General features: G+C 46.7%; 1 protein-coding gene across 1 annotated transcript; it reads left to right on the top strand.

Moving 5' to 3' along the window:
• Positions 1–75,562: 75,562 nt before the first annotated feature.
• Positions 75,563–281,815, top strand: LOC148523980 (ICOS ligand-like). The gene is made up of 7 exons (XM_088472446.1): positions 75,563–75,766; positions 133,668–133,702; positions 154,998–155,342; positions 172,465–172,743; positions 177,828–177,965; positions 281,546–281,585; positions 281,699–281,815. The coding sequence occupies exons 1-7, from the start codon at positions 75,717–75,719 to the stop codon at positions 281,718–281,720; spliced, it is 909 nt and encodes a 302-aa protein (XP_088328572.1). The 5' UTR covers positions 75,563–75,716; the 3' UTR covers positions 281,721–281,815.
• The last annotated feature ends 6,543 nt before the right edge of the window (positions 281,816–288,358 follow it).

The following is a 288,358-nucleotide window of genomic DNA, read 5'->3' as shown; positions in this document are numbered from 1 at the left end:
GTGAGGAGGGAAATAGTGAGGAGGGAAATAGTGAGGAGGGATATAGTGAGGAGGGAAATAGTGAGGAGGGATATAGTGAGGAGGGATATAGTGAGGAGGGATAATGTGAGGAGGGTAATAGTGAGGAGGGATATAGTGAGGAGGGATATAGTGAGGAAGGAAATAGTGAGGAGGGAAATAGTGAGAAGGGAAATAGTGAGGAGATATAGTGAGGAGGGAAATAGTGAGGAGGGAAATAGTGAGGAAGGAAATAGTGAGAAGGGAAGCAGTGAGGAGGGAAGAAGTGAGGAGGGAAGTAGTGAAGAGGGAAATAGTGAGGAGGGAAATTGTGAGGAAGGAAATAATGAGGAGGGATATAGTGAGGAGGGAAATAGTGAGGGGGAAGTAGTGAAGAGGGAAATAGTGAGGAGGGATATAGTGAGAAGGGAAATAGTGAGGAGGGATATAGTGAGGAGGGATATAGTGAGGAGGGAAATAGTGAGGAGGGAAGAAGTGAGGAGGGAAATAGTGAGGAGGGAAGCTGTGAGGAGGGAAGCAGTGAGGAGGGAAATAATGAGGATGGAAATAGTGAGGAGGGAAATAGTGCGCAGGGAAATAGTGAGGAGGGATATAGTGCGGAGGGAAATAGTGAGGAGGGAAATAGTGAGGAGGGAAATAGTGAGGAGGGAAATAGTGAGGAGGGATATAGAGAGGAAGGAAATAGTGAGGAGGGAAAGCGTGAGGAGGGAAAGCGTGAGGAGGGATATAGTGAGGAGGGAAAGAGTGAGGAGGGAAATGGTGAGGAGGGAAGCAGAGAGCACGGATATTGTGAGGAAGGAAATAGTGAGGAGGGGAAAAGAGAGGAGGGAAGTAGTGAGCAGGGATATAGAGAGGAGGGAAATAGTGAGGAGCGAAGTAATGAGGAGGGAAATAGTGAGGAGCGAAATTGTGAGGAGGGAAATAGTGAGGAGGGAAAGCGTGAGGAGGGAAGTCGTGAGGAGGGATATAGTGAGGAGGGAAAGAGTGAGGAGGGAAGTAGTGAGGAGGGAAATAGGGGGAGGGAAATAGTGAGGAGGGTAATAGTGAGGAGGGAAATAGTGATGAGTGATATAGTGTGGAGGGAAATAGTGAGGAGGGATATAGTGAGGAGGGAAATAGTGTGGAGGGAAATAGTGAGGAGGGATATAGTGAGGAGGGAAATAGTGAGGAGGGAAATAGTGAGGAGGGAAATAGTGAGGAAGGATATAGTGAGGAGGGAAACAGTGAGGAAGGAAATAGTGAGGAGGGATATAGTGAGAAGGGATATAGTGATGAGGGATATAGTGAGGAGGGAAATAGTGAGGAGAGAACTAGTGAGGAGGGAAATCGTGAGGAGGGAAGTAGTGAGGAGGGAAATAGTGAGGAGGGATATAGTGAGGAGGTAAATAGTGCGGAGGGAAATAGTTATGAAGGATATAGTGAGGAGTGAAATAGTGAGGAGGGAAATAGTAAGGAGACAACTAGTGAGGAAGTAAATAATGAGGAGGGATATAGTGAGGAGGGAAATAGTGAGGAGGGAAATAGAGAGGAGGGAAGAAGTGAGGAGGGAAATAGTGAGGAGAGAACTAGTGAGGAGGGACATAGTGAGGGGGAAGTAGTGAAGAGGGAAATAGTGAGGTTGGATATAGTGAGGAGGGATATAGTGAGGAGGGAAATAGTGAGGAGGGAAATAGTGAGGAGGGAAATAGTGAAGAGAGATCTAGTGAGGAGGGAAAGAGTGAGGAGGGAAGAAGTGAGGAGGGATATAGTGAGGAGGGAAATAGTGAGGGGGAAGTAGTGAGGGGGGAAATTGTGAGGAGGGAAGTAGTGAAGAGGGAAATAGTGAGGAGGGAAATAGTGAGGAGGGAAATAGTGAGGAGGGAAGAAGTGAGGAGGGAAATAGTGAGGAGGGAAATAGTGAAGAGAGAACTAGTGAGGAGGGAAAGAGTGAGGAGGGAAGAAGTGAGGAGGGAAATAGTGAGGAGGGATACAGTGAGGAGGGATATAGTGAGGAGGGAAATAGTGAGGAGGGAAATAGTGAAGAGAGATATAGTGAGGAGGGAAATAGTGAGGAGGGAAATAGTGAGGAGGGAAATAGTGAGGAGGGCTATAGTGAGGAGGGAAATAGTGAGGAAGGAAATAATGAGAAGGGAAATAGTGAGGAGGGAAATTGTGAGGAGGGAAATAGTGAGAAGGGAAATAGTGAGGAGATATAGTGAGGAGGGATATAGTGAGAAGGGAAATATTGAGGAGATATAGTGAGGAGGGAAGAAGTGAGGAGGGAAGTAGTGAGGAGGGATATAGTGAGGAAGGAAATAGTGAGGAGAGAACTAGTGAGGAGGGAAATAGAGAGGAGGGAAGTAGTGAAGAGGGAAATACTGAGGAGGGAAATTGTGAGGAGAGAACTTGTGAGGAGGGAAATAGTGAGGAAGGAAATAATGAGGAGGGATATAGTGAGGAGGGAAATAGAGAGGGGGAAGTAGTGAAGAGGGAAATAGTGAGGAGGGATATAGTGAGAAGGGAAATAGTGCGGAGGGAAATAGTGATGAAGGATATAGTGAGGAGGGAAATAGTGAGGAGGGAAATAGTGAGGAGGGAAATAGTAAGGAGACAACTAGTGAGGAAGTAAATAATGAGGAGGGATATAGTGAGGAGGGAAATAGTGAGGAGGGAAGCAGTGAGGAGGGAAGCAGTGAGGAGGGAAGCAGGGAGGAGGGAAGCAGTGAGGAGGGAAATAGTGAGGATAGAACTGGTGAGGAGGGACATAGTGAGGAGGGATGTAGTGAATAGGGAAATAGTGAGGAGGGACATAGTGAGGGGGAAGTAGTGAAGAGGGAAATAGTGAGGTTGGATATAGTGAGGAGGCATATAGTGAGGAGGGAAAGAGTGAGGAGGGAAGTAGTGAGGAGGGATATAGTGAGGAGGGAAATAGTGAGGGGGAAGTAGTGAGGAGGGAAATTGTGAGGAGGGATATAGTGAGAAGGGAAATAGTGAGGAGGGATACAGTGAGGAGGGATATAGTGAGGAGGGAAATAGTGAGGAGGGAAATAGTGAAGAGAGAACTAGTGAGGAGGGAAAGAGTGAGCAGGGAAGTAGTGAGGAGGGATATAGTGAGGAGGGAAATAGTGAGGAGGGAAATAGTGAGGAGAGAACTAGTGAGGATGGAAATAGAGAGGAGGGAAGTAGTGAAGAGGGAAATAATGAGGAGGGAAATTGTGAGGAGAGAACGAGTTAGGAGGGAAATAGTGAGGAAGGAAATAGTGAGGAGGGATATAGTGAGAAGGGAAATAGTGATCAGGGATATAGTGAGGAGGGAAATAGTGAGGAGGGAAGTAGTGAGGAGGGAAGCAGTGAGGAGCGAAGCAGTGAGGAGGGAAATAGTGAGGATGGAAATAGTGAGGAGGGAAAGAGTGAGCAGGGAAATAGTGATCAGGGATATAGTGAGGAGGGAAATAGTGAGGAGGGAAATAGTGAGGAGGGATATAGTGAGGAGGGATATAGTGAGGAGGGAAATAGTGAGGAGGGATATAGTGAGGAGGGAAACAGTGAGGAGGGATATAGTGAGGAGGGAAGTAGTGAGGATGGAAATAGTGAGGGATGAAATAGTGAGGAGGGAAATAGTGAGGAGGGATATAGTGAGGAGGGAAATAGTGAGGAGGGATATAGTGAGGAGGGAAATAGTGATGAAGGATATAGTGAGGAGGGAAATAGTGAGGAAGGATATAGTGAGGAGGGATATCGTGAGGAGGGAAACAGTGAGGAGGGATATAGTGAGGAGGGATATAGTGAGGAGGGAAATAGTGAGGAGGGAAATAGTGAGGAGGGAAGCACTGAGGGAGAAGTGGAGAGGAGGGAAATAGTGAGGAGGGAACTAGTGAGGAGGGAAATAGTGAGGAGGGAAATAGTGAGGAGTGAAGTAGTGAAGAGGGAAATAGTGAGGAGGGAAATAGTGAGGAGAGAACTAGTGAGGAGGTAAATAGTGAGGAAGGAAATAATGAGAAGGGAAATAGTGAGGAGGGAAATAGTGAGGAGGGAAGAAGTGAGGAAGGAAATAGTGAGGAGGGAAATAGTGAGGAGGGAAATAGTGAGGAGGGAAGCAGTGAGGAGGGAAGCAGTGAGGAGGGAAATAGTGAGGAGAGAACTAGTGAGGAGGGAAATAGTGAGGAGGGAAGTAGTGAAGAGGGAAATGGTGAGGAGGGAAATAGTGAGGGGGAAGTAGTGAAGAGGGAAATAGTGAGGAGGGATATAGTGAGGAGGTATATAGTGAGGGATGAAATAGTGAGGGGGAAGTAGTGAGGTGGGATATAGTGAGGAGGGAAATAGTGAGGAGGGAAATAGAGAAGAGAGAACTAGTGAGGAGGGAAAGAGTGAGGAGGGAAGTAGTGAGGAGGGATATAGAGAGGAGGGAAATAGTGAGGAGAGAACTAGTGAGGAGGGAAATAGAGAGGAGGGAAGTAGTGAAGAGGGAAATACTGAGGAGGGAAATTGTGAGGAGAGAACTTGTGAGGAGGGAAATAGTGAGGAAGGAAATAATGAGGAGGGATATAGTGAGGAGGGAAATAGAGAGGGGGAAGTAGTGAAGAGGGAAATAGTGAGGAGAGATATAGTGAGAAGGGAAATATTAAGGAGGGATATAGTGAGGAGGGAAATAGTGAGGAGGGAAGTAGTGAGGAGGGAAGCAGTGAGGAGCGAAGCAGTGAGGAGGGAAATAGTGAGGATGGAAATAGTGAAGAGGGAAATAGTGAGCATGGAAATAGTGAGCAGGGATATAGTGAGGAGGGAAATAGTGAGGAGGGAAATAGTGAGGAGGGAAATAGTGAGCAGGGATATAGTGAGGAGGGAAATAGTGAGGAGGGATATAGTGAGGAGGGATATAGTGAGGAGGGAAATAGTGAGGAGGGATATAGTGAAGAGTGAAGTAGTGAAGAGGGAAATAGTGAGGAGGGAAATAGTGAGGAGAGAACTAGTGAGGAGGGAAGTAGTGAAGAGGGAAATTGTGAGGAGGGAAATAGTAAGGAGACAACTAGTGAGGAAGTAAATAATGAGGAGGGATATAGTGAGGAGGGAAATAGTGAGGAGGGAAGAAGTGAGGAGGGAAATAGTGAGGAAGGAAATAGTGAGGAGGGAAATAGTGAGGAGGGAAATAGTGAGGAGGGAAGCAGTGAGGAGGGAAGCAGTGAGGAGGGAAATAGTGAGGAGAGAACTAGTGAGGAGAGAACTAGTGAGGAGGGACATAGTGAGGAGGGAAGTAGTGAAGAGGGAAATAGTGAGGAGGGAAATAGTGAGGGGGAAGTAGTGAAGAGGGAAATAGTGAGGTTGGATATAGTGAGGAGGGATATAGTGAGGAGGGAAATAGTGAGGAGGGAAATAGTGAGGAGGGAAATAGTGAAGAGAGAACTAGTGAGGAGGGAAAGAGTGAGTAGGGAAGTAGTGAGGAGGGATATAGTGAGGAGGGAAATAGTGAGGGGGAAGTAGTGAGGAGGGAAATTGTGAGGAGGGATATAGTGAGAATGGAAATAGTGAGGAGGGATACAGTGAGGAGGGATATAGTGAGGAGGGAAATAGTGAGGAGGGAAATAGTGAAGAGAGAACTAGTGAGGAGGGAAAGAGTGAGGAGGGAAGTAGTGAGGAGGGATATAGTGAGGAGGGAAATAGTGAGGAGGGAAATAGTGAGGAGAGAACTAGTGATGAGGGAAATAGAGAGGAGGGAAGTAGTGAAGAGGGAAATAATGAGGAGGGAAATTGTGAGGAGAGAAGTAGTTAGGAGGGAAATAGTGAGGAAGGAAATAATGAGGAGGGATATAGTGAGGAGGGAAATAGAGAGGGGGAAGTAGTGAAGAGGGATATAGTGAGAAGGGATATAGTGAGAAGGGAAATAGTGAGGAGCGATATAGTGAGGAGGGAAATAGAGAGGAGGGAAGTAGTGAGGAGGGAAGCAGTGAGGAGCAAAGCAGTGAGGAGGGAAATAGTGAGGATGGAAATAGTGAGGAGGGAAATAGTGAGCAGGGAAATAGTGATCAGGGATATAGTGAGGAGGGAAATAGTGAGGAGGGAAATAGTGAGGAGGGACATAGTGAGGGATGAAATAGTGAGGAGGGAAATAGTGAGGAGGGATATAGTGAGGAGGGAAATAGTGATGAAGGATATAGTGAGGAGGGAAATAGTGAGGAAGGATATAGTGAGGAGGGATATAGTGAGGAGGGAAACAGTGAGGAGGGATATAGTGAGGAGGGAAGTAGTGAGGAGGGAAATAGTGAGGAGGGAAATAGTGAGGAGGGAAGCACTGAGGAGGGAAGTGGAGAGGAGGGAAATAGTGAGGAGGGAAATAGTGAGGAGTGAAGTAGTGAAGAGGGAAATAGTGAGGAGGGAAATAGTGAGGAGAGAACTAGTGAGGAGGGAAATAGTGAGGAAGGAAATAATGAGAAGGGAAATAGTGAGGAGGGAAATAGTGAGGAGGGAAGAAGTGAGGAAGGAAATAGTGAGGAGGGAAATAGTGAGGAGGGAAATAGTGAGGAGGGAAGTAGTGAAGAGGGAAATAGTGAGGAGGGAAATAGTGAGGGGGAAGTAGTGAAGAGGGAAATAGTGAGGAGGGATATAGTGAGGAGGGATATAGTGAGGGATGAAATAGTGAGGGGGAAGTAGTGAGGTGGGATATAGTGAGGAGGGAAATAGTGAGGGGGAAGTAGTGAGGAGGGAAATTGTGAGGAGGGATATAGTGAGAAGGGAAATAGTGAGGAGGGATAAAGTGAGGAGGGATATAGTGAGGAGGGAAATAGATAGTAAAGAGAGAACTAGTGAGGAGGGAAAGAGTGAGCAGGGAAGTAGTGAGGAGGGATATAGTAAGGAGGGAAATAGTGAGGAGGGAAATAGTGAGGAGAGAACTAGTGAGGATGGAAATAGAGAGGAGGGAAGTAGTGAAGAGGAAAATAATGAGGAGGGAAATTGTGAGGAGAGAACGAGTTAGGAGGGAAATAGTGAGGAAGGAAATAATGAGGAGGGATATAGTGAGGAGGGAAATAGAGAGGGGGAAGTAGTGAATAGGGAAATAGTGAGGAAGGATATAGTGAGAAGGGAAATAGTGAGGAGCGATATAGTGAGGAGGGAAATAGTGAGGAGGGAAGTAGTGAGGAGGGAAGCAGTGAGGAGCGAAGCAGTGAGGAGGGAAATAGTGAGGATGGAAATAGTGAGGAGGGAAATAGTGAGCAGGGAAATAGTGATCAGGGATATAGTGAGGAGGGAAATAGTGAGGAGGGAAATAGTGAGGAGGGATATAGTGAGGAGGGATATAGTCAGGAGGGAAATAGTTAGGAGGGATATAGTGAGGAGGGAAACAGTGAGGAGGGATATAGTGAGGAGGGAAGTAGTGAGGATGGAAATAGTGAGGGATGAAATAGTGAGGAGGGAAATAGTGAGGAGGGATATAGTGAGGAGGGAAATAGTGAGGAGGGATATAGTGAGGAGGGAAATAGTGATGAAGGATATAGTGAGGAGGGAAATAGTGAGGAAGGATATAGTGAGGAGGGATATCGTGAGGAGGGAAACAGTGAGGAGGGATATAGTGAGGAGGGATATAGTGAGGAGGGAAGTAGTGAGGAGGGAAATAGTGAGGAGGGAAATAGTGAGGAGGGAAGCACTGAGGGAGAAGTGGAGAGGAGGGAAATAGTGAGGAGGGAACTAGTGAGGAGGGAAATAGTGAGGAGGGAAATAGTGAGGAGTGAAGTAGTGAAGAGGGAAATAGTGAGCAGGGAAATAGTGAGGAGAGAACTAGTGAGGAGGGAAATAGTGAGGAAGGAAATAATGAGAAGGGAAATAGAGAGGAGGGAAATAGTGAGGAGGGAAGAAGTGAGGAATGAAATAGTGAGGAGGGAAATAGTGAGGAGGGAAATAGTGAGGAGGGAAGAAGTGAGGAGGGAAGCAGTGAGGAGGGAAATAGTGAGGAGAGAACTAGTGAGGAGGGAAATAGTGAGGAGGGAAGTAGTGAAGAGGGAAATAGTGAGGAGGGAAATAGTGAGGGGGAAGTAGTGAAGAGGGAAATAGTGAGGAGGGATATAGTGAGGAGGTATATAGTGAGGGATGAAATAGTGAGGGGGAAGTAGTGAGGTGGGATATAGTGAGGAGGGAAATAGTGAGGGGGAAGTAGTGAGGAGGGAAATTGTGAGGAGGGATATAGTGAGAAGGGAAATAGTGAGGAGGGATACAGTGAGGAGGGATATAGTGAGGAGGGAAATAGTGAGGAGAGAAATAGTGAGGAGGGAAATAGAGAAGAGAGAACTAGTGAGGAGGGAAAGAGTGAGGAAGGAAGTAGTGAGGAGGGATATAGTGAGGAGGGAAATAGTGAGGAGAGAACTAGTGAGGAGGGAAATAGAGAGGAGGGAAGTAGTGAAGAGGGAACTACTGAGGAGGGAAATTGTGAGGAGAGAACTTGTGAGGAGGGAAATAGTGAGGAAGGAAATAATGAGGAGGGATATAGTGAGGAGGGAAATAGAGAGGGGGAAGTAGTGAAGAGGGAAATAGTGAGGAGGGATATAGTGAGGAGGGAAATAGTGAGGAGGGAAGTAGTGAGGAGGGAAGCAGTGAGGAGCGAAGCAGTGAGGAGGGAAATAGTGAGGATGGAAATAGTGCAGAGGAAAATAGTGAGCAGGGAAATAGTGAGCAGGGATATAGTGAGGAGGGAAATAGTGAGGAGGGAAATAGTGAGCAGGGATATAGTGAGGAGGGAAATAGTGAGGAGGGAAATAGTGAGGATGGAAATAGTGAGGAGGGATATAGTGAGGAGGGATATAGTGAGGAGGGAAATAGTGAGGAGGGATATAGTGAGGAGGGATATAGTGAGGAGGGAAATAGTGAGGAGGGATATAGTGAGTAGGGAAATAGTGCGGAGGGAAATAGTGATGAAGGATATAGTGAGGAGGGAAATAGTGAGGAGGGAAATAGTGAGGAAGGATATAGTGAGGAGGGAAACAGTGAGGAAGGATATAGTGAGGAGGGATATAGTGAGGAGGGAAGTGGTGAGGAGGGAATTAGTGAGGAGGGAACAAGTGAGTAGGAAAATAGTGAGGAGGGAAATAGTGAGGAGTGAAGTAGTTAAGAGGGAAATAGTGAGGAGGGAAATAGTGAGGAGAGAACTAGTGAGGAGGGAAGTAGTGAAGAGGGAAATAGTGAGGAGGGAAATAGTGAGGAGAGAACTAGTGAGGAGGGAAATAGTGAGGAAGGAAATAATGAGAAGGGAAATAGTGAGGAGGGAAATAGTGAGAAGGGAAGAAGTGAGGAGGGAAATAGTGAGGAGGGATATAGTGAGGAGGGAAATAGTGAGGATGGAAATAGTGAGGAGGGATATAGTGAGGAGGGATATAGTGAGGAGGGAAATAGTGAGGAGGGATATAGTGAGGAGGGATATAGTGAGGAGGGAAATAGTGAGGAGGGAAATAGTGAGGAGGGAAATAGTGAGGAAGGATATAGTGAGGAGGGAAATAGTGAGGAAGGATATAGTGAGGAGGGAAACAGTGAGGAGGGATATAGTGAGGAGGGATATAGTGAGGAGGGAAGTAGTGAGTTGTGAAAAAGTGAGGAGGGAAATAGTGAGGAGGGAAGCGGTGAGGAGGGAAGTGGTGAGGAGGGAATTAGTGAGGAGGGAACTAGTGAGGAGGGAAATAGTGAGGAGGGAAATAGTGAGGAGTGAAGTAGTGAAGAGGGAAATAGTGAGGAGGGAAATAGTGAGGAGAGAACTAGTGAGGAGGGAAATAGTGAGGAAGGAAATAATGAGAAGGGAAATAGTGAGGAGGGAAATAGTGAGGAGGGAAATAGTGAGAAGGGAAATAGTGAGGAGATATAGTGAGGAGGGAAATAATGAGAAGGGAAATAGTGAGGAGGGAAATAATGAGAAGGGAAATAGTGAGGAGGGAAGAAGTGAGGAGGGAAATAGTGAGGAGGGAAATTGTGAGGAGGGAAATAGTGAGGAAGGAAATAGTGAGGAGTGAAGCAGTGAGGAGGGATATAGTGAGGAGGGAAATAGTGAGGAGAGAACTAGTGAGGAGGGAAATAGTGAGGAGGGAAGTAGTGAAGAGGGAAATAGTGAGGAGGGAAATTGTGAGGAGCGAACTAGTGAGGAGGAATATAGTGAGGAGGGAAATAGTGAGGAGGGAAATAGTGAGGAGGGAAGTAGTGAAGAGGGAAATAGTGAGGAGGGAAATAGTGAGGAGAGAACTAGTGAGGAGGGAAGTAGTGAGCAGGGATATAGAGGGGAGGGAAATAGTGAGGAGGGTAATAGTGAGGAGGGAAATTGTGAGGAGGGAAATAGTGAAGAGGGAAAGAGTGAGGAGGGAAGTAGTGAGGAGGGATATAGTGAGGAGGAAAAGAGTGAGGAGGAAAAGAGTGAGGAGGGATATTGTGAGGAGGGAAATAGTGAGGAGCGATATAGTGTGGAGGGATATAGTGAGGAGAGATATAGTGAGGAGGGATATAGTGCGGAGGGAAATAGTGAGGAAGGATATAGTGGGGAGGGAAACAGTGAGGAGGGATATAGTGAGGAGGGAAATAGTGAGGAGGGATATAGTGAGGTGGGAAATATTGAGGTGGGATATAGTGAGAAGGGAAATAGTGAGGAGGGAAATCGTGAGGAGGGAAATAGTGAGGAGACAACTAGTGAGGAGGGAAATAATGAGGAGGGAAGCAGTGAGGAGGGAAGCAGTGAGGAGGGAAATAGTGAGGAGAGAACTAGTGAGGAGGGAAATAGTGAGGAGGGAAGTAGTGAAGAGGGAAATAGTGAGGAGGGAAATAGTGAGGGTGAAGTAGTGAAAAGGGAAATAATAAGGAGGGATATAGTGAGAAGGGAAATAGTGAGGATGGACATAGTGAGGAGGGATATAGTGAGGAGGGAAATAGTGAGGAGGGAAATAGTGAGGAGAGAAATAGTGAGGAGGGAAATAGTGAAGAGAGAACTAGTGAGGAGGGAATGAGTGAGGAGGGAAGTAGTTAGGAGGGATATAGTGAGGAGGGAAATAGTGAGGGGGAAGTAGTGAAGAGGGAAATAGTGAGGAGGGATATAGTGAGAAGGGAAATAGTGAGGAGGGATATAGTGAGGAGGGATATAGTGAGGAGGGATATAGTGAGGAGGGAAATAGTGAGGTGGGAAATAGTGAAGAGAGAACTAGTGAGGAGGGAAATAGTGAGAAGTGATATAGTGAGGAGGGATATAGTGAGGAGGGATATAGTGAGGAGGGAAATAGTGAGGAGGGAAATAGTGAGGAGGGAAAGTGTGACGAGGGAAATAGTGAGAAGTGATATAGTGAGGAGGGAAATAGTGAAGAGGGAAATAGTGAGGAGGGATATAGTGAGGAGGGAAGTAGTGAGGAGGGAAATAGTGAGGAGGGAAATAGTGAGGAGGGAAGCAGTGAGGAGGGAAGCAGTGAGGAGGGAAGTAGTGAGGAGGGAAATAGTGAGGAGGGAACTAGTGAGGAGGGAAATAGTGAGTAGGGAAATAGTGAGGAGGGAAGTAGTGAAGAGGGAAATAGTGAGGAGGGAAATTGTGAGGAGAGAACTAGTGAGGAGGGAAATAGTGAGGAGGGATATAGTGAGGAGGGAAGTAGTGAGGAGGGAAATAGTGAGGGGGAAGTAGTGAAGAGGGAAATAGTGAGGAGGGATATAGTGAGAAGGGAAATAGTGAGGAGGGATATAGTGAGGAGGGAAGAAGTGAGGAGGGAAATAGTGAGGAGGGAAGTAGTGAAGAGGGAAGCAGTGAGGAGGGAAATAGTGAGGAGGGTAATAGTGAGGATAGAAATAGTGAGGAGGGATATAGTGAGGAGGGAAATAGTGAAGAGAGAACTAGTGAGGAGGGAAAGAGTGAGGAGGGAACTAGTGAGGAGGGATATAGTGAGGAGGGAACTAGTGAGGGGGAAGTAGTGAAGAGGGAAATAGTGAGGAGGGATATAGTGAGAAGGGAAATAGTGAGGAGGGATACAGTGAGGAGGGATATAGTGAGGAGGGAAATAATGAGGAGGGAAATAGTGAGGAGGGAAATAGTGAGGAGGGATATAGTGAGAAGGGAAATAGTGAGGAGGGAAATAGTGAGGAGACTACTAGTGAGGAAGGAAATAATGAGGAGGGAAATAGTGTGGAGGGAAATAGTGAGGAGGGATGTCGTGAGGAGGGATATAGTGAGGAGGGGAATAGTGAGGAGGGAAATAGTGAGGAGGGAAATAGTGACGAGGGAAATAGTGAGAAGTGATATAGTGAGGAGGGAAATAGTGAAGAGGGAAATAGTGAGGAGGGATATAGTGAGTAGGGAAGTAGTGAGGAGGGAAATAGTGAGGAGGGAAATAGTGAGGAGGGAAGCAGTGAGGAGGGAAGTAGTGAGGAGGGAAATAGTGAGGAGGGAACTAGTGAGGAGGGAAATAGTGAGTAGGGAAATAGTGAGGAGGGAAGTAGTGAAGAGGGAAATAGTGAGGAGGGAAATAGTGAGGAGAGAAATAGTGAGGAGGGAAATAGTGAGGAGGGATATAGTGAGGAGGGAAGTAGTGAGGAGGGAAATAGTGAGGAGGGAAATAGTGAGGAGGTAAGCAGTGAGGAGAGAACTAGTGAGGAGGGAACTAGTGAGGAAGGAAATAATGAGAAGGGAAATAGTGAGGAGGGAAATAGTGAGGAGGGAAATAGTGAGGAAGGAAATAGTGAGGAGGGAAACAGTGAGGAGGGATATAGTGAGGAGGGAAATAGTGAGGAGGGAAATAGTGAGGGGGAAGTAGTGAAGAGGGAAATAGTGAGGAGGGAAATAGTGAGGAGGGAAATAGTGAGGAGGGATATAGTGAGAAGGGAAATAGTGAGGAGGGAAATCGTGAGGAGGGAAATAGTGAGGAGACAACTAGTGAGGAAGTAAATAATGAGGAGGGATATAGTGAGGAGGGAAATAGTGAGGAGGGAAATAGTGAGTAGGGAAGAAGTGAGGAGGGAAATAGTGAGGAGGGAAATAGTGAGGAGGGAAATAGTGAGGAGGGAAGCAGTGAGGAGGGAAGCAGTGAGGAGGGAAATAGTGAGGAGAGAACTAGTGAGGAGGGAAATAGTGAGGAGTGAAGTAGTGAAGAGGGAAATAGTGAGGAGGGAAATAGTGAGGGGGAAGAAGTAAAAAGGGAAATAGTAAGGAGGGATATAGTGAGAAGGGAAATAGTGAGGATGGATATAGTGAGCAGGGATATAGTGAGGAGGGAAATAGTGAGGAGGGAAATAGTGAGGAGAGAAATAGTGAGGAGGGAAATAGTGAAGAGAGAACTAGTGAGGAGGGAAAGAGTGAGGAGGGAAGTAGTGAGGAGGGATATAGTGAGGAGGGAACTAGTGAGGGGGAAGTAGTGAAGAGGGAAATAGTGAGGAGGGATATAGTGAGAAGGGAAATAGTGAGGAGGGATATAGTGAGGAGGGATATAGTGAGGAGGGAAATAGTGAGGAGGGAAATAGTGAGGAGGGAAATAGTGAGGAGGGAAATAGTGAGGAGGGAACTAGTGAGGAGGGAAGCAGTGAGGAGGGAAGCAGTGAGGAGGGAACTAGTGTGGAGGGAAATAGTGAGGAGGGAAGTAGTGAAGAGGGAAATAGTGAGGAGGGAAATTGTGAGGAGAGAACTAGTGTGGAGGGAAATAGTGAGGAGGAAAATAGTGAGAAGGGAAATAGTGAGGAGGGATATAGTGAGGAGGGATATTGTGAGAAGGGAAATAGTGAGGAGGGAAATAGTGAGGAGGGAACTAGTGTGGAGGGAAAGAGGGAGGAGGGAAGTAGTGAGGAGGGATATAGTGAGGAGGGAAATAGTGAGGAGGGAAATAGTGAGGAGAGAACTAGTGAGGAGAGAAATAGTGAGGAGGGAAGTATTGAAGAGGGAAATAGTGAGGAGGGAAATTGTGAGGAGAGAACTAGTGAGGAGGGAAATAGTGAGGAAGGAAATAATGAGGAGGGAAGTAGTGAAGAGGGAAATAGTGAGGAGGGATATGGTGAGAAGGGAAATAGTGAGGAGGGATATAGTGAGGAGGGATATAGTGAGGAGGGAAATAGTGAGGAGGGAAGAAGTGAGGAGGGAAATAGTGAGGAGCGAAGCAGTGAGGAGGGAAGCAGTGAGTAGGGAAATAGTGAGGATGGAAATAGTGAGGAGGGAAATAGTGAGCAGGGAAATAGTGAGCAGGGATATAGTGAGGAGGGAAATAGTGAGCAGGGAAATAGTGAGGAGGGACATAGTGAGGGATGAAATAGTGAGGAGGGAAATAGTGAGGAGGGAAATAGTGAGGAGGGAGATATTGAGGAGGGAAATGGTGAGCAGGGAAGCAGAGAGCAGGGATATAGTGAGGAGGGAAATAGTGAGGAGGGAAATAGTGAGGAGGGAGATATTGAGGAGGGAAATGGTGAGCAGGGAAGCAGAGAGCAGGGATATAGTGAGGACGGAAATAGTGAGGAGGGTAATAGTGAGGAGGGAAATGGTGAGGAGGGAAGTTGTGAGCAGGGATATAGAGAGGAGGGAAATAGTGAGGAGGGAAATAGTGAGGAGGGAAATAGTGAGGAGGGAAATAGTGAGGAGGGAAATAGTGAAGAGAGAACTAGTGAGGAGGGAAAGAGTGAGGAGGGAAGTAGTGAGGAGGGATATAGTGAGGAGGGAAATAGTGAGGAGGGTAATAGTGAGGAGGGAAATAGTGAGGAGGGATATAGTGAGGAGGGATATAGTGTGGAGGGAAATAGTCAGGAGGGATATAGTGAGGAGGGATATAGTGAGGAGGGAAATAGTGAGGAGGGATAAAATGAGGAGGGATATAGGGAGGAGGGAAATAGTGAGGAGGGAAATAGTGATGAAGGATATAGTGAGGAGGGAAAAAGTGAGGAGGGTAATAGTGAGGAGGGATATAGTGAGGAGGGAAATATTGAGGAGGGAAATAGTGAGGAGGGTTATAGAGAGGAGGGAAATAGTGAGGAGGGAAATAGTGAGGAGGGATATAGTGAGGAGACAACTAGTGAGGAAGGAAATAATGAGGAGGGATATATTGAGGAGGGAAATAGTGTGGAGGGAAATAGTGAGGAGAGATGTCATGAGGAGGGATATAGTGAGGAAGGAAATGGTGAGGAGGGAAATAGTGAGGAGGGAAGTAGTGAAGAGGGAAATAGTGAGGAGGGAAATAGTGAGGAGAGAACTAGTGAGGAGGGAAATAGTGAGGAAGGAAATAATGAGAAGGGAAATAGTGAGGAGGGAAATAGTGAGAAGGGAAATAGTGAGGAGGGATATAGTGAGGAGGGATATCGTGAGAAGGGAAATAGTGAGGAGGGAAATAGAGAGGAGGGAAGAAGTGAGGAGGGATATCGTTAGAAGGGAAAAAGTGAGGAGGGAAATAGTGAGGAAGGAAATAGTGAGGAGGGAAATAGTGAGGAGGGAAGCAGTGAGGAGGGAAATAGTGAGGAGGGAAATAGAGAGGAGAGATCTAGTGAGGAGGGAAATAGTGAGGAGGGAAGTAGTGAAGAGGGAAATAGTGAGGAGGGAAATTGTGAGGAGAGAACTAGTGAGGAGGGAAATAGTGAGGAAGGAAATAATGAGGAGGGATATAGTGAGGATGGAAATAGTGAGGAGGGACATAGTGAGGGATGAAATAGTGAGGAGGGAAATAGTGAGGAGGGAAATAGTGAGGAGGGAGATAGTGAGGAGGGAAATTGTGAGGAGGGAAGCAGAGAGCAGGGATATAGTGAGGAGGGAAATAGTGAGGAGGGGAAAAGTGAGGAGGGAAGTAGTGAGCAGGGATATAGAGAGGAGGGAAATAGTGAGGAGGGTAATAGTGAGGAGGGAAATAGTGAGGAGGGAAATAGTGAGGAGGGAAATAGTGAGGAGGGAAGTAGTGAGGAGGGATATATTGAGGAGGGAAAGAGAGAGGAGGAAAGTAGTGAGGAGGGATATAGTGAGGAGGGAAATAGTGAGGAGGGTAATAGTGAGGAGGGAAATAGTGAGGAGGGATATAGTGAGGAGGGATATAGTGAGGAGGGAAATAGTGAGGAGGGATATAGTGAGGATGGAAATAGTTAGGAGGGATATAGTGAGGAGGGATATAGTGAGGAGGGAAATAGTGAGGAGGGAAATAGTGAGGAGAGAAATTGTGAGGATGGATATAGTGAGGAGGGAAACAGTGCGGAGGGATATAGTGAGGAGGGATATAGTGAGGAGGGAAATAGTGAGGAGGGAAATAGTGAGGAGGGAAATAGTGAGGAGGGATATAGTGAGGAGGGAAATAGTGAGGAGGGAAATAGTGAGGATGGATATAGTGAGAAGGGAAATAGTGAGGAGGGAAATAGTGAGGAGACAACTAGTGAGGAAGTAAATAATGAGGAGGGATATAGTGTGAAAGGAAATAGTGAGGAGGGAAATAGTGAGGAGGGAACAAGTGAGGTGGGAAATAGTGAGGAGGGAAATAGTGAGGAGGGAAATAGTGAGGAGGGAAATAGTGAGGAGGGAAGTAGTGAGGAGGGTAAATAGTGAGGAGGGAAATAGTGAGGAGAAAACTAGTGAGGAGGGAAAAAGTGAGGAGGGAAGTAGTGAAGAGGGAAATAGTGAGGAGGGAAATAGTGAGGGGGAAGTAGTGAAGAGGGAAATAGTGAGGAGGGATATAGTGAGAAGGGAAATGGTGAGCAGGGAAGCAGAGAGCAGGGATATAGTGAGGACGGAAAGAGTGAGGAGGGTAATAGTGAGGAGGGAAGTGGTGAGGAGGGAAGTTGTGAGCAGGGATATAGAGAGGAGGGAAATAGTGAGGAGGGTAATAGTGAGGAGGGAAATAGTGAGGAGGGAAATAGTGAGGAGGGAAATAGTGAGGAGGGAAGCAGTGAGGAGGGTAAATAGTGAGGAGGGAAATAGTGAGGAGGGATATAGTGAGGAGGGATATAGGGAGGAGGGAAATAGTGAGGAGGGAAATAGTGAGGAGGGAATTAGTGATGAAGGATATAGTGAGGAGGGAAATAGTGAGGAGGGTAATAGTGAGGAGGGATATTGTGAGGAGGGAAATAGTGAGGAGAGAAATATTGAGGAGGGAAATAGTGAGGAGGGTTATAGAGAGGAGGGAAGTAGTGAGGAGGGAAGCAGTGAGGAGGGAAATATTGAGGAGGGAAATAGTGAGGAGGGAAATAGTGAGGAGGGAAGCAGTGAGGAGGGAAGCAGTGAGGAGGGAAGTAGTGAGGAGGGAAAAAGTGAGGAGGGAACTAGTGAGGAGGGAAATAGTGAGGAGGGAAATAGTGAGGAGGGAAGAAGTGAAGAGGGAAATAGTGAGGAGAGAACTAGTGAGGAGGGAAATAGTGAGGAGGGATATAGTGAGGAGGGAAATAGTGAGGAGAGATCTAGTGAGGAGGGAAGCAGTGAGGAGGGAAGCAGTGAGGAGGGAACTAGTGTGGAGGGAAATAGTGAGGAGGGAAGTAGTGAAGAGGGAAATAGTGAGGAGGGAAATTGTGAGGAGAGAACTAGTGTGGAGGGAAATAGTGAGGAGGAAAATAGTGAGAAGGGAAATAGTGAGGAGGGATATAGTGAGGAGGGATATTGTGAGAAGGGAAATAGTGAGGAGGGAAATAGTGAGGAGGGAAATAGTGAGGAGGGAAATAGTGAGGAGAGAAGCAGTGAGGAGGGAAATAGTGAGGAGGGAAATAGTGAGGAGAGATTTAGTGAGGAGGGAAATAGTGAGGATTGAAGTAGTGAAGAGGGAAATAGTGAGGAGGGAAATTGTGAGGAGAGAACTAGTGAGGAGGGAAATAGTGAGGAAGGAAATAATGAGGAGGGATATAGTGAGGAGGGAAATAGTGAGGAGGGACATAGTGAGGGATGAAATAGTGAGGAGGGAAATAGTGAGGAGGGAAATAGTGAGGAGGGAGATAGTGAGGAGGGAAATGGTGAGGAGGGAAGCAGAGAGCAGGGATATAGTGAGGAGGGAAATAGTGAGGAGGGGAATAGTGAGGAGGGAAGTAGTGAGCAGGGAAATAGAGAGGAGGGAAATAGTGAGGAGGGTAATAGTGAGGAGGGAAATAGTGAGAAGGGAAATAGTGAGGAGGGAAAGAGTGAGGAGGGAAAGAGTGAAGAGAGAACTTGTGAGGAGGGAAAGAGTGAGGAGGGAAGTAGTGAGGAGGGATATAGTGAGGAGGGAAATAGTGAGGAGGGTAATAGTGAGGAGGGAAATAGTGAGGAGGGATATAGTGAGGAGGGATATAGTGAGGTGGGAAATAGTGAGTAGGGAAGTAGTGAGGAGGGAAAAAGTGAGGAGGGAAATAGTGAGAAGGGAAATAGTGAGGAGGGAAATAGTGAGGAGGGAAATAGTGAGGAGGGAAATAGTGAGGAGGGATATAGTGAGGAGGGAAATAGTGAGGAGGGAAATAGTGAGGGGGAAGCAGTGAGGAAGGAAGTAGTGAGGAGGGAAATAGTGAGGAGGGAACTGGTGAGGATGGAAATAGTGAGGAGGGAAATAGTGAGGAGGGAAATAGTGAGGAAGGATATAGTGAGGAGGGAAACAGTGAGGAGGGATATAGTGAGGAGGGAAATAGTGAGGAGGGAAATAGTGAGGAGGGAAATAGTGAGGAGGGATATAGTGAGGAGGGAAATAGTGAGGAGGGAAATAGTGAGGAGAGGTATAGTGAGAAGGGAAATAGTGAGGAGGGAAATAGTGAGGAGGGAAATAGAGAGGAGACAACTAGTGAGGAAGTAAATAATGAGGAGGGATATAATTAGGTTGGAAATAATGAGGAGGGAAATAGTGAGGAGGGATGAAGTTAGGAGGGAAATAGTGAGGAGGGAAATAGTGAGGAGGGAAATAGTGAGGAGGGAAGCAGTGAGGAGGGAAATAGTGAGGAGGGAAATAGTGAAGAGAGAACTAGTGAGGAGGGAAATAGTGAGGAGGAAAGTAGTGAAGAGGGAAATAGTGAGGAGGGAAATAGTGAGGGGGAAGTAGTGAAGAGGGAAATAGTGAGGAGGGATATAGTGAGAAGGGAAATAGTGAGAAGGGAAATAGTGAGGAAGGATATGGTGAGGAGGGATATAGTGAGGAGGGAAATAGTGAGGAGGGATATAGTGAGGAGGGATATAGTGAGGAGGGAAATAGTGAGGAGGGATATAGTGAGGAGGGATATAGGGAGGAGGGAAATAGTGAGGAGGGAAATAGTGAGGAGGGAAATAGTGATGAAGGATATAGTGAGGAGGGAAATAGTGAGGAGGGTAATAGTGAGGAGGGATATAGTGAGGAGGGAAATATTGAGGAGATAAATAGTGAGTAGGGTTATAGAGAGGAGGGAAATAGTGAGGAGGGAAATAGTGAGGAGGGATATAGTGAGGAGGGAAGAAGTGAGGTGGGAAATAGTGAGGAGGGAAGCAGTGAGGAGGGAAGCAGTGAGGAGGGAAGTAGTGAGGAGGGAAATAGTGAGGAGGGAACTAGTGAGGAGGGAAATAATGAGGAGGGAAATTGTGAGGAGGGAAGTAGTGAAGAGGGAAATAGTGAGAAGGGAAATAGTGAGGAGGGATATAGTGAGGAGGGATATCGTGAGAAGGGAAATAGTGAGGAGGGAAATAGAGAGGATGGAAGAAGTGAGGAGGGATATCATTAGAAGGGAAATAGTGAGGAGGGAAATAGTGAGGATGGAAATAGTGAGGAGGGATATAGTGAGGAGGGAAGTAGTGAGGAGGGAAATAGTGAGGAGGGAAATAGTGAGGAGGGAAGTAGTGAAGAGGGAAATAGTGAGGAGGGAAATTGTGAGGAGAGAACTAGTGAGGAGTGAAATAGTGAGGAAGGAAATAATGATGAGGGATATAGTGAGGAGGGAAATAGTGAGGAGGAAAATAGTGAGGAGGGACATAGTGAGGGATGAAATAGTGAGGAGGGAAATAGTGAGGAGGGAAATAGTGAGGAGGGAGATAGTGAGGAGGGAAATTGTGAGGAGGGAAGCAGAGAGCAGGGATATAGTGAGGAGGGAAATAGTGAGGAGGGGTAAAGTGAGGAGGGAAGTAGTGTGCAGGGATATAGAGAGGAGGGAAATAGTGAGGAGGGTAATAGTGAGGAGGGAAATAGTGAGGAGGGAAATAGTGAGGAGGGAAATAGTGAGGAGGGAAAGAGTGAGGAGGGAAGTAGTGAGGAGGGATATATTGAGGAGGGAAAGAGAGAGGAGGAAAGTAGTGAGGAGGGATATAGTGAGGAGGGAAATAGTGAGGAGGGTAATAGTGAGGAGGGAAATAGTGAGGAGAGATATAGTGAGGAGGGATATAGTGAGGAGGGAAATAGTGAGCAGGGATATAGTGAGGAGGGAAATAGTGAGGAGGGATATAGTGAGGAGGGATATAGTGAGGAGGGAAATAGTGAGGAGGGAAATAGTGAGGAGAGAAATTGTGAGGATGGATATAGTGAGGAGGGAAACAGTGGGGAGGGATATAGTGAGGAGGGATATAGTGAGGAGGGAAATAGTGAGGAGGGAAATAGTGAGGAGGGAAATAGTGAGGAGGGATATAGTGAGGAGGGAAATAGTGAGGAGGGAAATAGTGAGGAGGGATATAGTGAGAAGGGAAATAGTGAGGAGGGAAATAGTGAGGAGACAACTAGTGAGGAAGTAAATAATGAGGAGGGATATAGTGAGGAGGGAAATAGTGAGGAGGGAAATAGTGAGGAGGGAACAAGTGAGGCGGGAAATAGTGAGAAGGGAAATAGTGAGGAGGGAAAAAGTGAGGAGGGAAGTAGTGAGGAGGGAAATAGTGAGGAGGGAAATAGTGAGGAGAGAACTAGTGAGGAGGGAAAAAGTGAGGAGGGAAGTAGTGAAGAGGGAAATAGTGAGGAGGGAAATAGTGAGGGGAAGTAGTGAAGAGGCAAATAGTGAGGAGGGATATAGTGAGAAGGGAAATAGTGAGGAGGGAAATAGTGAGGAGGGATATAGTGAGGAGGGATATAGAGAGGAGGGAAATAGTGAGGAGGGATATAGTGAGGAAGGATATAGGGAGGAGGGAAATAGTGAGGAGGGAAATAGTGAGGAGGGAATTAGTGATGAAGGATATAGTGAGGAGGGTAATAGTGAGGAGGGATATAGTGAGGAGGGAAATAGTGAGGAGGGAAATATTGAGGAGGGAAACAGTAAGGAGGGTTATAGAGAGGAGGGAAGTAGTGAGGAGGGAAGCAGTGAGTAGGGAAATATTGAGGAGGGAAATATTGAGGAGGGAAATAGTGAGGAGGGAAGCAGTGAGGAGGGAAGCAGTGAGGAGGGAAGTAGTGAGGAGGGAAAAAGTGAGGAGGGAACTAGTGAGGAGGGAAATAGTGAGGAGGGAAATAGTGAGGAGGGAAGTAGTGAAGAGGGAAATAGTGAGGAGGGAAATAGTGAGGAGAGAACTAATGAGGAGGGAAATAGTGAGGAGGGATATAGTGAGGAGGGAAGTAGTGAGGAGGGAAATAGTGAGGAGGGAAATAGTGAGGAGGGAAGCAGTGAGGAGGGAAGCAGTGAGGAGGGAAGTAGTGAGGAGGGAAATAGTGAGGAGGGAACTGGTGAGGATGGAAATGGTGAGGAGGGAAATAGTGAGGAGGGAAGTAGTGCAGTGGGAAATAGTGAGGAGGGAAATAGTGAGGAGAGAACTAGTGAGAAGGGAAATAGTGAGGAGGGATATAGTGAGGAGGGTAGTAGTGAGGAGGGAAATAGTGAGGAGGGAAATAGTGAGGAGGGAAGCAGTGAGGAGGGAAGCAGTGAGGTGAGAAGTAGTGAGGAGGGAAATAGAGAGGAGGGAACTGGTGAGGATGGAAATGGTGAGGAGGGAAATAGTGAGGAGGGAAGTAGTGCAGAGGGAAATAGTGAGGAGGGAAATAGTGAGGAGAGAACTAGTGTGGAGGGAAATAGTGAGGAAGGAAATAATGAGGAGGGATATAGTGAGGAGGGAAATAGAGAGGAGGGACATAGTGAGGGATGAAATAGTGAGGAGGGAAATAGTGAGGAGGGAAATAGTGAGGAGGGAGATAGTGAGGAGGGAAATGGTGAGGAGGGAAGCAGAGAGCAGGGATATAGTGAGGAGGGAAATAGTGAGGAGGGGAAAAGTGAGGAGGGAAGTAGTGAGCAGGGAAATAGAGAGGAGGGAAATAGTGAGGAGGGTAATAGTGAGGAGGGAAATAGTGAGGAGGGAAATAGTGAGGAGGGAAAGAGTGAGGAAGGAAGTAGTGAGGAGGGATATAGTGAGGAGGGAAAGAGAGAGGAGGGAAGTAGTGAGGAGGGATATAGTGAGGAGGGAAATAGTGAGGAGGGTAATAGTGAGGAGGGAAATAGTGAGGAGGGACATAGTGAGGAGGGACATAGTGAGGAGGGATATAGTGAGAAGGGAAATAGTGAGGAGGGATATAGTGAGGAGGGATATAGTGAGGAGGGAAATAGTGAGGAGGGAAATAGTGAGGAGGGAAATAGTGAGGAAGGATTTAGTGAGGAGGGAAACAGTGAGGAGGGATATAGTGAGGAGGGAAATAGTGAGGAGGGAAATAGTGAGGAGGGAAATAGTGAGAAGGAATATAGTGAGAAGGAATATAGTGAGGAGGGAAATAGTGAGGAGGGAAATAGTGAGGAGGGATATAGTGAGAAGGGAAATAGTGAGGAGGGAAATAGTGAGGAGGGAAATAGTGAGGAGGGAAATAGTGAGGAAGTAAATAATGTGGAGTGATATAGTGAGGAACGAAATAATGAGGAGGGAAATAGTGAGGAGGGAAGAAGTTAGGAGGGAAATAGTGAGGAGGGAAATAGTGAGGAGGGAAATAGTGAGGAGGGAAGCAGTGAGGAGGGAAATAGTGAGGAGGGAAATAGTGAGGAGAGAACTAGTGAGGAGGGAAATAGTGAGGAGGGAAGTAGTGAAGACGGAAATAGTGAGGAGGGAAATAGTGAGGGGGAAGTAGTGAAGAGGGAAATAGTGAGGAGGGATATAGTGAGAAGGGAAATAGTGAGGAGGGAAATAGTGAGGAGGGATATAGTGAGGAGGGATATAGTGAGGAGGGAAATAGTGAGGAGGGATATAGAGAGGAGGGATATAGGGAGGAGGGAAATAGTGAGGAGGGAAATAGTGAGGAGGGAAATAGTGATGAAGGATATAGTGAGGAGGGAAATAGTGAGGAGGGTAATAGTGAGGAGGGATATAGTGAGGAGGGAAATAGTGAGGAGGGAAATATTGAGGAGATAAATAGTGAGTAGGGTTATAGAGAGGAGGGAAATAGTGAGGAGGGAAATAGTGAGGAGGGATATAGTGAGAAGGGAAATAGTGAGGAGGGAAATAGTGAGGAGACAAATAGTGAAGAAGGAAATAATGAGGAGGGATATAGTGAGGAGGGAAATAGTGTGGAGGGAAATAGTGAGGTGAGATGTCGTGAGGAGGGATATAGTGAGGTGGGAAATAGTGAGGAGGGAAATAGTGAGGAGGGAAATAGTGAGTAGGGATATAGTGAGGAGGGAAATAGTGAGGAGGGAAGTAGTGAAGAGGGAAGTAGTGAGGAGGGAAATAGTGAGGAGGGAAATAGTGAGGAGGGAACTAGTGAGGAGGGAAATAGTGAGGAGGGAAGTAGTGAAGAGGGAAATAGTCAGGAGGGAAATAGTGAGGAGAGAACTAGTGTGGAGGGATATAGTGAGGAGGGAAATAGTGAGGAGGGAAATAGTGAGGAGGGAAATAGTGAGGAGGGAAGCAGTGAGGAGAGAACTAGCGAGGAGAGAAATAGTGAGGAAGGAAATAATGAGAAGGGAAATAGTGAGGAGGGAAATAGTGAGGAGGGAAATAGTGAGGAGGGATATAGTGAGGAGGGAAATAGTGAGGAGGGAAATAGTGAGGAGGGATATAGTGAGAAGGGAAATAGTGAGGAGGGAAATAGTGAGGAGGGAAATAGTGAGGAGACAACTAGTGAGGAAGTAAATAATGAGGAGGGATATAGTGAGGAGGGAAATAGTGAGGAGGGAAATAGTGAGGAGGGAAGAAGTTAGGAGGGAAATAGTGAGGAGGGAAATAGTGAGGAGGGAAATAGTTAGGAGGGAAATAGTGAGGAGGGAAGCAGTGAGGAGGGAAATAGTGAGGAGCGAAATAGTGAGGCGAGAACTAGTGTGGAGGGAAATAGTGAGGAGGGAAGTAGTGAAGCGGGAAATAGTGAGGAGGGAAATAGTGAGGGGGAAGTAGTGAAGAGGGAAATAGTGAGGAGGGATATAGTGAGAAGGGAAATAGTGAGGAGGGAAATAGTGAGGAGGGATATAGTGTGGAGGGATATAGTGAGGAGGGAAATAGTGAGGAGGGATATAGTGAGGAGGGATATAGGGAGGAGGGAAATAGTAAGGAGGGAAAAAGTGAGGAGGGAAATAGTGATGAAGGATATAGTGAGGAGGGAAATAGTGAGGAGGGAAATAGTGAGGTGGGAAATAGTGAGGAGGGAAGCAGTGAGGAGAGAACTAGTGAGGAGGGAAATAGTGAGGAAGGAAATAATGAGAAGGGAAATAGTGAGGAGGGAAATAGTGAGGAGGGAAATAGTGAGGAGGGATATAGTGAGAAGGGAAATAGTGAGCAGGGAAATAGTGAGGAGGGAAATAGTGAGGAGACAACTGGTGAGGAAGGAAATAATGAGGAGGGATATAGTGAGGAGGGAAATAGTGTGGAGGGAAATAGTGAGGAGGGATATAGTGAGGAGGGAAATAGTGTGGAGGGAACTAGTGAGGAGGGATATAGTGAGGAGGGAACTAGTGAGGAGGGAAATAGTGAGGAGGGATATAGTGAGAAGGGAAATAGTGAGGAGGGAAATAGTAAGGAGGGTTATAGAGAGGAGGGAAGTAGTGAGGAGGGAAGCAGTGAGTAGGGAAATATTGAGGAGGGAAATATTGAGGAGGGAAATAGTGAGGAGGGAAGCAATGAGGAGGGAAGCAGTGAGGAGGGAAGTAGTGAGGAGGGAAAAAGTGAGGAGGGAACTAGTGAGGAGGGAAATAGTGAGGAGGGAAATAGTGAGGAGGGAAGTAGTGAAGAGGGAAATAGTGAGGAGGGAAATAGTGAGGAGAGAACTAGTGAGGAGGGAAATAGTGAGGAGGGATATAGTGAGGAGGGAAGTAGTGAGGAGGGAAATAGTGAGGAGGGAAATAGTGAGGAGGGAAGCAGTGAGGAGGGAAGCAGTGAGCAGTGAAGTAGTGAGGAGGGAAATAGTGAGGAGGGAACTGGTGAGGATGGAAATGGTGAGGAGGGAAATAGTGAGGAGGGAAGTAGTGCAGTGGGAAATAGTGAGGAGGGAAATAGTGAGGAGAGAACTAGTGAGAAGGGAAATAGTGAAGAGGGATATAGTGAGGAGGGAAGTAGTGAGGAGGGAAATAGTGAGGAGGGAAATAGTGAGGAGGGAAGCAGTGAGGAGGGAAGCAGTGAGGAAGGAAGTAGTGAGGAGTGAAATAGAGAGGAGGGAACTGGTGAGGATGGAAATGGTGAGGAGGGAAATAATGAGGAGGGAAGTAGTGCAGAGGGAAATAGTGAGGAGGGAAATAGTGAGGAGAGAACTAGTGAGGAGGGAAATAGTGAGGAATGAAATAATGAGGAGGGAAATAGTGAGAAGGGAAATAGTGAGGAGGGAAATAGTGAGGAGGGAACTAGTGAGGAGGAAAATAGTGAGGAGGGAAATAGTGAGGAGGGAAGTAGTGAAGAGGGAAATAGTGAGGAGGGAAATAGTGAGGAGAGAACTAGTGAGGAGGGAAATAGTGAGGAGGGATATAGTGAGGAGGGACGTAGTGAGGAGGGAAATAGTGAAGAGGGAAATAGTGAAGAGGGATGTTGTGAGGAGGGAAGTAGTGAAGAGGGAAATAGTGAGGAGGGAAGCAGTGAGGAGGGAAGCAGTGAGGAAGGATGCAGTGAGGAGGGAAGTAGTGAGGAGGGAAATAGTGAGGAGGGAACTAGTGAGGAGGGAAATAGTGAGGAGGGAAATAGTGAGGAGGGAAGTAGTGAAGAGGGAAATAGTCAGGAGGGAAATAGTGAGGAGAGAACTAGTGTGGAGGGATATAGTGAGGAGGGAAATAGTGAGGAGGGAAATAGTGAGGAGGGAAGCAGTGAGGAGAGAACTAGTGAGGAGAGAAATAGTGAGGAAGGAAATAATGAGAAGGGAAATAGTGAGGAGGGAAATAGTGAGGAGGGAAATAGTGAGGAGGGATATAGTGAGGAGGGAAATAGTGAGGAGGGAAATAGTGAGGAGGGATATAGTGAGAAGGGAAATAGTGAGGAGGGAAATAGTGAGGAGGGAAATAGTGAGGAGACAACTAGTGAGGAAGTAAATAATGAGGAGGGATATAGTGAGGAGGGAAATAGTGAGGAGGGAAATAGTGAGGAGGGAAGAAGTTAGGAGGGAAATAGTGAGGAGGGAAATAGTGAGGAGGGAAGCAGTGAGGAGGGAAATAGTGAGGAGCGAAATAGTGAGGCGAGAACTAGTGTGGAGGGAAATAGTGAGGAGGGAAGTAGTGAAGCGGGAAATAGTGAGGAGGGAAATAGTGAGGGGGAAGTAGTGAAGAGGGAAATAGTGAGGAGGGATATAGTGAGAAGGGAAATAGTGAGGAGGGAAATAGTGAGGAGGGATATAGTGTGGAGGGATATAGTGAGGAGGGAAATAGTGAGGAGGGATATAGTGAGGAGGGATATAGGGAGGAGGGAAATAGTAAGGAGGGAAAAAGTGAGGAGGGAAATAGTGATGAAGGATATAGTGAGGAGGGAAATAGTGAGGAGGGAAATAGTGAGGTGGGATATAGTGAGGAGGGAAGCAGTGAGGAGAGAACTAGTGAGGAGGGAAATAGTGAGGAAGGAAATAATGAGAAGGGAAATAGTGAGGAGGGAAATAGTGAGGAGGGAAATAGTGAGGAGGGATATAGTGAGAAGGGAAATAGTGAGCAGGGAAATAGTGAGGAGGGAAATAGTGAGGAGACAACTGGTGAGGAAGGAAATAATGAGGAGGGATATAGTGAGGAGGGAAATAGTGTGGAGGGAAATAGTGAGGAGGGATATAGTGAGGAGGGAAATAGTGTGGAGGGAAATAGTGAGGAGGGATATAGTGAGGAGGGAACTTGTGAGGAGGGAAATAGTGAGGAGGGATATAGTGAGAAGGGAAATAGTGAGGAGGGAAATAGTAAGGAGGGTTATAGAGAGGAGGGAAGTAGTGAGGAGGGAAGCAGTGAGTAGGGAAATATTGAGGAGGGAAATATTGAGGAGGGAAATAGTGAGGAGGGAAGCAATGAGGAGGGAAGCAGTGAGGAGGGAAGTAGTGAGGAGGGAAAAAGTGAGGAGGGAACTAGTGAGGAGGGAAATAGTGAGGAAGGAAACAGTGAGGAGGGAAGTAGTGAGGAGGGAAATAGTGAGGAGAGAACTAGTGAGGAGGGAAATAGTGAGGAGGGATATAGTGAGGAGGGAAGTAGTGAGGAGGGAAATAGTGAGGAGGGAAATAGTGAGGAGGGAAGCAGTGAGGAGGGAAGCAGTGAGCAGTGAAGTAGTGAGGAGGGAAATAGTGAGGAGGGAACTGGTGAGGATGGAAATGGTGAGGAGGGAAATAGTGAGGAGGGAAGTAGTGCAGTGGGAAATAGTGAGGAGGGAAATAGTGAGGAGAGAACTAGTGAGAAGGGAAATAGTGAAGAGGGATATAGTGAGGAGGGAAGTAGTGAGGAGGGAAATAGTGAGGAGGGAAATAGTGAGGAGGGAAGCAGTGAGGAGGGAAGCAGTGAGGAAGGAAGTAGTGAGGAGGGAAATAGAGAGGAGGGAACTGGTGAGGATGGAAATGGTGAGGAGGGAAATAGTGAGGAGGGAAGTAGTGCAGAGGGAAATAGTGAGGAGGGAAATAGTGAGGAGAGAACTAGTGAGGAGGGAAATAGTGAGGAATGAAATAATGAGGAGGGAAATAGTGAGAAGGGAAATAGTGAGGAGGGAAATAGTGAGGAGGGAACTAGTGAGGAGGAAAATAGTGAGGAGGGAAATAGTGAGGAGGGAAGTAGTGAAGAGGGAAATAGTGAGGAGGGAAATAGTGAGGAGAGAACTAGTGAGGAGGGAAATAGTGAGGAGGGATATAGTGAGGAGGGACGTAGTGAGGAGGGAAATAGTGAGGAGGGAAGCAGTGAGGAGAGAACTAGTGAGGAGGGAAATAGTGAGGAAGGAAATAATGAGAAGGGAAATAGTGAGGAGGGAAATAGTGAGGTTGGAAATAGTGAGGAGGGAAGTAGTGAGGAGGGAAAAAGTGAGGAGGGAACTAGTGAGGAGGGAAATAGTGAGGAGGGAAATAGTGAGGAGGGAAGTACTGAAGAGGGAAATAGTGAGGAGGGAAATAGTTAGGAGAGAACTAGTGAGGAGGGAAATAGTGAGGAGGGATATAGTGAGGAGGGAAGAAGTGAGGAGCGAAATAGTGAGGAGGGAAATAGTGAGGAGGGAAGCAGTGAGGAGGGAAGCAGTGAGAAGGGAAGTAGAGAGGAGGGAAATAGTGAGGAGGGAACTGGTGAGGATGGAAATGGTGAGGAGGGAAATAGTGAGGAGGGAAGTAGTGAAGAGGGAAATAGTGAGGAGGGAAATAGTGAGGAGAGAACTAGTGAGGAGGGAAATAGTGAGGAAGGAAATAATGAGAAGGGAAATAGTGAGGAGGGAAATAGTGAGAAGGGAAATAGTGAGGAGGGATATAGTGAGGAGGGATATCGTGAGAAGGGAAATAGTGAGGAGGGAAATAGTGAGGAGGGAAGCAGTGAGGAGGGAAGTAGTGAGGAGGGAAATAGTGAGGAGGGAACTAGTGAGGAGGGAAATAGAGAGGAGGGAAATAGTGAGGAGGGAAGTAGTGAAGAGGGAAATAGTGAGGAGGGAAATAGTGAGGAGAGAACTAGTGAGGAGGGAAATAGTGAGGAGGGATATAGTGAGGAGGGATGTAGTGAGGAGGGAAATAGTGAGGAGGGAAATAGTGAGGAGGGAAGCAGTGAGGAGGGAAGCAGTGAGGAGGGAAGTAGTGAGGAGGGAAATAGTGAGGAGGGAACTAGTGAGGAGGGAAATGGTGAGGAGGGAAATAGTGAGGAGGGAAGTAGTGAAGAGGGAAATAGTGAGGAGGGAAATAGTGAGGAGAGAACTAGTGAGGAGGGAAATAGTGAGGAAGGAAATAATGAGAAGGGAAATAGTGAGGAGGGAAATAGTGAGAAGGGAAATAGTGAGGAGGGATATAGTGAGGAGGGATATAGTGAGAAGGGAAATAGTGAGGAGGGAAATAGTGAGGAGGGATGAAGTGAGGAGGGAAATAGTGAGGAGGGAAATAGTGAGGAGGGAAATAGTGAGGAGGGGAGCAGTGAGGAGGGAAATAGTGAGGAGGGAAATAGTGAGGAGAGAAATAGTGAGGAGGGAAATAGTGAGGAGGGAAATAGTGAGGAGAGAACTAGTGAGGAGGGAAATAGTGAGGAAGGAAATAATGAGAAGGGAAATAGTGAGGAGGAAAATAGTGAGAAGGGAAATAGTGAGGAGGGATATAGTGAGGAGGGATATCGTGAGAAGGGAAATAGTGAGGAGGGAAATAGTGAGGAGGGAAGCAGTGAGGAGGGAAGTAGTGAGGAGGGAAATAGTGAGGAGGGAACTAGTGAGGAGGGAAATAGAGAGGAGGGAAATAGTGAGGAGGGAAGTAGTGAAGAGGGAAATAGTGAGGAGGGAAATAGTGAGGAGAGAACTAGTGAGGAGGGAAATAGTGAGGAGGGATATAGTGAGGAGGGATGTAGTGAGGAGGGAAATAGTGAGGAGGGAAATAGTGAGGAGGGAAGCAGTGAGGAGGGAAGCAGTGAGGAGGGAAGTAGTGAGGAGGGAAATAGTGAGGAGGGAACTAGTGAGGAGGGAAATGGTGAGGAGGGAAATAGTGAGGAGGGAAGTAGTGAAGAGGGAAATAGTGAGGAGGGAAATAGTGAGGAGAGAACTAGTGAGGAGGGAAATAGTGAGGAAGGAAATAATGAGAAGGGAAATAGTGAGGAGGGAAATAGTGAGAAGGGAAATAGTGAGGAGGGATATAGTGAGGAGGGATATAGTGAGAAGGGAAATAGTGAGGAGGGAAATAGTGAGGAGGGATGAAGTGAGGAGGGAAATAGTGAGGAGGGAAATAGTGAGGAGGGAAATAGTGAGGAGGGGAGCAGTGAGGAGGGAAATAGTGAGGAGGGAAATAGTGAGGAGAGAAATAGTGAGGAGGGAAATAGTGAGGAGGGAAGTAGTGAAGTGGGAAATAGTGAGGAGGGAAATTGTGAGGAGAGAACTAGTGAGGAGGGAAATAGTGAGGAAGGAAATAATGAGGAGGGATATAGTGAGGAGGGAAATAGTGAGGGGGAAGTAGTGAAGAGGGAATTAGTGAGAAGGGAAATAGTGAGGAGGGATATAGTGAGGATGGATATAGTGAGGAGGGAAATAGTGAGGAGGGAAGAAGTGAGGAGGGAAATAGTGAGGAGGGAAGTAGTGAGGAGGGAAATAGTGAGGAGGGATATAGTGAGGATGGATATAGTGAGGAGGGAAATAGTGAGGAGGGAAATAGTGAGGAGGGATATAGTGAGGATGGATATAGTGAGGAGGGAAATAGTGAGGAGGGAAGAAGTGAGGAGGGAAATAGTGAGGAGGGAAGTAGTGAGGAGGGAAGCAGTGAGGGGGGAAGCAGTGAGGAGGGAAATAGTGAGGATGGAAATATTGAGGAGGGAAATAGTGAGCAGGGAAATAGTGAGCAGGGATATAGTGAGGAGGGAAATAGTGAGGAGGGACATAGTGAGGGATGAAATAGTGAGGAGGGAACTAGTGAGGAGGGAAATGGTGAGGAGGGAAATAGTGAGGAGGGAAGTAGTGAAGAGGGAAATAGTGAGGAGGGAAATAGTGAGGAGAGAACTAGTGAGGAGGGAAATAGTGAGGAAGGAAATAATGAGAAGGGAAATAGTGAGGAGGGAAATAGTGAGGAGGGAAATAGTGAGAAGGGAAATAGTGAGGAGGGATATAGTGAGAAGGGAAATAGTGAGGAGGGAAATAGTGAGGAGGGAAATAGTGAGGAGGGATGAAATGAGGAGGGAAATAGTGAGGAGGGAAATAGTGAGGAGGGAAATAGTGAGGAGGGGAGCAGTGAGGAGGGAAATAGTGAGGAGGGAAATAGTGAGGAGAGAAATAGTGAGGAGGGAAATAGTGAGGAGGGAAGTAGTGAAGTGGGAAATAGTGAGGAGGGAAATTGTGAGGAGAGAACTAGTGAGGAGGGAAATAGTGAGGAAGGAAATAATGAGGAGGGATATAGTGAGGAGGGAAATAGTGAGGAGAGAACTAGTGAGGAGGGATATAGTGAGGAGGGAAATAGTGTGGAGGGAAATAGTGAGGAGGGATATAGTGAGGAGGGAACTTGTGAGGAGGGAAATAGTGAGGAGGGATATAGTGAGAAGGGAAATAGTGAGGAGGGAAATAGTAAGGAGGGTTATAGAGAGGAGGGAAGTAGTGAGGAGGGAAGCAGTGAGTAGGGAAATATTGAGGAGGGAAATATTGAGGAGGGAAATAGTGAGGAGGGAAGCAATGAGGAGGGAAGCAGTGAGGAGGGAAGTAGTGAGGAGGGAAAAAGTGAGGAGGGAACTAGTGAGGAGGGAAATAGTGAGGAGGGAAATAGTGAGGAGGGAAGTAGTGAGGAGGGAAATAGTGAGGAGAGAACTAGTGAGGAGGGAAATAGTGAGGAGGGATATAGTGAGGAGGGAAGTAGTGAGGAGGGAAATAGTGAGGAGGGAAATAGTGAGGAGGGAAGCAGTGAGGAGGGAAGAAGTGAGGAGGGAAATAGTGAGGAGGGAAGTAGTGCAGAGGGAAATAGTGAGGAGGGAAATAGTGAGGAGAGAACTAGTGAGGAGGGAAATAGTGAGGAATGAAATAATGAGGAGGGAAATAGTGAGAAGGGAAATAGTGAGGAGGGAAATAGTGAGGAGGGAACTAGTGAGGAGGAAAATAGTGAGGAGGGAAATAGTGAGGAGGGAAGTAGTGAAGAGGGAAATAGTGAGGAGGGAAATAGTGAGGAGAGAACTAGTGAGGAGGGAAATAGTGAGGAGGGATATAGTGAGGAGGGACGTAGTGAGGAGGGAAATAGTGAGGAGGGAAGCAGTGAGGAGAGAACTAGTGAGGAGGGAAATAGTGAGGAAGGAAATAATGAGAAGGGAAATAGTGAGGAGGGAAATAGTGAGGTTGGAAATAGTGAGGAGGGAAGTAGTGAGGAGGGAAAAAGTGAGGAGGGAACTAGTGAGGAGGGAAATAGTGAGGAGGGAAATAGTGAGGAGGGAAGTACTGAAGAGGGAAATAGTGAGGAGGGAAATAGTTAGGAGAGAACTAGTGAGGAGGGAAATAGTGAGGAGGGATATAGTGAGGAGGGAAGAAGTGAGGAGGGAAATAGTGAGGAGGGAAATAGTGAGGAGGGAAGCAGTGAGGAGGGAAGCAGTGAGAAGGGAAGTAGAGAGGAGGGAAATAGTGAGGAGGGAACTGGTGAGGATGGAAATGGTGAGGAGGGAAATAGTGAGGAGGGAAGTAGTGAAGAGGGAAATAGTGAGGAGGGAAATAGTGAGGAGAGAACTAGTGAGGAGGGAAATAGTGAGGAAGGAAATAATGAGAAGGGAAATAGTGAGGAGGGAAATAGTGAGAAGGGAAATAGTGAGGAGGGATATAGTGAGGAGGGATATCGTGAGAAGGGAAATAGTGAGGAGGGAAATAGTGAGGAGGGAAGCAGTGAGGAGGGAAGTAGTGAGGAGGGAAATAGTGAGGAGGGAACTAGTGAGGAGGGAAATAGAGAGGAGGGAAATAGTGAGGAGGGAAGTAGTGAAGAGGGAAATAGTGAGGAGGGAAATAGTGAGGAGAGAACTAGTGAGGAGGGAAATAGTGAGGAGGGATATAGTGAGGAGGGATGTAGTGAGGAGGGAAATAGTGAGGAGGGAAATAGTGAGGAGGGAAGCAGTGAGGAGGGAAGCAGTGAGGAGGGAAATAGTGAGGAGGGAACTAGTGAGGAGGGAAATGGTGAGGAGGGAAATAGTGAGGAGGGAAGTAGTGAAGAGGGAAATAGTGAGGAGGGAAATAGTGAGGAGAGAACTAGTGAGGAGGGAAATAGTGAGGAAGGAAATAATGAGAAGGGAAATAGTGAGGAGGGAAATAGTGAGAAGGGAAATAGTGAGGAGGGATATAGTGAGGAGGGATATAGTGAGAAGGGAAATAGTGAGGAGGGAAATAGTGAGGAGGGAAATAGTGAGGAGGGAAATAGTGAGGAGGGAAATAGTGAGGAGGGGAGCAGTGAGGAGGGAAATAGTGAGGAGGGAAATAGTGAGGAGAGAAATAGTGAGGAGGGAAATAGTGAGGAGGGAAGTAGTGAAGTGGGAAATAGTGAGGAGGGAAATTGTGAGGAGAGAACTAGTGAGGAGGGAAATAGTGAGGAAGGAAATAATGAGGAGGGATATAGTGAGGAGGGAAATAGTGAGGGGGAAGTAGTGAAGAGGAAATTAGTGAGAAGGGAAATAGTGAGGAGGGATATAGTGAGGATGGATATAGTGAGGAGGGAAATAGTGAGGAGGGAAGAAGTGAGGAGGGAAATAGTGAGGAGGGAAGTAGTGAGGAGGGAAATAGTGAGGAGGGATATAGTGAGGATGGATATAGTGAGGAGGGAAATAGTGAGGAGGGAAGAAGTGAGGAGGGAAATAGTGAGGAGGGAAGTAGTGAGGAGGGAAGCAGTGATGGGGGAAGCAGTGAGGAGGGAAATAGTGAGGATGGAAATATTGAGGAGGGAAATAGTGAGCAGGGAAATAGTGAGCAGGGATATAGTGAGGAGGGAAATAGTGAGGAGGGACATAGTGAGGGATGAAATAGTGAGGAGGGAACTAGTGAGGAGGGAAATGGTGAGGAGGGAAATAGTGAGGAGGGAAGTAGTGAAGAGGGAAATAGTGAGGAGGGAAATAGTGAGGAGAGAACTAGTGAGGAGGGAAATAGTGAGGAAGGAAATAATGAGAAGGGAAATAGTGAGGAGGGAAATAGTGAGGAGGGAAATAGTGAGAAGGGAAATAGTGAGGAGGGATATAGTGAGAAGGGAAATAGTGAGGAGGGAAATAGTGAGGAGGGAAATAGTGAGGAGGGATGAAGTGAGGAGGGAAATAGTGAGGAGGGAAATAGTGAGGAGGGAAATAGTGAGGAGGGGAGCAGTGAGGAGGGAAATAGTGAGGAGGGAAATAGTGAGGAGAGAAATAGTGAGGAGGGAAATAGTGAGGAGGGAAGTAGTGAAGTGGGAAATAGTGAGGAGGGAAATTGTGAGGAGAGAACTAGTGAGGAGGGAAATAGTGAGGAAGGAAATAATGAGGAGGGATATAGTGAGGAGGGAAATAGTGAGGGGGAAGTAGTGAAGAGGGAATTAGTGAGAAGGGAAATAGTGAGGAGGGATATAGTGAGGATGGATATAGTGAGGAGGGAAATAGTGAGGAGGGAAGAAGTGAGGAGGGAAATAGTGAGGAGGGAAGTAGTGAGGAGGGAAATAGTGAGGAGGGATATAGTGAGGATGGATATAGTGAGGAGGGAAATAGTGAGGAGGGAAGAAGTGAGGAGGGAAATAGTGAGGAGGGAAGTAGTGAGGAGGGAAGCAGTGAGGGGGGAAGCAGTGAGGAGGGAAATAGTGAGGAGGGAAATATTGAGGAGGGAAATAGTGAGCAGGGAAATAGTGAGCAGGGATATAGTGAGGAGGGAAATAGTGAGGAGGGACATAGTGAGGGATGAAATAGTGAGGAGGGAAATAGTGAGGAGGGAAATAGTGAGGAGGGAGATAATGAGGAGGGAAATGGTGAGGAGGGAAGCAGAGAGCAGGGATATAGTGAGGAGGGAAATAGTGAGGAAGGGAAAAGTGAGAAGGGAAGTAGTGAGCAGGGATATAGTGAGGAGGGAAATAGTGAGGAGGGAAATAGTGAGGAGGGAAGTAGTGAGGAGTGAAATTGTGGGGAGGGAAATAGTGAGGAGGGAAATAGTGAGGGATGAAATAGTGAGGATGGAAATAGAGAGGAGGGAAGTTGTGAGGAGGGAAGTAGTGTGGAGGGAAATAGTGATGAGGGAAATAGTGAGGAGGGAAGTAGTGAGGAGGGATATAGTGAGGAGGAAAATAGTGAGGAGGGATATAGTGAGGAGGGAAATAGCGAGGAGGGAAGTAGTGAGGAGGGAAATAGTGAGGAGGGAAGTAGTGAGGAGGGAAATAGTGAGGACGGAAAAAGTGAGGAGGGAAGTAGTGAGGAGGGAAATTGTGAGGAGGAATATAGTGAGGAGGGAAATAGTGAGGAGGGAAGAAGTGAGGAGGGAAATAGTGAGGAGGGAAGTAGTGAGGAGGGAAATAGTGAGGAGGGATATAGGCCTTGATTCAGAGCCAGACGCTCTGACCAGAGTGCTCGCTCTGAATCAGGGCCCACCTCCATTAAAATGGAGCGTCCTCCTGGATGCTCGTATAGCTGTGGGTCACCACTCACAGCATATATGAGCGTCCAACAAGATGGTCGCAATGGTCTTGACCATCGCGACCATCGGACTTGCGAGTGAAACCCTGTGGTCGGGTTTCTCAACCTCAAGGCCAGGAGTGATTTTGGCTCTATCAGGCCCAAAATCACTCCCACTGACATCACTAGTGATGTCAGTGGGGCCAGCTTCAGACGGTAGGCGTTCCCATAGGAACGCCTCCGTCTGGCAGGCACGCCCCGGAATGCCCACCAAAGGGGGCGTGCTGTCAATCAACATCGACAGCACGCCCCCCTTGGTGCAATACCCTGAGCGATGGAAAGTCCTTCGCTCGCCGGGTCTCGCGCATGCGTACGACGGAGCTCCCTCTGTCATGCGCATGCGCAGTGGGGAACATCGACCCACTTGCGAGCATACTGCCGCTCGCGAGTGGGTCTGAATGACCCCCTTAGTGAGGAGGGAAATAGTGAGGAGGGAAATAGTGAAGAGGGAAGAACTGTGGAGGGAAATAGTGAGGAGGGAAATAGTGAGGAATGAAGAAGTGAGGAGAGAATTAGTGAGGAGGGAACTAGTGAATAGGGAAATAGTGAGGAGGGAATTAGTGAGGAGGGATAAAGGCCCTCATTCAGAGGTGCTCGCAAGAAGCGAGCGCTCGTTCTGAATGAGGGCGGCCACTTCTATTTTTAAGTGCAGCCTCCTGGTCGCTAGCTAAGCTGTGGGTTACCACCCACAGCTTAGCGACCGACCAGGATGATGGTCGCGATGGTCAAGACCATCGCGACCATCGGTGCTTGCGGCGAGACCCTAAGGTTGTTTTTCGGCAGCCGAAAGCCCAAGGGAGCTTCCTGCTATGATCGAGCAGGAAGTTCCCCACTGACATCACTGCTGATGTTATTGCGGCCACCTACAAAATGGTAGGCGTTCCTTAAGGAAAGCCTCCGTTCGTGATACCACCCCACCGTCCCGCCTACAAAACGGGCCGAGCTGTCGATCAGCATCGACATCCGCCACTTTTGTATTGAGCTCCGGAGCGAGAGAATTTCTCTCTCGCTCCGGGACTTGCGCATGCACAGTGTGGCCGCTGCACGTTCGCAGGGCCTAACCATCCACCCGGTTGTGAGTGCTCAGCGCTTGCAACCGGGTCTGAATGAGACCCATAGTGAGGAGGGAAATAGTGAGGAGGCAAGAAATGAGGAGGGAAATAGTGAGGAGGGAAATAGTGAGGAGGGAAATAGTGAGAAGGGAAATCGTGAGGAGGGAAATAGTGAGGAGGAAAGTAGTGAGGAGGGAAATAGTGAGGAGGGAAATAGTGAGGGATGAAATAGCGAGGAGGGAAATATTGACAAGGAAAGTAGTGATGACGGAAATAGTGAGGAGGGAAATAGTGCGGAGGGAAATATTGAGGGATGAAATAGTGAGGAGGGAAATAGTGCAGAAGGAAATAGTGCAGAGGGAAATAGTGAGGGATGAAATAGTGAGGAGGGAAATAGTGAGGAGGGAAATAGTGAGGAGGGAAATAGTGCAGAGGGAAATAGTGAGGGATGAAATAGTGAGGAGGGAAATAGTGAGGAGGGAAATAGTGAGGGATGAAATAGTGAGGAGGGAAATAGTGAGGAGGGAAATAGTGAGGAAGGATATATAGTGAGGAGGGAAATAGTGAGGAGGGAAATAGTGAGGAGAGAAATAGTGAGGAAGGATATATAGTGAGGAGGGATATAGTGAGGAGGGATATTGGCCCTCATTCAGAGCCGCTCGCTATTTGCAGTCGTTCGTTCTAAAACAAGGGGTGGCTATTCAAATGAACCGTTCGCTAATTGCGGTCTGTTCACCCCTCTAAGTCTGAACAAGCGAGCAAAACTTGCGGTTGTAATTTTGAAAAATACGCCCCCTTGCCGCTCGCACCATACGTCATGTCCGCTATTTATTAGATTAATCGAGTACATCGAACAGCGTATGAACTGCTCGCTATTATTGTGGCTGGTTTTTTCAACCTCTATTTTGCAAGCAGTTCTGAGTAAAAAAAAAACAAGTGACGTGGTCAATGACGCTGCTGTATTAATTATGCACTCCCTTAAAACGCCCGTTTTGACCTTTAAGCGCGCCTGCGTTCGAATTCCACACCCCCGTTTTCAAGCACCTTCCCCTGTTACCACCCACATACGCCTCCTTCTGTCACTCAAAATAGCAGGCATTCGCTATATAGCGAACAAACGATTTTTGGCCGCACTGACTGGTTCACGCATGCGTATTAAAATCCGTACGCATGCGCAGATGTGCGAACATCGGTCAGAACGAACGAGCGGCCGCTTACGAGCGGCTCTGAATCAGGGCCATAGTGAGGAGGGATATAGTGAGGAGGAAAGTAGTGAGGAAGGAAATAGTGAGGTGGGAATTAGTGAGGTGAGAAATAGTGAGGAAGGATATATAGTGAGGAGGGATATAGGGGGTCATTCAGACCCACTCGCAAGCGGCAGTACACTCGCAAGTGGGTCGATGTTCCCCACTGCGCATGCGCACGACGGAGGGAGCTCCGTCGTGCGCATGCGCGAGACTCAGACTGCGACAGCCAAGCTGTCGCTCCGGGTCTCGCACCAAAGGGGGCGTGCTGTCGATGGTGACTGACAGCACGCCCCCTTTGGTGGGCGTGCCTGCCAGACGGAGGCGTTCCCATGGGAACGCCTACCGTCTGAAGCCGGCCCCACTGACGTCACTAGTGATGTCAGTGGGAGTGATTTTGGCTCTGATAGAGCCAAAATCACTCCAGGACTTGTGGCTGGGAAACCCGACCGCAGGGTTTCCGTCGCAAGTCCGATGGTCCATCTTTTTGGATGCTCGTATATGCTGTGGGTGGTCACCCACAGCTATACGAGCGTCCTGGAGGATGCTCCATTTTACTGGAGGAGGGCCCTGATTCAGAGCGAGCGCTCTGGTCAGAGCATCCGGCTCTGAATCAGGCCCATAGTGAGGAGGGAAGTAGTGAGGAGGGATATAGTGAGGAGGGAAGTAGTGAGGAGGGATATAGGACCTCATTCAGAGTCGGTCGTAAGCGGCCGATCGGTCGTACGCATCCGACATTTCCCAGCCACACATGCGTACGGTTAGTTGTGCGCATGAGCGTACGAGACCTTGCAATCCAAAATGCTGTCGATCGTACGGCTTACGAGCAGGAAGTGGCTTCCAGGAGTTGATTGACATGAAAGGCCATTTGTGGGTGTTGACGGGGGTGGTGGTCTAAAAACGCAGGCGTTCCTCACAGTTATCAGGGCGTTTCAGGGGCATACATAAATTTCCTGCTACGACCGACCTAGAAGGCCGGAAGTAGTAAAACGTCACTCTGCGAGCAGGTTAGAGGCCTGGCTGATCGTACAGCTTGAGGTTGGATTTGAGCTCTCTCAAGCCCCAGAGTACAATCGATACTATCGAATGTGACTGATGTTATGTTTGGTGTTTCTATTTTGTGCCACACAATGCAAGCAGCTAATAATCGTTTGTTGTTGCTAATAACACTGCTAATTGGCTTGTAATTGTTTTTGTTGCATTTGCATTAGCGAATAAAAAGATTAAATTAATGTCATGGTGATGGCTTATTATAAGTTGTTTTTACCAATTTTTCGGCCTTTTTTTGCATTTTTAAGCCTGCACCAGTCTTTGCAAATCCTCTGCTTTATCAATACCTATATTAAACATGTATATTTTTCCGATTTAAAACAGACGCAAATTTTTTTTTTTTTTTTTGAACAAGAATATATATATTTTTTTTTACACACATTTGGCAGCATGCACAAATTAAAAAAATTATAATATTAAAAAAAATATATAAAAAATAAGAAACAAAAATAAAAAAGGACGGAGATGGAGGCATTGGTAAATAGAAATATGGGGACTGGAAATCAACAGGGGAAGGATAAGATAGCCAGGGCTATTTCCTTCATTTGGGACAGCTCGGCTGAAGAGGCTTTATCGGAACAGCCGACTGGCGTGTAACACGCCGACTGGCCTGGCCAGAGCCAGATGGAATTGGCTCTGGCCTAGGCATAGAGCTCGCCATACTTTGGGGGGTGGCTGTTGGCCGCCAGAGGTAGTGGTCCTTGGAGGAAGGGAGCCTCGCTCCATCATGGCAATTCGGTTTGCCTGCTCCTGGGCATCTGTCGATCGAACCAGGGCCCCAGCACGTCTCCAGGGTCTCCGCCACCCTCAGCAATCTGCCATCTATCCTCACCAGAGTGGTCTCCATCCTCAGGAGAACAGAATTATTCTCCTGAGTTTGGTCGACCAACTCGGTGAGGAGAGCCACTGCTGGGGCGGGTGGTGACCCTGGCGTGGGCTCCACAGGGTCCCCAGATGGAAAATTTGGATCATCCCCTCCAGAGCCTTTATATATGCTGGGCCCAGCCATCACCTCAGGAGCAGGCACTTCCTCCTCGGGGTCTGTAATGCAAAAGATTTGTTAGGGTGTTTTTTTTTTTTTAATTTTTAACAAAAAAATCTAAAATATTTACCTTCTCTGCCATGTGGAGCATTAAAATCGGCCATGTCAGTGTCCATATTGGACACGCCGACTAACTCCTCTTCCTCTATACACCCCTGAGCCTGCTCCTCCGAAGCTGTTAAGGTCAGCTCCTCAGGGATGGGACCACCACCTGTCCCCCTGGCATGGTCCACCCTACTTCCTAGCTTCCTCTTTAGCCGATATTTGAAGTCTGTCCATCTGTCAATGTTTAGAGTTAATTTAGTCTTGTATTTCCTGCAACATTTATAAAAACAATTATAAATCAACATTCACACTAGCAAATGTGTACCTTTTACGCACAACATTATTGGATCTGTGCATCATCCCAACACGATTAACAGCCCTGGCTATCTCCTCCCAGATCCTGTCTTTTTGTCCAGCCCCCATATTTCTTGGTGCATGGACAATAGTGTCCATGCACATAGACACCAAGGCCTCCATCTCCGCCCTCGAAAAGGGAGGGTTTCTGGACCTTCTCCGGCTTGGGCCTGGCTCCCTGCTTGGGCCTGCCTCCTCCTCACTCCACCTTTCTTGCTGTTGTCCACCTACAACATGTTAATTTTTTTTTATTTTAATTTTTATTATTAAAATTTAAGGAATTGGTCATTATTGGTCACAAAACTTACTTTCTAAGGGCGGACTCTGGCTTCCATGCTCCTCTGTCTCCATGGTGAAGTATGATAAAGCATGAGTACTAGTGTGCTTTTGCAACATTTTTATGCATGTGAGCGCATCATTGGATTGGTTGAGCGTGCATCCATGTTGCGTCCATCCATGTTTCCCTGCGCAAATTGCACACCTAACCTTAATTTTGGGCTTTAATGAGATGTGAGCGCATCATTGGATTCTTTGAGCGTGCATCCATGTTGCGTCCATCATGTTTCCCTGCGCAAATTGCACACCTTTCCTTAATTGTTAATTTTTCTAGTGTTAAACATCCCTATTTAAGGACCTCCTAAATGGGCCATTACTTGTGCGTTGTTGGTGGTTGGTGGTTGTTGGTTCTTGTTATATTGTTGGTCGGCGGATTATTGCACAAAACATCTTAGGCTTGAGAGTCAGGTAAGTGTATCCTAGTCAAGTTTTTTTTTATAGTTTCAAAATTTATTTAATGTCAAATGTATATTTTACTTAGTTGTAGTTTTTTGTTTTTTTTTTAAATCAGGGAATATTCCTGCCCACTTTATTGTGGTCGGAGGTAAGTGTTTCAGAGTCCTGCTGCCATCAATTTTATGTGAGTCCCTTCTTTTTTTTTATTTATAATTTTTTTCAATAAATTTACCCTAATGTAGTGTTGAAGTTTGGTGTTTGGGGATTGTTCCTGCCCACTTTTTAGTGGTCCGAGGTTAGTTTTCTATTTTCTTTATGTTTGGGTTTTTATACACCCCTTACAAAAAAAAAAAGGTTATTTGACTAAATGTAGATTTGTCCATTGTTTTGTACTACGACATCATTTATATCATTTCCACAAAATACTGTCTATTTGAAATTATTTCTTGTCTTACCTAAAACACATGTAGGTTTTTGTAAAGATGGCCCTACCCAACCCTGTAAGAATCAGCAAGATTATGACTAAGTTAAGTTAATTGAGTGTTTGTTTGAACCAAAATTCATACTATTTTCTATGTACAAACATTTCAGAGAGACGTTGGTGAGCTTATCCTCGCCATGCTTTCACACCCTACCTTACCTGGTCCTCATCCTCGTCATAGGCATAGGAGGCATGCAAGGCCCCAGATATTTCGAACACGGGTCACCCTTTTTGGAATGCCTGATGATGAGGTGTTAACCACTTACCGCCTACCACCCACCATTATCCTAGACACTCTTTCAATAATAAAGAGTGATCTAGAAAGTCAAATTCACATTCCTACATCAATATCACTACTGACACAGTTGCTGGCGGTGTTACATTTCTGCACCTCAGGGTCCTTCCAGACCACTGTGGGTCTGGTAGCTGGCATCTCCCAGCCATCATTCTCCAGGATCCTGAGGCGTGTGATGAATGCTTTTTTTAAGCAGATTACTCGCTTTATTAGTATGCCTTTGGATCAGGAAACCCTTGTTGTGGTCAAGCAGCAGTTTATGGAGATTGCTGGCTTTCCACACATCATAGGGGTAGTGGATGGCACTCACATAGCATTACAGCCTCCAGCATGAAAGGAACACATATATCGCAACCGTAAACATTTCCATTCCATGAATGTGATGGTGCTATGTGATGCCTCCCTCCAGATCCTCTCCCTGAATACAAAATTTCCTGGCAGCTCACATGATGCATATGTGATCCAACATTCAGGGATCTGGCACAAATTAGCTACACTGCAAGCTGGTGACACGTGGCTTCTGGGTAAGTGAAACTTCGGGATGTTGATCAGAATAAAAAATGTGACTCTGTTTTTAAATTAAAAAACTATACCACATTTTCTCACCTTCCCTACAGGTGACAGTGGATACCCTTGCACGCCCTGGCTGCTGACTCCTTTTTTGGCCCCCACACCAGGGCCACAAACCCAATTTAATGTCGCATTTACTGCCACCAGGCAGGTGGTGGAGCGCTGTATTGGTCTTTTGAAAGGTCGGTTCAGATGTCTCCACCACTCTGGTGGCGCCCTCATGTATTTGCCAGTTATGGTTTCACGTATTGTGGTCCTGTGTGGGATATTCCATAACATTGCCATAAGGAGTCGAGTACCCATGCAGCCAGAGGATGTCTTGCCTGAGGATGGCCCCCAGGAGGTAGGTGTTGTGGGACTGTCCGGGGGGGCCAGACGCAATGATGTTGTGGATCGTTTTTTTAGGTATGTATTGTTATAATGTAATTAACCCCTGGTACAATCCTTCCTATACCTTCTAAACCTGCCTATACCTTCTAGAATTATTGCTATTAGCGTAATGAGTCATACAGTAAAATAAAGCCTTCAGACCTAGAAAATGTGCTTCCAATGCACAAAGTATATTATTCAACATAAAAACAGTAGTTTATATGCTATGATCTAACGACAATTTAGCGCAAAGAAATTATACCAACCCAAGGTACAGTTATACATATGCATGTGCACTGGGACCAGTTACCGGCATCCATAAGAAACCTCCATCAACAGCATCAGCATGAAGACTCCAGATTGGAGTCTGTATGCACATTTATACCCTTACAGGGATAAGCAACATAATAGGCAAGTTTGGCATGATTCCATTGGTTCTCAGTCAGGGTGCTTCTGTTACAGGACATTTAACAGGTCGATTCAAATGTACTCAGGTCAGCCTCCAACAGCCTTTTGTCTCCTTTTTCCTGCCGCATACAAATCTAAGCTGATAACATTACATAGTACATTTTAGTGCTTTAACTCTCTGCAGTCCTTAAGTTGAGAATGCATGTTGCGATCTCCTCACCGATGACACTGGAAAGCTGTTGAGACAGAGTAGATCAGTACGCTACCAAACATGGTTGGCTTATCATGTACTAAACCTTAGATATCAAATAATCTTTATTTCACAACATTAGTAATAACTGAATAAACCTTGAATACTACACTTCAAGCTATGGAACCTTTTATGTGAGTGTGCAGTGTGTAAGTATGAGGGGTTTGGGAAAAGACGCTAGTTAGATTTTGGGGCAGATGTGTATGCATGCAGCTAATAAACAGCGTTCGCATGCAGGATATTATCCATTTGCTAATGTGCATATTTATTGAGCATATGGGATATGGGGAGATATGCGTTCGCATAATGCTAATAATATGCGATCACATGATGCTAATAATAGCATTGCTGTATGTACATAAGTGTGAGTTTCTCTTAAATGGCGCTGGACGGCCATTCGCAAAATGGCGTCGTGCAGATTCTTATTTTTAAGATGGAGTCTGGTTGCCATTCGCAAGATGGCGTCGCTCCAAGCTAATTTTACACTGATTCTGTCTCAGCCACTAAACCAGCTTCGACAGTATGTCCAAAAGATTTTACCAAACTTATAAATTAAGAGTCATATGCTTCCTTGTTTCTCTGTTTTGACTTTGTGAAGTTTTTAATTTTCGACATGTTTGTAATTTTAATTTTCCTTTTTTTTCCCTACACCCTACCACAATTAAAACAACGAACAAACAAACCCAAAAACACATTGTGAATGCCCTTGTCTGTGCTTGGATAAACAACAAACCTTTTGCTGCCTTGATCAACCATGTGTTTCTCCTTTTTGTACAGTTCTTAATTTTTTATTTTGGATTTTTTATCATTGTGTACACCAAATGTTTGTGTTTTAATGTAACCTCATTATGATGTTTCTTGCTGTTTTGGGAATCAATAAAGGAATTTTCTGCATATTTTTCTTTCTTTTTTTTAATTTAAACAAGGCAATATTAAGCATCACACATTCACCATGTTCTGGAAACATTTCTGTGGCATGAGAAATGTTTGTTTATTCAGACCCTAGTGTATTTTCTGCTACAGTTTAGTTGTCTTGTATTTTTAAATGAACCAATTTTAAACAAAACACCACATTAAACAAGCTTGCTAAAACAGAGTAACTGAATGTCCATATATTTGACCAATGAATTTTTTTGGGCAATTTTTTAAGCTTTTTCTTTGCACTAATATTCTGTATGCCTTACAATGTTGTCTAAAGTATGTTTTTAAAGAATTTGCACCATCATTATTTTGGCCGAAAGTGTAAAAAAAATAACCAATGAGAAAACCAACATTTTAAATTTAAAAAAACAATCAATAAAACCTTTTTAATAAAACATTAAGCCCAAAAACCATTTAGACGCTTGTCTTAGACAGGTCTTTTGTTAAAAAGACGACAAAATATGTTAATTACAAAATTTAATATGAAAAAACAAACAATATACAAATTTAAACCCCAGCAAGGTCCAAGGCATCAATAATTTCGCCAATGCTGTTTTGTGCATTGGCCAAAGTATCCAAAATTTCTCCAAGCTCCTCCTTCAGAAATCTGAAGAACATTTGTGGATCTGTAGAGTAGAAAATGTAAAAAAATTATGTTTTGCGAAATGTGAGTCATAAACATTAATCAATTTCAGTTTATTCTCTGCCCTACAAAGTGTGTGGGCCACAACTTGATGTATACTGGAAAAAATTTTAGCTACAAAAAAGACAAGCGCATTTGTAGGCCTAGCAAATATAAAAAATATGGTCATGTATTTTGTAAAAATATATTAATGGTTTTTTTTGGTCAACCAAAAAATAAAAAAACAAAATACTCAATTTTATTTGTTGGCCCAAAAAAAAAAAAAAAACATACACATTGACAAAACTAAAAAAAAAAAAGATAATTATCTAGTTATTTGTAAATTTTCCACATATACATTTTATGGGCCAAAAACTTTGCATGCCATAAAGGACAGGTTACTATTTAGAGGACACGACAGGGAATAATGTTGAACATATAATGTTGCAGTTTATTTTTAAAAATATAAAAATGTTTTAAATTTAAAAAAATGGAAAAAAGGGTTAACGGCTAAGTAGCCTTAAAGCCAACTCTGGTGACAATTTTGATCTAGAAATGTTACCTAGAATAGACACCATAAAAACATATTGGACAAGAAACCCTCAACACGCAACAAGGCCTTTAATTAAATAAAAACATTACAGTAAATTAACAATTTGAATATTTTTTTTGAGATAAAAACAAAAAGTACAACTACAGTATAACATCCTGTATATATGAAGACAATTGTATTTTTCATAATAAAAATAAGAAAAAAAATTACCATAAATACGGCCATGCGCAGATGGCTGCTCCTCCATCAGGGGTGGGTGGCCAATTATATCATGGGGGGGAGTTATTTCCACCGAAGATCCAGGTTCCGGAGGGGAATTTTGGGATGAGTGAGCTGGGAAGGGAGGACCATTTCCGGAGTTGTGGCCCAGGGAGGGAGGGTAACTTGGGGAGTATGGGGGCGGTGAGGGAGAGATGGGTTGGGAAAGGGAGGGGTTAGGAGGGTAATTTTGGATGGCATTGCGGCCACTACGCCGTGTCCTTCGGCGTCTCCGCTGCTGTCCTAAGAAAAGAAAAATGACAGGTCATAAATATTTTCAAGCTATAACAATACAATCAACATATATTTAGATAAGAGTTTATACCCAAGAAAAGCACATTTTTAAAAACAAAAAATATTTATGGAAAGCAGTTAACACAAACTCAACAATAGGTACAACATACATGTTAAAAAAAAACACTTTGAAAATAACAAAGAACTAATATAATAACCAACACACGCAAATGCATACTTACTCCGGCGTATTTGTGCCCGCAAACTAAACAAGACCTGGGGCGAACGCCCCCAGGAGGTCTGACCACCGGCGCTCTAACTGGGTAATATTGCGCCGATAGCCCAGCGCACGAAGACGGCGGCGGAGCATGGCGTAGGCCTGCCTTTTTAGAGCATTTGAGTTAGGGGGATCAAGATGGCCCAGGCGCCTGTCCATCTCTTCCACAAGAACTAAAAGTTCCGTACGAGTGAATGCTACGGCTCTCATGATGGCATTGGCCGGTTTTAGAGAAAACCACAAATATAAATGTGGAACATGAAAAATGATTGGCTCAAAAAAAAACATATTTTACAAATACTAATTTCTATTGGACAAAGAAATATTCATGTGACCAATAATAATAGCAACTCGGATTGGCTCAAGCCCTTTATTTGCGCATGCAAACTAAAATATGCATAATTACACAAACTAACATTCATAATGTTGTTATAAACATGCATTTAACAACAACACAACATTCGTAATCCAAAAACCAGGTTTAAAATATTTTATTTAAGCAAACGCACTAGCAGAAATACATCAGCATGAACGGAATGACATTTGAAATATAAAGTTTTACAACCAATTGAAAGGTAGTTAAAAAAAAAAAAAAACACTTCCGAACACTAATTACATAATTGTCAACAAGCTAGTAACACGATCGATAGCTGATCGATAGCGCATGGAAACATGACATGTGGGCATCAAGCGGCCGCAACCATCAGAAGAAAATTAACATACAGCGACAACGACTGACAACGATCGACTCAATCGCTAGCTGCTATCACTCGCTAGCTAGAGGAGGTGCTTTGTCCATGTATGGGCGTCACTTTGGTTGTGTACGCCCGTCCGTGCGTTTGGTTTTTTTTCACATTCTCGATCGCTGTGCGTACGACCGAGCGGCCGCTTACGACCGATTCTGAATGAGACCCATAGTGAGGAAGGATATAGTGAGGAGGGAAATAGTGAGGAGGGATATAGTGAGGAAGGATATATAGTGAGGAGGGAAATAGTGAGGAAGGATATATAGTGAGGAGAGAAATAGTGAGGAGGAAAATAGTGAGGAGAGATATAGTGAGGAGGGAAATAGTGAGGAAGGATATATAGTGAGGAAGGAAATAGTGAGGAGGGAAATAGTGAGGAGGGATATAGTGAGGAGAGATATAGTGAGGAAGGATATATAGTGAGGAGAGAAATAGTGAGGAGGGAAATAGTGAGGAGGGATATAGTGAGGAGGGCAAATAGTGAGGAGAGATATAGTGAGGAAGGATATATAGTGAGGAGGGAAATAGTGAGGAAGGAAATAGTGAGGAAGGATATATAGTGAGGAAGGAAATAGTGAGGAGGGATATAGTGAGGAAGGATATATAGTGAGGAAGGAAATAGTGAGGAGGGAAATAGTCAGGAGGGATATAGGCCTTCATTCAGAGGCGGCCGTATGGTCTACGACCGCACGGCCGCCTCGATGTTTTGCCAGTGCGCATGCGCACGAGGGAGCCGGCTCCCTCGTGCGCATGCGTGAGACCCGCTACGACCGACAGCGCTGGTCGTAGTGGGTCTCTTTCCAAAGGGGGCGAGCTGTCGATGTTGATTGACAGCTCGCCCCGTTTGGAAGGCGGGCCGGGGAGGTGGCAGCCCAAACGGAGGCGTTCCCATGGGAACACCTACCGTTTGGGGGAGGCCCCACTGACATCACTAGTGATGTCAGTGGAGAGCTTCGGCTCAGACAGAGCCAGAAGCTCTCCGGGGCTTACGACAAGCGAGACCCTACCCTAGGGTCTCGTCGTTAGCCCCGATGGTCACGATGGTCAATGACTATCGTGACCATCACTGGAGCGGTCGTTAGAGCTGTGGGTGTAAACCCACAGCCTAACGACCACAACAGAGGCGGGCGGTCAGGATGAAAGCGGCCACCCAGTTTCTGAGTGACCGCTTGCATCCTCCGACCGCCTCTGAATGAGGCCCATAGTGAGGAAGGATATATAGTGAGGAGGGAAATAGTGAGGAAGGATATATAGTGAGGAGGGATATAGTGAGGAGGGAAAAAGTGAGGAGGGAAATAGTGAGGAGGGATATAGTGAGGAAGGATATATAGTGAGGAGGGATATAGTGAAGAGGGAAATAGTGAGGTGGGATATAGTGAGGAAGGATATATAGAGAGGAGGGAAATAGTGAGGAAGGAAATAGTGAGGAGGGATATATAGTGAGGAGGGATATAGTGAGGAAGGAAATAGTGAGGAGGGAAATAGTGAGGAGGGATATAGTGAGGAAGGATATATAGTGAGGAGGGATATAGTGAGGAGGGATATAGTGAGGAGGGATATAGTGAGGAAGGATATATAGTGAGGAGGGAAATAGTGATGTACTCACAACCAGGTCGATGGGTGGCCCTGCGCACGCGCAGCGGCTGCACTGTGCGTGCGCATGCCCCGAAGCGAGAGAGAAACTCTCTCACTCCGGAGCTCACTACAAAAGGGGTGGCTGTCGATGTTGACAGCTCGCCCCTTTTTGTAGGTGGGCCGCAGGGGGGTGGTTTCCAAAACGGAGGCGTTCCTTTAGGAACGAGCGCCTCTGAATGAGGGCCATAGTGAGGAGGGATATAGTGAGGAGGGATATAGGACCTCATTCCGAGTCGGTCATAAGCGGCCGCTCGGTCGTACGCATCCGATGTTTCCAAACCACGCATACGCATGGTTAGTTGTGCTCATGTGCGTACGAGGCTTTGCGATCCAAAATTCTGTAGATCGTACGGCTTATGAGCAGGAAGTGGCTTCCGAGAGTTGATTGACATGAAAGGCCGTTTGTGGGTGTAGACGGGGGTGGTGGTCTGAAAACGCAGGCGTGCCTCAGCGCTTTGAGGGCATTTTAGGGGCATACATAAATTACCTGCTACAACCGACATAGAAGGCCGGAAGTAGTAAAACGTCACTCTGCGAGCAGGTTTGAGGCCTGGCTGATCGGACAGCTTAAGGTAGGAGCTCCCGCAAGCCACACAGTACAATCAATAGTATCAAATGTAACTGATGTTAGGAGTGATGTATCTATTTGGAACCACACAATGCAAGCAACTAATAATCGTTAGTTGTTACTAATAACACTGCTAATTGGCCAGTAACTGATTCAGGTGCGTTTGCATTAGCGTAATGTTTTTACATGTTTACATTTATTGTGTATGCCTTAGGAAATGTTTTGGTTTTTTTTAAAGACAAAATAGCATTAATTTGCCAGAAGCAGGGTTTTCTGATCCAATGATTTTTAAAACATGTATACTTTGCAATGGAAATTAATGCACATTTTGGTTTTCATGGTTTTTTATTTAATTTGTTTATGCATTCAACACATGCATATTGTGTGTCATTTTTCAGCATGCCTAAATGAAACATAAAACAGACATTTGTAAATATTGACCCCAAAAAAAATTACAATTGAAAAAAAAAAAAAAAAATAAAGAAGGAGATGGAGACATTGGTGACTAGAAATATGGGGACTGGACATCAACAGGTGAGGGATGAGATAGCCAGGGCTACTTTCACTGTTTTGGATGGCTCGGCTGAAGAGGCTTGTTACGAACAGCCGACTGGCCTGGCCAGAGGTAGATGGAATAGACTCTGGCCTAGGCATAGGGCTCGCCATACTTGGGGGGGTGGCTGTTGGGCTGCCAGAGGTGGTGGTTCTGGGAGGAAGGGAGTCTCGCTCCATCAAGGCAATTTGGTTTGCCTGCTCCTGGCCATTGGCCAAACGAACCTGGGCCACAGCACAGGTCTCCAGGGCCTCCGCCACCCTCAGCAATTTGCCATCAATACTCACCAGAGTGGTCTCCATCCTCAGGAGAACAGATCTGTTCTCCTAAGTTTGGCCGACCAACTCGGTGAGGAGAGACAATGCTTGGGTGGCTGGTGCCCCTGGAGTGGCCTCCACAGGGTCCCCAGATGGAGAAATTGGATCATCCCCTGCAGAGTCTCCATCTGTGCTGGCCCCAGACCTCACCACCGGAGCAGGCACTACCTCCTCTGGGTCTGTAAAGAAACACAAATTTTTATGGTTTTATTTTTTGTTTTTGGAGGCACACATGTTTTAGCTTTCAAGGTGATTTTTAGCAGTAGATACTTACCTTCTCGGCCATGTGGAGCGTTAAAGTCGGCCATGTCAGTGTCCATAGTGGACACGCCGACTAACTCCTCTTACTCCACACACCCCTGAGCCAACTCCTCCAAAGGAGTTAAGATGAGCTCCTCAGGGATGGGACCACCACCTGTCCCCCCAGCATGGTCCACCCTATTTCGTAACTTCCTCTTCAGCCGATATTTGAAGTCCGTCCATCTGTCAATGTTTTTATTTCATTTGGTTGGGTTATTCCTGGCACATTTTTAAAATTATTTCTTAAACAACATTCACAATAACAATTCCGTACCTTTTGAGAACCACATTAGCGGATCTGTGTGTGGTCCCCACTGTATTGACAGCCTTGGTTATCTCATCCCATATCCTGTCCATATCCTGTCCTTTTGTCCAGCCCCCTATGTCTTGGGGCATGGACTAAATTATCCATCATCATTGTCACCAATGTCTCCATCTCCACCCTAGAAAATGGAGGCTTACGACTCCTTCTTTGGCTTGGGCCTGCCTCCTCCTCCTCTGTTGGAGTTTGTAGAGTTTGGGGACCTACAACATGTTAGTTTGAAATTACCTTTCTGATGCATGTTGAATTCATTTGAAATGTAACAATTGCAAACATTGGTAACCAAACTTACTTGGGTTGGTTGTGCTCTGGTTAGCATGCTCCTCGGTAGCCATTGTTCAGAAGATAGAGAAAGCATGAATAGTACTGTGTTTTGGAGCCAAATTTACACATGTGAGCGCATCCATGATTCCCTATGCAGAATGCACGCCTACCTTTACTTCATTAATCAATGTGTTATTTGCGAACCTATTCAAGTCTAAGCTAAATGGTCCATTACTTGTGCGTTGTTGGTGGTTGGCGGTTAGTTGGTTGGTTTGTGTTTGGCGTGGAGAGGAGTTTTGTACAAAACATTGTTGGCTTGAGAGTCAGGTATGTGTATCTGACTCCTGCGTGCATCATTCCATTGTGGCCATTACATGTTTGCCAATATTAAAACAGTTTTTTTCTTTTTTTTGACCCAATGTAGTTTTGGTGTTTGTGTTTGTGGGGTTTAAGGCGGTTTGCAGGGCACTTTATAGAGGTCCAGGTAAGTGTATCTGACTCCTGCTTGCATCATTCCATTGTGGCCATTACATGTTTTCTTTTTTATTTTTTTTTATTTTCACAATGTACAGTAGTTTTGGGGTTTGTTTTTGTGGTTTGGAATGTGTTTTTTTTTCACACTTTATAGTGGGTCTTGGTAAGTGTTTTTGAGATGTTTACAAACTTTTTTGATAAATTAAGGATTGTACAAAATGGTTTAAAAAGAATGCTTCTGTTTGTTTATCCTTCAAAAATGTGAGTTTCTATGTGTTTTGCAGATATTTCCAAAAATGTATTTCCTTGATATACTGACATGTATTTTTTTTTTCATTTTACACATACAACACATGGAGGTGTTACCCAAGATGGCCCTACCCAACCCTGTAAGAATCTGCTTCATTTTGAATAAGCTAAGTATTTTTAATAAATTCTGGAAGATTAATTATCTGGCCCACTAATTTTTATTAACACACATTTCAAAGCGACGTGGGCCAGCTCATCGTCGCCATGCTGCCACTCCGTAACCTACTTCCTCCTCCTTCTCGGCATAGGAGGCGTGCAAGGCCCAAGATATTTAAAACACGTGTCACCCTTTTTGGAATGCCAGATGATGTGGTATTAACGACTTACCACCTCCCACTCACAATTATCCTAGACACTCTTTCATTAATAATGTTCTAGAAAGTCAAATTCACATTCCTACATCAATACCACCACTAATACAGTTGTTGGTGGTGTTACATTTTTGCACCTCAGGATCCTTCCAGACCACTGTGGGTCTGGTGGCTGACATCTCCCAGCCATCATTCTCCCGGATCCTGAGGCGTGTGCTGGATGCTTTTTTTAAACATATTGCTCAATTTATTAGTATGCCTTTGGATATGGAAGCCCTTGTTGTGGTAAAGCAGCAGTTTAGGGACATTGCTGGCTTTCCACACGTCATAGGGGCAGTGGATGGCACTCACATAGCACTTCAGCCACCAGCACGAAATTAACACATTTATAGGAACTGAAAACATTACCATTCATTGAATGTGATGTTGCTATGTGATGCCTCCCTCCAGATCCTCTCCCTGAATTCTAAATTTCCAGGCAGCTCACATGATGCGTACGTGATCCAGCATTCAGGGATTTGGCCAAAATTAGCCACACTGCAAGCTGGTGACATGTGGCTTCTGGGTAAGTGATTCTTTGGTATGTTTTTTTAATAAAAGTGTTGGAAAGTGTTTTTTAGAGTGTTTTCTTAAGGTGTCTCCTTTCCTACAGGCGACAGAGGTTTTCCTTGCACGCCCTGGCTGCTGACTCCTTATTTGGCACCCACACCAGGGCCATAAACACAATTTAATGCCACATTTACTGCCACCAGGCAGGTGGTGGAGTGCTGTATAGGTCTATTGAAGGGCATATTCAGATGTCTCCACCACTCTGGTGGCAACCTAATGTATTCGCCGGATATGGTTTCGAGGATCGTGGTCCTGTGTGGGATATTTCATAACATTGCCATAAGGAGTCGCGTACCCATGCAGCCAGAGGATGCCTTGCCTGAGGATGGCCCCCAGGAGGTAGGTGGTGTGAGACTGTCCGGGGGGGGCCAGACGCAATGATTCGGTTGTTAGATATTTCAGGTATGTTTGAAATTTCCTTTTTTTATAAAAAAAGTTTGAAAATTTTAAGCATTTCTGTTTGTGTGTTTTTCCTTGTTTGACTTTGAAGTTTGTACAATGTCTTGTACTAATTTTGAATTCTTTCTTTGTCTTTCTTCTCCCTACCACAATTTTCAAAACGAAAAAACATCAACAACACATTGCCAATACCCGGTATGTTTTTTTTTTTTAAAAAACACAATTTTGCTGGATTGGACCATCATGTGAATGTACATTTGGATCAGTTTATGATTTTGTTATTAACAACCTTTGTTTGGACCTTGTGCTTGTTTACAATTGAATGTTCTTTATGTGTTTTGTTGGTGTTTGACAAAACAATAAATGTAATTTTTGCACATCACATACCAATTTATTCGTGTTTTAAGGATTTTCAATTAGGTTCAACCCTAAAACCATGTTGTCCCCAATTTTTCGTGGTGTGTAATATGTTGGATTTTTGAGTCCCAAGTCTGGTTTTGAGGTTGTGTTTTCTTGTTGCAAATGTAGCAAACACAAAGCAATAAACGGACACACATTAAATCAAGGTTGGTAAACATATGTTACATATTTTGGGTAATGGAACACTATGGGAAGGACAGCAACTTAATAAAAGAGGCTTTCTAAAGCCAGGATTACACCGTCCCTTATTATCAAAAATGATGACAAACGTAGTACATATTCACATTTTTATTAACAATTCACCCTAAACTTAGACCCCAAAGAGGTCCAATGAGGCGATCATGTGGCCAAAAGAGTCACACATTAACAGCAAATGATGCCTGGATATCCGAAGCTCCTCTCTCAGGCTTTCGATGAGCCTCTGGGTATCTGTAGAGATGAGATCTGAAATCTTTAGATACATCATTTATAAACAGAATCCAGCATGGAAAAAAACAACATTATTAGATGCCCTACAAAGTGGGGTTGTCACAATGAAGTTGTGGTGTTTCCTATATGTACATTTTTAAGACATAAAAAAACATGGTCATTTGTAGGCCTAGGCAAAAAACAACTGTAGGCCAGGGGTGTAGCCACATTGTAGATGGATTATCTAAATCAATGTAAAATCAGAATGTTATTGGATTCTAAAAACACAAATTAAAAAAATTGCCTCTACTTAAAGGAGCACATTACACAGGGGACTCCAATCTATGTTACTTACTAAATAATACATAGTGTTAACAACATTCCCAATTGTAGCCCCACCCCCTTTGTTACTCTCCATAGGGGCTACTGAGCTAAAAGATCCCTCTTGTCCAATAATTGATAGGACTCTTGGTATAGTTAGTGCCTCCACCCAAGTATGAATATTGTAAAAGGATAAATCCTGCTCGGGAAAACCTAAATGGTAGTATTTATATATTTGTAATATGAGGTGCAGGTATTGACTTAAATTAACATTACATTACCACTGTTCTTTCTGGTCTTTTTTGCAGGTCTGCAGATCGTTACCTCTTCCTTTAACACAATCAGGTCAGTATTTCACAGTGAATTGACTTCAAGTAGTCTTTTATAATTCAGAAAGATAAAAACATGCAGAAACAATACACTTTACATTACAGTCCTTGTACTGTATATGATATGGGAACAACACCAATTACTCTTATAAGCTATAGATTCCTACTAACGTCACACAGTTCCGTGAGTTATCTGTGGGGACAGTCTTTGTTTAAATGTCCATTGTAGTCCCCTTGAAGTGTTACCCAGAAACATTTATAGTCTGTATATGACTCCTTTTGCGAACTTAGAAGAGGTCACAGCTGATGTTATAATTAGTCTTTAAACTCTTAAATCCCACTGTGCCTGTTATAATGACCAATTACCTGGGATTACATAAGTAAAGATTTCTGTGGGAATTATGTTACAAAGAAAGTAGCAAAGTCTGTGCACAGATAAAGTGTTCAAGTAAATCATTGAGATGATTCCCTGCTTAGTTATTAAATTCCTCTTGTAATGAAGCCTAATCTGTTACTGCAGCCCTGGTCTGCGGCTAAAGTATTTTATAGTATGCAGCACATAAGGCAATGGAATTTACTTAACTCTATACTTGCTGCTCCTCCATCGGGTAACCTCCTTTCTTTTAACTTGTTAATCCTTTTGTATTTACATATACCCTCCTGGGTTTTAGATGTTCTACATGTAATGCTCCTCCCCACTGACAGCCATCTTTGCCATAATAGTGCTATAAGACCGGCTAGAGAGCTATGGCCCTCATTCAGAGCCGCTCGCTATTTGCGGTCGTTCGTTTTCTAAAAAGGGGTGGCTATTCAAATGAACCGTTCGCACTTTGCGGTCTGTTCACACCTCTAAGTCTGAACGAGCGAGCAAAACATGCGAACGTAATTTTGAAAAATACGCCCCCTGGCCGCTCGCACCATACGTCATGTCCGCTATTTATGTGATTAATCGAGTACATCGTACAGCGTATGAACTGCTCGCTATTCTTGTGGTTAGTTTTTTCAACCGCTATTTTGCGAGCAGATCTGAGTTAATAAAAACCAAGTGACGTGGTCATTGACGCTGCTGGATTAATTATGCACTCCCATAAAACGCCCGTTTTGACCTTTAAGCACGCCTGCGTTCGGATCTCCACTCCCCGTTTTCAAGCACCTTCCCCTGTTACCACCCACATACGCCTCCTCCTGTCACTCAAAGTAGCAGGCATTCGCTATATAGCGAACAAACGAACAAACGATTTTCGGCCGCACTGACTGGTTCGCGCATGCGTACGGATTGTGCGAACATCGGTCAGAACGAACGAGCGGCTCTGGATGAGGGCCTATGTGTCTTGGTGTGAGTATCATGTGATTGGATTACTCACAATGCTTCTATTCGAGCAGCGCTGCAGCTGCTACTCACGTGGGGGGCTCAGTGTGCCGCTTTTCACCCTTCTGGCAGTCTGAGAAGGGGCTTCCTCTCCCTCAGATTCGTGTGCCCCGCTGAGCCGCTGAGGTCCTCCCCCAGCGCTCAGGCACAGCTGACGCCGGTGACTTGTTACTGCTGCTGGGTCCGCCTCTAAGCGGTGACGCCAGCGCCAGATCATCTGTCGCCGGCTCTGCCTTTAGTCTTGACGCCAGCGACCTGTCGCTGCTGCCGGCGCCTCCCCCAGCTATGACGCTGGTGTCTGGTCACTGATGACCACATCCTCCGCTGCGCCGGAAACCACAGCGCGGCTTCAGCTCCGGACTGCCCCTCACTGGCCTCCGCTCTGACTACTCGGCGCTTTCGCTTCCTAGCGCTCTGGTGAGTAGCCAAGCAGGCACAGGAGGGGGGAACCGCATTCTGGCTCCTAGTGCAGTGTGCAGCCCTTTTATAGCCCTACACTACCGCCGCGCGACCTCTCCCTTCCCGCTCACAGCGCGAGCTAATGGTCAGCTGACCGCTTGTGGCTTTACTGGAACCTTCTGTCCCCTTCATGTAAATTGAAAAAATAATACAGCACTGCCTTGGCTATCCTACACATACTCCCCTCACATTCTCCTCATATCAATGCAAAGCAATAATAATTATCTACATAAATAAACATTACCATGCCTAACAATATATACTCTTAGTGTATAATCACCTAACCATCTTCTGCAGTCAGGGATCCATAAATACCTATATACCCATTTACTGAGGTGCCACACAGCACTCCCAGCTTCATAAGTATACAGATACACACCATTGGGCTACATGAACACATATATATTCCTAAAATATATACATTGCCTTCTAAGTAAGTCAGGTATTAACCATTGGCTACACAATGTTACTCAGTTTACTATCACCTCCCCGAGTCCGGTGCATGGCCTAGGTGAGAGACTCTTAATTTTTTGGGGGGCCAATGAGAAACAAAAATAATGTTTGGTGACTAAAGAACACTGGCTAAATCCTCAAGGTATAAGACTTATGTGTTCCATTAACTGACTATTTTGTATTTTGTCTATATGTGTTGTGAAGTGTTTTATAAAACATTTTTCTTGTCCTAAAATGTTTAAGTATCAATTATATGTACAAGGACCAAGATCGATTGATTTATATTGTGATATGCAATATGTCTGGCTTACCCTTTTTCCTTCTGTATCCCCATTTCTTTGTATTAAACTTTCAATAAAAACTATTATTAAAAAAAAACAAAACCTATAACTTTCAAATGGACACTGTACAAAGTGTTAACAGAGACGTTACATTATGGGCGACTGTGTAGACATTTATGAACGTTACATTATCCATAGCTTATGCCTTTAAAAATTGCACTCCCAAAAAATCCCTCTACATGCAGGTAAGGAAAGATTAGTATCACATTGGTAAAATCACTAAACACATTGGGGCACAGTGTTATCATTTCCTAACCAAAAAATCCATGATAAAGCAGGAACAATGTAACGATTGAAAGGTCACAGCATCAAAACCTAACATCAATATATTGTGTGACATGATTACGGGGCCGACAATCACACACCCATACTTTATAAAAGGCCCAGTTTAACACATATTAGCTGGTCAGTCTGAACAACCACAACTTAGAGAACAACTCACATACATCCGATTTACATTAAGTCACATATTGTTTAAAAGTTAAAACTCTGTAAAACACATGACCTTGATTTGCTGCCGGGGAAGGGGAAGTGTCGTCTAGAAATGGGGGGAGGGGAAATGTGGCAAAGTCGGAATAGAGAGGGGTAATTTGGGCGGAGGATTCGGGGTCGGGAGGGGTGATTTGGGATGAGTGGGCAGGGGAGGGAGGGTTACTGGGGGAGTATTGGGGTGGGGAGGGAGGGTTACTGGGGGAGTATTAGGGTGGGGAGGGAGGGTTACTGGGGGAGTATTGGGGTGGGGAGGGAGGGTTACTGGGGGAAATTTGGGGTGTGGATGGAAGGCTGGGTTGAGCGGGTGGGGAAGGGGAGGGGTTGCTGGTTTTGGCCCGCATTGCGGCCATTTCTCTGGGCCCCTCTCCGTCTCTGCTGTTGGCCTAAGAAGTGAGAACTGCGGTTGCCATCTTCGATTTTGTAACATTTTCTGGCAACCCCCCACGGAACTAGCATACAGCATAACTTAAAAAAAAGGTAACTGTCTATCGTCTGTAAATTTAACAAAATTACATTTACTCAAAGTACACTTGACACATAGGGCGGAATTCAATTGTTTTCGCGGCCCGCATCTCCCATCTAAAGTGACAGGTGATCGCGGGCCGCTATGCAATTGTTCCAGATTTTCCTGCTGATCGCGCCCAAAGTGGTCGGGTTTAGCCGCGTAAAGCAGCTAAACCCGACCAAAGTGCTGGGCGCGATCGCGAAAAGTGATGTTTGGGCGCCCAAACATGTCACTTTTCGCACATTTCAGCTCTCATCCCCCAGGGGCTGCAAGCTGAAATGTAGCGCTGGCAGCTGATCGTGCCCGACAGGAGCAAGAATTGAATAGCTCCATCGGGCGCGATGGGGGCAGGAATCAATACAATTCTGCCCATTCTGTTCAATAGGGACTACATACATTATTGCTTGGTAACATATTTTAAAACATATAGAAGACATGTAGACATTTTTTTTTATATAAAAAACAACAAACGCAAATCCATACTTACGACTACGTATTTGCGCCCGCAGATTAAATAACAACACTGGCGAACGCCGGCGAAGGTCAGACCACCGGTGCTCTAATTGAGCTATATTCCGGCGGAATCCCGCAGAACAAAGGGCCCTCCGGACCTCCGCATAGGCCTGTCTCTTCACACGTTTTGAGATGGGGGGATCCACATTGGTGAGTTGGCGATCCAAAATGGACACCATGATGGCCAACTCACGCCGTGTAAATGCCGCGGCTCTCATGATGGCAATGGCAGGTTTTACAGTAAAAAAGAAATATACATGGGTGACATGAAAACTAATTGGCTAAAATATATACTGACTTTTCTAAAAAAAATTCTATTCAATGCACTAATCATGTGACCCAAAAAAAAATCTGATTGGATAAAACACGTACTATGCGATGGCAAAATTAACAGGGCTAAATAAACAAACGGAAAAAACATTTGCAAATTAAAACGTGCAAATAACAACATCAGCGCATTAGAAGTAATAAACATTTATTTATTGTTTTAAAACAAATAAACTCTCTCACAGTCAAACAACAGCATGAACTAAATTACATTTGAACAATAAAGTTTATTGACAAGTTGCAAGAGTGTTTAAAAAAAAGAGCAGCAACAATTGAGCTCACTAATTACATAATTCACAACAAGCTGATCGATAGACCAGGTAAACATGACATGTGACCATCAACACAACATATATGGCCGCAATCATCAGAACGGAATTAACATACAGCGACTGACTACGATTGACTCGATCGTTTGCTCCTATCACTCGCTAGCTAGAGGAGGTGCATTGTTCACGTATGGGTGTCACTTTGGTTGCGACCGACCGGACGTGCGATTGCTTCCTTTTTCAGTTTCTCAGTCGTTAGGCATACGACCGAGTGGCCGCTTACGACCGACTCTGAATGAGGTCCATAGTGAGGAGGGAAATAGTGAGGAGGGATATAGTGAGGAGGGAAATAGTGAGGAGGGAAATAGTGAGGAGGGTAATAGTGAGGAAGGAAATAGTGAGGAGGGAAATAGTGAGGAGGGAAATAGTGAGGAGGGAAATAGTGAGGAGGGAAATAGTGAGGAGGGAAATAGTGAGGAGGGTAATAGTGAGGAAGGAAATAGTGAGGAGGGAAATAGTGAGGAGGGAAATAGTGAGGAGGGAAATAGTGAGGAGGGAAATAGTGAGGAAGGAAATAGTGAGGAGGGATATAGTGAGGAGGGATATAGTGAGGAGGGATATAGTGAGGAGGGAAATAGTGAGGAGGGATATAGTGAGGAGGGAAATAGTGAGGAGGGAAATAGTGAGGAAGGAAATAGTGAGGAGGGAAATAGTGAGGAGGGAAATAGTGAGGAGGGAAATAGTGAGGACGGATATAGAGAGGAGGGAAATATTGAGGAGGGAAATAGTGAGGAGGGATATGGTGAGGAGGGAAATAGTGAGGAGGGAAATAGTGAGGAGGGATATAGTGAGGAGGGAAATAGTGAGGAGGGAAATAGTGAGGAGGGATATAGGGCCTGATTCAGAGCCGGATGCTCTGAACGAGCGCCCGCTCTGAATCAGGGCATTTTTTTTTTAATGGTACAGCCTTTTGGCCACTCGCATAGCTGTGGGTTACCACCCACAGCTTATGCAGGCGTCCATGATGATGGTCGCGATGGTCAAGATCATCGCGACCATCGGGCTTGCGACGAGACCCTTGCGGTAGGGTCTCATTGCCGCAGTGCCCAAAAGCACTCCGACTGACATCACTTGTGATGTCAGTGGGGCCAGCCCCAGATGGTAGGCGTTCCCTTGGCCCGCCCGCCCCCCGGCCCGCCCACCAAAGGGGGCGTGCTGTCGCTCAACATCGACAGCACGCCCCCTTTGTAGCAAGACCCGGAGCGACGGCTTTCCCATCGCTATCCGAGTCTCGCGCATGTGCACGACGGAGCCGGCTCCATCGTGCACAAGCGCACTGGGCCACCATCGACCTGCTTGCGAGCGAATAGCGCTCGCGAGCGGGTCTGAATCAGGCCCATAGTGAGGAGGGAAATAGTGAGGAGGGAAATAGTGAGGAGGGAAATAGTGAGGAGGGAAATAGTGAGAAGGGATATAGTGAGGAGGGAAATAGTGAGGAGGGATATAGTGAGGAGGGAAATAGTGAGGAGGGAAATAGGGGCCAATTCATCAACACTAAAATAACATTTTTAAGGACATTTTCCTTAATTAACATTATTTTAGTATTTATGAAGACACTTAGCACAGGTGATATCACTGATATCTCCTTGCTAAGTCCCCCTGCATTAATTTCCACACTCCCCATACATAAGTACATTAGTATGGAGATATGGAAATTATGGTATTCATCAAATTCCGAAAATTATGTATTTTCGGAATTTGATGAAGTTACTATTCGCCACTGTGAGGTGGCGAATAGCAGGACAGACTTACCTGCTCCAGCTGTACAGGTTCCCCGGAGTCTTCCTCCGGCACTCTGGTGCATCCTCTGGCTCCGTCTGCTATGCTGACATTGTGTTCTACCAGCAGAACACAATAAAGTTTAGAAAAAAAAAAAGGTTTGTTTTTTTTTCTAAACTGCACTGTGTGCTGCTGGGAGACCACATGACAGACCAGCAGGACAGAGCCGGAGGCGCTGCAGTGGGCAGGTAAGTGCGGGACAGGGGGATTTGAGAGGAGGGGGGAGGGGGGGTTGGGGGGGCGCACACAAACTTACTGCAGCTGTCAGTAGTGCTGCGCATGTGCTGGGTTTACGATTGTTACAGAGCATACGCAGCGCTGATTACAGCTGCGGTAAGTTAGAGCAAAAATGACAGCTTTTCGGAATAGATAGTCATGGGGAGGAGGAATGATGAATTCCTCTGGTAATTAGGTAGAACTCCATGCGAGCTCTAAACCTAATTACCTCCCTCAATATTTTAGCTATGATGAATAGGCCCCACAGTGAGGAGGGAAATAGTGAGGAGGGTAAGGATATTTTATTAGAACCTCTATACCCTCCTTCCTATACCTTCTAATATCCTGCCTATACCTTCTAATATCCTGCCTATACCTTCTAATATCCTGCCTATAAACCTCTAAGGATGACGCTTATTTGCGTATGCAGTCATACAGTAAATAAAGACTCCAGACCTTTAACCTGTGGTTCCAAAGCACAAAGTGATATTTCAAGTAAAAGTACAGTCAGTTACACGCTATGATCTAAGTACAATTTAGTGCAAAGAATTATACAGACCCAAGTACAGTATATCGCTCTGGACCAGATACCGGCATCAGCAAGAAACCCCTGTCAATCAGCATTCAGCAAGAAGACTCAGACTGGGGTCACAACACACACGTTTATACTCTCACAGAAACATACAACACAATAGAGAAGTTTGTTGCTAATAACATTGGTCCTAAGGAGGATGCATCTGTTGCAGAGCATTTAACAGGTTGAGTCAAATAGACACAGTCCAGCCTCTAACAACTGGTTGTCTCTGGTTTCCTGCCTCATGCACATCCTAACAGTTGGTCATATAATGTACATTTCGGTGCTTTAAATCTCTTCGGTCCATAAGTTGAGAATGCATGTTGCGATCTTCACACCGACGATACCGGAATGCTGTTGAAAGAGTGCAGATTAGTATAATATCAAACATGACTTACTTATCATGTATTAAACCTTAGCTACCAAATAACCTTTATTTCACAGTAATTATAATAAATGAACAAACTTGAATCTTATACTTTAAAGCTTATGGAACCTTTTATGTGAGTATGTAATGTGTAGGTATTTGGGGTTTGATATAAAGACGCTAGTTAACTTGGGGCAGATGCGTGCGCATGAAGCTAATAAACAGCGTTTTCATACAGGATCTTATGCATTCGGTAATATGCGACTAGTTAACAGCGCAATTGTGCGTATTAATGTGTGTATGAGAAATGGTGAAAGATGCAGTCGCATGATGCTAATAGTAATATCACCATATGTACTTAAGTGTGAGTTTACCTAAAATGGCACTTGGGCGGCCATTCGCAAAATGGCGTCGTTACGATCTCATTTTCTAAAATGGTGTCTTGTGGCCAGTTGCAAGATGGTGTCTTTACGATCTAATTTTAAACTGATCTTGTCTCAGCCAATTATCCAGCTTTAACAGTCCACCCTTTGATAGCGAACAACATGCTATCACAATCTGATTTTAAAAATTAATTTAGGCTTACATTTATATATTATTTAGTGTTATTATGGGATGGCACAAGTTGGTTCTTAATCCGTCAATAATGTGTCTCTGAGTGGGGACATAAAACTACTATTATGCGCACACCGCGGATCTTAGAAGATCATGTGAAAGGCGTGGGGATGCACCAGTCCTATAAAGGCAGTCTTGAAGGGGAATTGAGACTTTACATTATCTGAGGTGTTTTAAAAATAACATTTCAATAATACATTCTATGCACATCTAAATATAATACATTAAATGATGGTATTTCCTAGTTCAGGGTTGTAATGCAGTTCTATATTTACCTCAGTATTCATATTGTCATTACTGACCACCATCATAATTTCATTCTTTCATTTTACTTTATTTTTACATTTTCCACACTTCAACACAATAGGAACACACTGGACACATATGCCAATTATTAAGATGACAATCAGTATAAGGATTAAGAATTTGCCTATGCTGGCGATTACTTCCTGGACCCCTAGACCTGAGAACCATTTCGCTGGGTTCAGCCATGACACCCATCCTTCTATCTTCTCCCCTACTTCAGCCACTGAAGCATTATTGTTCTTACGAAACTCCCATTTTAGCTGCAGAATTTCATCCATCTTCCGGTCTATCACCTCCTTGGAGTCGCTGATATCATTGGTGACATAGGTGCAACATTTTACTCCAAATTGGGTGGCCAGAGTTACGCAGTACCCTCCAGTAACAGCAGTTAAATAATTTAACACTAGCCTGTGTTGCACGAGTTCTTTCTTGTACGCTTGCAATTCTCTCCCTGTGTACCTGAATGTGCCATCGTACATCTCGGTGATATTATCTATCAATTTAGCAAGTTCCTGAATATATCTAAAATTTAATGTACCCCGAGCGATCCTGGTGGGATCCAGTGCTACTAAACGTGGAAGCCAGTTGTCTCAATAATTAACTGAGTGGCTTTATGCACGTCACCAGGTATCATATTTCGTTTGTCTCTGTGTTCATATTGCGTGTGAAGATATGGTGATGGTGTGTTTTTATGGATACCAAGCATTTCAACATGTGTTAGGGTCATAACTTCTGGGACTACTCTTCCTAGGTAACACAAACCTTCAGAACTCGGGGAGAGACACTTATACGCCTTTCTTCCACATATAAAATACACATTATCGGGAAGAAAATAAGGGATGGTATGCATCATTATTATTAAACACATTTCCCTTGCAAACAATCCTATCTCAGGCTCTTCCATCTGGTATATGCAAGTTTCTGGTTGTATTATTTTAGCACAATAACCATCTGATACCTTACCAATCATTTCTTTGGTGGAACTCAATGTATACCGGTACCTAAAATGTTTCCCACTAGATTTAATTGAATGTAACAGATCATGATTTACGGACTCATTATCAGCTCTCTGTGAAAAGGTCATCATCTGATTATTCCCCGTCACTTCCCAACTCCCGGGTTTATTGGGGTTGGTTATGTTCAAACACAAAAGCGATCTATCTACTTGGAATTGATAGAGTTTAAAATGAGGTGGTTTGGATGAGAGGAATTTTCCATCCAATGTTTTCCCTTTTTGTCTCATGCTCTGAGATAGTTAAAGCATTTCCTTGAAACAAAAGTTTTTTCTCTTCTCGGTGCAGCTCTTCGATCTGGGAGGGGTATAGAGAGAGTGATAAACTCACATTCGCTCTGACATAATGAGCATACAGTCTCACTCTGAAAATATTGAAAGAACAAGTTAAACAGTTATCATTACAAGGCAAACAAATTATCTCTTTTAGTTTTCAGTATCATCTGTATGCGGGCGATACTCAAATTTACCTATCCTCCCCAGATTTGTCACCATATATGCTGGACTGTGCCACTGACTGTATCCAAAACAAAATTAATGATATATCTACCAACCAATAGTAGTTACCAACCTGATATATCTTTAACTATTGACAACTCGACAATCAACCCCACTTCACAAGCTCGCTGCTTAGGTGTCATCCTTGACTCCGAACTGTCTTTTGTTCCCCACATTCAATCTGTCTCTAAATCCTGTTACATACATCTAAAAATCATAGCCAAAATTCGACCATATCTTACGCAAGACAATGCAACAAATCTAACACATGCAGTCATTATTTCCAGCATTGACTATTGCAATAGTCTCCTTATTGGTCTTCCCAAAAACAGACTCTCCCTACTACAATCCATTTTGAATACAGCTGCGAGGTTGATCTTTCTCACCAAACGTTCAGTGTCTACTAATCCACTCTGTCAGTCCCTTTATTGGCTGCCGGTCTTCTACCGTATTTAAAACACTTACACTCACGCATAAAGCTATTAACCAAACACACCAACATACATCTCTTCACTTATCTCAAAATATCTTCCAACCCGACATCTCAGCTCTGCACAAGATCTGCGTCTGTTCTCCTCCTTTTAAAGTTAACAGTTATGTTAAAGGATAGTTCTTCTCACTCTAGATATTAAATTGCTACCCTATTACGTTATGCATCATTCAACCTATCCTTAAAAAGTCCACTAGTCATGTAATCATGTTGACTCCTTTATGATTATCAACAACTGTTTCAAACATTTTTTATTTAGTCTGTATAACATAGCATTAAACATTTGGCCTATGGTCAGTAATAATATCAGTACTATTTATCTCGAAAATCACATTTCTAAAAATTTGCTGTTTTCAAACTTTCTCTATTGGTTTATGTAACAATGATAATGTAACACATTTCTATGCATCTACAGTATTTACAGCTTTTTCTTTTGGTAAACTCTGTCTTTTGTCTGGGACATTCTGAACTTCTAAGCACTTTTTTTTTCCATCTTGGCACCAATAACATAAATTCAGCCTGTATATTTTCTCTCTTCCCTCATCTTCTATTTAACCAGGTAAACTTTAACTTACACTGACGGAGATACTTTGACAGCGTGTTTTCACAGATACTAAACACTGGTAAACAGGAGATCCTGAGTTCGAATCTCAGCAGTGCCTCCAGCTGTTGAAGTCTACCTTTTATCAGGTGTTCCATTGTTGCATATATTAATAAAGTCCAATCCAGTATACTTAAGAATTTGTCATTTTATTAATTAATTAATTAAATAAATAGATCTAGCCCTTATCTGGGACATATTCTCCCAGGGTTAATGCAGCAATCAACAACCATTGACATTGTTACAGAGTATTTATACCTTATTTCAAACTTCAGGTAATACGCCCCCTATACATCCACTGACATTATCAGATAGACAAAGTTTGCTCTTATGGTCTTATGGTTTCTTCCTGTGCTTGGCAGTTAAAGAGAAAAAGATTCCTTTAGGAGATGATCATGGTATTCTGCATTTCTATATTTGGTGCGACTCTTTCACTAAATTTCTCTCGGACACAATTATACATAAATGTACAAGCTCTTGTACACACTTTCAGATAAACAGTTTCCCTTCGGCTTTAAAGACACCTTACCTAATTTCTCCATTTAAATGTGAGTTTAAAATGGATGTGCAAAGGCATATTGAATTTCATGAACTGTTTCATTATAAAGCATACAGCATATGTAAATATGGAATTATGTAAATATGTTTCTTGTAAATTAGTCTTCCACAACCCCTTGAAGCGTTAGGGGAAAACTATTGGTGTGTCCTGCATACAAGGGGATACCCGGTATTATGTTACTGCAGAAATGAACAAAGAAACAACATGTGGTTCCGCGATGGGTCTCTGTGGGTTTGGTACAGGGCTTAATGTATGATGCAATATTGGGAAGAGACTTTGCTCACTTCTGGAAGTTGTGGGAAAGTCAATTTTGCACAGAGGTAAATCACCCTGACTCGTTTGAGAGGGTTACTGATGTAGTAGCAGAGTCAGAGATGTTCATTTTTTCTAGTATAATTGGTGAACTAGAGAATGCGGAGCGTGATGGTGGTTCGCCAAGTGGTGTGCCTCCCACTGAGGAGGGGAGGGTTATTGAGCCCATGGACCGCCTGCCTGATCTTGATGTGCCGTGGAGCAGTTTAATGACCCTACTCTGGTAAAAGCCAGGGAGAATGTCAAGGTAATTAATGTCAAACCCATAGACCCCGATAGTCCTTTGTCATATCCTCACAGGCAGTATGTCAGGATTTGTTGTACCAGGTGACTAAGAAGGGGGAAGATATTGTGGAACAATTAATAGTTCCCAAAGCATACAGAACAGTGTTAGATCTGGCCCATGGTCATATAACGGCAGGCCACCTAGGGGTAGAGAAAACTACTGAGCGAATTGTGCAGAGGTTTTTTTGGCCCGGGGTCCATAAAGAGGTGTCTGACTATTGTGCATCCTGCCCTGAATGTCAGTATCATGCTCCAATGCCACATTTCAAAAGTCGCCTGGTACTGTTACCCCTTATTGAGGTTCCATTTGAGAGAATAGCTATGGGTTTGGTTGGGCCTTTAATGAAATCTGTCCGGGACATCAATATATTCTGGTGATAATGGATTACGCTACCAGGTACCCGGAAGCGATCCCATTATGCAATACGTCAACCAAGACCATTGCTAGAGAATTAGTCCATGTCTTAGCAGGTTTGGAACATCTAAGGAGATCGTGACTGACCAAGGTACCCCATTTATGTCAAAAATCATGAAGGAGGAATGCCGCCTGTTTAAAATTGACCAATTAAGAACATCTGTGTACCATCCCCAGACCGATGGGTTAGTGGAGAGGTTTAATAAAACTTTAAAACACATGCTAAGGAAAGTAGTGGACAAAGATGGTAGAGATTGGGATTACTTGTTACCTTATTTGCTGTTGGCCATAAGAGAGGTTCCCCAATCCTCCACAGGGTTTTCCCCTTTTGATTTGTTGTACGGGAGATATGCAAGGGGATTACTTGACATTGCAAAAGAGACATGGGAGGGGCAGTCCAGTCCATGTAAAACAGTTATTGAGCATGTTTCTCAAATGCAAAAAAGAATTTCTGCTGTGGTGCCGATAGTAAGAAAGCACTTGGAACAGGCACAGCAGAGGGTATACAACCGCAATGGTCGCTTACGCAACTTTGCTCCTGGGGACAGACTGTTGGTGTTGGTTCCCACAGTAGAAAGTAAATGTTTGGCTAAATGGCAAGGACCCTTTGAAATCTTAGAAAAAGTGGGGGAGGTCAATTATAAAGTTTACCAGCCAGGGAAAAGAAAGCCAGAACAGATATACCATGTAAATCTTATAAAACCCTGAAAGGATAGAGCAGCACTGTCAGCCATCCGAGCCCCTCCAGTAAACCCAGGGCCCATGGTACCCGAAGTGACAGTGGCAAAAACCCTGTCAGCCATTCAACAGCAGGAAGTTAAGGAATTTCTGATCAGAAATAGGGTCTTGTTCTCTGACCTACCAGGGAAAACCACGGTCATCAAACATGACATAATCACTGACCCAGGGGTTAAGGTTAACCTAAAGCCCTATAGGTTACCAGAAGCCCAAAGAGAATCAGTGTCGAAGGAAATGAAAAAAATTTTAGAGTTGGGTGTAATTGAAGAATCGCATAGTGAGCGGTCAAGTCCCATTGTGCTCATTCCAAAACCCGACGGGAGTATGCGACTCTGCAACGACTACCGGAAATTGAACAGTGTGTCAAAGTTCGATGCCTACCCTATGCCTAGGGTGGATGAACTAATTGAAAGGCTGGGGACAGCCAGATATTTAACTACTCTTGACTTAACCAAAGGGTAATGGCAAGTGCCGTTAACTGAGAACGCCAAAGAAAAGACAGCTTTTTCTGCACCAGAGGGGATGTTTCAATACAAAATGTTGCCCTTTGGGCTACATGGGGCACCTGCTACCTTTCAAAGAATGATGGATAGGATTCTAAGGCCCCATAGACAGTATGCTGCTGCTTATCTGGATGATGTGGTCATTCATAGTCCTGATTGGCAGTCTCACTTGCCCAGAGTACAAGCAGTGTTGGACTCCATCTATAAGACAGGTTTGAAAGCCAACCCAAAAAAGTGTTGTCTGGGGATGGAAGAAGTAAAATATCTTGGGTACACCACTGGCAGAGGTTTGATAAACCCACAGCTCAATAAGATTGAGGCAATCCAAAACTGGCCACAACCCCTGAATAAAAAGCAGGTGAGAGCCTTCTTAGGGATCACTGGGTATTATAGGAGGTTTATACCCAATTTTGCTACCATTGCAGTCCCACTGACTGACCTTACCAAAGGCAAACAGAAAGTCATGGTGGAATGGGGTCCTGAAGCAGAGAAGGCTTTCCAGGAGTTAAAAATAGCGTTATGTACCCAACCAGTTCTGGTGACCCTTGATTTTGACAAAGAGTTTGTTGTACAAACCGATGCATCAGATGTAGGCATCGGAGCGGTCCTGTCCCAAAGCAAAGAGGGTGAAGAACACCCGATTTTCTTCTTAAGCAGGAAATTAAATGTAAATGAAAGAAACTATGCTACAGTTGAGAAAGAAGCATTGGCCATAAAGTGGGCATTAGAGACTCTCAGTTACTACTTGGTGGGAAGAAAGTTCAGATTGATCACTGACCATGCCCCTCTGAAGTTGATGTCAGAAAACAAGGACAGTAATGCGAGAATAACGAGATGGTTCTTGGCATTACAAACCTTTACATTTATGGTAGAACACAGGCCAGGAAGCCAGCTGGCCAATGCAGATGCTTTGTCACGTGTCCATTGTTTGGGCACTGCGGTTGTTCCGCCCCACAGGTCGAAACAAAGGGGGGATATGTGATAGAAGCACTGGTAAAGTGGTCAATGGCAGGTACATTTGTCCTAGGTTTTTGGCCTATGCGTTCTAAAAACCCCAGGAGAAGTCTGTTTTGTAAGCAGTCCAGAGTATCGGCTTTTGGAAAAGCCAGTTTGGGTCCTGGGGGTGTGGATGTGAGGAGAGGGAGGGCTCCATCCACAGGCCACTCCAGGTTTTGGGCCTTTCAGCCTGGTAACAGGCTCATTAGGGCTTGTAGCTGGAAATGGCTGATATAAGCATGGTTTGTTTGTGGCTGAGTGTCTCACACCTGGGAGAGCAGGCAGACTAGCCTGTTCAGAGACACTTGGTGACAATCCTTGTAAGTACTGTGCATGTGTTTTGTTGATAGTGAGGGCAATAGGCCCAACCATTATTATAGAGAGGGAATCTGCTGTGTAGCTAGTGCCTAGCCGGGCTAGGACTTATCTTTATGTTTTTTTTATGTTTATATTCATTTGGCACAATAAAGACTGGTGCCGACCAGCTGGTACGAGAACCCCAGACTTGTATTCTGTTTCTATGGCTGCTGTGTGTGTAAAGAGGGAGTCCATCTACCCCAGGAGAGGGACCCCTTTCCCGCCTGTGTCAATATATATATATATATATATATATATATACAGACATATACTGTACACACATGCATATATATATATATATATATATTACATTCTACCAGCACTCACTGTATTGAGGGTAGAAAAGTAGCTTGCTGAGGTGCACATCCTGGGGTACAATGCCCCTCCACATATATACCTTTGAAAAAAACAGCACTCCCAGACTGTGGTAATCAATCAAAATCCAGGTCTTTACTGTGTAAAGTACTGTATTTTGATTGATTACCACAGTATGGGAGTGCCATTTTTTTCAAAGGTATATATATATATACACTCGCTGGACCGGCACTCAGCTGTACATATAACAATGGTGCTCCTGTGCCATCTGCAACTGGTGTATAGAGGAACAGAGAATCAGTGGCACTCGGAGACTGGTAAACAGATTGTGATCATCCACATAGTACCAATGTTTCGGGGCTCGCACGCCCCTTTGTCAAGGTAAGTAAAGTGAAAAGGAGAAGAAGATCGCTTACCTTATACCAAGAGAAGCCTGCCAGAGAGTGTGTGTGACCGGACGCCGCCCGGGACTCCACGTGACGCAGCCGGAGTCCCGCACTAAAGACGTCATCGCGCTGAGAGTCACTGGTAGCCAAGGCAACCATGACGCCTGCGCTAAGACGCGGCTTGTCATCCTGGAAGAAAAAGAAGAGATACAAGAAGTAGATAAAAATCAGTAAGAGACATTGAAAACAAGTAAAGCCACAGAGAAGAACGGCCAATGTACATATTAGTACTAACTGCTCATGGCCTGTAGTAGAAACGGAGATTTAACTCCACTAATAACAGGAAACAGCACAAGGGGAACAATAGGCATAATAGCATAGACATGGTGCACCACTGATGCTGGGGGGATCGTATATGCAATAGCACATCTGGCTGGAGGAAACGAATACAAGGACTAGTCAAAGGGAGCACGAGTCCAAAATAGAGGAACCTAAATAAAGCTACTAAACAATAAGGGACAAATAATCTCAATTCACGATAGAGAGAATAGTGTAAAAACTTCAATTGAACACACTCCACGTAATCTTCTCATTGAGACCAGCCGGACGGATGGTGTTCAAGTTGAAGATCCATTTTGCTTCAACTTGAAGGAGGTGAGCTGCTCTATCTCCACCTCTGGTTGTCTTAGGTACATGGTCTATGGCCATGTGTCTGAGGTCCAAGAGAGTGTGGTTCTTCTCGGCAAAATGCCTGGCAACTGGTTGATCTGAGATTCTGCCAGCGAGGGCTGCTTTAATGGCAGATCGATGCAGAGCCATCCGTTCCCTCTTCGTCCTGGTGGTCTTCCCTACGTAACGTAATCCATAGGGGCCACTGATGAGATAAATGATGAAAGAAGATGTACATGTCAGGACGTGTCTGATGTAAAAAACACGGTACGAATGAGGGTGTACAAAAGTGTAGCCTGTGTCCATATGTTGACAGGTGGTGCACCTCAAACATTTGAAGCAGCCCGGTTTCCTGGAAAGGAAGGTGCCTGTAGAGTTGCTATTGCTGGATTCAAAATTAGAAACATCAGTGTGGACCACTACATCTTTAATGTTTCTGCCCTTGGTGAAGCAGGCTAGGGGACTCTTACCTCTTAAAGAAGGGAGATCTCTATCCATGGTGACAATAGGCTAAAAGGCTCGGTGGTACGGTGAATCACTGCACTGGAGGTGCTGTATTGGCTTTTCCTGGGAATTGTCGCCTCGGGGCCTTTTTTCTTAGAAATGAAAAAAGAACTTCTTGGAATATTTAACACTTCTTATTTCTGTTTGGATAGAAGGGAAGGATCGTAGCCTCTCTGCAGAAATTTGCTGACAATGTTGTCTAGCCTCGCTTCTAATTCGGTGGTGTTGCTTGTGATCCTTGCTACCCTAATCATTTGGGATTTGGGAAGGCTCTTCTTGAGGGCTAAAGGGTGGTGACTGCTCACTTGTAACAAGGTGTTTTTGTCGGTAGGTTTGGAATAAATCCCCGTGTTGATGTGGCCATTAATGATGGAGACTTGGACGTCGAGATAGTTTAATGATTGGAAGCTGTGCTAGTATGTAAGTATGATCTTGACCTGCTTTGTATTGTAGTGTATGTCACTGGTTACTTATTTGTTTATGTACTGTGTAAGGCACTGCGGAACACTTGTGGCGCCATATAAATAAATGATAATAATAATAATAATAATAATAATAATAATAATAATAAAATAGGTGAAGCTCTAGAATTGATATTTGTCATGAGTGTTATAAACTCATCTTCCCTGCCAGACCAGAGCATGAACAGATCATCTATGTATCTAACATGATGATGTGATTAGACACTTTTGCATCATTGTAGAGCATAAGACGCTCTTCCTTAAATGTGTAAATGTTTGCATACGAGGGGGCTACATTGCTCCCCATCGCGCATCCGGTCCGTTGGAGAAAAAAACGCCCATCAAAAAGGAAATAGTTCCTCGTAAGTGTTAATTCAAATAGTTGCAAAAAGAACTCGTGGTCAATCCTTGAAACTTTCTCAGTGCACAAAACTTCTTTCATGGCTTCCAAACCGTCCTTATGGGGGATCGACGTGTATAAGCTACAGATATCCATAACACAAATGAGGGTTTTTTCAGGAATGGGGCCTAAGTCCCCCAGAAGGGTGAGAAAATGGAGGTATCCTTAATGAGGTTGTTTCAATAGCAGTGGTTGAACAATGCTGTCTAGAAACTGGGAGACTGGTTGGTACAGCGAATTTCTCGCCGATATAATCGGACGTCCTGATGGTTTCTCAATCCACTTGTGAATTTTTGGCACTGTGAACAGTATGGGAATGACAGGATGTTCCTTCGTTAATGCCTTCACTAGCTGATCCGACAACAAACCTCTGTTTTTGTCCCGTAACAAGATATCGTCCTGCTCTCTTTTGTAGACCATGGTGGGATTGCTACTGAGGGTCTGATAAGTATCCGCAATGGCCAGTTGCTGATAAATTTCTTCCTTATAATCGGAAAGATCTTGGATGACGATACCGCCCCATTTATCGGCAGGGCAAATAATTATGTCTCAGTACTTGCAGAGATCTCTCAGAGCCTGCCACTCTATTTTGGAGAGATTGTAGTGTCTCACAGGAGCTGCCATGGTGTATCTGGAAACCGCGTCATCTCCTCATGGACACAGGCTACACTTTTGTACACCCTCATTCGGACCGTGTTTTTTACATCAGACATGTCCTGACATGTACATCTTCTTTCATCATTTATCTCATCAGTTACCCCTGTGGATTACATTATGTAGGGAAGACCACCAGGACGATGAGGGAACGAATGGCTCTGCATCGATCTGCCATTAAAGCAGCCCTCGCCGGCAGAATCTCAGATCAACCAGTTGCCAGGCATTTTGCCGAGTAGAACCACACTCTCTTGGACCTCAGACACATGGCCATAGACCATGTACCTAAGACAACCAGAGGTGGAGATAGAGCAGCTCGCCTCCTTCAAGTTGAAGCAAAATGTATCTTCAACTTGAACACCATCAGTCTGGTCTCAATGAGAAGATTACGTGGAGTGTGTTCAGTTGAAGTTTTTACACTATTCTCTCTATCGTGAATTGAGATTATTTGTCCCTTATTGTTTAGTAGCTTTATTTAGGTTCCTCTATTTTGGACTCGTGCTCCCTTTGACTAGTCCTTGTATTCGTTTCCTCCAGCCAGATGTGCTATTGCATATACGATCCCCCCAGCATCAGTGGTGCACCATGTCTATGCTATTATGCCTATTGTTCCCCTTTTGCGGTTTCCTGTTATTAGTGGAGTTAAATCTCCGTTTCTACTACAGGCCATGAGCAGTTAGTACTAATATGTACATTGGCCGTTCTTCTCTGTGGCTTTACTTGTTTTCAATGTCTCTTACTGATTTTTATCTACTTCTTGTATCTCTTCTTTTTCTTCCAGGATGACAAGCCGCGTCTTAGCGCAGGCGTCCTGGTTGCCTTGGCTACCAGTGACTCTCAGCGCGATGACGTCTTTAGTGCGGGACTCCGGCTGCGTCATGTGGAGTCCCGGGCGGCGTCCGGTCACACACTCTCTGGCGGGCTTCTCTTGGTATAAGGTAAGCGCTCTTCTTCTCCTTTTCACTTTACTTACCTTGACAAAGGGGCGTGCGAGCCCCGAAACGTTGGTACTATGTGAAGGATCACATTAAAGTCTGCTTACCAGTCTCCGAGTGCCACTGATTCTCTGTTCCTCTATACACCAGTTGCAGATGGCACAGGAGCACCATTGTTATATGTACAGCTGAGTGCCGGTGAGTGTGTATATAAATATATATATATATATATATATGTGTGTGTGTATATAAATATATAATTTTGGGTATACTTGGGGCTGGAGCTTGCTCCTGTTCCCCCAGGCCCTAGCAGGGCTGGGGCAGGGAGAGGAGGACTGCAGTGTTTCCTTGGAGAGAGTGACAGCACCCTCACCCGTCGGCTGCTCTGACCTCTGTAGTGGGTGCCGCTGGGCTGCCGCTTGTTGGTGCAGGGCGGAGGAAGAGGATGACAGCGCCTTAGCACTGTGTTGTATTACAAATTCCCAGCAGCTGCTCTGACCTGTGCCGCCGCCGGGGGTGGGTCCCAACTGGCTGCCGCTTGCAGGGCAGGAAGAGGACGACAGCGCAGAGAGCGCGACGTTTGTTTTTATATTCCTGGCGGCTGCTATTTCCTCTGCAGTTGCCGGGTGTGGGTGCTGCGGGTGCCAGGCACACGGGGATGTCTGCAGAGTGCGGAGGGACTGGGAGGTCCATCTATGATAGGCGGCTGCTAGAAGATCATCTTCCAGCTGCCGCCCACTGAGCTTCTCTGACTGGTCGTATCTGATATGACTGTGCCAGGGACAGCCCAGTCTGGTATGGGCGTATCTGATATGACTGTGCCAGGGAAGTGGTTAAGAACAGAGCTGCGTCAAACTCACTGCGGACTGATGCGAGTCCATAGTTGCACTAAAACTCAGACTATTACATTTCCCCCGTGGTGTCTATTTTACTAGTACTGACTGCACCGATGACCCCAGGAGCCCTATCAGGGTGGTAAATGCGGGGAGGCAGAGGGGAACATTTCGCTTCTGATTCATAACAACCAGTGACTCTGACAGATAACTGTATCAGCTATTATTAATGATAGAATCTAACAGGGGACATGTGGAGCAGCCTTTGTTGTAGCATCTAGCTCCGTCTCACTTACCATACAGTAGAGATTGTTACTTTTCTGCTGGAGAAACTGCACAGGATGGGAAATGTGTGGTGCGTACCTCACAGACTATGCATAGACACAAAGCCTGCTCCATCTGTATAGGTCTAGCTGCTCTGTGTAGTTATCTCAGATCCTCCTACAGGGTGTGATTATAAGGAGGAAGTGATAGCCAGAGGCAGAGGCAGAGAGAGAGAGAGAGAGGGAGAGACCGAGGACGAGAGAGAGACAGAGAGAGAGAGAGACATCAGAGGGAGAGAGAGAGAGACATCAGAGGGAGAGAGAGAGAGACATCAGAGGGAGAGACCGAGGACAAAGAGAGAGAGACATCAGAGGGAGAGACCAAGGACAAGAGAGAGAGACATCAGAGGGAGAGAGCAATGAGTGAGAGTCCCAAGAATCTGGAGGCTGCAATGTGGTTCTGCTCCAGGTAAGTGAGTGCGAGTGTCACACACTACAACACTCTGACCCACACGTGACTGCACCCTCATCAAGGCCTTCCAGCACTCCTCCTAACCCACCTCATGCTCTTTCCTTCCTATCTTCCCCTTCTGTGTCACGCCTGTCTGTCTGCCCCTCCCCTTAGAATGTAAGCTCTCATGAGCAGGGCCCTCTTCCCTCATGTGCTTCTCTTTACATTTTCTTCTACTCTCTACTCCCCATTAGGGCACCTAACACGGGACCGCCAACTCCCGGCAGCTTATTGTGAGTGCTTTAATCACTATTTCAGCAATGTATATAAGTTGTGTACCTGTCCTGCACTGTAATGTACTGTAAGTTACTTGTTTCTTGTTCACTTATTAGTTCTATGTACTATGTAAGGCGCTGCGGAACACTTGTGGCGCCATATAAATAAAGGATAATAATAATAATAATAATAATAATCACACACTGACACTACACAACTGTATCACTGCCAGGAGGGCACTATAGGGGGTGAGGAGGAGAAAGTGCTATATTATATATATTACACACAGACAGGAGGGCACTATAGGGGGTGAGGAGGAGAAAGTGCTATATTATATATATTACACGCAGACAGGAGGGCACTATAGGGGGTGAGGAGGAGAAAGTGCTATATTATATATATTACACACAGACAGGAGGGCACTATAGGGGGTGAGGAGGAGAAAGTGCTATATTATATATATTACACGCAGACAGGAGGGCACTATAGGGGGTGAGGAGGAGAAAGTGCTATATTATATATATTACACGCAGACAGGAGGGCACTATAGGGGGTGAGGAGGAGAAAGTGCTATATTATATATATTACACACAGACAGGAGGGCACTATAGGGGGTGAGGAGGAGAAAGTGCTATATTATATATATTACACACAGACAGGAGGGCACTATAGGGGGTGAGGAGGAGAAAGTGCTATATTATATATATTACACGCAGACAGGAGGGCACTATAGGGGGTGAGGAGGAGAAAGTGCTATATTATATATATTACACGCAGACAGGAGGGCACTATAGGGGGTGAGGAGGAGAAAGTGCTATATTATATATATTACACACAGACAGGAGGGCACTATAGGGGGTGAGGAGGAGAAAGTGCTATATTATATATATTACACACAGACAGGAGGGCACTATAGGGGGTGAGGAGGAGAAAGTGCTATATTATATATATTACACGCAGACAGGAGGGCACTATAGGGGGTGAGGAGAAGAAAGTGCTATATTATATATATTACACGCAGACAGGAGGGCACTATAGGGGGTGAGGAGGAGAAAGTGCTATATTATATATATTACACGCAGACAGGAGGGCACTATAGGGGGTGAGGAGGAGAAAGTGCTATATTATATATATTACACACAGACAGGAGGGCACTATAGGGGGTGAGGAGGAGAAAGTGCTATATTATATATATTACACGCAGACAGGAGGGCACTATAGGGGGTGAGGAGGAGAAAGTGCTATATTATATATATTACACGCAGACAGGAGGGCACTATAGGGGGTGAGGAGGAGAAAGTGCTATATTATATATATTACACGCAGACAGGAGGGCACTATAGGGGGTGAGGAGGAGAAAGTGCTATATTATATATATTACACGCAGACAGGAGGGCACTATAGGGGGTGAGGAGGAGAAAGTGCTATATTATATATATTACACGCAGACAGGAGGGCACTATAGGGGGTGAGGAGGAGAAAGTGCTATATTATATATATTACACGCAGACAGGAGGGCACTATAGGGGGTGAGGAGGAGAAAGTGCTATATTATATATATTACACACAGACAGGAGGGCACTATAGGGGGTGAGGAGGAGAAAGTGCTATATTATATATATTACACGCAGACAGGAGGGCACTATAGGGGGTGAGGAGGAGAAAGTGCTATATTATATATATTACACACAGACAGGAGGGCACTATAGGGGGTGAGGAGGAGAAAGTGCTATATTATATATATTACACGCAGACAGGAGGGCACTATAGGGGGTGAGGAGGAGAAAGTGCTATATTATATATATTACACACAGACAGGAGGGCACTATAGGGGGTGAGGAGGAGAAAGTGCTATATTATATATATTACACACAGACAGGAGGGCAGGGAATACTCTGAGGGGAAAATGAGGGAATTTCCAATATAATTCCCTTTTGGCCAAACCTGCTTCTACTTTCTGTGCACAAGTGCTGACACTACAGAATCTTCCTCATTACTCACATTACTAGGACAAAGATTCCATAGAAGTTATCAGACGCACAGTGTCACTACCCCGGATGTACGGCAGATCCAACTCTCTGTGGGGCCTATTCATCAACACTAAAATAAAGTTTTTAAGGACATTTTCCTTAAATAACGTTATTTTGGTATTCATGTAGCCACTTAGCACAGGAGATATCACAGATATCTCCTTGCTAAGTTCCCCTGCGTTAATTTCCACACTCCCCATACATTAGTACATTAGTATTAGTACATTAGAACATTAGTACATTAGTATGGGGACATTAACTTAACGCATCTGTAGGCAGTGCTGCGCATGCGCTGGTATTACAGGTGTAACAGCGCATGCGCAGCACTGTTCCCAGATGCGATAAGGTAGTGTAGGCAGGAAAAGTATCTATTTCCCGAAAAGCTGTCATCGCACAAATGACAGGTACCGGAATAGATAGTTATGGAGAGGTGGAATGATGAATTCCACCTATAATTAGCTAGAACTCCATGAGAGTTCTAAAGCTAATTATCTCCAGAGAATTTTTAGGTTTAATGAATAGGCCCCTCAATCTCTTATCCTGTATATATATATATATATATATATATATATATATATACACACACACGTACGTACGTACGTACGTACGTACGTACGCACATGCAACAGTGCAACACTAAGTATCTCTTCTCATCCTTAATACTGTATATACATGATGGTGCAACATGGTACAATGCTCTGTATCTCTTATCCTGTGTGTATATATACGTATATATAAAGATATAGATAGATATATATATTATATATATATTATACATACATACACACACACAATACTTGCCAAAAAGAAAAAAAACTGAGATATAGACATTCAAATGGGATCACTATCACTTCCCTGCATTGGGTATAAGGCACAATGATCCCTATGGCTACATGTATTAGTATAATTTCCCTGCATTGGGTATAAGGCACAATGATCCCTATGGCTACATGCATTAGTATAATTTCCCTGCATTGGGTATAAGGCACAGTGATCCCTATGGCTACATGTATTAGTATAATTTCCCTGCATTGGGTATAAGGCACAATGATCCCTATGGCTACATGTATTAGTATAATATCCCTGCATTGGGTATAAGGCACAGTGATCCCTATGGCTACATGTATTAGTATAATATCCCTGCATTGGGTATAAGGCACAATGATCCCTATGGCTACATGTATTAGTATCACTTCCCTGCATTGGGTATAATGCACAGTGATCCCTATGGCTACATGTATTAGTATAATATCCCTGCATTGGGTATAAGGCACAATGATCCCTATGGCTACATGTATTAGTATCATTTCCCTGCATTGGGTATAAGGCACAATGATCCCTATGGCTACATGTATTAGTATCATTTCCCTGCATTGGGTATAAGGCACAATGATCCCTATGGCTACATGTATTAGTATAATTTCCCTGCATTGGGTATAAGGCACAATGATCCCTATGGCTACATGTATTAGTATAATGTCCCTGCATTGGGTATAAGGCACAGTGAACCCTATGGTTACATGTATTAGTATAATGTCCCTGCATTGGGTATAAGGCACAATAATCCCTATGGCTACATGCATTAGTATTATTTCCCTGCATTGGGTATAAGGCACAGTGATCCCTATGGCTACATGTATTAGTATAATTTCCCTGCATTGGGTATAAGGCACAATAATCCCTATGGCTACATGTATTAGTATCATTTCCCTGCATTGGGTATAAGGCACAGTGATCCCTATGGTTACATGTATTAGTATAATTTCCCTGCATTGGGTATAAGGCACAATGATCCCTATGGCTACATGTATTAGTATCACTTCCCTGCATTGGGTATAATGCACAGTGATCCCTATGGCTACATGTATTAGTATAATATCCCTGCATTGGGTATAAGGCACAATGATCCCTATGGCTACATGTATTAGTATCATTTCCCTGCATTGGGTATAAGGCACAATGATCCCTATGGCTACATGTATTAGTATCATTTCCCTGCATTGGGTATAAGGCACAATGATCCCTATGGCTACATGTATTAGTATAATTTCCCTGCATTGGGTATAAGGCACAATGATCCCTATGGCTACATGTATTAGTATAATGTCCCTGCATTGGGTATAAGGCACAGTGAACCCTATGGTTACATGTATTAGTATAATGTCCCTGCATTGGGTATAAGGCACAATAATCCCTATGGCTACATGCATTAGTATTATTTCCCTGCATTGGGTATAAGGCACAGTGATCCCTATGGCTACATGTATTAGTATCATTTCCCTGCATTGGGTATAAGGCACAATAATCCCTATGGCTACATGTATTAGTATCATTTCCCTGCATTGGGTATAAGGCACAGTGATCCCTATGGTTACATGTATTAGTATAATTTCCCTGCATTGGGTATAAGGCACAATGATCCCTATGGCTACATGTATTAGTATCATATCCCTGCATTGGGTATAAGGCACAATGATCCCTATGGCTACATGTATTAGTATAATGTCCCTGCATTGGGTATAAGGCACAATGATCCCTATGGCTACATGTATTAGTATAATTTCCCTGCATTGGGTATAAGGCACAATGATCCCTATGACTACATGTATTAGTATCATACCCTGCATTGGGTATAAGGCACAATGATCCCTATGGCTACATGTATTAGTATAATTTCCCTGCATTGGGTATAAGGCACAATGATCCCTATGGCTACATGTATTAGTATCATGTCCCTGCATTGGGTATAAGGCACAATGATCCCTATGGCTACATGTATTAGTATCATTTCCCTGCATTGGGTATAAGGCACAATGATCCCTATGGCTACATGTATTTGTATCATTTCCCTGCATTGGGTATAAGGCACAATGATCCCTATGGCTACATGTATTAGTATCATTTCCCTGCATTGGGTATAAGGCACAATGATCCCTATGGCTACATGTATTAGTATAATGTCCATGCATTGTGTATAAGGCACAATGATCCCTATGGCTACATGTATTAGTATAATATCCCTGCATTGGGTATAAGGCACAATGATCCCTATGGCTACATGTATTAGTATCACTTCCCTGCATTGGGTATAATGCACAGTGATCCCTATGGCTACATGTATTAGTATAATATCCCTGCATTGGGTATAAGGCACAATGATCCCTATGGCTACATGTATTAGTATAATTTCCCTGCATTGGGTATAAGGCACAATGATCCCTATGGCTACATGCATTAGTATAATTTCCCTGCATTGGGTATAAGGCACAGTGATCCCTATGGCTACATGTATTAGTATAATTTCCCTGCATTGGGTATAAGGCACAATGATCCCTATGGCTACATGTATTAGTATAATATCCCTGCATTGGGTATAAGGCACAGTGATCCCTATGGCTACATGTATTAGTATAATATCCCTGCATTGGGTATAATGCAAAATGATCCCTATGGCTACATATATTAGTATCACTTCCCTGCATTGGGTATAATGCACAGTGATCCCTATGGCTACATGTATAGTATAATATCCCTGCATTGGGTATAAGGCACAATGATCCCTATGGCTACATGTATTAGTATCATTTCCCTGCATTGTGTATAAGGCACAATGATCCCTATGGCTACATGTATTAGTATCATTTCCCTGCATTGGGTATAAGGCACAATGATCCCTATGGCTACATGTATTAGTATAATTTCCCTGCATTGGGTATAAGGCACAATGATCTCTATGGTTACATGTATTAGTATAATGTCCCTGCATTGGGTATAAAGCACAATAATCCCTATGGCTACATGCATTAGTATTATTTCCCTGCATTGGGTATAAGGCACAGTGATCCCTATGGCTACATGTATTAGTATCATTTCCCTGCATTGGGTATAAGGCACAATAATCCCTATGGCTACATGTATTAGTATCATTTCCCTGCATTGGGTATAAGGCACAGTGATCCCTATGGTTACATGTATTAGTATAATTTCCCTGCATTGGGTATAAGGCACAATGATCCCTATGGCTACATGTATTAGTATCATATCCCTGCATTGGGTATAAGGCACAATGATCCCTATGGCTACATGTATTAGTATAATGTCCCTGCATTGGGTATAAGGCACAATGATCCCTATGGCTACATGTATTAGTATAATTTCCCTGCATTGGGTATAAGGCACAATGATCCCTATGGCTTCATGCATTAGTATAATGTTCCCTGCATTAGGTATAAGGCACAGTGATCCCTATGGCTACATGTATTAGTATCATTTCCCTGCATTGGGTATAAGGCACAATGATCCCTATGGCTACATGTATTAGTATAATTTCCCTGCATTGGGTATAAGGCACAATGATCCCTATGGCTACATGTATTAGTATAATTTCCCTGCATTGGGTATAAGGCACAATGATCCCTATGGCTACATGTATTAGTATCATGTCCCTGCATTGGGTATAAGGCACAATGATCCCTATGGCTACATGTATTAGTATCACTTCCCTGCATTGGGTATAAGGCACAATGATCCCTATGGCTACATGTATTAGTATAATTTCCCTGCATTGGGTATAAGGCACAATGATCCCTATGGCTACATGTATTAGTATCATGTCCCTGCATTGGGTATAAGGCACAATGATCCCTATGGCTACATGTATTAGTATCATTTCCCTGCATTGGGTATAAGGCACAATGATCCCTATGGCTACATGTATTTGTATCATTTCCCTGCATTGGGTATAAGGCACAATGATCCCTATGGCTACATGTATTAGTATCATTTCCCTGCATTGGGTATAAGGCACAATGATCCCTATGGCTACATGTATTAGTATAATGTCCATGCATTGTGTATAAGGCACAATGATCCCTATGGCTACATGTATTAGTATAATATCCCTGCATTGGGTATAAGGCACAATGATCCCTATGGCTACATGTATTAGTATCACTTCCCTGCATTGGGTATAATGCACAGTGATCCCTATGGCTACATGTATTAGTATAATATCCCTGCATTGGGTATAAGGCACAATGATCCCTATGGCTACATGTATTAGTATAATTTCCCTGCATTGGGTATAAGGCACAATGATCCCTATGGCTACATGCATTAGTATAATTTCCCTGCATTGGGTATAAGGCACAGTGATCCCTATGGCTACATGTATTAGTATAATTTCCCTGCATTGGGTATAAGGCACAATGATCCCTATGGCTACATGTATTAGTATAATATCCCTGCATTGGGTATAAGGCACAGTGATCCCTATGGCTACATGTATTAGTATAATATCCCTGCATTGGGTATAAGGCACAATGATCCCTATGGCTACATATATTAGTATCACTTCCCTGCATTGGGTATAATGCACAGTGATCCCTATGGCTACATGTATAGTATAATATCCCTGCATTGGGTATAAGGCACAATGATCCCTATGGCTACATGTATTAGTATCATTTCCCTGCATTGTGTATAAGGCACAATGATCCCTATGGCTACATGTATTAGTATCATTTCCCTGCATTGGGTATAAGGCACAATGATCCCTATGGCTACATGTATTAGTATAATTTCCCTGCATTGGGTATAAGGCACAATGATCTCTATGGTTACATGTATTAGTATAATGTCCCTGCATTGGGTATAAAGCACAATAATCCCTATGGCTACATGCATTAGTATTATTTCCCTGCATTGGGTATAAGGCACAGTGATCCCTATGGCTACATGTATTAGTATCATTTCCCTGCATTGGGTATAAGGCACAATAATCCCTATGGCTACATGTATTAGTATCATTTCCCTGCATTGGGTATAAGGCACAGTGATCCCTATGGTTACATGTATTAGTATAATTTCCCTGCATTGGGTATAAGGCACAATGATCCCTATGGCTACATGTATTAGTATCATATCCCTGCATTGGGTATAAGGCACAATGATCCCTATGGCTACATGTATTAGTATAATGTCCCTGCATTGGGTATAAGGCACAATGATCCCTATGGCTACATGTATTAGTATAATTTCCCTGCATTGGGTATAAGGCACAATGATCCCTATGACTACATGTATTAGTATCATACCCTGCATTGGGTATAAGGCACAATGATCCCTATGGCTACATGTATTAGTATCATTTCCCTGCATTGGGTATAAGGCACAATGATCCCTATGGCTACATGTATTAGTATAATTTCCCTGCATTGGGTATAAGGCACAATGATCCCTATGGCTACATGTATTAGTATAATTTCCCTGCATTGGGTATAAGGCACAATGATCCCTATGGCTACATGTATTAGTATCATGTCCCTGCATTGGGTATAAGGCACAATGATCCCTATGGCTACATGTATTAGTATCATTTCCCTGCATTGGGTATAAGGCACAATGATCCCTATGGCTACATGTATTAGTATAATTTCCCTGCATTGGGTATAAGGCACAATGATCCCTATGGCTACATGTATTAGTATAATTTCCCTGCATTGGGTATAAGGCACAATGATCCCTATGGCTACATGTATTAGTATAATGTCCATGCATTGTGTATAAGGCACAATGATCCCTATGGCTACATGTATTAGTATCATTTCCCTGCAGTGGGTATAAGGCACAGTGATCCCTATGGCTACATGTATTAGTATAATGTCCCTGCATTGGGTATAAGGCACAGTGATCCCTATGGCTACATGTATTAGTATAATGTTCCCTGCATTGGGTATAAGGCACAGTGATCCCTATGGCTACATGTATTAGTATAATGTCCCTGCATTGTGTATAAGGCACAATGATCCCTATGGATAAATGTATTAGTATCATTTCCCTGCATTGGATATAAGGCACAATGATCCCTATGGCTACATGTATTAGTATAATTTCCCTGCAGTGGGTATAAGGCACAGTGATCCCTAAGGCTACATGTATTAGTATAATGTCCCTGCATTGGGTATAAGGCACAGTGATCCCTATGGCTACATGTATTAGTATAATGTCCCTGCATTGGGTATAAGGCACAGTGATCCCTATGGCTACATGTATTAGTATAATGTCCCTGCATTGGGTTTAAGGCACAGTGATCCTTATGGCTACATGTATTAATATAATGTTCCCTGCATTGGGTATAAGGCACAGTGATCCCTATGGCTACATGTATTAGTATCATTTCCCTGCATTGGGTATAAGGCACAATGATCCCTATGGCTTCATGCATTAGTATAATGTTCCCTGCATTAGGTATAAGGCACAGTGATCCCTATGGCTACATGTATTAGTGTCATTTCCCTGCATTGGGTATAAGGCACAATGATCCCTATGGCTACATGTATTAGTTTCATTTACCTGCATTGGGTATAAGGCACAATGATCCCTATGGCTACATGTATTAGTATCACTTCCCTGCATTGGGTATAAGGCACAATAATCCCTATGGCTACATGTATTAGTATCACTTCCCTGCATTGGGTATAAGGCACAATGATCCCTATGGCCACATGTATTAGTATAATTTCCCTGCATTGGGTATAAGGCACAATGATCCCTATGGCTACATGCATTAGTATCATTTCCCTGCATTGGGTATAAGGCACAATGATCCCTATGGCTACATGTATTAGTATATTGTCCCTGCATTGGGTATAAGGCACAATGATCCCTATGGCTACATACATTAGTATCATTTCCCTGCATTGGGTATAAGGCACAATGATCCCTATGGCTACATGTATTAGTATCACTTCCCTGCATTGGGTATAAGGCACAATGATCCCTATGGCTACATGCATTAGTATCATTTCCCTGCATTGGGTATAAGGCACAATGATCCCTATGGCTACATGTATTAGTATATTGTCCCTGCATTGGGTATAAGGCACAGTGATCCCTATGGCTACATGTATTAGTATCATTTCCCTGCATTGGGTATAAGGCACAATGATCCCTATGGCTTCATGCATTAGTATAATGTTCCCTGCATTAGGTATAAGGCACAGTGATCCCTATGGCTACATGTATTAGTATCACTTCCCTGCATTGGGTATAAGGCACAATAATCCCTATGGCTACATGTATTAGTATCACTTCCCTGCATTGGATATAAGGCACAATGATCCCTATGGCTACATGTATTAGTATAATTTCCCTGCAGTGGGTATAAGGCACAGTGATCCCTAAGGCTACATGTATTAGTATAATGTCCCTGCATTGGGTATAAGGCACAGTGATCCCTATGGCTACATGTATTAGTATAATGTCCCTGCATTGGGTATAAGGCACAGTGATCCCTATGGCTACATGTATTAGTATAATGTCCCTGCATTGGGTTTAAGGCACAGTGATCCTTATGGCTACATGTATTAATATAATGTTCCCTGCATTGGGTATAAGGCACAGTGATCCCTATGGCTACATGTATTAGTATCATTTCCCTGCATTGGGTATAAGGCACAATGATCCCTATGGCTTCATGCATTAGTATAATGTTCCCTGCATTAGGTATAAGGCACAGTGATCCCTATGGCTACATGTATTAGTGTCATTTCCCTGCATTGGGTATAAGGCACAATGATCCCTATGGCTACATGTATTAGTTTCATTTACCTGCATTGGGTATAAGGCACAATGATCCCTATGGCTACATGTATTAGTATCACTTCCCTGCATTGGGTATAAGGCACAATAATCCCTATGGCTACATGTATTAGTATCACTTCCCTGCATTGGGTATAAGGCACAATGATCCCTATGGCCACATGTATTAGTATAATTTCCCTGCATTGGGTATAAGGCACAATGATCCCTATGGCTACATGCATTAGTATCATTTCCCTGCATTGGGTATAAGGCACAATGATCCCTATGGCTACATGTATTAGTATATTGTCCCTGCATTGGGTATAAGGCACAATGATCCCTATGGCTACATACATTAGTATCATTTCCCTGCATTGGGTATAAGGCACAATGATCCCTATGGCTACATGTATTAGTATCACTTCCCTGCATTGGGTATAAGGCACAATGATCCCTATGGCTACATGCATTAGTATCATTTCCCTGCATTGGGTATAAGGCACAATGATCCCTATGGCTACATGTATTAGTATATTGTCCCTGCATTGGGTATAAGGCACAGTGATCCCTATGGCTACATGTATTAGTATCATTTCCCTGCATTGGGTATAAGGCACAATGATCCCTATGGCTTCATGCATTAGTATAATGTTCCCTGCATTAGGTATAAGGCACAGTGATCCCTATGGCTACATGTATTAGTATAATTTCCTTGCATTGGGTATAAGGCACAATGATCCCTATGGCTACATGTATTAGTATCATTTCCCTGCATTGGGTATAAGGCACAATGATCCCTATGGCTACATGTATTAGTATCATTTCCCTGCATTGGGTATAAGGCACAATGATCCCTATGGCTACATGTATTAGTGTCATTTCCCTGCATTGGGTATAAGGCACAATGATCCCTATGGCTACATGTATTAGTTTCATTTACCTGCATTGGGTATAAGGCACAATGATCCCTATGGCTACATGTATTAGTATCACTTCCCTGCATTGGGTATAAGGCACAATAATCCCTATGGCTACATGTATTAGTATCACTTCCCTGCATTGGGTATAAGGCACAATGATCCCTATGGCCACATGTATTAGTATAATTTCCCTGCATTGGGTATAAGGCACAATGATCCCTATGGCTACATGCATTAGTATCATTTCCCTGCATTGGGTATAAGGCACAATGATCCCTATGGCTAAATGTATTAGTATATTGTCCCTGCATTGGGTATAAGGCACAATGATCCCTATGGCTACATACATTAGTATCATTTCCCTGCATTGGGTATAAGGCACAATGATCCCTATGGCTACATGTATTAGTATCACTTCCCTGCATTGGGTATAAGGCACAATGATCCCTATGGCTACATGCATTAGTATCATTTCCCTGCATTGGGTATAAGGCACAATGATCCCTATAGCTACATGTATTAGTATATTGTCCCTGCATTGGGTATAAGGCACAATGGGGTAAATGTATTACAGCGGCACTTACCGTGCCGCTATAACGCTACCCTCTTCGCCTCTTTACCGAGGCGAAGCAGGAAGCACTACCGACGAGATGTATAAACATCTCATCGGCCAGAGAGGGGGAGCGTTAACTCCCCCCTCCGGCGCTACCCGCTAGAGACAGCAGCGCATCAGCCTAGTGCTGATGCGCTGTGTCTCTATCCCGGCCGGCTCCACTGAGCATGTGCGGGACCTCGCAAGTATCGCGAGATCCCCGCGTGGAGCCTGGAGCCGGCAGCCACCGCAGCAGGGACAGCGCTGTCCCTGCTGTGGGGATAGGCTAGCGCCAGGCTGTAGCTGTCGGTAACGTTGTGACCGTTCGTACATAGCCCAGGCTATCTGCGCTGCTATCTTGTAGATAGCAGCGCCGATAATGACAGGGGCGCATAGTGCCCCTGTCAATTACCGCCCAGACCCCCGATCATACATCGGGGAGAAGCGGTATCAGCGCACATAACGTGTGCTGATACTGCTTCTGGGCTTCGTACATCTACCCCAATGATCCCTATGGCTATATGTATTTTCTGATAAGTATCAGTGAGTTTTCATCACCAAATAGATCTTACTAACTGCTTTTGGCTCATTTACATTTGGATATAAGTCAGTATTATGACACGCCTCTCAAATGTAGCAGTACATGCCTATCACATGTATGATATGCCCCTCAGATGTAGCAGTACATGCCTATCACATGTATGACACGCCCCTCAGATGTAGCAGTACACACCTATCACATGTATGACACGCCCCTCAGATGTAGCAGTACACGCCTATCACATGTATGACATGCCTCTCAGATGAAGCAGTACATGCCTATCATATGTATGACACGCCCTTCAGATGTAGCAGTACACGCCTATCACATGTATGACACGCCTCTCAGATGTAGCAGTACATGCCTATCACATGCCCCTCAGATGTAGCAGTACATGCCTATCACATGTATGACACGCCCCTCAGATGTAGCAGTACACACCTATCACATGTATGACATGCCCATCAGATGTAGCAGTACACGCCTATCACATGTGTGACACATCTCTCAGATGTAGCAGTACACGCCTATCACATGTATGACACGACTCTCAGACGTAGCAGTACATACCTTTCACATGTATGACATGCCCTTAAGATGTAGCAGTACATGCCTCACATGTATGACACGCCCTTTAGATGTAGCAGTACATGCCTATCACATGTATGACATGCCCCTCAGATGTAGCAGTACATGCCTATCACATGTATGACATGCCCCTCAGATGTAGCAGTACACGCCTATCACATGTGTGACATGTCTCTCAGATGTAGCAGTACACGCCTATCACATGTTTGACATACCTCTCAGATGTAGCAGTACATGCCTATCACATGTATGACACACCCCTCAGATGTAGCAGTACATGCCTATCACATGTATGACACGCTTCTCAGATGTAGCAGTACATGCCTATCACATGTATGACATGCTTCTCAAGAGTAGCAGTACATGTCTATCACATGTATGACACACCTCTCAGATGTAGCAGTACACACCTATCACATGTATGACACACCTCTCAGATGAAGGATTACACACCTATCACATGTATGACACACCTCTCAGATGTAGCAGTACACGCCTATCACATGTATGACATGCCTCTCAGATGTAGGAGTACATGCCTATCACATGTATGACATGCCTCTCAGATGTAGCAGTACATGCCTAGCACATGTATGACACGCCTCTCAGATGTAGCAGTACACACCTATCACATGTATGACACACCTCTCAGATGTAACAGTACACACCTATCACATGTATGACACACCAATCACATGTATGACATGCCTCTCAGATGTAGGAGTACATGCCTATCACATGTATGACACACCTATCACATGTATGACATGCCTCTCAGAAGTAGGAGTACACGCCCATTTTACCGCTGTACTCGTAGGAGCTACCTTCACAATCTCCCTGACATGCTTTTTAAAAAAATAGACAAGTATGACACACACACACAACTGTGCAGCACTAAGTATCTCTTCCTATCCTTATATACATAATGGTGCAACATGGTACAATTCTCAGCATCCCTTATCCTGTGTATATTATAATATATATATATATATATATATATATATATATATACATACATACACACATACTTACATATTAGAGATGAGCGGGTCCGGTTCTCAGAGAACTGGACCCACCCGAACTTCGCAATCTGAGCTCGGGTTTTCCCGCGTGACTCAGATCTGAAAACGAGGCAAAAGATCCTCCTCCCGCTATCGGATTCTCACAGGTTTTGGATTCTATAAAGGTTCTAGTGATCGGCGCCATTTTCACTCTGGCTGTAGAGAGTGTGCAGAACAGACGCGCTCTATCTGTGCTACTGTTGTCTGAGGGTGTAATGTTGTTGGGCTGAGGCTGCAGTACATAAAGGGGGGCTGCTGTGTTGTCCTGTCCATCAAGGACCTGGGGCTGGAGTACATAAAGGGGGGCTGCTGTGTTATCCTGTCCATCAAGGACCTAGGGCTGCAGTACATAAAGGGGGGCTGCTGTGTTGTCTTGTCCATCAAGGACCTGGGGCTGCAGTACATAAAGGGGGGTTGCTGTGTTCTCCTGTCCATCAAGGACCTGGGGCTGCAGTACATAAAGGGGGGCTGCTGTGTTGTCCTGTCTATCAAGGACCTGGGGCTGCAGTACATAAAGGGGGGCTGCTGTGTTGTCCTGTCTATCAAGGACCTGGGGCTGCAGTACATAAAGGGGGCTGCTGTGTTGTCCTGTCCATCAAGGACCTGGGGCTGCAGTACATATAGGGGGGCTGCTGTGTTGTCCTGTCGAGCAAAATCCTAGGGCTGCAGTACATAAAGGGGGGCTGCTGTGTTCTGTCCATAAAGGGGCTGAGGCTGCAGTACATAAAGGGGGGCTGCTGTGTTGTCCTGACCATCAAGGACCTGGGGCTACAGTACATAAATGGGGGCTGCTGTCTTGTCCTGTCCATAAAGGACCTGGGGCTGCAGTACATAAAGGGGGGCTGCTCTGTTGTCCTGTCCATCAAGGACCTGGGGCTGCAGTACATAAAGGGAGGCTGCTGTGTTGTCCTGTGCATCAAGGACCTGGGGCTGCAGTACATAAAGTGGGGCTGATGTGTTGTCCTGTCCATCAAGGACCTGGGTCTGCAGTACATAAAGGGGGGCTGCTGTGTTGTCCATCAAGGACTTGGGGCTGCAGTACATAAAGGGGGGCTGCTTTGTTGTCCTGTCCATCAAGTACCTGGTGCTGCAGTATATAAAGGGGGGCTGCAGTATTGTCCTGTCCATCAAGGACCTGGGGCTGCAGTACATAAAGGGGGGCTGCTGTGTTGTCCTATCCATCAAGGTCCTGAGGCTGCAGTACATAAAGGGGGGCTGCAGTATTGTCCTGTCCATCAAGGACCTGGGGCTGCAGTACATAAAGGGGGGCTGCTGTGTTGTCCTGTCCATCCACGACCTGGGGCTGCAGTACATAAAGGGGGGCTGTTGTGTTGTCCATCAAGGACCTGGGGTTGCAGTACATAAAGTGGTCCTCTGTGTTGTCCTGTTAATCAAGGACCTAGGGCTGCAGTACATAAAGGGGGGCTGCTGTGTTGTCCTGTCCATCAAGGACCTGGGGCTGCAGTACGTAAAGGGGGGTTGCTGTGTTGTCCTGTCCATCAAAGACCTAGGGCTGCAGTATATAAAGGGGGGCTGCTGTGTTGTCCATCAAGGACCTGGGGCTGCAGTACATAAAGGGGGGCTGCTGTGTTGTCCTGTCCATCAAGTACCTGGTGCTGCAGTATATAAAGGGGGGCTGCTGTGTTGTCCTGTCCATCAAGGACCTGGAGCTGCAGTACATAAAGGGGGCTGCTGTGATCTCCTATCCATCAAGGTCCTGGGGCTGCAGTACTTAAAAGGGGGCTGCTGTGTTGTCCTGTCCATCAAGGACCTGGGGCTGCAGTACATAAAGGGGGGCTTCTGTGTTGTCCTGACCATCAAGGACCTGGGTCTGCAGTACATAAAGGGGGGCTGCTCTGTTGTCCTGTCCATCAAGGACCTAGGGCTGCAGTACATAAAGGGGGGCTGCTGTGTTGTCCATAAAGGGGCTGAGGCTGCAGTACATAAAGGGGGGCTGCTGTGTTGTCCTGACCATCAAGGACCTGGTGCTGCAGTACATAAAGAGGGGCTTTGTGTTGTCCTATCCATCAAGGACCTGGGTATGCAGTACATAAAGGGGGGTTGCTGTGTTGTCCTGTCCATCAAGAACCTAGGGCTGCAGTATATAAAGGGGGTTGCTGTGTTGTACTGTCCATCAAGGACCTGGGGCTGCAGTACATAAAGGGGGGCTGCTGTGTTGTCCTGTCTATCAAGGAACTAGGGCTGCAGTACATAAAGGGAGGCTGCTGTGTTGTTCTGTCCATCAAGGACCTAGGGCTGCAGTACATAAAGAGGTGCTGCTGTGTTGTCCTGTCCATCAAGGACCTGGGGATACAGTACATAAAGGGGGCTGCTGTGTTGTCCATAAAGGAGCTGAGGATGCAGTACATAAAGGGGGGCTGCTGTGTTGTCCTGACCATCAAGGACCTGGGACTGCAGTACATAAAGGGGGGCTGCTGTGTTGCCCTGTCCATCAAGGACCTAGGGCTGCAGTACATAAAGGGGGGCTGCTGTGTTGTCCTGTCCATCAAGGACCTGGGGCGGCAGTACATAAAGGGGGGCTGCTGTGTTGTCCTGTCCATCAAGGACCTGTAGCTGCAGTACATATAGGGGGGCTGCTGTGTTGTCCTGTCCATCAAAGACCTAGGGCTGCAGTACATAAAGGGGGGCTGCTGTGTTGTCCATCAAGGACCTGGGGCTGCAGTAAATAAAGGGGAGCTGCTGTGTTGTCCTGTCCATCAATGACCTGGAGCTGCAGTACATAAAGGGGGGCTGCTGTGTTCTCCTGTCCATCAAGAACCTAGGGCTGCAGTACATACCAGGTGGCTGCTGTGTTCTCCTGTCCTTCAAGGACCTGGGGCTGCAGTACTTAAAGGGGGGTTGCTGTGTTGTCCTGTCCATCAAGGACCTGGGGCTGCAGTACATAAAGGGGGGCTGCTGTGTTGTCCATCAAGGACCTGGGGCTGCAGTACATAAAGGGGGGCTGCTGTGTTGTCCTGTCCATCAAGGACCTAGGGCTGCAGTACATAAAGGGGGGCTGCTGTGTTGTCCATCAAGGACCAGGGGCTGCAGTACATAAAGGGGGGCTGCTGTGTTGTCCATCAAGGACCTAGGGCTGCAGTACATAAAGGGGGCTGCTGTGTTGTCCATCAAGGATCTAGGGCTGCAGTACATAAAGGGGGGCTGCTGTGTTGTGCATAAAGGGGCTGAGGCTGCAGTATATAAAGGGGGGCTGCTGTGTTGTCCTATCCATCATGGAACTGGGGCTGCAGCACATAAAGGGGGGCTGCTCTGTTGTCCTGTCCATCAAGGACCTAGGGCTGCAGTAAATAAAGGGGGTCTGCTGTGTTGTCCATAAAGGGGCTGAGGCTGCAGTACATAAAGGGGGCTGCTATGTTGTCCATCAAGGACCTAGGGCTGCAGTACTTAAAGGGGGGCTGCTGTGTTGTCCATAAAGGGGCTGAGGCTGCAGGTCATAAAGGGGGCTGCTGTGTTGTCCATCAAGGACCTAGGGCTGCAGTACATAAAGGGGGCTGCTGTGTTGTCCATCAAGGACCTAGGGCTGCAGTACATAAAGGGGGTCTGCTGTGTTGTCCATAAAGGGGCTGAGGCTGCAGTACATAAAGGGGGGCTGCTGTGATGTCCTGACCATCAAAGACCTGTGGCTGCAGTACATAAAGGGGGGCTGCTGTGTTGTACTATCCATCGAGGACCTGGGGCTGCAGTACATAAAGGGGGGCTGCTGTGTTGTCCATAAAGGGGCTAAGGCTGCAGTACATAAAGGGGGGCTGCTGTGTTGTCCTGTCCATCAAGGACCTGGGGCTGCAGTACATAAAGGGGGGCTGCTCTGTTGTACTGTCCAAGGAATTAGGGCTGCAGTACATAAAGGGTGGCTGCTGTGTTGCCCATAAAGAGGCTGGGGCTACAGTACATAAATGGGGGCTGCTGTCTTGTCCTGTCCATCAAGGACCTGGGGCTGCAGTACATAAAGTGGGGCTGCTCTGTTGTCCTGTCCATCAAGGACCTGGGGCTGCTGTAGATAAAGGGGGGCTGCTGTGTTGTCCATCAAGGACCTAGGGCTGCAGTACATAAAGGTAGGCTGCTGTGTTGTCCTGTCGTTCAAGGACCTGGGGCTGCAGTACATAAAGGGGGGCTGCTGTGTTGTACATCAAGGACCTGGGGCTGCAGTACATAAAGGGGGGCTGCTGTGTTGTCCTGTCCATCAAGGACCTGTAGCTGCAGTACATATAGGGGGGCTGCTGTGTTGTCCTGTCCATCAAGGACCTAGGGCTGCAGTACATAAAGGGGGGCTGCTCTGTTGTCCTGTCCATCAAGGACCTGGGTCTGCAGTACATAAAGGGGGGCTACTGTGTTGTCCATCAAGGACCTGGGGCTGCAGTACATAAAGGGGGGCTGCTGTGTTGTCCTGTCCATCAAGGACCTGGAGCTGCAGTATATAAAGGGGGGCTGCTGTGATGTCCTATCCATCAAGGACCTGGGGTTGAAGTACATAAAGGGGGGCTGCTGTGTTGCCCTGTCCATCAAGGACCTGGAGCTGCAGTACATAAAGTGGGCTGCTGTGTTGTCCTATCCATCAAGGTCCTGGAAATGCAGTACATAAAAGAGGGCTGCTATGTTGTCCTGTCCATCTAGGACCTGGGGCTGCAGTACATAAAGGGGGGTTGCTGTGTTGTCCTGTCCATCAAGGATCTGGGGCTGCAGTACACAAAGGGGGGCTGCTGTATTGGCCAGTCCATCAAGGACCTAGGGCTGCAGTACATAAAGGGGGGCTGCTGTGTTGTCCTGTCCATCAAGGACCTGGGGCTTCAGTACATAAAGGGGGGCTGCTGTGTTGTCCATCAAGGACCTGGGGCTGCAGTACATAAAGGGGTCCTCTGTGTTGTCCTGTTAATCAAGGACCTAGGGCTGCAGTACATAAAGGGGGGCTGCTGTGTTGTCCTGTCCATCAAGGACCTAGGGCTGCAGTACAGAAAGGGGGGCTTCTGTGTTGTCCAGACCATCAAGGACCTGGGGCTTCAGTACATAAAGGGGGGCTGCTGTGTTGTCCATCAAGGACCTGGGGCAGCAGTACATAAAGGGGTCCTCTGTGTTGTCCTGTTAATCAAGGACCTAGGGCTGCAGTACATAAAGGGGGGGCTGCTGTGTTGTCCTGTCCATCAAGGACCTAGGGCTGCAGTACAGAAAGGGGGGCTTCTGTGTTGTCCAGACCATCAAGGACCTGGGGCTGCAGTACATAAAGGGTGGCTGCTCTGTTGTCCTGTCTATCAAGGACCTTCGGGCTGCAGTACATAAAGGGGGGCTGCTGTGTTGTCTATAAAGGGGCTGAGGCTGCTGTACATAAAGGGGGGCTGCTGTTTTTTTCCTGACCATCAAGGACCTGGGGCTGCAGTACATAAAGGGGGGCTGCTGTGTTGTCCTATCCATCATGGACCTGGGCCTGTAGTACATAAAGGGGGGTTGCTCTGTTGTCCTGTCCATCAAGGACCTAGGGCTGCAGTATATAAAGGTGGGCTGCTCTGTTGTACTGTCCATCAAGGACCTGGGGCTTCAGTACATAAAGGGGGGCTGCTGTGCTGTCCTGTCCAACATGGACCTATGGCTGCAGTACATAAAGGGGGGCTGCTGTGTTGTTCTATCCATCAAGGACCTGGGGCTGCAGTACATAAAGGGGGCTGCTGTGTTGTCCATAAAGGGGCTGAGGCTGCAGTACATAAAGGGGGGCTGCTGTGTTGTCCTGTCCATCAAGGACCTGGGGCTGCAGTACATAAGGGAGGGCTGCTCTGTTGTCCTGTCCATCAAGGACCTAGGGCTGCAGTAGATAAAGGGGGGATGCTGTGTTGTCCATCAAGGACCTAGGGCTGCAGTACATAAAAGGGAGGCTGCTGTATTGTCCTGTCCATCAAGGACCTGGGGCTGCAGTACATAAAGGGGGGCTGCTGTGTTGTCCTGTCCATCAAGGACCTAGGGCTGCAGTACATAAAGGGGGGCTGCTGTGTTGTCCTGTCCATCAAGGACCTGGGTCTGCAGTACATAAAGGGGGGCTACTGTGTTGTCCATCAAGGACCTGGGGCTGCAGTACATAAAGGGGGGCTGCTGTGTTGTCCTGTCCTTCAAGGACTTGGAGCTGCAGTATATAAAGGGGGGCTGCTGTGTTGTCCTATCCATCAAGGACCTGGGGTTGCAGTACATAAAGGGGGGCTGCTGTGTTGTCCTGTCCATCAAGGACCTGGAGCTGCAATATATAAAGGGGGCTGCTGTGTTGTCCTATCCATCAAGGTCCTGGGGCTGCAGTACATAAAGGGGGGCTGCTGTGTTGTCCTGTCCATCAAGGATCTGGGGCTGCATTACATAAAAGGGGGCTGCTGTATAGTCCTGTCCATCAAGCACCTAGGGCTGCAGTACATAAAGGGGGGCTGCTGTGTTGTCCTGTCCATCAAGGGCCTGGGGCTGCAGTACATAAAGGGGGCTGCTGTGTTGTCCATCAAGGACCTGGGTCTGCAGTACATAAAGGTGGGCTGCTGTGTTGACCATAAAGGGGCTGAGGCTGCAGTACATAAAGGGGGGTTGCTGTGCTGTCCTGACCATCAAGGAGCTGGTGCTGCAGTACATAAAGGGGGGCTGCTGTGTTGTCCTATCCATCAAGGACCTGGACCTGCAGTACATAAAGGGGGGTTGCTTTGTTGTCCTGTCCATCAAGGACCTAGGGCTGCAGTATATAATTGGGGGCTGCTGTGTTGTCCTATCCATCAAGGACCTGGGGCTGCAGTACATAAAGGAGGCTGCTGTGTTTCCTGTCCATCAAGGACCTGGGGCTGCAGTACATAAAGGGGGGCTGCTGTGTTGTCCTGTCCATCAAGGACCTAGGGCTGCAGTACATAAAGGGGGGCTGCTGTGTTGTCCATAAAAGGGCTGAGGCTGCAGTACATAAAGGGGGGCTGCTGTGTTGTCCTGACCATCAAGGACCTGGGGCTGCAGTACATAAAGAGGGACTGCTGTGTTGTCCATCAAGGACCTGGGGCTGCAGTACATAAAGGGCAGCTGCTGTGTTGTCCTGTCCATCAAGGACCTAGAGCTGCAGTACATAAAGGGGGGCTGCTGTGTTGTCCTATCCATCAAGGACCTGGGGCTGCAGTACATAAAGGGGGCTGCTGTGTTGTCCATCAAGGACCTGGGGCTGCAGTACATAAAGGGGGGCTGCTGTGTTGTCCTGTCCATCAAGGACCTGGAGCTGCAGTACATAAAGGGGGGCTGCTGTGTTGTCCATAAAGGGGCTGAGGCTGCAGTACATAAAGGGGGGCTGCTGTGTTGTTCTGTCCATCAAGGACCTAGAGCTGCAGTACATAAAGGGGTGCTGCTGTGTTGTCCTGTCCATCAAGGACCTGGGTCTGCAGTACATAAAGCGGGGCTGCTGTGTTGTCAATCATGGACCTGGGGCTGCAGTACATAAAGGGGGGCTGCTGTGTTGTCCTGTCCATCAAGGACCTGGAGCTGCAGTACATAAAGTTGGGCTGCTGTGTTGTCCTATCCATCATGGACCTGGGGCTGCAGTACAATAAAGGGGGACTGCTGTCTTGTCCTGTCCATCAAGGACCTGGAGCTGCAGTACATAAAGGGGGCTGCTGTGTTGTCCTATCCATCAAGGACCTGGGGCTGCAGTACATAAAGGTGGGCTGCTGTGTTGTCCTGTCCATCTAGGACCTGGGGCTGCAGTATATAAAGGGGGGTTGCTGTGTTGTCCTGTCCATCAAGTACCTGGGGCTGCAGTACCTAAAGGGGGGTTGCTGTGTTGTCCTGTCCATTAAAGACCTAGGGCTGCAGTACATAAAGGGGGGCTGCTGTATTGTCCATCAAGGACCTGGGGCTGCAGTACATAAAGGGGGGCTGCTGTGTTGTCCTGTTCATCAAGGACCTAGGGATGCAGTACATAAAGGGGGGCTGCTGTGTTGTCCATAAAGGGGCTGAGGCTGCAGTACATAAAGGGGGGCTGCTCTGTTGTCCTGACCATCAAGGACCTGGGGCTGCAGTACATAAAGGGGGGCTGCTGTGTTGTTCTATCCATCAAGGACCTGGGCCTGCAGTACATAAATGGGGGTTGCTGTGTTCTCCTGTCCATCAAGGACCTAGGGCCGCAGTATATAAGGGGGGCTGCTGTGTTGTACTGTCAATCAAGGACCTGGGGCTGCAGTACATAAAGGGGGGCTGCTGTGTTGTCCTGTTCATCAAGGACCTAGAGCTACAGTACATAAAGGGGGGCTGCTGTGTTGTCCTGTCCGTCAAGGACCTGGGGCTGCGGTACATAAAGGGGGGCTGCTGTGTTGTTCTGTCCATCAAGGACCTAGGGCTGCAGTACATAAGGGTTGGCTGCTGTGTTGTCCTGTCCATCATGGACCTGGGGCTGCAGTACATAAAGGGGGCTGCTGTGTTTTCCATAAAGGGGCTGAGGCTGCAGTACATAAAGGGGGGGCTGCTGTGTTGTCCTGACCATCAAGGACCTGGGGCAGTAGTACATAAAGGGGGGCTGCTGTGTTGTCCTGTCCATCAAGGACCTGGGGCTGCAGTACATAAAGGGGGGCTGCTGTGTTGTCCTGTCCATCAAGGACCTGGGGCTGCAGTACATAAAGGTGGCTGTGTCATCCAGGGGTGCTCTGCCCCAGTGTTAATAAATAAAAGTTAAATAAAATTATCATTCCACACAAAAAAAGATCTGTTTGATTTTTTTGTTTGTGTGCTACTGTAGCTGCGCTATTATTGTTCGGTGACACTGCCAACCAGACCGCAGTTTATCATCCACATATTTGTGACTCTGCAGGTGGTCCAACCGCACTCAGCAGTGATGATTTGTTGTCCATAAAAGGGTGCTGTGTTGTTAATCAAGTGGCTGCTGCCTCATCCAGGGATACTTTTCCCTTGTGTGAAAAAAAAAATTTGTTGGGCGACACTGCCGGTCACTCCGCAGTGTAAATTTGTTGATATGGGGGACGATCAAATGAGAGGAGAGCAGGAACCACATACTAGTGCTGCAGCTGCTGCCAGCAGTCATGATGATGATACAAGGCCGTCAATGTCATCTACAATGGCCGATGCCCAAGGGCTTAAGTCAGGGCATGTAAAATCAAACAAGCAATGTTTTACAGTGTTAATGAAAAAAAATCCACCTCTCATGTGTGAAATTATTTCCACCCAAATCTGGACAACAATTGTCAAGCCATTTGTAACATTTGCAAAACAAGAGTGAGTAGAGGTAAGGACCTTAACCATCTAGGAACCTCCTTCCTGTTATGTTACTTGCAGCGCATTCATCAAATTCCAAAGCGATTGCAAAATTCAGAATCTTTGGCTTAAAATGTAACAATCATTTCAGCATCACCTAGCTACTCACTTCTCTCTGTTAGATCCAAGCACCTGCAATCTCCACCGCTAACACCTGCATCATCAACATCCTCAATTGTGATAGGAAGTAGTCCTGCTGCATCCAATTTCATAAGCATGACTGACTCCTCTCTTAGCCATGATTCCTCAGAAGGATCCTTGAGTGGTACTCCTGTTGCTGTTGCTGCTGTGAGGGGATCTTTATCCCAGAAGGGGAGCAGGAAAAAGACTACTTTTATTAGTTTAACAAAACAATTGACTGTCAAACAATCCTTTGTAAGTAGGAACAAGTATGACAGCAGTCACCCAGTTGCACAGCGGATTACTATTGACATAACAGCTACAGTATGCTGGTATTAGATGTGCATCCAATGCAGAGGGTTTTAGAGAGTTAATTGAGGTCATGTGTCTCCGCTACCATGTCCCTTCTATATTCCACTTCACTAGAATTGCAAGTCCCAGTCTGTATAAGGAGATTAAAAAAAAAAACCTTATTAGTGTCCTCTGAAATGCCGTTGTACCTACTGTCCATTTGTCTACTTAACCACAGATATGTGGACAAGTGGAACAGGGCAAATTAAAGATTACATGACTGACAGCCCACTGGGGAGGTGTATTGTCTCCAACAATGCAAAAAGCAACAGCAGCATCTGACAAATACCAGCTCATTCAGAGGCAGCTACTCTGTGTATCACCGGTTTCACTAAGAGGCATACCGCTGAGAACCTCTTAGAAAAACTCATGGAAATCATTGCAAAATGACTTACCCCACTTGGACTCTCCTTGGGATTTGTGATTTCTGACAATGCCACCAATATTGTGAGAGCATTAGATTTGGTTAAAATAAAATGCGTCCCATGTTTTGCTCACACAATTAATTTGGTGCAAAATTAAAAAAAAAAAAAAAAACAGGGACGTGCAGGAGATGCTCTCAGTGGCCTGGAAAATTTTGGGAAATTTTCGACATTCAGCAACTGCATGTCAAAGATTGCAGCACCAGCAAGTACTGTTGAATTTGCCCTGCCATGATCTGAAGCAAGAGGTAGTAACTAGGTGGAATTCTACCCTCTATAAGCTTCAGCGGATGGAGGAGCAGCAAAAGGCCATCCAAGGCTACACAATGGCCTATGACATAGGGTAAGGAGTGGGAATGCACCTTAGTCAAGCACAGTGGAGAATAATTTCCATGTTGTGCAAGGTTCTCAAACCATTTGAACTTGCCACATGTGAAGTTAGTTCAGACACTGCCAGCTTGTGTCAGGTCATTCCCTTAATCAGACTTTTGCAAAAGTAGCTGGAGAAACTGAAGGAGGAGCTGAAACAGAGCGAATCCACTTAGTATGTCGGACTTGTAGATCAAGCCCTTCATTCACTTCACCAGGATCCAAGAGTTGTCAATCTCTTGAAATCAGATGGTTTAAGTCATACATTGTGTCTTTCTTCTCAACGAACTTAAATCTGAAGAGATGCAAAGAGAGGTTGGTGAAAAAATGTTCAGCTCAAGTGGCACGTGACACGGCAGCATCTCCTCCTTCAATTTCTGCAACTGCCAGGAAAAAACTTAATTTCTTAAGAGACCCACTGCTGGTAATGCAGATCCGTCAGCAAAACCTAATGATATCAGGTTGGGTCTGAAAGAACTGTCTACAATTAGTGACATGTCTATTGTGACTTTGTCTGATATGGTCACCAGAGAATGGTGGATGATTATTTAGGGATAGCATCCAAATAGGCATGTCACTCAGTCCCTTTCAATACCGGCAGTGTTACAAGTCCAGTCCAGGACTTGTCTCCTGCCAGTATTCCTCCTGCTCTTGACCATGCTTCTAGGTTGCCGGTTGCTAGGAGACCCAGACGTCAGAGGATTTCACATGTTTCCTCCTAGTGTTGCCTGATTGGCAGCTGATCCTATTTGAGTTCCTAGACTGTCGCCGCCCTGTCGGCTATAGAGTTTTCATGTGGAACATTTGGTTATGCACCTGCTCTCTGTGCATCCAGACTTCCAGCTATAATTTGTACGTGCTGTGTGTATTCTGCTCACCGGCTTCTAAGTGACCCAAGTACCCTGGGTCCAAGCAACGCTGTCTCCAGGACCCACCAGGCCATACAGCTATCCTGCTTCTATACCATGGTTCAAGCAACTCTGCCTACTGAGCTTCCAGGCCATACAGCTATCCTGCTTCTATACCACGGTTCAAGCATCGCTGTCTACAGATCCTCCAGGCCATACAGCTATCCTGCTTCTATACCACGGTTCAAGCATCGCTGTCTACAGAGCCCTCCAGGCCATACAGCTATCCTGCTTCTATACTATGGTTCAAGCATCGCTGTCTACTGAGCCCTCCAGGCCATACAGCTATCCTGCTTCTATACCACGGTTCAAGCATCGCTGTCTACTGAGCCCTCCAGGCTATACAGCTATCCAGCTTCTAAATCATGTTTCAAGCAACGCTGTCTACTAGGCCCTCCAGGCCATACAGCTATCCTGCTTCTATACCACGGTTCAAGCATTGCTGTCTACAGAGCCCTCCAGGCTATACAGCTATCCAGCTTCTAAACCACGTTTCAAGCAACGCTGTCTACTAGGCCCTCCAGGCAATACAGCAATCCTGCTTCAACATCACGTTTCAAGCACCGCTGTCTACTAGGCCCTCCAGGCCATACAGCAATCCTGCTTCAACACCAAGTTTCAAGCATCGCTGTCTACTAGGCCCTTCAGGCCATCCAGCAATCCTGCTTCTACACCAGGTTTCAAGCATCGCTTTCTGCTAGGCCCTCCAGGCCATCCAGCAAAACTGCTTCACCACGTTTCAAGCATTGCTGTCTACTAGGCCTCCTGGCCATTTAACAACTTTAGTTTGGACTGTAAACCTACAGTATATTCTATTTACTGTCCTATGGTTTCAGCTCCTTATTGCACCAATGACATGTTGTGTTTTCACTGATGCATCATATCCTTTATTTAGTAAACTGCCATGATTTACCCATACTTCTTGTGTCTGTTCTTCAATGTGCCACGTATCTCCAACACCTCCATCTCGGTCCTAGCAATTGCTAGAGGAGTAACAGGCAGGCATAAGAGGCAATTTGGAGTCCCTTACACAAACTGGCTTTGCTGTACTTAAGTTGCCCACCCTCCAGTTTGTACTCTGAAACAGTTTTCAGCGCAGCCGGGAACCTTGTCAGTGATCGTCGTAGGAGGTTACTTCCCCAAAATGTGGAAAAGGTGATGTTCATCAAAATGAATTACAAATTCCACGAGGAAGACCTCTACCAGCACTTACGTCCAAAAAATATAAAAGTGTCTATAATGGTGGATTCCAGTGGGGAGGAATTAATATTGTGTGAAGAAGAGGAGGATGTACACACTGATGGGGATGACGGTGATGACATCTAATCTAATGTATAGTAAAGCCAGTTTGTGTATGGGATCATTGCCACCAATGTCCACTGCGCATTGGCAGCTTGTTTTGTGGGGGGTCCAAACAAACCAATCATTTCAGCCACAAGTGGCAATCCCTGTCGCTGAAGTGATTGGTTTGTTATACTGTGAATGTCCTGTTTCATATATACAATGTAAGGGTGGGTGGGAGAGCCCAAGGACAATTCCATCTTGCTCCTTTTTCCTTTGCATTATGTGCTGGTTGGGGCATTGCTGCCTGACATTTAATATTATGGTTTATGAATGTCCAGAAATTGTAATGGCCACAGACAGCATCTCCTGCTGCCCCTTTCATTTGTTTTATAGAAAAGTCTGAACAAATTGCTGCTTGTTGTGTCAACCCAACGGCACAAGTCGCTCAACAGTGACATTCAGCCAAGGGTTCTCAGATCTCAAGGCTGCTTCACAGCCCAAAGGCCGCATCCTGCTTCACGGCCCAAAGGCCACCTGTCGTCACTCCTCACCAGCCCTCAAGGCTGTAATGGCCGCAACTTGCCAAGAGTTCCATCCCTCAAGACTGTTGCAGGACTGGTTCCTTCCTAATAATAGCTCTGTATTCCTGTATTACTCAGCCCGGAGGCTGCATCAACAATTAACTAATCAACTATCAAGTCTTCAGCCAGGGGCTGCACCATTTATCAATTCTTCAGCCAGGGGCTGCACCAATTATCAAGTATCAACTCTTCTTACTTCAGCCAGTGGCTGCGCCAACTATCAACTGTCAATTCTTCAATCCTCAAGGGGTACCCCAACCATCATCTTTGCAAATTCCTCAACTCTATTTATCACTCAGTTTTGAGCCAGCTAGCTGGATGCAACCATTTGGCCTTAACTAGATGAAAAAATCAATATAGTGAGCTGTGAGGTGGTCAAAATTGACTGGAAAAGAGTGGAAATAAATGTTATTGAGTTTGATAATACTGTAGGAACAAAAACAGGCCCATTTTATGTGATTTTAGCTGTTTTTATGATTTTTTAAGAAAAAATCCAGATGCAAAACCAAAACATGGAGGTGATGTTTTGGCAAATCAATCCAGATCCAAAACCAGCGGAGATCCAGATCCAAAACCAAAAACACGAGGGTCGGCGCACATCTCTACTATTTACAAACACTTTTGCAAAAGATAGATGGGTCCTTATCTCTGGTGTTTTATATTACCCATTTTACAGTATTTCTTCTGAATACTATGTACATAACCATGTAATTGTGTTTCTTATAACATTTGGATTATGCATACTAAACTTGCATTTTATATATTTGCATAGGTCACTCACACAGTATTTATTTATTTGTTTATTTATTCATTGATAGATTTTTTGGGTATACTTTTCCAGTTAATTTACATTCCATTGCATGCGCCACATTTTCTTAAAATTGTTTTTAGGTTTGTCTCTTTTGGTTTTTAAACTTCCTAGGGGTCATATCATTTATTAAACTGCCATCCTGTCTACCACTGCAGTGCCACTCTGTGCCATGTTGGCAGCTGAACTTCCACATGTTCGTGCCACCCACTGCTGTCGCTTAGCTAAGTCAGCCAGCTAGCTGGATGCAACCTTTTGGCCTAAACTAGATTAAAATAATACTGTGAGCTGTGAGGTGGTCAAAATTGACTGGAAATAAATGTTGTTGAGGCTAATAATACTGTAGGAACAAAAACAGGCCCAAATTATGTGATTTCAGCTGTTTTTATGATATTTTAGAAAAAAATACAGATCCAAAACCAAAACACTTAAGGGTGGTTTGCCAAAACCAAATCCAGATACAAAACACAAAGAAGATACAAATTCAAAACATGGGAGTCGGCGCACATCCCTAATATACACGCACACCCATAAAACGGTGCACTAAGTATCTCTTATGATCCTTAGTATATACACAATGGTGCAACGTGGTACAAGGCTCAGTATCTCTTATCCTGTGTATATAGATATATATATATATATATATACATATATATATATATATATACATATATATACACATACCTGGTCTGGTGCAACTGGTCTCCGCCAGTTTTATTAGGCAAACAGACAAGATAAACAGTAATAAACACCTTGCCGTCTGGCACTAACTATACAAAAGTGCTCCTAGTTCACTAATAAACAAAGTATTAGAAGGGTATTTTCAGGTTTAATTTACCTGCTTCCATCAACCTGATTCTCACACAGACACGAAAGACTGTCCTTTCCCCAGGCAGTGTCTCCCTGTAATGATCAGCCTCACAGCACTAACAGCCACACACAGACACAAAAGACTGTCCTCTCCCCAGGCAGTGTCTCCCTGTAATGATCAGCCTCACAGCACTAAAAACAGTCACACAGAGACATGAAAGACTGTCCTTTCTCCAGGCAGTGTCTCCCTGTAATGATCAGCCTCACAGCACTAAAAACAGTCACACAGAGACATGAAAGACTGTCCTTTCTCCAGGCAGTGTCTCCCTGTAATGATCAGCCTCACAGCACTAAAAACAGTCACACAGAGAGACATGAAAGTCTGTCCTTTCCCCAGGCAGTGTCTCCCTGTAATGATCAGCCTCACAGCACTAAAAACAGTCACACAGAGACACGAAAGTCTGTCCTTTCCCCAGGCAGTGTCTCCCTGTAATGATCAGCCTCACAGCACTAAAAACAGTCACACAGAGACATGAAAGACTGTCCTTTCTCCAGGCAGTGTCTCCCTGTAATGATCAGCCTCACAGCACTAAAAACAGTCACACAGAGAGACATGAAAGTCTGTCCTTTCCCCAGGCAGTGTCTCCCTGTAATGATCAGCCTCACAGCACTAAAAACAGTCACACAGAGACACGAAAGTCTGTCCTTTCCCCAGACAGTGTCTCCCTGTAATGCTCAGCCTCACAGCACTAAAAAGTCACACAGAGACACGAAAGACTGTCCTCTCCCCAGACAGTGTCTCCCTGTAATGATCAGCCTCACAGCACTAAAAACAGTCACACAGAGACACGAAAGTCTGTCCTTTCCCCAGACAGTGTCTCCCTGTAATGCTCAGCCTCACAGCACTAAAAAGTCACACAGAGACACAAAAGACTGTCCTCTCCCCAGGCAGTGTCTCCCTGTAATGATCAGCCTCACAGCACTAAAAACAGTCACACAGAGACACGAAAGACTGTCCTTTCCCCAGGCAGTGTCTCCCTGTAATGATCAGCCTCACAGCACTAAAAACAGTCACATAGCTGAAAACCCTAATTTGCCTCCTGTGAAGCTAATAACACAAAAAGCTCCTAACACAAATATACCTGCCTTCCACTATGATGCCAGTGACCTTGTCACAATATATACAGAGCGATGTCCCCAGCACTCAATGGTAGTAGAGATGTAAATGCGCAGATGCCATCCATAGGCTAACAACCCACTCCACACAAAAAAGAAATAGCGGCATTCCAGGCATCCTGGAAAAATACCAAAAAGTGTTGGAAGTTTAATTCAATGTTTCGGGCAGATGCCCATCATCAGAAATACACAGACAGTGTATATTGTACTGTTATATATACCTTAAATCATAGACAATCACCCCCCCATCGGTTACTTACCTGAGGCGCCACTGCCCACTGACAATCCTTGGCAACGCGCACCAATGCTCTCAGGCGTCACCGTGCCGGTAACGTCATGGTGCCGCACCGCCTCAGGAAGCAAGCCAAGTCCAACCTCCGTGGTTTCCATAGTAACCTAAACAAAAAAACCTGTGATATGTTAAAAGACAATATACTGTATACCTACATACATTAACAGAGACTGTTTCACTAACACATAATTGAGAACATCTATATCTACACTATGTCTGACCAGTTACTAAAGAAACTTTCAATAATAACATAAATATAATGAAGCCAGGAAGCTAAATACATAACCCAACGGCCTGATCTAGATATAAAAGTATCGCACAGGTAACATTGGAGTCCTAATGACTCATTGCGCCCTTTAGGGGGTTAGAGTGTTGAGTTGACTAATCCATCTGCATTCTAGTTGTCATAGTTGTCGAGGCCTAATACCCCCCTCCCTAATACTCGGGGGTATGTGATCAATTATTCTAGAATGAATATCTTGTACTCCATGCTTAGCTAATATGCAATGGCCTGCTACTGGTTGTTCACTTGAACCAGTGAGTAAAGCGGCTTGGATGGTGGATCTGTGGAGAGCCATCCTCTCCTTAAACTGCTTCTCTGTCTTGCCCACATAGAACAACCCACATGTGCAAGACAGGAGCTAAATAACAAAGGTGGTCATATAGGTGACTGGTTGCCTAATGAAGAATTTCTTACCAGTGTAGGGATGTGTAAAGGTATCACCTAAGATAACCGCTCCACATGTAACACACCCCAAGCAGCGGTGGTACCCATTTCTCTGGGTCAGAAAATGGCTAGGTCTATTATTGCCCTTCAGTTTAGCCACATCTAATTTAACCAGCCTATCGTGGAGGTTATGCCCTCTGGTGTAACATGGCATGACTCTGGAATTATGTAACTGTGGTAGATCAACGTCTGAGTTGACAAATGGCCTTAATTTCTTCACAATTTTAGTAGTATGCGTACTGTTAGTATTGAATTTATTGACCCAAGGAATAACCGGCTGGGTAAGGGCTCGTTTGCGCCAGACAGAGCTAAACATCTGATCCCTGGGAAACCTTAGAACTTGATCTTTCATGTTCATTAACACATATCTTGGGTACCCCCTAATAGTGAATTTGTCAACCATCTTATCTATTTGTACTAAATGCTTTTGTGGATCAATGACTATACGTCTCACTCTCAAAAATTGAGAAAAAGGCAAATCTTTCCAATGGCAATGGGTGAAAACGATCGTATTTAAGGATTGTATTTCTGTCAGTTTCCTTTACAAACAGGGACGTTTTCAATTGATCCTCAGTTTTACTGATAAGGACATCAAGAAAGTGCACCCTATCTGTGCTGATAGTATACGTAAAGCACACCGGGTGACCCGTAACATTATGTGTTGCAAAGAGCTGTTTGAGGTCCTCCTCTGGGGATGACAAAATACGTAGTAAGTCATCTATAAATCGAGAATATAGAACAAGACTATGAGAAATTACTGGCTTATCAAAAAAATAAACATTTCTCCACCATACACATGTAAGCATTAGCGTACGATGGGGCCACATTGGACCCCATTGCAGAACCAGCTATCTGGAGAAATAATTGATTATAAACAAAATAAGTTCTGGTCATTACTAGCTGCAACAATTTGACAAATAACGATATTGGTGGCCCCTTATATAAGGGGTAACCTTCAATAAGTGCCACGACTGCCCTGATGCCCCTCACTATGCGAGATGCAGATATACAAGCTGGTGACATCAGCACTGCATAGAAGGGCAGCCACAGGTATGGCACCTAGGTCACGCAATTTGATTAACAGATTTGTGGTATCTTTGAAGGTGCCCATCCACTTAAAGACATGAAAACGACTGCACGATTATGACCTTGTAATCGTGCAGTCGTGCAATATTAGGGAGGGGGGTATTAGGCCTCGACAACTATGACAACTAGAATGCAGATGGATTAGTAAACTCAACACTCTACCCCCTAAAGGGCGCAATGAGTCATTAGGACTCCAATGTTACCTGTGTGATGCTTTTATATATAGATCAGGCCGTTGGGTTATGTATTTAGCTTCCTGGCTTCATTATATTTATGTTATATTGAAAGTTTCTTTAGTATCTGGTCAGACATAGTGTAGATATAGATGTTCTCAATTATGTGTTAGTGAAACAGTCTCTGTTAATCTATGTAGGTATACAGTATATTGTCTTTTAACATATCACAGGTCTTTTTGTTGTTTAGGTTACTATGGTAACCACGGGGGTTGGACTTGCTTCCTGAGGCGGCACAAAATTATTTAAAAAAATGTATAACATTATCTTCAGGCTGTGTGTATAAGGTGTATATGAAACATAAATGCATTCTTTATTTAGATTTGGGGCCCTTTCCCAATATATTTCATTATGTTATGCAAATAGTCCAAAATACAGAATATTCCGATATCCAAAATACCCCTGGTCCCTAGCATTTTGGATATGGGAGACTCAACCTGTATATAATATTATAATAATAATAATAATAATAATAGTCTTTTACCCGGCCCTCAACCCCACTGTATAGCAACAAACTCAGGTGCCAGTTCTCTTATGTCAAAACTTGCAAAACGGTGGATGGCGCTCTGAAAAACTTACGGTTTCACATGTCTCATTAAGGCTTCTTAGACATGATCTGAATTTTCACAAAACCTATTGAATTTCTGCCACTCAAACTTAAAAAAGCAATGAAATTTCGATCATTAAGGCTGATGCCTTAATGGACGTGTTCCTTGCGCAATACAGATATGGTATGCCATTACACCCTGTGGTTAACTACAGATTGCATGTGTGTATTCCAATGAGCACACAATTGTGTGAATTAGCAGCTCCACCATTTTGTGAGTGACAGCAATCTCACTCTGTGAGAGTGCTGAATCTGCAGTTAAACACACGGTGTGATGGCATACCATACAGTATCTTATTGCGCAAGGAACACGTCCATTAAGGCATCCATGAGTGTCAGAAATTCTGTAGGTTTTGTGAAAATTCAGATCATGTCTAAGAAGCATTAATGGGACATGTGAAACCGTAAGGTTTTTGGTCTCTGGAATTTCATTGCTTTTTTAAAATTATTAACTCTCAGGGTTTGGAGTAGCAAATCGTGCCACCTGCAGGGGAGAAGAGCAAAAAAATTGTACACTAGCGCAGGTGGAAGAGGGCCCGGCACACAGGAGGTGGTTTGGGAGGTGCAGAGTGAGAGACAGCTGCAGGGACGGGCTGTAGGCATGTGGGGTAGCGGCAGCAGTGGGTGTGCGGAGCAGTGGCAGCAGCAGGGCAGTGCACAGGGGCTTTAGTGGGCAACAGATAGCTCACCGGTACTGGGCATGCACCTAAGAAAATAAAATCAGTAAGTCACAGATGCATGTACGCACCAGTGAGATCCATCTATGCATTGATGTCAAAAATGTAATGTGTAAAATAAAAAAAAGATTCACCCCTCCCCCCCAAAGCACAACCAGCACCGGGCTTTTCAGAGCCAGTTCTAGTTGTCAAAATACAGGGGACAAAAGACATAGGGATTCCCTGTATTTAGCACAACCAAGACTGGGCTCTGAGCCGATCCTGGTTTCAGAAACAAAGGAGGAAAAAATTAAGTAGGGTTCCCCTGTATTTACCAATACCAGCACCAGACCCTTTCTAGCAGGGGCGTAATGCCACAGCCAGGGGAGTCCTTTCACCAGGTTCCCCGGCCAAAGCATTACCCCTAACCTCTAGTCAGCCCAGGGGGATCTCTTGGGAGCTGGGGATCCCCCAATAAAGGAGTCCTCCTCTCCAGGGAACCCCAGGCCTAGGCTGATAGCCTAGGGCTATCTCCGGCACCTATGGGTGGTGGGAGCTGGGTTGATTGAGTGAAGTGACCCACCATCCACTAAAGCACAATCAACCCCAGACTTTTCATGGCCAGTCCTGGTTGTGAAAATACAGGGGACAAAAAGTGTAGGGGTCCCCCGTATCAACCACAACCAGCATCAGGCTAGTCAGAACCATCCCAAACTGCCAAAATATGGGGGATAAACGATGTAGGGGTCCCCCGTACTTTGAAAAAACAGCACTGGGCTTTGACCCAGTCTTGGTCATGGAAATACAGGGGGGAATATGAGTAGGGTCTCCCTGTATTATCCAGAACCAGCACTGGACTTTTTCACCGGGCTCCCCAGCCGAAGCATTAACCCTGACCGCTAGTCTGCCTGGGCCAGGGATCCCTGGGGAGCTGGGGACCCCACATTAAAGGGGTCCCCCTCTCCAGGGCACCCCAGGCCTAGGCTGAAAGCCCAGAGCTATCCCTAGCACCCCTGGGTGGTGGGTGCCAGGTTGATTATGTATAGTGTAAATATTGTCCTTTGCAGGTGAACCACAGGTCCCAGTAAGCCTCCCCTACATGCTGGTACTTGGAGAACCACAAGTACCAGCATGCAGGGCATTAGGGCCCACTGTCACCTATAGTACACTTGCAAAGAAAATATTAAAATAAACACAATACACATTAATATTGTAATATTATACAGTATTTCTCTGCATCTTCACCTGGGGGGCTTTGGCATCTTTGCCTGGTGATGGTGGTCTTTAAGCTCTTTTGCATGGCTGCCGCCACCCCAGGGCTTCTGCGTCTTTGCCTGGTGGGCACCAACCCACTAGGACTTCGGCGTCTAAGCCTGGGGGACAGCGGATTTTAAGCACTTTTATGTGGCCGCTACCACCCCAGGGCTTTGGCGTATTCGTCAGGTGGGCACCAACCTACCAGGGTTTCAGACATGTTGGCCTGGTGGGCACCAACTCGCTATGGCCATTTTTTTAAATGGGCTCTACTGCTGAATTCTACAGAATGGCAGGCAAGGATTGGATCCAAGGCCGCCATCAACGCCCGCACGGCCGCCGGTTCCCCACCACTGCTACCGCCCACTGCCATTGCCAGGTCCCAGCGCCACTAATACCTGCAAATGACAGCCATCTTGGTGCACCCAAGTGAAGCCACAGTGAAGGCACCAAATGAGGCTGCGCAACAAGTTAAAACTTCCTATCTGTATAATGGCACATTCTTGAGGTAATAGTTTAAAAACTAACTTTATAATTTACCTGAACCCCAAAAGCACATACCCTGCAACAATAGCTACCTAAGAAAACAAACCCCAAGTCTAAATTTGCCCTCTACCCTGAGTTATACCTTCACCCAAAAAAATCCATAGAGAATCCTCATTTTTTTTATTTTTGCCCTGAAATTTGGTATACAGCACTGAGCAACAGTTCTACCTGCCCGTGCAAAATTTCAACCTGGTACCTCTAATAGCTTTTGAGGTGTAGTCCATTAAACTCCACGTGTCCTCCCCACCTCGGGAGTTCTCTATGGGAGAATTCCTTTTTTTTAGATTCAGCCTTAATATAAGGGCACAGTTGTGCATTTATAATATACACACACACACATACAATGTTGCAACACTAAGTATCTATTCTCATCTTTAATATATAACGGTGCAACATGGTACAATGCTCAGTATCTCTTATCTTGTAGAAGTACACACACTGAGGGACGGTCAGGTAACACCTCATATACTGTAGCAGTACATACACTGAGGGACGGTCAGGAAACACATCATATACTGTAGCAGAACACACACTGAGGGATGGTCAGGTACCACCTCATTTACTGTAGCAGTACATACACTGAGGGATTGTCAGGTAACACCTCATTATACTGTAGCAGTACATACACTGAGGGATGATCAGGTAACACCTCATATACTGTAGCAGTACATACACTGAGAGACGGTCAGGTATCACCTCATATACTGTAGCAGTACATACACTGAGGGATGGTCAGGTAACACATCATATACTGTAGCAGTACATACACTGAGGGATGGTCAGGTAGCACCTCATATACTGTAGCAGTACATACACTGAGGGATGGTCAGGTAACACATCATATACTGTAGCAGTACATACACTGAGGGATGGTCAGGTAGCACCTCATATACTGTAGCAGTACATACAATGAGGGATGTCAGGTAACACCTCATATACTGTAGCAGTACATACAGTGAGGGACGGTCAGGAAACACCTCATTATACTGTAGCAGTACACACACTGAGGAATAGTCAGGTAACACATCATATACTGTAGCAGTACATACACTGAGGGATGGTCAGATAACACCTCATATACTGTAGCAGTACATACACAGAGGGATGGTCAGGTAACACCTCATATACTGTAGCAGTACATACACAGAGGGATGGTCAGGTAACACCTCATATACTGTAGCAGTACATACACTGAGGGACGGTCAGGTAACACCTCATATACTGTAGCAGTACATACACTGAGGGATGGTCAGGTAACACCTCATTATACAGTAGCAGTACATACACTGAGGGATGGTCAGGTAACACCTCATTATACTGTAGCAGTACATACACTGAGGGATGGTCAGGTAACACCTCATATACAGTAGCAGTACATACACTGAGGGATGGTCAGGTAACACCTCATATACTGTAGCAGTACATACACTGAGGGATTGTCAGGTAACACCTCATTATACTGTAGCAGTACATACACTGAGGGATGGTCAGGTAACACCTCATATACAGTAGCAGTACATACACTGAGGGACGGTCAGGTAACACCTCATATACTGTAGCAGCACATACACTGAGGGATGGTCAGGTAACGCCTCATATACTGTAGCAGTACATACACAGAGGGATGGTCAGGTAACACCTCATATACTGTAGCAGTACATACACTGAGGGATGGTCAGGTAACACCTCATATACTGTAGCAGCACATACACTGAGGGATGGTCAGGTAACACCTCATATACTGTAGCAGTACATACACTGAGGGACGGTCAGGAAACACATCATATACTGTAGCAGTACATACACTGAGGGACGGTCAGGTAACACCTCATATACTGTAGCAGTACATACACTGAGGGACGGTCAGGTAACACCTAGAGATGAGCGGTTCGGATTCTGTGGAATCCGAACCGCTCCGAACATTGGGGATCCGAGTCCACCCGAACCCTGTTCGGGTGTTCACCGCCTGACTCGGATCCCCGTTCGGGGCCGAACGGCGGCCGCCTGATGTCGGATTCTCACTAGAGAGTCCGACATCAGGTCTCCTCGCGTGTAGGGCAGAGCGCAGTGATAGCGCTCTGCCCTACACAGACACAGACACACAGCCGCCAGCGGCAGCTGTGTGTTTGTTACAGCAGCCAATGAGAGTCACACAGACTCTCATTGGCTGCTGCACGGAGGGAGCCGGCTGGAGCTCACACATGAGCTCCGTCTTCCGGCTCCCTCCTCAGCGTGTGACAGAGCGGACGGCGCGGGAGCGGGGATACAGGTAAGTTTTATTTTTTATTTTTTTACTTGTCAAAGGTCCGGGGGCGCTACTGGGGGGGGGGTCTGCACTACTGGGGGGGTCTGCTACTGGGGGGGGGCTATACTACTGGGGGGGCCATACTACAGAGGGGCCTGCTACTGGGGGGGCTATACTACTGGGGGGGGGTCTGCACTACTGGCGGGGGGTCTGCTACTGGGGGAGGCAATACTACTGGGGGGGCCATACTACAGAGGGGCCTGCTACTGGGGGGGGGCTATACTACTGGGGGGGGGTCTGCTACTGGGGGGGCCATACTACTGGGGGGGATCTGCACTATTGGGGGGCCATACTACAGAGGGGCCTGCTACTGGGGGGGGCTATACTACTGGGGGGGTCTGCACTACTGGGGGGGGTCTGCTACTGGGCAGGGCTATACTACTTGGGGGGCCATACTACAGAGGGGCCTGCTACTGGGGGGGGGCTATACTACTGGGGGGGGTCTGCTACTGGGGGGGCCATACTACTGAGGGGCCTGCTACTGGGGGGGGCCATACTACTGGGGGGGCCTACTACAGGGGTGGCCATACTACAGGGGGGGGGCCCATACTACAGGGGGGGCTACTACTGGAGCAGCCTACTACTGGGGGGGCCTGCTACTGGGGCAGCCTACTACTGGGGGAGCCATACTACTGGGGGGGCATACTACTGGGTGGCATGCTAATGGGGGGCATACTACTGGGGGGGCCTGCTAATGGGGGACATACTACTGGGGGGGCCTGCTAATGGGGGGCATACTACTGGGGAGCATTCAACTGGGGGCACTGCATAGTGGACCGTACTACTAAGGGGACTGCATAGGGGGCACCACTGCTGGGGGACATTGTGTAAGGGACACCGCTACTGTGGGCATTGTGTAAAAGGGTCACTACTGTGGGCATTGTGTAAAAGGGGCACTACTGTGTGTCGTAACATAAATAAGAGACACTACTTTATGGTGTAATGTGAATCAGGCCCTATGTGCGGTGTAATGCTAATAAGATTGTGCACTGTGACTCCTAGGGCCGTAGCCCACTTTGTAAACAAGTACTGTGACTCTGCTGGCCGTACCCCACTGGGTGGGTGCACTACTTTTCATTTCTGCCACTGCTGTGTGGCAATGTGTCATAGATGTGCTTTATACTGTGGTGTCTGTGTCGTTGTGCCGCTGCTTTGTCGCTTAGTAACCAGTCAGCTCACTGCAACCTTTGGCCAATAATGTTGAAAACAATATTATAAGCTGTGATATGGTCTAAATTGACTGGAAATTAATGTTATTGAGGTTAATAATACTCTAGGAAGAAAAAAAAGACCAATTTATGTGATTTTAGCTTTTTTTGTCAATTTTTGTAAAAAAATCCAAATCCAAATCCAAATCCAAAGCCAGTCACCGCAGTTTGGCAAATCCAAATCCAAAGCCGGACGACGAATTAGAACCAAATCCAAATCCGGCAAAAATGGTCCGGCGCACATCCACCTCATATACTGTAGCAGTACATACACTGAGGGACGGTCAGGGAACACCTCATATACTGTAGCAGTACATACACTGAGGGACGGTCAGGTAACACCTCATATACTGTAGCAGTACATACACTGAGGGACGGTCAGGTAACACCTCATATACTGTAGCAGTACATACACTGAGGGATGGTCAGGTAACACCTCATATACTGTAGCAGTACATACACTGAGGGATGGTCAGGTAAAACCTCATATACTGTAGCAGTACATACACTGAGGGATGGTCAGGTAACACCTCATATACTGTAGCAGTACACACACTGAGGGACGGTCAGGTAACACCTCATATACTGTAGCAGTACGCACACTGAGGGACGGTCAGGTAACACCTCATATACTGTAGCAGTACATACACTGAGGGATGGTCAGGTAACACATCATATACTGTAGCAGTACATACACTGAGGGATGGTCAGGAAAAACCTCATATACTGTAGCAGTACATACACTGAGGGATTGTCAGGTAACTCCTCATATACTGTATCAGTACATACACTGAGGGATGGTCAGGTAACACCTCATATACTGTAGCAGTACATATACTGAGGGACGGTCAGGTAACACGTCATATACTGTAGCAGTACATACACTGAGGGACGGTCAGGTAACACGTCATATACTGTAGCAGTACATATACTGATGGACTGTCAGGTAACACCTCATTATACTGTAGCAGTACATACACTGAGGGACGGTCAGGTAACTCCTCTTATACTGTAGCAGTACATACACTGAGGGACGGTCAGGTAACACCTCATTATACTGTAGCAGTACATACACTGAGGGATGGTCAGGTAACACCTCATATACTGTAGCAGTACATACACTGAGGAATGGTCAGGTAACACCTCATATACTGTAGCAGTACATACACTGAGGGATGGTCAGGTAACACATCATATACTGTAGCAGTACATACACTGAGGGATGGTCAGGTAACACATCATATACTGTAGCAGCACATACACTGAGGGATGGTCAGGTAACACCTCATATACTGTAGCAGCACATACACTGAGGGATGGTCAGGTAACACCTCATATACTGTAGCAGTACATACACTGAGTAATGGTCAGATAACACCTCATATACTGTAGCAGTACATACACTGAGGTACGGTCAGGTAACACCTCATATACTGTAGCAGTACATACACTGAGGGATGGTCAGGTAACACCTCATATACTGTAGCAGTACATACACTGAGGGACGGTCAGGTAACGCCTCATATACTGTAGCAGTACATACACTGAGGGACGGTCAGGTATCACCTCATATACTGTAGCAGTACATACACTGAGGGATGGTCAGGTAACACCTCATATACTGTAGCAGTACATACACTGAGGGATGGTCAGGTAACACATCATATACTGTAGCAGTACATACACAGAGGGATGGTCAGGTAACACCTCATATACTGTAGAAGTACAAACACTGAGGGATGGTCAGGTAACAACTCATATACTGTAGCAGTACATACACTGAGGGACAGTAAGGTAACACCTCATATACTGTAGCAGTGCACACACTGAGGGACGGTCAGGTAACACCTCATATACTGTAGCAGTACATACACTGAGGGACAGTAAGGTAACACCTCATATACTGTAGCAGTACATACACTGAGGGACGGTCAGGTAACACCTCATATACTGTAGCAGTGCACACACTGAGGGACGGTCAGGTAACACCTCATATACTGTAGCAGTACATACACTGAGGGACGGTCAGGTAACAACTCATATACTGTAGCAGTACATACACTGAGGGACGGTCAGGTAACACCTCATATACTGTAGCAGTACATACACTGAGGGACAGTAAGGTAACACCTCATATACTGTAGCAGTGCACACACTGAGGGACGGTCAGGTAACACCTCATATACTGTAGCAGTACATACACTGAGGGACGGTCAGGAAACACATCATATACTGTAGCAGTACATACACTGAGGGACGGTCAGGTAACACCTCATATACTGTAGCAGTACATACACTGAGGGACGGTCAGGTAACACCTAGAGATGAGCGGTTCGGATTCTGTGGAATCCGAACCGCTCCGAACATTGGGGATCCGAGTCCACCCGAACCCTGTTCGGGTGTTCACCGCCTGACTCGGATCCCCGTTCGGGGCCGAACGGCGGCCGCCTGATGTCGGATTCTCACTAGAGAGTCCGACATCAGGTCTCCTCGCGTGTAGGGCAGAGCGCGGTGATAGCGCTCTGCCCTACACAGACACAGACACACAGCCACCAGCGGCAGCTGTGTGTTTGTTACAGCAGCCAATGAGAGTCACACAGACTCTCATTGGCTGCTGCACGGAGGGAGCCGGCTGGAGCTCACACATGAGCTCCGTCTTCCGGCTCCCTCCTCAGCGTGTGACAGAGCGGACGGCGCGGGAGCGGGGATACAGGTAAGTTTTATTTTTTATTTTTTTACTTGTCAAAGGTCCGGGGGCGCTACTGGGGGGGGGGTCTGCACTACTGGGGGGGTCTGCTACTGGGGGGGGGCTATACTACTGGGGGGGCCATACTACAGAGGGGCCTGCTACTGGGGGGGCTATACTACTGGGGGGGGGTCTGCACTACTGGCGGGGGGTCTGCTACTGGGGGAGGCAATACTACTGGGGGGGCCATACTACAGAGGGGCCTGCTACTGGGGGGGGGCTATACTACTGGGGGGGGGTCTGCTACTGGGGGGGCCATACTACTGGGGGGGATCTGCACTATTGGGGGGCCATACTACAGAGGGGCCTGCTACTGGGGGGGGCTATACTACTGGGGGGGTCTGCACTACTGGGGGGGGTCTGCTACTGGGCAGGGCTATACTACTGGGGGGGCCATACTACAGAGGGGCCTGCTACTGGGGGGGGCTATACTACTGGGGGGGGTCTGCTACTGGGGGGGCCATACTACTGAGGGGCCTGCTACTGGGGGGGGCCATACTACTGGGGGGGCCTACTACAGGGGTGGCCATACTACAGGGGGGGGGCCCATACTACAGGGGGGGCTACTACTGGAGCAGCCTACTACTGGGGGGGCCTGCTACTGGGGCAGCCTACTACTGGGGGAGCCATACTACTGGGGGGGCATACTACTGGGTGGCATGCTAATGGGGGGCATACTACTGGGGGGGCCTGCTAATGGGGGACATACTACTGGGGGGGCCTGCTAATGGGGGGCATACTACTGGGGAGCATTCAACTGGGGGCACTGCATAGTGGACCGTACTACTAAGGGGACTGCATAGGGGGCACCACTGCTGGGGGACATTGTGTAAGGGACACCGCTACTGTGGGCATTGTGTAAAAGGGTCACTACTGTGGGCATTGTGTAAAAGGGGCACTACTGTGTGTCGTAACATAAATAAGAGACACTACTTTATGGTGTAATGTGAATCAGGCCCTATGTGCGGTGTAATGCTAATAAGATTGTGCACTGTGACTCCTAGGGCCGTAGCCCACTTTGTAAACAAGTACTGTGACTCTGCTGGCCGTACCCCACTGGGTGGGTGCACTACTTTTCATTTCTGCCACTGCTGTGTGGCAATGTGTCATAGATGTGCTTTATACTGTGGTGTCTGTGTCGTTGTGCCGCTGCTTTGTCGCTTAGTAACCAGTCAGCTCACTGCAACCTTTGGCCAATAATGTTGAAAACAATATTATAAGCTGTGATATGGTCTAAATTGACTGGAAATTAATGTTATTGAGGTTAATAATACTCTAGGAAGAAAAAAAAGACCAATTTATGTGATTTTAGCTTTTTTTGTCAATTTTTGTAAAAAAATCCAAATCCAAATCCAAATCCAAAGCCAGTCACCGCAGTTTGGCAAATCCAAATCCGGACGACGAATTAGAACCAAATCCAAATCCGGCAAAAATGGTCCGGCGCACATCCACCTCATATACTGTAGCAGTACATACACTGAGGGACGGTCAGGGAACACCTCATATACTGTAGCAGTACATACACTGAGGGATGGTCAGGTAACACCTCATATACTGTAGCAGTACATACACTGAGGGACGGTCAGGTAACACCTCATATACTGTAGCAGTACATACACTGAGGGATGGTCAGGTAACACCTCATATACTGTAGCAGTACATACACTGAGGGATGGTCAGGTAAAACCTCATATACTGTAGCAGTACATACACTGAGGGATGGTCAGGTAACACCTCATATACTGTAGCAGTACACACACTGAGGGACGGTCAGGTAACACCTCATATACTGTAGCAGTACGCACACTGAGGGACGGTCAGGTAACACCTCATATACTGTAGCAGTACATACACTGAGGGATGGTCAGGTAACACATCATATACTGTAGCAGTACATACACTGAGGGATGGTCAGGAAAAACCTCATATACTGTAGCAGTACATACACTGAGGGATTGTCAGGTAACTCCTCATATACTGTATCAGTACATACACTGAGGGATGGTCAGGTAACACCTCATATACTGTAGCAGTACATATACTGAGGGACGGTCAGGTAACACGTCATATACTGTAGCAGTACATACACTGAGGGACGGTCAGGTAACACGTCATATACTGTAGCAGTACATATACTGATGGACTGTCAGGTAACACCTCATTATACTGTAGCAGTACATACACTGAGGGACGGTCAGGTAACTCCTCTTATACTGTAGCAGTACATACACTGAGGGATGGTCAGGTAACACCTCATTATACTGTAGCAGTACATACACTGAGGGATGGTCAGGTAACACCTCATATACTGTAGCAGTACATACACTGAGGGATGGTCAGGTAACACCTCATTATACTGTAGCAGTACATACACTGAGGGATGGTCAGGTAACACCTCATATACTGTAGCAGCACATACACTGAGGGATGGTCAGGTAACACCTCATATACTGTAGCAGTACATACACTGAGTAATGGTCAGATAACACCTCATATACTGTAGCAGTACATACACTGAGGGATGGTCAGGTAACACCTCATATACTGTAGCAGTACATACACTGAGGGATGGTCAGGTAACACCTCATATACTGTAGCAGCACATACACTGAGGGATGGTCAGGTAACACCTCATATACTGTAGCAGTACATACACTGAGTAATGGTCAGATAACACCTCATATACTGTAGCAGTACATACACTGAGGTACGGTCAGGTAACACCTCATATACTGTAGCAGTACATACACTGAGGGATGGTCAGGTAACACCTCATATACTGTAGCAGTACATACACTGAGGGACGGTCAGGTAACGCCTCATATACTGTAGCAGTACATACACTGAGGGACGGTCAGGTATCACCTCATATACTGTAGCAGTACATACACTGAGGGATGGTCAGGTAACACCTCATATACTGTAGCAGTACATACACTGAGGGATGGTCAGGTAACACATCATATACTGTAGCAGTACATACACAGAGGGATGGTCAGGTAACACCTCATATACTGTAGAAGTACAAACACTGAGGGATGGTCAGGTAACAACTCATATACTGTAGCAGTACATACACTGAGGGACAGTAAGGTAACACCTCATATACTGTAGCAGTGCACACACTGAGGGACGGTCAGGTAACACCTCATATACTGTAGCAGTACATACACTGAGGGACAGTAAGGTAACACCTCATATACTGTAGCAGTGCACACACTGAGGGACGGTCAGGTAACACCTCATATACTGTAGCAGTACATACACTGAGGGACGGTCAGGTATCACCTCATATACTGTAGCAGTACACACACTGAGGGACGGTCAGGTAACACCTCATATACTGTAGCAGTACATACACTGAGGGACTGTCAGGTAACACCTCATTATACTGTAGCAGTACATACACTGAGGGACGGTCTCATTATACTGTAGCAGTACACACACTGAGGGATAGTCTCATTATACTGTAGCAGTACATACACTGAGGGACGGTCTCATTATACTGTAGCAGTACATACACTGAGGGACTGTCAGGTAACACCTCATTATACTGTAGCAGTACATACACTGAGGGACTGTCAGGTAACACCTCATATACTGTAGCAGTACATACACTGAGGGACGGTCTCATTATACTGTAGCAGTACACACACTGAGGGATAGTCTCATTATACTGTAGCAGTACATACACTGAGGGACGGTCTCATTATACTGTAGCAGTACATACACTGAGGGACTGTCAGGTAACACCTCATTATACTGTAGCAGTACATACACTGAGGGACGGTCTCATTATACTGTAGCAGTACACACACTGAGGGATAGACTCATTATACGGTAGCAGTACATACACTGAGGGACGGTCTCATTATACTGTAGCAGTACATACACTGAGGGACGGTCAGGTAACGCCTCATATACTGTAGCAGTACATACACTGAGGGACGGTCAGGTATCACCTCATATACTGTAGCAGTACATACACTGAGGGATGGTCAGGTAACACCTCATATACTGTAGCAGTACATACACTGAGGGACGGTCAGGTAACACCACATATACTGTAGCAGTACATACACTGAGGGATGGTCAGGTAACACCTCATATACTGTAGCAGTACATACACTGAGGGACGGTCAGGTATCACCTCATATACTGTAGCAGTACATACACTGAGGGACAGTCAGGTAACACCTCATATACTGTAGCAGTACACAGACTGAGGGACGGTCAGGTAACACCTCATATACTGTAGCAGTACATACACTGAGGGACAGTAAGGTAACACCTCATATACTGTAGCAGTGCACACACTGAGGGACGGTCAGGTAACACCTCATATACTGTAGCAGTACATACACTGAGGGACGGTCAGGTATCACCTCATATACTGTAGCAGTACATACACTGAGGGACTGTCAGGTAACACCTCATTATACTGTAGCAGTACATACACTGAGGGACGGTCTCATTATACTGTAGCAGTACACACACTGAGGGATAGTCTCATTATACTGTAGCAGTACATACACTGAGGGACGGTCTCATTATACTGTAGCAGTACATACACTGAGGGACGGTCAGGTAACGCCTCATATACTGTAGCAGTACATACACTGAGGGACGGTCAGGTATCACCTCATATACTGTAGCAGTACATACACTGAGGGATGGTCAGGTAACACCTCATATACTGTAGCAGTACATACACTGAGGGACGGTCAGGTAACACCACATATACTGTAGCAGTACATACACTGAGGGATGGTCAGGTAACACATCATATACTGTAGCAGTACACACACTGAGGGATGGTCAGGTAACACCTCATATACTGTAGCAGTACATACACTGAGGGATTGTCAGGTATCACCTCATATACTGTAGCAGTACACACACTGAGGGATGGTCAGGTAACACCTCATATACTGTAGCAGCACATACACTGAGGGACGGTCAGGTAACACCTCATATACTGTAGCAGTACATACACTGAGGGAAGGTCAGGTAACACATCATATACTGTAGCAGTACATACACTGAGGGATAGTCAGGTAACAACTCATATACTGTACCAGTACATACACTGAGGGACGGTCAGGTAACACCTCTTATACTGTAGCAGTACATACACTGAGGGACGGTCAGGTAACACCTCATATACTGTAGCAGTACACACACTGAGGAATGGTCAGGTAACACATCATATACTGTAGCTGTACATACACTGAGGGATGGTCAGGTAACACCTCATATACTGTAGCAGTACATACACTGAGGGACGGTCAGGTAACGCCTCATATACTGTAGCAGTACATACACTGAGGGACGGTCAGGTAACACCTCATATACTGTAGCAGTACATACACTGAGGGACGGTCAGGTAACACCTCATATACTGTAGCAGTACAAACACTGATGGATGGTCAGGTAACACCTCATATACTGTAGCAGTACATACACTGAGGGATGGTCAGGTAACACATCATATACTGTAGCAGCACATACACTGAGGGATGGTCAGGTAACACCTCATATACTGTAGCAGTACACACACTGAGGGATGGTCAGGTAACACTTCATATACTGTAGCAGTACATACACTGAGGGACGGTCAAGTAACGCCTCATTATACTGTAGCAGTACATACACTGAGGGATGGTCAGGTAACACCTCTTTATACTGTAGCAGTACATACACTGAGGGATGGTCAGGTAACACCTCATATACTGTAGCAGTACATACACTGAGGGACGGTCAGGTATCAATATACTGTAGCAGTACATACACTGAGGGATGGTCAGGTATCAATATACTGTAGCAGTACATACACTGATGGATGGTCAGGTAACACCTCATATACTGTAGCAGTACATACACTGAGGGACGGTCAGGTAACACCTCATATACTGTAGCAGTACATACACTGAGGGACGGTCAGGTAACACCTCATATACTGTAGCAGTACATACACTGAGGGACGGTCAGGTAACACCTCATATACTGTAGCAGTACATACACTGAGGGACGGTCAGGTAACACCTCATATACTGTAGCAGTACACACACTGAGGGAAGGTCAGGTAACACATCATATACTGTAGCAGTACATACACTGAGGGACGGTCAGGTAACACCTCATATACTGTAGCAGTACACACACTGAGGGAAGGTCAGGTAACACATCATATACTGTAGCAGTACATACACTGAGGGATGGTCAGGTAACATCTCATATACTGTAGCAGTACATACACTGCGGGATGGTCAGGTATCACCTCATATACTGTAGCAGTACACACACTGAGGGATGGTCAGGTAACAACTCATATACTGTAGCAGTACATACACTGAGGGACGGTCAGGTAACACATCATATACTGTAGCAGTACACACACTGAGCGACAGTCAGGTAACGCCTCATATACTGTAGCAGTACATGCACTGAGGGACAGTCAGGTAACACATCATATACTGTAGCAGTACATACACAGAGGGACGGTCAGGTAACGCCTCATATACTGTAGCAGTACATACACAGAGGGACGGTCAGGTAACACCTCATATACTGTAGCAGTACATACACTGAGGGACGGTCAGGTAACACATCATATACTGTAGCAGTACACACACTGAGCGACAGTCAGGTAACGCCTCATATACTGTAGCAGTACATGCACTGAGGGACAGTCAGGTAACACATCATATACTGTAGCAGTACATATACAGAGGGACGGTCAGGTAACGCCTCATATACTGTAGCAGTACATACACTGAGGGATGGTCAGGTAACACATCATATACTGTAGCAGTACATACACAGAGGGACGGTCAGGTAACACCTCATATACTGTAGCAGTACATACACTGAGGGACGGGTAGGTAACACACCATATACTGTAGCAGTACATACACAGAGGGATGGTCAGGTAACACCTCATATACTGTAGCAGTACATACACAGAGGGATGGTCAGGTAACACATCACATACTGTAGCAGTACATACACTGAGGGACGGTCAGGTATCACCTCATATACTGTAGCAGCACATACACAGAGGGATGGTCAGGTAACACCTCATATACTGTAGCAGTACACACACTGAGGGACGGTCAGGTAACACCTCATATACTGTAGCTGTACATACAGTGAGGGACGGTCAGGTAACACCTCCTATACTGTAGCAGTACACACACTGAGGGACGGTCAGGTAACACCTCATATACTGTAGCAGTACATACACTGAGGAATGGTCAGGGAACACGTCATATACTGTAGCAGTACATACACTGAGGGACGGTCAGGTAACACCTCATATACTGTAGCAGTCCGCACACTGAGGGATGGTCAGGTAACACCTCATATACTGTAGCAGTACATACACTGAGGGATGGTCAGGTAACACCTCATATACTGTAGCAGTACATACACTGAGGGATGGTCAGGTAACACCTCATATACTGTAGCAGTACATACACTGAGGGACGGTCAGGTAACACCTCATTATACTGTAGCAGTACATACACTGAGGGACGGTCAGGTAACGCCTCATTATACAGTAGCAGTACATACACTGAGGGACGGTCAGGTAACACCTCATTATACTGTAGCAGTACATACACTGAGGGACGGTCAGGTAACGCCTCATTATACTGTAGCAGTACATACACTGAGGGATGGTCTGGTAACACCTCATATACTGTAGCAGTACATACACTGAGGGATGGTCAGGTAACACCTCATATACTGTAGCAGTACATACACTGAGGGATGGTCAGGTAACACATCATATACTGTAGCAGTACATACACTGAGGGATGGTCAGGTAACACCTCATATACTGTAGCAGTACGCACACTGAGGGATGGTCAGGTAACACATCATATACTGTAGCAGTACATACACTGAAGGACGGTCAGGTAACACCTCATATACTGTAGCAGAACACACACTGAGGGATGGTCAGGTAACACCTCATATACTGTAGCAGTACATACACTGAGGGATGGTCAGGTAACACCTCATATACTGTAGCAGTACATACACTGAGGGATGGTCAGGTAACACATCATATACTGTAGCAGTACATACACTGAGGGATGGTCAGGTAACACCTCATATACTGTAGCAGTACGCACACTGAGGGATGGTCAGGTAACACATCATATACTGTAGCAGTACATACACTGAGGGACGGTCAGGTAACACCTCATATACTGTAGCAGAACACACACTGAGGGATGGTCAGGTAACACCTCATATACTGTAGCAGTACATACACTGAGGGATGGTCAGGTAACACCTCATATACTGTAGCAGTACATACACTGAGGGACGGTCAGGTAACACATCATATACTGTAGCAGTACATAGACTGAGGGACGGTCAGGTAACACCTCATATACTGTAGCAGTACATACACTGAGGGACGGTCAGGTAACACCTCATATACTGTAGCAGTACATACACTGAGCGACGGTCAGGTAACACCTCATATACAGTAGCAGTACATAGACTGAGGGACGGTCAGGTAACACGTATATATATATATATATATATATATGTACACACAGTGCACTGCACAAGTACCGCACCTGTCACTAACTCAGCCACCGCCATTATCATACATGCTGACAGAGAGAGCAGGGAGAGGAGAGAGAGAGAGAGCAGGGAGAGTAGAGAGCAGGGAGAGAAGAGAGAGCAGGGAGAGGAGAGAGAGCAGGGAGAAAATAGAGAGAGAGCAGGGAGAGGAGAGAGAGAGCAGAGAGAGGAGAGAGAAAGCAGAGAGAGGAGAGAGAAAGCAGAGAGGAGAGACAGCAGGGAGAGAAGAGAGAGCATGGAGAGAAGAGAGAAAGCAGGGAGAGAGAGAGCAGGGAGAGAAAGAGAGAGCAGGGAGAGGCAAAAGAAAGCAGAGAGAGGAGAGACAGAGCAGAGAGAGGAGAGAGAGCGAACAGTGAGAGGAGAGAGAGAGCAGAGAGAGGAGAGAGCAGAGAGAGGAGAGAGAGCGAACAGGGAGAGGAGAGAGCAGGGAGAGGAGAGAGAGAGAGCAAGGAGAGAAGAGAGAGCAGGGAGAGAAGAGAGAGAGCTTGGAGAGAAGAGAGAGAGCAGGGAGAGAAGAGAGAGATTAGGGAGATGAGAGAGAGAGCAGGGAGAGAAGAGAGAGAGCAGGGAGATGAAAGAGAGTAGGGAGAGAAGAGAGAGAGCAGGGAGAGGTGAGAGAATGCAGAGAGAGGAGAGAGAGCAGAGAGAGGAGAGAGAGCGAACAGGGTGAGAGATAGCAGAGAGAGGAGAGAGAGCAGAGAGAGGAGAGAGAGCGAATAGGGAGAGGAGAGAGAGCGAACAGGGAGAGGAGAGAGAGCGAACAGGGAGAGGAGAGAGAGCGAACAGGGAGAGGAGAGAGCGAACAGGGAGAGGAGAGAGAGCGAACAGGGAGAGGAGAGAGAGCGAACAGGGAGAGGAGAGAGAGCGAACAGGGAGAGGAGAGAGAGAAGAGAGAGAGAGCAGGGAGAGAAGAGAGAGAGAGCAGGGAGAGGAGAGAGCAAAGAGAGGAGAGAGAGAGCAGAGAGAGCAGAGAGAGAGAGGAGAGAGAGAGCAGGGAGAGCGGAGAGAGTGAACAGGGAGAGGAGAGAGAGAGCAGAGAGAGCAGGGAGAGCAGGGAGAGGAGAGGGAGAAGGGGGAGGAGAGGGAGCAGAGAGAGAAAGCAGGGTGGGTAGAGCAGGGTGAGAAGAGAGAGAGCAAACAGGGAGAGGAGAAAGAGTGTGCTGGGAAGGAGAACGAGGAGGGTGAGGAGAGTGCTGGGAAGGAGAACGAGGAGGGTGAGGAGAGGGCTGGGAAGGAGAGCGAGGAGGGTGAGGAAAGTGCTGGGAAGGAGAACGAGGAGGGAGAGGAGAGTGCTGGGAAGGAGAACAAGGAGGGTGAGGAGAGTGCTGGGAAGGAGGACGAGGAGGGAGAGGAGAGTGCTGGGAAAGAGGATGAGGAGAGAGAGGAGAGTGCTGGGAAGGAGGAAGAGGAGGGTGAGGAGAGTGCTGGGAAGGAGGACGAGGAGAGTGCTGGTAAGGAGGGTGAGGAGAGAGAGATCAGGTTGAGGAGAGTGCTGGGAAGGAGGGCGAGGAGAGTGCTGGGAAGGAGGGCGAGGAGAGAGAGATCAGGGCGATGAAAGTGCTGGGAAGGAGGGCGAGGAGAGTGCTGGGAAGGAGGGTGAGGAGAGTACAGGGAAGGAGGGTGAGGACAGAGAGATCAGGGTGAGGAGAATGCTGGGGAGGAGGGGGAGGAAAGAGAGATCAGGGTGAGGAGAGTGCTGGGAAGGAGGGTGAGAAGAGAGAGATCAGGGTTAGGAGAGTGCTGGGGAGGAGGGTGAGGAGAGAGAGATCAGGGTGAGGATAGTGCTGGGGAGGAGGGGGAGGAGAGAGAGATCAGGGTGAGGAGAGTGCTGGGGAGGAGGGGGAGGAGAGAGAGATCAGGGTGAGGAGAGTGCTGGGAAGGAGGGCGAGGAGAGAGAGATCAGGCCGAGGAGAGTGCTGGGAAGGAGGGCGAGGAGAGTGCTGGGAAGGAGGGAGAGGAGAGAGAGATCAGGGTGAGGAGAGCACTGGGAAGGAGGGTGAGGAGAGTGCTGGGAAGGAGGGCAAGGAGAGTGCTGGGAAGGAGGGCACGGAGAGTGCTGGGAAGGAGGGCGAGGAGAGTGCTGGGAAGGAGGGCAAGGAGAGTCCAGGGAAGGAGGGCAAGCAGAGTTCCGGGAAGGAGGGTGAGGAGAGTACAGGGAAGGAGGGTGAGGAGAGAGAGATCAGGGTGAGGAGAATGCTAGGGAGGAGGGGGAGGAGAGAGAGATCAGGGCGAGGAGAGTGCTGGGAAGGAGGGTGACGAGAGTGCTGGGAAGGAGGGCAAGGAGAGTGCTGGGAAGGAGGGTGAGGAGATTGCTGGGAAGGAGGGTGAGGACAGAGAGATCAGGACAAGGAGAGTGCTGGGAAGGAGGGCGAGGAGAGTGCTGGGAAGGAGGGTGAGGAAAAAGAGATCAGGGCGAGGAGAGTGCTGGGAAGGAGGGCGACGAGAGTGCTGGGAAGGAGGGTGAGGAGAGAGAGATCAGGGCGAGGAGAGTACTGGGAAGGTGGGTGAGGAGAGTGCTGGGAAGGAGGGTGAGGAGAGAGAGAGAGAGAGAGAGATCAGGGTGAGGAGAGTGCTGGGAAGGAGGGTGAGGAGAGAGAGATCAGAATGAGGACAGTGATGGGAAGGAGGGTGAGGAGAGAGAGATCAGGGCGAGGAGAGTACTGGGAAGGTGGGTGAGGAGAGTGCTGGGAAGGAGGGGGAGGAGAGAGAGATCAGGGTGAGGAGAGTGCTGGGAAGGAGGGTGAGGAGAGAGAGATCAGAGAGAGGAGATTGCTGGGAAGGAGGGTGAGGACAGAGAGATCAGGGCGAGGAGAGTGCTGGGAAGGAGGGCGAGGAGAGTGCTGGGAAGGAGGGAGAGGAGAGAGAGATCAGAGTGAGGACAGTGCTGGGAAGGAGGGTGAGGAGAGAGAGATCAGGGCGAGGAGAGTACTGGGAAGGTGGGTGAGGAGAGTGCTGGGAAGGAGGGTGAGGAGAGAGAGATCAGGGCGAGGAGAGTGCAGGGAAGGTGGGTGAGGAGAGTGCTGGGAAGGAGGGTGAGGAGAGAGAGAGAGAGATCAGGGTGAGGAGAGTGCTGGGAAGGAGGGGGAGGAGAGAGAGATCAGGGTGAGGAGGGTGCTGGGAAGGAGGGTGAGGAGAGAGAGAGATCAGGGTGAGGAGAGTGCTGGGAAGGAGGGTGAGGAGAGAGAGATCAGGGCGAGGAGAGAGCTGGGAAGGAGGGTGACGAGAGTGCTGGGAAGGAGGGTGAGGAGAGAGAGATTAGGGTGAGGAGGGTGCTGGGAAGGAGGGTGAGGAGAGAGAGATCAGGGTATGGAGAGTGCTGGGAAGGAGGGTGAGGAGAGAGAGATCAGGGCGAGGAGAGAGCTGGGAAGGAGGGCGACGAGAGTGCTGGGAAGGAGGGTGAGGAGAGAGAGATTAGGGTGAGGAGAGTGCTGGGAAGGAGGGGGAGGAGAGAGAGATCAGGGTGAGGAAAGTGCTGGGAAGGAGGGGGAGGAGAGAGAGATCAGGGTGAGGAGAGTGCTGGGAAGGAGGGTGAGGATAGAGAGATCAGGGCGAGGAGAGTGCTGGGAAGGAGGGTGAGGAGAGTGCTGGGAAGGAGGGTGAGGAGAGAGAGAGAGAGATCAGGGTGCGGAGAGTGCTGGGAAGGAGGGGGAGGAGAGAGAGATCAGGGTGAGGAGAGTGCTGGGAAGGAGGGTGAGGAGAGAGAGAGAGATCAGGGTGAGGAGAGTGCTGGGAAGGAGGGGGAGGAGAGAGAGAGATCAGGGTGAGGAGAGTGCTGGGAAGGAGGGGGAGGAGAGAGAGATAAGGGTGAGGAGAGTGCTGGGAAGGAGGGTGAGGAGAGAGAGATCAGGGTGAGGAGAGTGCTGGGAAGGAGGGCGAGGAGAGAGAGATCAGGCCGAGGAGAGTGCTGGGAAGGAGGGCGAGGAGAGTGCTGGGAAGGAGGGAGAGGAGAGAGAGATCAGGGTGAGGAGAGCACTGGGAAGGAGGGTGAGGAGAGTGCTTGGCAGGAGGGCAAAGAGAGTGCTGGGAAGGAGGGCGAGGAGAGTGCTGGGAAGGAGGGCGAGGAGAGTGCTGGGAAGGAGGTCAAGCAGAGTTCCGGGAAGGAGGGTGAGGAGAGTACAGGGAAGGAGGGTGAGGAGAGAGAGATCAGGGTGAGGAGAATGCTAGGGAGGAGGGGGAGGAGAGAGAGATCAGGGCGAGGAGAGTGCTGGGAAGGAGGGCGACGAGAGTGCTGGGAAGGAGGGCAAGGAGAGTGCCGGGAAGGAGGGTGAGGAGATTGCTGGGAAGGAGGGTGAGGACAGAGAGATCAGGACAAGGAGAGTGCTGGGAAGGAGGGCGAGGATAGTGCTGGGAAGGAGGGTGAGGAAAAAGAGATCAGGGCGAGGAGAGTGCTGGGAAGGAGGGCGACGAGAGTGCTGGGAAGGAGGGTGAGGAGAGAGAGATCAGGGCAAGGAGAGTACTGGGAAGGTGGGTGAGGAGAGTGCTGGGAAGGAGGGTGAGGAGAGAGAGAGAGAGAGAGAGAGAGAGATCAGGGTGAGGAGAGTGCTGGGAAGGAGGGTGAGGAGAGAGATCAGAGTGAGGACAGTGATGGGAAGGAGGGTGAGGAGAGAGAGATCAGGGCGAGGAGAGTACTGGGAAGATGGGTGAGGAGAGTGCTGGGAAGGAGGGGGAGGAGAGAGAGATCAGGGTGAGGAGAGTGCTGGGAAGGAGGGTGAGGAGAGAGAGATCAGAGTGAGGAGATTGCTGGGAAGGAGGGTGAGGACAGAGAGATCAGGGCGAGGAGAGTGCTGGGAAGGAGGGCGAGGAGAGTGCTGGGAAGGAGGGCGAGGAGAGAGAGATCAGAGTGAGGACAGTGCTGGGATGGAGGGTGAGGAGAGAGAGATCAGGGTGAGGAGAGTACTGGGAAGGTGGGTGAGGAGAGTGCTGGGAAGGAGGGTGAGGAGAGAGAGATCAGGGCGAGGAGAGTGCTGGGAAGGTGGGTGAGGAGAGTGCTGGGAAGGAGGGTGAGGAGAGAGAGAGAGAGAGAGCGAGAGATCAGGGTGAGGAGAGTGCTGGGAAGGAGGGGGAGGAGAGAGAGATCAGGGTGAGGAGGGTGCTGGGAAGGAGGGTGAGGAGAGAGAGAGATCAGGGTGAAGATAGTGCTGGGAAGGAGGGTGAGGAGAGAGAGATCAGGGCGAGGAGAGAGCTGGGAAGGAGGGCGACGAGAGTGCTGGGAAGGAGGGTGAGGAGAGAGAGATTAGGGTGAGGAGGGTGCTGGGAAGGAGGGTGAGGAGAGAGAGAGATCAGGGTGAGGAGAGTGCTGGGAAGGAGGGTGAGGAGAGAGAGATCAGGGCAAGGAGAGAGCTGAGAAGGAGGGCGATGAGAGTGCTGGGAAGGAGGGTGAGGAGAGAGAGATTAGGGTGAGGAGAGTGCTGAGAAGGAGGGGGAGGAGAGAGAGATCAGGGTGAGGAGAGTGCTGGGAAGGAGGGGGAGGAGAGAGAGATCAGGGTGAGGAGAGTGCTGGGAAGGAGGGTGAGCATAGAGAGATCAGGGCGAGGAGAGTGCTGGGAAGGAGGGTGAGGAGAGTGCTGGGAAGGAGGGTGAGGAGAGAGAGAGAGAGAGATCAGGGTGAGGAGAGTGCTGGGAAGGAGGGGGAGGAGAGAGAGATCAGGGTGAGGAGAGTGCTGGGAAGGAGGGTGAGGAGAGAGAGAGAGATCAGGGTGAGGAGAGTGCTGGGAAGGAGGGGGAGGAGAGAGAGAGAGATCAGGGTGAGGAGAGTGCTGGGAAGGAGGGGGAGGAGAGAGAGATAAGGGTGAGGAGAGTGCTGGGAAGGAGGGTGAGGAGAGAGAGATCAGGGTGAGGAGAGTGCTGGGAAGGAGGACGAGTAGAGAGATCAGGGTGAGGAGAGTGCTGGGAAGGAGGGGGAGGAGAGAGAGATCAGAGTGAGGAGAGTGCTGGGAAGGAGGGTGAGGAGAGAGAGATCAGGGTGAGGAGAGTGCTGGGAAGGAGGGTGAGGAGAGAGAGATCAGAGTGAGGACAGTGCTGGGAAGGAGGGGGAGGAGAGAGAGAGATCAGGGTGAGGAGAGTGCTGGGAAGGAGGGGGAGGAGAGAGAGATAAGGGTGAGGAGAGTGCTGGGAAGGAGGGTGAGGAGAGAGAGATCAGGGTGAGGAGAGTGCTGGGAAGGAGGGTGAGGAGAGAGAGATCAGGGTGAGGAGAGTGCTGGGAAGGAGGGTGAGGAGAGAGAGATCAGAGTGAGGACAGTGCTTGGAAGGTTGGGGAGGAGAGAGAGATCAGGGTGAGGAGAGTGCTGGGAAGGAGGGTGAGGAGAGAGAGATCAGGGTGAGGAGAGTGCTGGGAAGGAGGGTGAGGAGAGAGAGATCAGAGTGAGGACAGTGCTGGGAAGGAGGGGGAGGAGAGAGAGAGATCAGGGTGAGGAGAGTGCTGGGAAAGAGGGTGAGGAGAGAGAGATCAGAGTGAGGACAGTGCTGGGAAGGAGGACGAGTAGAGAGATCAGGGAGAGGAGAGTATTCTGGGAGAGCAGAGAGAACGTGACATGAGGCAGGAGGAATGGCATATATGATACATGGCAATGTTCTCTTACACAGGGCCTATTTCTCTGGTGAGAACGGTTATCGCCAGCAATATGGCTTTGTCCTATACGCCACGGAGGAAGTAAGATTCACCAGACTATGATAATGGCAGCTGATACTATATAAAATGAATCACAGTGGTACAAATACTGCCGCAACATTTAGGATGGTGATATTGTAAGAATTATATATGTAGAAGGGTTTATCTATAATGCGTATATTCTATATTTTATCTCCAGTTGCACTGCGCATGCAGAAATGAGCTGGGCAGGGACTGGGTCATTATTACTTCATATTTACATGTAAATTGTGTCAATAGAGAACTGTAGTAAATGTATAGAAGATGTGGTGAGATAATGGCACCTGTGTGGTTATATCACCTTCTCTCTTTACTGCAGGTTACTTGCTGTTGTCTTCTGGAGTCTGATATTAGGTAAGTAATATTCATGTATTAGGGGATCATTACACATATTGCGCACAGCCTGATTCTGAGATAAGCACTGCTGCGACCTCATTAACATCTGTTACCGTAGCTGAGACTGCGACTTTATGCTAATACTAGTATCAGACCCTCTCCCGGTGTAGAGCCGTATGTCTGACTATATACCAATGCTGGCATCAGCCCTTCCCCCGGTGTACAGCCGTGTGTCTGTGACTATATGCTAATATACGCTCTCCAGGAATGTCCCGCTGTCCCCATACACTAGTATCACAGATATCTCCTGCTTACCTTCCTCTCCCGGAATCGCCGCTGTCCCCATACCCTAGTATCACATATATCTCCTGCTTACCTTCCTCTCCCGGAATGGCCGCTGTCCCCATACACTAGTATCACAGATATCTCCTACTTACCTTCCTCTCCCGGAATCGCCGCTGTCCCCATACCCTAGTATCACATATATCCTGCTTACCTTCCTCTCCCGGAATGGCCGCTGTCCCCATACACTAGTATCACATATCTCCTGCTTACCTTCCTTTCCCGGAATGGCCGCTGTCCCCATACACTAGTATCACAGATATCTCCTACTTACCTTCCTCTCCTGGAATCGCCGCTGTCCCCATACCCTAGTATCACATATATCTCCTACTTACCTTCCTCTCCCGGAATGGCCCGCTGCCCCCATACACTAGTATCACATATATCTCCTGCTTACCTTTCTCTCCCGGAATGGCCCACTGTCCCCATACACTAGTATCACAGATATATCCTGCTTACCTTCCTCTCCCGGAATGGCCCGCTGTCCCCATACACTAGTATCACAGATATCTCCTGCTTACCTTTCTCTCCCGGAATGGCCCGCTGTCCTCATACACTAGTATTACAGATATCTCCTGCTTACCTTCCTCTCCCGGAATGGCCGCTGTCCCCATACACTAGTATCACAGATATCTCCTGCTTACCTTCCTCTCCCGGAATGGCCCGCTGTCCCCATACACTAGTATCACAGATATCTCCTGCTTACCTTTCTCTCCCGGAATGGCCCGCTGTCCTCATACACTAGTATTACAGATATCTCCTGCTTACCTTCCTCTCCCGGAATGGCCCGCTGTCCCCATACACTAGTATTACAGATATCTCCTGCTTACCTTCCTCTCCCGGAATGGCCCGCTGTCCCCATACACTAGTATCACAGATATCTCCTGCTTACCTTCCTCACCCGGAATGGCCCGCTGTCCCCATACACTAGTATCACAGATATCTCCTGCTTACCTTTCTCTCCCGGAATGGCCCGCTGTCCTCATACACTAGTATTACAGATATCTCCTGCTTACCTTCCTCTCCCGGAATGGCCCGCTGTTCCCATACACTAGTATTACAGATATCTCCTGCTTACCTTCCTCTCCCGGAATGGCCCGCTGTCCCCATACACTAGTATCACAGATATCTCCTGCTTACCTTTCTCTCCCGGAATGGCCCGCTGTCCCCATACACTAGTATCACAGATATCTCCTGCTTACCTTCCTCTCCCGGAATGGCCCGCTGTCCCCATACACTAGTATCACAGATATATCCTGCTTACCTTCCTCTCCCGGAATGGCCGCTGTCCTCATACACTAGTATCACAGATATCTCCTGCTTACCTTCCTCTCCCGGAATGGCCGCTGTCCTTATACGCTAGTATCACAGATATCTCCTACTTACCTTTCTCTCCCGGAATGGCCCGCTGTCCCCATACAATAGTATCACAAATATCTCCTGCTTACCTTTCTCTCCCGGAATGGCCCGCTGTCCCCATACATTATTATGACATATATCTCCTGCTTACATTCCTCTCCCAGAATGGCCGCTGTCCCCATACACTAGTATCACAGATATCTCCTGCTTACCTTTCTCTCCAGGAATGGCCCTATGTCCCCATACACTAGTATCACTGATATCTTCTGCTTACCTTTCTCTTGCGGAATATCCCTATGTCCCCATACACTAGTAACACAGATATCTCCTACTTACCTTCCTCTCCCGGAATGTCCGCTGTCCCCATACACTAGTATCACAGATATCTCCTGTTTACCTTCCTCTCCCGGAATGGCCGCTGTCCCCATACACTAGTATCACAGATATCTCCTGCTTACATTTCTCTACCGGAATGGCCGCTGTCCCCATACACTAGTATCACAGATATCTCCTGCTTACCTTCCTCTCCCGGAATGGCCCGCTGTGCTCATACACTAGTATCACAGATATCTCCTGCTTACCTTCCTCTCCCGGAATGTCCCGCTGTCCCCATACACTAGTATCACAGATATCTCCTGCTTACCTTCCTCTCCCGGAATGGCCGCTGTCCTCATACACTAGTATCACAGATATCTCCTGCTTACCTTCCTCTCCTGGAATGGCCGCTGTCCCCATACACTAGTATCACAGATATCTCCTGCTTACCTTCCTCTCCAGGAATGGCCGCTGTCCCCATACACTAGTATCACAGATATCTCCTGTTTACCTTCCTCTCCCGGAATGGCCGCTGTCCCCATACACTAGTATCACAGATATCTCCTGCTTACCTTTCTCTCCCGGAATGGCCCACTGTCCCCATACACTATTATCACATATATCTCCTGCTTACCTTTCTCTTGCGGAACGGCCCACTTTCCCCATACACTATGTTATGTTCTGGGTTATTTGTGGACCCGGGGTGGTAGCTGGAGCGATCACAGAAGCGGGTTTGAATAAACAACTAGGTTTTTAATAAGTGCTTGAGAAGACATAAAATATGGCAGTAAATAAAAGTCCAGGAATATATAAATGTGCACTAGAGTTCTGTGGTGGGAATAATGGGTTAATGTCCAAGTAGAAACAATTAGAGCTGTCCAGGTGTGCAGGTAGTGAGACTGAAAATAATCAAGCCAGGTATGCAGGTAGTGATGCAGGAAATAATAAGCCAGGTATGCAGGTAGTGAACTAAGGCAAATGAGCAGGATGTCAGCAGGCTCAGGCACTCAGGTATGGGCAAGGGTGATGGAGGAAGCGGGGTATTCCAGTGGGAGCTAGGAGCTGACAGGCAGACTGTCAGACAGCAAATTCACAGGAACAGGATAAGCGCAGAGAACTCCCTCTCAGCTAGGCTGAGATACACGTTGCACTGGCAAAGAAGGAAGGCACTGACCCTTCCTAAATACCCCATGCCGTGCTCTTACTGGCCGGAGGGAACATGTGACTCACCAGGATTGGCCAGCCGCATCACATGGCCAGAAGGCAAGATGGCGGCACCCATGCCAAATGGAATGGAGACGCCGCCAGGCCTTACCAGCGCAGAGTGACAACAGGCCCGCACAACAACGCGCGCCGCCAAAGCCCCCCGCCAGACACCAGCTCCACCACCAGACAGCCCGTGCCACAATGACCTCACAGGTAACACTCGCCTAGCGCCATGCTGAAGTACCCTGGCCGTGACAGTACACCCCCCCTTTTGGGGTGGCCTCAGGACACTCACCAGGCTTCTCCAGATGAGCAGAATGGAATCTCTTGATGAGCGAGGGAGCGTGGACATCGCGAGCATCGGTCCAGCAATGTTCCTCTGGACCGTAACCTTTCCAGTCCAGCAAATACTGTAGATGACCTCTGCGTAGACGAGAGTCCAAGATCTGGGCAACCTCAAACTCAACTCCTCTCTCTGTCTGGACTTGAGGAGAAGCAGGTAGAGCATTATGGAACTTATTCAGGACCAGGGGCTTTAATAAGGAAACATGGAAGGAATTAGGAATTTTTAGGTATGGGGGTAACTGTAAACGGTAGGCCACTGGATTAATGACTTCTGTAACAGTGAAGGGACCAATAAAGCGGGGTGCAAATTTCATTGAAGGAACTCTTAGACGAAGGTTCCGGGTAGACAACCAGACCTGGTCTCCTACTTGCATGCGTGGAACTATTCTACGCTTCTCATCGGCCTGGGTCTTATAACGAGAGGATGCCTTCAACAAATCAGACCGTACTTGAGTCCAGATGGCAGCAAAATTCCGCAACGTGTCCTCCACGGCCGGAACATCAAAAACAGGCAGGTTTCGGAATTCGGGAACACGAGGATGAAGGCCATAAACAACCTGAAATGGCGTTTGGTTGACGAATGGTAGGAAGCATTGTGTGCAAACTCGGCCCACGGCAGCAAGACAGCCCAATTGTCCTGGGAAGATGACATAAAAATTCTTAAGAAAGTTTCTAGATCTTGATTAACTCTCTCGGTGGAGCCGTCGCTTTGTGGATGGTAGGCCGTGGAAAAGTTTAACTTCACTTGAAGAACAGAACACAAAGCCCTCCAGAATTTTGCAGTAAACTGCACACCACGTTCAGAGACAATTTCAGCAGGAAGGCCATGTAGACGAAATATGGGTTGAACAAACAACTGTGCCAGGTCAGGGGCAGAAGGTAACTTCTTCAACGGTATATAGTGGACCATCTTAGAGAATCGTTCTATTACAACCCAGATAGTGTTGAAGCCTTGAGAGACTGGCAGGTCTGTGACGAAATCCATGGAGAGATGCGTCCATGGACGTGATGGAGTAGGTAATGGAAGCAATTCCCCAGCTGGAGCTTGTCGTGATGATTTATGCTGGGCACAGGAGGAGCAGGAAGAGATGAACTCCATTATATCTGCTTTCATAGAAGGCCACCAATAGTGTCTTTTCAGGAACTCCAAGGTCTTCCGAGTGCCCTGCGAGTGCCTGAGTGCCCTGCGAAGCGAGAGGAATGTGCCCAAGTGAGAAGCCGCGTCCTTAATTCCGGGGCCACAAATGATTTTCCCGTAGGAGGCTGAACTTGTAATGCGGCGAAAACTCTTGATTCCAAGACAGGGGTATTGCTTTGATTTTCAGATTGATCATCACAGAGGAGAGATCTCGATAGTGCATCAGCCTTCTGATTAAGTGCTCCAGACCGGAAGGTCAGGGTGAACTGAAACCTGGCAAAGAATATTGCCCAGCGGGCCAAACGAGGACTCACACATTGGAGGTTTTTGAGAAATAGGAGATTTCTATGGTCCGTAAATACAGTAAATGGAAATTTGGCGCCTCCTAGCAAATATCTCCATTCCTTCAAAGCCAACTTTACAGCTAGTAGTTCTTGCTCACCTATGGCGTAGTTCCTTTCGGCAGGTGAGAATTTTTTAGAAAAGAACCCACACGGATGGACTCGGTTGTTCTCATAACGTTGAGACAAGACTGCTCCCACAGCTTCAGATGATGCGTCTACTTCAAACAAAAAAGGCCTGTCCAGATCTGGTTGTCAAAGAACTGGTGCTGAGATAAAGGCCTGTTTTAGAAGATGAAAGGCAGACTCTGCCTCAGGTCACCATTGGGCAGGATTAGCACCTTTGCGGGTCAAGGCTGTAATGGGAGCCAGCAATGTAGAAAATCCCCTAATAAAGCGTCTATAATAATTGGCGAAGCCCAACAATCTCTGGATGGCTTTCAGTGTCTGAGGTCGGGTCCAATCCAGAATTGCTTGAACCTTCTTGGGGTCCATTTCTAAACTGGAGCCAGAAATTACATAGCCGAGAAAAGGCACACTGGGCACTCCAAAGACGCACTTCTCCAGTTTGCAGTAAAGGTGGTTTTCTCTCAAACGGGTCAAAACTTCTTTAACATGTTCTTGATGTTTAGCCACAGAGGGTGAAAAAATCAGTATGTCATCCAGATAGACAACAACCGAAACATATAACAGATCCCGGAAAATCTCATTAACGAAACTCTGAAAGACAGCAGGGGCGTTGCACAATCCAAAAGGCATTACTAAATATTCGAAATGTCCATCTCTGGTATTAAAAGCGGTCTTCCATTCATCGCCAGCTCGGATACGAATGAGGTTGTAAGCCCCTCTCAGATCTAATTTAGAAAAAATGACAGAGCCCTTGACCCTATCAAACAACTCAGTAATCAGGGGAAGAGGGTATCAATTCTTTACAGTAATGTCATTAAGGCCTCGATAATCGATACATGGTCTTAGACCACCGACATAAAATATGGCAGTAAATAAAAGTCCAGGAATATATAAATGTGCACAAGAGTTCTGTGGTGGGAGTAATAGGTTAATGTCCAAGTAGAAACAATCAGAGCTGTCCAGGTGTGCAGGTAGTGAAACTGAAAATAATCAAGCCAGGTATGCAGGAAATAAGCCAGGTATGCAGGTAGTGATGCAGGAAATAATAAGCCAGGTATGCAGGTAGTGATGCAGGAAATAATAAGCCAGGTATGCAGGTAGTGAACTAATGCAAATGAGCAGGATGTCAGCAGGCTCAGGCACTCAGGTATGGGCAAGGGTGATGGAGGAAGCGGGGTATTCCAGCAGGAGCTAGGAGCTGACAGGCAGACTGGCAGACAGCGAATTCACAGGATAAGCACAGAGAACTCCCTCTCAGCTAGGCTGAGATACACGTTGCACTGGCAAAGAAGGAAGGCACTGACCCTTCCTAAATACCCCATGCCGTGCTGTTACTGGCTGAAGGGAACATGTAACTCACCAGGATTGGCCAGCCGCATCACATGGCCAGAAGGCAAGATGGCGGCGCCCATGCCAAACGGAACGGAGATGCCGCCAGGCCTTACCAGCGCAGAGTGCCAACAGGCCCGCACAACAACGCGCACCGCCAAAGCCCCCCGCCAGACACCAGCTCCACCACCAGACAGCCCGCGCCACAATGACCTCACAGGTAACACTCGCCTAGCGCCATGCTGAAATACCCTGGCCGTGACACACTAGTATCACAGATATCTCCTGCTTACCTTTCTCTTACGGAATGGCCCTATATCCCCATACACTAATATCACAGATATCTCCTGCTTACCTTCTTCTCCCAGTAAGGCCGCTTTCCTCATACACTAGTATCACAGATATCTCCAGTTACCTTCCTCTCCCGGAATGGCCCGCTGTCCCCATACACTAGTATCACAGATATCTCCTGCTTACCTTCCTCTCCCGGAATGGCCCGCTGTCCCCATACACTAGTATCACAGATATCTCCTGCTTACCTTCCTCTCCCGGAATGGCCCGCTGTCCCCATACACTAGTATCACAGATATCTCCTGCTTACCTTTCTCTCCCGGAATGACCTGCTGTCCTCATACACTAGTATCACAGATATCTCCTGCTTACCTTTCTCTCCCGGAATGGCCGCTGTCCTCATACACTAGTATCACAGATATCTCCTACTTACCTTTCTCTCCCGGAATGGCCCGCTGTCCCCATACACTAGTATCACAGATATCTCCTGCTTACCTTTCCCACGGAATTGCCCGCTGTCCCCATACAGTAGTATCACAGATATCTCCTACTTACCTTCCTCTCCCGGAATGGCCTGCTGTCCCCATACAGTAGTATCACAGATATCTCCTGCTTACCTTCCTCTCCCGGAATGGCCCGCTGTCCTCATACACTAGTATCACAGATATCTCCTGCTTACCTTTCTCTCCCGGAATGGCCCACTGTCCCCATACACTAGTATCACAGATATCTCCTGCTTACCTTTCTCTTGCGGAATGGCCCTATATCCCCATACACTAATATCACAGATATCTCCTGCTTACCTTCCTCTCCCAGAATGGCCGCTTTCCTCATACACTAGTATCACAGATATCTCCTACTTACCTTCCTCTCCCGGAATCGCCGCTGTCCCCATACACTAGTATCACAAATATCTCCTGCTTACCTTTCTCTACCGGAATGGCCGCTGTCCCCATACACTAGTATCACAGATATCTCCTGCTTACATTTCTCTACCGGAATGGCCGCTGTCCCCATACACTAGTATCACAGATATCTCCTGCTTACCTTCCTCTCCCGGAATGGCCCGCTGTGCTCATACACTAGTATCACAGATATCTCCTGCTTACCTTCCTCTCCCGGAATGTCCCGCTGTCCCCATACACTAGTATCACAGATATCTCCTGCTTACCTTCCTCTCCCGGAATGGCCGCTGTCCTCATACACTAGTATCACAGATATCTCCTGCTTACCTTCCTCTCCTGGAATGGCCGCTGTCCCCATACACTAGTATCACAGATATCTCCTGCTTACCTTCCTCTCCAGGAATGGCCGCTGTCCCCATACACTAGTATCACAGATATCTCCTGCTTACCTTCCTCTCCCGGAATGGCCCGCTGTCCCCATACACTAGTATCACAGATATCTCCTGCTTACCTTTCTCTCCCGGAATGGCCCACTGTCCCCATACACTACTATCACAGATATCTCCTGCTTACCTTCTTCTCCCGGAATGACCCGCTGTCCCCATACACTAGTATCACAGATATCTCCTGCTTACCTTCCTCTCCCGGAATGACCCGCTGTCCCCATACACTAATATCACTGATATCTCCTGCTTACCATCCTCTCCCGGAATGACCCGCTGTCCCCATACATTAATATCACTGATATCTCCTGCTTACCTTCCTCTCCCGGAATGACCCGCTGTCCCCATACACTAGTATCACAGATATCTCCTGCTTACCTTCCTCTCCCGGAATGGCCGCTGTCCCCATACACTAGTATCACAGATATCTCCTGCTTACCTTCCTCTCCCGGAATGGCCGCTGTCCCCATACACTAGTATCACAGATATCTCCTGCTTACCTTCCTCTCCCGGAAAGGCCGCTGTCCCCATACACTAGTATCACAGATATCTCCTGCTTACCATCCTCTCCCGGAATGGCCGCTGTCCCCATACACTAGTATCACAGATATCTCCTGCTTACCATCCTCTCCCGGAATGGCCGCTGTCCCCATACACTAGTATCACAGATATCTCCTGCTTACCATCCTCTCCCGGAATGGCCGCTGTCCCCATACACTAGTATCACAGATATCTCCTGCTTACCATCCTCTCCCGGAATGGCCGCTGTCCCCATACACTAGTATCACAGATATCTCCTGCTTACCATCCTCTCCCGGAATGGCCGCTGTCCCCATACCCTAGTATCACAGATATCTCCTGCTTACCTTTCTCTCGCTGAATGGCCGCTGTCCCCATACACTAGTATCACAGATATCTCCTGCTTACCTTCCTCTCCCGGAATGGCCGCTGTCCCCATACACTAATATCACAGATATCTCCTGCTTACCTTTCTCTCGCTGAATGGCCGCTGTCCCCATACCCTAGTATCACAGATATCTCCTGCTTACCTTTCTCTCCCGGAATGGCCGCTGTCCCCATACACTAGTATCACAGATATCTCCTGCTTACCTTTCTCTCCCGGAATGGCCGCTGTCCGCATACACTAGTATCACAGATATCTCCTGCTTACCTTCCTCTCCCGGAATGGCCGCTGTCCCCATACACTAGTATAACCGTGTCCCTACCGCCAGACATCGGGGCTTTTGTGCACCTTCTTGAACTTCAGGTCACACAGGTGCTCTGAATGGAGCCGTGAAAGCATTCGGGGAAACAGCTATTTTTCGGATCAGCTGTCTCTTCGCAGAGTAATGTTGAATTGCTCCGGCGCTCACTGCGAGTTCAAATGTTAATTATAGGGATCCACTGGGTCCCTGATAACTAACATAATGAATAGAGCAGTCAGTGAGAAATTCTCTTAGAAAAAAACAGATTAGGCCCTGATTCAGAGCCGGACGCTCTGACAGAGTGCTCGCTCTGAATTAGGGCCGGGCTATGTTTTTTTTGAACAGCCTCCTGGCCGCTCGCATAGCTATGGGTGACCACCCACAGCTATAGCGAGTGACCAGGAAGATGGTCGCGATGGTCAAGACCATCGTGACCATCGGGCTTGCGACGAGACCCTTGTGGTAGGATCTCGTTGCCGCAAGCCCCAGAAAGATATCAGCTCTAACAGAGCCAAAATCTCTCCCACTGACATCACTCGTGATGTCAGTGGGGCCGTCCCCAAATGGAGGCGTTCACATGGGAACGCCTCCGTCTGGGCAGCCACCCCCCGGCCCGCCAACCAAAGGGGGCGTGCTGTCACTCAACATCGACAGCACGCCCCCTTTGGTGCGAGACCCGGAGCAACGGCTTGCCCGTCGCTATCCGGGTCTCGCGCACGACGGAGCCGGCTCCATCGTGCGCATGCGCACTGGCCCACCATCGACCCGGTAGCGCGCGCACAGCGCTTGCGACCGGGTCAGAATCAGGCCCTTAGTGTTTCGGCTGCTAATGGAATTTTAGCTGCAGGTATATTTCTTGCGATTGTACCTGAAAACCAACCACTGGGGGACCCATAAGGGTACGTTGCCTACAATTTGATCCAGAGTCTGAGGGATTCCGAAAAAAACTGGGAGCTAAGATATATTTTATATTTTTTTACTTTTTTTAAAAGAAAACAAATGAAGGTTTAGTATCTGGATTTTCATGTAGAATAGGGTCAGTAAACAGTAGTTTATAAATTTCCTCTTAGTAATATTTGTGATTTTCCTCGCTGCCACATTGCGCTTTGAAATAAAGGATACGTTGGGCGAGATGTAATAGGGTGTGAGAAAAGGCAAACTCGCATGTTTTTCCCCCGCAACTCGCGCATCCAGATGTTTTGCCATTCTGAGGACACAACTTGGGCAATGTAATAGATGTAGTGCATAATCCACCGCCTGGCAAAATGCAGATGTTGCTATACCCTTACGGATCAAGAAACTGGCATCGGAATCCTGACAGCCGACATCCTGATCGTAAAACACCGGAGCCAGGTAAGTCTTAGCCACGGCCGGTGAAAGGGGGGGGGTGTTAGGATTAGGCATCCCCTGGGGGGGACATAGGGCTAGGCACCCCCCAAGGAGGATTAGAGTAAAGCTGCCGGGAGGGTGGTTAGAGTTAGGCACCACTGGGGGGAAGGTAGGGTCAGGCACCCCCTGGGAGGGTTAGGTATAGGGTGCAGGAGGGGGGGTTAGGCACCCCCCAGGGAGGTTCGGGTTTGGCACCACTGAGGGGAGGTTAGGGTTAGGCACCACTGGGGGGATGATAGGGTCAGGCACCTCCTGGGAGGGTTAGGTATAGGGTGCGGGAACGGGGGTTAGGCACCATCCTGGGGGGTTAGGGTCAGGCACCACCGAGGGGAGGTTAGGGTTAGGCACCACCCGGGGAGGTCAGGGTTAGGCACCACCCGGGAAGGTTAGAGATAGGCACCATTGGGGGGAGGATAGGGTCAGGCACCCCCTGGGAGGGTGAGGTATAGGGTGCAGGAAGGGGGGTTAGGCACCACCCGGGGGGGTTAGGGTCAGGGTTAGGCACCTCTGAGTGGAGGTTAGGGTTAGGCACCACCCGGGGAGGTCAGGGTTAGGCACCACCGAGGGGAGGTTAGAGTTAGGCACCACCCGGGAAGGTTAGGGTTAGGCACCACCCAGGGAGGTTATGGTTAGGCACCACCCAGGGGGGTTAGGGTTAGGCACCACCAAGGGGAGGTCAGGGTTAGGCACCACTGAGGGGAGGTCAGGGTTAGGCACCACTGAGGGGAGGTCAGGGTTAGGCACCACCCGGGAAGGTTAGGGTTAGGCACCACCTAGGGAGGTTAGGGTTCGGCACCACCAAGGGGAGGTCAGGGTTAGGCACCACACGGGGAGGTTAGGCACCACCAAGGGGAGGTCAGGGTTAGGCACCACCCGGGGAGGTTAGGCACCACCGAGGCGAGGTCAGGCACCACCCAGGGAGGTTAGGGTTAGGCACCACCAAGGGGAGGTCAGGATTAGGCACCACCCGGGGAGGTTAGGGTTAGGCACCACCGAGGGGAGGTCAGGGTTAGGCACCACCCGGAGAGGTTACGGTTAGGCACCACCCGCGGGGGGTTAGGGTTAGGCACCACCGAGGGGAGGTCAGGGTTAGGCACCACCCGGGGAGGTCAGGGTTAGGCGCCACCCTGGGAGGATAGGGTTAGGCACTACCCGGGGAGGTTAGGGTTAGGCACCATCTAGGGAGGTTAGGGTTAGATACCACCAAGGGGAGGTCAGGGTTAGGCACCACCCGGGGAGGTTAGGCACCACTGAGGGGAGGTCAGGGTTAGGCACCACCCAGGGAGGTTAGGGTTAGGCACCACCGAGGGGAGGTCAGGATTAGGCAGCACCCGGGGAGGTTAGGGTTAGGCACCACCGAGGGGAGGTCAGGGTTAGGCACCACTGAGGGGAGGTTAGGGTTATGCACCACCAAAGGAGGGTTAGGGTAATTGGGGGGAGAGGGGAGTAATAGGGTGCTTACCAGCCTCCGTCGGGATCTTTAGCTGTCAGGCTTCCGGGGTCAGGATTTGAACCGCTGGTATTTCATACCCAACCCGTAATAGAGTGCGAGTGTTTCACTCGCACACTATTACTGTGTGAAAACAGACCTGGTTCAGGATAGCAAGTATCAGCTGTGCAGGTCCGAGTAACACAGAGAGATGCACAGATCTGTGAGACCCGTGCATGTTTCTGTCTGTGAAAAAAAGCAAAAAAAACCCAAAAAAACATACATTTTTTTTTTTTAAATGGCGGTTCCCCCCTCCACACAAGCATAACCAGCCCCGGTCTCTGTAGAGTCTGTCCTGGTTGTGGTACCGGGGACAAAATAAGTAGGGGTCCCCTATATTTTCCATAACCAGCACCAGACTCTTCCTAGTGGGGGGTAATGCCACAGTTAGGGTAACCCTTTCATCGGGTCCCCTGGCCAAAGCATTACCCCTGACTGCTAGTCAACCCAGGCTGGAGATCCCCTCCAATAAAGGGGTCCCCCTCTCAAGGGTACACCAGGCCCGGGACAATCTCTGGCATCCCTGATCAGTGGGTGCCAAGTTGATTGTGTAAAGTGCAGTGAGATAGATGTAATAATATTGTCTTTTCCTGGAGAACTACAGGTGCCAGCAAGCCTCCCCCACATGCTGGATGCTGGTACTTGGAGAACCACAAGTACCAGCATACGGGGCAGTCTCTACCCAAATAAGCCCAGGGGGTCACATCAAGTATTAGCAATATGCTGTAGGTCTCTTGGATTCATACGTGTGCAAGAAGGGACTTCTGGACTCAGTAGCAAAACTTTGCTCAGCTGTGTAAAGTTCGGCACTGCATCCATGTCTGTTCCCATTATCAATACTTCCCGGTATATCGGACAATCGATATTTGTTGATATGCTCATCTTCCTCTCTAACCGTTCTACATCTGCCTCCCTTCTCCTATAAGCCACACCACATCTCATTCACACATCTGTACACATCTGAGTCACACCACGTCTCAGTCACACATCTGCACACATCTGAGTCACATCATGTCTCAATCACACATCTGAGTCACACCATGTATCAGTCACACGTCTGTACACATCTGAGTCACACCACGTCTCAGTCACACATCTGCACACATCTGAGTCACACCATGTCTCATTCACACATCTGCACACATCTGAGTCACACCATGTCTCATTCACACATCTGCACACGTCTGAGTCACACCATGTATCAGTCGCACACCTGCACACATCTGAGTCACACCACATCTCATTCACACATCTGCACACATCTGATTCACACATCTGCACACATCTGAGTCACACCATGTCTCATTCACACATTTGCACACATCTGAGTCACACCATGTCTCATTCACACATCTGCACACGTCTGAGTCAAACCACATCTCATTCACACATCTGCACAAATCTGAGTCACACCACATCTCATTCACACATCTGTACACATCTGAGTCACACCACATTTCATTCACACATCTGCACACATCTGAGTCACACCACATCTCATTCACACAACTGCACACATCTGAGTCACACCATGTCTCATTCACACATCTGCACACATCTGAGTCACACCACATCTCATTCACACAACTGCACACATCTGAGTCACACCATGTCTCATTCACACATCTGCACACGTCTGAGTCACACCATGTCTCATTCACACATCTGAGTCACACATCTGCAAACGTCTGAGTCACAACACATCTGTCACACATCTGTACACATCTGAGTCACACCACATCTCAGTCACACATCTGCACACATCTGAGTGACACCACATCTCATTCACACATCTGCACACATCTGAGTCACACGACATCTCATTCACACATCTGCACAAATCTGAGTCACACCACATCTCATTCACACATCTGTACACATCTGAGTCACACCACATTTCATTCACACATCTGCACACGTCTGAGTCACACCATGTCTCATTCACACATCTGAGTCACACATCTGCACACGTCTGAGTCACAACACATCTCAGTCACACATCTGTACACATCTGAGTCACACCATATCTCAGTCACACATCTGCACACATCTGAGTCACACCACATCTCAGTCACACATCTGCACACGTCTGAGTCACACCACGTCTCATTCACACATCTGTACACATCTGAGTCACACCACATCTCAGTCACACATCTGCACACATCTGAGTCACACCACGTCTCATTCACACATCTGCACACATCTGAGTCACACCACGTCTCAGTCACACATCTGAGTCACACCACGTCTCAGTCACACATCTGCACACATCTGAGTCACACGATGTCTCAATCACACATCTGAGTCACACCATGTATCAGTCACACATCTGCACATGTCTGAGTCACACCACGTCTCATTCACACATCTGAGTCACACCATGTATCAGTCACACGTCTGTACACATCTGAGTCACACCACATCTCAGTCACACATCTGCACACATCTGAGTCACACCATGTCTCAATCACACATCTGAGTCACACCATGTATCAGTCACACATCTGTACACATCTGACTCACACCACATCTCAGTCACACATCTTCACACATCTGAGTCACACATCTGCACACGTCTGAGTCACACCACGTCTCATTCACACATCTGCACACATCTGAGTCACACCACGTCTCATTCACACATCTGCACACATCTGAGTCACACGATGTCTCAATCACACATCTGAGTCACACCATGTATCAGTCACAAATCTGAGTCACACCACATCTCATTCACACATCTGCTCACATCTGAGTCACACCATGTCTCATTCACACATCTGCACACGTCTGAGTCACACCATGTATCAGTCACACGTCTGTACACATCTGAGTCACACCACATCTCATTCACACATCTGCACACATCTGAGTCACACCATGTCTCATTCACACATCTGCACACGTCTGAGTCACACCATGTATCAGTCACATGTCTGTACACATCTGAGTCACACCACATCTCATTCACACATCTGTACACATCTGAGTCACACCACATTTCATTCACACATCTGCACACATCTGAGTCACACCACATCTCATTCACACATCTGCACAAATCTGAGTCACACCACATCTCATTCACACATCTGCACACATCTGAGTCACACCATGTCTCATTCACACATCTGCACACGTCTGAGTCACACCATGTATCAGTCACACGTCTGTACACATCTGAGACACACCACGTCTCAGTCACACATCTGCACACATCTGAGTCACACCACATCTCAGTAACACATCTGCACACGTCTGAGTCACACCATGTCTCATTCACACATCTGAGTCACACATCTGCAAACGTCTGAGTCACAACACATCTGTCACACATCTGTACACATCTGAGTCACACCACGTCTCAGTCACACATCTGAGTCACACCACGTCTCAGTCACACATCTGCACACATCTGAGTCACACGATGTCTCAATCACACATCTGAGTCACACCATGTATCAGTCACACATCTGCACATGTCTGAGTCACACCACGTCTCATTCACACATCTGCACACATCTGAGTCACACCATGTATCAGTCACACGTCTGTACACATCTGAGTCACACCACATCTCAGTCACACATCTGCACACATCTGAGTCACACCATGTCTCAATCACACATCTGAGTCACACCATGTATCAGTCACACATCTGTACACATCTGAGTCACACCACATCTCAGTCACACATCTGCACACGTCTGAGTCACACCATGTCTCATTCACACATCTGCACACATCTGAGTCACACCACGTCTCATTCACACATCTGCACACATCTGAGTCACACCACGTCTCAGTCACACATCTGAGTCACACCACGTCTCAGTCACACATCTGCACACATCTGAGTCACACCATGTCTCAATCACACATCTGAGTCACACCATGTATCAGTCACACATCTGAGTCACACCACATCTCATTCACACATCTGCACACATCTGAGTCACACCATGTCTCATTCACACATCTGCACACGTCTGAGTCACACCATGTATCAGTCACACGTCTGTACACATCTGAGTCACACCACATCTCATTCACACATCTGCACACATCTGAGTCACACCATGTCTCATTCACACATCTGCACACGTCTGAGTCACACCATGTATCAGTCACATGTCTGTACACATCTGAGTCACACCACATCTCATTCACACATCTGTACACATCTGAGTCACACCACATCTCATTCACACATCTGCACACATCTGAGTCACACCATGTCTCATTCACACATCTGCACACGTCTGAGTCACACCATGTATCAGTCACACGTCTGTACACATCTGAGACACACCACGTCTCAGTCACACATCTGCACACATCTGAGTCACACCACATCTCAGTAACACATCTGCACACGTCTGAGTCACACCATGTCTCATTCACACATCTGAGTCACACATCTGCAAACGTCTGAGTCACAACACATCTGTCACACATCTGTACACATCTGAGTCACACCACATCTCAGTCACACATCTGCACACATCTGAGTCACACCACATCTCAGTCACACATCTGCACACGTCTGAGTCACACCACATCTCAGTCACACATCTGCACACATCTGAGTCACACCATGTCTCAATCACACATCTGAGTCACACCATGTATCAGTCACACATCTGTACACATCTGAGTCACACCATGTCTCAGTCACACATCTGAGTCACACCATGTATCAGTCACACGTCTATGCAAATGTCTGAGTCATACCACATCACATTCACACATCTGCACACGTCTGAGTCACACTATATATCAGTCACACGTCTGCGCAAACGTCTGAGCTACACCACATCACGTTCACACATCTGCACACATCTGAGACACACCATGACTCAGTCACACATCTGCGCACACATCTGAGTCATACCATGTCTCAGTCACACAACTGTGCACACATCTGAATCACACCATGTCTCAGTCACACATCTGTGCACACATCTGAGTCACACCATGTATCAAACATCTGAGTCACACCATGTATCAGTCACACATCTGCGCACACATCTGAGTCACACCATTTCTCAGTCACACATCTGAGTCACACCATGTCTCAGTCACACATGTGTGCACACATCTGAATCACACCATGTCTCAGTCACACATCTGTGCACACATCTGAGTCACACCATGTCTTAGTCACACATCTGAGTCACACCATGTCTCAGTCACACATCTGAGTCACACCATGTCTCAGTCACACATCAGAGTCACACCATGTATCAGTCACACATCTGCGCACACATCTGAGTCACACCATGTCTCAGGCACACATCTGAGTCACACCATGTCTCAGTCACACATCTGAGTCAAACCATGTCTTAGTCACACATCTGTGCACACATCTGAGTCACGCCATGTCTGTCACACATCTGCATAAACATCTGAGTCAAACCATGTCTCAGTCACACATCTGTGCACACAACTGAGTCACACCATGTCTCAGTCACACATCTGAGTCACACCATGTATCAGTCACATATCTGCGCACACATCTGAGTCACACCATGTATCAGTCACACATCTGTGCACACAACTGAGTCACACCATGTATCAGTCACACATATGAGTCACACCATGTATCAGTCACACATCTGCGCACACATCTGAGTCACACCATGTATCAGTCACACATCTGAGTCACACCATGTATCAGTCACACATCTGCGCACACATCTGAGTCACACCATGTCTCAGTCACACATCTGTGTCACACCATGTATCAGTCACACATCTGAGTCACACCATGTATCAGTCACACATCTGTGTCACACCATGTATCAGTCACACATCTGTGCACACATCTGAGTCACACCTTGTATCAGTCACACATCTGCGCACACATCTGAGTCACACCATGTCTCAGTCACACATCTGAGTCACACCATGTCTCAGTCACACATTTGAGTCACACCATGTCTTAGTCGCACATCTGAGTCACACCATGACTTAGTCACACATCTGTGCACACATCTGAGTCACACCATGTCTCAGTCACACATCTGTACACATCTGAGTCACACCACGTCTCAGTCACACATCTGCACACATCTGAGTCACACCATGTATCAGTCACACATCTGCACACACATCTGAGTCACACCATGTCTCAGTCACACATTTGAGTCACACCATGTCTTAGTCGCACATCTGATTCACACCATGACTTAGTCACACATCTGTGCACACATCTGAGTCACACCATGTCTCAGTCACACATCTGAGTCACACCATGTATCAGTCACACATCTGTGTCACACCATGTATCAGTCACACATCTGTGCACACATCTGAGTCACACCATGTATCAGTCACACATCTGCGCACACATCTGAGTCACACCATGTCTCAGTCACACATCTGAGTCACATCATGACTTAGTCACACATCTGTGCACACATCTGAGTCACACCATGTCTCAGTCACACATTTGAGTCACACCATGTCTTAGTCGCACATCTGTGCACACATCTGAGTCACACCATGTCTTAGTCACACATCTGTGCACACATCTGAGTCACACCATGTCTCAGTCACACATCTGAGTCACACCATGTCTCAGTCACACATCTATGCACACATCTGAGTCACACCATGTCTCAGTCACACATCTGAGTCACACCATGTATCAGTCACATATCTGTGCACACATCTGAGTCACACCATGTCTCAGTCACACATCTGTGCACACATCTGAGTCACACCATGTCTCAGTCACACATCTGAGTCACACCATGTCTCAGTCACACATCTGTGCACACATCTGAGTCACACCATGTCTCAGTCACACATCTGAGTCACACCATGTCTCAGTCACACATCTGTGCACACATCTGAGTCACACCATGTCTCAGTCAGACATCTGTGCACACATCTGAGTCACACCATGTCTCAGTCACACATCTGAGTCACACCGTGTATCAGTCACATATCTGTGCACACATCTGAGTCACACCATGTATCAGTCACATATCTGTGCACACATCTGAGTCACACCATGTCTCAGTCACACATCTGTGCACACATCTGAGTCACACCATGTCTCAGTCACACATCTGAGTCACACCATGTCTCAGTCACACATCTGTGCACACATCTGAGTCACACCATGTCTCAGTCACACATCTGAGTCACACCATGTCTCAGTCACACATTTGAGTCACACCATGTCTCAGTCACACATCTATGCACACATCTGAGTCACATTATGTCTCAGTCACACATCTGAGTCACACCATGTATCAGTCACATATCTGTGCACACATCTGAGTCACACCATGTCTCAGTCACACATCTGAGTCACACCATGTATCAGTCACATATCTGTGCACACATCTGAGTCACACCATGTCTCAGTCACACATCTGTGCACACATCTGAGTCACACCATGTCTCAGTCACACATCTGAGTCACACCATGTATCAGTCACATATCTGCGCACACAACTGAGTCACACCATGTCTCTGTCACACATCTGTACATACAACTGAGTCACACCATGTCTCAGTCACACATCTAAGTCACACCATGTCTCAGTCACATATCTGTGCACACATCTGAGTCACACCATGACTCAGTCACACATCTGCACACACATCTGAGTCACATCACGTCTCAGTCACACATCTGCACACATATCTGAGTCACACCATGTCTCAGTCACACATCTGTGCATACAACTGAGTCACACCATGTATCAGTCACACATCTGAGTCACACCATGTATCAGTCACACATCTGCGCACACATCTGAGTCATACCATGTATAAGTCACACATCGGAGTCACACCATGTGTCAGTCACACATCTGCGCACACATCTGAGTCACACCATGTCTGTCACACATCTGCATAAACATCTGAGTCATACCATATCTCAGTCACACATCTGAGTCACACCATGTATCAGTCACACATCTGCGCACACATCTGAGTCACACCATGTCTGTCACACATCTGCATAAACATCTGAGTCATACCATGTCTCAGTCACACATCTGTGCACACAACTGAGTCACACCATGTATCAGTCACACATCTGAGTCACACCATGTATCAGTCACACATCTGCGCACACCATGTCTCAGTCACACATCTGTACACACATCTGAGTCACACCATGACTCAGTCACACATCTGCACACACATTTGAGTCACACCATGTCTCAGTCACACATTTGAGTCACACCATGTCTTAGTCACACATCTGTGCACACATCTGAGTCACACCATGTCTCAGTCACACATTTGAGTCACACCATGTCTTAGTCACACATCTGTACACACATCTAAGTCACACCATGTCTCAGTCACACATCTGTGCACACATCTGAGTCACACCATGACTCAGTCACACATCTGCACACACATCTGAGTCACACCATGTCTTATTCACACATCTGAGTCACACCATGTCTCAGTCACACATCTGAGTCACACCATGTCTCAGTCACACATCTGTGCACACATCTGAGTCACACCATGTCTCAGTCACACATTTGAGTCACACCATGTCTTAGTCACACATCTGTGCACGCGTCTGAGTCAAACCACGCATGCATCCCAATTGTGTCCATACAGATACACGTAGCAAGAAATATGACACCATTAGGGAAGGAGTTTGTATTGGCACTTACATAAAGTCGCAGAAAGGTGACCGCCAATAGGCGCAGCTGCACACTTCTGTGTACGCCTGAGACAGGTCCTAGGTTGGCTAATGGATGAATAGGATCTCCTGGCTCTGCACCATAGAAACATAGAGGAAGCCTGGAGGGTGTTGGCAGGTGACCGGTGTGTAGTAAGATGGATTTACCCCCATCCTTAGTGAATGACTTTGTGCTGGCGTCACGCTTACTACATGAGCTGGAGATAAGGGGTGATTATTATGTAGGTCAGGGACCTTACATCATCACATTTCGGGGAAAGTCGGTGATTTGGATGAGACCTTACATGATAATTAATGCAGATTTGGCTGTATGTTGTTCCCTTGATGGGACCTTAATGTGTTTGTAGATCTCTGAGTAAAACATATAACATGTATGTATTATGTCTTTCTCCTAGCATGGGGGTGCAGCGATGGTGTGATCGGCAGGCTGAGGGGCTCTGTGGAATTGTCCTGTAAATACCAGCCCTTGCCATACCCACCTGACCAGATTACGGTGTACTGGCAGCTGGAGAAACTGGTGGTGACCACGGTACTCAATGGGAAGGTGGACACCAGTACTCAGAATGAGAAGTACAAAGGACGGGCACATCTGAATCCCCTGAGGGTGAGAGATGGCGATTTCACCCTGAACCTGACCAATCTCTCCTTCCAAGACATCGACACCTACCACTGTATTATCATATGGATGCCAAATAGCAATATCATTCTCAATGAAACAATAGTACACCTGAATGTTACAGGTGAGAGAGATAAGAGTTACAATGTGTACTAGAAGGAGGACACTGTGCCTGTAGCATGTACACATCATATCCCAGCACAGCTAAGTGTTACTATGTGTAGATGTACTAGGAGGAGGACACTGTGACTGTACCACATACACATAATCTCCCAGCACAGCTAAGTGTTACTATGTGTAGATGTACTAGGAGGAGGACACTGTGCCTGTAGCACATACACATCATCTCCCAGCACAGCTAAGTGTTACTATGTGTAGGAAGTACTAGGAGGAGGACACTGTGCCTGTACTACAAACACATCACCTCCCAGCACAGCTAAGTGTTACTATGTGTATATGTACTAGAAGGAGGACACTGTGCATGTACTACATACACATCATCTCCCAGCACAGCTAAGTGTTACTATGTGTATATGTACTAGAAAAAGGACACGGTACCTGTACTTCATACACATCATCTCCCAGCACAGCTAAGTGTTACTATGTGTATATGTACTAGAAGGAGGACACTGTGCCTGTAGCATGTACACATCATATCCAAGCATAGCTAAGTGTTACTATGTGTATATGTACTAGGAGGAGGACACTGTGCCTGTACCACATACACATCATCTCCCAGCACAGCTAAGTGTTACTATGTGTAGATGTACTAGGAGGAGGACACTGTGCCTGTACCACATACACATCATCTCCCAGCACAGCTAAGTGTTACTATGTGTAGATGTACTAGGAGGAGGACACTGTGCCTGTACCACATACACATAACCTCCCAGCACAGCTAAGTGTTACTATGTGTAGATGTACTAGGAGGACGACACTGTGCCTGTAGCACATACATATCATCTCCCAGCATAGCTAAGTGTTACTATGTGTAGGATGTACTAGAAGGAGGACACTGTGCCTGTAGCATGTACACTTCATATCCCAGCACAGCTAAGTGTTACTATGTGTAGATGTACTAGGAGGAGGACACTCTGACTGTACCACATACACATAATCTCCCAGCACAGCTAAGTGTTACTATGTGTAGATGTACTAGGAGGAGGACACTGTGCCTGTAGCACATACACATCATCTCCCAGCACAGCTAAGTGTTACTATGTGTAGGATGTACTAGGAGGAGGACACTGTGCCTGTAGCACATACACATCACCTCCAAGCACAGCTAAGTGTTACTATGTGTAGGATGTACGAGGAGGAGGACACTGTGCCTGTAGCATGTACACATCATCTCCCAGCACAGCTAAGTGTTACTATGTGTAGATGTACTAGAAGGAGGACACGGTGACTGTACCACATGCACATAATCTCCCAGCACAGCTAAGTGTTACTATGTGTATATGTACTAGAAGGAGGACACTGAGCCTGTATCATATACACATCATATCCCAGCATACCTAAGTGTTACTATGTGTATATGTACTAGGAGGAGGACACTGTGCCTGTACCACATACACATCATCTCCCAGCACAGCTAAGTGTTACTATGTGTAGATGTACTAGGAGGAGGACACTGTGCCTGTACCACATACACATCATCTCCCAGCACAGCTAAGTGTTACTATGTGTAGATGTACTAGGAGGAGGACACTGTGCCTTTACCACATACACATCACCTCCCAGCACAGCTAAGTGTTACTTTGTTTAGGATGTACTAGGAGGACACACTGTGCCTGTACTACATATACATAACCTCCCAGCACAGATAAGTGTTACTATGTGTAGATGTACTAGGAGGAGGACACTGTGCCTGTAGCACATACATATCATATCCCAGCAGAGCTAAGTGTTACTATGTGTAGGATGTACTAGAAGGAGGACACTGTGCCTGTAGCATGTACACATCATATCCCAGCATAGCTAAGTGTTACTATGTGTAGATGTACTAGGAGGAGGACACTGTGCATGTACTACATACACATCATCTCCCAGCACAGCTAAGTGTTACTATGTGTAGATGTACTAGGAGGAGGACACTGTGCCTGTGCCACATACACAACACCTCCCAGCACAGCTAAGTGTTACTATGTGTATATGTACTAGGAGGAGGACACTGTGCCTGTACCACATACACATCACCTCCAAGCACAGCTAAGTGTTACTATGTGTAGATGTACTAGGAGGAGGACACTGTGCCTGTTCCACATACACATCACCTCCCAACACAGCTAAGTGTTACTATGTGTATATGTACTAGGAGGAGGACACTGTGCCTGTACTACATACACATCATCTCCCAGCACAGCTAAGTGTTACTATGTGTAGGATGTACTAGAAGGAGGACACTGTGCCTGTAGCATGTGCACATCGTATCCCAGCATAGCTAAAAGTGTTACTATGTGCAGATGTACTAGGAGGAGGACACCATGTATATAGAAAATACACATCACCTCCCAGTACAGCTAAGTGTTACCATGTGTAGAAGTACTAGGAGGAGGACACACTGTCTGCAGCACATACACATCACCTCCCAGCACAGCTAAGTGTTACTATGTGTAGATGTACTAGGAGGAGGACACTGTGACTGTACTACATACACATCATCTCCCAGCACATCTAAGTGTTACTTTGTGTAGATGTACTAGGAGGAGGACACTGCCTATAGCACATACACATCACCTCCCAGCACAGCTAAGTGTTACTATGTGTAGATGTACTAGGAGGAGGACACTGTGCCTATAGCACATACACATCACCTCCCAGCATAGCTAAGTGTTACTATGTGTAGATATACTAGAAGGAGGACACTGTGCCTGTACTACATACACATCATCTCCCAGCACAGCAAAGTGTTACTATGTGTATATGTACTAGAAGGAGGACACGGTACCTGTACTACATACACATCACCTCCCAGCACAGCTAAGTGTTACTATGTGCAGATGTACTAGGAGGACACTGTGTGTATAGCACATACACATCACCTCTCAGCACAGCTAAGTGTTATTATGTGTACATGTACTAGGACACTGTGCCTGTACCACATACACATCACCTCCCAGCACAGCTAAGTGTTACTATGTGTAGATGTACTAAAAGGAGGACACTGTGCCTGTACCATATACACATCATATCCCAGCATAGCTAAGTGTTACTATGTGTAGGATGTACTAGGAGGAGGACTCTGTGTCTTTACTACATACACATCATCTCCCAGCACAACTAAGTGTTACTATGTGTAGGATGTACTAAAAGGAGGACACTGTGCTGTAGCACATACACATCATCGCCCAGCACAGCTAAGTGTTACTATGTGTAGGATGTACTAGGAGGAGGACACTGTGTCTGTACTACATACACATCATCTCCCAGCACAGCTAAGTGTTACTATGTGTAGATGTACTAAAAGGAGGTCACCGTGCCTGTAGCACATACACATCATCTCCCAGCACAGCTAAGTGTTACTATGTGTAGATGTACTAGGAGGAGGACACTGTGCCTGTACCACATACACATCATCTCCCAGCACAGCTAAGTGTTACTATGTGTAGATGTACTAGGAGGAGGACACTGTGCCTGTACCACATACACATCATCTCCCAGCACAGCTAAGTGTTACTATGTGTAGATGTACTAGGAGGAGGACACTGTGCCTTTACCACATACACATCACCTCCCAGCACAGCTAAGTGTTACTATGTTTAGGATGTACTAGGAGGACACACTGTGCCTGTACTACATATACATAACCTCCCAGCACAGATAAGTGTTACTATGTGTAGATGTACTAGGAGGAGGACACTGTGCCTGTAGCACATACATATCATATCCCAGCAGAGCTAAGTGTTACTATGTGTAGGATGTACTAGAAGGAGGACACTGTGCCTGTAGCATGTACACATCATATCCCAGCATAGCTAAGTGTTACTATGTGTAGATGTACTAGGAGGAGGACACTGTGCATGTACTACATACACATCATCTCCCAGCACAGCTAAGTGTTACTATGTGTAGATGTACTAGGAGGAGGACACTGTGCCTGTGCCACATACACAACACCTCCCAGCACAGCTAAGTGTTACTATGTGTATATGTACTAGGAGGAGGACACTGTGCCTGTACCACATACACATCACCTCCAAGCACAGCTAAGTGTTACTATGTGTAGATGTACTAGGAGGAGGACACTGTGCCTGTTCCACATACACATCACCTCCCAACACAGCTAAGTGTTACTATGTGTATATGTACTAGGAGGAGGACACTGTGCCTGTACTACATACACATCATCTCCCAGCACAGCTAAGTGTTACTATGTGTAGGATGTACTAGAAGGAGGACACTGTGCCTGTAGCATGTGCACATCGTATCCCAGCATAGCTAAAAGTGTTACTATGTGTAGATGTACTAGGAGGAGGACACTGTGAGTGTACTACATACACATCACCTCCCAGCATAGCTAAGTGTTACTATGTGTAGATGTACTAGGAGGAGGACACTGTGCATAGAGAACATACACATCAACTCCCAGCACAGCTAAGTGTTACTATGTGTAGGATGTACTAGGAGGAGGACACTGTGACTGTACCATATACACATCATCTCCCAGCACAGCTAAGTGATACTATGTGTAGGATGTACTAGGAGGAGGACACTGTGCCTGTACCACATACACATAACCTCCCAGCATAGCTAAGTGTTACTATGTGTATCTGTACAAGGTGGACACTGTGCCTGTAGCACATACATATCATCTCCCAGCATAGCTAAGTGTTACTATGTGTAGGATGTACTAGAAGGAGGACACTGTGCCTGTAGCATGTGCACATCGTATCCCAGCATAGCTAAAAGTGTTACTATGTGCAGATGTACTAGGAGGAGGACACTGTGCCTGTACCACATACACATCATCTCCCAGCACAGCTAAGTGTTAGTATGTGTAGATGTACTAGGAGGAGGACACTGTGCCTGTAGCACATACACATCATCTCCCAGCACAGCTAAGTGTTACTATGTGTAGGATGTACTAGGAGGAGGACACTGTGCCTGTACTACATACACATCACCTCCCAGCACAGCTAAGTGTTACTATGTGTATATGTACTAGAAGGAGGACACTGTGCCTGTACTACATACACATCATCTCCCAGCACAGCAAAGTGTTACTATGTGTATATGTACTAGAAGGAGGACACGGTACCTGTACTACATACACATCATCTCCCAGCACAGCTAAGTGTTACTATGTGTATATGTACTAGAAGGAGGACACTGTGCCTGTAGCATGTACACATCATATCCCAGCATAGCTAAGTGTTACTATGTGTAGATGTACTAGGAGGAGGACACTGTGCATATAGAACATACACATCAACTCCCAGCACAGGTAAGTGTTACTATGTGTATATGTACTAGAAGGAGGACACTGTGCCTGTAGCATGTACACATCATATCCCAGCATAACTAAGTGTTACTATGTGTACATGTACTAGGAGGAGGACACTGTGCCTGTACCACATACACATCATCTCCCAGCACAGCTAAGTGTTACTATGTGTATATGTACTAGGAGGAGGACACTGTGCCTGTACCAAATACACATCACCTCCAAGAACAGCTAAGTGTTACTATGTGTAGATGTACCAGGAGGAGGACAATGTGCCTGTTCCACATACACATCACCTCCCAACACAGCTAAGTGTTACTATGTGTAGGATGTACTAGGAGGAGGACACTGTGCCTGTACTACATACACATCATCTCCCAGCACAGCTAAGTGTTACTATGTGTATATGTACTAGAAGGAGGACACTGTGCCTGTAGCATGTACACATCATATCCCAGCATAGCTAAGTGTTACTATGTGTATATGTACTAGGAGGAGGACACTGTGCCTGTACCACATACACATCATCTCCCAGCACAGCTAAGTGTTACTATGTGTAGATGTACTAGGAGGAGGACACTGTGCCTGTACCACATACACATCACCTCCCAGCATAGCTAAGTGTTACTATGTGTAGATGTACTAGGAGGAGGACATTGTGCCTGTACCACATACACATCACCTCCCAGCATAGCTAAGTGTTACTATGTGTAACTGTACAAGGAGGACACTGTGCCTGTAGCACATACATATCATCTCCCAGCATAGCTAAGTGTTACTACGTGTAGGATGTACTTGAAGGAGGACACTGTGCCTGTAGCATGTGCACATCGTATCCCAGCATAGCTAAAAGTGTTACTATGTGCAGATGTACTAGGAGGAGGACACTGTGTATATAGAAAATACACATCACCTCCCAGTACAGCTAAGTGTTACCATGTGTAGAAGTACTAGGAGGAGGACACACTGTCTGCAGCACATACACATCACCTCCCAGCACAGCTAAGTGTTACTATGTGTAGATGTACTAGGAGGAGGACACTGTGACTGTACTACATACACATCATCTCCCAGCACAGCTAAGTGTTACTTTGTGTAGATGTACTAGGAGGAGGACACTGTGCCTATAGCACATACACATCACCTCCCAGCACAGCTAAGTGTTACTATGTGTAGATGTACTAGGAGGAGGACACTGTGCCTATAGCACATACACATCACCTCCCAGCATAGCTAAGTGTTACTATGTGTAGATGTACTAGGAGGAGGACATTGTGCCTGTACTACATACACATCACCTCCCAGCACAGCTAAGTGTTACTATGTGCAGATGTACTAGGAGGACACTGTGCGTATAGCACATACACATCACCTCTCAGCACAGCTAAGTGTTATTATGTGTACATGTACTAGGACACTGTGCCTGTACCACATACACATCACCTCCCAGCACAGCTAAGTGTTACTATGTGTAGATGTACTAAAAGGAGGACACTGTGCCTGTACCATATACACATCATATCCCAGCATAGCTAAGTGTTACTATGTGTAGGATGTACTAGGAGGAGGACACAGTGTCTGTACTACATACACATCATCTCCCAGCACAGCTAAGTGTTACTATGTGTAGGATGTACTAAAAGGAGGACACTGTGCCTGTAGCACATACACATCATCTCCCAGCACAGCTAAGTGTTACTATGTGTAGGATGTACTAGGAGGAGGACACTGTGTCTGTACTACATACACATCATCTCCCAGCACAGCTAAGTGTTACTATGTGTAGATGTACTAAAAGGAGGACACCGTGCCTGTAGCACATACACATCATCTCCCAGCACAGCTAAGTGTTACTATGTGTAGATGTACTAGGAGGAGGACACTGTGTCTGTACTACATACACATCATCTCCCAGCACAGCTAAGTGTTACTATGTGTAGGATGTACAAGGAAGAGGACACTGTGCCTGTAGCACATACACATCATCTCCCAGCACAGCTAAGTGTTACTATGTGTAGATGTACTAGGAGGAGGACACTGTTCCTCTACCACATACACATCATCTCCAAGCATAGCTAAGTGTTACTATGTGTAGGATGTACTAGGAGGAGGACACTGTGACTGTACCATATACACATCATCTCCCAGCACAGCTAAGTGATACTATGTGTAGGATGTACTAGGAGGAGGACACTGTGCCTGTAGCACATACACATCATCTCCCAGCACAGCTGTGTTACTTTGTGTATATGTACTAGGAGGAGGACACTGTGCCTGTACCACATACACATCACCTCCAAGCACAGCTAAGTGTTACTATGTGTAGATGTACTAGGAGGAGGACGCTGTGCCTGTTCCACATACACATCACCTCCCAACACAGCTAAGTGTTACTATGTGTATATGTACTAGGAGGAGGACACTGTGCCTGTTCTACATACACATCATCTCCCAGCACAGCTAAGTGTTACTATGTGTATATGTACTAGAAGGAGGACACTGTGCCTGTAGCATGTACACATCATATCCCAGCATAGCTAAGTGTTACTATGTGTATATGTACTAGGAGGTGGACACTGTGCCTGTACCACATACACATCATCTCCCAGCACAGCTAAGTGTTACTATGTGTAGCTGTACTAGGAGGAGGACACTGTGCCTGTAGCATGTACACATCATATCCCAGCATAGCTAAGTGTTACTATGTGTATATGTACTAGGAGGTGGACACTGTGCCTGTACCACATACACATCATCTCCCAGCACAGCTAAGTGTTACTATGTGTAGCTGTACTAGGAGGAGGACACTGTGCCTGTACCACATACACATCATCTCCCAGCACAGCTAAGTGTTACTATGTGTAGATGTACTAGGAGGAGGACACTGTGCCTGTACCACATACACATCACCTCCCAGCACAGCTTAGTGTTACTATGTGTAGATGTACTAGGAGGAGGACACTGTTCCTGTACCATATACACATCATATCCTAGCAGAGCTAAGTGTTACTATGTGTAGATGTACTAGAGGTACTAGGAGGAGGACACTGTGCCTGTACCACATACACATCATCTCCCAGCATAGCTAAGTGTTACTATGTGTAGATGTACTAAAAGGAGGGCACTGTGTCTGTACTACATACACATCACCTCCCAGCACAGCTAAGTGTTACTATGTGTAGATGTACTAGGAGGAGGACACTGTGCCTGTACTACATACACATCACCTCCCACCACAGCTAAGTGTTACTATGTGTAGATGTACTAGGAGGAGGACACTGTGACTGTACCACATACACATCATCTCCCAGCACAGCTAAGTGTTACTATGTGTATATGTACTAGGAGGAGGACACTGTGCCTGTACCAAATACACATCAGCTACCAGCACAGCTAAGTGTTACTATGAGTAGATGTACTAGGAGGAGGACACTGTGACTGTACCACATACACATCTTCTCTCAACACAGCTAAGTGTTACTATGTGTAGATGTACTAGGTGGACACTGTGCCGGTACCACATACACATCAACTCCCAACACAGCTAAGTGTTACTATGTGTAGATGTTCTAGGAGGAGGACACTGTGACTGTACCACATACACATCTTCTCTCAGCACAGCTAAGTGTTACTATGTGTAGATGTACTAGGTGGACACTGTGCCTGTACCACATACACATCACCTCCCAACACAGCTAAGTGTTACTATGTGTAGATGTACTAGGAGGACACTGTGCCTGTAGCACATACACATCATCTCCCATCACAGCTAAGTGTTACTATGTGTAGATGTACTAGGAGGAGGACACTGTGCCTGTACCAAATACAAATCACCTCCCAGCACAGCTAAGTGTTACTATGTGTATATGTACAAGGAGGAGGACACTATGCCTGTAGCATGTACACATCATATCCCAGCATAGCTAAGTGTTACTATGTGTAGATGTACTAAATGGAGGACACTGTGCCTGTACTACATATACATCATCTCCCAGCACAGCTAAGTGTTACTATGTGTAGATGTACTAGGAGGAGGACACTGACTGTACCACATACACATCATCTCCCAGCACAGCTAAGTTTTACTATGTGTAGATATACTAGGAGGAGGACACTGTGCCTATAGCACATACAAATCACCTCCCAGCACAGCTAAGTGTTACTATGTGTAGATGTACTAGGAGGAGGACACTGTGCCTGTACCACATACACATCATCTCCCAGCATAGCTAAGTGTTCCTATGTGTATATGTACTAGGAGGAGGACACTGTGTCTGTATTACATACACATCATCTCCCAGCACGGCTAAGTGTTACTATGTGTAGATGTACTAGGAGGAGGACACTGTGACTGTACTACATACACATCACCTCCCAGCACAGCAAAATGTTACTATGTGTAGATGTACTAGTAGGAGGACACTGTGACTGTACCACATACACATCACCTCCCAACACAGCTTAGTGTTACTATGTGTAGATGTACTAGGAGGAGGACACTGTGACTGTACTACATACACATCACCTCCCAACACAGCTAAGTGTTACTATGTGTAGATGTACTAGGAGGAGGACACTGTGACTGTACTACATACACATCACCTCCCAGCACAGCTAAATGTTACTATGTGTAGATGTACTAGGAGGAGGACACTGTGCCTATACCACATACACATCACCTCCCAGCACAGCTAAGTGTTACTATGTGTAGATGTACTAGGAGGACACTGTGCCTGTACTACATAAGTGTTACTATGTGTAGGATGTACTAAAAGGAGGACACCGTGCCTGTAGCACATACACATCATCTCCCAGCACAGCTAAGTGTTACTATGTGTAGGATGTACAAGGAAGAGGACACTGTGCCTGTAGCACATACACATCATCTCCCAGCACAGCTAAGTGTTACTATGTGTAGATGTACTAGGAGGAGGACACTGTTCCTCTACCACATACACATCATTTCCAAGCATAGCTAAGTGTTACTATGTGTAGATGTACTAGGAGGAGGACACTGTGAGTGTACTACATACACATCACCTCCCAGCACAGCTAAGTGTTACTATGTGTAGATGTACTAGGAGGAGGACACTGTGCATATAGAACATACACATCAACTCCCAGCACAGCTAAGTGTTACTATGTGTAGGATGTACTAGGAGGAGGACACTGTGCCTCTACCACATACACATCATGTCCCAGCATAGCTAAGTGTTACTATGTGTAGGATGTACTAGGAGGAGGACACTGTGCCTGTACCACATACACATCACCTCCCAGCACAGCTAAGTGTTACTATGTGTAGATGTACTAGGAGGAGGACACTGTGTATATAGAAAATACACATAACCTCCCAGCACAGCTAAGTGTTACTATGTGTAGATGTACTAGGAGGACACTGTGTCTGTACCACATACACATCTCCCAGCATAGCTTAGTGTTACTATGTGTAGATGTACTAGGAGGAGGACACTGTGCATATAGAACATATACATCACCTCCCAGCACAGCTAAGTGAACCTATGTGTAGATGTACTAGGAGGAGGACACTGTGACTGTACCACATACACATCATCTTCCAGCACAGCTAAGTGTTACTATGTGTAGATGTACTAGGAGGAGGACACTGTGCCTGTACCATATACACATCACCTCCCAGCACAGCTAAGTGCTACTATGTGTAGATGTAGTAGGAGGAGGACACTGTGTATATAGAAAATACACATAACCTCCCAGCACAGCTAAGTGTTACTATGTGTAGATGTACTAGGAGGACACTGTGTCTGTACCACATACACATCATCTCCCAGCATAGCTTAGTGTTACTATGTGTAGATGTACTAGGAGGAGGACACTGTGCATATAGAACATATACATCACCTCCCAGCACAGCTAAGTGTTACTATGTGTAGATGTACTAGGAGAAGGACACTGTGACTGTACCACATACACATCATCTCCCAGCACAGCTAAGTGTTACTATGTGTAGATGTACTAGGAGGAGGACACTGTGCCTGTACCATATACACATCACCTCCAAGCACAGCTAAGTGTTACTATGTGTAGATGTAGTAGGAGGACACTGTGCCTGTACCACATACACATCATCTCCCAGCACAGCTAAGTGTTACTATGTGTAGATGTAGTAGGAGGACACTGTGCCTGTACCACATACACATCATCTCCCAGCACAGCTAAGTGTTGCTATGTGTAGATGTACTAGGAGGAGGACACTGTGCCTGTACCACATACACATCATCTCCCAGCACAGCTAAGTGCTACTATGTGTAGATATACTAGGAGGACACTGTGCCTGTACTACATACACATCACCTCCCAGCACAGCTAAGTGTTACTATGTGTAGATGTACTAGGAGGAGGACACTGTGCCTGTACCACATACACATCATCTCCCAGCACAGCTAAATGTTACTATGTGTAGATGTACTAGAAAGAGGACACTGTGCATATAGAACATACACATCACCTCCCCATACAGCTAAGTGTTACTATGTGTAGATGTACTAGGAGGAGGACACTGTGACTGTACTACATATACATCATCTCCCAGCACAGCTAAGTGTTACTATGTGTAGATGTACTAGGAGGAGGACACTGTGACTGTACTACATACACATCACCTCCCAGCACAGCTAAGTGTTACTATGTGTAGATGTACTAGGAGGAGGACACTGTGTATATAGAAAATACACATCACCTCCCCATACAGCTAAGTGTTACTATGTGTAGATGTACTAGGAGGAGGACACTGTGCCTGTACTACATACACATCACCTCCCAGCATAGCTTAGTGTTACTATGTGTAGATGTTCTAGGAGGACACTGTGCATATAGAACATACACATCATCTCCCAGCATAGCTAAGTGTTACTATGTGTAGATGTACTAGGAGGACACTGTGCATATAGAACATACACATCATCTTCCAGCACAGCTAAGTGTTACTATGTGTAGATGTACTAGGAGGACACTGTGCCTGTACTACATAAACATCACCACCCAGCACAGCTAAGTGTTACTATGTGTAGATGTACTAGGACACTGTGCCTGTACCACATACACATCATCTCCCAGCACAGCTAAGTGTTATTATGTGTAGATGTACTAGGAGGAGGACACTGTGCCTGTACCACATATACATCACCTCCCAGCACAGCTAAGTGTTACTATGTGTAGATGTACTAGGAGGAGGACACTGTGACTGTACCACATACACATCATCTCCCAGCACAGCTAAGTGTTACTATGTGTAGATGTACTAGGAGGAGGACACTGTGCCTGTACCATATACACATCACCTCCCAGCACAGCTAAGTGTTACTATGTGTAGATGTAGGAGGAGGACACTGTGCCTGTACCACATACACATCATCTCCCAGCACAGCTAAGTGCTACTATGTGTAGATATACTAGGAGGACACTGTGCCTGTACTACATACACATCACCTCCCAGCACAGCTAAGTGTTACTATGTGTAGATGTTCTAGGAGGAGGACACTGTGCCTGTACCACATACACATCATCTCCCAGCACAGCTAAATGTTACTATGTGTAGATGTACTAGGAAGAGGACACTGTGCATATAGCACATACACATCATCTTCCAGCACAGCTAAGTGTTACTATGTGTAGATGTACTAGGACACTGTGCATATAGCACATTCACATCACCTCCCAGCACAGCTAAGTGTTACTATGTGTAGGATGTACTAGGAGGAGGACACTGTGCCTGTACCACATACACATCATCTCCCAGCATAGCTAAGTGTTACTATGTGTAGGATGTACTAGGAGGACACTGTGCCTGTACCACATACACATCATCTCCCAGCATAGCTAAGTGTTACTATGTGTAGGATGTACTAGGAGGAGGACACTGTGCCTGTACCACATACACATCACCTCCCAGCACAGCTAAGTGTTACTATGTGTAGATGTACTAGGAGGAGGACACAGTGCCTCTACCACATACACATCATCTCCCAGCATAGCTAAGTGTTACTATGTGTAGGATGTACTAGGAGGAGGACACTGTGCCTGTACCACATACACATCACCTCCCAGCACAGCTAAATGTTACTATGTGTAGATGTACTAGAAAGAGGACACTGTGCATATAGAACATACACATCACCTCCCCATACAGCTAAGTGTTACTATGTGTAGATGTACTAGGAGGAGGACACTGTGACTGTACTACATATACATCATCTCCCAGCACAGCTAAGTGTTACTATGTGTAGATGTTCTAGGAGGAGGACACTGTGCCTGTACCACATACACATTATCTCCCAGCACAGCTAAATGTTACTATGTGTAGATGTACTAGGAAGAGGACACTGTGCATATAGCACATACACATCATCTTCCAGCACAGCTAAGTGTTACTATGTGTAGATGTACTAGGACACTGTGCATATAGCACATTCACATCACCTCCCAGCACAGCTAAGTGTTACTATGTGTAGGATGTACTAGGAGGACACTGTGTCTGTACCACATACACATCATCTCCCAGCATAGCTTAGTGTTACTATGTGTAGATGTACTAGGAGGAGGACACTGTGCATATAGAACATATACATCACCTCCCAGCACAGCTAAGTGTTACTATGTGTAGATGTACTAGGAGAAGGACACTGTGACTGTACCACATACACATCATCTCCCAGCACAGCTAAGTGTTACTATGTGTAGATGTACTAGGAGGAGGACACTGTGCCTGTACCATATACACATCACCTCCCAGCACAGCTAAGTGTTACTATGTGTAGATGTAGTAGGAGGACACTGTGCCTGTACCACATACACATCATCTCCCAGCACAGCTAAGTGTTACTATTTGTAGATGTAGTAGGAGGACACTGTGCCTGTACCACATACACATCATCTCCCAGCACAGCTAAGTGTTGCTATGTGTAGATGTACTAGGAGGAGGACTCTGTGCCTGTACCACATACACATCATCTCCCAGCACAGCTAAGTGCTACTATGTGTAGATATACTAGGAGGACACTGTGCCTGTACTACATACACATCACCTCCCAGCACAGCTAAGTGTTACTATGTGTAGATGTACTAGGAGGAGGACACTGTGCCTGTACCACATACACATCATCTCCCAGCACAGCTAAATGTTACTATGTGTAGATGTACTAGAAAGAGGACACTGTGCATATAGAACATACACATCACCTCCCCATACAGCTGTGTTACTATGTGTAGATGTACTAGGAGGAGGACACTGTGCATATATAACATACACATCATCTCCCAGCATAGCTAAGTGTTACTATGTTTTTTTGTACTAGGAGGACACTGTGCCTATACCACATACACATCACCTCCCAGCATAGCTAAGTGTTACTATGTGTAGATGTACTAGGAAGAGGACACTGTGCCTGTAGCACATACACATCACCTCCCAGCATAGCTAAGTGTTACTATGTGTAGGATGTACTAGGAAGAGGACACTGTGACTGTACTACATACACATCATCTCCCAGCACAGCTAAGTGTTACTATGTGTAGATGTACTAGGAGGAGGACACTGTGTATATAGAAAATACACATCACCTCCCAGTACAGCTAAGTGTTACCATGTGTAGGATGTACTAGGAAGAGGACACTGTACCTGTACTACATATACATCACCTCCCAGCACAGCTAAGTGTTACTATGTGTAGATGTACTAGGAAGAGGACACTGTGACTGTACTACATACACATCATCTCCCAGCACAGCTAAGTGTTCCTATGTATAGATGTACTAGGAGGAGGACACTGTGTATATAGAAAATATACATCACCTCCCAGCACAGCTAAGTGTTACTATGTGTAGATGTACTAGGAGGAGGACACTGTGCCTGTACCACATACACATCACCTCTGTCACAATCGTGGGATTTAAAGACTGTGTTCCCGGACTGGGCCTTGGACCTGTATCACTTGGCGCAGACGCCCACAGGAGGAGACTTGGTTTAATAAAATTCCTCCGCATGAGAGGAAGCAGTGAACTAATAGGGAATTTGAGTACTGCTAGAAGTGGTGTGGTAGCTTGGAAGCCACTTGGAAAGACTGGATAGCCTTGTGTGGACGTTAGGAGCTGAGAAGCTACGTGGAGCGGCTGGATAGCCGTGGGTAGACGTTGGTAGCTGGGTGGCTACGTGGAGCGGCTGGATAGCCGTTGGTAGACGTTGGTAGCTGGGTGGCTACATGGAGCGGCTGGATAGCCGTGGGTAGACGTTGGTAGCTGGGTGGCTATGTGGAGCGGCTGGATAGCCTGTGGTAGACTTCAGTAGCTGGGTGGCTACGTGGAGCGGCTGGATAGCTGTGGGTAGACGTTGGTAGCTGGGTGGCTACGTGGAGCGGCTGGATAGCCGTGGGTAGACGTTGGTAGCTGGGTGGCTACGTGGAGCGGCTGGATAGCCGTGGGGTAGACGTCGGTAGCTGGGAAGCTACGTGGAGCAACTGGAGCACAGTGGGAAAGCTCACTAGGAAACTAGTTGCACTGGCAACTTGTGTCAGCATTGGGGAACCTTATATAGTGGACGCTGGGAGCTGACAGGCTGAGAGAGAAGGAGAAGACTCCTCATTGGTGGTAGCGTGTCACATGGGCAATCCAATATGGCCACGCCCATGGACCGGAGGACATCGCTTCTCTGAAGTCAGCGGGGACCAGCGACCAGCAGGAGCCAGCGTGGGAGCAGCAGAGCAGCGGGACGTTCCAGAGGACAGCGGAGACCGGCCAGAGAGAGAGGGAAGCAGCACACAGCGCGGGAGCCGGAAGACAGCGTGGTTCAGTACCCGCAAAGGTAGGTGACGGGGTCTGATTCTGGGGTTTCCAGGGCGGCGTGTGACAACCTCCCAGCACAGCTAAGTGTTACTATGTGTAGATGTACTAGGAGGAGGACACTGTGTATATAGAAAATACACATCACCTCCCAGCACAGCTAAGTGTTACTATGTGTAGATGTACTAGGAAGAGGACACTGTGCCTGCACTACATATACATCACCTCCCAGCACAGCTAAGTGTTACTATGTGTAGATGTACTAGGACACTGTGACTGTACTACATACACATCACCTCCCAGCACAGCTAAGTGTTACTATGTGTAGGATGTACTAGGAGGACACACTGTGTATATAGAACATACACATCACCTCCCAGCACAGCTAAATGTTACTATGTGTATATGTACTAGGAGGAGGACACTGTGCCTGTAGCAAATACACATCACCTCCCAGCACAGCTAAGTGTTACTATGTGTATTTGTACTAGGAGGAGGACACTGTGCCTGTAGCAAATACACATCACCTCCCAGCACAGCTAAGTGTTACTATGTGTAGATGTACTAGGAGGACACTGTGCCTGTACTACATACACATCACCTCCCAGCACAGCTAAGTGTTACTATGTGTAGATGTACTAGGAGGACACACTGTCTACAGCACATACACATCACCTCCCAACACAGCTAAGTGTTACTATGTGTAGGATGTATTAGAAGATAGACACTGTGCCTGTAGCACATACCCAAAAACACCAAATACTTTTCCAAGAAATGTCTGATACCTAGTGCCTTTTTTGCATACTCTGTGTAATGCATGCGCTGTAGAAACTTTTTGAGACTTTTGCGCACGCACAGTAACAATAAATCATTAATTTATGTGAACATCGGCATCTAGCATATACTGTACAGTTTTGTTTCACCACAGATAGAAATTACTTTCTAACACCCCAGACCTCATTAGCTGACCCCAGTTCTGTATTTACAGATGGAATCAGCCCCCTGGATGTGGCAAACCCTATCTCTGTACAGGTTGTTCATGGTGAGGAACAGACCCTGACCTGCTCTACCCCTGGGGGCTTCCGGCAACCAAGAATCATGTGGATAAACTCCAGTGACGGCAGTGTGCTACGGGAGGGTCGTATTCACATTCAGCAAGACGGACTCAATAATAATGTGACCAGTACAATCAGTATCAACGTCACCTCCTCCATCAATATCACCTGTATCGTAATGACGGAGCAGGGAAATGTCACCGCCCAAACCTGTGAGTCACATGTAGCTGCAGGAACGAATAGGAGGAGTTCTAGGAGGTAATAGGAGGAGAAACAGGGGTGTCATAGGAGAAGTCCTGGGGGCAGTAAGTGGTGAAAGGGGGTAACAAAGATAAAAGGAGTAATAGGGGTGAGATGCAGTTAGAGAGGATATAAGGTGGAGAAATATGGGGAATAAGAGGAGATATAGGGCATAGTATATATAGGGGCAATTTTATGGTGTAATAGGAGAATAAGGGGAGAGATAGGAACGTATACAGGGACATGCAAACGTCATTCATTATAAAGTAACAAAGGAGCAATATGAACCTTGGTAAAACCATGTAGCACTGCAGGTGAGGCAGATGGGTTAGATGGGGCAGGTGGGTGAGATGGGGCAGGTGAGGCAGGTGGGTGAGATAAGGTAGGTGAGGCAGGTGGGTGAGATGGGGTAGGTGAGGCAGGTGGGTGAGATGGGGTAGGTGAGGCAGGTGGGTGAGATGGGGCAGGTGGGTGAGATGGGGTAGGTGAGGCAGGTGGGTGAGATGGGGCAGGTGGGTTAGATGGGGCAGATAGGTTAGATGGGGCAGGTGAGCGAGATGGGGCAGGTGGGTTAGATGGGGCAGGCGGGTTAGATGGGGCAGGTGGGTTAGATGGGGCAGGTGGGTTAGATGGGGCAGGTGAAGCAGATGGGGCAGGTAGGTGAGATGGGGCAGGTGGGTTAGATGGGGCAGGTAGGTTAGATGGGGCAGGTAGGTTAGATGGGGCAGGTGGGTTAGATGGGGCAGGTGGGTTAGATGGGCAGACATAACATGTGCAGAATCAGTGCGAGCACGGCTTCCGATGGCTTTGCGGCATATGGAGCTGCGAGCAGAGATTAGCGTACCGTCACTGCGACCTATACACGCTGATTGCATCTCGCCCTTGTAATTCCAGTTGTCACTGTGAAGAAAGTTGCTCAGTATTTGTTCCCTACATGAAATAACGGGATGTTCCCAGCGTGCGGAGGAAGAAACGCATTTGCCCCCCTGCGCTATAACATGGTATATTCCAGGAAGAAATTGTCCTTTGTTTGCTCCATTTTTCATTTACTCCTGACTTTATAGAAGCCCCATAGAGGCCTATTTATCAAATAATATCAGCAGTATAGCCCCCAACAACTTACCTTTTTCTGGGGGTACTCGCAAAAATGAAGGATCCTCAGAATATAACATGGCGGGACCGAAGCAGATCCCTCTCATATCTGCCGTGGCTGCACCATTTCCGCCAGCAGAAGGTTTCTATGGGGCTGTCGGATTACCAACACTTATACCCCTATTACACTAAAGTGGGGGTTCGGATACGGGATTTGGAACATGGTTCCAAACCAGGACCTGCACAGACCCCATTTACACTGCAGCGCTGACCCGGGTTATTCCTGGGTTGGCGTCATTCACACTGCGCCCATGTTGGCGCTTGGCCATGACAATCTCCAAGCGCTGGGGATCTGACTCTCTCCATGCTGTAAACTGGATATGGGTCGACGACCCGGGTTACCCTTGTTAGACCCTGCAAGTTACCCTGGTTAGATTGCTCAACCTGGGAATCCAACCACTGAACCTTTTTACACCAAACAGCAACCGGGTTTGGCACGGCAATAACCCGTATTATTGCTTTGGTGTAAAAGGGGTATTCACCGCTGCAGCCTACGGGCTACTTACCACAGAAGTTACCGTACGATGGCCGCCGTACATGCATGGTCAGCAGACTGCGATGATTGTTTATTAGTAGTAGAGGTAGTAATAATAATAGGTTATATGGAATAATATTAAGAGTTATAGGGAGAGGATTTATGTAACAGCAGGAGCTGGAAGGTTACATGGAGGAATGGGAAGGGGGTAGGCAGGGGCTGGCTGGTAACTTTAGCTTGGGGGGCCCATCCTCAAACTGAGTTTTTATTATGATAATAGAGAAGTCACAAAAGTGCACTTATTGTTTTTTTTTAGCAACATCTGCATGATTTCCGTCACCAAAGGTATGGTCACCATACCATATCAAACCATACCATACCATGGTCACCATACCATACCATAGTCACCATACCATACCATGGTCACCATACCATACCATGGTCACCATACCATACCATAGTCACCATACCATACCATGGTCACCATACCAAACCATACCTTACCATGGTCACCATACCATACCATATCAAAACATACCATACCATGGTCACCATACCATACCATGGTCACCATACCAAACCATACCATACCATACCATAGTCACCATACCATACCATATCAAACCATACCATGGTCACCATACCATACCATACCAAACCATGGTCACCATACCATACCATGGTCACCATACCATATCATAGTCACCATACCATGGTCACCATACCATACCATACCATGGACACCATACCATACCATAGTCACCATACCATACCATAGTCAGCATACCATGGTCACCATACCAAACCATACCTTACCATGGTCACCATACCATATCAAACCATACCATACCATGGTCACCATACCATACCATGGTCACCATACCAAACCATACCATGGTCACCATACCATACCAAACCATACCATAGTCACCATACCAAACCATGGTCACCATACCATATCAAACCATACCATACCATGGTCACCATACCAAACCAAACCATGGTCACCATACCATACCATGGTCACCATACCATACCATACCATGGTCACCATACCATACCATACCAAACCATACCATGGTCACCATACCATAACATGGTCACCATACCATATCAAACCATACCATACCATGGTCACCATACCATACCATGTAATGAGGAGCTATAATAATGGGAGGGATTATATGGAGCAGTAGGAGGAGTTATATGGAGTAATGGGAGGGGTTATATGAAGAGTAGCTACATAGAGGAATAGGAGTTATATGAAATAATGGGAGGGATTATATGGAGAAGTAGGAGGAGTTATATGGAGTAATGGGAGGGATTATATGGAACAGTAGGAGGAGTTATATGGAGTAATGGGAGGGATTATATGGAGCAGTAGGAGGAGTTATATGGATTAATGTGCAGGAGTGATAATTAGGTAGAGTTATGTTGAGTAATAGGATTTAGAGGAAGAAAGAGGAGTTTATAGGGAGCGGCTATATAACTTAATAAGTAGGAGTTATAGGGAGATGTTATATTAAATAATGAGGAAGAGTTATATAGAGTAATATGAGGAGTTATATTAAGTAATGAGGAATAGTTATATAGAGTAATAGGAGGCGTTATATGGAGATGTTATATGAAGTAATAATAGAATGTTATATTAAGTAATGAGAAGGTACATATGGAAAAATAGGCGTTAAAAGGGGATGTTATATTAAATGAGGAGGCGCTATATGAAGTAATGAGGAGTTATATAGAGTAACAGGAGGAGGAGTTATATAGAGTAATAGAAGATATATGGAGATGTTATATGAAGTAATGAGGAGTTATATAGAGTAACAGGAGGAGGAGTTATATAGAGTAACAGGAGGAGGAGTTATATGAAGTAATGAGGAGCTATATGAAGTAATGAGGAATAGTTATATAGAGTAATAGGAGAAGTTATATGGAGATGTTATATGAAGTAATGAGGAGTTATATAGAGTAACAGGAGGAGGAGTTATATGAAGTAATGAGGAGCTATATGAAGTAATGAGGAATAGTTATATAGAGTAATATGAGAAGTTATATGGAGATGTTATATGAAGTAATGAGGAGTTATATAGAGTAACAGGAGGAGGAGTTATATGAAGTAATGAGGAGCTATATGAAGTAATGAGGAATAGTTATATAGAGTAATAGGATGAGTTATATGGAGATGTTATATGAAGCAATGAGGAGTTATATAGAGTAACAGGAGGAGGAGTTAGAGAGGTGTTATATGAAGTAATGAGGAGTTATATAGAGTAACAGGAGGAATAGTTATATAGAGTAATAGGAGAAGTTATATGGAGATGTTATATGAAGTAATGAGGAGTTATATAGAGTAACAGGAGGAGGAGTTATATGAAGTAATGAGGAGCTATATGAAGTAATGAGGAATAGTTATATAGAGTAATAGGATGAGTTATATGGAGATGTTATATGAAGCAATGAGGAGTTATATAGAGTAACAGGAGGAGGAGTTAGAGAGGTGTTATATGAAGTAATGAGGAGTTATATAGAGTAACAGGAGGAATAGTTATATAGAGTAATAGGAGAAGTTTTATGGAGATGTTATATGAAGTAATGAGGAGTTATATAGAGTAACAGGAGGAGGAGTTATATGAAGTAATGAGGAGCTATATGAAGTAATGAGGAGTAGTTATATAGAGTAATAGGAGAAGTTATATGGAGATGTTATATGAAGTAATGAGGAGTTATATAGAGTAACAGGAGGAGGAGTTATATGAAGTAATGAGGAGCTATATGAAGTAATGAGGAATAGTTATATAGAGTAATAGGATGAGTTATATGGAGATGTTATATGAAGCAATGAGGAGTTATATAGAGTAACAGGAGGAGGAGTTAGAGAGGTGTTATATGAAGTAATGAGGAGGAGTTATATAGAGTAATAGAAGATATATGGAGATGTTATATGAAGTAATGAGGAGTTATATAGAGTAACAGGAGGAGGAGTTATATGAAGTAATGAGGAGCTATATGAAGTAATGAGGAATAGTTATATAGAGTAATAGGATGAGTTATATGGAGATGTTATATGAAGCAATGAGGAGTTATATAGAGTAACAGGAGGAGGAGTTAGAGAGGTGTTATATGAAGTAATGAGGAGTAGTTATATAGAGTAATAGAAGATATATGGAGATGTTATATGAAGTAATGAGGAGTTATATAGAGTAACAGGAGGAGGAGTTATATGAAGTAATGAGGAGCTATATGAAGTAATGAGGAATAGTTATATAGAGTAATAGGATGAGTTATATGGAGATGTTATATGAAGCAATGAGGAGTTATATAGAGTAACAGGAGGAGGAGTTAGAGAGGTGTTATATGAAGTAATGAGGAGGTGTTATATGAAGTATTGAGGAGGTGTTATAATAGTGTATATTGCTCTTTCGACAGATAAGATGGACGTTACCTGCGCGAGTCCTCAGAATAAGAAACAATATGGCGTTCTAACCATAGCCATCGTTGTGACTCTGATTATACTTTTGGTGGCTGGAATTGTGCTAATTAAAAGAAAGATCTTTTCTCCTAACCGTAAGTTTCTGCTGTTTTTCTATTTGTGCAGATGTAAATAGGAGGTTGCAGTAGTTCAGGCTGGAGATGATCAGAGGGAATAGATTATAGGATGCATCATGGGTAAGGAAAGAGTATATTCCAACAATATTTCCCAGGTGGAGGTAACAAGGCTCAGAGACAGAGGACATATTTTGCTATCGGTGAGGTGTAGTTAGTGCTGGGACATCCATGTCGAGATACCACCAGATACTACAGAGGGGAGAGGTGAGATAGAGTTGGGTGTGGTTAGTGTAGAAGGGGTACTAGGTGCCAAATGAGAGAAAAGCCCAAATCAGCGCAGTGTGGGAGCCAGCACATTGGCGGATCTATATTGGGTGCAGGGTGCGCAGCCCAAACCGTACACCATGCACCCATATTATATTATACTCATCCCTCAGAGTCCCACATCGGCCATCTCTGTAAACAGACATCACCGGGAAATGGCGCGGCGGCTATCTTCCCGGAGATTTGCGCATGTGCACTAGAGAAGTCTCCAGAAACACAGTGTGGGCGCTATGTTCCCGGAGGGGATGTAATCTGGAAGCCGACGGTCTAAATGCCGACCACCGGCTTCCAGACACTCTAATCCCGGCGTGGAACTAATGACAGGTGTCGAAAACTTGACGCCTGTCATTAACCAGATGCCGGAAGACTGACGCCCGGCATATCGAACAGAGGTAAGCCGGGCGCCGGCAGCCACATTATGTTTAGGGCTCCCAGGGGGCTTAGGGTTAGGCAGCGGGGAAGGGGGGGGTTAGGTTTAGGCACTTGGGGGGGGTTAGGGTTAGGCACTTGGGGGGGGGGGATTACGGTTAGGCACCCCTAAGGGAGGGTTAGGGTAGGGAATTAGGTTAGCGATACTTACCTTAGGATGATCAGGATTTTCACTCTTGCCGGGCAGCCGCTGTGGGGATTTGAAACGCCGGCCATGCATCCGGCAGTAATACTTACCACACCCTTCCAGGAGACCTGCACATGAGCTGTACACTCTGGCACAAAACCAGACTCTACTGCGCTGATGGAGGAGGGGGCTCGCACGGGCAGGGGATGCACATGGTTCCCCTCCTCTCTTAAAATACCCACAAGCCACAGATAGTGGTGGAAGAGAGAGGAGAATGTACCAGAGGTAGAGACAAGAAATATGGAGTCCCCACTGACTCCTTTTTGTATGTGCGGTAATTCATTCCCCGTGCTAGGCCCCCACCAATGTATAAAGTTACTTTAGTTATCAAATTACAACAGTATTTACAGATAAATGAGAAAAGTACATAATGTATGAAGCATTTAGGGCAGAGTCAGGTGCTTATGTGCAGAGCCGTAACTAGATTTTTTGGTGCCCTGTGCTAGTAGGAGCATTGGTGCCCCCCCATATTTCAAATAGGGATATAACGCACCCGAAAAAGGGCCATGGCCTCATGGGGAAGGGCCAGGGAAGAGATAGGGGAGACCAGGAGATGCTGGGGATAAATAGGGACATAATATAGTGCACCTGAGAGAGGGCCATGGCCTCATGGGGAAGGGCCAAGGAAGAGATAGGGGAGGCCAGGAGATGCTGGGGATAAATAGGGACATAATATAGTGCACCTGAGAGAGGGCCATGGCATCATGGGGAAGGGCCAGGGAAGAGATAGGAGAGGCCAGGAGATGCTGGGGATAAATAGGGACATAATATAGTGCACCTGAGAGAGGACCATGGCCTCATGGGGAAGGGCCAGGGAAGAGATAGGGGAGGCCAGGAGATGATGGGGATAAATAGGGACATAATATAGCGCACCTGAGAGAGGGCCATGGCCTCATGGGGAAGGGCCAGGGAAGAGATAGGGGAGGCCAGGAGATGCTGGGGATAAATAGGGACATAATATAGCGCACCTGAGAGAGGGCCATGGCCTCATGGGGAAGGGCCAGGGAAGAGATAGGGGAGACCAGGAGATGCTGGGGATAAATAGGGACATAATATAGTGCACCTGAGAGAGGGCCATGGCCTCATGGGGAAGGGCCAAGGAAGAGATAGGGGAGGCCAGGAGATGCTGGGGATAAATAGGGACATAATATAGTGCACCTGAGAGAGGGCCATGGCATCATGGGGAAGGGCCAGGGAAGAGATAGGAGAGGCCAGGAGATGCTGGGGATAAATAGGGACATAATATAGTGCACCTGAGAGAGGACCATGGCCTCATGGGGAAGGGCCAGGGAAGAGATAGGGGAGGCCAGGAGATGATGGGGATAAATAGGGACATAATATAGCGCACCTGAGAGAGGGCCATGGCCTCATGGGGAAGGGCCAGGGAAGAGATAGGGGAGGCCAGGAGATGCTGGGGATAAATAGGGACATAATATAGCGCACCTGAGAGAGGGCCATGGCCTCATGGGGAAGGGCCAGGGAAGAGATAGGGGAGGCTAGGAGATGCTGGGGATAATTATTGACATAATATAGTGCACCTGAGAGAGGGCCATGGCCTCATGGGGAAGGGCCAGGGAAGAGATAGGGGAGGCAAGGAGATGCTGGGGATAATTAGGGACATAATATAGTGCACCTGAGTGAGGGCCACGGCCTCATGGGGAAGGGCCAGGGAAGAGATAGGGGAGGCCAGGGGATGCTGGGGATAAATAGGGACATAATATAGTGCACCTGAGAGAGGGCCATGGCCTCATGGGGAAGGGCCAGGGAAGAGATAGGGGAGGCCAGGAGATGCTGGGGATAAATAGGGACATAATATAATGCACCTGAGAGAGGGCCATGGCCTCATGGGGAAGGGCCAGGGAAGAGATAGGGGAGGCCAGGAGATGCTGGGGATAAATAGGGACATAATATAGTGCATCTGAGAGAGGGCCATGGCCTCATGGGGAAGGGCCAGGGAAGAGATAGGAGAGGCCAGGAGATGCTGGGGATAAATAGGGACATAATATAGTGCACCTGAGAGAGGGCCATGGCCTCATGGGGAAGGGCCAGGGAAGAGATAGGAGAGGCCAGGAGATGCTGGGGATAAATAGGGACATAATATAGTGCACCTGAGAGAGGGCCATGGCCTCATGGGGAAGGGCCAGGGAAGAGATAGGAGAGTCCAGGAGACACTGGGGATAAATAGGGAAATAATATAGTGCACCTGAGAGAGGGCCATGGCCTCATGGGGAAGGGCCAGGGAAGAGATAGTAGAGCCCAGGAGACACTGGGGATAAATAGGGAAATAATATAGTGCACCTGAGAGAGGGCCATGGCCTCATGGGGAAGGGACAGGGAAGAGATAGGGGGGGCCAGGAGATGCTGCGGATAAATAGGGACATAATATAGTGCACCTGAGAGAGGGCCATGGCCTCATGGGGAAGGGCCAGGGAAGAGATAGGAGAGGCCAGGAGATGCTGGGGATAAATAGGGACATAATATAATGCACCTGAGAGAGGGCCATGGCCTCATGGGGAAGGGCCAGGGAAGAGATAGGGGGGCCAGGAGATGCTGGGGATAAATAGGGACATAATATAGTGCATCTGAGAGAGGGCCATGGCCTCATGGGGAAGAGCCAGGGAAGAGATAGGGGAGGCCAGGAGATGCTGGGGATAAATAGAGACATAATATAGTGCACCTGAGAGAGGGCCATGGCCTCATGGGGAAGAGCCAGGGAAGAGATAGTAGAGGCCAGGAGATGCTTGGGATAAATAGGGACATAATATAGTGCACCTGAGAGAGGGCCATGGCCTCATAGGGAAGGGCCAGGAAAGAGATAGGGGAGGCCAGGAGATGCTGGGGTTAAATAGGGACATAATATAGTGCACCTGAGAGAGGGCCATGGCCTCATGGGGAAGGGCCAGGGAAGAGATAGGGGAGGCCAGGAGATGCTGAGGATAAATAGGGACATAATATAGTGCACCTGAGAGAAGGGCTAGGGAAGAGATAGGAGAGGCCAGGAGATACTGGGGATAAATAGGGACATAATATAGTGCACCAGAGAGAGGGCCATGGCCTCATGGGGAAGGGCCAGGGAAGAGATAGGGGAAGTCAGGAGATGCTGGGGATAAATAGGGACATAATATAGTGCACCTGAGAGAGGGCCATAGCCTCATGGGGAAGGGCCAGGGAAGAGATAGGGGAGGTCAGGAGATGCTGGGGATAAATAGGGACATAATATAGTGCACCTGAGAGAGGGCCATGGCCTCATGGGGAAGGGCCAGGGAAGAGATAGGAGAGGCCAGGAGATACTGGGGATAAATAGGGACATAATATAGTGCACCAGAGAGAGGGCCATGGTCTCATGGGGAAGGGCCAGGGAAGAGATAGGGGAGGCCAGGAGATGCTGGGGATGAATAGGGATATAATATAGAGAGCCATAGCCTCATGGGGAAGGGCCAGGGAAGAGATAGGGGAGTCCAGGAGATGCTGGGGATAAATTGGGACATAATATAGTGCACCTGAGAGAGGGCTATGGCCTCATGGGGAAGGGCCAGGGAAGAGATAGGGGAGGTCAGGAGATGCTGGGGATAAATAGGCACATAATATAGTGCACCTGAGAGAGGGCCATAGCCTCATGGGGAAGGGCCAGGGAAGAGATAGGGGAGGTGAGGAGATGCTGGGGATAAATAGGGACATAATATAGTGCACCTGAGAGAGGGCCATGGCCTCATGGGGAAGGGCCAGGGAAGAGATAGGAGAGGCCAGGAGATACTGGGGATAAATAGGGACATAATATAGTGCACCTGAGAGAGGGCCATGGCCTCATGGGGAAGGGCCAGGGAAGAGATAGGGGAGGCCAGGAGATGCTGGGGATAAATAGGGACATCATATAGTGCACCTGAGAGAGGGTCCTGGCCTCATGGGGAAGGGCCAGGGAAGAGATAGGGGAGGCCAGGAGATGCTGGGGATAAATAGGGACATAATATAGTGCACCTGAGAGAGGGCCATGGCCTCATGGGGAAGGGCCAAGGAAGAGATAGGGGAGGCCAGGAGATGCTGGGGATACATAGGGACATAATATCATGCACCTGAGAGAGGGCCATAGCCTCATGGGGAAGGACCAGGGAAGAGGTAGGGGAGTCCAGGAGATTCTGGGGATAAATAGGGACATAATATAGTGCACCTGAGAGAGGGCCATGGCCTCATGGGGAAGGGCCAGGGAAGACATAGGGGAGACAAGGAGATGCTGGGGATATATAGGGACATAATATAGTGCGCCTGAGAGAGGGCCATGGCCTCATCGGGAAGGGCCAGGGAAGAGATAGGGGAGGCCAGGAGATGCTGGGGATTAATAGGGACATAATATAGTGCACCTGAGAGAGGACCATGGCCTCATGGGGAAGGGCCAGGAAAGAGATAGTGGAGGTCAGGAGATGCTGGGGATAAATAGGGACATAATATAGTGCACCTGAGAGAGGGCCATAGCCTCATGGGGAAGGGCCAGGGAAGAGATAGGGGAGGTCAGGAGATGCTGGGGATAAATAGGGACATAATATAGTGCACCTGAGAGTGGGCCATGGCCTCATGGGGAAGGGCCAGGGAAGAGATAGGAGAGGCCAGGAGATGCTGGGGATAAATTGGGACATAATATAGTGCACCTGAGAGAAGGGCCAGGGAAGAGATAGGAGAGGCCAGGAGATACTGGGGATAAATAGGGACATAATATAGAGAGCCATAGCCTCATGGGGAAGGGCCAGGGAAGAGATAGGGGAGTCCAGGAGATGCTGGGGATAAATAGGGATATAATATAGAGAGCCATAGCCTCATGGGGAAGGGCCAGGGAAGAGATAGGGGAGGCCAGGAGATGCTGGGGATAAATAGGGACATAATATAGCGCACCTGAGAGAGGGCCATGGCCTCATGGGGAAGGGCCAGGGAAGAGATAGGGGAGGCCAGGAGATGCTGGGGATAAATAGGGACATAATATAGCGCACCAGAGAGAGGGCCATGGCCTCATGGGGAAGGGCCAGGGAAGAGATAGGGGAGGCCAGGAGATGCTGGGGATAAATAGGGACATAATATAGCGCACCAGAGAGAGGGCCATGGCCTCATGGGGAAGGGCCAGGGAAGAGATAGGGGAGGCCAGAAGATGCTGGGGATAAATAGGGACATAATATAGCGCACCAGAGAGAGGGCCATGGCCTCATGGGGAAGGGCCAGGGAAGAGATAGGGGAGGCCAGAAGATGCTGGGGATAAATAGGGACATAATATAGCGCACCTGAGAGAGGGCCATGGCCTCATGGGGAAGGGCCAGGGAAGAGATAGGAGAGTCCAGGAGATGCTGGGGATAAATAGGGACATAATATAGCGCACCTGAGAGAGGGCCATGGCCTCATGGGGAAGGGCCAGGGAACAGATAGGGGAGGCCAGGAGATGCCGGGGATAAATAGGGACATAATATAGTGCACCAGAGAGAGGGCCATGGCCTCATGGGGAAGGGCCAGGGAAGAGATAGGGGAGGCCAGGAGATGCTGGGGATAAATAGGGACATAATATAGTGCACCTGAGAGAGGGCCATGGCCTCATGGGGAAGGGCCAGGGAAGAGATAGGAGAGGCCAGGAGATGCTGGGGATAAATAGGGACATAATATAGCGCACCAGAGAGAGGGCCATGGCCTCATGGGGAAGGGCCAGGGAAGAGATAGGGGAGGCCAGAAGATGCTGGGGATAAATAGGGACATAATATAGCGCACCTGAGAGAGGGCCATGGCCTCATGGGGAAGGGCCAGGGAAGAGATAGGAGAGGCCAGGAGATGCTGGGGATAAATAGGGACATAATATAGTGCACCTGAGAGAGGGCCATGGCCTCATGGGGAAGGGCCAGGGAACAGATAGGGGAGGCCAGGAGATGCCGGGGATAAATAGGGACATAATATAGTGCACCAGAGAGAGGGCCATGGCCTCATGGGGAAGGGCCAGGGAAGAGATAGGGGAGGCTAGGAGATGCTGGGGATAAATAGGGACATAATATAGTGCACTTGAGAGAGGGCCATGGCCTCATGGGGAAGGGCCAGGGAAGAGATAGGAGAGGCAAGGAGATGCTGGGGATAAATAGGGACATAATATAGCGCACCAGAGAGAGGGCCATGGCCTCATGGGGAAGGGCCAGGGAAGAGATAGGGGAGGCCAGAAGATGCTGGGGATAAATAGGGACATAATATAGCGCACCTGAGAGAGGGCCATGGCCTCATGGGGAAGGGCCAGGGAAGAGATAGGAGAGGCCAGGAGATGCTGGGGATAAATAGGGACATAATATAGTGCACCTGAGAGAGGGCCATGGCCTCATGGGGAAGGGCCAGGGAACAGATAGGGGAGGCCAGGAGATGCCGGGGATAAATAGGGACATAATATAGTGCACCAGAGAGAGGGCCATGGCCTCATGGGGAAGGGCCAGGGAAGAGATAGGGGAGGCTAGGAGATGCTGGGGATAAATAGGGACATAATATAGTGCACTTGAGAGAGGGCCATGGCCTCATGGGGAAGGGCCAGGGAAGAGATAGGAGAGGCAAGGAGATGCTGGGGATAAAAGAAGAGGAAGTTACAAGCGAGAATGATAATAACAGGAAAAGTGACAGGCCCAAACAGCGCCCCCTGCCCTGCGGTGCCCTGTGCCATGGCACTGGTCACACTACTCTATGTGGCCGTGTCCACCTCACAGCTCTCCTGCTATGAAAATGCCCGACCCAGGACCAAAAGGGTTAATGTCCAGTGCTACCACGGCAAAGACACTGAAGGATTACCGGCACTTATGCAAGAAGAAATACATTATATATTAATATAAATGTATATATGTGTACCCCTGAAGCACTCGGAGTTAGTACCCAGTGCTGCAGCAGCAAAGGGCTAGATCTCGGTGGGTATATAAATGTATTTGTAAATGTAATAATAAATGTTTTAACCCCTTGGCTGCTGAGGGGTTTCTCCGATTTTATCGCAGGTCACATTCCTACATCAATATCACTGATAACTTTATGCGGTGCCCACACGAATTATACCGCGTTACCTTCACAGGACGCTGTATTGTCAGTAAATAACCATTAGCCTTTATATCATTCTAACACATCAACATTTCTTTTACCAGAAATGGCCAAAAAAGTGTGATTGAAATTTTAAGAAAGAGAACCGTAAGCAAAGGAGAACAAACACTACAAATAAATGAAACACACAGAGGAGGCGCTATACCAATAAAGGACAGAATATAGTATTTTCATTGTGGACCCTGAATGAATGCTGCTACCATCAGAGGAGCGGACCCTCTTAAAATAGAGACATGTAAGACACAAATATGGAGCGCAAATTCAAAGAAGGCCTAATTAATACACTTGAATAAATAATGAAACGATTTAACATTTCATTAACGGATCGAAAGAAGAAAAAAAGTGAATTAAGAATAAGACTTGAAAATAATCAATTATTTAAGTACAGTAAAAATAATGTAAAAATAAGACCCAGAAAAAACAAAGAAAAAAAAAATTAAAATAAAAATATAAATGACAATTGAATTACATACAAATATACAAAAGTATATCGGAAATGCAAAAAACTTGGTATCACTTCTGTGGGGTAAAACTGAACCTGTGTATCTCGAATTGTTAGATCAGCACTAGTATAAAATACGGTTATCACTTTGTACCAATGTTATGAAACACTGTTTCGTGCTAATACTTGTGAACATCAAGGAACTGGTTGAGTTTAACTGTATTCAATGATCAGTCACTGAGGGATATATTTATATAACAGGTGTCAGTCCAATAGCACATAGACCTCTCTGATAGGAGACAATGGTTTAGATTGTGCAGGGGAACTGAAAACAAAATCATCAGAGAAAACCGCTGTTAGATCTCTTCTCAATAGAGGAGCCGTCTGCAGAGAGGAACATTTAAAGCTTCCATATAAAGTTAGGATAGTCGGGTTTTACAGGATTAATCCATTGCAAGAGCACTCGCGACCACGACTGTTATCTCGTTGGAGCTTACTGGTTTATTCAGATGAGATCTCTGCAGTGTGGGCCAGTAATAGACAATATTCCGTGGTGTGCAGGATGGTTTTCTCGGAGGGCTCAGCTGTGACACCCTGCAGCATGAACCTGCAACACGTCGTAATTGTACGGTGTGTAATTGTATGGTGTGTAATTGTATGGTGTGTAATTGTATGTTGTGTAATTGTACGGTGTGTAATTGTATGGTGTGTGATTGTACGGTGTGTAATTGTACGGTGTGAGAAATCTTAATCCTCGGAGGGCTCAGCTGTGACACCCTGCAGCATGAACCTGCAACACGTCGTAATTGTACGGTGTGTAATTGTACGGTGTGTGATTGTACGGTGTGTAATTGTACGGTGTGTAATTGTACTGTGTGTGATTGTATGGTGTGTAATTGTACGGTGTGTGATTGTATGGTGTGTGACGGTGTGTGATTGTACGGTGTGTGATTGTACGGTGTGTAATTGTACGGTGTGTGATTGTACAGTGTGAGATTGTACGGTGTGTAATTGTACGGTGTGTAATTGTACGGTGTGTGACGTGTGTGATTGTACGGTGTGTGATTGTATGGTGTGTGATTGTACGGTGTGTAATTGTACGGTGTGTAATTGTACAGTGTGATTGTATGGTGTGTGATTGTACGGTGTGTAATTGTACGGTGTGTAATTGTACAGTGTGATTGTATGGTGTGTGATTGTACGGTGTGTGATTGTACGGTGTGTAATTGTACGGTGTGTAAAATCTTAATCCTCAGAGGGCTCAGCTGTGCAGCATGGACCAGTTGGATCAGGCTTGAAGTGTTTCTCGGCAATTGCTGTTTCCTCAAAAGCAGAGAGATCTATTCCAAGAGGAAACGGCAATTACCACGGAAGTGATACCAAGTGGTTTGCATTTCCAATATACTTTACTTTTAATACTTTTGTATATTTGTATGTAATTCAATTGCCATTTATATTTTGAATTTATTAATCTTTATATTTTTTTCTTTGTTTTTCTGGGTCTTATTTTTACTGTATTTAAATAATTAATTATTTTCAAGTCCTATTCTTAATTCCCTCTTTTTCTTCTTTTGATCCATTAATTAAATATGAAATAGTTTTTATTATTTATCCAAGTGTATTAATTAGGCCTTCTTAGAATTTGCGCTCCATATTTGTGTCTTACAACAAATAAAGACCTTGTGGTTTGTCTTTTGCCAATTATCCTCCTTTCCAAAATATTAAAGAGCAGGATTCTAAGTGACACCAGATCTGCACATTTAATGAAAATTAACTTTTATCCCTGCCTCGATTTCAATGCTTTCTACATGTAGGAATAATATGGGAGCCGTACATGGCCGACCACTGTATAAGCCAGGCAGCCTACTGTATTACATGTAGGAAGAATACGGGAGCAGTACATGGCCGACCATTGTATAAGCCAGGCAGCCTACTGCATTACATGTAGGAAGAATACGGGAGCCGTACATGGCCGACCATTGTATAAGCCAGGCAGCCTACTGTATTACATGTAGGAAGAATACGGGAGCAGTACATGGCCGACCATTGTATAAGCCAGGCAGCCTACTGTATTACATGTAGGAAGAATACGGGAGCCGTACATGGCCGACCATTGTATAAGCCAGGCAGCCTACTGTATTACATGTAGGAAGAATACGGGAGCAGTACATGGCCGACCACTGTATAAGCCAGGCAGCCTACTGTATTACATATAGGAATAATACGGGAGCAGTACATGGCCGACCACTGTATAAGCCAGGCAGCCTACTGTATTACATGTAGGAATAATATGGGAGCAGTACATGGCCGACCACTGTATAAGCCAGGCAGCCTACTGTATTACATGTAGGAATAATATGGGAGCAGTACATGGCCGACCACTGTATAAGCCAGGCAGCCTACTGTATTACATGTAGGAAGAATACGGGAGCAGTACATGGCCGACCACTGTATAAGCCAGGCAGCCTACTGTATTACATGTAGGAATATTATGGGAGAAGTACATGGCCGACCACTGTATAAGCCAGGCAGCCTACTGTATTACATGTAGGAAGAATACGGGAGCCGTACATGGCCGACCATTGTATAAGCCAGGCAGACTACTGTATTATTTGTAGGAAGAATATGGGAGCTGTACATGGCCGACCATTGTATAAGCCAGGCAGCCTACTGTATTACATGTAGGAATAATATGGGAGCAGTACATGGCCGACCACTGTATAAGCCAGGCAGCCTACTGTATTACATGTAGGAATAATATGGGAGCAGTACATGGCCGACCATTGTATAAGCCAGGCAGACTACTGTATTATTTGTAGGAAGAATATGGGAGCCGTACATGGCCGACCATTGTATAAGCCAGGCAGCCTACTGTATTACATGTAGGAATAATATGGGAGCAGTACATGGCCGACCACTGTATAAGCCAGGCAGCCTACTGTATTACATGTAGGAATAATATGGGAGCAGTACATGGCCGACCACTGTATAAGCCAGGCAGCCTACTGTATTACATGTAGGAAGAATACGGGAGCAGTACATGGCCGACCACTGTATAAGCCAGGCAGCCTACTGTATTACATGTAGGAAGAATACGGGAGCCGTACATGGCCGACCATTGTATAAGCCAGGCAGCCTACTGTATTACATGTAGGAAGAATATGGGGCCGTACATGGCCGACCATTGTATAAGCCAGGCAGCGTACTGTATTACATGTAGGAATAATATGGGAGCAGTACATGGCCGACCACTGTATAAGCCAGGCAGCCTACTGTATTACATGTAGGAAGAATACGGGAGCAGTACATGGCCGACCACTGTATAAGCCAGGCAGCCTACTGTATTACATGTAGGAAGAATACGGGAGCCGTACATGGCCGACCATTGTATAAGCCAGGCAGCCTACTGTATTACATGTAGGAAGAATATGGGGCCGTACATGGCCGACCATTGTATAAGCCAGGCAGCCTACTGTGTTACATGTAGGAAGAATACGGGAGCCGTACATGGCCGACCATTGTATAAGACAGGCAGCCTACTGTATTACATGTAGGAAGAATATGGGAGCCGTACAAAGACGACCATTGTATAAGCAAGGCAGACTACTGTATTATTTGTAGGAAGAATATGGGAGCCGTACATGGCCGACCATTGTATAAGCCAGGCAGCCTACTGCATTACATGTAGGAAGAATACGGGAGCTGTATATGGCCGACCACTGTATAAACCAGGCAGCCTACTGTATTACATGTAGGAAGAATATGGGGCCGTACATGGCCGACCATTGTATAAGCCAGGCAGCCTACTGTATTACATGTAGGAAGAATATGGGAGCCGTACATGGCCGACCATTGTATAAGCCAGGCAGCCTACTGTATTACATGTAGGAAGAATATAGCAGACGTACATGGCCGACCATTGTATAAGCCAGGCAGCCTACTGTATTACATGTAGGAAGAATATGGGAGCCGTACATGGCCGACCATTGTATAAGCCAGGCAGCCTACTGTATTACATGTAGGAAGAATATGGGGCCGTACATGGCCGACCACTGTATAAGCCAGGCAGCCTACTGCAATACATGTAGGAAGAATATGGGAGCCGTACATGGCCGACCATTGTATAAGCCAGGCAGCCTACTGTATTACATGTAGGAATAATATGAGAGCCGTACATGGCCGACCATTGTATAAGCCAGGCAGCCTACTGTATTACATGTAGGAAGAATGTGGGACCATATATGGCCGACCATTGTACAAGGCAGACAGCCTACTGTATTATATGTAAGAAGAGTACGGGAGCAGAACATGGCCGACCATTGTATAAGCCAGGCAGCCTACTGCATTACATGTAGGAAGAATACAGGAGCAGTACATGGCCGACCATTGTATAAGCCAGGGAGCCTACTGTATTACATGTAGGAAGAATGTGGGAGCAGTACATGGCCGACCATTGTATAAGCCAGGCAGCCTACTGCATTACATGTAGGAAGAATACGGGAGCCGTACATGGCCGACCATTGTATAAGCCAGGCAGCCTACTGTATTACATGTAGGAAGAAAATAACAGCCGTACATGGCCGACCATTGTATAAGCCAGGCAGCCTACTGTTTTACATGTAGGAAGAATATGGGAGCCGTACATGGCCGACCATTGTATAAGCCAGGCAGCCTACTGTATTACATGTAGGAAGAATATGGGAGCCGTACATAGCCGACCATTGTATAAGCCAGGCAGACTACTGTATTATCTGTAGGAAGAATATGGGAGCCGTTCATGGCCGACCATTGTATAAGCCAGGCAGCCTACTGTATTACATGTAGGAAGAATATGAGATCGTACATGGCCGACCATTGTATAAGCCAGGCAGCCTACTGTATTACATGTAGGAAGATAATGGGAGCCGTACATGGCCGACCATTGTATAAGCCAGGCAGACTACTGTATTACTTGTAGGAAGAATATGGGAGCCGTACATGGCCGACCATTGTATAAGCCATGCAGCCTACTGTATTACATGTAGGAAGAATATGGGGCCGTACATGGCCGACCATTGTATAAGCCAGGCAGCCTACTGTATTACAAGTAGGAAGAATATGGGAGCCGTACATGGCCGACCATTGTATAAGCCAGGAAGCCTACTGTATTACATGTAGGAAGAATATAGCAGCCGTACTTGGCCGACCATTGTATAAGCCAGGCAGCCTACTGTATTACATGTAGGAATAATATGGGAGCAGTACATGGCCGACAATTGTATAAGACAGGAAGCCTACTGTATTACATGTAGGAAGAATACGGGAGCCGTACATGGCCGACCACTGTATAAGCAAGGCAGCATACTGTATTACATGTAGGAAGAATATGGGAGCCGTACATGGCCGACCATTGTATAAGCCAGGCAGCCTACTGTATTACATGTAGGAAGAATATGGGGCCGTACATCGCTGACCATTGTATAAGCCAGGCAGCCTACTGTATTACATGTAGGAAGAATATGGGGCCGTACATCGCTGACCATTGTATAAGCCAGGCAGCCTACTGTATTACATTTAGGAAGAATACGGGACCCGTACATGGCCGAACATTGTATTAGCCAGGCAGCCTACTGTATTACATGTAGGAATAATATGGGAGCAGTACATGGCCGACCACTGTATAAGCCAGGCAGCCTACTGTATTACATGTAGGAAGAATACGGGAGCAGTACATGGCCGACCACTGTATAAGCCAGGCAGCCTACTGTATTACATGTAGGAATAATATGGGAGCAGTACATGGCCGACCACTGTATAAGCCAGGCAGACTACTGTATTATTTGTAGGAAGAATATGGGAGCCGTACATGGCCGACCATTGTATAAGCCAGGCAGCCTACTGTATTACATGTAGGAAGAATACGGGAGCCGTACATGGCCGACCATTGTATAAGCCAGGCAGCCTACTGTATTACATGTAGGAAGAATATGGGGCCGTACATGGCCGACCATTGTATAAGCCAGGCAGCCTACTGTGTTACATGTAGGAAGAATACGGGAGCCGTACATGGCCGACCATTGTATAAGCCAGGCAGCCTACTGTATTACATGCAGGAAGAATATGGGAGCCGTACATGGCCGACCATTGTATAAGCCAGGCAGCCTACTGTATTACATGTAGGAAGAATATGGGGCCGTACATGGCCGACCACTGTATAAGCCAGGCAGCCTACTGCAATACATGTAGGAAGAATATGGGAGCCGTACATGGCCGACCATTGTATAAGCCAGGCAGCCTACTGTATTACATGTAGGAATAATATGAGAGCCGTACATGGCCGACCATTGTATAAGCCAGGCAGCCTACTGTATTACATGTAGGAAGAATGTGGGACCATATATGGCCGACCATTGTACAAGGCAGACAGCCTACTGTATTATATGTAAGAAGAATACGGGAGCAGAACATGGCCGACCAATGTATAAGCCAGGCAGCCTACTGCATTACATGTAGGAAGAATACAGGAGCAGTACATGGCCGACCATTGTATAAGCCAGGGAGCCTACTGTATTACATGTAGGAAGAATGTGGGAGCAGTACATGGCCGACCATTGTATAAGCCAGGCAGCCTACTGCATTACATGTAGGAAGAATACGGGAGCCGTACATGGCCGACCATTGTATAAGCCAGGCAGCCTACTGTATTACATGTAGGAAGAAAATAACAGCCGTACATGGCCGACCATTGTATAAGCCAGGCAGCCTACTGTTTTACATGTAGGAAGAATATGGGAGCCGTACATGGCCGACCATTGTATAAGCCAGGCAGCCTACTGTATTACATGTAGGAAGAATATGGGAGCCGTACATAGCCGACCATTGTATAAGCCAGGCAGACTACTGTATTATCTGTAGGAAGAATATGGGAGCCGTTCATGGCCGACCATTGTATAAGCCAGGCAGCCTACTGTATTACATGTAGGAAGAATATGAGGCCGTACATGGCCGACCATTGTATAAGCCAGGCAGCCTACTGTATTACATGTAGGAAGATAATGGGAGCCGTACATGGCCGACCATTGTATAAGCCAGGGAGCCTACTGTATTATATGTAAGAAGAATACGGGAGCAGAACATGGCCGACCATTGTATAAGCCAGGCAGCCTACTGCATTACATGTAGGAAGAATACGGGAGCAGTACATGGCCGACCATTGTATAAGCCAGGGAGCCTACTGTATTACATGTAGGAAGAATGTGGGAGCAGTACATGGCCGACCATTGTATAAGCCAGGCAGCCTACTGCATTACATGTAGGAAGAATACGGGAGCCGTATATGGCCGACCACTGTATAAGCCAGGCAGCCTAGTGCATTACATGTAGGAAGAATACGGGAGCCGTACATGGCCGACCATTGTATAAGCCAGGCAGCCTACTGTATTACATGTAGGAAGAATATGGGAGCAGTACATGGCCGACCATTGTATAAGCCAGGCAGCCTACTGTATTACATGTAGGAAGAATATGGGAGCCGTACATGGCCGACCATTGTATAAGCCAGGCAGTCTACTGTATTACATGTAGGAAGAATATGGGGCCGTACATGGCCGACCATTGTATAAGCCAGCCAGCCTACTGTATTACATGTAGGAAGAATATGGGAGCCGTACTTGGCCGACCATTGTATAAGCCAGGCAGCCTACTGTATTACATGTAGGAAGAATATAGCAGCCGTACATGGCCAACCATTGTATAAGCCAGGCAGCCTACTGTATTACATGTAGGAAGAATATGGGAGCCGTACATAGCCGACCATTGTATAAGCCATGCAGACTACTGTATTATTTGTAGGAATAATATGGGAGCCGTACATGGCCGATCATTGTATAAGCCAGGCAGCCTACTGTATTACATGTATGAATAATAAGGGAGAAGTTGTATAAGACAGGCAGCCTACTGTATTACATGTAGGAAGAATACGGGAGCCGTACATGGCCGACCACTGTATAAGCCAGGCAGCATACTGTATTACATGTAGGAAGAATATGGGAGCCGTACATGGCCGACCATTGTATAAGCCAGGCAGCCTACTGTATTACATGTAGGAAGAATATGGGGCCATACATCGCTGACCATTGTATGAGCCAGGCAGCCTACTGTATTACATGTAGGAATAATATGGGGCCGTACATCGCTGACCATTGTATAAGCCAGGCAGCCTACTGTATTACATTTAGGAAGAATACGGGAGCCATACATGGCCGAACATTGTATTAGCCAGGCAGCCTACTGTATTACATGTAGGAATAATATGGGAGCAGTACATCGCTGTCCATTGTATAAGCCAGGCAGCCTACTGTATTACATGTAGGAAGAATATGGGGCCGTACATGGCCGACCACTGTATAAGCCAGGCAGCCTACTGCAATACATGTAGGAAGAATATGGGAGCCGTACATGGCCGACCATTGTATAAGCCAGGCAGCCTACTGTATTACATGTAGGAATATTATGAGAGCCGTACATGGCCGACCATTGTATAAGCCAGGCAGCCTACTGTATTACATGTAGGAAGAATACGGGAGCCGTACATAGCCGACCATTGCATAAGCCAGGCAGACTACTGTGTTATTTGTAGGAATAATATGGGAGCCGTACATGGCCGATCATTGTATAAGCCAGGCAGCCTACTGTATTACATGTAGGAATGATATGGGAGCAGTACATGGCCGACCATTGTATAAGACAGGCAGCCTACTGTATTACATGTAGGAAGAATACGGGAGCCGTACATGGCCGACCACTGTATAAGCCAGGCAGCATACTGTATTACATGTAGGAAGAATAAGGGAGCCGTACATGGCCGACCATTGTATAAGCCAGGCAGCCTACTGTATTACATGTAGGAAGAATATGGGGCCGTACATCGCTGACCATTGTATAAGCCAGGCAGCCTACTGTATTACATGTAGGAAGAATATGGGGCCGTACATCGCTGACCATTGTATAAGCCAGGCAGCCTACTGTATTACATTTAGGAAGAATACGGGAGCCGTACATGGCCGAACATTGTATTAGCCAGGCAACCTACTGTATTACATGTAGGAATAATATGGGAGCAGTACATCGCTGACCATTGTATAAGCCAGGCAGCCTACTGTATTACATGTAGGAAGAATGTGGGACCATATATGGCCGACCATTGTATAAGGCAGACAGCCTACTGTATTATATGTAAGAAGAATACGGGAGCAGAACATGGCCGACCATTGTATAAGCCAGGCAGCCTACTGCATTACATGTAGAAAGAATATGGGAGCAGTACATGGCCGACCATTGTATAAGCCAGGGAGCCTACTGTATTACATGTAGGCAGAATGTGGGAGCAGTACATGGCCGACCATTGTATAAGCCAGGCAGCCTACTGCATTACATGTAGGAAGAATACGGGAGCCGTATTTGGCCGACCACTGTATAAGCCAGGCAGCCTAATGTATTACATGAAGGAAGATTACGGGAGCCGTGCATGGCCGACCATTGTATAAGCCAGGCAGCCTACTGTATTACATGTAGGACGAATACGGGAGCAGTACATGGCCGACCACTGTATAAACCAGGCAGCCTACTGCATTAAATGTAGGAAGAATATGGGGGCAGTACATGGCCGACCACTATATAAGCCGGGGAGCCTAGTGCATTACATGTAGAAAGAATACGGGAGCCTTACATGGCCGACCATTGTATAAGCCAGGCAGCCTACTGCATTACATGTTGGAAGAATACGGGAGCCGTACATGGCCGACCATTGTGTAAGCCAGGCAGCCTACTGTATTACATGTAGGAATAAAATGCGAGCAGTACATGGCCGACTATTGTATAAGCCAGGCAGCCTACTGTATTACATGTAGGAAGAATATGGTAGCCGTACATTGCTAACCATTGTATAAACCGGACAGCCTACTGCATTACATGTAGGAAGAATATGGGAGCCGTATATGGCCGACCATTGTATAAGCCAGGCAGCCTACTGTATAACATGTAGGAAGAATATGGGGCCGTACATGGCTGACCATTGTATAAGCCAGGCAGCCTACTGTATTACATGTAGGGAGAATATGGGAGCCGTACTTGGCCGACCATTGTAAAAGCCAGGCAGCCTACTGTATTACATGTAGGAAGAATATGGGAGCCGTACATAGCCGACCATTGTATAAGCCAGGCAGACTACTGTATTATTTGTAGGAATAATATGGGAGCCGTACATGGCCGATCATTGTATAAGCCAGGCAGCCTACTGTATTACATGTAGGAATAATAAGGGAGCAGTTGTATAAGACAGGCAGCCTACTGTATTACATGTAGGAAGAATACGGGAGCCGTACATGGCCGACCACTGTTTAAGCCAGGCAGCATACTGTATTACATGTAGGAAGAATATGGGAGCCGTACATGGCCGACCATTGTATAAGCCAGGCAGCCTACTGTATTACATGTAGGAAGAATATGGGGCCATACATCGCTGACCATTGTATAAGCCAGGCAGCCTACTGTATTACATTTAGGAAGAATACGGGAGCCATACATGGCCGAACATTGTATTAGCCAGGCAGCCTACTGTATTACATGTAGGAATAATATGGGAGCAGTACATCGCTGACCATTGTATAAGCCAGGCAGCCTACTGTATTACATGTAGGAAGAATATGGGGCCGTACATGGCCGACCACTGTATAAGCCAGGCAGCCTACTGCAATACATGTAGGAAGAATATGGGAGCCGTACATGGCCGACCATTGTATAAGCCAGGCAGCCTACTGTATTACATGTAGGAATAATATGAGAGCCGTACATGGCCGACCATTGTATAAGCCAGGCAGCCTACTGTATTACATGTAGGAAGAATATGGGGCCGTACATGGCCGACCATTGTATAAGCCAGGCAGCCTACTGTATTACATGTAGGAAGAATATGGGAGCCGTACATGGCCGACCATTGTATATGCCAGGCAGCCTACTGTATTACATGTAGGAAGAATATAGCAGCGTACATGGCCGACCATTGTATAAGCCAGGCAGCCTACTGTATTACATGTAGGAAGAATATGGGAGCCGTACATGGCCGACCATTGTATAAGCCAGGCAGCCTACTGTATTACATGTAGGAAGAATACGGGAGCCGTACATAGCCGACCATTGCATAAGCCAGGCAGACTACTGTATTATTTGTAGGAATAATATGGGAGCCGTACATGGCCGATCATTGTATAAGCCAGGCAGCCTACTGTATTACATGTAGGAATGATATGGGAGCAGTACATGGCCGACCATTGTATAAGACAGGCAGCCTACTGTATTACATGTAGGAAGAATACGGGAGCCGTACATGGCCGACCACTGTATAAGCCAGGCAGCATACTGTATTACATGTAGGAGGAATATGGGAGCCGTACATGGCCGACCATTGTATAAGCCAGGCAGCCTACTGTATTACATGTAGGAAGAATACGGGGCCGTACATCGCTGACCATTGTATAAGCCAGGCAGCCTACTGTATTACATGTAGGAAGAATATGGGGCCGTACATCGCTGACCATTGTATAAGCCAGGCAGCCTACAATATTACATTTAGGAAGAATACGGGAGCCGTACATGGCCGAACATTGTATTAGCCAGGCAGCCTACTGTATTACATGTAGGAATAATATGGGAGCAGTACATCGCTGACCATTGTATAAGCCAGGCAGCCTACTGTATTACATGTAGGAAGAATATGGGGCCGTACATGGCAGACCACTGTATAAGCCAGGCAGCCTACTGTAATACATGTAGGAAGAATATGGGAGCCGTACATGGCCGACCATTGTATAAGCCAGGCAGCCTACTGTATTACATGTAGGAATAATATGAGAGCCGTACATGGCCGATCATTGTATAAGCCAGGCAGCCTACTGTATTACATGTAGGAAGAATGTGGGACCATATATGGCCGACCATTGTATAAGGCAGACAGCCTACTGTATTATATGTAAGAAGAATACGGGAGCAGAACATGGCCGACCATTGTATAAGCCAGGCAGCCTACTGCATTACATGTAGGAAGAATATGGGAGCAGTACATGGCCGACCATTGTATAAGCCAGGGAGCCTACTGTATTACATGTAGGAAAAATGTGGGAGCAGTACATGGCCGACCATTGTATAAGCCAGGCAGCCTACTGCATTACATGTAGGAAGAATACGGCAGCAGTATATGGCCGACCACTGTATAAGCCAGGCAGCCTACTGTATTACATGAAGGAAGATTACGGAAGCCGTGCATGGCCGACCATTGTATAAGCCAGGCAGCCTACTGTATTACATGTAGGAAGAATACGGGAGCAGTACATGGCCGACCACTGTATAAACCAGGTAGCCTACTGCATTAAATGCAGGAAGAATACGGGGGCAGTACATGGCCGACCACTATATAAGCCAGGGAGCCTAGTGCATTACATGTTGGAAGAATACGGGAGCCGTACATGGCCGACCATTGTGTAAGCCAGGCAGCCTACTGTATTACATGTAGGAATAAAATGCGAGCAGTACATGGCCGACTATTGTATAAGCCAGGCAGCCTACTGTATTACATGTAGGAAGAATATGGTAGCCGTACATTGCTAACCATTGTATAAACCAGACAGCCTACTGCATTACATGTAGGAAGAATACGGGAGACGTACATAGCCGACCACTGTATAAGCCAGGCAGCCTACTCTATTACATGTAGGAAGAATATGGTAGCTGTACATTGCCGACCATTGTTTAAGCCAGCCAGCCTACTGCCTTACATGTAGGAAGAATATGGGAGCCGTATATGGCCAACCATTGTATAAGCCAGGCAGCCTACTGTATTACATGTAGGAAGAATATGGGAGCCGTACATGGCCGACCATTGTATAAGCCAGGCAGCCTACTGTATTACATGTAGGAAGAATATGGGAGCAGTACATGGCCAACCACTGTATAAGCGAGGCAGCCTACTGCATTACATTTAGGAAGAACATGGGTGCAGTACATGGCCGACCACTGTATAAGCCAGGCAGCCTACTGCATTACATGTAGGAAGAATACGGGAGCCGTACATGGCCGTCCATTGTATAAGCCAGGCAGCCTACTGCATTACATGTAGGAAGAATACGGGAGCCATACATGGCCGTCCATTGTATAAGCCAGGCAGCCTACTGCATTACATGTAGGAAAAATATGGGAGCCGTACATGGCCGACCATTGTATAAGCCAGGCAGCCTACTGTATTTCATGTAGGAAGAATGTGGGACCATACATGGCCGACAATTGTATAAGCCAGGCAGCCTACTGTATTACATGTAGGAAGAATGTGGGACCATACATGGCCGACCACTGTATAAGGCAGACAGCCTACTGTATTACATGTAGGAAGATTATGGGAGCCGTACATGGCCGACCATTGTATAAGCCAGGCAGCCTACTGTATTACATGTAGGAAGAATATAGCAGCGTACATGGCCGACCATTGTATAAGCCAGGCAGCCTACTGTATTACATGTAGGAAGAATATGGGAGCCGAACATAGCCGACCACTGTATAAGCGAGGCAGCCTACTGCTTTACATGTAGGAAGAACATGGGAGCAGTACATGGCCGACCACTGTATAAGCCAGGCAGCCTACTGCATTACATGTAGGAAGAATACGGGAGCCGTACATGGCCGTCCATTGTATAAGCCAGGCCGCCTACTGCATTACATGTAGGGAGAATACGGGAGCCATACATAGCCGACCATTGTATAAGCCAGGCAGCCTACTGCATTACATGTAGGAAGAATATGGGAGCCTTACATGGCCGACCATTTTATAAGCCAGGCAGCCTACTGTATTTCATGTAGGAAGAATGTGGGACCATAAATGGCCGAACAATGTATAAGCCAGGCAGCCTACTGTTTTACATGTAGGAAGAATGTGGGACCATACATGGCCGACCACTGTATAAGGCAGACAGCCTACTGTATTACATGTAGGAAGAATACGGGAGCCGTACAAGGCCGACCATTGTATAAGCCAGGGAGCCTACTGTATTACATGTAGGAAGAATACGGGAGCCGTACATGGCCGACCATTGTATAAGCCAGGGAGCCTACTGTATTACATGTAGGAAGAATATGGGAGCAGTACATGGCCGACCATTGTATAAGCCGGGCAGCCTACTGTATTACATGTAGGAAGAATATGGGAGCCGTACATGGCCGACCATAGTATAAGCCGGGCAGCCTACTGCATTACATGTAGGAAGAATATGGGAGCCGTACATGGCCGACCACTGAATAAGCCAGGAAACCTACTGCATTAGATGTAGGAAGAATTTGGGAGCCGTACATGGCCGACCACTGTATAAGCCAGGCAGCCTACTGTATTACATGTAGGAAGAATATGGGAGCCGTACATGGCCGACCATTGTATAAGCCAGGCAGCCTACTGCATTACATGTAGGAAGAATATGGGAGCCGTACAATGCCGACCATTGTATAAGCCAAGCAGCCTACTGCATTACATGTAGGAAGAATATGGGAGCCGTACATGGCCGACCACTGTATAAGCCAGGCAGCCTACTGTATTACATGTAGGAATAATACGGGAGCCGTACATCGCCGACCATTGTAACAGCCAGGCAGCCTACTGCATTACATGTTAGAAGAATATGGGGCCGTACATTGCCTGCCATTGTATAAGCCAGGCAGCCTACTGTATTACATGTAGGAAGAATATGGGAGCCTGTACATGGCCGACCATTGTATAAGCCAGGCAGCCTACTGCATTACATGTAGGAATAATAAGGGAGCTGTACATGGCCTATCATTGTATAAGCCAGGCAGCCTACTGTGTTACATGTAGGAAGAATATGGGAGCCGTACATTGCCGACCATTGTATAAGCCAGGCAGCCTACTGCATTACATGTAGGAAGAATATGGGAGCCGTACATGGCCGACCATTGTATAAGCCAGGCAGCCTACTGTATTACATGTAAGAAGAATATGGGGCCGTACATGGCCGACCATTGTATTAGCTAGGCAGCCTACTGTATTACATGTAGGAAGAATATGGGAGCCTGTACATGGCCGACCACTGTATAAGGCAGACAGCCTACTGTATTACATGTAGGAAGATTATGGGAGCCGTACATGGCCGACCATTGTATAAGCCAGGCAGCCTACTGTATTACATGTAGGAAGAATATAGCAGCGTACATGGCCGACCATTGTATAAGCCAGGCAGCCTACTGTATTACATGTAGGAAGAATATGGGAGCCGAACATAGCCGACCACTGTATAAGCGAGGCAGCCTACTGCTTTACATGTAGGAAGAACATGGGAGCAGTACATGGCCGACCACTGTATAAGCCAGGCAGCCTACTGCATTACATGTAGGAAGAATACGGGAGCCGTACATGGCCGTCCATTGTATAAGCGAGGCCGCCTACTGCATTACATGTAGGAAGAATACGGGAGCCATACATAGCCGACCATTGTATAAGCCAGGCAGCCTACTGCATTACATGTAGGAAGAATATGGGAGCCGTACATGGCCGACCATTGTATAAGCCAGGCAGCCTACTGTATTTCATGTAGGAAGAATGTGGGACCATACATGGCCGAACAATGTATAAGCCAGGCAGCCTACTGTTTTACATGTAGGAAGAATGTGGGACCATACATGGCCGACCACTGTATAAGGCAGACAGCCTACTGTATTACATGTAGGAAGAATACGGGAGCCGTACAAGGCTGACCATTGTATAAGCCAGGGAGCCTACTGTATTACATGTAGGAAGAATACGGGAGCCGTACATGGCCGACCATTGTATAAGCCAGGGAGCCTATTGTATTACATGTAGGAAGAATATGGGAGCAGTACATGGCCGACCACTGTATAAGCCAGGCAGCCTACTGTATTACATGTAGGAAGAATATGGGAGCCGTACATGGCCGACCATTGTATAAGCCAGGCAGCCTACTGCATTACATGTAGGAAGAATATGGGAGCCGTACAATGCCGACCATTGTATAAGCCAGGCAGCCTACTGCATTACATGTAGGAAGAATATGGGAGCCGTACATGGCCGACCACTGTATAAGCCAGGCAGCCTACTGTATTACATGTAGGAATAATACGGGAGCCGTACATCGCCGACCATTGTAACAGCCAGGCAGCCTACTGCTTTACATGTTAGAAGAATATGGGGCCGTACATTGCCTGCCATTGTATAAGCCAGGCAGCCTACTGTATTACATGTAGGAAGAATATGGGAGCCTTACAAGGCTGACCATTGTATAAGCCAGGGAGCCTACTGTATTACATGTAGGAAGAATACGGGAGCCGTACATGGCCGACCATTGTATAAGCCAGGGAGCCTACTGTATTACATGTAGGAAGAATATGGGAGCAGTACATGGCCGACCACTGTATAAGCCAGGCAGCCTACTGTATTACATGTAGGAAGAATATGGGAGCCGTACATGGCCGAACATTGTATAAGCCAGGCAGCCTACTGCATTACATGTAGGAAGAATATGGGAGCCGTACAATGCCGACCATTGTATAAGCCAGGCAGCCTACTGCATTACATGTAGGAAGAATATGGGAGCCGTACATGGCCGACCACTGTATAAGCCAGGCAGCCTACTGTATTACATGTAGGAATAATACGGGAGCCGTACATCGCCGACCATTGTAACAGCCAGGCAGCCTACTGCTTTACATGTTAGAAGAATATGGGGCCGTACAATGCCTGCCATTGTATAAGCCAGGCAGCCTACTGTATTACATGTAGGAAGAATATGGGAGCCTGTACATGGCCGACCATTGTATAAGCCAGGCAGCCTACTGCATTACATGTAGGAATAATAAGGGAGCTGTACATGGCCTATCATTGTATAAGCCAGGCAGCCTACTGTGTTACATGTAGGAAGAATATGGGAGCCGTACATTGCCGACCATTGTATAAGCCAGGCAGCCTACTGCATTACATGTAGGAAGAATATGGGAGCCGTACATGGCCGACCATTGTATAAGCCAGGCCGCCTACTGCATTACATGTAAGAAGAATATGGGGCCGTACATGGCCGACCATTGTATTAGCCAGGCAGCCTACTGTATTACATGTAGGAAGAATATGGGAGCCTGTACATGGCCGACCACTGTATAAGCCAGGCAGCCTACTGTATTACGTGTAGGAAGAATACTGGAGCCGTACATGGCCGACCACTGTATAAGCCAGGCAGCCTACTGCATTACATGTAGGAAGAATTTGAGAACCGTACATGGCCGACCACTGTATAAGACAGGCAGCCTACTGTATTACATGTAGGAAGAATATGGGAGCCATACATGGCCAACCATTGTATAAGCCAGGCAGCCTACTGCATTACATGTAGGAAGAATGTGGGACCATACATGGCCGACAATTGTATAAGCCAGGCAGCCTACTGTATTACATGTAGGAAGAATGTGGGACCATACATGGCCGACCACTGTATAAGGCAGACAGCCTACTGTATTATATGTAAGAAGAATACGGGAGCAGAACATGGACGACCATTGTATAAGCCAGGCAGCCTACTGAATATGGGAGCAGTACACAGCCGACCACTGTAAAAGCCAGGCAGCCTACTGCATTACATGAAGGAATAATATGAGAGCCGTACATGGCCGACCACTGTATAAGCCAGGCAGCCTACTGCATTACATGTAGGATGAATACGGGAGCAGTACATGGCCGACCACTGTATAAGCCAGGCAGCATACTGCAATACATGTAGGAAGAATATGGGAGCCGTACATGGCCGACCATTGTATAAGCCAGGCAGCCTACTGTATTACATGTAGGAATAATATGAGAGCCGTACATGGCCGACCATTGTATAAGCCAGGCAGCCTACTGTATTACATGTAGGAAGAATATGGGGCCGTACATGGCCGACCATTGTATAAGCCAGGCAGCCTACTGTATTACATGTAGGAAGAATATGGGAGCCGTACATGGCCGACCATTGCATAAGCCAGGCAGCCTACTGTATTACATGTAGGAAGAATATGGGAGCCTGTACATGGCCGACCACAGTATAAGCCAGGCAGCCTACTGTATTACGTGTAGGAAGAATACTGAAGCCGTACATGGCCGACCACTGTATAAGCCAGGCAGCCTACTGCATTACATGTAGGAAGAATTTGAGAGCCGTACATGGCCGACCACTGTATAAGACAGGCAGCCTACTGTATTACATGTAGGAAGAATATGGGAGCCATACATGGCCAACCATTGTATAAGCCAGGCAGCCTACTGCATTACATGTAGGAAGAATGTGGGACCATACATGGCCGACAATTGTATAAGCCAGGCAGCCTACTGTATTACATGTAGGAAGAATGTGGGACCATACATGGCCGACCACTGTATAAGGCAGACAGCCTACTGTATTATATGTAAGAAGAATACGGGAGCAGAACATGGACGACCATTGTATAAGCCAGGCAGCCTACTGAATATGGAAGCAGTACACAGCTGACCACTGTAAAAGCCAGGCAGCCTACTGCATTACATGAAGGAATAATATGAGAGCCGTACATGGCCGACCACTGTATAAGCCAGGCAGCCTACTGCATTACATGTAGGATGAATACGGGAGCAGTACATGGCCAACCACTGTATAAGCCAGGCAGCCTACTGCAATACATGTAGGAAGAATATGGGAGCCGTACATGGCCGACCATTGTATAAGCCAGGCAGCCTACTGTATTACATGTAGGAATAATATGAGAGCCGTACATGGCCGACCATTGTATAAGCCAGGCAGCCTACTGTATTATATGTTGGAAGAATATGGGGCCGTACATGGCCGACCATTGTATAAGCCAGGCAGCCTACTGTATTACATGTAGGAAGAATATGGGAGCCGTACATGGCCGACCATTGTATAAGCCAGGCAGCCTACTGTATTACATGTAGGAAGAATATAGCAGCGTACATGGCCGACCATTGTATAAGCCAGGCAGCCTACTGTATTACATGTAGGAAGAATATGGGAGCCGTACATGGCCGACCATTGTATAAGCTAGGCAGCCTACTGTATTACATGTAGGAAGAATACGGGAGCCGTACATAGCCGACCATTGCATAAGCCAGGCAGACTACTGTATTATTTGTAGGAATAATATGGGAGCCGTACATGGCCGATCATTGTATAAGCCAGGCAGCCTACTGTATTACATGTAGGAATGATATGGGAGCAGTACATGGCCGACCATTGTATAAGACAGGCAGCCTACTGTATTACATGTAGGAAGAATACGGGAGCCGTACATGGCCGACCACTGTATAAGCCAGGCAGCATACTGTATTACATGTAGGAGGAATATGGGAGCCGTACATGGCCGACCATTGTATAAGCCAGGCAGCCTACTGTATTACATGTAGGAAGAATACGGGGCCGTACATCGCTGACCATTGTATAAGCCAGGCAGCCTACTGTATTACATGTAGGAAGAATATGGGGCCGTACATGGCAGACCATTGTATAAGCCAGGCAGCCTACTGTATTACATGTAGGAAGAATATGGGAGCCGTACATGGCCGACCATTGTATAAGCCAGGCAGCCTACTGTATTATATGTTGGAAGAATATGGGGCCGTACATGGCCGACCATTGTATAAGCCAGGCAGCCTACTGTAATACATGTAGGAAAAATATGGGAGCCGTACATGGCCGACCATTGTATAAGCCAGGCAGCCTACTGTATTACATGTAGGAATAATATGAGAGCCGTACATGGCCGACCATTGTATAAGCCAGGCAGCCTACTGTATTACATGTAGGAAGAATGTGGGACCATATATGGCCGACCATTGTATAAGGCAGACAGCCTACTGTATTATATGTAAGAAGAATATGGGAGCAGAACATGGCCGACCATTGTATAAGCCAGGCAGCCTACTGCATTACATGTAGGAAGAATATGGGAGCAGTACATGGCCGACCATTGTATAAGCCAGGGAGCCTACTGTATTACATGTAGGAAGAATGTGGGAGCAGTACATGGCCGACCATTGTATAAGCCAGGCAGCCTACTGCATTACATGTAGGAAGAATACGGTAGCAGTATATGGCCGACCACTGTATAAGCCAGGCAGCCTACTGTATTACATGAAGGAAGATTACGGAAGCCGTGCATGGCCGACCATTGTATAAGCCAGGCAGCCTACTGTATTACATGTAGGAAGAATACGGGAGCAGTACATGGCCGACCACTGTATAAACCAGGCAGCCTACTGCATTAAATGCAGGAAGAATACGGGGGCAGTACATGGCCGACCACTATATAAGCCAGGGAGCCTAGTGCATTACATGTTGGAAGAATACGGGAGCCGTACATGGCCGACCAATGTATAAGCCAGGCAGCCTACTGCATTACATGTTGGAGAATACGGGAGCCGTACATGGCCGACCATTGTTTAAGCCAGGCAGCCTACTGTATTACATGTAGGAAGAAAATGCGAGCAGTACATGGCCGACTATTGTATAAGCCAGGCAGCCTACTGTATTACATGTAGGAAGAATATGGTAGCCGTACATTGCTAACCATTGTATAAACCAGACAGCCTACTGCATTACATGTAGGAAGAATACGGGAGACGTACATAGCCGACCACTGTATAAGCCAGGCAGCCTACTCTATTACATGTAGGAAGAATATGGGAGCCGTACATGGCCGACCATTGTATAAGCCAGGCAGCCTACTGCATTACATGTAGGAAGAATACGGGAGCCGTACATGGCCGTCCATTGTATAAGCCAGGCAGCCTACTGCATTACATGTAGGAAGAATACGGGAGCCATACATGGCTGTCCATTGTATAAGCCAGGCAGCCTACTGCATTACATGTAGGAAAAATATGGGAGCCGTACATGGCCGACCATTGTATAAGCCAGACAGCCTACTGTATTTCATGTAGGAAGAATGTGGGACCATACATGGCCGACAATTGTATAAGCCAGGCAGCCTACTGTATTACATGTAGGAAGAATGTGGGACCATACATGGCCGACCACTGTATAAGGCAGACAGCCTACTGTATTACATGTAGGAAGATTATGGGAGCCGTACATGGCCGACCATTGTATAAGCCAGGCAGCCTACTGTATTACATGTAGGAAGAATATAGCAGCGTACATGGCCGACCATTGTATAAGCCAGGCAGCCTACTGTATTACATGTAGGAATAATATGGGAGCCGTACATAGCCGACCACTGTATAAGCGAGGCAGCCTACTGCTTTACATGTAGGAAGAACATGGGAGCAGTACATGGCCGACCACTGTATAAGCCAGGCAGCATACTGCATTACATGTAGGAAGAATACGGGAGCCGTACATGGCCGTCCATTGTATAAGCCAGGCCGCCTACTGCATTACATGTAGGAAGAATACGGGAGCCATACATAGCCGACCATTGTATAAGCCAGGCAGCCTACTGCATTACATGTAGGAAGAATATGGGAGCCGTACATGGCCGACCATTGTATAAGCCAGGCAGCCTACTGTATTTCATGTAGGAAGAATGTGGGACCATACATGGCCGACAATTGTATAAGCCAGGCAGCCTACTGTATTACATGTAGGAAGAATGTGGGACCATACATGGCCGACCACTGTATAAGGCAGACAGCCTACTGTATTACATGTAGGAAGAATACGGGAGCCGTACAAGGCCGACCATTTTATAAGCCAGGGAGCCTACTGTATTACATGTAGGAAGAATACGGGAGCCGTACATGGCCGACCATTGTATAAGCCAGGGAGCCTACTGTATTACATGTAGGAAGAATATGGGAGCAGTACATGGCCGACCATTGTATAAGCCGGGCAGCCTACTGTATTACATGTAGGAAGAATATGGGAGCCGTACATGGCCGACCATAGTATAAGCCGGGCAGCCTACTGCATTACATGTAGGAAGAATATGGGAGCCGTACATGGCCGACCACTGAATAAGCCAGGAAATCTACTGCATTAGATGTAGGAAGAATTTGGGAGCCGTACATGGCCGACCACTGTATAAGACAGGCAGCCTACTGTATTACATGTAGGAAGAATATGGGAGCCGTACATGGCCGACCATTGTATAAGCCAGGCAGCCTACTGCATTACATGTAGGAAGAATATGGGAGCCGTACAATGCCGACCATTGTATAAGCCAGGCAGCCTACTGCATTACATGTAGGAAGAATATGGGAGCCGTACATGGCCGACCACTGTATAAGCCAGGCAGCCTACTGTATTACATGTAGGAATAATACGGGAGCCGTACATCGCCGACCATTGTAACAGCCAGGCAGCCTACTGCATTACATGTAAGAAGAATATGGGGCCGTACATTGCCGGCCATTGTATAAGCCAGGCAGCCTACTGTATTACATGTAGGAAGAATATGGGAGCCTGTACATGGCCGACCATTGTATAAGCCAGGCAGCCTACTGCATTACATGTAGGAATAATAAGGGAGCTGTACATGGCCTATCATTGTATAAGCCAGGCAGCCTACTGTGTTACATGTAGGAAGAATATGGGAGCCGTACATTGCCGATCATTGTATAAGCCAGGCAGCCTACTGCATTACATGTAGGAAGAATATGGGAGCCGTACATGGCCGACCATTGTATAAGCCAGGCAGCCTACTGTATTACATGTAAGAAGAATATGGTGCCGTACATGGCCGACCATTGTATTAGCCAGGCAGCCTACTGTATTACATGTAGGAAGAATATGGGAGCCTGTACATGGCCGACCACTGTATAAGCCAGGCAGCCTACTGTATTACATGTTGGAAGAATACTGGAGCCGTACATGGCCGACCACTGTATAAGCCAGGCAGCCTACTGCATTACATGTAGGAAGAATTTGAGAGCCGTACATGGCCGACCACTGTATAAGCCAGGCAGCCTACTGCATTACATGTAGGATGAATACGGGAGCAGTACATGGCCGACCACTGTATAAGCCAGGCAGCCTACTGCATTACATGAAGGAATAATATGAGAGCCGTACATGGCCGACCACTGTATAAGCCAGGCAGCCTACTGCATTACATGTAGGATGAATACGGGAGCAGTACATGGCCGACCACTGTATAAGCCAGGCAGTGTACAGTATTACATGAAGGAAGAATACGGGAGCCGTAGAAGGCCGACCATTGTATAAGCCAGGCAGCCTACTGTATTACATATAGGAAGAATACGGGAGCCATACATGGCCGACAATTGTATAAGCCAGGCAGCCTACTGTATTACATGTAGGAAGAATATGGGAGCAGTACATGGCCGACCATTGTATAAGCCGGGCAGCGTACTGTATTACATGTAGGAAGAATATGGGGCCGTACATGGCCGACCATTGTATAAGCCAGGCAGCCTACTGTATTACATGTAGGAAGAATATGGGAGACGTACTTGGCCGACCATTGTATAAGCCAGGCAGCCTACTGTATTACATGTAGGAAGAATATAGCAGCCGTACATGGCCGACCATTGTATAAGCCAGGCAGCCTACTGTATTACATGTAGGAAGAATATGTGAGCCGTACATAGCCGACCATTGTATAAGCCAGGCAGACTACTGTATTATTTGTAGGAATAATATGGGAGCCGTACATGGCCGATCATTGTATAAGCCAGGCAGCCTACTGTATTACATGTAGGAATAATAAGGGAGCAGTTGTATAAGACAGGCAGCCTACTGTATTACATGTAGGAAGAATACGGGAGCCGTACATGGCCGACCACTATATAAGCCAGGCAGCATACTGTATTACATGTAGGAAGAATATGGGAGCCGTACATGGCCGACCATTGTATAAGCCAGGCAGCCTACTGTATTACATGTAGGAAGAATATGGGGCCATACATCGCTGACCATTGTATGAGCCAGGCAGCCTACTGTATTACATGTACGAAGAATATGGGGCCGTACATCGCTGACCATTGTATAAGCCAGGCAGCCTACTGTATTACATTTAGGAAGAATACGGGAGCCATACATGGCCGAACATTGTATTATCCAGGCAGCCTACTGTATTACATGTAGGAATAATATGGGAGCAGTACATCGCTGACCATTGTATAAGCCAGGGTGCCTACTGTATTACATGTAGGAAGAATATGGGGCCGTACATGGCCGACCACTGTATAAGCCAGGCAGCCTACTGCAATACATGTAGGAAGAATATGGGAGCCGTACATGGCCGACCATTGTATAAGCCACGCAGCCTACTGTATTACATGTAGGAAGAATATGGGAGACGTACATAGCCGACCATTGCATAAGCCAGGCAGACTACTGTGTTATTTGTAGGAATAATATGGGAGCCGTACATGGCCGATCACTGTATAAGCCAGGCAGCCTACTGTATTACATGTAGGAATGATATGGGAGCAGTACATGGCCGACCATTGTATAAGACAGGCAGCCTACTGTATTACATGTAGGAAGAATACGGGAGCCGTACATGGCCGACCACTGTATAAGCCAGGCAGCATACTGTATTACATGTAGGAAGAATATGGGAGCCGTACATGGCCGACCATTGTATAAGCCAGGCAGCCTACTGTATTACATGTAGGAAGAATATGGGGCCGTACATCGCTGACCATTGTATAAGCCAGGCAGCCTACTGTATTACATGTAGGAAGAATATGGGGCCGTACATCGCTGACCATTGTATAAGCCAGGCAGACTACTGTATTATTTGTAGGAATAATATGGGAGCCGTACATGGCCGATCATTGTATAAGCCAGGCAGCCTACTGTATTACATGTAGGAATAATAAGGGAGCAGTTGTATAAGACAGGCAGCCTACTGTATTACATGTAGGAAGAATACGGGAGCCGTACATGGCCGACCACTGTATAAGCCAGGCAGCATACTGTATTACATGTAGGAAGCATATGGGAGCCGTACATGGCCGACCATTGTATAAGCCAGGCAGCCTACTGTATTACATGTAGGAAGAATATGGGGCCATACATCGCTGACCATTGTATGAGCCAGGCAGCCTACTGTATTACATGTAGGAAGAATATGGGGCCGTACATCGCTGACCATTGTATAAGCCAGGCAGCCTACTGTATTACATTTAGGAAGAATACGGGAGCCATACATGGCCGAACATTGTATTAGCCAGGCAGCCTACTGTATTACATGTAGGAATAATATGGGAGCAGTACATCGCTGACCATTGTATAAGCCAGGCAGCCTACTGTATTACATGTAGGAAGAATATGGGGCCGTACATGGCCGACCACTGTATAAGCCAGGCAGCCTACTGCAATACATGTAGGAAGAATATGGGAGCCGTACATGGCCGACCATTGTATAAGCCACGCAGCCTACTGTATTACATGTAGGAAGAATATGGGAGCCGTACATAGCCGACCATTGCATAAGCCAGGCAGACTACTGTGTTATTTGTAGGAATAATATGGGAGCCGTACATGGCCGATCATTGTATAAGCCAGGCAGCCTACTGTATTACATGTAGGAATGATATGGGAGCAGTACATGGCCGACCATTGTATAAGACAGGCAGCCTACTGTATTACATGTAGGAAGAATACGGGAGCCGTACATGGCCGACCACTGTATAAGCCAGGCAGCATACTGTATTACATGTAGGAAGAATATGGGAGCCGTACATGGCCGACCATTGTATAAGCCAGGCAGCCTACTGTATTACATGTAGGAAGAATATGGGGCCGTACATCGCTGACCATTGTATAAGCCAGGCAGCCTACTGTATTACATGTAGGAAGAATATGGGGCCGTACATCGCTGACCATTGTAAAAGCCAGGCAGCCTACTGTATTACATTTAGGAAGAATACGGGAGCCGTACATGGCCGAACATTGTATTAGCCAGGCAGCCTACTGTATTACATGTAGGAATAATATGGGAGCAGTACATCGCTGACCATTGTATAAGCCAGGCAGCCTACTGTATTACATGTAGGAAGAATGTGGGACCATATATGGCCGACCATTGTATAAGGCAGACAGCCTACTGTATTATATGTAAGAAGAATACGGGAGCAGAACATGGATGACCATTGTATAAGCCAGGCAGCCTACTGCATTACATGTAGGAAGAATATGGGAGCAGTACATGGCCGACCATTGTATAAGCCAGGGAGCCTACTGTATTACATGTAGGAAGAATGTGGGAGCAGTACATGGCCGACCATTGTATAAGCCAGGCAGCCTACTGCATTACATGTAGGAAGAATACGGGAGCCGTATTTGGCCGACCACTGTATAAGCCAGGCAGCCTACTGTATTACATGAAGGAAGATTACGGGAGCCGTGCTTGGCCGACCATTGTATAAGCCAGGCAGCCTACTGTATTACATTTAGGAAGAATACGGGAGCAGTACATGGCCGACCACTGTATAAACCAGGCAGCCTACTGCATTAAATGTAGGAAGAATACGGGGGCAGTACATGGCCGACCACTATATAAGCCGGGGAGCCTAGTGCATTACATGTAGGAAGAATACGGGAGAAGTACATGGCCGACCATTGTATAAGCCAGGCAGCCTACTGCATTACATGTTGGAAGAATACGGGAGCCGTACATGGCCGACCATTGTGTAAGCCAGGCAGCCTACTGTATTACATGTAGGAATAAAATGCGAGCAGTACATGGCCGACTATTGTATAAGCCAGGCAGCCTACTGTATTACATGTAGGAAGAATATGGTAGCCGTACATTGCTAACCATTGTATAAACCGGACAGCCTACTGCATGACATGTAGGAAGAATATGGGAGCCGTATATGGCCGACCATTGTATAAGCCAGGCAGCCTACTGTATTACATGTAGGAAGAATATGGGGCCATACATGGCCGACCATTGTATAAGCCAGGCAGCATACTGTATTACATGTAGGAAGAATATGGGAGCCGTACATCGCTGACCATTGTATAAGCCAGGCAGCCTACTGTATTACATGTAGGAAGAATATGGGGCCGTACATCGCTGACCATTGTATAAGCCAGGCAGCCTACTGTATTACATGTAGGAAGAATATGGGGCCGTACATCGCTGACCATTGTATAAGCCAGGCAGCCTACTGTATTACATTTAGGAAGAATACGGGAGCCGTACATGGCCGAACATTGTATTAGCCAGGCAGCCTACTGTATTACATGTAGGAATAATATGGGAGCAGTACATCGCTGACCATTGTATAAGCCAGGCAGCCTACTGTATTACATGTAGGAAGAATGTGGGACCATATATGGCCGACCATTGTATAAGGCAGACAGCCTACTGTATTATATGTAAGAAGAATACGGGAGCAGAACATGGCCGACCATTGTATAAGCCAGGCAGCCTACTGCATTACATGTAGGAAGAATATGGGAGCAGTACATGGCCGACCATTGTATAAGCCAGGGAGCCTACTGTATTACATGTAGGAAGAATGTGGGAGCAGTACATGGCCGACCATTGTATAAGCCAGGCAGCCTACTGCAGCACATGTAGGAAGAATACGGGAGACGTATTTGGCCGACCACTGTATAAGCCAGGCAGCCTACTGTATTACATGAAGGAAGATTACCGGAGCCGTGCATGGCCGACCATTGTATAAGCCAGGCAGCCTACTGTATTACAAGTAGGAAAAATACGGGAGCAGTACATGGCCGACCACTGTATAAACCAGGCAGCCTACTGCATTAAATGTAGGAAGAATACGGGGGCAGTACATGGCCGACCACTATATAAGATGGGGAGCCTAGTGCATTACATGTAGGATGAATACGGGAGCCGTACATGGCCGACCATTGTATAAGCCAGGCAGCCTACTGCATTACATGTTGGAAGAATACGGGAGCCGTACATGGCCGACCATTGTGTAAGCCACGCAGCCTACTGTATTACATGTAGGAATAAAATGCGAGCAGTACATGGCCGACTATTGTATAAGCCAGGCAGCCTACTGTATTACATGTTGGAAGAATATGGTAGCCGTACATTGCTAACCATTGTATAAACCGGACAGCCTACTGCATTACATGTAGGAAGAATATGGGAGCCGTATATGGCCGACCATTGTATAAGCCAGGCAGCCTACTGTATTACATGTAGGAAGAATATGGGGCCGTACATGGCCGACCATTGTATAAGCCAGGCAGCCTACTGTATTACATGTAGGGAGAATATGGGAGCCGTACTTGGCCGACCATTGTATAAGCCAGGCAGCCTACTGTATTACATGTAGGAAGAATATAGCAGCCGTACATGTCCGACCATTGTATAAGCCAGGCAGCCTACTGTATTACATGTAGGAAGAATATGGGAGCCGTACATAGCCGACCATTGTATAAGCCAGGCAGACTACTGTATTATTTGTAGGAATAATATGGGAGCCGTACATGGCCGATCATTGTATAAGCCAGGCAGCCTACTGTATTACATGTAGGAATAATAAGGGAGCAGTTGTATAAGACAGGCAGCCTACTGTATTACATGTAGGAAGAATACGGGAGCCGTACATGGCCGACCACAGTTTAAGCCAGGCAGCATACTGTATTACATGTAGGAAGAATATGGGAGCCATACATGGCCGACCATTGTATAAGCCAGGCAGCCTACTGTATTACATGTAGGAAGAATATGGGGCCATACATCGCTGACCATTGTATAAGCCAGGCAGCCTACTGTATTACATGTAGGAAGAATATGGGGCCGTACATCACTGACCATTGTATAAGCCAGGGAGCCTACTCTATTACATGTAGGAAGAATATGGTAGCTGAACATTGCCGACCATTGTTTAAGCCAGCCAGCCTACTGCATTACATGTAGGAAGAATATGGGAGCCGTATATGGCCGACCATTGTATAAGCCAGGCAGCCTACTCTATTACATGTAGGAAGAATATGGGAGCAGTACATGGCCAACCACTGTATAAGCGAGGCAGCCTACTGCATTACATTTAGGAAGAACATGGGTGCAGTACATGGCCGACCACTGTATAAGCCAGGCAGCCTACTGCATTACATGTAGGAAGAATACGGGAGCCGTACATGGCCGACCATTGTATAAGCCAGGCAGCGTACTGTATTACATGTAGGAAGAATATGGGAGCCGTAGATGGCCGACCATTGTATAAGCCAGGCAGCCTACTGCATTACATGTAAGAAGAATTTGGGGCCGTACATGGCCGACCATTGTATTAGCCAGGCAGCCTACTGTATTACATGTAGGAATAATATGGGAGCAGTACATGGCCGACCATTGTATAAGCCTGGCAGCCTACTGTATTACATGTAGGAAGAATGTGGGAGCCGTACTTGGCCGACCATTGTATAAGCCAGGCAGCCTACTGCATTACATGTAGGAAGAATACCGGAGCCGTACATTGCCGACCACTGTATAAGCCAGGCAGCCTACTGCATTACATGTTGGAAGAATACGGGAGCCGTACATGGCCGACCATTGTATAAGCCAGGCAGCGTACTGTATTACATGTAGGAAGAATATGGGGCCGTACATGGCCGACCATTGTATAAGCCAGGCAGCCTACTGTATTACATGTAGGAAGAATATGGGAGCCGTACTTAGCCGACCTTTGTATAAGCCAGGCAGCCTACTGTATTACATGTAGGAAGAATATAGCAGCCGTACATGGCCGACCATTGTATAAGCCAGGCAGCCTACTGTATTACATGTAGGAAGAATATGGGAGCCGTACATAGCCGACCATTGTATAAGCCAGGCAGACTACTGTATTATTTGTAGGAATAATATGGGAGCCGTACATGGCCGATCATTGTATAAGCCAGGCAGCCTACTGTATTACATGTAGGAATAATAAGGGAGCAGTTGTATAAGACAGGCAGCCTACTGTATTACATGTAGGAAGAATACGGGAGCCGTACATGGCCGACCACTGTATAAGCCAGGCAGCATACTGTATTACATGTAGGAAGAATATGGGAGCCGTACATGGCCGACCATTGTATAAGCCAGGCAGCCTACTGTATTACATGTAGGAAGAATATGGGGACATACATCGCTGACCATTGTATGAGCCAGGCAGCCTACTGTATTACATGTTGGAAGAATATGGGGCCGTACATCGCTGACCATTGTATAAGCCAGGCAGCCTACTGTATTACATTTAGGAAGAATACGGGAGCCATACATGGCCAAACATTGTATTAGCCAGGCAGCCTACTGTATTACATGTAGGAATAATATGGGAGCAGTACATCGCTGACCATTGTATAAGCCAGGCAGCCTACTGTATTACATGTAGGAAGAATATGGGGCCGTACATGGCCGACCACTGTATAAGCCAGGCAGCCTACTGCAATACATGTAGGAAGAATATGGGAGCCGTACATGGCCGACCATTGTATAAGACAGGCAGCCTACTGTATTACATGTAGGAAGAATATGGGATCCGTACATAGCCGACCATTGCATAAACCAGGCAGACTACTGTGTTATTTGTAGGAATAATATGGGAGCCGTACATGGCCGACCATTGTATAAGACAGGCAGCCTACTGTATTACATGTAGGAAGAATACGGGAGCCGTACATGGCCGACCACTGTATAAGCCAGGCAGCATACTGTATTACATGTAGGAAGAATATGGGAGCCGTACATCGCTGACCATTGTATAAGCCAGGCAGCCCACTGTATTACATGTAGGAAGAATATGGGGCCGTACATCGCTGACCATTGTATAAGCCAGGCAGCCTACTGTATTACATGTAGGAAGAATATGGGGCCGTACATCGCTGACCATTGTATAAGCCAGGCAGCCTACTGTATTACATTTAGGAAGAATACGGGAGCCGTACATGGCCGAACATTGTATTAGCCAGGCAGCCTACTGTATTACATGTAGGAATAAAATGGGAGCAGTACATCGCTGACCATTGTATAAGCCAGGCAGCCTACTGTATTACATGTAGGAAGAATGTGGGACCATATATGGCCGACCATTGTATAAGGCAGACAGCCTACTGTATTATATGTAAGAAGAATACGGGAGCAGAACATGGCCGACCATTGTATAAGCCAGGCAGCCTACTGCATTACATGTAGGAAGAATATGGGAGCAGTACATGGCCGACCATTGTATAAGCCAGGGAGCCTACTGTATTACATGTAGGAAGAATGTGGGAGCAGTACATGGCCGACCATTGTATAAGCCAGGCAGCCTACTGCAGCACATGTAGGAAGAATACGGGAGACGTATTTGGCCGACCACTGTATAAGCCAGGCAGCCTACTGTATTACATGAAGGAAGATTACCGGAGCCGTGCATGGCCGACCATTGTATAAGCCAGGCAGCCTACTGTATTACAAGTAGGAAAAATACGGGAGCAGTACATGGCCGACCACTGTATAAACCAGGCAGCCTACTGCATTAAATGTAGGAAGAATACGGGGGCAGTACATGGCCAACCACTATATAAGATGGGGAGCCTAGTGCATTACATGTAGGATGAATAGGGGAGCCGTACATGGCCGACCATTGTATAAGCCAGGCAGCCTACTGCATTACATGTTGGAAGAATACGGGAGCCGTACATGGCCGACCATTGTGTAAGCCACGCAGCCTACTGTATTACATGTAGGAATAAAATGCGAGCAGTACATGGCCGACTATTGTATAAGCCAGGCAGCCTACTGTATTACATGTTGGAAGAATATGGTAGCCGTACATTGCTAACCATTGTATAAACCGGACAGCCTACTGCATTACATGTAGGAAGAATATGGGAGCCGTATATGGCCGACCATTGTATAAGCCAGGCAGCCTACTGTATTACATGTAGGAAGAATATGGGGCCGTACATGGCCGACCATTGTATAAGCCAGGCAGCCTACTGTATTACATGTAGGGAGAATATGGGAGCCGTACTTGGCCGACCATTGTATAAGCCAGGCAGCCTACTGTATTACATGTAGGAAGAATATAGCAGCCGTACATGTCCGACCATTGTATAAGCCAGGCAGCCTACTGTATTACATGTAGGAAGAATATGGGATCCGTACATAGCCGACCATTGCATAAACCAGGCAGACTACTGTGTTATTTGTAGGAATAATATGGGAGCCGTACATGGCCGACCATTGTATAAGACAGGCAGCCTACTGTATTACATGTAGGAAGAATACGGGAGCCGTACATGGCCGACCACTGTATAAGCCAGGCAGCATACTGTATTACATGTAGGAAGAATATGGGAGCCGTACATCGCTGACCATTGTATAAGCCAGGCAGCCTACTGTATTACATGTAGGAAGAATATGGGGCCGTACATCGCTGACCATTGTATAAGCCAGGCAGCCTACTGTATTACATTTAGGAAGAATACGGGAGCCGTACATGGCCGAACATTGTATTAGCCAGGCAGCCTACTGTATTACATGTAGGAATAATATGGGAGCAGTACATCGCTGACCATTGTATAAGCCAGGCAGCCTACTGTATTACATGTAGGAAGAATGTGGGACCATATATGGCCGACCATTGTATAAGGCAGACAGCCTACTGTATTATATGTAAGAAGAATACGGGAGCAGAACATGGCCGACCATTGTATAAGCCAGGCAGCCTACTGCATTACATGTAGGAAGAATATGGGAGCAGTACATGGCCGACCATTGTATAAGCCAGGGAGCCTACTGTATTACATGTAGGAAGAATGTGGGAGCAGTACATGGCCGACCATTGTATAAGCCAGGCAGCCTACTGCAGCACATGTAGGAAGAATACGGGAGACGTATTTGGCCGACCACTGTATAAGCCAGGCAGCCTACTGTATTACATGAAGGAAGATTACCGGAGCCGTGCATGGCCGACCATTGTATAAGCCAGGCAGCCTACTGTATTACAAGTAGGAAAAATACGGGAGCAGTACATGGCCGACCACTGTATAAACCAGGCAGCCTACTGCATTAAATGTAGGAAGAATACGGGGGCAGTACATGGCCAACCACTATATAAGATGGGGAGCCTAGTGCATTACATGTAGGATGAATAGGGGAGCCGTACATGGCCGACCATTGTATAAGCCAGGCAGCCTACTGCATTACATGTTGGAAGAATACGGGAGCCGTACATGGCCGACCATTGTGTAAGCCACGCAGCCTACTGTATTACATGTAGGAATAAAATGCGAGCAGTACATGGCCGACTATTGTATAAGCCAGGCAGCCTACTGTATTACATGTTGGAAGAATATGGTAGCCGTACATTGCTAACCATTGTATAAACCGGACAGCCTACTGCATTACATGTAGGAAGAATATGGGAGCCGTATATGGCCGACCATTGTATAAGCCAGGCAGCCTACTGTATTACATGTAGGAAGAATATGGGGCCGTACATGGCCGACCATTGTATAAGCCAGGCAGCCTACTGTATTACATGTAGGGAGAATATGGGAGCCGTACTTGGCCGACCATTGTATAAGCCAGGCAGCCTACTGTATTACATGTAGGAAGAATATAGCAGCCTTACATGTCCGACCATTGTATAAGCCAGGCAGCCTACTGTATTACATGTAGGAAGAATATGGGAGCCGTACATAGCCGACCATTGTATAAGCCAGGCAGACTACTGTATTATTTGTAGGAATAATATGGGAGCCGTACATGGCCGATCATTGTATAAGCCAGGCAGCCTACTGTATTACATGTAGGAATAATAAGGGAGCAGTTGTATAAGACAGGCAGCCTACTGTATTACATGTAGGAAGAATACGGGAGCCGTACATGGCCGACCACAGTTTAAGCCAGGCAGCATACTGTATTACATGTAGGAAGAATATGGGAGCCATACATGGCCGACCATTGTATAAGCCAGGCAGCCTACTGTATTACATGTTGGAAGAATATGGGGCCATACATCGCTGACCATTGTATAAGCCAGCCAGCCTACTGCATTACATGTAGGAAGAATATGGGAGCCGTATATGGCCAACCATTGTATAAGCCAGGCAGCCTACTGTATTACATGTAGGAAGAATATGGGAGCCGTACATGGCCGACCATTGTATAAGCCAGGCAGCCTACTCTATTACATGTAGGAAGAATATGGGAGCAGTACATGGCCAACCACTGTATAAGCGAGGCAGCCTACTGCATTACATTTAGGAAGAACATGGGTGCAGTACATGGCCGACCACTGTATAAGCCAGGCAGCCTACTGCATTACATGTAGGAAGAATACGGGAGCCGTACATGGCCGTCCATTGTATAAGCCAGGCAGCCTACTGCATTACATGTAGGAAGAATACGGGAGCCATACATGGCCGTCCATTGTATAAGCCAGGCAGCCTACTGCATTACATGTAGGAAGAATATGGGAGCCGTACATGGCCGACCATTGTATAAGCCAGGCAGCCTACTGTATTTCATGTAGGAAGAATGTGGGACCATACATGGCCGACAATTGTATAAGCCAGGGAGCCTACTGTATTACATGTAGGAAGAATGTGGGACCATACATGGCCGACCACTGTATAAGGCAGACAGCCTACTGTATTACATGTAGGAAGATTATGGGAGCCGTACATGGCCGACCATTGTATAAGCCAGGCAGCCTACTGTATTACATGTAGGAAGAATATAGCAGCGTACATGGCCGACCATTGTATAAGCCAGGCAGCCTACTGTATTACATGTAGGAAGAATATGGGAGCCGTACATGGCCGTCCATTGTATAAGCCAGGCAGCCTACTGCATTACATGTAGGAAGAATACGGGAGCCATACATAGCCGACCATTGTATAAGCCAGGCAGCCTACTGCATTACATGTAGGAAGAATACGGGAGCCATACATAGCCGAGCATTGTATAAGCCAGGCAGCCTACTGCATTACATGTAGGAAGAATATGGGAGCCATACATAGCCGACCATTATATAAGCCAGGCAGCCTACTGCTTTACATGTAGGAAGAATATGGGAGCCGTACATGGCCGACCATTGTATAAGCCAGGCAGCCTACTGTATTTCATGTAGGAAGAATGTGGGACCATACATGGCCGACAATTGTATAAGCCAGGCAGCCTACTGTATTACATGTAGGAAGAATGTGGGACCATACATGGCCGACCACTGTATAAGGCAGACAGCCTACTGTATTACATGTAGGAAGAATACGGGAGCCGTACAAGGCCGACCATTGTATAAGCCAGGGAGCCTACTGTATTACCTGTAGGAAGAATACGGGAGCCGTACATGGCCGACCACTGTATAAGCCAGGCAGCATACTGTATTACATGTAGGAAGAATATGGGAGCCGTACATGGCCGACCATTGTATAAGCCAGGCAGCCTACTGTATTACATGTAGGAAGAATATGGGGCCATACATCGCTGACCATTGTATGAGCCAGGCAGCCTACTGTATTACATGTAGGAAGAATATGGGGCCGTACATCGCTGACCATTGTATAAGCCAGGCAGCCTACTGTATTACATTTAGGAAGAATTCGGGAGCCATACATGGCCGAACATTGTATTAGCCAGGCAGCCTACTGTATTACATGTAGGAAGAATATAGCAGCGTACATGGCCGACCATTGTATAAGCCAGGCAGCCTACTGTATTACATGTAGGAAGAATATAGCAGCGTACATGACCGACCATTGTATAAGCCAGGCAGCCTACTACATTACATGTAGGAAGAATACGGGAGCCGTACCTGGCCGACCACTGTATAAGCCAGGAAGCCTACTACATTACATGTAGGAAGAATTTGGGAGCCATACATGGCCGATCACTGTATATGCCAGGCAGCCTACTGTATTACATGTAGGAAGAATATGGGAGCCGTAAATGGCGGACCATTGTATAAGCCAGGCAGCCTACTGCATTACATGTAGGAATAATAAGGGAGCCGTACATGGCCAATCATTGTATAAGCCAGGCAGCCTACTGTATTACATGTAGGAAGAATATGGGAGCCGTACATTGCCGACCATTGTATAAGCCAGGCAGCCTACTGCATTACATGTAGGAATAATACTGGAGCCGTACATGGCCGACCATTGTAAAAGCCAGGCAGCCTACTGCATTACATGTAAGAAGAATATGGGGCCGTACATGGCCGACCATTGTATTAGCCAGGCAGCCTACTGTATTACATGTAGGAATAATATGGGAGCAGTACATGGCCGACCATTGTATAAGCCTGGCAGCCTACTGTATTACATGTAGGAAGAATGTGGGAGCAGTACATGGCCGACCACTGTATAAGCCTGGCAGCCTACTGTATTACATGTAGGAATAATATGGGAGCAGTACATGGCCGACCACTGTATAAACCAGGCAGCCTACTGCATTACATGTAGGAAGAATACGGGAGCCGTACATGGACGACCATTGTATAAGCCAGGCAGCCTACTGCATTACATGTAGGAAGAATACTGGAGCCGTACATGGACGACCATTGTATAAGCCAGGCAGCCTACTGTATTATATGTAGGAAGAATACGGGAGCAGTACATGGCCGACCATTGTATAAGCCAGGCAGCCTACTGTATTACATGTAGGAATAATATGGAAGCAGAACATGGCCGACCACTGTATAAGCCAGGCAGCCTACTGTATTACATGTAGGAATAATATGGGAGCAGTACATGGCCGACCACTGTATAAGCCAGGCAGCCTACTGCATTACATGTAGGAAGAATACCGGAGCCGTACATGGCCGACCACTGTATAAGCCAGGCAGCCTACTGCATTACATGTAGGAAGAATACGGGAGCCGTACATGGCCGACCATTGTATAAGCCAGGCAGCGTACTGTATTACATGTAGGAAGAATATGGGAGCCGTAGATGGCCGACCATTGTATAAGCCAGGCAGCCTACTGCATTACATGTAAGAAGAATTTGGGGCCGTACATGGCCGACCATTGTATTAGCCAGGCAGCCTACTGTATTACATGTAGGAATAATATGGGAGCAGTACATGGCCGACGATTGTATAAGCCTGGCAGCCTACTGTATTACATGTAGGAAGAATGTGGGAGCCGTACTTGGCCGACCATTGTATAAGCCAGGCAGCCTACTGCATTACATGTAGGAAGAATACCGGAGCCGTACATTGCCGACCACTGTATAAGCCAGGCAGCCTACTGCATTACATGTTGGAAGAATACGGGAGCTGTACATGGCCGACCATTGTATAAGCCAGGCAGCGTACTGTATTACATGTAGGAAGAATATGGGGCCGTACATGGCCGACCATTGTATAAGCCAGGCAGCCTACTGTATTACATGTAGGAAGAATATGGGAGCCGTACTTAGCCGACCTTTGTATAAGCCAGGCAGCCTACTGTATTACATGTAGGAAGAATATAGCAGCCGTACATGGCCGACCATTGTATAAGCCAGGCAGCCTACTGTATTACATGTAGGAAGAATATGGGAGCCGTACATAGCCGACCATTGTATAAGTCAGGCAGACTACTGTATTATTTGTAGGAATAATATGGGAGCCGTACATGGCCGATCATTGTATAAGCCAGGCAGCCTACTGTATTACATGTAGGAATAATAAGGGAGCAGTTGTATAAGACAGGCAGCCTACTGTATTACATGTAGGAAGAATACGGGAGCCGTACATGGCCGACCACTGTATAAGCCAGGCAGCATACTGTATTACATGTAGGAAGAATATGGGAGCCGTACATGGCCGACCATTGTATAAGCCAGGCAGCCTACTGTATTACATGTAGGAAGAATACGGGGCCATACATCGCTGACCATTGTATAAGCCAGGCAGCCTACTGTATTACATGTAGGAAGAATATGGGGCCGTACATCACTGACCATTGTATAAGCCAGGGAGCCTACTCTATTACATGTAGGAAGAATATGGTAGCTGAACATTGCCGACCATTGTTTAAGCCAGCCAGCCTACTGCATTACATGTAGGAAGAATATGGGAGCCGTATATGGCCAACCATTGTATAAGCCAGGCAGCCTACTGTATTACATGTAGGAAGAATATGGGAGCCGTACATGGCCGACCATTGTATAAGCCAGGCAGCCTACTCTATTACATGTAGGAAGAATATGGGAGCAGTACATGGCCAACCACTGTATAAGCGAGGCAGCCTACTGCATTACATTTAGGAAGAACATGGGTGCAGTACATGGCCGACCACTGTATAAGCCAGGCAGCCTACTGCATTACATGTAGGAAGAATACGGGAGCCGTACATGGCCGTCCATTGTATAAGCCAGGCAGCCTACTGCATTACATGTAGGAAGAATACGGGAGCCATACATGGCCGTCCATTGTATAAGCCAGGCAGCCTACTGCATTACATGTAGGAAGAATATGGGAGCCGTACATGGCCGACCATTGTATAAGCCAGGCAGCCTACTGTATTTCATGTAGGAAGAATGTGGGACCATACATGGCCGACAATTGTATAAGCCAGGGAGCCTACTGTATTACATGTAGGAAGAATGTGGGACCATACATGGCCGACCACTGTATAAGGCAGACAGCCTACTGTATTACATGTAGGAAGATTATGGGAGCCGTACATGGCCGACCATTGTATAAGCCAGGCAGCCTACTGTATTACATGTAGGAAGAATATAGCAGCGTACATGGCCGACCATTGTATAAGCCAGGCAGCCTACTGTATTACATGTAGGAAGAATATGGGAGCCGTACATGGCCGTCCATTGTATAAGCCAGGCAGCCTACTGCATTACATGTAGGAAGAATACGGGAGCCATACATAGCCGACCATTGTATAAGCCAGGCAGCCTACTGCATTACATGTAGGAAGAATACGGGAGCCATACATAGCCGAGCATTGTATAAGCCAGGCAGCCTACTGCATTACATGTAGGAAGAATATGGGAGCCATACATAGCCGACCATTGTATAAGCCAGGCAGCCTACTGCATTACATGTAGGAAGAATATGGGAGCCGTACATGGCCGACCATTGTATAAGCCAGGCAGCCTACTGTATTTCATGTAGGAAGAATGTGGGACCATACATGGCCGACAATTGTATAAGCCAGGCAGCCTACTGTATTACATGTAGGAAGAATGTGGGACCATACATGGCCGACCACTGTATAAGGCAGACAGCCTACTGTATTACATGTAGGAAGAATACGGGAGCCGTACAAGGCCGACCATTGTATAAGCCAGGGAGCCTACTGTATTACCTGTAGGAAGAATACGGGAGCCGTACATGGCCGACCACTGTATAAGCCAGGCAGCATACTGTATTACATGTAGGAAGAATATGGGAGCCGTACATGGCCGACCATTGTATAAGCCAGGCAGCCTACTGTATTACATGTAGGAAGAATATGGGGCCATACATCGCTGACCATTGTATGAGCCAGGCAGCCTACTGTATTACATGTAGGAAGAATATGGGGCCGTACATCGCTGACCATTGTATAAGCCAGGCAGCCTACTGTATTACATTTAGGAAGAATTCGGGAGCCATACATGGCCGAACATTGTATTAGCCAGGCAGCCTACTGTATTACATGTAGGAATAATATGGGAGCAGTACATCGCTGACCATTGTATAAGCCAGGCAGCCTACTGTATTACATGTAGGAAGAATATGGGGCCATACATGGCCGACCACTGTATAAGCCAGGCAGCCTACTGCAATACATGTAGGAAGAATACGGGAGCCGTACATGGCCGACCACTGTATAAGCCAGGCAGCATACTGTATTACATTTAGGAAGAATATGGGAGCCGTACATGGCCGACCATTGTATAAGCCAGGCAGCCTACTGTATTACATGTAGGAAGAATATGGGGCCGTACATCGCTGACCATTGTATAAGCCAGGCAGCCTACTGTATTACATGTAGGAAGAATATGGGGCCGTACATCGCTGACCATTGTATAAGCCAGGCAGCCTACTGTATTACATTTAGGAAGAATACGGGAGCCGTACATGGCCGAACATTGTATTAGCCAGGCAGCCTACTGTATTACATGTAGGAATAATATGGGAGCAGTACATCGCTGACCATTGTATAAGCCAGGCAGCCTACTGTCTTAAATGTAGGAAGAATGTGGGACCATATATGGCCGACCATTGTATAAGGCAGACAGCCTACTGTATTATATGTAAGAAGAATACGGGAGCAGAACATGGCCGACCATTGTATAAGCCAGGCAGCCTACTGCATTACATGTAGGAAGAATATGGGAGCAGTACATGGCCGACCATTGTATAAGCCAGGGAGCCTACTGTATTACATGTAGGAAGAATGTGGGAGCAGTACATGGCCGACCATTGTATAAGCCAGGCAGCCTACTGCATTACATGTAGGAAGAATACGGGAGCCGTATTTGGCCGACCACTGTATAAGCCAGGCAGCCTACTGTATTACATGAAGGAAGATTACCGGAGCCGTGCATGGCCGACCATTGTATAAGCCAGGCAGCCTACTGTATTACAAGTAGGAAGAATACGGGAGCAGTACATGGCCGACCACTGTATAAACCAGGCAGCCTACTGCATTAAATGTAGGAAGAATACGGGGGCAGTACATGGCCGACCACTATATAAGCCGGGGAGCCTAGTGCATTACATGTAGGAAGAATACGGGAGCCGTACATGGCCGACCATTGTATAAGCCGGGCAGCCTACTGCATTACATGTTGGAAGAATACGGGAGCCGTACATGGCCGACCATTGTGTAAGCCAGGCAGCCTACTGTATTACATGTAGGAATAAAATGCGAGCAGTACATGGCCGAATATTGTATAAGCCAGGCAGCCTACTGTATTACATGTTGGAAGAATATGGTAGCCGTACATTGCTAACCATTGTATAAACCGGACAGCCTACTGCATTACATGTAGGAAGAATATGGGAGCCGTATATGGCCGACCATTGTATAAGCCAGGCAGCCTACTGTATTACATGTAGGAAGAATACGGGGCCGTACATGGCCGACCATTGTATAAGCCAGGCAGCCTACTGTATTACATGTAGGGAGAATATGGGAGCCGTACTTGGCCGACCATTGTATAAGCCAGGCAGCCTACTGTGTTACATGTAGGAAGAATATAGCAGCCGTACATGCCCGACCATTGTATAAGCCAGGCAGCCTACTGTATTACATGTAGGAAGAATATGGGAGCCGTACATAGCCGACCATTGTATAAGCCAGGCAGACTACTGTATTATTTGTAGGAATAATATGGGAGCCGTACATGGACGATCATTGTATAAGCCAGGCAGCCTACTGTATTACATGTAGGAATAATAAGGGAGCAGTTGTATAAGACAGGCAGCCTACTGTATTACATGTAGGAAGAATACGGGAGCCGTACATGGCCGACCACTGTTTAAGCCAGGCAGCATACTGTATTACATGTAGGAAGAATATGGGAGCCATACATGGCCGACCATTGTATAAGCCAGGCAGCCTACTGTATTACATGTAGGAAGAATATGGGGCCATACATCGCTGACCATTGTATAAGCCAGGCAGCCTACTGTATTACATGTAGGAAGAATATGGGGCCGTACATGGCGGACCATTGTATAAGCCAGGCAGCCTACTGCATTACATGTAGGAATAATAAGGGAGCCGTACATGGCCGATCATTGTATAAGCCAGGCAGCCTACTGTATTACATGTAGGAAGAATATGGGAGCCGTACATTGCCGACCATTGTATAAGCCAGGCAGCCTACTGCATTACAGGTAGGAATAATACTGGAGCCGTACATGGCCGACCATTGTAAAAGCCAGGCAGCCTACTGCATTACATGTAAGAAGAATATGGGGCCGTACATGGCCGACCATTGTATTAGCCAGGCAGCCTACTGTATTACATGTATGAATAATATGGGAGCAGTACATGGCCGACCATTGTATAAGCCTGGCAGCCTACTGTATTACATGTAGGAAGAATGTGGGAGCCGTACATGGCCGACCACTGTATAAGCCTGGCAGCCTACTGTATTACATGTAGGAAAAATATGGGAGCCGTACATGGCCGACCACTGTATAAACCAGGCAGCCTACTGCATTACATGTAGGAAGAATACGGGAGCCGTACATGGACGACCACTGTATAAACCAGGCAGCCTACTGCATTACATGTAGGAAGAATACGGGAGCCGTACATGGACGACCATTGTATAAGCCAGGCAGCCTACTGCATTACATGTAGGAAGAATACTGGAGCCGTACATGGACGACCATTGTATAAGCCAGGCAGCCTACTGTATTATATGTAGGAAGAATACGGGAGCAGTAAATGGCCGACCATTGTATAAGCCAGGCAGCCTACTGTATTACATGTAGGAATAATATGGAAGCAGTACATGGCCGACCACTGTATAAGCCAGGCAGCCTACTGTATTACATGTAGGAATAATATGGGAGCAGTACATGGCCGACCACTGTATAAGCCAGGCAGCCTACTGCATTACATGTAGGAAGAATACCGGAGCCGTACATGGCCGACCACTGTATAAGCCAGGCAGCCTACTGCATTACATGTAGGAAGAATACGGGAGCCGTAGATGGCCGACCATTGTATAAGCCAGGCAGCGTACTGTATTACATGTAGGAAGAATATGGGAGCCGTAGATGGCCGACCATTGTATAAGCCAGGCAGCCTACTGCATTACATGTAAGAAGAATTTGGGGCCGTACATGGCCGACCATTGTATTAGCCAGGCAGCCTACTGTATTACATGTAGGAATAATATGGGAGCAGTACATGGCCGACCATTGTATAAGCCTGGCAGCCTACTGTATTACATGTAGGAAGAATGTGGGAGCCGTACTTGGCCGACCATTGTATAAGCCAGGCAGCCTACTGTATTATATGTAGGAAGAATACGGGAGCAGTACATGGCCGACCATTGTATAAGCCAGGCAGCCTACTGTATTACATGTAGGAAGAATGTGGGAGCCGTACTTGGCCGACCATTGTATAAGCCAGGCAGCCTACTGTATTACATGTAGGAATAATATGGAAGCGGTAAATGGCCGACCACTGTATAAGCCAGGCAGCCTACTGTATTACATGTAGGAATAATATGGGAGCAGTACATGGCTGACCACTGTATAAGCCAGGCAGCCTACTGCATTACATGTAGGAAGAATACCGGAGCCGTACATTGCCGACCACTGTATAAGCCAGGCAGCCTACTGCATTACATGTTGGAAGAATACGGGAGCCGTACATGGCCGACCATTGTATAAGCCAGGCAGCGTACTGTATTACATGTAGGAAGAATATGGGGCCGTACATGGCCGACCATTGTATAAGCCAGGCAGCCTACTGTATTACATGTAGGAAGAATATGGGAGCCGTACTTGGCTGACCATTGTATAAGCCAGGCAGCCTACTGTATTACATGTAGGAAGAATATAGCAGCCGTACATGGCCGACCATTGTATAAGCCAGGCAGCCTACTGTATTACATGTAGGAAGAATATGGGAGCCGTACATAGCCGACCATTGTATAAGCCAGGCAGACTACTGTATTATTTGTAGGAATAATATGGGAGCCGTACATGGCCGATCATTGTATAAGCCAGGCAGCCTACTGTATTACATGTAGGAATAATAAGGGAGCAGTTGTATAAGACAGGCAGCCTACTGTATTACATGTAGGAAGAATACGGGAGCCGTACATGGCCGACCACTGTATAAGCCAGGCAGCATACTGTATTACATGTAGGAAGAATATGGGAGCCGTACATGGCCGACCATTGTATAAGCCAGGCAGCCTACTGTATTACATGTAGGAAGAATATGGGGCCATACATCGCTGACCATTGTATGAGCCAGGCAGCCTACTGTATTACATGTAGGAAGAATATGGGGCCGTACATCGCTGACCATTGTATAAGCCAGGCAGCCTACTGTATTACATTTAGGAAGAATACGGGAGCCATACATGGCCGAACATTGTATTAGCCAGGCAGCCTACTGTATTACATGTAGGAATAATATGGGATCAGTACATCGCTGACCATTGTATAAGCCAGGCAGCCTACTGTATTACATGTAGGAAGAATATGGGGCCGTACATGGCCGACCACTGTATAAGCCAGGCAGCCTACTGCAATACATGTAGGAAGAATATGGGAGCCGTACATGGCCGACCATTGTATAAGCCAGGCAGCCTACTGTATTACATGTAGGAAGAATATGGGAGCCGTACATAGCCGACCATTGCATAAGCCAGGCAGACTACTGTGTTATTTGTAGGAATAATATGGGAGCCGTACATGGCCGATCATTGTATAAGCCAGGCAGCCTACTGTATTACATGTAGGAATGATATGGGAGCAGTACATGGCCGACCATTGTATAAGACAGGCAGCCTACTGTATTACATGTAGGAAGAATACGGGAGCTGTACATGGCCGACCACTGTATAAGCCAGGCAGCATACTGTATTACATGTAGGAAGAATATGGTAGCCGTACATCGCTGACCATTGTATAAGCCAGGCAGCCTACTGTATTACATGTAGGAAGAATATGGGGCCGTACATCGCTGACCATTGTATAAGCCAGGCAGCCTACTGTATTACATGTAGGAAGAATATGGGGCCGTACATCGCTGACCATTGTATAAGCCAGGCAGCCTACTGTATTACATTTAGGAAGAATACGGGAGCCGTACATGGTCGAACATTGTATTAGCCAGGCAGCCTACTGTATTACATGTAGGAATAATATGGGAGCAGTACATCGCTGACCATTGTATAAGCCAGGCAGCCTACTGTATTACATGTAGGAAGAATGTGGGACCATATATGGCCGACCATTGTATAAGGCAGACAGCCTACTGTATTATATGTAAGAAGAATACGGGAGCAGAACATGGCCGACCATTGTATAAGCCAGGCAGCCTACTGCATTACATGTAGGAAGAATATGGGAGCAGTACATGGCCGACCATTGTATAAGCCAGGGAGCCTACTGTATTACATGTAGGAAGAATGTGGGAGCAGTACATGGCCGACCATTGTATAAGCCAGGCAGCCTACTGCAGCACATGTAGGAAGAATACGGGAGACGTATTTGGCCGACCACTGTATAAGCCAGGCAGCCTACTGTATTACATGAAGGAAGATTACCGGAGCCGTGCATGGCCGACCATTGTATAAGCCAGGCAGCCTACTGTATTACAAGTAGGAAAAATACGGGAGCAGTACATGGCCGACCACTGTATAAACCAGGCAGCCTACTGCATTAAATGTAGGAAGAATACGGGGCAGTACATGGCCGACCACTATATAAGATGGGGAGCCTAGTGCATTACATGTAGGATGAATACGGGAGCCGTACATGGCCGACCATTGTATAAGCCAGGCAGCCTACTGCATTACATGTTGGAAGAATACGGGAGCCGTACATGGCCAACCATTGTGTAAGCCACGCAGCCTACTGTATTACATGTAGGAATAAAATGCGAGCAGTACATGGCCGACTATTGTATAAGCCAGGCAGCCTACTGTATTACATGTTGGAAGAATATGGTAGCCGTACATTGCTAACCATTGTATAAACCGGACAGCCTACTGCATTACATGTAGGAAGAATATGGGAGCCGTATATGGCCGACCATTGTATAAGCCAGGCAGCCTACTGTATTACATGTAGGAAGAATATGGGGCCGTACATGGCCGACCATTGTATAAGCCAGGCAGCCTACTGTATTACATGTAGGGAGAATATGGGAGCCGTACTTGGCCGACCATTGTATAAGCCAGGCAGCCTACTGTATTACATGTAGGAAGAATATAGCAGCCGTACATGCCCGACCATTGTATAAGCCAGGCAGCCTACTGTATTACATGTAGGAAGAATATGGGAGCCGTACATAGCCGACCATTGTATAAGCCAAGCAGACTACTGTATTATTTGTAGGAATAATATGGGAGCCGTACATGGCCGATCATTGTATAAGCCAGGCAGCCTACTGTATTACATGTAGGAATAATAAGGGAGCAGTTGTATAAGACAGGCAGCCTACTTTATTACATGTAGGAAGAATACGGGAGCCGTACATGGCCGACCACTGTTTAAGCCAGGCAGCATACTGTATTACATGTAGGAAGAATATGGGAGCCATACATGGCCGACCATTGTATAAGCCAGGCAGCCTACTGTATTAGATGTAGGAAGAATATGGGGCCATACATCGCTGACCATTGTATAAGCCAGGCAGCCTACTGTATTACATGTAGGAAGAATATGGGGCCGTACATCACTGACCTTTGTATAAGCCAGGGAGCCTACTCTATTACATGTATGAAGAATATGGTAGCTGAACATTGCCGACCATTGTTTAAGCCAGCCAGCCTACTGCATTACATGTAGGAAGAATATGGGAGCCGTATATGGCCAACCATTGTATAAGCCAGGCAGCCTACTGTATTACATGTAGGAAGAATACGGGAGCCGTACATGGCCGTCCATTGTATAAGCGAGGCAGCCTACTGCATTACATGTAGGAAGAATACGGGAGCCATACATGGCCGTCCATTGTATAAGCCAGGCAGCCTACTGCATTACATGTAGGAAGAATATGGGAGCCGTACATGGCCGACCATTGTATAAGCCAGGCAGCCTACTGTATTTCATGTAGGAAGAATGTGGGACCATACATGGCCGACAATTGTATAAGCCAGGGAGCCTACTGTATTACATGTAGGAAGAATGTGGGACCATACATGGCCGACCACTGTATAAGGCAGACAGCCTACTGTATTACATGTAGGAAGATTATGGGAGCCGTACATGGCCGACCATTGTATAAGCCAGGCAGCCTACTGTATTACATGTAGGAAGAATATAGCAGCGTACATGGCCGACCATTGTATAAGCCAGGCAGCCTACTGTATTACATGTAGGAAGAATATGGGAGCCGTACATGGCCGTCCATTGTATAAGCCAGGCAGCCTACTGCATTACATGTAGGAAGAATACGGGAGCCATACATAGCCGACCATTGTATAAGCCAGGCAGCCTACTGCATTACATGTAGGAAGAATACGGGAGCCATACATAGCCGAGCATTGTATAAGCCAGGCAGCCTACTGCATTACATGTAGGAAGAATATGGGAGCCATACATAGCCGACCATTGTATAAGCCAGGCAGCCTACTGCATTACATGTAGGAAGAATATGGGAGCCGTACATGGCCGACCATTGTATAAGCCAGGCAGCCTACTGTATTTCATGTAGGAAGAATGTGGGACCATACATGGCCGACAATTGTATAAGCCAGGCAGCCTACTGTATTACATGTAGGAAGAATGTGGGACCATACATGGCCGACCACTGTATAAGGCAGACAGCCTACTGTATTACATGTAGGAAGAATACGGGAGCCATACAAGGCCGACCATTGTATAAGCCAGGGAGCCTACTGTATTACCTGTAGGAAGAATACGGGAGCCGTACATGGCCGACCACTGTATAAGCCAGGCAGCATACTGTATTACATGTAGGAAGAATATGGGAGCCGTACATGGCCGACCATTGTATAAGCCAGGCAGCCTACTGTATTACATGTAGGAAGAATATGGGGCCATACATCGCTGACCATTGTATGAGCCAGGCAGCCTACTGTATTACATGTAGGAAGAATATGGGGCCGTACATCGCTGACCATTGTATAAGCCAGGCAGCCTACTGTATTACATTTAGGAAGAATACGGGAGCCATACATGGCCGAACATTGTATTAGCCAGGCAGCCTACTGTATTACATGTAGGAATAATATGGGAGCAGTACATCGCTGACCATTGTATAAGCCAGGCAGCCTACTGTATTACATGTAGGAAGAATATGGGGCCGTACATGGCCGACCACTGTATAAGCCAGGCAGCCTACTGCAATACATGTAGGAAGAATATGGGAGCCGTACATGGCCGACCATTGTATAAGCCAGGCAGCCTACTGTATTACATGTAGGAAGAATATGGTAGCCGTACATAGCCGACCATTGCATAAGCCAGGCAGACTACTGTGTTATTTGTAGGAATAATATGGGAGCCGTACATGGCCGATCATTGTATAAGCCAGGCAGTCTACTGTATTACATGTAGGAATGATATGGGAGCAGTACATGTCCGACCATTGTATAAGACAGGCAGCCTACTGTATTACATGTAGGAAGAATACGGGAGCCGTACATGGCCGACCACTGTATAAGCCAGGCAGCATACTGTATTACATTTAGGAAGAATATGGGAGCCGTACATGGCCGACCATTGTATAAGCCAGGCAGCCTACTGTATTACATGTAGGAAGAATATGGGGCCGTACATCGCTGACCATTGTATAAGCCAGGCAGCCTACTGTATTACATGTAGGAAGAATATGGGGCCGTACATCGCTGACCATTGTATAAGCCAGGCAGCCTACTGTATTACATTTAGGAAGAATACGGGAGCCGTACATGGCCGAACATTGTATTAGCCAGGCAGCCTACTGTATTACATGTAGGAATAATATGGGAGCAGTACATCGCTGACCATTGTATAAGCCAGGCAGCCTACTGTCTTACATGTAGGAAGAATGTGGGACCATATATGGCCGACCATTGTATAAGGCAGACAGCCTACTGTATTATATGTAAGAAGAATACGGGAGGAGAACATGGCCGACCATTGTATAAGCCAGGCAGCCTACTGCATTACATGTAGGAAGAATATGGGAGCAGTACATGGCCGACCATTGTATAAGCCAGGGAGCCTACTGTATTACATGTAGGAAGAATGTGGGAGCAGTACATGGCCGACCATTGTATAAGCCAGGCAGCCTACTGCATTACATGTAGGAAGAATACGGGAGCCGTATTTGGCCGACCACTGTATAAGCCAGGCAGCCTACTGTATTACATGAAGGAAGATTACCGGAGCCGTGCATGGCCGACCATTGTATAAGCCAGGCAGCCTACTGTATTACAAGTAGGAAGAATACGGGAGCAGTACATGGCCGACCACTGTATAAACCAGGCAGCCTACTGCATTAAATGTAGGAAGAATACGGGGGCAGTACATGGCCGACCACTATATAAGCCGGGGAGCCTAGTGCATTACATGTAGGAAGAATACGGGAGCCGTACATGGCCGACCATTGTATAAGCCGGGCAGCCTACTGCATTACATGTTGGAAGAATACGGGAGCCGTACATGGCCGCCCATTGTGTAAGCCAGGCAGCCTACTGTATTACATGTAGGAATAAAATGCGAGCAGTACATGGCCGACTATTGTATAAGCCAGGCAGCCTACTGTATTACATGTTGGAAGAATATGGTAGCCGTACATTGCTAACCATTGTATAAACAGGACAGCCTACTGCATTACATGTAGGAAGAATATGGGAGCCGTATATGGCCGACCATTGTATAAGCCAGGCAGCCTACTGTATTACATGTAGGAAGAATACGGGGCCGTACATGGCCGACCATTGTATAAGCCAGGCAGCCTACTGTATTACATGTAGGGAGAATATGGGAGCCGTACTTGGCCGACCATTGTATAAGCCAGGCAGCCTACTGTGTTACATGTAGGAAGAATATAGCAGCCGTACATGCCCGACCATTGTATAAGCCAGGCAGCCTACTGTATTACATGTAGGAAGAATATGGGAGCCGTACATAGCCGACCATTGTATAAGCCAGGCAGACTACTGTATTATTTGTAGGAATAATATGGGAGCCGTACATGGCCGATCATTGTATAAGCCAGGCAGCCTACTGTATTACATGTAGGAATAATAAGGGAGCAGTTGTATAAGACAGGCAGCCTCCTGTATTACATGTAGGAAGAATACGGGAGCCGTACATGGCCGACCACTGTTTAAGCCAGGCAGCATACTGTATTACATGTAGGAAGAATATGGGAGCCATACATGGCCGACCATTGTATAAGCCAGGCAGCCTACTGTATTACATGTAGGAAGAATATGGGGCCATACATCGCTGACCATTGTATAAGCCAGGCAGCCTACTGTATTACATGTAGGAAGAATATGGGGCCGTACATCGCTGACCATTGTATAAGCCAGGGAGCCTACTCTATTACATGTAGGAAGAATATGGTAGCTGTACATTGCCGACCATTGTTTAAGCCAGCCAGCCTACTGCATTACATGTAGGAAGAATATGGGAGCCGTATATGGCCAACCATTGTATAAGCCAGGCAGCCTACTGTATTACATGTAGGAAGAATATGGGAGCCGTACATGGCCGACCATTGTATAATCCAGGCAGCCTACTCTATTACATGTAGGAAGAATATGGGAGCAGTACATGGCCAACCACTGTATAAGCGAGGCAGCCTACTGCATTACATTTAGGAAGAACAAGGGTGCAGTACATGGCCGACCACTGTATAAGCCAGGCAGCCTACTGCATTACATGTAGGAAGAATACGGGAGCCGTACATGGCCGTCCATTGTATAAGCCAGGCAGCCTACTGCATTACATGTAGGAAGAATACGGGAGCCATACATGGCCGTCCATTGTATAAGCCAGGCAGCCTACTGCATTACATGTAGGAAGAATATGGGAGCCGTACATGGCCGACCATTGTATAAGCCAGGCAGCCTACTGTATTTCATGTAGGAAGAATGTGGGACCATACATGGCCGACAATTGTATAAGCCAGGGAGCCTACTGTATTACATGTAGGAAGAATGTGGGACCATACATGGCCGACCACTGTATAAGGCAGACAGCCTACTGTATTACATGTAGGAAGATTATGGGAGCCTTACATGGCCGACCATTGTATAAGCCAGGCAGCCTACTGTATTACATGTAGGAAGAATATAGCAGCGTACATGGCCGACCATTGTATAAGCCAGGCATCCTACTGTATTACATGTAGGAAGAATATGGGAGCCGTACATGGCCGTCCATTGTATAAGCCAGGCAGCCTACTGCATTACATGTAGGAAGAATACGGGAGCCATATATAGCCGACCATTGTATAAGCCAGGCAGCCTACTGCATTACATGTAGGAAGAATACGGGAGCCATACATAGCCGACCATTGTATAAGCCAGGCAGCCTACTGCATTACATGTAGGAAGAATATGGGAGCCATACATAGCCGACCATTGTATAAGCCAGGCAGCCTACTGCATTACATGTAGGAAGAATATGGGAGCCGTACATGGCCGACCATTGTATAAGCCAGGCAGCCTACTGTATTTCATGTAGGAAGAATGTGGGACCATACATGGCCGACAATTGTATAAGCCAGGCAGCCTACTGTATTACATGTAGGAAGAATGTGGGACCATACATGGCCGACCACTGTATAAGGCAGACAGCCTACTGTATTACATGTAGGAAGAATACGGGAGCCGTACAAGGCCGACCATTGTATAAGCCAGGGAGCCTACTGTATTACATGTAGGAAGAATACGGGAGCCGTACATGGCCGACCATTGTATAAGCCAGGGAGCCTACTGTATTACATGTAGGAAGAATATGGGAGCAGTACATGGCCGACCATTGTATAAGCTGGGCAGCCTACTGTATTACATGTAGGAATAATATGGGAGCCGTACATGGCCGACCATAGTATAAGCCAGGCAGCCTACTGCATTACATGTAGGAAGAATATGGGAGCCGTACATGGCCGACCACTGAATAAGCCAGGAAACATACTGCATTAGATGTAGGAAGAATTTGGGAGCCGTACATGGCCGACCACTGTATAAGCCAGGCAGCCTACTGTATTACATGTAGGAAGAATATGGGAGCCGTACATGGCCGACCATTGTATAAGCCAGGCAGCCTACTGCATTACATGTAGGAAGAATATGGGAGCCGTACAATGCCGACCATTGTATAAGCCAGGCAGCCTACTGCATTACATGTATGAAGAATATGGGAGCCGTACATGGCCGACGACTGTATAAGCCAGGCAGCCTACTGTATTACATGTAGGAATAATACGGGAGCCGTACATCGCCGACCATTGTAACAGCCAGGCAGCCTACTGCATTACATGTAAGAAGAATATGGGGCCGTACATGGCCGGCCATTGTATAAGCCAGGCAGCCTACTGTATTACATGTAGGAAGAATATGGGAGCTTGTACATGGCCGACCATTGTATAAGCCAGGCAGCCTACTGCATTACATGTAGGAATAATAAGGGAGCTGTACATGTCATATCATTGTATAAGCCAGGCAGCCTACTGTGTTACATGTAGGAAGAATATGAAAGCCGTACATTGCCGACCATTGTATAAGCCAGGCAGCCTACTGCATTACTTGTAGGAAGAATATGGGAGCCGTACATGGCCGACCATTGTATAAGCCAGGCAGCCTACTGTATTACATGTAAGAAGAATATGGGGCCGTACATGGCCGACCATTGTATTAGCCAGGCAGCCTACTGTATTACATGTAGGAATAATATGGGAGCAGTACATGGCCGACCATTGTATAAGCCTGGCAGCCTACTGTATTACATGTACGAAGAATGTGGGAGCCGTACATGGCCGACCACTGTATAAGCCTGGCAGCCTACTGTATTACATGTAGGAATAATATGGGAGCCGTACATGGCCGACCACTGTATAAGCCAGGCAGCCTACTGCATTTCATGTACGAAGAATACGGGAGCCGTACATGGACGACCATTGTATAAGCCAGGCAGCCTACTGCATTACATGTAGGAAGAATACGGGAGCCGTACATGGACGACCATTGTATAAGCCAGGCAGTCTACTGTATTATATGTAGGAAGAATACGGGAGCAGTACATGGCCGACCATTGTATAAGCCAGGCAGCCTACTGCATTACATGTACGAAGAATTTGAGAGCCGTACATGGCCGACCACTGTATAAGACAGGCAGCCTACTGTATTACATGTAGGAAGAATATGGGAGCCGTACATGGCCAACCATTGTATAAGCCAGGCAGCCTACTGCATTACATGTAGGAAGAATGTGGGACCATACATGGCCGACAATTGTATAAGCCAGGCAGCCTACTGTATTACATGTAGGAAGAATGTGGGACCATACATGGCCGACCACTCTATAAGGCAGACAGCCTACTGTATTATATGTAAGAAGAATACGGGAGCAGAACATGGACGACCATTGTATAAGCCAGGCAGCCTACTGAATATGGGAGCAGTACACAGCCGACCACTGTAAAAGCCAGGCAGCCTACTGCATTACATGAAGGAATAATATGAGAGCCGTACATGGCTGACCACTGAATAAGCCAGGCAGCCTACTGCATTACATGTAGGATGAAGACGGGAGCAGTACATGGCCGACCACTGTATAAGCCAGGCAGTGTACTGTATTACATGAAGGAAGAATACGGGAGCCGTACAAGGCCGACCATTGTATAAGCCAGGCAGCCTACTGTATTACATATAGGAAGAATACGGGAGCCGTACATGGCTGACAATTGTATAAGCCAGGAAGCCTACTGTATTACATGTAGGAAGAATATGGGAGCAGTACATGGCCGACCATTGTATATGCCGGGCAGCGTACTGTATTACATGAAGGAAGAATACGGGAGCCGTACCTGGCCGACCACTGTATAAGCCAGGAAGCCTACTGCATTACATGTAGGAAGAATTTGGGAGCCATACATGGCCGATCACTGTATATGCCAGGCAGCCTACTGTATTACATGTAGGAAGAATATGGGAGCCGTACATGGCCGACCATTGTATAAGCCAGGCAGCCTACTGCATTACATGTAGGAAGAATATGGGAGCCGTACATTGCCGACCATTGTATAAGCCAGGCAGCCTACTGCATTACATGTAGGAATAATACGGGAGCCGTACATGGCCGACCATTGTAAAAGCCAGGCAGACTACTGCATTACATGTAAGAAGAATATGGGGCCGTACATGGCCAACCATTGTATTAGCCAGGCAGCCTACTGTATTACATGTAGGAATAATATGGGAGCAGTACATGGCCGACCATTGTATAAGCCTGGCAGCCTACTGTATTACATGTAGGAAGAATGTGGGAGTCGTACATAGCCGACCACTGTATAAGCCTGGCAGCCTACAGTATTACATGTAGGAATAATATGGGAGCCGTACATGGCCGACCACTGTATAAACCAGGCAGCCTACTGCATTACATGTAGGAAGAATACGGGAGCCGTACATGGACGACCATTGTATAAGCCAGGCAGCCTACTGCATTACATGTAGGAAGAATACTGGAGCCGTACATGGACGACCATTGTATAAGCCAGCCAGCCTACTGTATTATATGTAGGAAGAATACGGGAGCAGTACATGGCCGACCATTGTATAAGCCAGGCAGCCTACTGTATTACATGTAGGAATAATATGGAAGCAGTACATGGCCGACCACTGTATAAGCCAGGCAGCCTACTGTATTACATGTAGGAATAATATGGGAGCAGTACATGGCCAACCACTGTATAAGACAGGCAGCCTACTGCGTTACATGTAGGAAGAATACCGGAGCCGTACATGGCTGACCAGTGTATAAGCCAGGCAGCCTACTGCATTACATGTAGGAAGAATACGGGAGCCGTACATGGCCGACCATTGTATAAGCCAGGCAGCCTACTGTATTACATGTAGGAAGAATATGGGAGCCGTAGATGGCCGACCATTGTATAAGCCAGGCAGCCTACTGTATTACATGTAGGAAGAATATGGGAGCCGTACATGGCCGATCATTGTATAAGCCAGGCAGCCTACTGTATTACATGTAGGAAGAATACGGGAGCCGTACATGGCCGACCACTGTATAAGCCAGGCAGCCTACTGCATTACATGTAGGAAGAATACGGGAGCCGTACATGGCCGACCATTGTATAAGCCAGGCAGCCTACTGCATTACATGTAGGAATAATACGGGAGCCGTACATGGCCGACCATTGTAAAAGCCAGGCAGACTACTGCATTACATGTAAGAAGAATATGGGGCCGTACATGGCCAACCATTGTATTAGCCAGGCAGCCTACTGTATTACATGTAGGAATAATATGGGAGCAGTACATGGCCGACCATTGTATAAGCCTGGCAGCCTACTGTATTACATGTAGGAAGAATGTGGGAGCCGTACATAGCCGACCACTGTATAAGCCTGGCAGCCTACAGTATTACATGTAGGAATAATATGGGAGCCGTACATGGCCGACCACTGTATAAACCAGGCAGCCTACTGCATTACATGTAGGAAGAATACGGGAGCCGTACATGGACGACCATTGTATAAGCCAGGCAGCCTACTGCATTACATGTAGGAAGAATACTGGAGCCGTACATGGACGACCATTGTATAAGCCAGCCAGCCTACTGTATTATATGTAGGAAGAATACGGGAGCAGTACATGGCCGACCATTGTATAAGCCAGGCAGCCTACTGTATTACATGTAGGAATAATATGGAAGCAGTACATGGCCGACCACTGTATAAGCCAGGCAGCCTACTGTATTACATGTAGGAATAATATGGGAGCAGTACATGGCCAACCACTGTATAAGCCAGGCAGCCTACAGCGTTACATGTAGGAAGAATACCGGAGCCGTACATGGCTGACCAGTGTATAAGCCAGGCAGCCTACTGCATTACATGTAGGAATAATACGGGAGCCGTACATGGCCGACCATTGTATAAGCCAGGCAGCCTACTGTATTACATGTAGGAAGAATATGGGAGCCGTAGATGGCCGACCATTGTATAAGCCAGGCAGCCTACTGTATTACATGTAGGAAGAATATGGGAGCCGTACATGGCCGATCATTGTATAAGCCAGGCAGCCTACTGTATTACATGTAGGAAGAATACGGGAGCCGTACATGGCCGACCACTGTATAAGCCAGGCAGCCTACTGCATTACATGTAGGAAGAATACGGGAGCCGTACATGGCCGACCATTGTATAAGCCAGGCAGTGTACTGTATTACATGTAGAAGAATATGGGAGCAGTATATGGCCGACCATTGTAAAAGCCGGGCAGCCTACTGCATTACATGTAGGAAGAATACGGGAGCCGTACATGGCCCACCACTGTATAATCCGGGCAGCCTACTGTATTACATGTAGGAAGTATATGGGAGCCGTACATGGCTGACCATTGTATAAGCCAGGCAGCCTACTGCATTACATGTAGGAAGAATACGGGAGCCGTACATGGCCGACCATTGTATAAGCCAGGCAGCCTACTGTATTACATGTAGGAAGAATACGGGAGCCATACATGGCCGACCATTGTATAAGCCAGGCAGCCTACTGTATTACATGTAGGAATAATATGCGAGCAGTACATGGCCGACCATTGTATAAGCCAGGCAGCCTACTGCATTACATGTAGGAAGAATATGGGAGCAGTACATGGCCGACCATAGTATAAGCCAGGCAGCCTACTGTATTACATGTAGGAAGAATACGGGAGCAGTACATGGCCGACCACTGTATAAGTCAGGCAGCCTCCTGTATTACATGTAGGAATAATATGGGAGCCGTACATGGCCGACCATTGTATAAACCGGACAGCCTACTGCATTACATGTAGGAATAATATGGGAGCCGTACATGGCCGATCATTGTATAAGTCAGGCAGCCTACTGCATTACATGTAGGAATAATATGGGAGCCGTACATGGCCGACCATTGTATAAACCGGACAGCCTACCGCATTACATGTAGGAATAATATGGGAGCAGTACATGGCCAACCATTTTATAAGCCAGGCAGCCTACTGTATTACATGTAGGAAGAATATGGGAGCAGTTCATGGACGATCACTGTATAAGCCAGGCAGCCAACTGTATTACATGTAGGAATAATATGAGAGCAGTACTTGGCCGACCACTGTATAAGCCAGGCAGCCTACTGCATTTCATGTAGGAAGAATACGGGAGCCGTACATGGACGACCATTGTATAAGCCAGGCAGCCTACTGCATTACATGTAGGAAGAATACGGGAGCCGTACATGGACGACCATTGTATAAGCCAGGCATTCTAACTGTATTATATGTAGGAAGAATACGGGAGCAGTACATGGCCGACCATTGTATAAGCCAGGCAGCCTACTGTATTACATGTAGGAAGAATACGGGAGCCTTACATGGCCGACCACTGTATAAGCCAGGCAGCCTACTGCATTACATGTAGGAAGAATTTGAGAGCCGTACATGGCCGACCACTGTATAAGACAGGCAGCCTACTGTATTACATGTAGGAAGAATATGGGAGCCGTACATGGCCAACCATTGTATAAGCCAGGCAGCCTACTGCATTACATGTAGGAAGAATGTGGGACCATACATGGCCGACCACTGTATAAGCCAGGCAGCTTACTGTATTATATGTAAGAAGAATACGGGAGCAGAACATGGACGACCATTGTATAAGCCAGGCATTCTAACTGTATTATATGTAGGAAGAATACGGGAGCAGTACATGGCCGACCATTGTATAAGCCAGGCAGCCTACTGTATTACATGTAGGAAGAATACGTGAGCCTTACATGGCCGACCACTGTATAAGCCAGGCAGCCTACTGCATTACATGTAGGAAGAATTTGAGAGCCGTACATGGCCGACCACTGTATAAGACAGGCAGCCTACTGTATTACATGTAGGAAGAATATGGGAGCCGTACATGGCCAACCATTGTATAAGCCAGGCAGCCTACTGCATTACATGTAGGAAGAATGTGGTACCATACATGGCCGACCACTGTATAAGGCAGACAGCTTACTGTATTATATGTAAGAAGAATACGGGAGCAGAACATGGACGACCATTGTATAAGCCAGGCAGCCTACTGAATATGGGAGCAGTACACAGCCGACCACTGTAAAAACCAGGCAGCCTACTGCATTACATGTAGGATGAATACGGGAGCAGTACATGGCCGACCATTGTATAAGCTAGGCAGCGTACTGTATTACATGAAGGAAGAATACGGGAGCCGTACAAGGCCGACCATTGTATAAGCCAGGCAGCCTACTGTATTACATATAGGAAGAATACGGGAGCCGTACATGGCAGACAATTGTATAAGCCAGGCAGCCTACTGTATTACATGTAGGAAGAATATGGGAGCAGTACATGGCCGACCATTGTATAAGCCGGGCAGCCTACTGTATTACATGTAGGAAGAATACGGGAGCCGTACATGGCCGACCATTGTATAAGCCAGGCAGCCTACTGCATTACATGTAGGAAGAATACGGGAGCCGTACCTGGCCGACCACTGTATAAGCCAGGAAGCCTACTGCATTACATGTAGGAAGAATTTGGGAGCCATACATGGCCGATCACTGTATATACCAGGCAGCCTACTGCATTACATGTAGGAAGAATATGGGAGCCGTACATGGCCGACCATTGTATAAGCCAGGCAGCCTACTCTATTACATGTAGGAAGAATATGAGAGCAGTACATGGCCAACCACTGTATAAGCGAGGCAGCCTACTGCATTACATTTAGGAAGAACAAGGGTGCAGTACATGGCCGACCACTGTATAAGCCAGGCAGCCTACTGCATTACATGTAGGAAGAATACGGGAGCCGTACATGGCCGTCCATTGTAAAAGCCAGGCAGCCTACTGCATTACATGTAGGAAGAATACGGGAGCCATACATGGCCGTCCATTGTATAAGCCAGGCAGCCTACTGCATTACATGTAGGAAGAATATGGGAGCCGTACATGGCCGACCATTGTATAAGCCAGGCAGCCTACTGTATTTCATGTAGGAAGAATGTGGGACCATACATGGCCGACAATTGTATAAGCCAGGGAGCCTACTGTATTACATGTAGGAAGAATGTGGGACCATACATGGCCGACCACTGTATAAGGCAGACAGCCTACTGTATTACATGTAGGAAGATTATGGGAGCCCTACATGGCCGACCATTGTATAAGCCAGGCAGCCTACTGTATTACATGTAGGAAGAATATAGCAGCGTACATGGCCGAACATTGTATAAGCCAGGCAGCCTACTTTATTACATGTAGGAAGAATATGGGAGCCGTACATGGCCGTCCATTGTATAAGCCAGGCAGCCTACTGCATTACATGTAGGAAGAATACGGGAGCCATACATAGCCGACCATTGTATAAGCCAGGCAGCCTACTGCAATACATGTAGGAAGAATACGGGAGCCATACATAGCCGACCATTGTATAAGCCAGGCAGCCTACTGCATTACATGTAGGAAGAATATGGGAGCCATACATAGCCGACCATTGTATAAGCCAGGCAGCCTACTGCATTACATGTAGGAAGAATATGGGAGCCGTACATGGCCGACCATTGTATAAGCCAGGCAGCCTACTGTATTTCATGTAGGAAGAATACTGGAGCCGTACCTAGCCGACCACTGTATAAGCCAGGCAGCCTACTGCATTACATGTAGGAAGAATTTGAGAGCCGTACATGGCCGACCACTGTATAAGACAGGCAGCCTACTGTATTACATGTAGGAAGAATATGGGAGCCGTACATGGCCAACCATTGTATAAGCCAGGCAGCCTACTGCATTACATGTAGGAAGAATGTGGGACCATACATGGCCGACAATTGTATAAGCCAGGCAGCCTACTGTATTACATGTAGGAAGAATGTGGGACCATACATGGCCGACCACTGTATAAGGCAGACAGCCTACTGTATTACATGTAGGAAGAATACGGGAGCCGTACAAGGCCGACCATTGTATAAGCCAGGGAGCCTACTGTATTTCATGTAGGAAGAATACGGGAGCCGTACATGGCCGACCATTGTATAAGCCAGGGAGCCTACTGTATTACATGTAGGAAGAATATGGGAGCAGTACATGGCCGACCATTGTATAAGCCGGGCAGCCTACTGTATTACATGTAGGAAGAATATGGGAGCCGTACATGGCCGACCATAGTGTAAGCCGGGCAGCCTACTGCATTACATGTAGGAAGAATATGGGAGCCGTACATGGCCGACCACTGAATAAGCCAGGAAACATACTGCATTAGATGTAGGAAGAATTTGGGAGCCGTACATGGCCGACCACTGTATAAGCCAGGCAGCCTACTGTATTACATGTAGGAAGAATATGGGAGCCGTACATGGCCGACCATTGTATAAGCCAGGCAGCCTACTGCATTACATGTAGGAAGAATATGGGAGCCGTACAATGCCGACCATTGTATAAGCCAGGCAGCCTACTGCATTACATGTAGGAAGAATATGGGAGCCGTACATGGCCGACCACTGTATAAGCCAGGCAGCCTACTGTATTACATGTAGGAATAATACGGGAGCCGTACAACGCTGACCATTGTAACAGCCAGGCAGCCTACTGCATTACATGTAAGAAGAATATGGGGCCGTACATGGCCGGCCATTGTATAAGCCAGGCAGCCTACTGTATTACATGTAGGAAGAATATGGGAGCTTGTACATGGCCGACCATTGTATAAGCCAGGCAGCCTACTGCATTACATGTAGGAATAATAAGGGAGCTGTACATGGCCTATCATTGTATAAGCCAGGCAGCCTACTGTGTTACATGTAGGAAGAATATGAAAGCCGTACATTGCCGACCATTGTATAAGCCAGGCAGCCTACTGCATTACTTGTAGGAAGAATATGGGAGCCGTACATGGCCGACCATTGTATAAGCCAGGCAGCCTACTGTATTACATGTAAGAAGAATATGGGGCCGTACATGGCCGACCATTGTATTAGCCAGGCAGCCTACTGTATTACATGTAGGAATAATATGGGAGCAGTACATGGCCGACCACTGTATAAGCCAGGCAGCCTACTGCATTTCATGTAGGAAGAATACGGGAACCGTACATGGACGACCATTGTATAAGCCAGGCAGCCTACTGCATTACATGTAGGAAGAATACGGGAGCCGTACATGGACGACCATTGTATAAGCCAGGCAGTCTACTGTATTATATGTAGGAAGAATACGGGAGCAGTACATGGCCGACCATTGTATAAGCCAGGCAGCCTACTGTATTACATGTAGGAAGAATACTGGAGCCGTACCTAGCCGACCACTGTATAAGCCAGGCAGCCTACTGCATTACATGTAGGAAGAATTTGAGAGCCGTACATGGCCGACCACTGTATAAGACAGGCAGCCTACTGTATTACATGTAGGAAGAATATGGGAGCCGTACATGGCCAACCATTGTATAAGCCAGGCAGCCTACTGCATTACATGTAGGAAGAATGTGGGACCATACATGGCCGACAATTGTATAAGCCAGGCAGCCTACTGAATATGGGAGCAGTACACAGCCGTCCATTGTATAAGCCAGGCAGCCTACTGCATTACATGTAGGAAGAATATGGGAGCCGTACATGGTCGACCATTGTATAAGCCAGGCAGCCTACTGTATTTCATGTAGGAAGAATGTGGGACCATACATGGCCGACAATTGTATAAGCCAGGGAGCCTACTGTATTACATGTAGGAAGAATGTGGGACCATACATGGCCGACCACTGTATAAGGCAGACAGCCTACTGTATTACATGTAGGAAGATTATGGGAGCCGTACATGGCCGACCATTGTATAAGCCAGGCAGCCTACTGTATTACATGTAGGAAGAATATAGCAGCGTACATGGCCGACCATTGTATAAGCCAGGCAGCCTACTGTATTACATGTAGGAAGAATATGGGAGCCGTACATGGCCGTCCATTGTATAAGCCAGGCAGCCTACTGCATTACATGTAGGAAGAATACGGGAGCCATACATAGCCGACCATTGTATAAGCCAGGCAGCCTACTGCATTACATGTAGGAAGAATACGGGAGCCATACATAGCCGACCATTGTATAAGCCAGGCAGCCTACTGCATTACATGTAGGAAGAATATGGGAGCCATACATAGCCGACCATTGTATAAGCCAGGCAGCCTACTGCATTACATGTAGGAAGAATATGGGAGCCGTACATGACCGACCATTGTATAAGCCAGGCAGCCTACTGTATTTCATGTAGGAAGAATGTGGGACCATACATGGCCGACAATTGTATAAGCCAGGCAGCCTACTGTATTACATGTAGGAAGAATGTGGGACCATACATGGCCGACCACTGTATAAGGCAGACAGCCTACTGTATTACATGTAGGAAGAATACGGGAGCCGTACAAGGCCGACCATTGTATAAGCCAGGGAGCCTACTGTATTTCATGTAGGAAGAATACGGGAGCCGTACATGGCCGACCATTGTATAAGCCAGGGAGCCTACTGTATTACATGTAGGAAGAATATGGGAGCAGTACATGGCCGACCATTGTATAAGCCGGGCAGCCTACTGTATTACATGTAGGAAGAATATGGGAGCCGTACATGGCCGACCATAGTGTAAGCCGGGCAGCCTACTGCATTACATGTAGGAAGAATATGGGAGCCGTACATGGCCGACCACTGAATAAGCCAGGAAACATACTGCATTAGATGTAGGAAGAATTTGGGAGCCGTACATGGCCGACCACTGTATAAGCCAGGCAGCTTACTGTATTACATGTAGGAAGAATATGGGAGCCGTACATGGTCGACCATTGTATAAGCCAGGCAGCTTACTGCATTACATGTAGGAAGAATATGGGAGCCGTACAATGCCGACCATTGTATAAGCCAGGCAGCCTACTGCATTACATGTAGGAAGAATATGGGAGCCGTACATGGCCGACCACTGTATAAGCCAGGCAGCCTACTGTATTACATGTAGGAATAATACGGGAGCCGTACATCGCCGACCATTGTAACAGCCAGGCACCCTACTGCATTACATGTAAGAAGAATATGGGGCCGTACATGGCCGGCCATTGTATAAGCCAGGCAGCCTACTGTATTACATGTAGGAAGAATATGGGAGCTTGTACATGGCCGACCATTGTATAAGCCAGGCAGCCTACTGCATTACATGTAGGAATAATAAGGGAGCTGTACATGGCCTATCATTGTATAAGCCAGGCAGCCTACTGTGTTACATGTAGGAAGAATATGAAAGCCGTACATTGCCGACCATTGTATAAGCCAGGCAGCCTACTGCATTACTTGTAGGAAGAATATGGGAGCCGTACATGGCCGACCATTGTATAAGCCAGGCAGCCTACTGTATTACATGTAAGAAAAATATGGGGCCGTACATGGCCGACCATTGTATTAGCCAGGCAGCCTACTGTATTACATGTAGGAATAATATGGGAGCAGTACATGGTCGACCATTGTATAAGCCTGGCAGCCTACTGTATTACATGTAGGAAGAATGTGGGAGCCGTACATGGCCGACCACTGTATAAGCCTGGCAGCCTACTGTATTACATGTAGGAATAATATGGGAGCCGTACATGGCCGACCACTGTATAAGCCAGGCAGCCTACTGCATTTCATGTAGGAAGAATACGGGAACCGTACATGGACGACCATTGTATAAGCCAGGCAGCCTACTGCATTACATGTAGGAAGAATACGGGAGCCGTACATGGACGACCATTGTATAAGCCAGGCAGTCTACTGTATTATATGTAGGAAGAATACGGGAGCAGTACATGGCCGTCCATTGTATAAGCCAGGCAGCCTACTGTATTACATGTAGGAAGAATACTGGAGCCGTACCTAGCCGACCACTGTATAAGCCAGGCAGCCTACTGCATTACATGTAGGAAGAATTTGAGAGCCGTACATGGCCGACCACTGTATAAGACAGGCAGCCTACTGTATTACATGTAGGAAGAATATGGGAGCCGTACATGGCCAACCATTGTATAAGCCAGGCAGCCTACTGCATTACATGTAGGAAGAATGTGGGACCATACATGGCCGACAATTGTATAAGCCAGGCAGCCTACTGTATTACATGTAGGAAGAATGTGGGACCATACATGGCCGACCACTGTATAAGGCAGACAGCCTACTGTATTATATGTAAGAAGAATACGGGAGCAGAACATGGACGACCATTGTATAAGCCAGGCAGCCTACTGAATATGGGAGCAGTACACAGCCGACCACTGTAAAAGCCAGGCAGCCTACTGCATTACATGAAGGAATAATATGAGAGCCGTACATGGCTGACCACTGAATAAGCCAGGCAGCCTACTGCATTACATGTAGGATGAATACGGGAGCAGTACATGGCCGACCACTGTATAAGCCAGGCAGTGTACTGTATTACATGAAGGAAGAATACGGGAGCCGTACAAGGCCGACCATTGTATAAGCCAGACAGCCTACTGTATTACATATAGGAAGAATACGGGAGCTGTACATGGCCGACAATTGTATAAGCCAGGCAGCCTACTGTATTACATGTAGGAAGAATATGGGAGCAGTACATGGCCGACCATTGTATATGCCGGGCAGCGTACTGTATTACATGTAGGAAGAATACGGGAGCTGTACCTGGCCGACCACTGTATAAGCCAGGAAGCCTACTGCATTACATGTAGGAAGAATTTGGGAGCCATACATGGCCGATCACTGTATATGCCAGGCAGCCTACTGTATTACATGTAGGAAGAATATGGGAGCCGTACATGGCCGACCATTGTATAAGCCAGGCAGCCTACTGCATTACATGTAGGAAGAATATGGGAGCCGTACATTGCCGACCATTGTATAAGCCAGGCAGCCTACTGCATTACATGTAGGAATAATACGGGAGCCGTACATGGCCGACCATTGTAAAAGCCAGGCAGACTACTGCATTACATGTAAGAAGAATATGGGGCCGTACATGGCCAACCATTGTATTAGCCAGGCAGCCTACTGTATTACATGTAGGAATAATATGGGAGCAGTACATGGCCGACCATTGTATAAGCCTGGCAGCCTACTGTATTACATGTAGGAAGAATGTGGGAGCCGTACATAGCCGACCACTGTATAAGCCTGGCAGCCTACAGTATTACATGTAGGAATAATATGGGAGCCGTACATGGCCGACCACTGTATAAACCAGGCAGCCTACTGCATTACATGTAGGAAGAATACGGGAGCCGTACATGGACGACCATTGTATAAGCCAGGCAGCCTACTGCATTACATGTAGGAAGAATACTGGAGCCGTACATGGACGACCATTGTATAAGCCAGCCAGCCTACTGTATTATATGTAGGAAGAATACGGGAGCAGTACATGGCCGACCATTGTATAAGCCAGGCAGCCTACTGTATTACATGTAGGAATAATATGGAAGCAGTACATGGCCGACCACTGTATAAGCCAGGCAGCCTACTGTATTACATGTAGGAATAATATGGGAGCAGTACATGGCAAACCACTGTATAAGCCAGGCAGCCTACTGCGTTACATGTAGGAAGAATACCGGAGCCGTACATGGCCGACCAGTGTATAAGCCAAGCAGCCTACTGCATTACATGTAGGAAGAATACGGGAGCCGTACATGGCTGACCATTGTATAAGCCAGGCAGCCTACTGTATTACATGTAGGAAGAATATGGGAGCCGTAGATGGCCGACCATTGTATAAGCCAGGCAGCCTACTGTATTACATGTAGGAAGAATATGGGAGCCGTACATGGCCAATCATTGTATAAGCCAGGCAGCCTACTGTATTACATGTAGGAAGAATACGGGAGCCGTACATGGCCGACCACTGTATAAGCCAGGCAGCCTACTGCATTACATGTAGGAAGAATACGGGAGCCGTACATGGCCGACCATTGTATAAGCCAGGCAGTGTACTGTATTACATGTAGAAGAATATGGGAGCAGTACATGGCCGACCATTGTATAAGCCGGGCAGCCTACTGCATTACATGTAGGAAGAATACGGGAGCCGTACATGGCCCACCACTGTATAATCCGGGCAGCCTACTGTATTACATGTAGGAAGTATATGGGAGCCGTACATGGCTGACCATTGTATAAGCCAGGCAGCCTACTGCATTACATGTAGGAAGAATACGGGAGCCGTCCATGGCCGACCATTGTATAAGCCAGGCAGCCTACTGTATTACATGTAGGAAGAATACGGGAGCCATACATGGCCGACCATTGTATAAGCCAGGCAGCCTACTGTATTACATGTAGGAATAATATGCGAGCAGTACATGGCCGACCATTGTATAAGCCAGGCAGCCTACTGCATTACATGTAGGAAGAATATGGGAGCAGTACATGGCCGACCATAGTATAAGCCAGGCAGCCTACTGTATTACATGTAGGAAGAATACGGGAGCAGTACATGGCCGACCACTGTATAAGTCAGGCAGCCTCCTGTATTACATGTAGGAATAATATGGGAGCCGTACATGGCCGACCATTGTATAAACCGGACAGCCTACTGCATTACATGTAGGAATAATATGGGAGCCGTACATGGCCGATCATTGTATAAGTCAGGCAGCCTACTGCATTACATGTAGGAATAATATGGGAGCCGTACATGGCCGACCATTGTATAAACCGGACAGCCTACCGCATTACATGTAGGAATAATATGGGAGCAGTACATGGCCAACCATTTTATAAGCCAGGCAGCCTACTGTATTACATGTAGGAAGAATATGGGAGCAGTTCATGGACGATCACTGTATAAGCCAGGCAGCCAACTGTATTACATGTAGGAATAATATGAGAGCAGTACATGGCCGACCACTGTATAAGCCAGGCAGCCTACTGCATTTCATGTAGGAAGAATACGGGAGCCGTACATGGACGACCATTGTATAAGCCAGGCAGCCTACTGCATTACATGTAGGAAGAATATGGGAGCCGTACATGGCCGACCATTGTATAAGCCAGGCAGCCTACTGTATTACATGTAGGAAGAATATGGGAGCAGTACATGGCCGACCATTGTATATGCCGGGCAGCGTACTGTATTACATGTAGGAAGAATACGGGAGCTGTACCTGGCCGACCACTGTATAAGCCAGGAAGCCTACTGCATTACATGTAGGAAGAATTTGGGAGCCATACATGGCCGATCACTGTATATGCCAGGCAGCCTACTGTATTACATGTAGGAAGAATATGGGAGCCGTACATGGCCGACCATTGTATAAGCCAGGCAGCCTACTGCATTACATGTATGAAGAATATGGGAGCCGTACATTGCCGACCATTGTATAAGCCAGGCAGCCTACTGCATTACATGTAGGAATAATACGGGAGCCGTACATGGCCGACCATTGTAAAAGCCAGGCAGACTACTGCATTACATGTAAGAAGAATATGGGGCCGTACATGGCCAACCATTGTATTAGCCAGGCAGCCTACTGTATTACATGTAGGAATAATATGGGAGCAGTACATGGCCGACCATTGTATAAGCCTGGCAGCCTACTGTATTACATGTAGGAAGAATGTGGGAGCCATACATAGCCGACCACTGTATAAGCCTGGCAGCCTACAGTATTACATGTAGGAATAATATGGGAGCCGTACATGGCCGACCACTGTATAAACCAGGCAGCCTACTGCATTACATGTAGGAAGAATACGGGAGCCGTACATGGACGACCATTGTATAAGCCAGGCAGCCTACTGCATTACATGTAGGAAGAATACTGGAGCCGTACATGGATGACCATTGTATAAGCCAGCCAGCCTACTGTATTATATGTAGGAAGAATACGGGAGCAGTACATGGCCGACCATTGTATAAGCCAGGCAGCCTACTGTATTACATGTAGGAATAATATGGAAGCAGTACATGGCCGACCACTGTATAAGCCAGGCAGCCTACTGTATTACATGTAGGAATAATATGGGAGCAGTACATGGCAAACCACTGTATAAGCCAGGCAGCCTACTGCGTTACATGTAGGAAGAATATGGGAGCCGTAGATGGCCGACCATTGTATAAGCCAGGCAGCCTACTGTATTACATGTAGGAAGAATATGGGAGCCGTACATGGCCAATCATTGTATAAGCCAGGCAGCCTACTGTATTACATGTAGGAAGAATACGGGAGCCGTACATGGCCGACCACTGTATAAGCCAGGCAGCCTACTGCATTACATGTAGGAAGAATACGGGAGCCGTACATGGCCGACCATTGTATAAGCCAGGCAGTGTACTGTATTACATGTAGAAGAATATGGGAGCAGTACATGGCCGACCATTGTATAAGCCGGGCAGCCTACTGCATTACATGTAGGAAGAATACGGGAGCCGTACATGGCCCACCACTGTATAATCCGGGCAGCCTACTGTATTACATGTAGGAAGTATATGGGAGCCGTACATGGCTGACCATTGTATAAGCCAGGCAGCCTACTGCATTACATGTAGGAACAATACGGGAGCCGTACATGGCCGACCATTGTATAAGCCAGGCAGCCTACTGTATTACATGTAGGAAGAATACGGGAGCCATACATGGCCGACCATTGTATAAGCCAGGCAGCCTACTGTATTACATGTAGGAATAATATGTGAGCAGTACATGGCCGACCATTGTATAAGCCAGGCAGCCTACTGCATTACATGTAGGAAGAATATGGGAGCAGTACATGGCCGACCATAGTATAAGCCAGGCAGCCTACTGTATTACATGTAGGAAGAATACGGGAGCAGTACATGGCCGACCACTGTATAAGTCAGGCAGCCTCCTGTATTACATGTAGGAATAATATGGGAGCCGTACAAGGCCGACCATTGTATAAACCGGACAGCCTACTGCATTACATGTAGGAATAATATGGGAGCCGTACATGGCCGATCATTGTATAAGTCAGGCAGCCTACTGCATTACATGTAGGAATAATATGGGAGCCGTACATGGCCGACCATTGTATAAACCGGACAGCCTACCGCATTACATGTAGGAATAATATGGGAGCAGTACATGGCCAACCATTTTATAAGCCAGGCAGCCTACTGTATTACATGTAGGAAGAATATGGGAGCAGTTCATGGACGATCACTGTATAAGCCAGGCAGCCAACTGTATTACATGTAGGAATAATATGAGAGCAGTACATGGCCGACCACTGTATAAGCCAGGCAGCCTACTGCATTTCATGTAGGAAGAATACGGGAGCCGTACATGGACGACCATTGTATAAGCCAGGCAGCCTACTGCATTACATGTAGGAAGAATACGGGAGCCGTACATGGACGACCATTGTATAAGCCAGGCCGTCTACTGTATTATATGTAGGAAGAATACGGGAGCAGTACATGGCCGACCATTGTATAAGCCAGGCAGCCTACTGTATTACATGTAGGAAGAATACGGGAGCCTTACATGGCCGACCACTGTATAAGCCAGGCAGCCTACTGCATTACATGTAGGAAGAATTTGAGAGCCGTACATGGCCGACCACTGTATAAGACAGGCAGCCTACTGTATTACATGTAGGAGGAATGTGGGAGCCGTACATGGCCAACCATTGTATAAGCCAGGCAGCCTACTGCATTACATGTAGGTAGAATGTGGGACCATACATGGCCGACAATTGTATAAGCCAGGCAGCTTACTGTATTACATGTAGGAAGAATGTGGGACCATACATGGCCGACCACTGTATAAGGCAGACAGCCTACTGTATTATATGTAAGAAGAATACGGGAGCAGAACATGGACGACCATTGTATAAGCCAGGCAGCCTACTGAATATGGGAGCAGTACACAGCCGACCACTGTAAAAACCAGGCAGCCTACTGCATTACATGTAGGATGAATACGGGAGCAGTACATGGCCGACCATTGTATAAGCCAGGCAGCGTACTGTATTACATGAAGGAAGAATACGGGAGCCGTACAAGGCCGACCATTGTATAAGCCAGGCAGCCTACTGTATTACATATAGGAAGAATACGGGAGCCGTACATGGCAGACAATTGTATAAGCCAGGCAGCCTACTGTATTACATTTAGGAAGAATATGGGAGCAGTACATGGCCGACCATTGTATAAGCCGGGCAGCCTACTGTATTACATGTATGAAGAATACGGGAGCCGTACATGGCCGACCATTGTATAAGCCAGGCAGCCTACTGCATTACATGTAGGAAGAATACGGGAGCCGTACCTGGCCGACCACTGTATAAGCCAGGAAGCCTACTGCATTACATGTAGGAAGAATTTGGGAGCCATACATGGCCGATCACTGTATATACCAGGCAGCCTACTGCATTACATGTAGGAAGAATATGGGAGCCGTACATGGCCGACCATTGTATAAGCCAGGCAGCCTACTGCATTACATGTAGGAATAATAAGGGAGCCGTACATGGCCGATCATTGTATAAGCCAGGCAGCCTACTGCATTACATGTAAGAAGAATATGGGGCTGTACATGGCCGACCATTGTATTAGCCAGGCAGCCTACTGTATTACATGTAGGAATAATATGGGAGCAGTACATGGCCGACCATTGTATAAGCCTGGCAGCCTACTGTATTACATGTAGGAAGAATGTGGGAGCCGTACATGGCCGACCACTGTATAAGCCTGGCAGCCTACTGTATTACATGTAGGAATAATATGGGAGCCGTACATGGCCGACCACTGTATAAACCAGGCAGCCTACTGCATTACATGTAGGAAGAATACGGGAGCCGTACATGGACGACCATTGTATAAGCCAGGCAGCCTACTGCATTACATGTAGGAAGAATACTGGAGCCGTACATGGACGACCATTGTATAAGCCAGGCAGCCTACTGTATTATATGTAGGAAGAATACGGGAGCAGTACATGGCCGACCATTGTATAAGCCAGGCAGCCTACTGTATTACATGTAGGAATAATATGGAAGCAGTACATGGCCGACCACTGTATAAGCCAGGCAGCCTACTGTATTACATGTAGGAATAATATGGGAGCAGTACTTGGCCGACCACTGTATAAGCCAGGCAGCCTACTGCATTACATGTAGGAAGAATACCGGAGCCGTACATGGCCGACCACTGTATAAGCCAGGCAGCCTACTGCATTACATGTAGGAAGAATACGGGAGCCGTACATGGCCGACCATTGTATAAGCCAGGCAGCCTACTGTATTACATGTAGCAAGAATATGGGAGCCGTAGATGGCCGACCATTGTATAAGCCAGGCAGCCTACTGTATTACATGTAGAAGAATACGGGAGCAGTACATGGCCGACCATTGTATAAGCCGGGCAGCCTACTGCATTACATGTAGGAAGAATACGGGAGCCGTACATGGCCGACCACTGTATAAGCCGGGCAGCCTACTGTATTACATGTAGGAAGTATATGGGAGCCGTACATGGCTGACCATTGTATAAGCCAGGCAGCCTACTGCAATACATGTAGGAAGAATACGGGAGCCGTACATGGCCGACCATTGTATAAGCCAGGCAGCCTACTGTATTACATGTAGGAGGAATACGGGAGCCATACATGGCCGACCATTGTATAAGCCAGGCAGCCTACTGTATTACATGTAGGAATAATATGCGAGCAGTACATGGCCGACCATTGTATAAGCCAGGCAGCCTACTGCATTACACGTAGGAAGAATATGGGAGCAGTACATGGCCGACCATTGTATAAGCCAGGCAGCCTACTGTATTACATGTAGGAAGAATATGGGAGCCGTAGATGGCCGACCATTGTATAAGCCAGGCAGCCTACTGTATTACATGTAGGTAGAATATGGGAGCCGTACATGGCCGATCATTGTATAAGCCAGGCAGCCTACTGCATTACATGTAGGAAGAATACGGGAGCCGTACATGGCCGACCATTGTATAAGCCAGGCAGCGTACTGTATTACATGTAGAAGAATACGGGAGCAGTACATGGCCGACCATTGTATAAGCCGGGCAGCCTACTGCATTACTTGTAGGAAGAATACGGGAGCCGTACATGGCCGACCGCTGTATAAGCCAGGCAGCCTACTGTATTACATGTAGGAAGTATATGGGAGCCGTACATGGCTGACCATTGTATAAGCCAGGCAGCCTACTGCATTACATGTAGGAAGAATACGGGAGCCGTACATGGCCGACCATTGTATAAGCCAGGCAGCCTACTGTATTACATGTAGGAATAATATGCGAGCAGTACATGGCCGACCATTGTGTAAGCCAGGCAGCCTACTGCATTACATGTAGGAAGAATACGGGAGCCGTACATGGCCGACCATTGTATAAGCCAGGCAGCCTACTGTATTACATGTAGGAGTAATATGCGAGCAGTACATGGCCGACCATTGTATAAGCCAGGCAGCCTACTGCATTACATGTAGGAAGGATATGGGAACAGTACATGGCCTACCATAGTATAAGCCAGGCAGCCTACTGCATTACATGTAGGAAGAATACGGGAGCAGTACATGGCCGACCACTGTATAAGTCAGGCAGCCTCCTGTATTACATGTAGGAATAATATGGGAGCTGTACATGGCCGACCATTGTATAAAACGGACAGCCTACTGCATTACATGTAGGAATAATATGGGATCCGTACATGGCCGATCATTGTATAAGTCAGGCAGCCTACTGTATTACATGTAGGAATAATATGGGAGCCGTACATGGCCGACCATTGTATAAACCGGACAGCCTACTGCATTACATGTAGGAATAATATGGGAGCAGTACATGGCCAACCATTTTATAAGCCAGGCAGCCTACTGTATTACATGTAGGAAGAATACGGGAGCAGTACATGGCCGACCATTGTATAAGCCAGGCAGCCTACTGTATTACATGTAGGAAGAATACGGGGGCAGTACATGGCCGACCACTGTATAAGCTGGAGAGCCTAGTGCATTACATGTAGGAAGAATACGGGAGCCGTACATGGCCGACCATTGTATAAGCCGGGCAGCCTACTGCATTACATGTAGGAAGAATACGGGAGCTGTACATGGCCGGCCATTGTATAAGCCGGGCAGCCTACTGCATTACATGTAGGAAGAACACGGGAGCTGTACATGGCCGGCCATTGTATAAGCCAGGCAGCCTACTGCATTACATGTAGGAAGAATACGGGAGCTGTACATGGCCGACCACTGTATAAGCCAGGCAGCCTACTGTATTACATGTAGGAAGAATACGGGAGCAGTACATGGCCGACCATTGTATAAGCCAGGCAGCCTACTGTATTACATGTAGGAAGAATATGGGAGCAGTACATGGCCGACCACTGTATAAGCCAGACAGCCTACTGTATTACATGTAGGAATAATATGGGAGCCGTACATGGCCGACCCTTGTATAAGCCAGCCATCCTACTATATTACATGTAGGAAGAATACGGGAGCCGTACATGGCCGACCACTGTATAAGCCTGGCAGCCTACTGCATTACATGTAGGAAGAATATGGGAGCCGTACATGGCCGACCATTGTATAAGCCAGGCAGCCTACTGTATTACATGTATGAAAGAATATGGGAGCCGTATATGGACGACCACTGTATAAGCCAGGCAGCCTACTGTATTACATATAGGAATAATAAGGGAGCCGTACATGGCCGACCATTGTATAAGCCGGGCAGCCTACTGTATTACATGTAGGAAGAATACGGGAGCAGTACATGGCCGACCATTGTATAAGCCGGGCAGCCTACTGTATTACATGTAGGAAGAATACGGGAGCCGTACATGGCCGACCATTGTATAAGCCAGGCAGCCTACTGTATTTCTTGTAGGAAGGATATGGGAGCAGTAGATGGCCGACCACTGTATAAGCCAGACAGCCTACTGTATTACATGTAGGAAGAATATGGGTGCAGTACATGGCCGACCATTGTATAAGCCAGGCAGCCTACTGCATTACATGTAGGAAGAATATGGGAGCAGTACATGGCCGACCATTGTATAAGCCAGGCAGCCTACTGTATTACATGTAGGAAGAATACGGGAGCAGTACATGGCTGAGCATTGTATAAGCCGGGCAGCCTACTGCATTACATGTAGGAAGAATACGGGAGCTGTACATGGCCGGCCATTGTATAAGCCGGGCAGCCTACTGCATTACATGTAGGAAGAATACGGGAGCTGTACATGGCCGGCCATTGTATAAGCCAGGCAGCCTACTGCATTACATGTAGGAAGAATACGGGAGCTGTACATGGCCGACCACTGTATAAGCCAGGCAGCCTACTGTATTACATGTAGGAAGAATACGGGAGCAGTACATGGCCAACCATTGTATAAGCCAGGCAGCCTACTGTATTACATGTAGGAAGAATATGGGAGCAGTACATGGCCGACCACTGTATAAGCCAGGCAGCCTACTGTATTACATGTAGGAATAATATGGGAGCCGTACATGGCCGACCCTTGTATAAGCCAGGCATCCTACTATATTACATGTAGGAAGAATACGGGAGCCGTACATGGCCGACCATTGTATAAGCCAGGCAGCCTACTGTATTACATGTAGGAATAATATGTGAGCAGTACATGGCCGACCATTGTATAAGCCAGGCAGCCTACTGCATTACATGTAGGAAGAATATGGGAGCAGTACATGGCCGACCATAGTATAAGCCAGGCAGCCTACTGTATTACATGTAGGAGTAATATGCGAGCAGTACATGGCCGACCATTGTATAAGCCAGGCAGCCTACTGCATTACATGTAGGAAGGATATGGGAACAGTACATGGCCTACCATAGTATAAGCCAGGCAGCCTACTGCATTACATGTAGGAAGAATACGGGAGCAGTACATGGCCGACCACTGTATAAGTCAGGCAGCCTCCTGTATTACATGTAGGAATAATATGGGAGCCGTACATGGCCGACCATTGTATAAAACGGACAGCCTACTGCATTACATGTAGGAATAATATGGGATCCGTACATGGCCGATCATTGTATAAGTCAGGCAGCCTACTGTATTACATGTAGGAATAATATGGGAGCCGTACATGGCCGACCATTGTATAAACCGGACAGCCTACTGCATTACATGTAGGAATAATATGGGAGCAGTACATGGCCAACCATTTTATAAGCCAGGCAGCCTACTGTATTACATGTAGGAAGAATACGGGAGCAGTACATGGCCGACCATTGTATAAGCCAGGCAGCCTACTGTATTACATGTAGGAAGAATACGGGGGCAGTACATGGCCGACCACTGTATAAGCCGGAGAGCCTAGTGCATTACATGTAGGAAGAATACGGGAGCCGTACATGGCCGACCATTGTATAAGCCGGGCAGCCTACTGCATTACATGTAGGAAGAATACGGGAGCTGTACATGGCCGGCCATTGTATAAGCCGGGCAGCCTACTGCATTACATGTAGGAAGAACACGAGAGCTGTACATGGCCGGCCATTGTATAAGCCAGGCAGCCTACTGCATTACATGTAGGAAGAATACGGGAGCTGTACATGGCCGACCACTGTATAAGCCAGGCAGCCTACTGTATTACATGTAGGAAGAATACGGGAGCAGTACATGGCCGACCATTGTATAAGCCAGGCAGCCTACTGTATTACATGTAGGAAGAATATGGGAGCAGTACATGGCCGACCACTGTATAAGCCAGACAGCCTACTGTATTACATGTAGGAATAATATGGGAGCCGTACATGGCCGACCCTTGTATAAGCCAGGCATCCTACTATATTACATGTAGGAAGAATACGGGAGCCGTACATGGCCGACCACTGTATAAGCCTGGCAGCCTACTGCATTACATGTAGGAAGAATATGGGAGCCGTACATGGCCGACCATTGTATAAGCCAGGCAGCCTACTGTATTACATGTATGAAAGAATATGGGAGCCGTATATGGACGACCACTGTATAAGCCAGGCAGCCTACTGTATTACATATAGGAATAATAAGGGAGCCGTACATGGCCGACCATTGTATAAGCCGGGCAGCCTACTGTATTACATGTAGGAAGAATACGGGAGCAGTACATGGCCGACCATTGTATAAGCCGGGCAGCCTACTGTATTACATGTAGGAAGAATACGGGAGCCGTACATGGCCGACCATTGTATAAGCCAGGCAGCCTACTGTATTTCTTGTAGGAAGGATATGGGAGCAGTAGATGGCCGACCACTGTATAAGCCAGACAGCCTACTGTATTACATGTAGGAAGAATATGGGTGCAGTACATGGCCGACCATTGTATAAGCCAGGCAGCCTACTGCATTACATGTAGGAAGAATATGGGAGCAGTACATGGCCGACCATTGTATAAGCCAGGCAGCCTACTGTATTACATGTAGGAAGAATACGGGAGCAGTACATGGCTGAGCATTGTATAAGCCGGGCAGCCTACTGCATTACATGTAGGAAGAATACGGGAGCTGTACATGGCCGGCCATTGTATAAGCCGGGCAGCCTACTGCATTACATGTAGGAAGAATACGGGAGCTGTACATGGCCGGCCATTGTATAAGCCAGGCAGCCTACTGCATTACATGTAGGAAGAATACGGGAGCTGTACATGGCCGACCACTGTATAAGCCAGGCAGCCTACTGTATTACATGTAGGAAGAATACGGGAGCAGTACATGGCCGTCCATTGTATAAGCCAGGCAGCCTACTGTATTACATGTAGGAAGAATATGGGAGCAGTACATGGCCGACCACTGTATAAGCCAGGCAGCCTACTGTATTACATGTAGGAATAATATGGGAGCCGTACATGGCCGACCCTTGTATAAGCCAGGCATCCTACTATATTACATGTAGGAAGAATACGGGAGCCGTACATGGCCGACCATTGTATAAGCCAGGCAGCCTACTGTATTACATGTAGGAATAATATGTGAGCAGTACATGGCTGACCATTGTATAAGCCAGGCAGCCTACTGCATTACATGTAGGAAGAATATGGGAGCAGTACATGGCCGACCATAGTATAAGCCAGGCAGCCTACTGTATTACATGTAGGAAGAATACGGGAGCAGTACATGGCCGACCACTGTATAAGTCAGGCAGCCTCCTGTATTACATGTAGGAATAATATGGGAGCCGTACATGGCCGACCATTGTATAAACCGGACAGCCTACTGCATTACATGTAGGAATAATATGGGAGCCGTACATGGCCGATCATTGTATAAGTCAGGCAGCCTACTGCATTACATGTAGGAATAATATGGGAGCCGTACATGGCCGACCATTGTATAAACCGGACAGCCTACCGCATTACATGTAGGAATAATATGGGAGCAGTACATGGCCAACCATTTTATAAGCCAGGCAGCCTACTGTATTACATGTAGGAAGAATATGGGAGCAGTTCATGGACGATCACTGTATAAGCCAGGCAGCCAACTGTATTACATGTAGGAATAATATGAGAGCAGTACATGGCCGACCACTGTATAAGCCAGGCAGCCTACTGCATTTCATGTAGGAAGAATACGGGAGCCGTACATGGACGACCATTGTATAAGCCAGGCAGCCTACTGCATTACATGTAGGAAGAATACGGGAGCCGTACATGGACGACCATTGTATAAGCCAGGCCGTCTACTGTATTATATGTAGGAAGAATACGGGAGCAGTACATGGCCGACCATTGTATAAGCCAGGCAGCCTACTGTATTACATGTAGGAAGAATACGGGAGCCTTACATTGCCGACCACTGTATAAGCCAGGCAGCCTACTGCATTACATGTAGGAAGAATTTGAGAGCCGTACATGGCCGACCACTGTATAAGACAGGCAGCCTACTGTATTACATGTAGGAGGAATGTGGGAGCCGTACATGGCCAACCATTGTATAAGCCAGGCAGCCTACTGCATTACATGTAGGTAGAATGTGGGACCATACATGGCCGACAATTGTATAAGCCAGGCAGCTTACTGTATTACATGTAGGAAGAATGTGGGACCATACATGGCCGACCACTGTATAAGGCAGACAGCCTACTGTATTATATGTAAGAAGAATACGGGAGCAGAACATGGACGACCATTGTATAAGCCAGGCAGCCTACTGAATATGGGAGCAGTACACAGCCGACCACTGTAAAAACCAGGCAGCCTACTGCATTACATGTAGGATGAATACGGGAGCAGTACATGGCCGACCATTGTATAAGCCAGGCAGCGTACTGTATTACATGAAGGAAGAATACGGGAGCCGTACAAGGCCGACCATTGTATAAGCCAGGCAGCCTACTGTATTACATATAGGAAGAATACGGGAGCCGTACATGGCAGACAATTGTATAAGCCAGGCAGCCTACTGTATTACATTTAGGAAGAATATGGGAGCAGTACATGGCCGACCATTGTATAAGCCGGGCAGCCTACTGTATTACATGTATGAAGAATACGGGAGCCGTACATGGCCGACCATTGTATAAGCCAGGCAGCCTACTGCATTACATGTAGGAAGAATACGGGAGCCGTACCTGGCCGACCACTGTATAAGCCAGGAAGCCTACTGCATTACATGTAGGAAGAATTTGGGAGCCATACATGGCCGATCACTGTATATACCAGGCAGCCTACTGCATTACATGTAGGAAGAATATGGGAGCCGTACATGGCCGACCATTGTATAAGCCAGGCAGCCTACTGCATTACATGTAGGAATAATAAGGGAGCCGTACATGGCCGATCATTGTATAAGCCAGGCAGCCTACTGCATTACATGTAAGAAGAATATGGGGCTGTACATGGCCGACCATTGTATTAGCCAGGCAGCCTACTGTATTACATGTAGGAATAATATGGGAGCAGTACATGGCCGACCATTGTATAAGCCTGGCAGCCTACTGTATTACATGTAGGAAGAATGTGGGAGCCGTACATGGCCGACCACTGTATAAGCCTGGCAGCCTACTGTATTACATGTAGGAATAATATGGGAGCCGTACATGGCCGACCACTGTATAAACCAGGCAGCCTACTGCATTACATGTAGGAAGAATACGGGAGCCGTACATGGACGACCATTGTATAAGCCAGGCAGCCTACTGCATTACATGTAGGAAGAATACTGGAGCCGTACATGGACGACCATTGTATAAGCCAGGCAGCCTACTGTATTATATGTAGGAAGAATACGGGAGCAGTACATGGCCGACCATTGTATAAGCCAGGCAGCCTACTGTATTACATGTAGGAATAATATGGAAGCAGTACATGGCCGACCACTGTATAAGCCAGGCAGCCTACTGTATTACATGTAGGAATAATATGGGAGCAGTACTTGGCCGACCACTGTATAAGCCAGGCAGCCTACTGCATTACATGTAGGAAGAATACCGGAGCCGTACATGGCCGACCACTGTATAAGCCAGGCAGCCTACTGCATTACATGTAGGAAGAATACGGGAGCCGTACATGGCCGACCATTGTATAAGCCAGGCAGCCTACTGTATTACATGTAGCAAGAATATGGGAGCCGTAGATGGCCGACCATTGTATAAGCCAGGCAACCTACTGTATTACATGTAGAAGAATACGGGAGCAGTACATGGCCGACCATTGTATAAGCCGGGCAGCCTACTGCATTACATGTAGGAAGAATACGGGAGCCGTACATGGCCGACCACTGTATAAGCCGGGCAGCCTACTGTATTACATGTAGGAAGTATATGGGAGCCGTACATGGCTGACCATTGTATAAGCCAGGCAGCCTACTGCAATACATGTAGGAAGAATACGGGAGCCGTACATGGCCGACCATTGTATAAGCCAGGCAGCCTACTGTATTACATGTAGGAGGAATACGGGAGCCATACATGGCCGACCATTGTATAAGCCAGGCAGCCTACTGTATTACATGTAGGAATAATATGCGAGCAGTACATGGCCGACCATTGTATAAGCCAGGCAGCCTACTGCATTACACGTAGGAAGAATATGGGAGCAGTACATGGCCGACCATTGTATAAGCCAGGCAGCCTACTGTATTACATGTAGGAAGAATATGGGAGCCGTAGATGGCCGACCATTGTATAAGCCAGGCAGCCTACTGTATTACATGTAGGTAGAATATGGGAGCCGTACATGGCCGATCATTGTATAAGCCAGGCAGCCTACTGTATTACATGTAGGAAGAATACGGGAGCCGTACATGGCCGACCACTGTATAAGCCAGGTAGCCTACTGCATTACATGTAGGAAGAATACGGGAGCCGTACATGGCCGACCATTGTATAAGCCAGGCAGCGTACTGTATTACATGTAGAAGAATACGGGAGCAGTACATGGCCGACCATTGTATAAGCCGGGCAGCCTACTGCATTACTTGTAGGAAGAATACGGGAGCCGTACATGGCCGACCACTGTATAAGCCAGGCAGCCTACTGTATTACATGTAGGAAGTATATGGGAGCCGTACATGGCCGACCATTGTATAAGCCAGGCAGCCTACTGCATTACATGTAGGAAGAATACGGGAGCCGTACATGGCCGACCATTGTATAAGCCAGGCAGCCTACTGTATTACATGTAGGAATAATATGCGAGCAGTACATGGCCGACCATTGTGTAAGCCAGGCAGCCTACTGCATTACATGTAGGAAGAATACGGGAGCCGTACATGGCCGACCATTGTATAAGCCAGGCAGCCTACTGTATTACATGTAGGAGTAATATGCGAGCAGTACATGGCCGACCATTGTATAAGCCAGGCAGCCTACTGCATTACATGTAGGAAGGATATGGGAACAGTACATGGCCTACCATAGTATAAGCCAGGCAGCCTACTGCATTACATGTAGGAAGAATACGGGAGCAGTACATGGCCGACCACTGTATAAGTCAGGCAGCCTCCTGTATTACATGTAGGAATAATATGGGAGCCGTACATGGCCGACCATTGTATAAAACGGACAGCCTACTGCATTACATGTAGGAATAATATGGGATCCGTACATGGCCGATCATTGTATAAGTCAGGCAGCCTACTGTATTACATGTAGGAATAATATGGGAGCCGTACATGGCCGACCATTGTATAAACCGGACAGCCTACTGCATTACATGTAGGAATAATATGGGAGCAGTACATGGCCAAGCATTTTATAAGCCAGGCAGCCTACTGTATTACATGTAGGAAGAATACGGGAGCAGTACATGGCCGACCATTGTATAAGCCAGGCAGCCTACTGTATTACATGTAGGAAGAATACGGGGGCAGTACATGGCCGACCACTGTATAAGCCGGAGAGCCTAGTGCATTACATGTAGGAAGAATACGGGAGCCGTACATGGCCGACCATTGTATAAGCCGGGCAGCCTACTGCATTACATGTAGGAAGAATACGGGAGCTGTACATGGCCGGCCATTGTATAAGCCGGGCAGCCTACTGCATTACATGTAGGAAGAACATGGGAGCTGTACATGGCCGGCCATTGTATAAGCCAGGCAGCCTACTGCATTACATGTAGGAAGAATACGGGAGCTGTACATGGCCGACCACTGTATAAGCCAGGCAGCCTACTGTATTACATGTAGGAAGAATACGGGAGCAGTACATGGCCGACCATTGTATAAGCCAGGCAGCCTACTGTATTACATGTAGGAAGAATATGGGAGCAGTACATGGCCGACCACTGTATAAGCCAGACAGCCTACTGTATTACATGTAGGAATAATATGGGAGCCGTACATGGCCGACCCTTGTATAAGCCAGGCATCCTACTATATTACATGTAGGAAGAATACGGGAGCCGTACATGGCCGACCACTGTATAAGCCTGGCAGCCTACTGCATTACATGTAGGAAGAATATGGGAGCCGTACATGGCCGACCATTGTATAAGCCAGGCAGCCTACTGTATTACATGTATGAAAGAATATGGGAGCCGTATATGGACGACCACTGTATAAGCCAGGCAGCCTACTGTATTACATATAGGAATAATAAGGGAGCCGTACATGGCCGACCATTGTATAAGCCGGGCAGCCTACTGTATTACATGTAGGAAGAATACGGGAGCAGTACATGCCCGACCATTGTATAAGCCGGGCAGCCTACTGTATTACATGTAGGAAGAATACGGGAGCCGTACATGGCCGACCATTGTATAAGCCAGGCAGCCTACTGTATTTCTTGTAGGAAGGATATGGGAGCAGTAGATGGCCGACCACTGTATAAGCCAGACAGCCTACTGTATTACATGTAGGAAGAATATGGGTGCAGTACATGGCCGACCATTGTATAAGCCAGGCAGCCTACTGCATTACATGTAGGAAGAATATGGGAGCAGTACATGGCCGACCATTGTATAAGCCAGGCAGCCTACTGTATTACATGTAGGAAGAATACGGGAGCAGTACATGGCTGAGCATTGTATAAGCCGGGCAGCCTACTGCATTACATGTAGGAAGAATACGGGAGCTGTACATGGCCGGCCATTGTATAAGCCGGGCAGCCTACTGCATTACATGTAGGAAGAATACGGGAGCTGTACATGGCCGGCCATTGTATAAGCCAGGCAGCCTACTGCATTACATGTAGGAAGAATACGGGAGCTGTACATGGCCGACCACTGTATAAGCCAGGCAGCCTACTGTATTACATGTAGGAAGAATACGGGAGCAGTACATGGCCGACCATTGTATAAGCCAGGCAGCCTACTGTATTACATGTAGGAAGAATATGGGAGCAGTACATGGCCGACCACTGTATAAGCCAGGCAGCCTACTGTATTACATGTAGGAATAATATGGGAGCCGTACATGGCCGACCCTTGTATAAGCAAGGCATCCTACTATATTACATGTAGGAAGAATACGGGAGCCGTACATGGCCGACCACTGTATAAGCCTGGCAGCCTACTGCATTACATGTAGGAAGAATATGGGAGCCGTACATGGCCGACCATTGTATAAGCCAGGCAGCCTACTGTATTACATGTAGGAAGAATATGGGAGCCGTATATGGACGACCACTGTATAAGCCAGGCAGCCTACTGTATTACATATAGGAATAATAAGGGAGCCGTACATGGCCGACCATTGTATAAGCCGGGCAGCCTACTGTATTACATGTAGGAAGAATACGGGAGCAGTACATGGCCGACCATTGTATAAGCCGGGCAGCCTACTGTATTACATGTAGGAAGAATACGGGAGCAGTACATGGATGACCATTGTATAAGCCAGGCAGCCTACTGTATTACATGTAAGAAGAATACGGGAGCAGTACATGGCTGACCACTGTATAAGCCAGGCAGCCTACTGTATTACATGTAGGAAGAATATGGGAGCAGTACATGGCCAACCATTGTATAAGCCAGGCATTATACTGTATTACATGTAGGAAGAATATGGGAGCCGTACATGGCCAACCATTGTATAAGCCAGGCAGCCTACTGTATTACATGTAGGAATAATATGGGAGCCGTACATGGCCGACCATTGTATAAGCCATGCAGCCTACTGCATTACATGTAGGAAGAATACGGGAGCCGTACATGGCCGACCATTGTATAAGCCAGGCAGCCTACTGTATTACATGTAGGAAGAATATGGGAGCCGTAGATGGCCGACCATTGTATAAGCCAGGCAGCCTACTGTATTACATGTAGGAAGAATATGGGAGCCGTACATGGCCAATCATTGTATAAGCCAGGCAGCCTACTGTATTACATGTAGGAAGAATACGGGAGCCGTACATGGCCGACAACTGTATAAGCCAGGCAGCCTACTGCATTACATGTAGGAAGAATACGGGAGCCGTACATGGCCGACCATTGTATAAGCCAGGCAGTGTACTGTATTACATGTAGAAGAATATGGGAGCAGTACATGGCCGACCATTGTATAAGCCGGGCAGCCTACTGCATTACATGTAGGAAGAATACGGGAGCCGTACATGGCCCACCACTGTATAATCCGGGCAGCCTACTGTATTACATGTAGGAAGTATATGGGAGCCGTACATGGCTGACCATTGTATAAGCCAGGCAGCCTACTGCATTACATGTAGGAAGAATACGGGAGCCGTACATGGCCGACCATTGTATAAGCCAGGCAGCCTACTGTATTACATGTAGGAAGAATACGGGAGCCATACATGGCCGACCATTGTATAAGCCAGGCAGCCTACTGTATTACATGTAGGAATAATATGCGAGCAGTACATGGCCGACCATTGTATAAGCCAGGCAGCCTACTGCATTACATGTAGGAAGAATATGGGAGCAGTACATGGCCGACCATAGTATAAGCCAGGCAGCCTACTGTATTACATGTAGGAAGAATACGGGAGCAGTACATGGCCGACCACTGTATAAGTCAGGCAGCCTCCTGTATTACATGTAGGAATAATATGGGAGCCGTACATGGCCGACCATTGTATAAACCGGACAGCCTACTGCATTACATGTAGGAATAATATGGGAGCCGTACATGGCCGATCATTGTATAAGTCAGGCAGCCTACTGCATTACATGTAGGAATAATATGGGAGCCGGACATGGCCGACCATTGTATAAACCGCACAGCCTACCGCATTACATGTAGGAATAATATGGGAGCAGTACATGGCCAACCATTTTATAAGCCAGGCAGCCTACTGTATTACATGTAGGAAGAATATGGGAGCAGTTCATGGACGATCACTGTATAAGCCAGGCAGCCAACTGTATTACATGTAGGAATAATATGAGAGCAGTACATGGCCGACCACTGTATAAGCCAGGCAGCCTACTGCATTTCATGTAGGAAGAATACGGGAGCCGTACATGGACGACCATTGTATAAGCCAGGCAGCCTACTGCATTACATGTAGGAAGAATATGGGAGCCGTACATGGCCGACCATTGTATAAGCCAGGCAGCCTACTGTATTACATGTAGGAAGAATATGGGAGCCGTATATGGACGACCACTGTATAAGCCAGGCAGCCTACTGTATTACATATAGGAATAATAAGGGAGCCGTACATGGCCGACCATTGTATAAGCCGGGCAGCCTACTGTATTACATGTAGGAAGAATACGGGAGCTGTACATGGCCGACAATTGTATAAGCCAGGCAGCCTACTGTATTACATGTAGGAAGAATATGGGAGCAGTACATGGCCGACCATTGTATATGCCGGGCAGCGTACTGTATTACATGTAGGAAGAATACGGGAGCTGTACCTGGCCGACCACTGTATAAGCCAGGAAGCCTACTGCATTACATGTAGGAAGAATTTGGGAGCCATACATGGCCGATCACTGTATATGCCAGGCAGCCTACTGTATTACATGTAGGAAGAATATGGGAGCCGTACATGGCCGACCATTGTATAAGCCAGGCAGCCTACTGCATTACATGTATGAAGAATATGGGAGCCGTACATTGCCGACCATTGTATAAGCCAGGCAGCCTACTGCATTACATGTAGGAATAATACGGGAGCCGTACATGGCCGACCATTGTAAAAGCCAGGCAGACTACTGCATTACATGTAAGAAGAATATGGGGCCGTACATGGCCAACCATTGTATTAGCCAGGCAGCCTACTGTATTACATGTAGGAATAATATGGGAGCAGTACATGGCCGACCATTGTATAAGCCTGGCAGCCTACTGTATTACATGTAGGAAGAATGTGGGAGCCATACATAGCCGACCACTGTATAAGCCTGGCAGCCTACAGTATTACATGTAGGAATAATATGGGAGCCGTACATGGCCGACCACTGTATAAACCAGGCAGCCTACTGCATTACATGTAGGAAGAATACGGGAGCCGTACATGGACGACCATTGTATAAGCCAGGCAGCCTACTGCATTACATGTAGGAAGAATACTGGAGCCGTACATGGACGACCATTGTATAAGCCAGCCAGCCTACTGTATTATATGTAGGAAGAATACGGGAGCAGTACATGGCCGACCATTGTATAAGCCAGGCAGCCTACTGTATTACATGTAGGAATAATATGGAAGCAGTACATGGCCGACCACTGTATAAGCCAGGCAGCCTACTGTATTACATGTAGGAATAATATGGGAGCAGTACATGGCAAACCACTGTATAAGCCAGGCAGCCTACTGCGTTACATGTAGGAAGAATATGGGAGCCGTAGATGGCCGACCATTGTATAAGCCAGGCAGCCTACTGTATTACATGTAGGAAGAATATGGGAGCCGTACATGGCCAATCATTGTATAAGCCAGGCAGCCTACTGTATTACATGTAGGAAGAATACGGGAGCCGTACATGGCCGACCACTGTATAAGCCAGGCAGCCTACTGCATTACATGTAGGAAGAATACGGGAGCCGTACATGGCCGACCATTGTATAAGCCAGGCAGTGTACTGTATTACATGTAGAAGAATATGGGAGCAGTACATGGCCGACCATTGTATAAGCCGGGCAGCCTACTGCATTACATGTAGGAAGAATACGGGAGCCGTACATGGCCCACCACTGTATAATCCGGGCAGCCTACTGTATTACATGTAGGAAGTATATGGGAGCCGTACATGGCTGACCATTGTATAAGCCAGGCAGCCTACTGCATTACATGTAGGAACAATACGGGAGCCGTACATGGCCGACCATTGTATAAGCCAGGCAGCCTACTGTATTACATGTAGGAAGAATACGGGAGCCATACATGGCCAACCATTGTATAAGCCAGGCAGCCTACTGTATTACATGTAGGAATAATATGTGAGCAGTACATGGCCGACCATTGTATAAGCCAGGCAGCCTACTGCATTACATGTAGGAAGAATATGGGAGCAGTACATGGCCGACCATAGTATAAGCCAGGCAGCCTACTGTATTACATGTAGGAAGAATACGGGAGCAGTACATGGCCGACCACTGTATAAGTCAGGCAGCCTCCTGTATTACATGTAGGAATAATATGGGAGCCGTACATGGCCGACCATTGTATAAACCGGACAGCCTACTGCATTACATGTAGGAATAATATGGGAGCCGTACATGGCCGATCATTGTATAAGTCAGGCAGCCTACTGCATTACATGTAGGAATAATATGGGAGCCGTACATGGCCGACCATTGTATAAACCGGACAGCCTACCGCATTACATGTAGGAATAATATGGGAGCAGTACATGGCCAACCATTTTATAAGCCAGGCAGCCTACTGTATTACATGTAGGAAGAATATGGGAGCAGTTCATGGACGATCACTGTATAAGCCAGGCAGCCAACTGTATTACATGTAGGAATAATATGAGAGCAGTACATGGCCGACCACTGTATAAGCCAGGCAGCCTACTGCATTTCATGTAGGAAGAATACGGGAGCCGTACATGGACGACCATTGTATAAGCCAGGCAGCCTACTGCATTACATGTAGGAAGAATACGGGAGCCGTACATGGACGACCATTGTATAAGCCAGGCCGTCTACTGTATTATATGTAGGAAGAATACGGGAGCAGTACATGGCCGACCATTGTATAAGCCAGGCAGCCTACTGTATTACATGTAGGAAGAATACGGGAGCCTTACATGGCCGACCACTGTATAAGCCAGGCAGCCTACTGCATTACATGTAGGAAGAATTTGAGAGCCGTACATGGCCGACCACTGTATAAGACAGGCAGCCTACTGTATTACATGTAGGAGGAATGTGGGAGCCGTACATGGCCAACCATTGTATAAGCCAGGCAGCCTACTGCATTACATGTAGGTAGAATGTGGGACCATACATGGCCGACAATTGTATAAGCCAGGCAGCTTACTGTATTACATGTAGGAAGAATGTGGGACCATACATGGCCGACCACTGTATAAGGCAGACAGCCTACTGTATTATATGTAAGAAGAATACGGGAGCAGAACATGGACGACCATTGTATAAGCCAGGCAGCCTACTGAATATGGGAGCAGTACACAGCCGACCACTGTAAAAACCAGGCAGCCTACTGCATTACATGTAGGATGAATACGGGAGCAGTACATGGCCGACCATTGTATAAGCCAGGCAGCGTACTGTATTACATGAAGGAAGAATACGGGAGCCGTACAAGGCCGACCATTGTATAAGCCAGGCAGCCTACTGTATTACATATAGGAAGAATACGGGAGCCGTACATGGCAGACAATTGTATAAGCCAGGCAGCCTACTGTATTACATTTAGGAAGAATATGGGAGCAGTACATGGCCGACCATTGTATAAGCCGGGCAGCCTACTGTATTACATGTATGAAGAATACGGGAGCCGTACATGGCCGACCATTGTATAAGCCAGGCAGCCTACTGCATTACATGTAGGAAGAATACGGGAGCCGTACCTGGCCGACCACTGTATAAGCCAGGAAGCCTACTGCATTACATGTAGGAAGAATTTGGGAGCCATACATGGCCGATCACTGTATATACCAGGCAGCCTACTGCATTACATGTAGGAAGAATATGGGAGCCGTACATGGCCGACCATTGTATAAGCCAGGCAGCCTACTGCATTACATGTAGGAATAATAAGGGAGCCGTACATGGCCGATCATTGTATAAGCCAGGCAGCCTACTGCATTACATGTAAGAAGAATATGGGGCTGTACATGGCCGACCATTGTATTAGCCAGGCAGCCTACTGTATTACATGTAGGAATAATATGGGAGCAGTACATGGCCGACCATTGTATAAGCCTGGCAGCCTACTGTATTACATGTAGGAAGAATGTGGGAGCCGTACATGGCCGACCACTGTATAAGCCTGGCAGCCTACTGTATTACATGTAGGAATAATATGGGAGCCGTACATGGCCGACCACTGTATAAACCAGGCAGCCTACTGCATTACATGTAGGAAGAATACGGGAGCCGTACATGGACGACCATTGTATAAGCCAGGCAGCCTACTGCATTACATGTAGGAAGAATACTGGAGCCGTACATGGACGACCATTGTATAAGCCAGGCAGCCTACTGTATTATATGTAGGAAGAATACGGGAGCAGTACATGGCCGACCATTGTATAAGCCAGGCAGCCTACTGTATTACATGTAGGAATAATATGGAAGCAGTACATGGCCGACCACTGTATAAGCCAGGCAGCCTACTGTATTACATGTAGGAATAATATGGGAGCAGTACTTGGCCGACCACTGTATAAGCCAGGCAGCCTACTGCATTACATGTAGGAAGAATACCGGAGCCGTACATGGCCGACCACTGTATAAGCCAGGCAGCCTACTGCATTACATGTAGGAAGAATACGGGAGCCGTACATGGCCGACCATTGTATAAGCCAGGCAGCCTACTGTATTACATGTAGCAAGAATATGGGAGCCGTAGATGGCCGACCATTGTATAAGCCAGGCAGCCTACTGTATTACATGTAGAAGAATACGGGAGCAGTACATGGCCGACCATTGTATAAGCCGGGCAGCCTACTGCATTACATGTAGGAAGAATACGGGAGCCGTACATGGCCGACCACTGTATAAGCCGGGCAGCCTACTGTATTACATGTAGGAAGTATATGGGAGCCGTACATGGCTGACCATTGTATAAGCCAGGCAGCCTACTGCAATACATGTAGGAAGAATACGGGAGCCGTACATGGCCGACCACTGTATAAGCCAGGCAGCCTACTGTATTACATGTAGGAGGAATACGGGAGCCATACATGGCCGACCATTGTATAAGCCAGGCAGCCTACTGTATTACATGTAGGAATAATATGCGAGCAGTACATGGCCGACCATTGTATAAGCCAGGCAGCCTACTGCATTACACGTAGGAAGAATATGGGAGCAGTACATGGCCGACCATTGTATAAGCCAGGCAGCCTACTGTATTACATGTAGGAAGAATATGGGAGCCGTAGATGGCCGACCATTGTATAAGCCAGGCAGCCTACTGTATTACATGTAGGAAGAATATGGGAGCCGTACATGGCCGATCATTGTATAAGCCAGGCAGCCTACTGTATTACATGTAGGAAGAATACGGGAGCCGTACATGGCCGACCACTGTATAAGCCAGGTAGCCTACTGCATTACATGTAGGAAGAATACGGGAGCCGTACATGGCCGACCATTGTATAAGCCAGGCAGCGTACTGTATTACATGTAGAAGAATACGGGAGCAGTACATGGCCGACCATTGTATAAGCCGGGCAGCCTACTGCATTACTTGTAGGAAGAATACGGGAGCCGTACATGGCCGACCACTGTATAAGCCAGGCAGCCTACTGTATTACATGTAGGAAGTATATGGGAGCCGTACATGGCTGACCATTGTATAAGCCAGGCAGCCTACTGCATTACATGTAGGAAGAATACGGGAGCCGTACATGGCCGACCATTGTATAAGCCAGGCAGCCTACTGTATTACATGTAGGAATAATATGCGAGCAGTACATGGCCGACCATTGTGTAAGCCAGGCAGCCTACTGCATTACATGTAGGAAGAATACGGGAGCCGTACATGGCCGACCATTGTATAAGCCAGGCAGCCTACTGTATTACATGTAGGAGTAATATGCGAGCAGTACATGGCCGACCATTGTATAAGCCAGGCAGCCTACTGCATTACATGTAGGAAGGATATGGGAACAGTACATGGCCTACCATAGTATAAGCCAGGCAGCCTACTGCATTACATGTAGGAAGAATACGGGAGCAGTACATGGCCGACCACTGTATAAGTCAGGCAGCCTCCTGTATTACATGTAGGAATAATATGGGAGCCGTACATGGCCGACCATTGTATAAAACGGACAGCCTACTGCATTACATGTAGGAATAATATGGGATCCGTACATGGCCGATCATTGTATAAGTCAGGCAGCCTACTGTATTACATGTAGGAATAATATGGGAGCCGTACATGGCCGACCATTGTATAAACCGGACAGCCTACTGCATTACATGTAGGAATAATATGGGAGCAGTACATGGCCAACCATTTTATAAGCCAGGCAGCCTACTGTATTACATGTAGGAAGAATACGGGAGCAGTACATGGCCGACCATTGTATAAGCCAGGCAGCCTACTGTATTACATGTAGGAAGAATACGGGGGCAGTACATGGCCGACCACTGTATAAGCCGGAGAGCCTTGTGCATTACATGTAGGAAGAATACGGGAGCCGTACATGGCCGACCATTGTATAAGCCGGGCAGCCTACTGCATTACATGTAGGAAGAATACGGGAGCTGTACATGGCCGGCCATTGTATAAGCCGGGCAGCCTACTGCATTACATGTAGGAAGAACACGGGAGCTGTACATGGCCGGCCATTGTATAAGCCAGGCAGCCTACTGCATTACATGTAGGAAGAATACGGGAGCTGTACATGGCCGACCACTGTATAAGCCAGGCAGCCTACTGTATTACATGTAGGAAGAATACGGGAGCAGTACATGGCCGACCATTGTATAAGCCAGGCAGCCTACTGTATTACATGTAGGAAGAATATGGGAGCAGTACATGGCCGACCACTGTATAAGCCAGACAGCCTACTGTATTACATGTAGGAATAATATGGGAGCCGTATATGGACGACCACTGTATAAGCCAGGCAGCCTACTGTATTACATATAGGAATAATAAGGGAGCCGTACATGGCCGACCATTGTATAAGCCGGGCAGCCTACTGTATTACATGTAGGAAGAATACGGGAGCAGTACATGGCCGACCATTGTATAAGCCGGGCAGCCTACTGTATTACATGTAGGAAGAATACGGGAGCCGTACATGGCCGACCATTGTATAAGCCAGGCAGCCTACTGTATTTCTTGTAGGAAGGATACGGGAGCAGTAGATGGCCGACCACTGTATAAGCCAGACAGCCTACTGTATTACATGTAGGAAGAATATGGGTGCAGTACATGGCCGACCATTGTATAAGCCAGGCAGCCTACTGCATTACATGTAGGAAGAATATGGGAGCAGTACATGGCCGACCATTGTATAAGCCAGGCAGCCTACTGTATTACATGTAGGAAGAATACGGGAGCAGTACATGGCTGAGCATTGTATAAGCCGGGCAGCCTACTGCATTACATGTAGGAAGAATACGGGAGCTGTACATGGCCGGCCATTGTATAAGCCGGGCAGCCTACTGCATTACATGTAGGAAGAATACGGGAGCTGTACATGGCCGGCCATTGTATAAGCCAGGCAGCCTACTGCATTACATGTAGGAAGAATACGGGAGCTGTACATGGCCGACCACTGTATAAGCCGGGCAGCCTACTGCATTACATGTAGGAAGAATACGGGAGCTGTACATGGCCGGCCATTGTATAAGCCAGGCAGCCTACTGTATTACATGTAGGAAGAATATGGGAGCAGTACATGGCCGACCACTGTATAAGCCAAGCAGCCTACTGTATTACATGTAGGAATAATATGGGAGCCGTACATGGCCGACCATTGTATAAGCCAGGCAGCCTACTATATTACATGTAGGAAGAATACGGGAGCCGTACATGGCCGACCACTGTATAAGCCTGGCAGCCTACTGCATTACATGTAGGAAGAATATGGGAGCCGTACATGGCCGACCATTGTATAAGCCAGGCAGCCTACTGTATTACATGTAGGAAGAATATGGGAGCCGTATATGGACGACCACTGTATAAGCCAGGCAGCCTACTGTATTACATATAGGAATAATAAGGGAGACGTACATGGCCGACCATTGTATAAGCCAGGCAGCCTACTGTATTACATGTAGGAAGAATACGGGAGCAGTACATGGACGACCATTGTATAAGCCAGGCAGCCTACTGTATTACATGTAAGAAGAATACGGGAGCAGTACATGGCCGACCACTGTATAAGCCAGGCAGCCTACTGTATTACATGTAGGAAGAATATGGGAGCAGTACATGGCCGACCATTGTCTAAGCCAGGCAGTATACTGTATTACATGTAGGAAGAATATGGGAGCCGTACATGGCCAACCATTGTATAAGCCAGGCAGCCTACTGTATTACATGTAGGAATAATATGGGAGCCGTACATGGCCGACCATTGTATAAGCCAGGCAGCCTACTGTATTACATGTAGGAAGAGTACGGGAGCCGTACATGGCCGACCACTGTATAAGCCAGGCAGCCTACTGTATTACATTTGGGATTTTATTTGACACAAGATAGGGGAGATAATGGGCTTTAGATCCCCCCCATCTGTGGAAAGTTTGATCTTCTGTGCACTGTTTCCTTTACTCTCTGGTGATCACCAGATGATAACTACTAAGGGAAGAGGCACATCATTTCAAAGAGGAGACTCCCTTCTTCCAAGACAGAATGCCCCCAGGCATGTACAGCCCTGTAGGGGGAGATAGGGCACAAAGTGCCCCTCCCGATCTATGGAAAATTATTTTTTCCGTAGTTCTGAGAGATAGTCAATAGCTGCTAAGGGCGCCACATAAAATGAAAGCGAGAACTCCCCCACTTTTATATGGGTGGCCACAAAGTTGCTGGTGTCATTATGGGGATCTGTCTGTTCTGCCTGGTCACCAGTTACTGACCCGGCTGTTTAGTCCCTTCTCTGTCTGGTCACCAGTTACTGACCCAGCTGCTTAGTCCCTGTTCTGTCTGGTCACCAGTTACTGACCCGGCTGTTTGGTCCCTGTTCTCTCTGGTCACCAGTTACTGACCCAGCTGTTTAGTCCCTGTTTTGTCTGGTCACCAGTTACTGACCCAGCTGTTTAGTCCCTCTGCTGTTTGGTCACCAGTTACTGACCCAGCTGTTTAGTCCCTCTGCTGTTTGGTCACCAGTTACTGACCCAAATGTTTAGTCCCTATTCTGTCTGGTCACCAGTTACTGACCCAGATGTTTAGTCCCTGTTCTGTCTGGTCATCAGTTACTGACCCAGCTGTTTAGTACCTATTCTGTCTGGTCACCAGTTACTGACCCAGCTGTTTAGTCCCTGTTCTGTCTGGTCACCAGTTACTGACCCAGATGTTTAGTCCCTGTTCTGTCTGGTAACCAGTTACTGACCCAGATGTTTAGTCCCTGTTCTGTCTGGTCACCAGTTACTGACCCAGCTGTTTAGTCCCTCTGCTGTCTGGTCATTAGTTACTCACCCAAATGTTTAGTCCCTATTCTGTCTGGTCACCAGTTACTGACCCAAATGTTTAGTCCCTGTTCTGTCTGGTCACCAGTTACTGACCCAGCTGTTTAGTCCCTGTTCTGTCTGGTCACCAGTTACTGACCCAGCTGTTTAGTCCCTCTGCTGTCTGGTCATTAGTTACTCACCCAAATGTTTAGTCCCTATTCTGTCTGGTCACCAGTTACTGACCCAAATGTTTAGTCCCTGTTCTGTCTGGTCACCAGTTACTGACCCAGCTGTTTAGTCCCTGTTCTGTCTGGTCACCAGTTACTGACCCAGCTGTTTAGTCCCTGTTCTGTCTGGTCACCAGTTACTGGCCCAGATGTTTAGTCCCTGTTCTGTCTGGTCACCAGTTACTGACCCAGCTGTTTAGTCCCTGTTCTGTCTGGTCACCAGTTACTGACCCAGCTGTTTAGTCCCTGTTCTGTCTGGTCACCAGTTACAGACCCAGATGTTTAGTCCCTGTTCTGTCTGGTCACCAGTTACTGACCCAGATGTTTAGTCCCTGTTCTGTCTGGTCACCAGTTACTGACCCAGATGTTTAGTCCCTGTTCTGTCTGGTCACCAGTTACTGACCCAGCTGTTTAGTCCCTGTTCTGTCTGGTCACCAGTCCATTAGGTGTATTTTTTGCAAGCCCCAGTATCCCATGAATGTAGGTGCAGAAAGTACTTACTGGGTCAGTTATGGAATTCTGTCTTACAACTGTGTAATAATCACATGCGGTTTCCACAGCTTTGCACTTACATATACGTGACCATTTACGGCATTCTTTGTAAATCTGTATTCAGTCTTTGCTGTTGCCTAATGCGGCCATACATCTAGTCGGACATTCAGCAATCCGGTCTGCCAATCAGCGGGCTTCAATGATCAGCGATCTCTTGATGGATCTGCAAAATACTCCATGTTAAAAATCCCTGACTCGCTAGTTCTGATAATTTTTGGGCCAGAATTAGCTAATAGAGATTGTCCAACATGTTGGATTTTGATGATCACCTGGCCCAGCCATTGGCAGAACAGGGAATTGCCCCCATAGATGCCTGATGTATGGCCAGCATAAGAATTGGTTTTGATGGAATGATATATTTAATACAAACAGAAGTATTCTATATTTCCAGACTCTGACCACCGGCCACAATACCAACAAGGATGTGTGCGGTAAGTTTAACCACAATGTAATCAATGATAATGACTCTATACATCCTGGTCCTGACCTCTGTGTCTGTCTTCCTCTATGGTCATACTCAATATAGCTCTATTTTCCTTTCCAGTTTCTCGGAAATAAATGGCTGAAAAGTTCCTCTTAGAAGCAATGATCATCTTGTCAATATGGTCCTGGAACATTGGATCATAACAACGAGTGGCATGTTACAGTGACTGGCTGGCCACCCACCATGTATTTCACAATGGGATTTGTGATGGAAGTACTGAATCCTGGGATGTTATACTGGGAAATGTCCTTTCAACTTTCTCATTGGCCAAACAGATAACATTGGAAATAATCTTCTTAGAAGAGATTTATAAGGAGTAATTAATGGAAAGAAATTGAGATAGCATGGAGTAATAAAATAACTTATGGAGAACTAGTTATGGAGAGGACTGAAGCATTAAAGGGCAGAAGTTACATGGGGTTATATAGCGGAGTTATATGGAGGAGCTATAGGCAGGAGAAGAAGGAGGTATAGGGCAGAGGTTACATGGAGTATGATAGAGGCGTTATATGGAGGAGCTATAGGCAGTAACAGAAGGAGGTATAGTGCAGAGGTTATATTGAGTATGATAGAGGAGTTATATGGAGGAGCTATAGGCAGTAACAGAAGGAGGTATAGGGAGAGGTTACATGGAGTATGATAGAGGAGTTATATGGAGGAGTTATAGGCAGGGGCAAAAGGAGGTATAGGGCAGAGGTTACATGGAATAGAATAGAGGAGTTATATGGAGGAGCTAAAGGAAGTAACAGAAGGAGGTATAGTGCAGAGGTTATATGTTGTATGATAGAGGAGTTATATGGAGGAGCTATAGGGTAGAGGTTACATGGACTATGATAGAGGAGTTATATGGAGGAGCTATAGGCAGTAACAGAAGGAGGTATAGGGCAGAGGTTACATGGAGTATGATAGAGGAGCTGTAGGCAGTAACAGAAGGAGGTATAGTGCAGAGATTACATGGAGTGATAGAGGAGTATATGGAGGAGCTATAGGCAGTAACAGAAGGAGGTATAGTGCAGAGGTTACATGGAGTATGATAGAGGAGTTATATGGAGGAGTTATTTGCAGGAGCAGAAGGAGGTATAGGGCCGAAGTTACATGGAGTATGATAGAGGAGTTATATGGAGGAGCTATAGGCAGTAACAGAAGGAGGTATAGGGCAGAGGTTACATTGAGTATGATAGAGGAGTTATATGGAGGAGCTATAGGCAGTAACAGAAGGAGGTATAGGGCAGAGGTTACATGGAGTATGATAGAGGAGTTATATGGAGGAGCTATAGGCAGTAACAGAAGGAGGTATAGGGCAGAAGTTACATGGAGTATGATAGAGGAGTTATATGGAGGAGCTATAGGCAGTAACAGAAGGAGGTATAAGGCAGAGGTTACATGGAGTATGATAGAGGAGTTATATGGAGGAGCTATAGGCAGTAACAGAAGGAGGTATAGGGAGAGGTTACATGGAGTATGATAGAGGAGTTATATGGAGGAGTTATAGGCAGGGGCAAAAGGAGGTATAGGGCAGAGGTTACATGGAATAGAATAGAGGAGTTATATGGAGGAGCTAAAGGCAGTAACAGAAGGAGGTATAGTGCAGAGGTTATATGTTGTATGATAGAGGAGTTATATGGAGGAGCTATAGGGTAGAGGTTACATGGACTATGATAGAGGAGTTATATGGAGGAGCTATAGGCAGTAACAGAAGGAGGTATAGGGCAGAGGTTACATGGAGTATGATAGAGGAGTTATATGGAGGAGCTATAGTCAGTAACAGAAGGAGGTATAGTGCAGATATAATATAATGGTAGGAGTAATGACAACATTTATTGGAAGTAATGGATGATTTGGAGGAATAGGATATACAGTAGGAAGTAACAGTAACATTACATGTGTTCTCTACACTCACATCCTCCTGACCCTACACAGCCCACACATAACGTTACATATGTTCTCTACACTCACACATCCTCCTGACACTACACAGCCCATACATAACGTTACATATGTTCTTTGTACACACACATCCCACTGACCCTACACAGCCCATACATAACGTTACATATGTTCTTTGTACACACACATCCTCCTGACACTACACAGCCCATACATAACGTTACATATGTTCTTTGTACACAAACATCCCACTGACCCTACACAGCCCATACATAATGTTACATATGTTCTTTGTACACACACATCCCACTGACACTACACAGCCCATACATAACGTTACATATGTTCTTTGTACACACACATCCCACTGACCCTACACAGCCCATACATAACGTTACATATGTTCTTTGTACACACACATCCCACTGACACTACACAGCCCATACATAACGTTACATATGTTCTTTGTACACACACATCCCACTGACACTACACAGCCCATACATAACGTTACATATGTTCTTTGTACACACACATCCCACTGACACTACACAGCCCATACATAACGTTACATATGTTCTTTGTACACACACATCCCACTGACACTACACAGCCCATACATAACGTTACATATGTTCTTTGTACACACACATCCCACTGACACTACACAGCCCACACATAATGTTACATATGTTCTTTGTACACACACATCCCACTGACACTACACAGCCCACACATAATGTTACATATGTTCTTTGTACACACACATCCTCCTGACACTACACAGCCCATACATAACGTTACATATGTTCTTTGTACACACACATCCCACTGACCCTACACAGCCCATACATAACATTACATATGTTCTTTGTACACACACATCCCACTGACACTACACAGCCCATACATAACGTTACATATGTTCTTTGTACACACACATCCCACTGACCCTACACAGCCCATACATAACGTTACATATGTTCTTTGTACACACACATCCCACTGACACTACACAGCCCATACATAACGTTACATATGTTCTTTGTACACACACATCCCACTGACACTACACAGCCCACACATAATGTTACATATGTTCTTTGTACACACACATCCCACTGACCCTACACAGCCCATACATAACGTTACATATGTTCTTTGTACACACACATCCCACTGACCCTACACAGCCCACACATAATGTTACATATGTTCTTTGTACACACATCCTCCTGACCCCAGGCCAACATTGCTGTGTGATTGGATCATACATCCTACCAAGACCCTCTGCATCTGGCTGGGCCATTATACAATATGAAGCAGCTATCCTTGTGTATCAATGTCTATTCCCCTAAAGAGTGTAAGCCTGTGAGCAGGGCCCTCATACCTCTATGTACGTCTGTAATTACCCTGTCTTGTCTTATTATTGTTATGTTCCTAATTGTAATCGGCAATGGAATATGCTGGCGCTATAAGTGTTATTGTTAATAAATTATATTTTCTCTCACTTATAGTACTGTACATCCATCCTACATTCTCCTCATGTTATCGCTTTCAGTTTTATTCATTTTTTTAGATATACTCCTAAACGTTCCTATTATGTACATATTATAATATAAGATTCTTCACTTTTTCATAGACATTAATTTCATAGAATAGCACACTGACCATGACTGACACTTACCTGATTAGGAGGCTGCGTTCTGCAGGGTGGCGAATCACACAAGAAAAGTTTTCAGCAAAATCATCTAGAACTAGGCGTCCAGCATCACTTAGACTTTCCTTTTATCTCTCAGATACTGAGACTGAACGTTAGAGATGTAGGGGTGTTATATCAGCTAGAACTAGGGCCCTCATTCAGAGCCACTCGCAAACAGCAGTACGCTCGTTGCGTTCCGATGTTGAATAACCGCGCATGCGTCGGTGTAACACTGCGCATGTGCGTACTGCAGATTGCGAGCTTTTTTGGTCTCGTTCGTCAAATAGCGTACAGGAAGTGACATGTCAAATGTGATTGACAGAACAGGGCGTTTTTGGGTGTTGACGGGGGTGGAGATGGAAAAACGCAGGCGTGGCGAGGCGTTTTTGAGGCGTACATACATTAGCAGATGCAAGCGTAAAATGTGTTCGGACCGACTCATACGTCACTGGATGATCCTCTTTCCCTTCAAAATGCTCGCACAGCTTAGGGTCTGGATTACTCGACCACATTGGCGATGGCCTTCTCCTCCGTCCCGGGACTCCACGATGTTGTTGCGATTAATCGCGGGAGGTCTGAAAAGCAATTAGTGTTGGATTGAAAACCGGCTTGGTATGTGTTTTGAAATCAGTTTTTTGGGATAGCACAAAACCGTACGCAGGTGGAAATCAGAGCTGCTAATGTCAGGATGACACAATCAATTTGCGTACATTTGTGGGGGTTTATTTTGGCCTCAATTTGGTGGTTAGGGCCTATTGTAACAATAATGTCATCATGTTTTAATTTTCTCACCATTTTATTTTTGCCTCTTGAATTTGCCTCGTTATATGAATTTTTAAACGTTCCTTAAAGAGCCCTTTTTTTAAAAAAAATTTTATATTTTTTTGGGCAAGTTTTTGCCTTTTGGTCCAGGATTAAATGTAACCCATTTGTACAATAATTTCACAATACAATGTCAGATTTTTGGTGTCACTTTATTGGTCAAACAAAAAATAAATTAATAAAAAATTTGGGGACTTCTTTTTTTGGCAAAGATCAGTCCCAAAATCAAACAAATTGGCCCAACATAACTGTTGACATAAACATACAACAAAAAATTAAAAACATTTCACAAGAAAGGAGAGGGAAGTTTTGACCAGATTGGAATATGAGCCAAGCACAGAAGGATTGTGGGAAAAGTCACCATTGCTGTCACCGTTTTTTCACCCGTTTGGATAGGGGAGGGAGGGCGCCAGACCGGGTCCGGGATGTCATCGGGCTGGCCTGTCCAGAGGCAGATGTTGTGGCCTCTGGACTAGGCACAGGGCTAGGCACATTTGGAGGATTGGCTGATGTTGTGCCAGAGGTGGAGGATCCTGATGTTCCGGCAGGAAGGGAGGTCGGCTCCACCATGTGCTGGCGAACGAGCTGCTCCAGGGCATTGGCGATGCGGATGTTGGCCCTGGTATTTTCCGCCAGGGCCTGACCAATGGTCACGTTGGCCGCAGCATTTTGCTCCAGGGCCTCAGCCACCCGTACCAGACTGGCGTCCATCCTCTGCAGAATCTCCGTATGGAAATCCGATTTGAAATTGAGTTCTGTGAGGAGGGACACTGCCTGCGAGGGGGATTGCCCTGGACTGGCTTCTGCAGGGTCCTCAGCCGGATGTACTGGTTCCTCCCCTGCCGAGCCAGCAGAAATTCGGCGGCCAAGGCTCCCCTCTGGAGCAGACTCATCCGCCTGTGTCTCTGTTAGGAAAAAAGAGAAAAGACTCACATTAGAATCTACATATTGGCACAATAACATTTCAGAGTTGGTGACATCAAAAGATTTACCTGGGACAACATGAGGAGCCGCAAAGTCTGGCATGTCCGTATCCATGTTGGACATGCCAAACACCTCCACAGGCTGCACACACCCCTGTGCCAGCTCTTCTAAATCCGTCAACTCCAATGACACAGGGGTGGGACCCCCACCTGTCCCCCTTGCATGCCTAGCCCTGTCCGCGAGTTTTTGCTTTAGGCAATATTTGAAGTCGCCCCATCTGTGGGAAAAAATGGAAGCCATTATCCTTTTGTTTAAAATGGTGTATGTTTTTAGGGGGGGCAAGTGTTTACTTACCGCCGTTTGACATCCCGGGCTAGACGGACATAATCACCCACCCTATTGACAGCAACGGCTACCTCTTCCCACATTCTCCCCTTCTGGCTTAGACTCATATTCCTGTCTGCCTGTGGCAGGATGTCCACACACTTCTGTATCAAAACCTCCATCTCCTTTCTTGTGAAATGTGGCTGCCTTTTTTTTTTTGGCAGCTTTGGCCGGAATACTGGGCCCAGCAGCCTCTTCCATGTCATCCTCACCTATTTGTGTAAATATTCAGATTTCACAAATTCACAACTTGCCCAATCTTATGTTTCAAATTAATCATTGATACAAAATGCATGAAAGACTTACCGCCTGACTCTTGGGCATTGTTTCCCTGGTCTGTCGCCATGTCTGAGGTCCAAACAAGAAATACACCAGAATTTTAATGTGTTTTCGTGACGTATTTATACATGCGTCCTTATTTTGCGGCCGCATCATTGATTGTGCGTTCCTATGATCCCTCCTTAATTTGTGCGGGAAACGAAACACTATTTATGGCTTGGTGTGTCTCGAGTCGAGGTGGAGTTTTTGGATTGTTGGAGGTTACCTTGGTTGGAGTTTCTTGTTTGCGGATAAAGGAGTTGGCGTTTGGAGTTTATTTTGTTTGCTAGATTTGCGTTTTTATTTTCCGTTCTCTTTTTTGGTTGTTTTTTTTTTGGCCTCGTTTCTTGATTTGGTAAGTTTTGTGAAGTCTAACTTTTGTTCAATTGTTGTCTCATTGTGTTTCTTCTTGTTTTTAATTTTTGGATCCATAATTTCATATATTTTAGCTTTTTATTAATTTCGGACCCAAAGACCTTTTGATTTGGACTCTTATATATTTGCTCTTGGTAAGTCCATTTTTTATCTTGTATTTGTGAACTAATTAGCGCATTTTTACTACTTACTATTGTGACTTGTATTTGCGAACTAATTAGCGCATTTTTACTACTTACTATTGTGACTTGTATTTGCGAACTAATTAGCGCATTTTTACTACTTACTATTGTGACTTGTATTTGCGA

This window comes from Taudactylus pleione, unplaced genomic scaffold (assembly GCF_031769625.1).
Source record: "Taudactylus pleione unplaced genomic scaffold, aTauple2 ptg000123l, whole genome shotgun sequence".
Classification (NCBI taxonomy): Eukaryota; Metazoa; Chordata; class Amphibia; order Anura; family Myobatrachidae; genus Taudactylus; species Taudactylus pleione.
The sequence above is the reverse complement of the archived record's forward strand: the minus strand, read 5'-3'. Positions and strand labels throughout refer to the sequence as shown.

Bases quoted from the DNA above. Each gene is read 5' to 3' on its own strand.
- LOC148523980 (XM_088472446.1), top strand. From the start codon at position 75,717: ATGAGTGAGAGTCCCAAGAATCTGGAGGCTGCAATGTGGTTCTGCTCC. The intron at 155,343-172,464 runs GTGAGAGAGATA...CTGTATTTACAG, and splicing joins AGTACACCTGAATGTTACAG to ATGGAATCAGCCCCCTGGAT. The intron at 172,744-177,827 runs GTGAGTCACATG...CTCTTTCGACAG, and splicing joins AAATGTCACCGCCCAAACCT to ATAAGATGGACGTTACCTGC.